The sequence below is a fragment of the Leptinotarsa decemlineata genome, unplaced genomic scaffold (assembly GCF_025532065.1).
Source record: "Leptinotarsa decemlineata unplaced genomic scaffold, Ldec_3_MD MMD2_tig00078346_RagTag_RagTag, whole genome shotgun sequence".
NCBI lineage: Eukaryota > Metazoa > Arthropoda > Insecta > Coleoptera > Chrysomelidae > Leptinotarsa > Leptinotarsa decemlineata.
In genome coordinates, this window is record NW_027412724.1 from 6,477,929 (window position 1) to 6,766,286 (window position 288,358).

At 34.0% G+C, this 288,358-nt stretch overlaps 10 protein-coding genes and 4 long non-coding RNA genes across 33 annotated transcripts; 8 read left to right on the forward strand and 6 right to left on the reverse strand.

Annotated features, from left to right (window-relative positions):
• Positions 1-12,478: 12,478 nt before the first annotated feature.
• On the reverse strand, positions 12,479-18,303 carry asf1 (histone chaperone asf1). The gene is made up of 4 exons (XM_023165291.2): positions 17,988-18,303; positions 17,821-17,936; positions 17,422-17,598; positions 12,479-12,825 (listed from the first exon to the last, which is right to left on the reverse strand). The coding sequence occupies exons 1-4, from the start codon at positions 18,094-18,096 to the stop codon at positions 12,619-12,621; spliced, it is 609 nt and encodes a 202-aa protein (XP_023021059.1). The 5' UTR covers positions 18,097-18,303; the 3' UTR covers positions 12,479-12,618.
• A 237-nt stretch (positions 18,304-18,540) lies between these two features.
• On the reverse strand, positions 18,541-30,975 carry LOC111509520 (tudor domain-containing protein 6). 4 transcript variants are annotated; one of them, XM_074185696.1, is made up of 4 exons: positions 30,647-30,975; positions 23,962-24,073; positions 23,613-23,931; positions 18,541-18,765 (listed from the first exon to the last, which is right to left on the reverse strand). In XM_074185696.1, exons 1-3 carry the CDS (start codon positions 30,743-30,745, stop codon positions 23,636-23,638), a joined length of 507 nt encoding a protein of 168 aa, XP_074041797.1. In that variant the 5' UTR covers positions 30,746-30,975; the 3' UTR covers positions 18,541-18,765; positions 23,613-23,635. The 4 variants fall into 4 exon arrangements, with proteins under 4 accessions (XP_074041797.1, XP_023021056.1, XP_023021055.1 ...); XM_023165288.2 differs by having other exon boundaries at positions 23,613-24,073; positions 30,647-30,972; XM_023165287.2 differs by lacking the exon at positions 18,541-18,765 and having other exon boundaries at positions 23,353-24,073; positions 30,647-30,971.
• On the forward strand, positions 23,202-27,657 carry LOC111509522 (uncharacterized). Of its 2 annotated transcripts, none has more exons than XR_012468159.1 (3): positions 23,202-23,339; positions 24,216-24,472; positions 27,183-27,657. It is a non-coding gene; the product is annotated as an uncharacterized lncRNA (long non-coding RNA). The 2 variants fall into 2 exon arrangements; XR_002722651.2 differs by having other exon boundaries at positions 27,346-27,647.
• A 4,242-nt stretch (positions 30,976-35,217) lies between the features above and the next one.
• LOC111509518 (protein zyg-11 homolog B) lies at positions 35,218-55,290 on the forward strand. The gene is made up of 8 exons (XM_023165284.2): positions 35,218-35,512; positions 35,567-35,997; positions 36,050-36,327; positions 36,385-36,776; positions 37,036-37,459; positions 45,161-45,413; positions 45,785-46,141; positions 54,568-55,290. Coding segments are annotated over exons 1-8 (2,274 nt in total). The 5' UTR covers positions 35,218-35,510; the 3' UTR covers positions 54,705-55,290.
• Positions 55,291-62,687: 7,397 nt separating this feature from the next.
• LOC111509523 (prenylated Rab acceptor protein 1) lies at positions 62,688-64,115 on the forward strand. The gene is made up of 3 exons (XM_023165289.2): positions 62,688-62,874; positions 62,926-63,135; positions 63,193-64,115. The coding sequence occupies exons 1-3, from the start codon at positions 62,798-62,800 to the stop codon at positions 63,491-63,493; spliced, it is 588 nt and encodes a 195-aa protein (XP_023021057.1). The 5' UTR covers positions 62,688-62,797; the 3' UTR covers positions 63,494-64,115.
• Positions 63,193-71,445, reverse strand: MED26 (Mediator complex subunit 26). Its single transcript, XM_023165285.2, has 3 exons — positions 71,225-71,445; positions 70,687-70,761; positions 63,193-69,701 (listed from the first exon to the last, which is right to left on the reverse strand). Exons 1-3 carry the CDS (start codon positions 71,285-71,287, stop codon positions 68,199-68,201), a joined length of 1,641 nt encoding a protein of 546 aa, XP_023021053.1. The 5' UTR covers positions 71,288-71,445; the 3' UTR covers positions 63,193-68,198.
• Positions 71,446-78,131: 6,686 nt separating this feature from the next.
• LOC111509524 (uncharacterized) lies at positions 78,132-78,776 on the forward strand. The gene is made up of 2 exons (XR_002722652.2): positions 78,132-78,301; positions 78,359-78,776. It is a non-coding gene; the product is annotated as an uncharacterized lncRNA (long non-coding RNA).
• A 475-nt stretch (positions 78,777-79,251) lies between these two features.
• LOC111509528 (uncharacterized) lies at positions 79,252-79,680 on the reverse strand. Its single transcript, XM_023165293.2, has one exon. The coding sequence runs from the start codon at positions 79,678-79,680 to the stop codon at positions 79,252-79,254; it is 429 nt and encodes a 142-aa protein (XP_023021061.2).
• A 1,315-nt stretch (positions 79,681-80,995) lies between these two features.
• Positions 80,996-100,095, forward strand: Wee1 (Wee1 kinase). Of its 2 annotated transcripts, XM_023165283.2 has the most exons (6): positions 80,996-81,619; positions 81,698-81,840; positions 87,669-87,864; positions 96,365-96,735; positions 97,700-98,202; positions 98,927-100,095. In XM_023165283.2, exons 1-5 carry the CDS (start codon positions 81,208-81,210, stop codon positions 98,195-98,197), a joined length of 1,620 nt encoding a protein of 539 aa, XP_023021051.1. In that variant the 5' UTR covers positions 80,996-81,207; the 3' UTR covers positions 98,198-98,202; positions 98,927-100,095. The 2 variants fall into 2 exon arrangements, with proteins under 2 accessions (XP_023021051.1, XP_023021049.1); XM_023165281.2 differs by having other exon boundaries at positions 80,997-81,619; positions 97,700-100,095.
• Positions 99,511-101,068, reverse strand: LOC141487031 (uncharacterized). The gene is made up of 2 exons (XR_012468169.1): positions 100,577-101,068; positions 99,511-100,507 (listed from the first exon to the last, which is right to left on the reverse strand). It is a non-coding gene; the product is annotated as an uncharacterized lncRNA (long non-coding RNA).
• Positions 101,069-106,295: 5,227 nt separating this feature from the next.
• On the reverse strand, positions 106,296-106,751 carry LOC141487019 (uncharacterized). Its single transcript, XM_074185717.1, has one exon. It carries the CDS (start codon positions 106,749-106,751, stop codon positions 106,296-106,298), a length of 456 nt encoding a protein of 151 aa, XP_074041818.1.
• A 294-nt stretch (positions 106,752-107,045) lies between these two features.
• LOC111507960 (uncharacterized) lies at positions 107,046-150,883 on the forward strand. 11 transcript variants are annotated; one of them, XR_012468170.1, is made up of 12 exons: positions 107,072-107,283; positions 107,669-107,888; positions 125,976-126,602; positions 126,656-126,770; positions 131,335-131,467; positions 139,902-140,877; positions 142,540-142,682; positions 143,378-143,582; positions 149,037-149,212; positions 149,950-150,030; positions 150,300-150,499; positions 150,631-150,883. XR_012468170.1 is itself a non-coding variant. In XM_074185764.1 (11 exons), exons 3-10 carry the CDS (start codon positions 126,214-126,216, stop codon positions 150,009-150,011), a joined length of 2,199 nt encoding a protein of 732 aa, XP_074041865.1. In that variant the 5' UTR covers positions 107,046-107,188; positions 107,669-107,888; positions 125,976-126,213; the 3' UTR covers positions 150,012-150,030; positions 150,300-150,418. The 11 variants fall into 11 exon arrangements, 10 of the variants coding, with proteins under 10 accessions (XP_074041865.1, XP_074041869.1, XP_074041874.1 ...); XM_074185764.1 differs by lacking the exon at positions 150,631-150,883 and having other exon boundaries at positions 107,046-107,188; positions 150,300-150,418; XM_074185768.1 differs by lacking the exon at positions 150,631-150,883 and having other exon boundaries at positions 107,062-107,188; positions 107,729-107,888; positions 150,300-150,418.
• Positions 150,884-166,141: 15,258 nt separating this feature from the next.
• Positions 166,142-204,928, forward strand: LOC111507959 (uncharacterized). 5 transcript variants are annotated; one of them, XM_023163352.2, is made up of 6 exons: positions 166,142-166,292; positions 166,352-167,454; positions 169,561-169,884; positions 171,024-171,239; positions 183,567-183,869; positions 204,513-204,928. In XM_023163352.2, exons 2-6 carry the CDS (start codon positions 166,573-166,575, stop codon positions 204,807-204,809), a joined length of 2,022 nt encoding a protein of 673 aa, XP_023019120.1. In that variant the 5' UTR covers positions 166,142-166,292; positions 166,352-166,572; the 3' UTR covers positions 204,810-204,928. The 5 variants fall into 5 exon arrangements, with proteins under 5 accessions (XP_023019120.1, XP_074041875.1, XP_023019121.1 ...); XM_074185774.1 differs by having other exon boundaries at positions 166,145-167,454; positions 204,513-204,718; positions 204,770-204,928; XM_023163353.2 differs by having other exon boundaries at positions 166,145-167,454; positions 204,513-204,688; positions 204,770-204,928.
• A 3,083-nt stretch (positions 204,929-208,011) lies between these two features.
• On the forward strand, positions 208,012-229,413 carry LOC141487032 (uncharacterized). The gene is made up of 3 exons (XR_012468171.1): positions 208,012-209,539; positions 223,179-225,139; positions 225,205-229,413. It is a non-coding gene; the product is annotated as an uncharacterized lncRNA (long non-coding RNA).
• The last annotated feature ends 58,945 nt before the right edge of the window (positions 229,414-288,358 follow it).

Consider the following 288,358-nt stretch of genomic DNA (forward strand, 5'->3'; position numbering starts at 1 on the left):
AAATCTTTTCAATTTTTCCTACCGTTAGACGAGAATTGACTATTTTAGAGATTGTTGACGTGGTACCTTTCTACTAGTAAAACCAAAAACTAAATGAGAATAATCTAACTGAACAATGATGTTCATTGTCGTATTGACATTTTTTGTCGATTTTATAAACAAAAAATAACATAACAAATCTTTCATCATCCCAAATTTCAATTTTTTGAATTCACCCGTTCAAAAAATAAAAGGGGGCGGACATTAAAGAAATGCACTTACGACTTTAAACTCCCCTTAAGAAGAATGGGATCAACAGAGAAATCAATCGTCGAATATCAAAAATAAACGAGGCTCCCCAAGGTGGCCAATCTCAAAGCCAAGCTTTGACATTGAACGCCAACGAGACTCGTCCTCTGTCTTTCACTGCAAGGCAACTAGTTGTTATAATAACTAGGGCCCAAACCAAGGCCGTGTCCAGATTTTTGTTCCGGGGGGGTCTCAATAAAAAAGACCTGCTATATAATTAAAATGTAATTAATTACCATTAGATTGGCACGGAAAAAGCCCTCAACTGTACTAACATATTCGTTTCTAAAAGTAAAAACCCCAAATTTTCAGTTCAGTAAATTTACAATAAAAAATCAAGCCTTCTAGACTTTTTATTGACAAATTCTGTTATAACATCATTAGTTGGGATGATGACATCTCTGTGAATTGCCATTAGGGCTAACCCGGTTAGCCTCTCTTGCCCACAATAATTCCGTAGATAGGTTTTTAGGCGCCTAAGTATGGAAAATGACCTTTCCGGGATGCACGTGTTTACTGGTAGAGTCGACAAGATGTTCAAAAACATATAAATGTTGGAATACAATTGCCTGTTGCACTCTCCGACAGCCTCAATGGCACAAGAAGGCCGGTCCAAACGGCTTTTGCTCTGTCACAACAATTTCCATAGTTGAAATTCGTCTAGTCTAGTTCCACTAGGTCCCCTCTTGGGAATGGCGTTTCCTTCTCGGAAGAGACTGTTGGTATAAGAGTGCACATATCAGCAATCACTTTCTTGTGGTCAGTAAATTTATTTTGAGCTGGAAAGTACTGTACTGATGTCAACCGTGGAAGCTTGATCTTTTCATTGACATCGGCCAGTAAATCCTTTGCTTCTGTAAATTAATTTGAAATTTTGTTTTCAATATTGGATCGAATATCTTCAAAGTCTGATATTACCTTCTCAATATGGTCGACAGCTGTTATTAAGTCACAAAGAGGTGACTGCAGGACTTTGTATATGTTGCTGCAAATACATTCGCCAACAAACAGAGTGATACCACAAATTCGCTGGCAATAGCAGATCTCAGAAAAGAAGAAGCTTTGGTTGAGGTCTCCATATCCGGGTCTGTGCTGAATTGTTCTAAAGTCTCAAATTTAAAAATTTGTTTGAATTTTAACAAGCCGTTGTGAATTTCCATCCCACCGCGTTTCACACATTGGTGTTAATTTCTGTCGTGTTGCATTAGAAAAGTTGGTCCTAATGCGTGCCTGAAGCAAGTTTGTTCGCTTTGGAGATGCTCTCAAAAAATTTCCGATTGCTTTCACAGTTTCTATACAATTTCTTATAGGAGGTAGACCACATGAATGACAAAGGGCCAAGTTTAAAGAAAGAGAACTGCAATGAACAAACATAGCTAGGGGATATGATTTCCGTATAATTGCTTGAACGCCATCACAGCTGCACCATCGTACCCATGTCCCACCATATTGTTGCAGCCAATGTCAAGGTTTTTCAGGGACGCTATGATCGTGTAAATGGTTATGCAGTTGTATTATCCTGAGAGGTCCGGACCCCCACCCTGGACACGGCCTTGGCCCAAAGACAACGCATTTATGATTCAACACCAGACACAGCTGGTCCGACCCATCATCACCACCATCAGTGGTGCTAGAGGCTGAACCTACCACAAATGAATTGCTGGATTCAACTGTACTTAAAGGACAAACCTTAGTAAGTAAGGGCGATGACACCTCCCCTTATGAAAATGGCATCTTTATGATCGGATCCCATAGATAGCGTCTGGTGCAGTCGGCTGTTGAATCATAAATTAGTTGTTTGGGCACAACTTGTGCCTATGGCAGGTCAAAACAGCGCTGTGTGGTGTTGATTTATAAATGCATTGTGTTTGAACTCTAGTTTACAACTTAGTTACCTTCCAGTGAAAGACAGAGGACGTATCATCGGTCGATGTCATATCTTGACTTTGCAACTGACCTGGGGGGCTTCGTTTATCTTTGATATTCGAGAATTGAGTTCGTATTCGCTTTAACTCGAAATTATCACTTCAAATTCGAAATTACGACTTGAATCTCAAATTTGAATTTCATCAGAATCAAACTTAAAACTCTGAATTTAGTGAATTTTATCTTTAAGAAAATGTGTGACTCTTCTACCCCTTCGTCGTATCTGGATCTGGGCTTTGTGCTCGCTAATCTCAAAAACGGATCAACCGATAATTTTTTCCTCTATTCATAATTCAATAAAAAAAAAACTATGCCAATCTAAAGAATCAAAATAAAAATGTTTGTAAAAAAATACTACAAAAATATAGGTACTATTCATTCAGTTAATTTGGTCGAAACTTTCGTTGATGGTTTGCATTCTCATAAATCAAAGATAGGCAAATGCAAATACATACATAATGACAAATTTTTGCTGTTAGAATGGAAAATTACGCAAATGCAGTCACAAGGAACAAAAAGCTAGTATAAAATATTTAATGTTTGTTTGAAGGTGATTGACAATGTTTCGTGATGAATTTCACTAGTTCGGACTTCCATTTTCCGCTTCACTGATTTGGCGGGAGTTGGTCATTTTTCGTTTGATGATGGGTTTCCATATGTTTCGTATATCTACGCTGGCCTGGCTGAATACGTTGTTGGATAACATGTATGCGGCTTCCTTAAATTTTCTCCTGAACCAATGTTCCTCTCTGTGCAAGATCTCAGCTTGGGACCACTCGATATTGTGTTGATGGGTCCAAACATGGTCTGCTATTCCTGATTTGCTGGTTTCTCCTCGCTGTGTGTGCTTCTTGTGCTCGGCAATGCGAACATTCAATGGCCTCTTTGTTTCACCAATATAGGTGAAATTGCATTTACCGGATACCCTGTGAGTGCGGAAAATCCTATATTGGTGAAACAAAGAGGCCATTGAATGTTCGCATTGCCGAGCACAAGAAGCACACACAGCGAGGAGAAACCAGCAAATCAGGAATAGCAGACCATGTTTGGACCCATCAACACAACATCGAGTGGTCCCAAGCTGAGATCTTGCACAGAGAGGAACATTGGTTCAGGAGAAAATTTAAGGAAGCCGCATACATGTTATCCAACAACGTATTCAGCCAGGCCAGCGTAGATATACGAAACATATGGAAACCCATCATCAAACGAAAAATGACCAACTCCCGCCAAAACGGTCATCTCTCACGGAATCAGTGAAGCGGAAAATGGAAAGTAGAGAAAGTGAAAGTATTTCAACGACCTATAAAATAGTCATCTCTCGGAGGAATCAGTCCAGTCATCACCCGAAGACGATTGTAGATACCAACAATCGAAACGTCGTGAACTAACGTGACTTGGAATCGCTACACTTTTTTATTCTTTATTATTTTCTTTTTTGCATTCCTTTAATTTTTATTTATTCAATTATTATATTTTTACTTGTAGGTTATTTCACTATCATTTCATTTCAGGTTTATTGTTGCTTAATATAATTGTTATTTTCAACTATTCTTTTTTAATCATTCTTTTTTACTTGTTTCAGGGATTTCAAATCATTTTATATAATAGACAATGGAAGTCCGAACTAGTGAAATGATCGACTACGTTCTCTTCAGATGCAACTTTCTGAATACCTACATCGGATATTATATTAATTGATGATGTATTATTTATTATTCTCTTGCATTAATTCGTCATTGATAATTGTACACGAGTGGTTTATTTTCAAAAATGTATTTTCTATTTTGTCATTCTGATGGCATTCTGCTTCATTGAATATCACATTTGACAAATCTGTGAATACACGCACATCATCATCACTCTTACAATTTTCATCAGAAATTGGATTAGCTGGTGGAATTGAAACTGGCATTAAATGTCCATTCACAAATTCAATTAATGGCAAATGATCTTCATCATCAAATATTCCCTTAAATGAAAACTCGTTTGGTATAATACACGCCATTTGATCATCATTATCCACCACATTGGAAGTTGAGGGTGAATCATCATCACTACTACTCCCACTGAATGTCGTGCTTCTTGATGAAACCGACATCTTATGTTGGATTTCCCCTCTACTAGCCAAAGATAACAAAACATCAGTTATACTGATTGACATTGCGCTAAAATGGACATATACTTATCATTGAGAGATATATTATGAGAATTTTACTTTACTCATCTCTTAATGATTACCAAAAACCATCAATCCCTAATGAATCAAGACAGATGTGGATACACGAAGTAACGTATAACACATGAATTGAGAATTATGCGCCAAACTACCAAGCTTTCCCAGACAAAAAAGCGGTAACTTCAACGTACTAGAAACAAATGCGGTATATGGATAGGCGCCTAGGTAGACACGGCGATTTTGACTAGTAGACAGCAGATGCCACATTAATGCTTAGAATTTATGGATATTTCATGAAGATACGGCATAATGTGTATTGATTTCCTATATAACTAATACACATACCTTTATCGATTAAAATAACAAAATAAAGTCTAACTTAGTACGTATTCTATTTCAAGTTACCTAGTTAATAAATTTCTGGCTTTTTGGTAGTACAAAACGTCAGGTTAATTTCAATATTGTAAATTTTTTAGTGCTTGTGAAAAAAATTGTTATACAAATTTTATGTACCCCCTTTAAGGGGCTGTATCTAAACAAGGGATGCTCCAATGAAATTTCTTTATATGAAAGATCCTATCTTTTTTTCGATGAGGAATCACCTGCTTAAATGTTTCACACTTATTTAGTTACACCCTGTATACACACAGAAATAGGTGCGGGGTACCGCACCTATTTAAAGCAAAATAAAGGATGGATGGGGTAGGAAGGAAGATAAAATCTGGTTTGTTGTGAATTCACATGGTACCCGCAAACTACTTTTAATCGGCGGTCATTTAAGTTCAATATAGTCTGCGAGGGTTCCGCATTTTGAAAGGTGAATTGAAAGGAGTATTTTGTAATTTTGGATTGGAAGGAAAAAAATAAAAAAAGAACTAAAAGTAAACGTAACATTCGTTCTCAACCAAGACGAACAAAAACACATAAAAATAAAATTCTTTCTTTGAGTTTAAAAGTGAAATAAATAAAACATAACTCTAATATTTGGTTAAGTGCTTAACTTAAATAAATAAAGTATGCATTTTTATATACATTATATAGTATATATATATATATATATATATATATATATATATATATATATATATATATATATATACAGACTTTTTGAATTACCTACTCTGCTTTAAATATAAGAGAGGAATCCTTCTATTTTTAAAATTGGCAAAGTAGTCAATTACTTCGTCAAAAAATCTTTTTCAATTGAAAGAAGAGATATATTACTTAATCTATTTTGAGTCATCGAATTTCTACTAAAGGATTTAATTCTTTTCAATGCTGAAAAATTTCTCTCAACTGACGCTGATGTTATGGGAATTGTCACAATTATAGATATAAGTTTATATAACTCAGGCATGCAATCTCTCAAATCATTTTTAAACATAAAATTTAATAAATCTGAAGGAGACTTGCAATTTTGAAACATTTGAGGGTCGCTGTGCTGATGTGAAAAATGAATTAATCGTAATCAATTAATTCATTTTTCAGTTGAATAACATCGAAAAATGGATACTGAGCTTGCAAGTCGTTATAAAGTTTTTGGGGAAAATCTTTGGTATAGGACGAAAAGTTTTCAAACAACAACAAATCAAAGTAGTTTAATTTGAGTAAATCTTCAAATCTAACTTTGATTTGCATTAAAAAGGTGTCCAATATTTCATTATAAATCTGTTTATAATTTTGTCTCAAATCGGGTAAGTCTAAATTCGTTTCTCTTTTTTTCGGTGCCGGCGGTTCGAGAGTTAAATCAATTGATTCGAAAACATTATTAAAAAATGTATCGTTATTTCTAAAATTCATCAAAATTTCTGTTAAATTGTTTAATCGTTGTTTTGAGTAATTAATATCTGTTCATTCCGAAACCTGGGAAAATCGGACAGGACTCAGCAAAGGCCTTGAGACCAATTGGTCTCATGTCATTTGCGTTGAAAACGCTAGAAAAACTACTTGACAGGCATATCAGGCATACTTATCACTGGTTATCAGACCATTACATCGAGACCAATATGTATACAGGTCAGGTATGTCAACAGAAACGGCTCTGTCTGGTAACAGAAAAATTAGAATATACTTACAGAAACAAGGAAGTACTTTTAGCTGCTTTCTTTGACATTGAGGGCGCATTTGATAAAACATCGTTAGAATCAATCATCCAGGCGAAGGAGAAGAGGGATCGACAAGGCAAGCTGTAGGTGGATAGACTGCATGCTTAGGGGAAGATTGGTATATACAACCATTATGGGGGAAACAGTCGTAGCACGGGTAGCAAGGGGCTGTCCTCAGGGGGGGTTCTATCCCCTCTGTTATGGAACCTTGTAATGGACGAGCTATTATGTCTCTTGGACTACAATGGGTATAAAGCACTGGGCTATGCAGACGACTTAGTCATCTTAGTCCAGGGTAAATACAATAATGTAGTGAAGGGATGCATGCAGCAGGACCTGAATATTATAACAAGATGGACCAAAGAAGAAGGGCTTAACATAAGCCCATCCAAATCGACCATAGTAGCATTCACCAAGAGGACTAAAACGGAGGGTCTCGGACCTCTAAAACTTCGAGGTGAAGAAATACAAGTGTCGGGGGAGGTTAAATATCTGGGAGTAATCCTAAATTACAAACTGACCTGGAACCAACACTTGAACAGAATAAAGAGAAAAGCGGAGGTAGCACTGATGCTCGCCAGACGCACCTATGGAAAAACATTTTCCGACAATTCTTGAATTTAAAAATGAGACCTCTGAAGAAGACATTGGAGAGTTTGTAAAATTTCTGGCATTCTTAAGAACGAATTTGCTACAAGATTCCAATACTTTGCAGGGATAAGCAAGCTATCTCCGTTTCTTAAATCTCCATTTGAAATTGATGCAGCGGCAAAATGGACAGATGTGGCTGATAAGTTGTTTAATCTGTCAAAGCCATCACTTCAAATGTAGATACCTAATTGATTTGCAAGATGTATCTTTGCAAATGTATAGAACGGTATCCACTGAAGAATTTTGGGACAAACATGTCCCAGAAAAATATGAAAATTGCAAAAGACTAGCTATCGATTTGGCCACTAATATATGTTTGGCTCGACATACATATGTGAAAAATCTTTCTCAAAGATGAATTTTTTGAAAAACAAATATCGTTCGAGATTAACAGACGTTCACCTAGAAGACACCCTTTGAATTTGCTGTTCCTCTCGAGAACCAAACTATAAAAAACTGGCTCAATACCGTTGGTGTAGTTTCTCACATTAATAAGAGGTCTTGTATTTCTTTTATAATTCAGAATGTGATTTGAAACCAAAATAATATGTAGCACTTCATTATTAATAATTAATATTTGTTTTTTTTTTCTGGACCCCGTTAAAATTTTCTCATAGTAGTACATTCGGTATTGTCTGAGAGTGAAAGAATTTCAAGAATGCAAACATGCCGATACATCAAAGAATACAACATAGTCGTCTGAAGCAAGTGGCACTGCAATTCTTCCACAAAGTCACTGATATATTTCTACCCGCTATGCCCCTTAAGGATGCCGCTAACGAGTCATTAAAATAGTGACTGTGGCAAACAACGTCAAAAGAGGCGGCCGAAGCTTTTTGTCATATTGCGTTAAAGATCTAATTTGTCAGTAACTTGAATTTATGAAATTTTACATATAAAAATAAATATGTATCATCTGGTGACATTTTAAAGACTATCCATTTCCTTTATCTACAGGGATTCATCGAGTGATTCTTCACTGGATGAATCAGTTTCATTAGAATTCATGACAAATGGAATTATTTTTTCTGATAATGATTCTATGCGATCATCCAGATCCCACATCTGTACTTCGATTCTGATTGTTTTATGGATACATTTTTCCCAAGCTTCTTGATCAACTGTTTCCAGAGCACTGTATAGGCATTTCTTCAATTCACACAGTTTGAAGGTCTTGTAATTCCTTGAGATGAATCCTTTAACTTGAGCCTAAACGAACTCTATTGAATTTAATTCAGTGATAAGACGGCAACCGAAGAACTGACATTCCTTTAGTCTTCGCCATCTCATCGGTGACATACTTGAGGGACGTTGAGGAGTTCCGCTGATAACATCGTTGATTCAAAAGGAATAGCTTTGTAGGCACTCTATCTGCCTTCCTCCAACACGATGTCGGTGAAGTAACTTTGCTTGGAATCTTCTAATTTTTCATTTTTTTCTTTTCTTGTTAATAATTTTCAATTTCCATCCCGTGTTAATAGTTCAATTTTTTTATTATTGCTTGTATTTTATTTCATTGTAATTTTAGTTTTTTTACTTAATATAATTGTTATTTTTCAGCTAATCTTTTTAACTTTTTATAGATTCTTTCAGGGATTTCAAATCAATTTATATCATATTAGACAATGGAATTCTGAACCAATGAAATGCACCACGAAACATTGTCAACCACCTTCAAACAAAATAACAACTAATGTATGGAGAAAGGTCATTGAGTGGGTTCGACAAAAAAAACATAATTTGATGAAAGTATAGTTATAAAAAAGAACTTTTCATAAACTACACCTCACGATTTGATCTCCACAAACTTATTTTTTAATATAACACAGTAGCTTTTTCGTAGTGAATCACCTACTAAAAGTTCATGCTTAACTATAAGATTTATATACCTCAAGTAATCACAATTGAGACCATCTACTCAGGTACTTACTCGATCATAATTACCTAAAGCATCTACTCAACTTTTATATACCTAAGGTACATCCTCAATTATTATTACCTAAAGCATATTATATCAATTCTACATCAATAATACTTCATCAGTTTCTAAGAAATCAAGTTCAATAATATTGTTCTATTTAAATACAGTTGGTCATTCAGTATAATGTTTGAATTTATTAATTTCCATAGCTTCCAAATGATTTAGCTTCAAACCTTTATTCTCCATGCCAGTTTGACCAATATATACCTTAGGACATGTTCCACAACTTAATTTATATACTCTGATTTCTTGGATTTGGATGTTAGGTAGAATGAACAGTAAAGATGATTTTGCAACTCATCACAGACTTTTCCTTACGTATATTAGTATTCATTACAATTCTACCCAACCATTCTTAATAAAGAATTCAAGTTCATTAATTAAATTGCAGTAAACAACGGATTTAAAGCTGAATTAATAAACAAAATACTTTCCAAGAAAGTCATGCAAAAGCGATTCGGGTCGTTTTTCCTATCGATAAGTTGGATAATTAAAATTATAAAGCTTTAACAAATTTTGGACAAACAACAGAAAAAGTGGCTTCATTTTTGAATAAACAAGATATTAAAAGTGCATATAGAACAGGTAAAACGCTGGGAAAGATTGTTGAAATTAATAATTCAAAACATCCAAATCCTAGAAATCAGGAGTATGTAAATCAAAGTGTGGAACTTGTCCTAAGGTATATATTGGTAAAACTGGCAGAAAATTTAGGAATCGCACCCAGGAACATCATATACCTTAGGTATATAAAAGTTGAGTAGATGCTATCTGTAATTATGATTGAGTAAATACCAGAGTAGGTGGACTCAACTGTGATTATGTGGGGTATATAAATATTAGAGTTGAGAATGAACTTTTAGTACGTATTGTATTACGAAAAAGCTACTGTGTTATATTAAAAAATAAGTTTATGGAGATAAAATTGTATGGTATAGTTTATTAAATTACTATGGATCTTCATCAAGTAACGACCGAATCAATATGAAAATATAAAAAAAACTGTAGGCTGTAGTATGATCAAATAAAGCTCGTTTCACGAAATATGTAGTCAACAAGATACCACACAAACGAAATATTATTTTCATAAACTACTCCTTACGATTTGATCTTCACAAACTTTATTTTCAAAAATATCTCACGTTTCGCTATCACAGTAGCCTTTTTGTAGTGCATAATGGCATATTTATATTTCTATTTTTAGTGTATGTTATGCACTATGAAAGAGCTACTGTGATAGCGAAACATATCGTGAGATACTTTTGAAAATAAAGTTTGTGAAGATCAAATCTTAAGGTGTAGTTTATGAAATTACTATGGATCTTCATCAAGTAATGGTCAAATCAATCGAAAAAAAAAATATTATTTTGCATCTGCTCCTTCATCATTGTGAACTTAATCCCAATGAACTCAGTTGGGCTCTAGTAAAGAGTTCAGTTGCAAGAAGAAACATGTCAAAATACTCTTTAAGGAGTCCTCAAATAACGTCAATCCAAAAAAATTGCGAAAATGTATTGAACATGTTATAAAAGATGAGGACAGCATGTGGAAACTAGACTATTTGGTTGAGGAAACTGTAGAACCTTCGATCTACATTGGATGAAGATTTATCGGATTTATCTGATGATAACACACCATTATTTTTGCTTATACCTAATAAATAAACATAGTTATTGGTTTTAATAAGTATTTTATATAAACCGGTCATAAGACAGCTGTGGCAAATCATAACGAAATCACAAAATTTTATTTGAGAACTCTGTTAGCGTTTTGCATTCATAACGAGCATTTATTACTCTTCACTATTAGAAAACAGAGTATAAGGGGACAATGTAAGATTATCTGGTAAGAACATATTGAGTAACGGAGAGCTATTCAACTCAACTGGTTTCTTACACATCAGAAATTTTTGAACTCATTAATGCAATGAATTGATTTTTCCATAATGGAAACTGTTTTTATACATTTATGCATGCTTCAAATGTGCTTCCAGTTTGACCTATATAAAACACCGGACAAAAACCATTCATAGGTCAAACAAGATGAACATAATTTTCCAGAGCTTCATAAGTTCATTCAGAAAAAAGGTTTGAAACTTGACCTGGAATGTATGGAAATGAATGTCCGTGTTGAGGTGATCTCCATTACTTATTATATTCTTATCAGATAATCATGTTGAATTTGAAGAAAATGGTCCCTTGGCCGCGATTTTGAATGGATACGGCCACATACATTATATCGTTGAAAAGAGGATTTTATATCAGATCAAATGGTCAAAAAATATGCAGGGTTCTACCTAAAATTCTTAATTAACATTTATTTCCGGTTAACCCTGCATAGATTTTCAAGTGTTTTATCATTCGAAATATCGGCTTCAATTAAGTGTATCTAATGTGTAATAATTTCAAATTTCATACCTAATGAATAACTGAATTCTCTATTATTTTGCACACCAGTTAAATAGATCAATAAAACTTTCCTCATTGTTAAAATATTTAGAAAATCAATCCTAGTATTCACTTCGCTGCTGATACACTTTGAAAAGCTCAATTTTGGGTCAAACTATATGCCAAGATCTTCAATTACGTCTAATCGGTTCAACCTTGCTTAAATGAATAATTGTTTTCAACCTATATCTATAATAAAGACATTTCTGTATATTGAAGAGAAATTTATATTTCTTTTGTGCAAATGTGTTGAGCAATCTATATCGTTCAGAAGTATTTTGCAGTCATTCGAAGTTGAAAATTTTCAGATGATTAGCAGAAAGAAGAAGGCTTGCTGCCCATTATTTTTTATCACACAAAAATTAACTCGGAAATTATAGCTAAGCCTGCTGTTAAATGGTCCCATGATGTTGCCCTCATTAGTTCCTATGTAAGAATTCTTATAATTTTCGATTTATAGTCCGCAGAAGTTTGAAAAAATGAACTCCATATCACCTCTAGCAGTGTTCATTAAACACATAGGATATGAAATTCCTGGAAAATTAAACAGCTCAGAAGGACAATTTTATTCAACTAAATTTGAAATAAAAACTATATTTTTCTAGAAACAATATATATTCAGTACAAAATTTTTCATAACAAAAAAACTTTATATCATTTCATATTATTATTAGTATTTTAATGCGAACATGATTTAATATTTACAAGAAGATTTACATATTTCATTCATCCGCTGAGACAATTGGACAAGAAATATCTTATTTCGTAAATTTGAACATAATATTCGTTTTGTAATCTAAACAAAAAAAAAATATTTCTTGCAAGACTGTTTTGATATTATGAAAGTCAGAGTTATTTAGTTTGTAATAAAATGAGATAGTTCTATAAAAGGAAAATTAAATAATGTGAAAAAAATTTTATTATACTTTCCAAAGAACATCTGATAACAAAAATCTTTTTTCAACAAAAATATTTTGAAGTACAAGAATTGCAAGGCAGATTGAAATTCCAACTTAATAAATGAAGCCTACCAAAAATTATTTACGAACATTCCATTGTTGCCCAGGAGTTTGAATTTTCGTTGAAAGATGGTACATCAGCTGGAGTACTGCTGTTATTTTCTACATTAACTGACGACCCTGTCGCAGTTTGTTCCGTATGTGTCACATTTTCTTGTGGGTTTGTCTCTTCCCAGTTTATTTTAAATCTAGTTACCCTTGGTTCCGATGCTAAAATATTTCTTACAACCTGAAAGGAAAATGTTAACAGTAGTTTTTTATTTTATTATGATTTTATGTGTAGACTTGCCTCATAATTCTTTCTTTATATTGATAATATTTGCGATATGTATGTTTTATGTAATCATGAATGATAAAACATGTTTTGAAAAATAAAAATAGATTTAAATTAAAAGGGATTTATTTTGAAAAAGAAAGTTTTTGGTTTTCTACTTCTCCATCTTTATAGAAAGAAAATGAATGTGGGAATGGTCCAAAGAAAGGAAGGAAGCAAACAATTTCAAAAGAAGTAACTGTTTCAGGATGGCTTTTTCTTCCAGTTTGTGTCTGAAAGTTACTTCTCTGCATAATCTACATCTTTGTATAGAGTTACCTTTTTGAAATTGATTGCTTCCTTCCTTTTTTTTTTAGAAGATTCCCACATTTATTTTTTTGTATAAAGATGGAGAAGTAAAAAGCCAAAAATTTTCTTTCCAAAAAAAATAGATTATTATTATTAGTGCCAAACCTTCAATTCCTCTATATCAGAGAACTATTTTGAGAAGATAACTAGAAACCTATTTGCTTGCAAAATAAAATTGGGGATAATATTACAACTCATTTTTCCATCTGTGTAAGAAATGGCCAGAATTTCCAGTAAATAAAGTTGACACTCCCAAATTAAAATGGAAACAAATTCCATGGAAATGTGTGTTGTCAGCTATCAACCGAAATGTTTGAGGCATGTTTTGTTCCACAAAAATTAAAAGTAAAAAATGAAAATTAATGGTGGATAACTCAAGGCATAAGAATATATGTGAACAATTGAACATATAAGTAATACATTTGACGAATTGACAGACGTGTTCTTAAATGTGCCGAGGAAATATACTACAGAGAAACAGTGGAAAAGTCGAAACTAAGGTCAAAGAACACTAGACAATACTGAACTTGCACGGATAATACTATAGTACAAAAACCAACATCAACACTCTAACCTCAATCAGATCCAATAGATGACTTAGAACATGTAGATATAGTAGGACACCTAGAAATTTTTATAGTGATGAGTCATAGCATGCTAGCCACGGTAATCATCATCTGGCACGCCTCAGCCCTGCACGTCATCAACCTCTTTATTTTTGAAAGCGTAGATAAAATTTAAAAAAAAAACTTGTTGCGGTAGGCTCGAAATTTTTATACGATTTTGTATAAAACAAACATTTTGCCAAAACAACTATCTCAATACTGAGCAAGTTGCTGCTGCAGTATTCTGTGATTTTACTAATAGTAGAAGATTCTCAAATTAGAAACCACCTTCACCTGAAATACTTTTCATCAATTAAACAGATGAGTGAAGGTTGTTTCTAATTCAGATTATAGACTATATTATGGGCTTTGCTTGTGTAAATATAGAACACTTTTGCAAAAACTTTATCACTATGGCTTTAAGGTGTCCCTTATCTGGTTCAAACCTTACATTAGTGATAAAAATGGTTTGTTAAAACAGGGGAAACTATCACAGAACGCAAGACATCTAGAATGTTCCTTAAGTTTCAGTATTAGGCCCTATTCCTTTTTTATTTTTCTAAAAGATTTGGCAGCTATTCTGATTGAAGGAAGTTTCACTGAGTTTGCATATTGCATACTTGCAATAAATTAAATGAAGATAATTAAATGATTTGATTCTAATTATTATCTGTGCTTCAACATTCAAAAAATGATTTTAATCACTTTTAAACATGAATGTTATGATTTGAAAATGAACAGTAGCAATTTAGAAAACAAAGAATATTTGAATTTTTTTGGTTATTCAAAGTATAAGACTGAAATTTTATTAGCATAAAATAGCTTTAACCAACAAATTGGCATCAGGATGTTACACATCTGAGCTAGATTTATAGATGAAGTAATGCTTAAGTAAGGCAAATGCCAACCGTTCAGCAAAACATAAAGACCAGATTGAAATTTTTTCACTGAACAATATATCAATATCTGAAAGATGTTTATGTATCAACTCTTACTGATCTATTACTTACAGATAACCAATCAGAGCATGGAATTGCTATTTTCAATAATGTCAATTTTTTTTTCAATCAATGCTTTTGAATTGACATTCGCTGTATTTAAATGATTTAAGTATTATGAGTATTACCAACATGCAGGGTTGGTTCAAGAACCCCGATCAGCATGGGTGAAATTGAAAAAATCTTGTTTTTTTTATTTTGCCCTAGCAGATTACAATTCGATTGTGTTACGGTATGTGATCTATGAACATTTGTACTTTTACGTTAATGATTTCTGTAAAGCATATTTTTCTTTGCGTTATTTAATCTACAAATTCAGCTTAAGAGTTGTCTCGAATGAACTGAATTTAACAATTTTTCACCCAAGAATTTAACTTCACCATCTCAGATTTCGATAAAACTTGACACATAGACTGAGAAATATATAAAGTTTTAATTTTTACGTCAATCTGCTTTTGAGTTTCTAAAAAATACCTGAAGTCACTGTAAGGGTATTACTCGAATTACAATTGCTCGTTGTTTCATCAAGCTAAGGCCTTAGGAGAAGTGACATTTTTTTTAAATATTAACAATCTTTTATATGATATGCAACTCAGGGAATTTTAAAAAGAAATTTTTTTACAATTTTGGGGGAAAAAATTATTTACGAAAAGAATTAAATTCCCAGAAGTAGTTTTCTATATGAATAAGCAGCAAAATAAGCAAAATAATTGTAAATTGTAACTTCAAACTTTATTGTTCAAAACTTAAAAAAAATTGGAAAATCATATTTAACTTGATAGTTCATACTGGAAACTCTGGCGTGAAATGAATCTAAGTAAACTGGTTTTGATAGTAGGTTAGAAAAAATGAGAACTGATCTTGAAAATAAGAAAAAATTGTTGATGGGGACAGGCAATATATCTCTTAAAGTAGAGTATAACATATTCAAAAGTCATTACAAAAAAGTTATTAAGGATGCAAAGTTAAAATCCTATAAAGATTTGAAATTAATGAGTGACAATATAAGTATAATTACTGGGTCAATTATAAACAACTTCAACAACAACAGAATTTGACAACTAACAGCAAATCAACAGCATAGGATTTCAACGATTTCTCCACTGATATAATAAACAAACTAATAGCAAATATCTCACCCTCAAGTAATACAGGGTCAGGTCTATTAAAAATATCTGTTAAAGATTCAGTTTCCTCAATACCAACAAATGAAACAGAAGTCTCAAATGTCAGTTCTTGTCTAAAAAACTATAAAAGGATGGACCTGTACAATATTAGCTCAACAATAATCAAAATATGTTTCTCAAAGGGTGAGTTTCCAGATTTTTTGAAGATTTGTAGAGCTACACCCATCCACAAACAAGGTGATAAAAATGAATGTAATAATTATAGATTCGTTACCGCTTGAACCACCGTGTTGGTCGGTGGATCAAGCCCCAGTCTAAACGATTGATTTTCACTTGCTGTCATCCAATTCGTGTTAGGAATCGCACGTTAAAAGGTAAGACCTCGTTAATTCTTAGCTCGCACAAGTTTCGTTTCGTCTACTCAAGCGGACATTATTCATACTATAGCAAAAAAAAAATAAAGACACAGGAATACTAACCAGGGCTTTGTTATGTGATTTATCAAAAGTTTTTAACAGTGTATGCCATGACATGCTTCTAAATAAGCTGAAAAAATACAGAATAAGAGGTTTAACGTTGAAATTGTTGAAATCTTTCCTAACCGGTAGAAGACAATATATTATTCATAACAACATAACATTTAAAAAATTCATCATGGAGTTACCCAAGGATCCGTGTTAGGTCCTCTTTTGTTTAATTTGTATATGAGTGATTTGCCATTGTGGAAACATTTTTTATGCAGATGATTCTTCATTTATAGTTACATCAAGAAATCCCAGTATATTAGATGAAATAAAAAAAGAAACACAAGAAAAATGCAAACAATATTTCTATGTGAATGTCTTAAGTTTGAACAGAGATAAAAAAAAATATTTTAACAAAAGAACTAAATACGAAAATGACAATAGTGTGCGCCTACTAGGTTTTCATATAGTGAAATTAATAAAAAACTTTCTAAAGACTCCTTCGCCCTATGGAGAATAAGGAGTGTAGTAAGCAGAGATGTTTTCTCAAAATTGCTTATTTTGGTACAATACAGGCTCACTTGCAGCATGGAATATTACTTTGGGGTTCAGTCTAAGCAGCAAATGAAGTTTTTATATCTCAGAAAAAATCCCATTAGACTACTACTTAGTGGGATTTTTATTTTGAATGTGACTTTTTTGAATCTCAAAATAAATTTTCATTTCAAAGTTGTTAATAACTTTGTTGAAAACCCTATGTTGATATGAAGAGGCATTAAAAAATTTACACTTTTCCTAAAGCCATAGTTCAATCAGTAGACAAGCATTGCAATTTGAGTAAATGATACTCCCTTGAGTTCAACCAGTCAAGATATGATATTGCATTTTGGGAATTCTGTAGCCAGCATCTGATTTAATATTCTCAGTGTTTTTTGGCACAGTAAAATCAATTATAACAGAAAAAATGTTATTTTTCAAACTGTTAACGAATTCAAAGTTATTATCTTACCTTATCAAACTGTGGTGGGCTGGGAAGATTTTCTCTCAATTCTGGGTCACTGTATTCATTATTAATAAAATATCCTACTCTAATAAATTCTTGACTTCTGTATGAACATGTTAATAGCACCACAGTGACTCCTATGGCATCATTCTCGGGAATTCGAGATACATTTGGAGGATCCGCCTAAAAATCATTTATTGAACTTCAGACATGAAGTATGGAAAAATATTACAAAACAGGCCTAGGCCTGGGCCTAGAAACCTTTCAAAGACCAAATCATAAAGCATAATAATGTTTATATGAAATATGATTGTGAATTGCAAATATTGAGGCTACTTTTATTAATTTCTTGATATAGGAATAGTCGTAAATTGGTTACTGTTAAGTATTAATTTTCTCGCTCACCTGAAATACAAACATATGTTTTCCTTCTGGAATGGGGCCAACAAATACTGAATCCAATACTTGATCATACTCTTCACTTTCAGCAGAGCCTACATATATCATTTTCCACTCTAGATCTACAAAAAAACTCGATAGGTACACTCAAAAACAAAGATAGCTTTCTCTACCTTCTTTCAGTTCTTCTATGCATTCGAAAGTAATTTCAAACTGAAAAGGGTTCAAAAATTGACTAGGATTGTCCATTACTGTAATATTACACAATTGAACTTTTGCCATTTTTAAGAATTGGTTACAGTTTTTGGTGAAGTAAGGTTATATATTATTTATGATGACTAATTCAAAGAGTATGCTATCGTTACCTTACTCAAACAAAAATAAAAAATACACCAAAAAATTACGTCTTGCAGTTGTTATAGTTTTCTCACATACAGATTTTTACCGCCTTAATGTCTATTGTCTAACAACAACGCCAGTAACAACTCTTCTTCGTTTTTTTCAATAGACATGTCTACCAAGATGTGATGGATTCGGCAGCTTTAAAAAAAATAAATAAAATTCTTTAACTTTCTGATTTCTTCAAGTTGTGAGTTGTTTTTTTTTTGTACACAGGACTAAAACATGATCAGTGATTGGAAATTAATGATTAATTTTCAGTCAAGTACTTGAGTTTGACAAAAACGTAAAGGGATGGATCATAATAAAGAATTTATACAAAATATCTTGTTTGTGATCAAAATTTATTATCAGAAAGTATATTTCTACCACAAGCATATATATCATTAATGAAAATAACAATTTATATTAATTAAAACAATTTTTAATGATTCGAAGTCCTCTCTCTCTCTCTCACTTCCACTGTGGAACTATAATTCTGCTAGAGGAATCAGGAATGACCTATCCAGCCGTATTTATGCTTTCTAAATTCATATCCTCAGTTGAAAGAAACTGAAATGTAGTAGTAGTAGTAGTAGTAGTAAAAGTAGTAAGTATATCAAAAAAGCGAAAATGATAATTCCAATGACCACAAATTTTATCGCCTGTCAAGAAGTATGAAAACTTGCCAAGAGACCGATCCTTCAAAGACATGATTGTTCTAATGAATGGTGCCCACTGTTATCCCCCTTAGAAAGATACAGACAATGTAAAAAGTTATAATGTACTGCGCTAGTTATCTAATTTAAAATGTGAAATTCACGTTGGATGTGAATTAATTTCGAAAAATACTCTCAGGAAGTTTATTCCACATAAACGCAGTGCTCCAAATGAAAAGAATTGAACCTCAAAACGATGAGCAGCCACAGTCCGTCACGTATTTCTGATATGTACCGCTCTTGGTGGAATCAAATGTGCCAAGTCACTTGAACATCTTTCGTGAAAGTATCTATAAAAGAGAGATAAATCTCCAACCTTTCGTCGATGTTACAGACTATCAAGGTTGCAAGTGATGTTCGTGTCTCCAATCACGCGAATGGCTGTTTTCTGGATGGAATCCAGCAGCTTCAGGGTATGCTTAGGGTCGGAGCTTCATACATGAGAACAATACTACAAAGAAGGTCTGATCTAGAACTTTATAAAACATCAACAGTTGTTGAGGAGGGTACACTTTTTTTGGTTCGGAACATGTTCCAAGTTTTTGAGAAACAACCTTTCCAATTCCAGCGACATGATTGTGCCAAGACATATTGGTGACAATTTTAACCCCCAACAAACTTATCGAAGCCGGTTCGGAGAAATTTATCTTTTTGGAGAAAACCGATGCCTGGGTTTTTATGGCATTGAATTGAACCTGATAACTTTCAACCTGATTCAAAATCACCCCTAGATCCTCATTATGATATGCAACCCCCTGCTGGCGGTGAAGATCTGCATCCGCAGCCGATGTCCTAGAATCCAAATGGAATGACGAGACAAGTTGCTGTCGTCAGCAAAGCAATATATTGGATTCTTGGTTTTTCCCAATAAGTTATTGATATACAACAAAAAGAGGGTTGGAGACAATATGGATCCCTGGGGAACACCAGCGTTGATGGTAAAAGTATTCGAGAGATATCCATCGACGGCCACTTGCAGGGAACGTTATTTCAGGAAAGTGGAGAGCCATACACAAAAATGATTCGATAAGTCACAGCATCGAAGTTTGGCCAGCAAACCCTCATGCCACACACGATCAAAGACATTAGAAATATCAAGCGCAACAGCTCGATTGCGTTATCCCAAATATGGGTGACATAAGATAGAAAGTCGCCTATTGATCTTTGTTTCCGGAAGCCATATTGATGATCGTTCAAGATGTTAAAGCCTACCAAATATTTAAGGATATGGTGGTTTACGATTTTTTACATGATTTTTTATATCACTGACAGCAAAGCGACTGGTCTATAGTTATTTGGAAGATATTTGGGGCACTTTTTGGGTGAAGGTAGCGAATATGGTAACCTTCCGAAAGCACAAGTTGATGGACCATATTAGAGCTGAAACAAACATCTAGTCAGGAGAATTTTCGGAAATGGTCTTGAAGATCCTCCCACTCAGCAGATCTGTAATGCCAAAGTTTGCGCAACTCTGATTGTTCCCCAACATTTATCACCCAACACTGAAATGAATTTGTGGTGAGAAGATCCCAATAGAGATCTTACGGTGACTGTGTAAATTTATGGATTCGTTGTTAGGTATAGATCCAGAAGACCAGCATATTTTCCATCACGAGCAGGAATCCAGGTAGCATCATATAGTCTGAGTAAGTCCGGAATAAAGTGACAACACAAAAAAAAATCACAGAATGAGAATATTGACGCAATATGGAAACAATCTGCGCAAAACAGGACACACTGCATCCTCGGATGATGAGTGACCATATAACAGAAGGAGAAGCGAGATTGTGGCAAATTTGAAAAATTATCTCTGCTGAAAATAAATACATTCATTGTTGTTTGATATTTGGCTAGTTCATTGTTCCACTCAAATGGAAATACGCAGATATCATTGGATACGCGTAATCGATCAGCTGTGATTGAAACTCTCAAAGGGCATAAGATGGTAACTGAAGAAAATGTAGATGTGTTCGAAGAATTGATTATTAATAGATACGTAAGCATTAGGTATGTTCACTATAATAACGACAAAAATTTAGTAAGACTGAGTGATGACATGGAAGGAGAACCACCTCTGTGTAACAGAAAGTGTCCGTCCAAATCCATTAAATTAGGGAGGCACTACTGTAGCTCCTGTATAAATTTCAAATGAAGCGCTTATTGTTAGATAATGAGAATAGGTAGATACTCTAGATAAAACTGAATTAGAAACCTCCGTCTGCAAAAGCGTTCTAAATTTCACAATGATTTGATGAATTTCAACGTTATCTCAAAGTAGGTTATATTCTCCAAGTAATCTTCGACTCCGTTACATTTCCATAAACTCTATATCATTAACAACTCGAGTCATTAAAAATATTACATATTCGAACTCAGCATACTTCACGTTCTCTGTAATTGCCAAGTTCATATCATATTACTCTTGATATAAGCTCCATAATTGGTCGAATTTTGAACTATATATTATCTTTTACTAGTGGACACTTTGAATATTGAGAAATAAAACTTCATAAATGTTTTTATACCACTTGTATTTGTGATTAACGTCAATGCAGTTTCGTCCTTTAAGCTATATTTAGATTGCGTGAAATTATTTCGCAAAACAGTTTCGCGAGTCGCTGTCTCGGCCTAACTGTTTATAATAGGGGCGCCCAAGCGGGGAATTCGGGATTTACTAAAGCGCGGCAGATTAATATACAGGGGGATACCTTGTACCCGGTTAAGTACCTCCACCAAATATGAGCCCCATATATAAAACCGCCTGTGAGGGATAGAGGATCAGATTAGTAAAAAAAAATTGATCATCAGAAAATCTCGAGCGCGTCAGATTAAGGTAGGGTACCTGCTAAAAAGTGTATATTCCAGTAATCTGACAATTTGAGAGTGACGTAAAGAAAGGTGAGGGCAGCAAAGTTGTAAAAAAATAACGTAATTTCGACATTCTCGAGCGTAGCTAATTTTTTTTTATTTTGAAGGAAATAATTCAAGGATAACAAAAAATATATAATCTAACGATTTCCGCAAGCTGAAATAACAAAAATTCATCGATAAAGTTTAATGGGTGCAGCTGTGTGATACCTATATTTCCCTCTCCGAGTTTCTATTCCTCTATTCTCTATTCACTTTTTCTCTATCTATTACTCTCTCACTCCGTCCCCACTCAGAATTCTGTTGCCATGACGCGATCACAGCTGATCACAAAGATGAAGATGATGATTAATTAATCAATTAATTGATGGATGTAGCCGTTACTACGTGGTAGGAAATCATAATGAAGTAAAGAGAAATTAAACTTTCTATTTTTTTTACCACTTTTATTTGTAACTAACGTTACTGCAGTTTCGTCCTATAAGGACATGTTCAAACTTATACAATATATATGTTTGAAAATGTCCTTATAGGACGAAAATAAAAGTGGCAAAAAACATAGAAAGTTTCATTTCTCTTTTCTTCATTAATTAATCAATTGATTATAAAAAATTTAATTTTTTTGAGCATTTAAAAAAAATTATATTCTTATAAATACAAGTATTCTACTTAAAAAACATACACTTATTTATTTGCATGCTATTTCCTGAGCTTTTCAATTAATTAAGTTCAAAGAATTAAAAACTTTTTTTTAATGTTTTTGTCAGATGAAGCGAATCCCTCTAGATAATCGTCAGATTATGAGACAGCACGTCTAAAACATAAAGATGAACCATATATATCTTAATCTGACGCGCTTGAGTATTTCAAAATGGCGAATTTTTTTGCACATTATGATAATGGCCGCGAGTTTGCGTCAGATCGAAATCATCAGATTATTGAATGAGAGCTTTTTTTTGGTGCACTTAACACCCCCTTAGAAAATCTGACGCGCTCGATTAAATTTTTTTTCTTCTCACTTTTAACCCTTACGTACAACCACCCACATCATGCAAACGATCAGATTTACATACCAACATTATTAAAAATACGTAGGCGAAACGTTTCGGGTTAACAAGCAAAAACAAGGTGAGCCGCCAGTTTGTTCGAGACAAGCATGCTGGTTGTTACTCCGAATGCAGCATTCGCAATTACGCCGATGATGGTCGAAAGAAATATTTCGACGGAGATTTCAATATGGAAACCGATTCCTGAGGGTTATGGCAGCGGAACCTTGTGAAGATACATTTCGAAACTTTACTCGGATGAACACAGAAGATTTTGAATATCTCTTATCACTAGTTGATAAGAGATATTCTAACTAAAATAAGAAAAATGGATACCAACATGTGAGAGGCGATATCTGTAAAAGACAGGTTGACAGTTTGCTTGAGATTTCTTGCTACGGAAGATTCCTACTGCAGCCTACAATACCTCTTCCAAATATAGAAAAGCTCAATATCAAGAATTATTCCAGAAGTTTGCGATGCGATAGTTCAGTCACTTCAGGAATATGTAAAGGTGAAAGAATTAATAATGTTTTTTATAAACTCTTATTAGGTAGTTATTATTTAAAATTATTCATTGAAACGACAAATGTTCGCATATCTAATAAAACAGATTATATATCGACGTCTGGAATATTTTCTGAGGTATCTGTTGTGCGGGAACCGTATGATGAAAGAGGCGATGTTTGGCTCCTATAATCATGTGAACTATGTGACGACACAAAAGGCGAAGCGTGCGGGATGTGTGTTTGTAAAGTATTGCCATATGATGAAGCAGAATACATACCCATATCTGCTTCAAATAAAATATTAGCGAAGGCTCGTTTTGACGTGCGCTAGCGAGTTCTGATCGAATTTTCGTAGTTCATTCGCCAAATTCAAAGCATAGGTGAAGTACGCATCATTAGATGAATTAACCGATGACTTTAAGATTTGCATAGGTTCATGCATCATTGAGTCGGATTCTTGCTCAACTGCCTTACGCTTGATGCGAGTTCTTTGTCTCCTGCTAGTATTTGGAGTAGAAAAGGTAGTCTCTTGTGACGTCTGCTGACTTATGGTCGAAAATGTAGTAGGTGGAGATGTAGACGTTGCAGATGTAGAAGGTGCAGATGTAGAAGTTGCAGATGTAGCAGTTGCAGATGTAGAAGTTGCAGATGTAGCAGTTGCTGTAGTTGCAGATGTATTATCTGCGGGGGTGACCGTAGGCGAAGTTGGCGTTACAGAAACTTCTATTTCGGAGTGTTCCTGAAAGAAAACAAACAACGGTTGAGTAATTATTTTCGGTCCCAGGTTAATTTTATTTTTGGCTCCGTTGCGAACATGTTTGGCATAACTATGTTTTCGCCTTTATTTTGAATGTTATTAATTTATTTTGTTTTGGTTTCAGGTACCATTGACTACAGAAGAGTGGCTTCAAATCTACTCCGAATTTGAAAGAAAGTGGCAATTTCCTCACGTTATCGGGGCTATGGATGGAAAACACGTTGCTTTACAAGCACCTATTAATTCAGGGAGTGAATACTATAACTATATCGGATATCGGACGGTGGTGTATTCAAAAATACGACATTGTACAATAAATTGGAGAGGCGCGAATTAAATATTCTTCGCGCAGCAGTGTTACAAGTCCTATATTCTATAGAAGTAAGTACCATATTGCGTATTAGCTGACAAAGCGTTTGCTTTGAGTGAGTATACGATGAAACCATTTGAGGGTAATCCTGTGGTACGTTTACCGGAACGTGTATTTAATTACCGTCATTCCAGATCACGTCGCGTCGTGAAGAATGCCTTTGGGATGAGTTCAGTATTTCGTGTATTGAAAAAGCCTCTACTTGTGCAACCAGACGTAGCAACAAAAGTTACATTAGCAACCATTTATTTACATAACTTTCTACGCAAAAGTACTTCTCAAGGAACGTACACCTCCTTGAAGTTTCGATACTGACAACAATGGCGACATTATAAATGGTAGTTGGCGCAAAGCAGCACCTATGACATCGTTCTTTTCACTCCGCACTATTCCGCGAACGACATCGGCACAGCTCAAAGACGTTCGCTTACATTTAGCTAATCATTTTATTTTGAATCACCCGTTGCCTTGGCAGGACCAATATTAAGAATCCACTTACCGCACCAGCAGTATTCACAGTTTTTCTTGGGATGTCTTTATCAGCCAAAAAATCAAAGTATTTGTAGGCGAACCATTTAGACTCATATACATCATCGCTACCTGTATCAATGATAATAATAAATAGTACGCTTATTTCAGGAGTTATCTCGCTTTATGGTACTAGTATGCATGCGGTGACACAATTACAAAAAGTCAATATTACCTAATACAAAGCATAAAATAATAACAATTTCCATATCGGAACCAGTGACTCTGGTTTTTTTCTTCCTGGGCCTCTCACTTCTATAGGAACCCATCAATGTTTTCATTTTTGCCTTCAAGGTAACATCAGGGTACTGCATTATGTCACTCCTTTACGTTCAAGCATCCTCTCTCTTCATGCGGTTATGGTGACCCTTATCTTTGGCATCCCATAAAAATCGGTACTTTGCGTAAAGTTCAATGAGGGGGATGCTATCCTGCTGGTCCATTTTTGTCGCGAAAAAGTAGAATCGATTTACACTACAAGAAACACAAGAAGCGAGGCTCTTTGATGCGCGTCTAAAAACCGACTGACGAGTGGCTCACCTCGAAACATACTCGCGAAACAAGTTTCGGGGTGAGTACCAGATATAAATGAAGCGAAACATTTTCGCGAAATAATTTCGCGCAATCTAAATGTAGCTTTACGGACATGTTCAAACGACTACAATTAATTGAAATAATTGATAATGTTAACCCTTATATATCTATACATCACTGTAGGTGATAAAAGAGTTCCTTAATTAAATTGAGTAGTACCTGTGACAATGTGGGCACGCAAATCTGAAAACTGGCGAGGAGACAAGATCGATTTGGTCTTTTAACAGGTTACATCCGCAATGCTTATGAATTTCTAAGGATTGCAAATAATAGAGTTTTCAACCCTTTCTTGCATAGTGAAAAATTTACGTATCGTTTATAGATGGGTATAACCATTATAACTATTCTGCAGGTCAGCAAATTGTTCTCAGTAGACATTGCTCTCGTAATCTTGTAGGAGGACAGAAATTCTTGCAGGTCGGGTCTGCCAGACATGAATCTCGACCAGGTTAATCATTTTCGACAGAAAAAATTTCGAACCCCCCCCCTTTGAAAATGGAAAAATTCCACATTCCTCATTAATTTGAAAATAAACCTCAGAAATTCTCGCAGGTCGGATCTGCCAGACATGAATCTCGACTAGGTTAATTATTTTCGACAGAAAAATTTCCAACCCCCTCCCAAAAGTTTCACAATTCTTAAAAAATTGGAAATGCATTTTGCAGGTCGGCGGAAACTCTTGCAGGTCGGGTCTTTCAGACATAAATCTCGATCAGGTTAATCATTTTCGACAAAAAAATTCCAACCCCCACCGTTTGAATAAAGAAAAATTCCACATTCCTCATTAAATTGATTTTAAACATTGCAGGTCGGCAGAAATTCTCGCAGGTCGGATCTGCCAGACATGAATTTCGACCAGGTTAATTATTTTCGACAGAAACATTTCTAACTCCCCACCGAAAAGTTTCACAATTCTTAAAAAATTGGAAATGCATTTTGCAGGTCGGGTCTCCCAGACATAAATCTCGATCGGGTTGATCATTTTCGACAAAAAAATTCCAACCCCCACCCTTTGAATATGGGAAAATTCCACATTCCTTGTTAAATTGAAAATAAACCTCAGAAATTCTCGCATGTCGGATCTGCCAGACGTAAACCTCGACCAGGTTAATTATTTTCGACAGAAAAATTTCCAACCCCCACCCAAAATTTCCACAATTCTTAAAAAATTGGAAATGCATTTTGCAGGTCGGCGGAAATTCTTGCAGGTCGGGTCTGCCAGACATGAATCATGACCCGGGTGATCATTTTCGACAGAAAAAATTTCGAACCCCCACCCGAAAATTTCACAATTCTCAAAAAATTTATAGCAGATAAAGGTAACGAGAATGTTCTGTGTGAAATCGAATTGTAGGCTGCTAATTTATGACTGTCGAGATGGAAAGGATCACTTGGGATTGTAATGTCTGTATCTAATGTCTCAAAGGTGTGTTGCGCGATACTGTTTTTTCTGGAATTCGAAATCGGGTATATGCTGCGTGTTCTTCAAAACGAGTTTTAATGAATCGCTTAGTCTGACCGATATATTTTATCACAGTCCTCACTGCTTATTTCATATATCCCCATCTTTTCATTTTCCAACATCTTGTCTTGTTTTAGAGCGAGCAAGAAGTTTCAATGGCTACTTTTAAGATCAACTTTTTGAAAATGGTTTATACGGAAGAACAATGAACTTTGATATATGTATTTGAAAAATCTCCGGTTATTTCTAATCACTAAGACATTCAAAAAAGGTAACTCCTTGTGTTGTTTTTTTTTCAAGTGTTGAATCAATGTTCGTGGCTCTCTTCAAAACAAGCACTTTTCCTGAATACCAAAACTGCCAGAATCTTCTCCACGCACGATTCACCAACCAAGTTGGCGACTTCATGAGATGAAGTAAACTGATCTATTGTTGAGAGTTGAAACAAAGTCCTCTACTTCGAAATGTTTGTGTCAAATATCGTATAGTGCCTTTGTGAACACTTTCAATAAAACTTGGAATATCATTTTTTTGCGTAGAGCATTATTTCTATAAATGAATTTTCCTTCAACTAGAGTTCTTCATGAAACATTTCAGGAATCTGAAAAAAAATATCTGAATTTCTTCACCTGTATTCTGAAAATCAAGGCACCTTCAGCTTTACTTACAATAATTTGATAAATTCATGAGAACCTGTAGTTTTATTTTGCAATAATTTTCGTCAACACTGTAATTATAATAAAGTAATAAATAGTTTTTTCATTGCCAAGGTGCCAAGTCGACCACAATTCTATCATCTGACACGTTTTGCGTAAAAACTAAATTAAAACCATTATTTTATGAGTAATTGCCTTTCGAATTACGAAAGACATTTTTCCCATACGTCATGACTACGTCCAATTTGAGGTACGATGTGGATTAAAAATTAAGGTGCTGAGTATAAGGTACATATAATACGGTTTTTGAAAAGGAATTGTCCTAAGTGAGTTAGCAATAACTGTATCTGGTTACCAAAATATTTTTGAATTTGATGATCTGAAAATAAACGGAGATTCTGCGCAAAAATTGGAGAATATCGACATTGCTCATATATTTTCATGTTGGTAAATGACCCTGAAGGGAACGACATAGCAAACACTGTGGAAGACATGAATAAAAGAGAAATTGAACCAGGGAAAACGAAACATTTGGAAATCCACTAGTGGCGAATCATGCCAAAAACCCCAAAGAAGCTGCAGATATATTTTTTTGTCAGGTAACATCTGTATTCAGATCAACTCTGAGGAAATTATTCAAACCTAATCCCACTACAACATGAACTGAATTCTCGAAAAATATCCTGCATACTTCCTTGTGGTTTCTGCCACAAGGAAAGTCTGAAACAATTTTTAAGAGAAGCAGGTTTTTAAAAGAGAAGGGATAGCTCTCGGAAGTGATACACTTTTGGAGAAAAAGCTAAGAAATGTAAAAATTTCTTTTCAATTAATTTCACAACCTTATTTGTTAGATTAATAATTTCATATACAAGTTACAAATTTTTTTTTCAAGCCGACTTTGATACACTTACACGGATTCTCTATCTGGTATCATTTCTATTTGTGAAAAGCTAAATGAATCGAACTTCAGAAAGAAAACAGTTTTTGTGTTTTGCTATTGTTATTAAAATTAATTGTTACTTTAAGGATTTTTTTCGCATTTATTCCATAAAAACTACCTGGAAGGTCTACCACGACTGTAACTAAAAGAAGACATTCTAAAGCCTTCTACTCAACCCTCTCAGCTCTCATACTGCTGGGTAGCTGAGTTGATTAATTTCCAACATTTGAAAATTTATCCCTCAATTCTACCACAAATCTATAACATACATGATATTGAATGACAAGAGATATTATCAACAATATGAAGAACCAATCCATAGCCGATAGTTTTATTTTTCTACTTATGATCCCAGCCAAAAAACTGATACAAATTTCTTAACCTAAGGTAATATGAATACACTTGTAGACCTGAAAAGATTTATTGCAAAAATATCTTTATTTCAATAAAAATCCATTATTATCTAAAATATAAATACCACTTGAAGGTTTTCAGTTATTAGATTTCTTAAATTGATCATGATGATATCCAACTGCGCCATGATCTTCAAAAAAAAGAGGTAAGTTCTTCATGACTCAATCTTTGATGAAACCAGAGCCGAAAGAAAACAAAGCATTCATGATCCAACACTGTTTTGACCCACCATGGTCTCACTACTAGTGCTAGGCTGAACCACGAATGCATTGTTGGACTCAACTGTCCATAAAGGACAAACCTGTCGATCCCATCTATGTGATCAACAGACGACTCAATCGACAAATATCAACAATGGTTGAACAATGTGTTTTTAGGTTAGAAAAAAACTTTCTCATATGTGGAATTTTCACAGCCTCAATTTACAAAATCTTATCAAGTGATTTTATTTTTCTATTTTGTCAAAAAATAAAAGGATTAAATGTTACTCAATATTTGTATACTTAACCCTAGTTATATTTTGAATTATCTCTACCTTTTTAGGTACCTTACCATTTTCACTGAATATTTATGATGGTTTACTTGATAATAAGGATTGAAATAATTAGGAACTTTCCTCTATTATTTCGTGGTCATGGAAAATGGAATGTGATATCTCAATTTTTGGCCAAATTTTTATAAGATTTTGGAAAAACCTTCCTGATTTTAATTCAACACTAAACTAAGAAACAGTACCAAATGTACCAATCAATCATCAAGTCAATTATCAATAATAACCAATAGTCCTAATGAGTAACACCAAACCTCTCATTTTTCAACTGATAATAACTGTAGAGTAGATTCAAGTGAACATCTTTCAATAAGTTTTGTTCCCATAATGATGACGGAACACCACCCCGCTCCAGTGCATTGAAAGAAGGACATAGATGCATATATTTGACTTTATTTTTGTATTTTGATTTCTCTTTACTCTCCTCGATCAGCTGACTATAACCAGCAATACCAGATTTTACTAAGAGATTATTTATGGACTCTCCCATACTATCATTAATTCTAATGATGTCTACATGTAAAATCTTCAAATTAAAGTCAATTTCCATTACTTTAATTGACAGGTCCTGTTCTGATAACAATTCGCAGAAACGATGAAGATCAGTTGAGCACCAAGGTTTATACTGATCTGAAATAATATCATAAGACAAAAATTTCATTAACTATCGCAAATAACATTACTTGCAGGTGAGATATATGCTAATGTTGCTCTGATTGAAAACCTCGGAACATTACAATGTTTCTTTAGCATATAGAATACATTACTCATTTCAACACTGATAATACACCCATAATCAAGTAGGAAAACTCGAAGTTTATTGTTCTCTGGTAGAAGCGCTGGTAACAAATTAGCTCTATAGAATTTTGAATTTTTCAATATAATACAAGTGAGTCCATGTTTCAATTCTATTTTAGGTACAATCACTTTTCTATCACTTTTGTTATAATAGGCCGTTAGGTAGTTGGTGAAAAGTTGCAGTTCATTGTATTTGATCACTATCCAAAATTTTGAGGGATCATAAACATTTTTTAACCTCACCTTATGAAATTCGTTTTTCTTAAATAACTCGATGGAATATGGAACACATTGGCCTAAACCCACAAATTCACTATTGGACTCTTTGATTTTCTCTCCCATTCTTTTAACAATTTGCCTTAAATAAAATGTTTCTATTTTTTACGTGTGTTATATTCCTGATTCTCGTAAAAATTCTGTACTTTCAACGATTTTATATTTGAATCACAGACTACAGTTACAGTCAGTATTCTGTGATTTGAATAGATCCAAAGTGGGAGAGGGGGAATGCAAGTGCAAGCAAACTTGGCTTCTAGATTCTAGAATTCTACCTTTGTATATAGTTTAACAACAGTGTTGCCAAAACGGAATCGTCAAAATACTCACTAGGACAGCAAAATATCCTTACATTTTACCATAGATACTATACAGCGTGACACACGGTTGATGGTAGGTTAGACGTTTATGGTAAACGTAACGCAGGATTTTTGTGAAAATTTCACATCTTACATTTCCTTACATATTCTATCCATCTAAAATATTTTTAGCATTGCTGCAATGTCACTTCTATTAAAAAGTCCTAGCAACGTAAAGTTTTTAAATAATACACCCCGTATATTAACTCATTTTTGGAATCTTTCCTTTAGTATAATATTTTTTTGTTAATAATGTCCTATACATGTCTCTATCGATTTTCTAATTTGCAAACAGTTATCGACGGTGTTTCAAAACATCTTCCAAAATTTATGCAAATATCAATTATTCAAACGAAGTTCTTATGAAATTACTTATTACACATGAACAAAGTGAGCAAATCAATGTCAGAACTTGCAGAAAATTTAACCTAATGTATCCTGAATACACCAATGAACGAGAGGAAGTTTGTAAGCTTACAGCAAGAGCCTCACAAGGAAGAGAAGCTGTCACAACCATTGATTGTCCTTCCCTATATCAGAGGGCTGTTGGAAAGGATGAAAAGAATTGGGTCCAAATACAACATCAGAACCTGCCTGAAATCCGGAAACATCATCCGTAACAACCTCACGAAAACCGGACCACCAAATGCGGACTGCGATTCCAAAAAGTGCATTTACCGGATACTTTGTGAGTGCAAAAAATCCTATATCGGTGAAACTAAAATGCCATTGGAAGCATTCGAATGACCTATGAATAGTCATTTCTCGGCGAAATAGTCCAGTCATCAGCCGAAGACGATTGTGGATACTAATAATCGAAACTTAGTGAAGTAAGTTATTGGTTTGAAATCTTTTTAATTTTTATTTCATTTTTAATTGTTCAAATTTCAGTTTTTTGCTTATTTTCATTTTATTGTATTTATTATTCAATATAATTGTAATTTTTAGCTATTCATTTTGATTTTTAATTTTATTTATTTTTTCAGAGATTTCAAATCATAATATATCATATAAGACAATCGCAGTCCGAACTAGTAAAATTCACTGAACCCCCATCTTCAACAAATTGTTCAGAAATTATAGCACTTTTCAGAAAGACAGAATAGTTTGGAGTAGCACTAATTGAAAAAGGGAAAAATCTAAACCCCTAGACTGTGTTCGAATTTCTGCTAGTTGAAAAAAACATGCAAATATATTTCTTGACTTGTCAAAAAAAATCAGACCAGACCATTTGTCATGAGCGCAATGTCCCTTTTTGCAAAAATGCTTTGTGAAATATTTATGTGAATCTATCCATAATAATAATCAACAATTTTCTCAAACATTTTTTATTTCTAGATGCGTTTCGCTAGATTCCGAGGAAGCTACGAATACATCTTGTGATGTATAGGACTGCTTATATTGTTTTTGAACTATTTTCTCCACAATATGTCCAAGGAGGATCAGCATGGGAAAATCGAAAACCGTAAAAGATACAATGTTTAATTGCGAAAAAGTTTCCCAGTTTAGAGGTAACTCAATTGACGCTTCAAATAATGTACAAAATAAAAGATGAATTTTGAAGTTGTCGCTGAAATGACTAACTTATATCGTGTGATTCATTTTCTGGCCCATATAAAAAATTTGAATTGGTAATGGTTTTTCTGAGAACACGTCAAATGAAAAATCTGTAAAGGCCTTATATATTTCTGAAAAACTCTTTTTCAGTGTCTTCTTGAATAGGGTCACAAGAAAGTTAAGATACTAATACTACAGATACTAATTAGAATTTTCAAAAATGGCTAGTTTTTTCCTCAGTCGACCCACATTGTTCCTCTCACGGTTTCTGTTTTTTCCATGTTGGCCCTTCTCATTTTGGACACATCAGAGCATATGTACCACCACATTGTACAAATAATTCTCAGATAGTAAAATCAAATTCACATATAAATGAGATAGGTTCGAATAAAAAAACTCTCAGAAATTCAAACTTGGGTGAATTAACGATTAACGATGTCCACCACTGCAACGAGTTATTCCTAGTGAAAATACATTTGAGTATTTTGTCAACAGTTACCAAAATGTCATGAATAATGACTTTTTATGAAATATAGGTCGTATACTTACAAATATTTGATCTGTATGAAAAATGTTTTTTTGGAGTATCATGTTTGAAGTAGGTATACGTTTATGAACTCAACACTTCGATTATTTAAGAAGAACAGTACTGAATGACAACCTTTTCTCAACATCATTTTTATATTTGAAATTTCATCAATTACTACTTTCAGACAAGTACTTGAATCATTGGATAGAATATGCCGATACTTAATGAATATTCATATGTTAATACTAACTTAAGCGAAACTGATCATTTTCGCTTGAGAAAGATATTGTATAGCGGTTATTTCAAAAAAGTATTCTCAATATTTCATGTGATTTCAAATTGTAACTTTGTCGATGATGAAACATTAATGTATTTCAATATTTCAATTTGAAAATACGAAACTGATAAGGCACATCACGATTATAATTCACGAATCTTCCTGGAGGCCGCTGAAAAATAAAATAAACAGACTCAAGACGCTTCTCGGTTTGTTTTCTAGGCGAATTCAACCATTAATGCACTGTAAAATATTTCCTATGTCTGAACATGCTATTGCGACATCTGAACGTTTGAAGATAAGCATCGCCATGCGCTATACATTCACAGTAGAAACTGATGGTCAAATATTACAAAGATAGGTATTGACTAGAGCTCAGTTATTTAGTATTTATCATGCCTATGTAGATTCTAGAATTAGGTACGGTGTTGTTTTCTGGGGAGGGTCAACTACAGCACAAAATTTATTCGTTGCACAAAAGTGCATTGTACGATTCATGACCAATATTTCCCGAAAATATTCTATATTGTATATTCAACTATAGATTCAATATTGTATATATTGAGATTGTATATTAAATAAGAGTATTCACCACCACGATACGAGAATCAAAAACCATTTCCATGTGCCACTGCGAAATTAAAAATGACTCATTCTGAGCCAGAATACATTGATCTACTCGAAATTACGAGATTTAAGTCGAAATTTCGAATTTATAGTCGTTATTTCGAAATTACGTGAAAAAAGTCGTAATTTTGAGTTTCAAAATTGTAATTTCCAAGAAACGAATAATAAAAATACGTGCTTCCATATAAAAGTAATGCGCTTCCATATAAAAGTAATTCAATCATCAAGTAAAGTTCATATTGAAACATGTTGAAAATGCAGAAAATGTGAGTTGTGACTGAAACAATGTCTCTGAAGTGACAATGGTTATAATTTTCAATCGTATAATGATGTTACGAAAGATACTTTCTGTTCCCGTTACGAAGGAAATACATAAACCAGTCAGAACAAAACTAAAAAAATTTCAAAAAAGCAATAATTGCTCTTTTCTTTAAATCTTTGGAAAAGTACTGCCAGTTAAAAAAAAACTAATTTATTTGCTTCCAACATAAAATATACTATCCGATCTTTCCAAAACTATAACTTCTTGAAAATTTTAAAACGTACAAGATGATGTGTAAGACAAAGGACGATAATTTAATAAAAAAGAAACTTCGTTGATTACGGACATTGAGAGTAGATGATTTTCAAGGTCTTAGGGTTTTTTTTCCACGTTTTCACTGATATCTTTCTCTCTCTCTCTCTCTCTCTCTCTCTCCCTTTCTTTAATCTACTCTTTTGTACTACCCAACCACAGAGACGACTCAGGCACAGTATACTATACCGTGAAACAGGGTTCGTATGATACCTACTCAGCACGTATACCGTGGAGCGATTTGTCGATATATCTATAGCCTAATGAGTGGGCAGAATACCTTTGGGAACTGGCATATTTCTTTCATGCTATTCCGAATATTCGTATTTGCGAATTGTGAAATAACCATTACATTGTGCATTTTGTGAGCCATATTTTCTTGCGAATGGGTCTGCTTTGTTTCTGTTTTTTTTTTACTAAAAATTAAACTCCTTGACACATCTCAACTCAAACAGTTGTTTTGTTCACACATATTGAATGAATTCGCTTTCTCCTGAAACGAATTAATTGATATCTGATTGAAATAGAACTGCGTCCAGGACAAAAGAGTATAGAGCGCTGCGCACTTGTCAAAATTATGTCATATTTTAAAAATATATAAAATATATACACAACTCATTTTAGAGAACCATATTTTTATCTGTGGATAGTAATTTCGTCAATATTACCAGTGTTCAAGTTTAATTGCAAAGAGATTTGTGTAGACAAAATTAGAACTGTCAACGTCTACCACATTCAGCGGTAAAGCGTCTTTAAGCTTTAATCCCTGGAAGCTGCTAGACGCAAGCATTATTTACTTGGAAAAATTCACATTTTGACTGAGTTTGGTTTGTTTGTTTAGAGAAAAATAATTTTCTTTGCCATGAGTAAAATCATGATTTTATAAGTGTTATCTTGGATTGTGCTAGATGTAAGTATACTCAATTGAAAAATGGTAATAATTCATAATTTTTAATTTGTTCAGGTCAGGGGAAAAGATATTTTATAAAAAAATGTATGAGAGTCCATGTACCCTAGAAGATATATGCTTAGAAACCGTATGTGACAATATTTTGAGCTATATTGAACCTTTGGGAACCAGAGATGGATGGTGGGAAAGCCACAGAAGCTCGGATAGTGACAGTTTTGATGAAGAAATAAAAAAATTTAGATTTAAAGATCCTGAAATATTTCTCATTGAAGAAATATCAGAGAAACTACTGAAAAAGTTCGTCGAGAAGCGAATTTTGTGTGATTCCATTCTCAATATATTCACCGAAAAAAATACGAAGTTGAAAAATTTTAGAATAAGAAATAGTACATTATCAAAAATTGGCTTACATATTTTGAATCAGCACAAACTTGTCACTTTGGAATGTGTGGCTATAAAAAAAATTAGTATTGGTGATATATTAGGTAAAAGAATATGTTTTTCCAGTGAAACTGTTACAATTTTTAAATATTTCAGATTGTTTGAATCCCTGGTCACTTTCACAAATTAGGAATGTAAACTTCACAAAATGTACTTTCATTGACGAGTTACGCTTTACCTATATGATCAAAATAACGAATCTGAAGAATTTGAGAAATCTTAATCTTGCTTACACGGAACTCAACCAAACAATTTTCAAAATCATATGTGAAGATTTAATTCATTTAGAAACCATAAATATCTCTGGAACTCAAGTAACAGATTTGAGACCTCTGATATTACTTTCCTCAAAACTCAAAAGTCTCTCGATATGTGTAAGTTCAACAAATTTGACTCATGGAATGTTTTTAATGCCGGAAATCAACTTTTAGGACTTATTTTCAGCAGAACATATTGCAAGTACTTTAGAACAACTCCAACTGCTAAGATACCTTGATATTAGTTTTTTCAATGATAAAATAGAGGGTCAGATATATGCTCATTCTGGGAAGCCCATCGTGACTCTATTAGGAGATTCTCAAATTTTGACAGAACTTGAGTCTTTAGATGTCTCAGGATGGAGAGAATTTATAACAAGTTATCAACTTATTAAATTTATTGAAGCTCATCCCAGACTCAAATATTTGGGGAGTGTTCTTTGTTCTGCCAATTATGATTCCATCTTTTCGGATACTAACAAGATCGATTTTCCTTACAATTTAGTGATTGCTGGTTTGGGAAATGAGGAACAAATAAAAGTAGCACTGAAGAAATATCAAGATAGGTGAGATTACTAATTACTCTCTTATGAAATGTTTGGTTCCACTGTATTTGTTATTTTTGGTTATATTTTGGTTATCCTCAATGTTTTGACATAAGTTAGGCATCTTTATAATTAAATAGTCTTTCTTAGTCTTAAAGATACCTGACAACTCAAACACTCCTATCAGTAAAATGCTGACAAACTCAACTTGGATTACTGTGAAAAATCCCAAAAATTATTAATACTCTCTAGTGATTATTCTTTTTCTATTGAATTCCAGGTCAAATTATGTTCAGAAAGCATTATACCATTTATTTCAACTAACAAGTACTTTTCAAGAAGCCAGACCTGATGTGTTCAATTTAGTTCTACCTGTTATGGAAGCACACAGTACAGTTTTCGGTGTTCAAATGGCAGCTACAGCTTGTTTGTACAATTTGACTAGAGGTGAACTATCAAAAAACATACATCCTCGAACTCTGAGTAAAGGTGTACATTTAACACTTTATGCAATGGAATATTTTCCGGAAGAATTTCAATTACAGAAAAATTCTTTATTAACTTTATGTAGTGATAGAATTTTGCAGGATGTTCATTTTGATAAATTCAGATGTGCAAAGTTGGTACTGGATGCTCTTTGTCGTTTTGAAGATATCAACATGGATCGCATGGCAGTGGCAATATGCAGTATTTTAGCAGCTAAGGTAAATATATTTTTTTTGAGTTTGATAAGCAGTAACCATAAATATTTTATGGTTACTGAAATTTATAAAAATTTCAAAAGTTTTTAAGTTGATTGTAACTTAATTTGAAGAATACGGTTTTTTGAAATTTAAACCAGGTGATGTTGTTGCCTTCTGATGTCACGCTTTTAATTTAGTTTGTAAATGATCTTTTTGTGTCTATCTTCCAGTTGTCATATAGTTTTTCATTTTTATAAAAATAACCCTAATGTAAACATATATTGCATTGTCGCTAACATAATATTTTATATATCACTTAATTATGAGCATAATACTGTACATGATTGATTTACCAAATATTAATGATACCTAATGTATTATCACTTCTTGGGTATTCCGCATGGTCAGTGGTAATTTTTGGAATCCTTTATCTAACTGGATGATATTTTCCTTGAATATAGGAAGACTCTGATTAATTTTAGTAATATGATGCAAGAGTTTGTTAAAGTGTTCTAGCCTTTCACGAAATAAAGAATTTATGGAACTTTGTTGGCAGATGTATATGAATATTGTAGATAGATATTGTGTTTTAGTAATTATTATCTGAATAATAATAATAATTTTATAATTCCCAAGAAACATAACATATTCATAGTAGGGACAATGTAACGCACATATAAAAAAAGAACGTACTGAGAATAATACAACAAATAAAATATTCGAAAATACAAAATTGTCAATATATTTCAAAATAGATTATTTTATCTGATACTTGATGAAAATCTATAACATATTCAAGAAACACTATTCTATAGCAAAACACTTGTTGGATTTTTGTAAAACTGTTTAGTGAAAAGCTCCCAAAATATTTCTTGAATAGATTATTTTAGTTGTGTCTTGAATTTCGTGTAATTTTTTTTTATGTTGTTAGGAATTTTATTATATAAATTAACTTCCATCATGAAAAATACATTTATGAGCAGAATTGAATTTATTTCTTTGAAACATGGGACTGAATATTTTTTTATTATTTTCAACATTATAAATGAATATGCATATTTTGAAACAGTATATTCCCCAAACATCTAAACATTCGAATGTTTGGAATACAAAGGGAATATAGAAAAGTGTTTTTCATATAATTCAGCATTCATATAAAAGTACTTGTTTCAAAATGTTTTTTTTGTGTAATTCACTGTTCATATGAAAATAGCTGTTTCATCCAGTTTGTGTCTAAAGTTACTTATTTGCATGATCTATAATACATCTTTGTATAAAGTTCATTTTTGAAATTGATTGCTTTCTTCCTTTCTTTCAAAGATTCCCACATTTTTTTGTTTCAAGATGTAGAAGTAGAAGGCCAGACACTTTCTTTTCTAATAATCAGTTTCTTATCAACTTTTCAATGATTTTTGATAGTATAGGATGAATGGAAATTGCCAGATAATTACATTTTTCATTTGGATCACCATTTTCAATTAATCGAAATTTCCCGAATTGTGTAATTGGAATTACACAATTCGGGAAATATACTTATGTATCAATGATTTTTTTCACGATGGGACTTGATTCATATTTCACTAGTTTGACAACTTTTATAGAAATCAAATCATGAAAAACATAGTCTTGGAAATATACAGAAACTATTAATAACAATTTTAGAAACAATAGAACCATCTCTGAGAGACAGACATCCAACGTAAAAAAAGTAAAGTATATGATACACAATATACAATTTTTTTTCTCCATTTTGATCATATGCAGCTGAACCTTTGATTGAAATTGAACAGATAAAAAAACTGTATCACTCCAATCAACGCATGGCTGTGTTATTACTCTATACATAGTTTGTATTCAAGAAACAAATTTATGCAGTGTAATTCTTTAATCACTGGCAGTGCTACTGTTCATGAAACACATATCTATAAAGTACTCCTGCATTTCCTTTCTCTCCTGTTCTTACTGATTTAGAGAGTTGTAACTAAGTATTTACCCCATATATATTTAAGGTCGATATATCCACCAATCTACATTATTATTTATCACCAACAAAACCATTATCATAACCATAAACCCATTCATTAGACTATCAACACATTGATTCACACACTATTAGAAACATCTAACAAAACAAAAGCCTAAAAGTTACCATGATATGATATTGGATCTGAAATGTTGAAAGAAGTCGCCAGGGAGATACAACCTCCCAGAGTTTACCTAATAAATCTCTGCCTCACCAGGGGATAATTTTCTAAAATTATGAAAAGACGGATCATCAAACCATTATTCAAATTAGAAAGAATTAAACAGACCCATATCATTAATTTCGAATGTAGAAGTTTTTGAAAAAATATCTGCCATCAGTAGAGGATATCCATAAATCACATGAGGTGATTTTGGCGATTTTTTGACCTCCCACCCTCTTGGTGAGATGTCATGAGATTTGGCTCGACCTTCTCTGATCCCCCTGATTTCACGTGAGACTTTTCAAAATGGCTATTTTTAGACTAAATAGGCTCATCTATGCTTTGATTTCATCGCATCGCATCTACATGAAATGTTCATTTTTATATTAATTTTTTTTACTATTAATGTAAGTTACAAAAAGGATTTGAAGCTCTATAACTTCTATTTGATTGTGCCTAGAGGATGACAGCACGACCAGCTGTCGAAAGCGCTCGCAGATAATCAAATAGAAGTTATAGAGCTTCAAATCCTTTTTGTAACTTACAGTAATAGTAAAATACTGAAAATGAAGAAAAAATTAGTTGCATCATCCAAAATTATAATATTAAATATCAATTTTGAAATTTAAATAAACTATGCTGTTACATAAACATTTCAAAGAATAGAGTCCGATTGGAGAAAAATTTCATCATTCATGACATACAGTTATTTTTCATTAAGATTTGTAGGGTTCTGGTGTCAAAATTCTAGCATTGGGTAATAAGTTCTTCAAGCCATCTGAATCAATCACTGAACCAAGCGTTGATATAAAATGTCACTTACATGGAACTCTATCATCTTTAAGGTGTACTTTGTCGAAGTTTCAGGTTGAAAACTCTCGTCTTTAAGCCTTATCAGCATCTATTTGTATGAAGAAGTAGGAGAAGTATAAAGTGAAGAAAGTCAAAATCATTTGAATATAAAAAAAAAAATTGATTTTTTTTTCACAAATTTTTTATTAATACCGTTTTTGAAACTCACAATGGCAGTAATTGCTGTAAAGAATAATTCAATAACATTCAATAATAATCAGTTAAGTCCAGTATATACTTTTCTATTGTTTATAAATATTTTTTAGTTTTTTAATGTTTCAATGACTAGTAAAGGAATTACTTTTTCATTAAACATCGCATTGGCATTTTTCAATAGGTAATAAAACAAATTTGAATTAATAATATAATTGTTTATTGAGCCATATTTAAAAAAAATAATAAAAATCCTGTGAATTATTCAGAGTACTTTTAATGCCATATAACAACGGCCGTTTGATTTGTTAAGGAACAAAATTTTAAATAAATTGAAAGGGGAAAGGGAAGAGATTAATTTTTGTAAAAAATACTTTTTGACTTTTTACTGCTTCATATTTAAATATTACTGGAGTTTTTTCCCAACACCAAATCGTTATGTTTAACACCTCGACACGTGTTTCGATCACCAAGTGATCATCTTCAAGAGGAAGTTTAATAGTCCTTCACTTGGTGATCGAAACACGTGTTGAGGTGTTAGAAATAACGATTTGGTGTTGGGAAACAACTCCAGTAATATTCATTACTACACCAAAGGTTCAAAACAGTGCATCATATGCTTCATCTTTATACAAATAGGTACTGACGAGGCGGTAAGACAAGTGTTTTTAACCTGAATCATCGACGAAGCACATCTAAAAGATGATCGAGTTCCATGTAAATGTACGAACTGAATTGAAAAAAGTTATTTTCGTGTAATTTAATGTTTACATGAAAGTAGTTGTTTCGGAAGAGCTTTTTCCTTCCGGTGTGTATCTGTAAAAAAATTCTATGCAGGATACATACATCTGTGTAAAGAGTTTATTTTGAAATTGTTGCCTTTTTTCCTTACAACGGAAGTTTCTCACATAGATGAAGTAAAAAGCCGAAAGTTTTTCCCAAAAACTCAAATACTATTAGAGATAATGACTTCAGGTCGTTTTTATGATGGAATCAATCAATCATTGAAACGAGTCAAAAACCAAGTTTCTAGCTATTGTGTAGCAACTGTTATATCAATTTCTTTTATAAAAAAAAGTGGAAATACATATCATATAAAACGGTACACGAATTAGATAAATGTTGATTAAGACACAATATTTGAAAGTGGTTGAGATGTTTCATGGTGAATTTCTATAGTTCGGACTTCAATTATCTATTATGATTGTACTGTGATTCGAAATCTATGAAAGAACAAATACAATTAGAATGAATAGCTAAAATAACAATTATATTAAGTCATAAAACCTGAAATGAAAATACAAAAAAACGAATATAATAATCAAGATACAAAATGAAATTGACTACAGAGTAAAAAAAAAAAATGAAAATGAGCAAAAAATTAAAAATAAATTAGAAAATTGAAGAAGATTTCGAACACAGTAACTTCACGATGTTTCGATTGCTAGTATCCATAATCGTCTTTGGTTGACGACTGGACTATTCCTCGAGAGATGACTACTTATAGGTTATTCAAACGCTTTCACCTATCCCCTCTTCCGTCTCTCCGCTTCTCCGCGGGAGTTAACCGATTTCCGCTTGATTACTGGTCTCTATATAATGCATATCTTTACGCTAACGTGGCTAAATGTGTCGTTGGACAACATATACGCAGCTTCTTTGAACTTCCTTTTAAACCAGTGTTCCTCCCTGTGTATGATCTCAGCTTCGGACCACTAATCAACTCTAACCTACAAACTTCATCTTGAACAAATTTTCAAGAATGATTAGTGTTTTATAAAAACGACCTGAGTGTCTATTATCGTATCTCTAATAGTTAGAAAGTTATATTAGTTCAAATTAAATCTTGATAGTTTTTGAAATACTAACAAAAGACCAAATGCCATCTTAATTTTTTGAAAACAACAGAAAATTTTTATGTTTAAAAATCTGTTTAAAATATGTTTTTCCGTTAATCAGCTGTCGCCCCCATACGAACGACAACTCTCAGAAGTTGAGAAACTTGTGCGAGCTAAGTAAGGACTAACGAGGTCTTACCTTTTAACGTGTGATTCCTAACACGGTTGCAGAATCATTCCAGTTTCAAACAGATAAATTCTCTCGAGAAAAATCTGGTCGAGGCGGGAATCGAACCCACGGTCTCCCGATCGTGAGTCGGGCGCGGCCAATTCCACAACTGTGCTGTACATCATTGAAAGACATTTTTCTTTACGTCATTCTGAATCCAATTAGCTATCACTAGTACTTTTAGGAGCTTTATGTCTAATTAACAGGAATTTTAGTTTGTGTATGATCAACCATTTTTTCCTCAACACAGTTTTCTCGTAATTTCACAGTGTTTCTTGCAGTAAAAAAATTAACATGGAATTTGCTGGGATTCCCCCTCTGGATGAAGTTCGACTCAACTCTCTCCCCTCCCTAAAAGGCTCAAAATTTATGAACGCTCCTGTATGGTTTACAGCAAATACATCTGACCGATGTATTTGCTGTTGCAATCTTGACAACTGATTTCGTAAATACCCGACCTTTCTGTGTTTTCTAGTCTATCTTTTGGATTACCAAGAAGCTGTTGCAATTTAAAAGAAGTTTTATATGCAACTTTCATATTTACTTTATCGAATATCTGTTGAAGCCCTCTCGTGTATCGGCCAGAGCCGACGAGCGATTAAAACCCGCTTCAAAGAGCATTGTGCACACATGAAATACGGAAGGATAGAAAAATCCAGTGTCGCCCAACATGCTCTAGACAAGGACCACAGAATTGGTGAAAACAATCTGAAAGTGATTAAGCATGTGCATGACACCAGGCTAATCGATGCATGTGAGAGTCTAGAAATAGCAAAATGTAAGAACAGCATGAATTGCGATAAGGGACCCATCTTGTTTAGCCCGCTTTTTAATCTTCTGTTAGGAAGAGAATAATTACTAAGAACTTGCAGGTAGTTAATTACCGGGAAATTACCTTTTGGACTTCAGGTATACAACCTCAGGTAACAAATTTTTGTATATAAGGACTAACCAGACTAGACTACGTATCAATTTTCTTCTCCTGAGGATGCTAATTTTGTTGGCGAAACGCGCGTCGAGTGCAAAAATATCAGTTTGGTGTTAGGGCAATTGATCTCGAAAAAAGTTATTCAACTTTGACACCAAAGGTTCCAATCTCATCGTTATCCAAGGTTATATGTCAGAAACATTAAAGATTAATAAGTGCACGGAGGTGTAGAAGTTTTTTTCATGATGTCAACCAAAGAAATATGATTTGAGTATCCCTTTCTTCCCTTACTATTGCAAACTTCAAAAAGTATTCAGCATAACATGAAATTAATGAATTATGAAAATACAACCAAAAACCCACTCCTTTACCAATAATAAACATTATTATTATTATTTTCCCAAAGGGTAAGGTGGTCGTGTCCTGAGCCCTAGGCAAACGCTATGAGCCAAAAATAACAGCCTTCTGAATTTGTCAAGGCAGCCAAGATTTCTGCCATCATGCGGCAAGCCGGCATGATATTGAGATTCGATAGTAGAGAGGGCATCATTCCAACAAGGACCCCAATAATTAGAACAACCATCTTAACAGACTGGTTGGGATAGAATCTGCAAAGTTCTAAGGGAAAATCTATATATTTCATTGATTTTTCCTCCTCTTTTCGGACGATATTCGTCTCACCTGGAGCAGAAAACTCCACTGAGGGTGAGGAATGAATAATTCCAATAAATTCAGCACTTCTCATTTTCCACAATAGATTCAATATCACCCGGAGCGTAAGGCAACACTGGTGTCTCGTCAATACCATAAAAGTGCCATAGATGGTAATGAAGTAATCTTAGGGCCGCGTTATATTGATGGATATAAGCTGACAGCAAGGACATTATGGTGTTAGGCGCCTCGCACCAGGTCCTGCACCTTTTGTCAGGAACCTCTAATCGTCAATCGACTTCAATAGACTAAGGTGATGAAGACACCATCCTGGTAGGCCATGATGAACCTCTCAGCTTCCAACATCAGCCCACTCAATCTGAGGAAAGTGAAGGTAAGGTGCTTTGCTAAGCCGAGGTCTTCAATGTTTTTAAAGAAGACCCATGCATTGGATTATCCTTGTGCTGCCGCAGGAGTGGTCTCTGCAGGTTTTATGTGGACCTTTTGCTGAACGAGTTCCAACTCGTGAAAGAGTTGTGATCACCTCGTTCAGTGTTGAAATCTAAACCGAATTTATCAATCAGCCGCTAAGGCAGCTGCGCTAAAGAGAAATGCTCCAATTCCTGCTTTCTTATGGTTGTGGGCCATGCAGAACAGGGAATCGGAAATCCTGATGACTTTACAGACTCCATTCAGTATCATTCTGTCATGTGCAGACTCCAAACTCAAAAGTCCATGGCCTTCCTGTCATTATTATTATTATCCATTGCTTCAGTTATTTCTGAAAAATAAATGAACCATGTGTCAGACTTCTCTGGTGGATTTTTGTTTTGAGTTTTCATCTAAAAATTACATTTTTAAGTACTAATTTCAATTTATTTTAAGGTTTCAACAGAAGAAACCTCTGTATTGGGTGCGAGACCTGAGTATATGGGAAAACTTCTTTCAATGGTGAAAACCCGAGTGGACACCAAAGCAGCTGATATAACTTTGAAATTCACTCTAAGTGCTCTCTGGAATTTAACTGATGAAAGTGCAGCTACTTGTAAAGTATTTCTAGAACAGAAGGGTGCCTATTTATTTCTGAATGTTCTGCAGGTTTTCAAAGAAAATTCGGCCATAGAAACTAAAGTCTTAGGTAAGTTTTGTTAATTTATTAATTTGTGTAATTGATGATTTGTTTATTTTGTGGAAATTCATGATTGATGTGTGAGTTTTACTCAAAATGTTTTTACCGCAATACATTTTCTTAAGCCAGAACTGTAAGAAATATCAAGAATAATTTATTGAAGAGAAAGTAGAATCACAAAAATTACAAATCAAGTTAAACAATATGCACCATAAAAACAAAGCAACTTCATTAAACTGACAAATATATTTCCTGAACAACTTTCTGTTCCTACCAACTGACTCTGATATTCATCATTTTGAAGTTTATTTTGTTCGAACTGCATGTGTTCTTAGAGAAAAAAAATTGGTGTTAAGCCTAAAAGTTGTTCATCTTCCTAGGTCTCTTGAACAATATTGCAGAGGTAGCAGCACTTCGGGAAAGTTTGATGATGGATTCTCTGATGGATGAACTCTACATTTTATTGAAATCTGAAAATATCGATGTCAGTTACTTTGCAGCAGGAATCGTTGCTCATTTAGCTTCTGGAGGAGATAAACAATGGACTTTAACAAGTCATACAAGAGATGAGATGTTGGAAGGATTAAAAGATGCAGTATCGCAATGGAAGGTTCCTGATAGCGAAATGGTTGCTTATAGGAGTTTTAAACCATTTTTTTCACTTCTTAGGACTGATACTGATTATCAGGTGCAGATGTGGGCTGTTTGGGCTATTCATCATGTGTGTACCAAAAATCGTAAGTAATTTTTTGTCATATGTTGAGAATCAGTTTCATCAGATAAAGAGTTTCATCTAATCTCATCAATATAATCATCTAACAGAATTTCCGTTCTTGTGTTTTTAATGGAAAAAAGTCTTATGAAATTATCGGTAAAAACACAATTTTTAACGTTTGCAACCCACTTTTTAAAATAAGACTTATTATTTCTTTTAATTTCTGTTATTTTTATTTTTTTTTTGTCACAATAATCAGATTTTCTAACAACTTAGCGTTCTTAACCTTTCACATTTCATATTTTGTTTATTTTTTCACTTTTTAAACTTTTGAAAAAATGTATTAAAATATTTTTTCGTTAACCAGCTGTCACCCCCCTACGAACAATTCTCAGAACCTTGTGCGAGCTAAGGAATAACGAGATCTTACCTTTTACTGCGTGAATCCTAGCACAGATATCCCTCCTCCTAATTATTTGGTTCGAGTTTTTTTTATTATTTCATTCACTGATCTTTTCATTTCAAATCTGTTATCTTTTCTTCGGTTTGAAAGTCTGAACTTCAACTTAACAGGCCTTGTGGATTCAGGAAAGAGAAATTCCGCATCATTCAACGTTACAGGCCTAGGGCTTATTACAGTGTCAGTGAATTCCTTTTAGACGACTTCAGCTGATTGCAGTCCAGAGTTTCATCCACATTTTATTATTTTATTATACATCCAATTTTGACTAACCTTGTTTTTTTTTTCTTTATATTTTATACATTTTTATACTTTAAAACTATTGAGATATTTTATCTTTATGTATGTTTATTTTCTTTATACTATTTTAACGTGGTGTACTGACATGTCCTATACGTTGTTAACGTCTCATTATTATTATTATTATTATTGTAGAAACTTGGGCTAATGAGGAACTGTTTCATCTTTTGATTGAAACAATTGGGGAACAAAGATTTAACTTCCCTAGGCAAGTGATTATAAATAATTATATTGGGAGAGTTACTCAAAGCTTCATTCAATCTATATCTTATAGGTCTACCACTGAATTCAGCTCCTTTTAGCTAGTAGGGATGTGTGGAGGGATTATGTCTGTACAAGATAAATTGGGAAAATTGCAAAATCATGTTTATTATTGATTTTCGTAATAGTCAAGTCAAGATGATTTATTGAATTATTCACCTCCCTTTTAGTGGTGAATTTCATTGACTGGTGAATGGAATTGACATATTTGACAAAGATATCATCAGACTAAGATATCATCTAAGTATCTGTACCAGTACAAAAAACTGTTAATTAACTGATTTTCATGGATTTCATTCTCTAGATTATCAATGAAAATTTCAGCCAGTTAATGACTCAACGGATTTCTCATTATTAGTTCTTCGCTGTATGAATAAAACTTTTTGTCGAATTGGAATTCATTTTGAGATTGACAAGTAGTAAGTAAATCTGAAAGTTCCTGTTTTATTAGAGGATTTACATGGTTTTTGTCTAAAAGACAGTAGTAGGTTGTGAAACTGTCTTCTAGTATACATAGGTGAATTTCTATACCGACTAAAATTGAATTCTGGAGTGAGAAGGTAATCATAACCTCTCATAGGATATACATTTACATCTTTATATCTCCTGAATTTTCTGACTTTGATATAGTTGTAAATTAACAATTTTTAGACATAAATGCAAGTTAAGTTGTTTTCCAAGAAAATCCTTCTAAAAGTTTCATTGATTGCAAAGTAGATTTTATTCAATTCTTTACAAATAAAGTCAACTTGTTCACTTAGAATCTATTATTGTGTCCATAAACTTTGTATGTTCTTTAGAATACATGAGACATTCGTTAATATTAATATTCAATGTGTTTGTATCTCCGTAAGATGATCAGGTGATTTTTTTGACCCCACTCTGAGAAACTTTTTATTACTGAATTGACTCTTTGTTCAATTTCTTGACTACTTTTCTCGGTAATATAGTAGTATCGTCAGCATAAAGAAATATTTGGTCATACTCAATTATATGGGCAAGTCATTGGTGTACAAGCGAAAGAGCAATGAACTAAGTACTCATCAATCTTAACAGATATATTAGATAAAAGTCAAGAGTTTATTGACCCCCTTATAAATAAATACAATTTTTAGAAATTTCAAGTTAATTGTAACAAAAGTTCACATTTATTTAATCAAAACATTTTTCTATACTTTAGTATTTTTCATCTAGATTTTCATAAATATTCTGAATTAAAGCAGCAGATATCGTTTCTATTGAGAAGTTCTATCGAAACTCATGTTGGCTTGGTAAAAGAATTTGTTTGATAAACTACATCTTACGATTTGATCTCCACAAACTTTATTTTTTAAAAATATCACATGTTTTGCTAACATAGTAGCTTTTTTGTAGTGAATTACGTACTAAAAGTTCATTCTTAGTTTCGATGATTTGTAGAGGAAACACGTTGAAAATGAGTGATACCTATTGACGGTAATTATAGAATGGATCATCAGATGTAACTAGAAGAACCCAATTTGAGTTGATTCGTAAATGGCGAAATTTTTCCAAATTCCTTCTGCTATATATCCTGCCTTGTCATGTGCATGTTATTGGTTTGCAGTCTTCTTCAAGAGAATACATGCATAGGACTGCATCATGGTCAGATAGGCTAGTTCGAAGGCCATCGTGGTGTCAAGATGTATAAACCTCTGAAGAAGCCAGCCACTCGGGCTGGCGAAACGTTTGGATACAGTTCCAAACCACGACGGCCTTCGAACCCGAATGAAGATCGTAACAATGAAAATCTCGGCCGCGAAAGCTTAAATCAATTTACTAGATAGGCTAGTGTTGACTACTTTACAACTCACTGCTTCCCTACCCCATATTCAACTAACATAATCGAGTAAGCTTGAGGAATATTTACTAAGCCTTGTAGCTTCTTTAACGTGCACTGTTAAATTAAAAGAGCTTAATAGGCTTTCAAGTGATGATTTGCTATGCAATGTTTCATTTAAAATATTAACATTAATATATCCTATCAATAAAATCTGCATTTACGGAAATACGACATAAAAGTATTTTCAATCTAGTAAAAAAAATCAGAATTCGTAGATGGAGATCTATAGATACATATAATCTAAGTGTCAATATTTTTGTTGAACCCATCGTGAACCAATTTTGAGATACATACATGAATATTCCTGGTACGACTTTATTTTGATACTAAAATATAATTTTGCAAAAATAACGGTTCGTCAGACTTGAGTCAGTAAAATAATTTTAGGGTATTTAGGCTTTCTAGATATATATCTGGTTTGTCTAATGTATTTCTAGTAGATTGTTTATTCAATAGCATAACCTTAAGGTCATTTGTCGACTCTCCTGAAAAAATATTTTAGGCAATTCTTTCTCTCCTACACGGTTTTTTATTGCTTTGCTTAAAAATAATTTTCCAGTTGCATTCAAAGTTTTTTCTCCTAGGTAATTGCTTTTTCCTCAAAATATTATTGCAGTGAAATGAACAATCACCCAAATTAGTTATATGTGCTGCTTCAAACATATGAAGATTAATTTTGTACTGATATGGATACTGTACTGGCAGATATAAAGAGAAAAATTATTTAAAGAGGTCAATGTATTTGAGATAAGGCAGGCTTACTGCATCATCTTATTAGTTAATGTGAAAAACAATAAAATACAACTTGAATCTGTTGATCACCATTGTAGTACCAGGAAAAAACAAAACAAGATACGTAGATCGGAAAAAGCACTTGGACAACGATGTTCAAATTACCTCGGACCTCGCCTACAAAATATGCTACCAGAGTTTATAAAAAAAAAAGTTCTATTACGTACAAAAAACGTATAAAAACTTGGATACTGTGTTCGGAAAGGACATTGTTCATGGTTTTGTCAACCAAACTTTCAAAAAGTGATCAAAGTTAAAACACCAATCGTTTGTATAGGTATAGCATGCATATTCGGAAAGCTGACAAGAAAGTAAATATGAGACAATACCCGAATATCACAAAGCCCAAATATGACGTACCTACACCTCAATAATTATTACAAACACACCTACTGAAAACGACACTCACCCTAAATATGGCATTTAGTATAAGTATCACTAAATTGCTGGAACTTTCATTTGGTCATAGATTAACTAAATCGTCGCTATTCAAGACCACTGCCTTTTGATAGGCTGTGTATATTAAATCCCGGTCATTAGCATATGGTTTAATAAAGGATTCAATAGTAAAGTTGTTCCCTAATAGATTATGCAAGTAGATGGAAAAGTTTCTATCTTTGGAATAATTCACAATTATAATTTACCTTTTTCTAGATTCGAGTCTAATCAATATTTTATCTTCAAGCCCCAACTTGGTTATTGACGTCAAAGAAATGATTTCTTTTCTTATGGCTTTCATATTTTTATGGTAAAGATTATTTTATTCTTTTAGAACACATATTCTAGTCAGCATGTTATGTTGCATAGTATTCAGCTCAAACATTTATTTTATTAATTTGTAGCTTTTCATCTGTAGTTAACTTTATCCCTGATTTGGATTGCAAGATATTACTATTCTTTCCCTCAGTTTCTGTTAAGACCGTATTTGTAGATTTTCTATCTATTTCTTTAATCTTGTCACGCAGTTCCAGAATTTCTAATTCATAGAATATGGTGCTTTTCCATTGTTTTTCAATGAGCTCATTTATTTCTTCCTCCATCTGCGTGACTTTCTTGAGAAAAGTGTTTCACCTTCCTTTTGATCAAAAATAACAAATACATCGTCTACATATCGGGACTAAGTCCGTGGAAAGTAATCTAACCTCTCTTTTGCTTTTAATTCAAATTGCTCGTGAAAACCTTAGGGATTCGAATGTGATACTATATGAAAATAGTGAAAAAGCAATTAGTCCTGTAGAAACTGTAAATATGCTAGGAATTGTTCTAGATAAAAAATTAACATGGAATCAACATATTTGATACCATATGTAATAAACTGAAGAAAAGATGATATTCTATTAGATTCATGTCAAATCATTGCAGCTCTAATATACTCTTGAAATTGTATCAGGCTAACTTCCATTCACACCTTTGATATGGCATTCTCAACTGGGGTATGACTGCTTCTGTTAAAAGGATATCTCTCCTCCAGAAATATACAGTTAGAATAATAGCTAAGCTAGGGTATTGTGATTCATGTAGAGATGTGTTTAAACAGTTAAAAATTCTTACAGTTGCCAGCACCTACATACTAGAGGCTAGTGCATACGTTTTCAATAATAAATCTAATTTTCAGTCCTCTCTTCCAAATCATAACCACAATACTCGTTCGAAGGATCTAATTGTACCAAACGCTCACAGTAAATTATACAATATGCTTCCAATAGCTCTTAAGAATTCCCCAAATAATAATGTGTTCTAAAGTCAGCTGAAAAAAATGCTACTTCAAAGGACTTGTTACACCATTCAGGAATTCACCAATCAACTAACCTGAGATCTTGAACTTTAGCACTAGTGTCCGACCGAAACTGGTTTTTGTGACCGAAACCGAAAACGAATTTCGGCAATGGTCTTAGTTTCGGCCGAAACCGAAACTTCCTTACAAGTATTATGTTTTGAGGAAAAAATAAAGAAAATGTTATTATAATCAGTCAGTCTTTTTTTTTTATCTTTAAATCACAACGTTATGCACTCTTCGATATTTTTACTTATTGATAATTAACATAAAAAACCCTTGTTCAAGAAAAAATATCAATTGCACCTTAAAAATACTTAAAATAGGTGAGGTGTTCATTTGAGTAGGTGTAGATTCTTCTTTTGAATATTATTGATTCGTCGATTGTATGAAATTCAACGCATCGAATATGACCGATCACAGCTCGGGAACTTCCGAATGAAGTTTCGGTTTCGGTCGTAGTTTCGGCAGGTTTGGCGCCGAAACCGAAACCCGTTTTTTCGGTCGACCGAAACCGAACTTTCGGTCGGACACTATTCAGCACATTTGATTAAAGTGTTTACTTTCAATACTTGAGAAATTGTGTGTTGATTATATTTTATTGACTTTTTTATAGTCTATAACTAGTTACATTTATATGTTACTTTTATTACTTATGGATGTTTATCACTGTTTGTGTTATTGTGTTGTTTATATTATTTTGACAGACTTATAATATGGTTACATATTATTTGGACTGACTTTTATAAAATGGTTATTTACATTTATATGTTTTTACACATTTACTTTTATAATTGACATTTTCTTTGTTTATTGTGCATTGATTTCTGTCAACTGTACTTTTCAACCAAAGAAATAAATATTATTATTATTATTATTATTATTATTATTATTATTATTATTATAATGTTGAACAAGAAGCAATTCCGTTTTATGCAGATTTTTGTTAATTGTATCTTGTCATCGATTACTTCTTCACTGTGACCACTGACCCTTAGAAACAACTACACCACTAGTAGATGTCGAATCAGAGTTGTAAATATAATACATTTTTGACGTCAGTTTAGTGGCAAAGTGCACACAAACATTTTCGTTAGGTATCTTCCTATGTAATTCAAAGATCAACAGCGTTTTTATTTTTTGAAATGTGCGCATAGTATAATTGATGATCTCAACTATCACCTTAGTAGTTAAAAACCAATCAAACAATCTTCGCAATCTTCATAACCTCATTTGCTTTAGCATAGCTTTTTATTAATTGTGTGTAGTCTTCGATTACTCCTCCACCGAGACCATTGACCCTTAGAAGATGATATCACTATATTATGGCATGGGAGCAATGATACAACTATACCACTAGTAAAAATCGAATAAGAATTGAAAATATATTCAATTTTAGACGTCTGTTTAGTGGAAACAACTATAAGTATAACCAGACTGTCTGCCAAACTCTGTACATATGTCTCAAAAGTTCATGTTATATATATAAAAACAAAACAATCTTCTTTATCACAGTGTCATTCATAATTACCCAACTAGGTTTGGCAGCAATTTCAATATACCTCAAACTCACCTAAATATATAAGAACATCATCGAATCGTCTATTAGAGTATTACCACAAGAGATAAGAAGATAATCTGCGCATATAAAAAACGTCCAGCTCTCAAACAGTTGAATACTAACGATTGTATTCAAACAGCGAGAGCTCTTGTTGGGATGATAGCTTGCACTCGTTACTTCGAAGAGAAATAGCCTTATCAACTTGATTTTAACTATATATAGTGAAAAAAATCAAAATAAATCTTAGTAAGTTTTGATTTGAATTTTCAATAAGTACTGCATGATGATCCCCTACCACGTAGTAATGACTACATCCCTCAATTTTGATTCTAATTTTTTGAGTTATGACATTGTTTACATTTTGCTCATTGAAATAGTATGGCAACTTTTATCGAATGCACAAACTAATGAAGCATGTAAAAAAATGAATATTTCGAAATAAATTTCGAAATATTAATCTCTCTCAACTTCCTACACAGTAGGGTCTGTTTGAACGACAAACATCTGCGAGGAATCTTGCATAAATGTCTGTCGGATATAATTCAATATCCGGCATGGTATTAGCCAGGGAAATAGTAATGAATATTACTGGAGTTTTATCCCAGCATCAAACTTATTTTCAACACCTCGACATGTGTTTCAATCACCAAGTGATCATTTTCAAAAGGAAGAGGAAGTTTAATCTTCCTCTTGAAGATGATCACTTGGTGATTGAAACACGTGTCTAGGTGTTAAAAATAACGGTTTGGTGTTGGGATAAAACTTCAGTAATATTCTAAATATATGTCTTTATATTTTTTTTTAGAATGTGTTTCATTAATCAACTAACTCCTCTGAATATTCTGGTTCTATTAATGTTTAATACCTTATTCACATTCAAATCAGTTTCCGACAAAAAGTATTTCTTAAATTGAATGTATTCATAACAACTTTCACTAATTGATTGCCTAAATTAGTTCTTCATCACAATTTTTGTGTTATTAGTGCTTTAGTTTGATCAGGTTTTTTATTGCATAAAAATCACCTGACTTGTATATTTCCTCCAATTATCTTCCTTTAAGATATGATGAGTTGATTAGTTTGTGGCATTGCTTGCAGATGAGTGTTCATGTCTTCTAAATGAAAGGTGTTCAGTGAGTAGTCCCATATTTATTCTAAGCTCCCTACTGGTTTGAAAAAATTCCTCAATTCTTTCCCAGATGATCTCAGTATGAAGATAATCCTGTGTGTGTTCCTTGTATTCTTTTTGTCATTGACCCATTTCCTGACCCATACCAATGATTTTGTTATTCTCCTATTGGTGAGTCAACTTCAAACTGTCACATTTTTCTTTGTTTGTTGACACCTTATTATGGAAATATTCATAGTACCACTAGAATTTTTTCAGGCACAATATTTTTCATAATTAATTTTCATTCGATATTCTTTTTTTTTTTCAGCAAAGAGGTACTGCAGAATGCTTGACGATGAAAAGGGACATGTCATCCTGAAAGATCTCATACTCCACAAATTTTCACATCCAGAAATAAAAAAAATGTGTTCTCTCATATTGGAAACACTTGATGTAAATGTATAAAAAGTCATTATATTTTAGAAAAAAACCATTTGCCAATATGACTCTATTGTGATCGGTATTTGATAGGATTTTTGAATATTTTATTTTAATATGATTTATTTTTAATGCAGCTTTAAATACTTTTTATCAAATCTGAATATATGAATTATATTGTGTAATAGAGTTTTGTTATGTTTTAGAATATTTATTCTTGTGAACTTTGTAAATCAACTATATGTACAGAAAATGTTTGTTAGATTATTGTAAATAAATCAGGTCATTTATATACTAGTCAGAATAAATTGTTGAAAAAACACAAATATATCACTTTCCGGCAAGAATAGAGTCACAACTAAAAAACAAGAAAAATAAAGTCTTCTATAACTCAAGAACGAGCAATTACTACAGCATATACTTTCATAATAGAAGAATTGAGAGTTATCTACTTACTTTATACATTTTGAATGCTCTTATATTTTTTTCAAAACCGGAAAATCATAATTCAGCAGTTTTATATTCTTGTCGGGGTGCGTTATGTAGACTGCTGATATTTTTTTTTATTTTTCCCTAGTTGATGTGGATAATAATATAGAAGTCTTGTTTACTATTTATTTTTCTGAATATGAATGCCTAGTTTATGTGATTAAAGATTAAGAATCAATACAAGTAAAAAGTTTAAAAAAATTAGTTGAATGTTACACTAATAAATAATAAAATTAGAATAAATTCTCTTAGGTGATTTTCTGGTATATAGGTAGTTAAACTTTTAATTTTTTAAGTGATACTTGTATAACTATGGTCTAGGGACAAAAAACAAACCATTTTGATTACAAACCAAACAGATCACTATTCAGATTTTGTTAGAGACAAAACCACGACATCACTAGGATTTTTATAAATATTTTTGGATCTGTTTTTTTCCACCAATTGAAATCTTGTGCTCCAAAAGAAAATGAATTGAAGATAGGATTGTAGGTAGTGCCAGTCTTTCTATCCAGAATGTAGGTCCTGCCACATTTTGCAATTCGTGATTCCAACAAACCTATACTACTTACTATATAAAATATAATCATTTTATATAGTAGACAATGGAAGTCCGAACTAGTGAAATTTAAAACATTGGAGTCGTATAAGAACAAGAATTTGAAAGACTCTGCATGGAGGGAAATATGCGTTATATTAAAAGAGGGATTCGAGGAAATGGAATAAAAGCAACGACAGGAGTTTGGTACCAATACAAAATTATAAACGTATTTACGTCCATCTTGCTAAAATACTATACGAAAAATGAATCGAGAACCAAGAATGTGGCCTACTTTCAGAAACAAAGCCTTCTGTATGAAACTGTCATACGGTTTGCACCGATTCGTTAAAATTACCGAAACGGTGAATTAACCGCATCGTGTGAACGGACTGTAAGACTATAGCGTATAGGTTTTATCACACTATTAGTATCAGTGGTAAGTAAATAAACAGTATACTATGGTATGATGCATAAAAGCAGCAAGCATCTTTTCCTGTATAAATTACAGAAGTTTTATTCCTCATAAAATAAATTTCCCCTTTACGTAAATTCTGTTTTTGTAAATTTTTATTTTTCATATAGATATAGGTTTTGGAGTTGCCCCTCTACATATTTATTATTATGTAGACTAAAAAATACAAAACTATTTTTTCAGAAAAGAAACATGAACGATATCAAAGTGGGGCAGAAAAAAAGAAAAGGTTAAAACGAAATCTGAAAATTGCCGAACAGCAGCAAAATTCATTGCACAAATTTTTAATCGTTAGTACGAAAAATGAGCAACCTTGTACAACTTCTGGTAACTCCGAAAACCCTACCGTGGAAATTTCTTTCGAAACATGCGTCGCTGGAACATCGAAGGAAAAACTTGATGAAGAAGTAGGACAAGAACGCGGCGAAAATTTGACAGTTGAAAATTCCAGTGCCGTTCAAGATGACGAAAACACCGATTTTGATATTACAAAACTGAAGGATATAGTTTTATGACCCGCGATATTAACGGATAAAATGATTGACTATATTGTTAGAAACAAGCCAACGAATGTAAGGAATATTGAAGAATTAAAATCAGCGTACAAAGATAGAGATGAAGTTTATTATAGAGGACTTTCTCACAAACATTTTTATCGAATGAAGTCAAATGGAATTAAGGAAGACCGAGAATGGTTAAAATTTTCAGAAACAAGCAAAAGTGTTATTGCTACCCTTGCTGCCAATATGTCAAGAAAACAATCGATACTTCAGGCGCGGATTAAACAACATAGTCCTAGTGCGGCACATATCCCTTGTGCTAGCCATTCGTTAAATTTGATTGGAAATTTTGCAGCAGAAAGTTGCAACACTGCGATTGAATATTTTATGTTTGTGTAGAATTTATTTACCTTTTTTTCTGCATCAACTCATCGTTGGCAAATTTTGTGCAAACAGTTAAAAAAGTGTGAAAATGCTGTTTCGGTGAAGAGACTCGTAGATACACGATGGCAGCAAGAGCGGATGCTGTACGATCTATAAGACTTGGGTACACATATATGAAAGCGGCATTAGGTTAGGTTAGGTCCAAAGTGAGTAGGTCTATTCGACCCTACACCGCAATCCGCAAGGGTTTATTGTGGCTCACACCTATTCTCACTCGGCCAAACAAACCCAGCTTCTTAACAAAGCTGATTAGTTTATATGGTGAATGGTATATTTCAGGTTAGATGGTAAGAGTACGGCTCTGCCGAACTCTAAAGACCTGATTCGGTTCCCAGCGGGGCAGGCACTAAGCATATGCTCTGTTAATGAGGTAGTCAGATAGTCAAGTTGCAAGATTCCCATCTTGATACCCACTACAACCTTCCCATATAAGGGTTTTTGCACGTAAGCTACACCTGACGATGCCTTAGATTCATCCGTGCAGGGCTTTTTCGCCTCTGGTTTTGGTGAAACCTCACTTGAGTGCAAAGGTTTGCTAACCTGCTCATGGGGGGTTAGTTCCCCCACCTGATGCGTACGCCGCAGCTCTCGCTCTTGAACTAAATTTACAGGGAGGTCAATTGAAGTCGTAAACTCGTCATCCATCTCCTCTGTAGACTCGCCACAAGTGATTCTGTCATTCCCGTATCCAGCGGGGCTACGTGGAAGCAGGCATCCGATGACCGGTTTGCTCAACCCCCACATCCCAAAAGCCAATGCATTCGCCGAAAACAGCATGTACAGTGGTCAGGCAGTGAAAGATGAACAAGGACAGCCAAAGCGGCATTAACTGAGATTTGCAATTCGAGCGAAAAGAAAAAAGTCACGATTATCGAGGCAAATTCAATTTTGAAAAAAATGGGCAAATTTGAAACCGCGTTGATGACAGTGATTTGGAACACGATTCTACAGCGACTAAACGCTACGAGTAAATCACTTCAATCAGTTTAGTGTGAATTGTCAAAAGGTTCATCTCTCCTGAGGTCTCTGTACAATTTTATTGACAAATTCAGAGATGAATTTGAGAAAGTACAGGAAGATGCAACTGATTTGTCAGGCCTGACATTTGAAGAAGACGGACAGAGTAGACGACCTCTCAAGCGAAAAACGTTTCATGACGAAGTGAAAGGAGGTGAACACGAATTTGGAAAGGGAAAGAAGGAAAATTTCCTTGTAAATTCATTTTACGTTATATGTGACAACACCAAGGCAGAGTTAGCTCGGAGAAATCAGACATATGACGCAAACCTAAAGCATTTTATGGTATTTTTTGATAAAGCATTATCAGACGAACCAAAAACATCCCCGGTAAATACTCTAAAATAAATTTACAAGAACGAGATTGATGTGTCCAATAACTTCGAAAACGAATTAAACCAATTTCTACTCTTCCTGCAAGAAAATAACGAGTTAATGAACACCGCAAAAAATATGTACCGAGCTGCCAAAGAAATGTCATAGACTTTTCTGAATGTTGAGACAATTTTAAAAATATTTTTAACGATACCAATTTCGAACGCATCAGGCGAGAGATCTTTTTCTGCACTAAACAGAGTAAAAAACTACACAGGTCTGCAAAAATCACTATTTAAAAGATTGTTTTGATTTCGTTAACTGATCTTTGTTTTTATCTATCACGTAAGGTTTGCCTACAAAATAAGGATGAAATAATTGAAAAAGTAGAAAAAACGAGGAATTGTGGATTCATTTTTATTATTTTAACGTGAAGTAAAAGCAAAAAAACAATACTACATAGCTAAACTAAGCATAATGGTGATACACAAATGTTTGCAAATCAAGTCTTTGTAAAAACGTTTTCTTTTTCCGTCAAAGCTTCTTTTGGTACTTGTTCGGCTGTGTTCTTGTGAATTTTACCTTTTCAACATCCAACAGTAGTCTGCCATCATGTTAACATTCCACCGACCTGCGTTCCATTTCTTTTATGTCTTGATGGAACCGTTCTCCTTGTTTCTCACTTACAGCCCCTAGATTTTCGGGAAAGTAGTCCAGATGTGAGTGAAGGAAATGGAATTTGACACTCATGTTGCAGCCCAACATTTTGTAGTTTTTTATCAATTCAGCAACCAAAGTTTTGTAGTTTGGGTCTTTTTTATTTTCAAGAAAGCCTGTTATAACAAATTTAAATGAATTTCAGGCATTTTTTTCTTTCATTTCCCTTTTAGTGACAAAGCTTTCATCTTTAAAAAGTTTTCTTATGTCAGGCCCAACGAAGACTCCTTTTAGTTTATCATCGGATATACCAGGAAACTTTTCAGAAAGATACTTGAAACAATCTCCTTCTTTGTCTAATGCTTTCACAAACTGTTTCATTAGCCCCAATTTGATATAGAGTGGTGGAAGTAAGATTTTTTTAGGATCCACTAAACTTTGTATTTCAACATTTTTAACTCCAGGAATAAGACCCTTAACTATTGGTCACACGGTCACGGCTATCCCATTCACATAGGAAACTTAGTGTAACCACTTTGTAACCACTATATAGGCTATATACTACAGAAACATCGAACCCATACCGAACCTAAAAACCCATGTAATTAGAAAATTTCAGGTGAAATTTGTGACTTATCTATTGGTGATAGAATTTTTTTTATTATTTTTTCCGTAATCTGCACACAAAATACTGTTAAAATCACTATATAGTTGAATATCCTACAATTTATTCATCGCAGACCTGTGCTATTTAAGAAGTTCGATGGGAGAGGAACGTTTAAATAATATGGCTATATTATATATAAAATCAGATATATTGGATAAAATTAAGTCGGGCAAAATAATTTGATGAATTTTCAAAAGAAAAAGTAAGGAGTAAGGCGTAAATTCATTTGAAATACGTATGTATATTCAGGAAAAGTGTATGTACTGTATATCAGTATTAGTTATCAAATCATATGTAAATCGCATGCGTGTATTATTTAAACCACCTACTGCTAGTTGCAAATTGGTTACTGGCATGTAAAAAGATCCATAAAATCGTTATCGTTATCAAAATTATTTAGTGCAAGCAAAAAATGGCTATTCGCTTTTGTCGAAGGGCTCCGAAATTTTTCCCGCCAGGGGCCCTCAATTCTTATACGCCACTGTCACCACTAAAGTATTATAAGAATCAGTATATAAACCCATCTTACCGGTCTAGTCACAGATATAAAGATATGCAAGGTGCCCCCCCTCCCATATACGAGACGGTTTCTGTAAACCAAACCATTTCTCCATTTCATTATATGTATATTTGGCTACAGAAGAAAATCATTTTGGAGTTTACACGGTGTCTCGAAAAAGTGTGACATATATCAATCAAAATTGTTTTTTAAATGGAATACAATGTATTTCCTTACACTTTTAGTCAGAAAAAAATAATATGATTTCCTATGTACCAAACTATAACCGTTCTCGAATTTCAGGTACACGAGTTATAAGACCATACTTTTTTAGAAAAACTTGAATGGTCAAAAATGTTTACAATTTTTACGGAATGATCTGCCTGAGCTTCTGGAGAATGTGCCGCTAAATATAGACAACGGATGTGGTAACAATTGGATGGAGCACCGGCACATTTAAAATTCAGTGTCGGACAGTTTTTGAATATGTGCTTTCCGAATAAATGGATTAATAGGGAAGGACCACAAAATTGGCCAGCGAGTTTTTTTGAACAAAACACAAGCACTACGGGAAAATCCAATTTGCTTCAACAAGACAATTTATAGTAAAAAGAAATTGACTTGCAGGTTTTAGAAAGGTAACTGATGTAAACACAAGGAAGGTACGGAAATAGTTTTTCAAAATTAAATTCCAGTACGAATGAACGAATTGAAAGATACCTAGCTGATGAGTATGACAATATTCCACTCTATCAAAACCGGAATCCGAAGGTTCCTTTTTGCTTATCCAATTATTTGTATTTTTTGCGAATGGCAAATCTCATGATAATCATCGCGTTGAGCGATCTTACATGCACAGCATGCGAATAGTTTATCTGCCATCAGATGTTATTTTCTTCAGAAAATAAAAAAATAAATTACAACTAGCCTTTCTGCGAGGATATGAATTATGTAACAAGGATTTGTCAAATCGAGAGGAAGTTACACGAACATGGTAGAATAGGTAAACTGAACTTGAGTTTGATGGTGGTTGACAATGTTTCGTGGTGTATTTCATCAGTTCGGACTTCCATTGCCTAACATAATATTAATTGATTTGAAATCCCTGAAAGAATCTGTAAAAAAATTTAAAAAAAATTATAAATAATTTTTTACAGACTCTTTCCGGGATTTCAAATCAATTCATGTTATATTAGAGAATGGAAGTCCGAACTGATGAAATACAAACTGAACTTAAATTGGAATTGATCGGTCAACAATAGTATATTGTTCTACTAGTGCGGAAAATAGAATATTTCATACGAGTTTGGCAAGATTATGAAACAATAAGAGTCGTAGGCGCACGAGTTGTACACTATACTTTTCCGACGGCCTACATGAGAAACATATGTTCCGACATACCTATATAGGTAGGTATGTCGGATTTTAATTTCGCATGACTGACTGTATTATACCTACTTACAAATCATTTTTACGGGAAACCAATTCAATTGCCTTAAGAAGCATATAAAAAAGATGTATCACACAAAGCAGAGAACAAATTTTATTGAACATTTTACAAAAATGTTTGGGTACATTTTGATCTGTATTCATGAAATATCAGAAAAATAATTATTGCTTGTAATATTTAAACAATTGTTCGGTATTAACGGAATACTATTATTTTCTTTCATGAAACTTTGAATGGCTTGTTTATAGTAAACAATTGTTTACTATTCTGTGATTGTACCAAAGAAAACTGAACAAATGTGATTCGCTACCTATCTACTTAGTAAATCACATTCACACGCCACAAGTACCTACGAGTAAACATTAGAGTATAGTTAACTGTAATAGGTAATCGCACCATTCGTAGAGCCAGGAGACCGTGCGCAATATTCATTTCGCACTAGTGCGAAATATCTAATTTTGTGTACTAGTTTACAGTGCGAAATGATACGTATTTCAAATAGGTCTTCGAAAAACTTATATTTATTCAACTATTAGCTCTGTAATAGTTTTAAAATGTGGTTGACTGGAAGAATAGTGTTTCTACCACAATACATAAAGACCATTTTGTATTATCATCATTTATTAACTATATTTGCTAGGTCATAACTTTTTACTTTTTATAGAAACTTTCGATGGTGGCCAGAAACAATGCATTTGAAAAAGTTGAAATAAGTTATTCCACGTAGCCAGATCTAAAGCCAATGCGAAGAGAACATTAAATGTGTCATATTTATGTTCTGTGATTCTATGATTTATCGGATTTTCAGTTCATATATTTCTGCTTCTTTGCAGCATTTTTGGCAGCCATTCATTCGCAAAAATTCCCGAAATTCGGACAAGTTTGGCTACTCACTTCTGTTCAAACTAACCTCTCTTTGGTATAAATAAAAAAAGTTAGTTCTGTGGCAAATTCTAAATTTGACAGTGACAGTTTCAATACTGTTTGTAAACATTAACACGTCATTCATTTTTAGTATATTTATATTTTTTAATTTTCTATCAGTTATCAGTAATTATCAAAAGAGACAATGGCTGATGTATCAGTGGATGTTTCTGGTGTGATGGATCCTCTTCAGAGTCTTGGCGATAAGAATAAATTACCTAGGTAACCTCAAGAAAAGTCGCATCAAATGTTATTTATATGATTTCCTTGCAGTTTTTTTCAAATCCCTTCAAAAATACCCGATCCAAAAGAATGGATTGCCCACCAAAGACAAAATGTAAGGCCATGGTTAGTTTTCATTCAAACGTCAAATTTCAAAGCTCCTCCTTCAATTCCTAGGCTAGGAAAGCGAATAATGAGAAATATTGAATACTTTCAAGCAAATTATTTATTTGTATTTCTAGGACTTGTTATCTATTGTTTGTAAGTTATAATTAGATAATTACTTTTACTGGGTCAGAAAATATGTACATTTTTTAGGATAACTTCACCACTGATCCTGTTTGTTCTTGCTGGAACATTCTATGCAGGTTACCGCTTGAATAAAAGGCAAACAGAGAGAAAATTGGTGCTGCTTGGGAAAGAGCTCACTATAGCTCAACAGTACGGACTTTTAATTTTGTGCTCAATGCCAATATATTATTTTGTTGGTGCTCATGGAGCATTATTTTGGGTAATTGGTGCTTCCATGGTGGTAATAACGTTACATGCTGCTTTTTATAATATTGAAGCTTTGGTTGCACACGAGGATGATTCATATCCACTTTTGGAAGAAGTTTGATTTAATAAAATCTTATGAATTTAAACCTGTATAAAACATTCTACCTAGTTTTAAAAACAAAATAGTTGAATTATAATTCAAAAATGTTTGTTTAGTTGAACTCTAGATAAACTATTTGGTTTCAACAATTGAAACTCTAGATGAAAAAGGTAAGTTTTTGAATAACCTTAATTTTTATATCAAGATTTCTCGAATGATGATTCTGTCCCAGTGCAATTAACAAATAAATTGTTTTATAAATCGCGTTTATCTAAGTTCAGTCTTTCCAGGGGAAAAATACTTTTTTCAATGTAATTACCTAGATTGTGGTGCTAGGCAAGACATATAATTGAAACAGTCATTTGAGAAACCCCATTTATCTGCAGACCAAAACTCGTAAAGAAAGTCAAAAGTGTCAATGAATACAAATCCGTCATTTAATACAATCTATGGTGTTTGCATTGTTTTTTTTTTATCCGGGACAGGTGGTGTCCCGCACACACAAGATGGGCTTCTCAAATGACTGATTCAGTTTTGAAAAATTGATTTTGATTTCAACTTATTTATTCAATATCAGTCATTATTTTAATTGAAAAACTTGTGTAAATAAAATATGAATGTTACAATAAACATATTTTTTTTATATATTTGATTCATTTATAGAAAAATTGTTGATAGTGAAATGTCAAATGAAGCTGATGAGCTGGCTATATAGGTGTGTGCATTTAATATTTATGTTGATATACGTTTTACAATACCTCAGAGAATACATAAAAACCTTGAAATGTTAGCTTGAAGTAACACCATATTTAAAAATACTTCAAAATTACTCATGATTAGTTAATCAAGAAAGCCAATCAGTAAATATATCAACATATTTGAAGGGTATAAAGGATGGGTAAGACTTGATACAAAAAAAATTTGTTAAAACCATCATCTGATATCAACTTGTTGCTGAAATTGGTATACCACATATTCTATAACCTCTGGTAGAAGTCCATTATATCTCAAAGTGGAGTGAAGTAGATTTGCAAAGAATAAAAACAAAGTCGTCTCCACAATTTAATGTCACCATCAGATGTTATAATGGTAAAACCATCAATTAGAACATGTTTCGAACCTGTATAGGTTCATCATCAGCGAATATTTAAAATTCTACAATAAAAGAACAACGTAACAATAGTTGATATAATGCAATATAAAACACTTACATGGAGAAGAAAATATTTTATTTTATAATGGAAAAGAAAATTATCACGTGTTACTAATGAAAGTAAAACGTATTATCTTCTCCATATAAGTATTTTATACTGCATTGTATCAACTACTGTTACATTGTTATTCTTTTATAGTAGAATTTTAGATATTAGCTGATGATGAACCTATATAGGTTCGAAACATGTTCTAATTGACGGTTTTACCGTTCTAACATCTGATGATATTAAATTGTGGAGACGAATTTGAGTTTTTATTCTTCGCACATATGCTATGATCTTAAAAGTTATGGATATTTAAAAGAATTGTGTATAATACAGCTGGTATGTTCTCAATGAACTAAATGGACAAAATCTCTACTTACCAAATAAAAATTATGGCCTCTCAAGTTGATCCATTCACAAAGACCACAAAACTTTCCAAAAATATTTCCGATTTCTCATATAACCTTCATATGTATTCCATTCATATTGATTTTTCACACTTAGCTTCTCAACGCCTTGTTCTATCAACTTTTCAAATATACCAATGAGTATAACTATAGGTACTAGGTAGACATCCTATGAATGACATTACCAAGACTCGTGGAGTTCATTACATGATTTTCACCTTCCAATTTCTCATATATTGTATAGTGTTAATTCCTATCCAGTTCAAAGATATCAAATTAATGATCATCATTGAATGCAGTTTTAAAAGACTTTTCAGATGAAGTATCACAAGGCTTATATTTCATTTTAAAAAATCACCAATGACGTCACTTAATCAAAACCGGTGATGTAACCAGAATATACATTGAAAATAAAAATTCACCTGTTCCAGGATATTTGTTTGTCAAAAGTACATTGTTTGCGAAATAACGAATCTGTTCCATAATTTAGCAGCTTACTCTATCTCTACATCATACATTTTTAATAAAGTATGATTTTGTTGAATGAAGATTTGTCAAATTACTCAATTCTTCTTATGAAAATTCTGAACTGATCAAAAATATTAACACTTCGCTTTATAAACCAGAAACAATCAGGAAATTTATTATACTATTTTCGCATCTGTTAGTCTTCTCTAATGATAGACGATTTAAAACATATTAGAATGTTTCTGCGGAATTCACATATGAACTTTCGAATTCTCAAAAGAATTCTTTAAATGAATATAATGAAAATTAAATTTTCTAAGGAACTTGACATAAAGAAGAATTGTTCTCATCAGTTTAAAAAAAAACTAATATACCTTGAATAAAACCAAAGATCTATAGAAAATAATTTTATTTTCTCTGAGAAGGCATTATACGTCAACTATTATTAAACAGTAATCATCTGACGTTTTTCAAACTAGAGAAAATCAACGATAATTTTGTACATAACTATTAAGGAAAAATCTATATTTACAAAAGAAATAGAAAAACAAAAGGCCACTTGAAAATCAAAAACAATTTGGTAGAATAGATGTCAACAAAAATTACAAATCAATATAATTATAAAACGTTCTTAATAAAACTCATGATACAAAGGATATAAGACAAGATTTTGCTTTTGGAGCACATAAGTAAATTGAGAAATTGTGAAAATTCAACAAGAAAAATTAATAAATTAACAATGTTATATAACAGACATTTTTCAGCATAATTATTCGACAAAACATTTTTCTAGTAATAAAATATATACAATATCATAAAAGCTGTATTACAGAAATTGTAAAATTACTATACACAAAATATATACCCTGAATTATAGATGTTATTTCATTTCAATACTCAATGCAAATATGTGAATAAACTACAAAAACTATGAAACTCTTCATTCAGCTAGAAGCAGTAAGATGGACAAAAAATGAACTTGAATATCTCTAATTCTTATTGTATTGTTAATGATGAGAAATGTTCTTTCTAAAAAACTCTGGACTATTTACTTCAAAGGCACTTCCACTGACAACCACTGGTGCAGAAATTATATTAAAATTTAATTTTCAATAAGAGATCTACATAATATTACAATTTTTATTGAATTTTAGTTTTTACTCTACGAGATTCCAAAATTTTCTTAATTATAGAGTACAATAAAAGTTCAAGATGTTTTGGTATTCACTATCACACACTTTTTCAGATATTAGCTGTTAATTCTTCAATGTTTACAAAATTTATTCAATAATAGATCTCAAAATTGGGCCAGCTTGAAAATTAATGTTCAGTTCTTGGTAGTGTTAGCAGAATTTTACAGAATTAACGTAAGTGGAAATAATAGGTTTATGTTTGAACAGGTTTTAATATCAAAAACCTAACAGTTGGAAATGAAATTGTACAGTACACACACATACACATCAAAAATGTTCAGAATTCGTATTGTATCATCAGATATTTTTGTACATTCACATTTGTAGACAAGGATAGTCTCACTTCTATTTAATAGAGAACATAGTCACCATATTCAAACAAAACTTGATGTATGACTAGTAATAAAAATAAACCACCGTGAGATTATTATTTTTCCTGTTCTAAATTAACGAGCCTAGACAATTTAAACTTGATGCAATTTCAATCCTAGTTGAAATTGATTCACATAAATCAAAAAATCAATTCAATGTCAAAGATATTGTTAATCAAAAAATAAAACCAGAACAAATATGAGTGCATAAAACAACTTAACGAGAGCCAGAATATCGATTTTCATATTTATTTACAAAACTTTCAAAAATGAATGTAATATAAAATGGCCATTATAATCAAATTAATACATTTTTCTTAAAAAAACAATAATGCACTGTATAGTGTAAACCTAATTTGTAAATTATATTTTTTGAAAGCGGCTCTCAAAAAACTCAAATCAAACAAAACCCATAAAAATTACATTTTGACTAATCTTTCTTTCCATGTGAACCATTCAAATAAAATTAGTGTATTTAGTCATAATACTATTTATTCCAACTCTTACCACTTCCATGTATCTTTTGTAAAATATTTTCAACTTATAAGAAAAAAATCTACAATATTTGAGAAGAGATATGTACTCTCAAATCTGAATCAAGCAGGGCACATAAGGAAATCGAGTTCCTTGGAAGAGTTGCAAGGGTCTTGTTTGCAAAGTGGAAATTTTCATTAATAATTCATGTTACTTTCATTTCTCAATTTTTTTGATATTTCTCTATACTATTACAATTCAAGTTAATTTATAGGTAAATTATAGAATGGATACCGAGAAAATCACATTTTCCAACACTAGAACTGCGATGAAAATAATTTAATTATTAATTCTTTTGTAAAGATTAGATAAACTGAAAAAAGTAAATTTTGAGTTTCACTATTTTTAAATTGAATATAATTTGATTTGACTGATAATTTAATAAAACACCCCTTAAGCAATAGATATAGTCAAGTGAGTTTTACTAATATCAATATTTTTATATTAAAATTAATTGAATGCACCTTTATATTGTGCCCGAGAAAACTTACCTCAAACAAGTATAACCCTTCAACTTTTCCAGTATATTATCTATTATAATAAAGACTAGCACTTCAATCGATAATAACGTATGGCAAAATTTTCAAAATTTCACCATCATATGAGGGAGTGTCAATGACTTCATGCCATTCTTTGAAACATTCACCACTATCAGGTACTTCGTCACCTGTCCGTTCTTTGATTTCACTTTTCACACCACCAGTGTCTGAAAAACTATATCTGCTATAACTTTCACCCGAAAAGTTTTTTACGTCTTTTGGTATACTTTCTATATTTAAATTAGGCACTACATTCACATACAAACCATTTTCTTGCAACTCTGGTCCAGGTTTTTGGGATCCTATACTAAAATTACCATTAACATTTGGTATAAAAGTATGGTGTAACCTTCTCACTTGTTCATCAGTTACACTATTTAAGTGATATTTTTTCCTTAAACTAAACTTAGCTTGACAATTATGATCTTCAATAAACTCAAATTTTCTGTCTACATCAGCTTCTACATCTTCTTCTACAGAGAAATCAGATTTATTTTCTTTGAATGTGCAACTACATCTTACACCTTCGTCGTCTAATAAAACAGACTCATCGACAGGAGGGAGCTGCTTCAAGGCCTCTTCTACACTCAGAGAAGTTTTAAAATTTGAGTTTTCAGTCTCTTGATTCTCTTCTTTCCCTTCACTTTTAATTTCGTCATTCTCTGTATCAACAACATTGACATCTTCTTCTTCCTTTTTCAAGGAAAGCTGTTGATCATTAAGCAGACTTTTGTCGTTAATCACAGAACCTGACTCTAAAATTCTTTCATTTTTCTCTAGCTTATACTTGCTACGTTGAGAATTTTTGTTTCTGTTTGCATTTGTATTAAGCTGTTGGTCAATTATTGATACTCTTTCCGTTAGCTTGGCTGCTTTTTCCATTAGATCTTCTTTAGGTTTTACAGTCAAATTTAAGGCTGAATTTGAGTTTTTATTCTGTAAACTAGCAAGTAACTCTTGTGTTGTTTTTACTTTGGAATTTCCTCTTGAAACTGCCAGTTTACTGGTGAAGGAACTCTCGGCTTCATCTAATAGTTTTTTATGGTTTCTTGAACCTTTTTTTCTTCCCCTTTTTTTAGGCATCTGCTGATCTACTAGTGGGTCTTGTTTGTCTGGAATACTTGAATTTGAATCCGAATTAATAATGATTACACCTCGTTTTGGTTCTGTTTTCATTGTGGGTATCACATCTTTGAAACTTGAATTGGAATTATCAGAAAAATCTAATTCAGATATACCGCCATTCAATTTCACTCGTTTGGCATTTATATTGTCTATGGAATCCTTTGCTGGCCGCTTTTTAGTTTTCACTTGGTTTAAATTCACATCTTGATTTGAAGGTAAACGTGTTGGTATTGTTAAAGACTGTTGTAACGGAGGACTTTGCTTCAACTGCCCATTAGATTCGGGTAAAACTGCATTTCTCCATTTCTTTACCAATTCTTTTGCCCTCTTTGATAAAGATTCATTTGTTGTTTTACGCCTCAGTTCATTTATGTATTTTCCCAATCTGGTGGTCTAAACAAAGAAAATTTATATTGATGAAAAACTAATAATTAAATGGAAAAATTATTTGAATCAAATACAGTATCAACCAAAATACAAGGGTATTCAAAATAACAACAGGTTCATCTATAAAATCATCATAATTTCAAGTAAATAGGGCTTTTTTCAACTAGCTGAATTTATGATTGGTTTACTTCCTATAGTTTCTCGCATCGAAGTGCTGTGTAGCCTCGGGTATATTCCCTCAAAAGGTTTAAAAAGGGTAGTTGCCAGCCAAACCTACCCTCATTTTGTGCAGAAAATATACTAGATCCTAAAGAGGTTATGTGTAATTTTTGGAAGAAAATCAACTTTTTCAAAAATTGAGTATATTTTTGTTGGAAAATCCCTTTGGTTAAAAAACGAGATTTCATCTATCTATGAGTGGGTCATGAAGCATACACGTAAGAGGACTATGGTTAATGATTACATTTGAAGGTTTTTTTCAAGTAAACCAGATAGATGTCAATCCGAACATCTAAATAGACTAATCTACCAGGTCTGATAAATTTACTGGTTAATACCATATAAAATCTCCCACATAAAAATAATGATTGGACCTTGTATGAATTTACCAAGCCGTCCATGCCATACAAAAAACTAACGAGGTTCGGTAACTATTTACATTTTATACCATTCGAGTTGACTTCATATATACTATACTTACGAAGGAACTCTTGGAAAGGCATCATTTATACATTTTATACATTTAAGTGTTGATAGGTTTATGTTGTTTATTGAAGTATATCATACTACAACAGTTTTACTTTCAATTTTAAACAATTTTATATACACAGTTCAATGTAAATATCTCTTATTCTCATTGTAACACATCATTTCCTTCTTGAAAAAGGATGCTTATTAAACATATCCCAATCATATTACCTTGATTAGGTGAAAAAAAATTATTTTGTATAAAATCAAAGCAATATAAGTTGTATAGAAATAAATGTCTTACCTCCAATAATTCTTTGGTAATAGCCACTTTGTCCAATAACGATATGATTTCAACAACTGCTGGCATATCAATGACCTAACAGAAAAAATTTAAATTAACAGAATTACTACATATCTGACATTCAACACCCTGTGTGGCTGACTGTACAGTCTTTAGAAAAACATTTGGATCTATTAGTTTTTGATTCATCAATCAGGACATTTAAAAAAAGGTTTTTTAAAAAATTATCCATTGAAAGGATCCATTAAGAATATTCCACGGAGCAATAATAATGAAATATTCAACACATTACTGTCTTCTTATGTAAAACAAGCACTTTGACGTTGCGAAATTTATAACCAGTTTAGTGGAGAATTTCGCAAGATATTTTTCAATGGTAAAAACGGTTCAGAAATAGGAGATTTATCTATACCTATGGAAAACCAACGTTTATTTCTGTTCTCTAGTATATCAAAAACAGTACAGTCCACCTGGTTAATGAATACTAATGGTGTTCACTAAATCAACGAAATATCCTTAAAATCCCCATTATTCTTACATTGTAATTACTGTCCAAGGAACGTAGCAATCTTTGTGTTAATTCTGTTACGTTATTCTGCATTTAAAGTCGGTTTGTAACGTGAAAACCGAATATACGTTGAGAGAACTCTTCGTAGGTCTCTTCCACAGCAATGGCGCACATACATTGCGCTTTGTGCAGTTCTCGGGTCCGCACTGTGAAACGAGAAACATGGAGAACACGAAACGACTGAGTGGGGGGATCAGCCGAACGAATCCCGATGAGATCTGCGCATGCTCCCATGCCTTTTAAACATGACAGAAGCAAAATTCCCTAGATGACTCATCATTTTGTTACCCCTCCCATTTTGGCTGAACAATTCACTGCTGATTTTCAATCTTTTCTGGTGGAAATAATGGACATTATGAGTATTAACTCCAAATGCTAGCTTTCTTTTAACTATAGAGTTATCTTAGGAACAGATAACGTCCTAGTTCATGTGATATTATTGAAAAGTTGATAGTATTCAGGAGTAAACAAAAGGGTAGTTTCTTAGCTATTTTCATCGTTGTAGTGCATTACTGTCAAATATGTGGCGGGTAATTTGAAAAATTATAAATTTTTTAATCTTATTAAAAGTCGAACACTCAAAATTATACAGAAAGTCGATTATTGAAAGATAGTAATTGAACTGAATCGAATAATGATCCTCTATAAGTGTTTTGAATGAAATCTCTTGAAAGATAATTTCAAATTACTGATCATTTGATTTGTTTGATGGCTTAATATTTGTAATCTATTATGAACTTGCCTCTGTTGAAAATAAATGCGAGTTAAATTCGAAATTAACAAGTTCAATTTTTATGCAGTTCAACATTAAATTGGGACTTCTATTAGCAAAGTCAGAACTATAGCAAAAAGTGATGGACATTTTGTGGTTAAAGTTTTCAAAGTTGTATCTTCTTGTCATTATTCACTAATAGCTATTTTATTCGGAATCAATACTGAAAATGAAATGAGCCCAACCTTCCGTTTTCGTATTTCTGATATGCTAACAAGTTTACTCTGGTTTCACTATACACAGTGATCCGTGGTTCGATTCGTTGCATGTCACGAACGTTTTCTGATTGCAATTTAAACAGTTGGATTAGACACAGAACGAACAATATTTCAACCTCTGGTAGAAGTCCATGCGGAGTGCAGTAGATTTGCGAAGAAAAGAAAAAGCGAATGAAAAAACTTAGGGTGGCAGCATTGCCTCGAGCAAGACCGCTGCGCCCCCGAACGAAGCTTCTGTTCATTATGGGCACGAGGAGACTGGCTAAAAGCCCTCGAGTGAGAAGCAACAAGAGAGATACTTCTCACTTCTTATCAGTAAGTAAAGTTTGGAGATTATTTTTCGAACGTATCGATCACGAAGTATCGAAAATTGCAATCAAGGCTCCTGTGTATTATGGGTAGGGGAGGAAACTCTTGTCAGTTTTATTTCGTTTTACACTTGACTATTTACAATTTGTTTCCCTTCTCAAAAATCTTTTGTAATGACACATTAAAAATTTCTTGTGGGAAACGGGATGTTCGCGATATTTAAAGAATGGGAAATGAAAATGATGATAGACATCCTCGACTTATCGTTGGAATTATAGATTGATAAATAATATTTTCCAGAGTTCAAATACCTTGAAGAATTTAGGATTATATTTATTGATTGTATTGTATTTATGGTTGCTATAATTATAATTGATTGATAGGATTCCTTTTGAGTTCATCTTTGGTATATTAAATATCGACGTATACCTATATATATATATATGCTTTTTTTCCTCCCATTAGGCCTTTTTGGCATGTAAGCAGGTCGGAAATATGATAGTAAATCTATGCCATCTGAATATAAGATCATTGGTCGCTAATTATAATGATTTCGTAAATTTAATTTTATCAAATGATTTCATCAATATCATCACTCTAGTGAAACTTGGCTGAACAATAATTGTCGTACTATATTGTTACCTCAGTGGCCGATTCTCAAATCTCGGAAATCAGGTTAGGAAAATCGGTCAAATTTAAAAAGACTTATGGATATTACGATTTATTTGAGTTCCCCAGAATTAGCTGTTCGCGGACACGATGAAACCGAAGATTCGATTAATCGCAGAACTTTTAATGTTATGGGGCAAATATGATTCACAATTTGACACTTTTTAAAACGATAGAGTTTTTTTGGGTACCACAAAAACCATCCAAAATGAGCTTAAAGACAGTGTGGCATATTATTGAGGAAAATATAAGCAAGGAGATTGAAAGTGTTTCTTTTTTGCATGAGAAATTGATGAAACTAACGATATTACCCGTACATCACAACTTTTAATCGTTTTTAGATATGTCAAAGATAGCATAGTTAAGTACTTGGGCTTATAAAATATTTGTAGCAATTTTTAACAAAACTGTTATATTAGAAGAGAAAAGTAACGTTTTGTGATTTTGTGTTCGATGTATCTACGTATTACGCTGCTGCCAAATGGTTCCTATCGACAAATCTCGTCGACCGACTTTGTTGTGTCTACGGGTACTTGAGAATACCATTTTGAAATAGTACTCGACAATAATACTCCTCAAAAATTTTCTCGTTCGACAATCTCGTTCTCCATTTGAGAATCGGGCCCTTGGTTACACTGTCGTGCGAAGGGTTAGGAGCGGAGGGACCAAACCTAACCTAGTACCTACCTGAAAAAGTCAGGTGTGAATTCATTAACACTGTCAATACATTTTTCGATAGTATACCTGGAAATATACCTAACTATTTTTACTTACAAACGAACAGATTCAATAATCGCGAATTGACCTTATTATTATCCCTACTTACCTTATTATTACCTTATTATATAACCTATCAAAAATGAAAATGCAGAGTTCTTTCTGCATTTTAATTTTTGAGACAGACAATCTTATATTTCATAGCTGATTCTTCATTCTGGAGCCCCAACTTTATATAGGACGATTGGAAATTTCTTTTCGTCCGTGTTCTGGAAATGTTCCTCATTTACCAAAAATGAAAATGCAGAAGGAACTCAGAAAGCTAGGTTATTTATGTCAAATGTCATTATTTTACCGCAGTTGGCAACCATGAAGTCGCATCACTTAATAAGGTCAATTATTCAATTCAGTTTGATCGTTCATAAGATGTTGAGAGTTTTTGTATTTGTTAATTTGTATACTCTCCAACAGATTAAGTTTCAAACCTTTCTTCTGGAAATGGAGGGGTTTGTATTCATGGTTCAACTCATGTCCCTCTGAGATTAAATGACTGGCATATGTGGTTATTTTTCCATTCTGAAAACTATATATTTGTGTTACTTCATGGGGGCTTTGAACGTTCTTCCAGTTCGATCTATATAAAACATCGGACATGATCCACACGATAATTTATACACTCCTGATTTTTCTGAAACTGTATGCCTAAGTTACGCCTTTGCTGTACAACAAATCTGAAATATTTGTAGTGGGTTGGCCTATAACTTTTCTATAACTTTTATCTCTTCGAATTGGGTAAACTTCTTTCAAAGCTTGACTATATAACTAGTTAGGGACTCAATTAATTTCAATGGAATCAAACTGTTTAATCATCTGCCAGCTAAAATAAAAGAAATCAATGCTTACATTAAATTCAGAAGAGGGATCAAAAGGCTTCTGATTGATGGGGTCTATTACTCAGTTCAGGAGTATTTTGATGATATTTTTGTCTCCTGATTCACTCGATAACCAATATTTTCTCGCTTAGCATATTATTTTATTATTTTTTATATATTCTACTTTATTTATATATTTCTTCTTGTATTTGTTGTTTGTATTTTCAGACTTTGTCTATAAGATGTATTTTCTTCAGACAATAAAGTATATTTGATTGATTGATATTTTGATAATAAAGAATGTATCAGACCGCTATCGTAATCATTGTTGACGGCTATTTGCTTTATTATATTCAGTTCTTTATTAATTCGCCTCTGAAAAGGGCACATTTATCAGTCTGTGGATCATACTGTTGAAAGCTGCTACCTCATGCTGATAAATTGAAAAATCATGTTTGTTGTTAACTTTTGTTATTGTCAAGTCCAAAAAATTTATAGACTCGTCCTGTTCCATCTCCATTGTGGATGTGATAGAAGGGTGGAGAGAATTGATGAATTACAAAAAGCTAGTCAACTGTCTGTTCGTTCATGTGAAACATACCAGGATATCATCCACATATCTATACCAATACTCGAAACTTCTTACCAGTGGGATACTGTGTATTCTCTCCAAATCGTCCATGAAAATCTCTGCCAGAATAGGACTTGGATTTCCCATTATGAAACCTTTACAGGATGCGTAAAAAGTTTCATTGAATTGGAAGTAATTCTGTGACAAACAATTTCAATTTATCGTAAACCGGCACATACAGATATTATCATTCATAATTCGTCCACTCACCCATATCAGCATAAGGTAGCAGTTTTCAACAGTATGATCCACAGACTGATAAATGTGTCCTTGTCAGAGGCGAATTTCAATTCATTTCTGGTTCAGAGAGGAATCATCAAGACTCTAGTAGACCGTGCTTTCGGGCTCTGTAATACAAAGGAAGGTCTCGAAAAGGAACTAGGCATCATCAAAAATGACCTTCAACGGAATGGTTACTCCAAAGTGATGGTAGAACAGGCTTTAGCTAGAAAACAGCAAGAGCCCCACAAGGAAGAGAAGCCGCCACAACCAGTACTTGTACTTCCTTAAATCAGAGGATTATCGGAAAGGATAAGAAGGATTAGGTCCAAGTATAACATCAGGACCTGCTTCAGATCTGGGAACACAATCCGTAGAAGCCTCTCACAAAAACCAGGCCACCAAACGCGGACTGCGATTCCAAGAATTGCATTTACCGGATACCCTGCGAGTGCGGAGAATCATACATCGGTGAAACTAAGAGGCCATTGAAAGTTCGCATTGCTGAGCACAAGAAACACACCCAGGGAGGAGAAACCAGCAAATCCGGAATATCAAAGTATGTTTGGACTCATCAACATAACATCAAGTGGGATCAAGCTGAAATCATCCACAAAGAAGAACACTGGTTTCCAAGAATTGCATTTACCGGATACCCTGCGAGTGCGGAGAATCATACATCGGTGAAACTAAGAGGCCATTGAAAGTTCGCATTGCTGAGCACAAGAAACACACCCAGGGAGGAGAAACCAGCAAATCCGGAATATCAAAGTATGTTTGGACTCAACATCATAACATATCAAGTGGGCTCAAGTTGAAATCATCCACAAAGAAGAATACTGGTTAAGGAGAAAATTCAAAGAAGCCGCATATATGTTGTCCTACAACGCATTTAGTCGAGCTAGCATAGAGATACGTAACATATGGAAACCTCTAATCAAGCGAATAACTACCAACTCCAGCCAAACGGTCATCTCCCGCTATAATGAAGTGGAGAAAGGGAAGAGGGGATAGGTGAAAGCACTCGAATGACCTATAAATAGTCAGATCTCGAAGAAATAAGTCCAGTTATCACCTGAAGACGATTATGGATACTAACAATCGAAACGTCGTGACGTAACTTGGTTTGGGATCTTTTGATTTTTATTCTCCATTTTTTGTTGATATTTTTTGTATTTTCAGCTTTTATTGATATTTCAATTCTTTATTTTCTTGGTTGTTGCTTGTATGTTATTTCTTTGTAATTTCAGTGTTTTGTTTAATAAAATTGTTATTTTCGGTTAATCTTTTTTAATTTTTTTCAGGGATTTCAAATCAATTTATATTATAGTAGACAATGGAAGTACGAACTGATGAAATGCAGAATCCTATGAAACGAATTTTTATTTTCATTGATATAAAGAACAGTTAAATGATTGGATGAGGTGATTATCAAATTGGTAATCATAATTTTATTTACCTCACCAAGATTGATACATCGTCTAACGAAATAGAATACGTGATTATTATTCTGGTAAAAGGTAGATTATTACCTTTGATTGATTGTAATTTGATTGAAAATAAAAAACTGATGTCTATTTTTGATTTATATTTTTACATTAGTTAATTATTCTACAATACATCGTATCTATAATATCTGGAATCGTCCAATACTTCAGCATTCACCATATTATCACTCGATTCATTTTGACGATACGTATCATATCGTCTACATACTCAAGAGTAAGATTCTACAAAACGTCCATTATCGCTCTCAGAGCCCCTTAAAGGTTTTCCTGTAGTGCTTTTGTTTTGTCCTAAAAAAAATTCAGAACTATTCTAGTTTGTTGAAGAGAAAAGTGATAAGTCTTACATTTAAACTCAACCGGCTGGTTCATTGCGCCTAACCATAAGAAAGCAAATACCAAAAAATCTATTGAGAAGAAATTTAAAGTTTTTCAATTTCAATCACAGTAAACGCTTGTTTCTATTTTCATCCATCAACTCTTCGATTTGATCAGAATTCAGTTTGATTGATCCTTTATTTACTGACTTTCACCCGGTTAATTTCATCAAACTGTTGCCAATTTTACTGATGCATTGTCATAGGATGAACAATATCAACTTCACCTACACTAGATGTATAGTCTATACGAAGTCAATCCGAACAACTAAATAAAAAACTAATGTCCGGGTCTGATAAGTTTACTAGCTAATACCATATGAAACCTCCCACATAAAAAATAATGACCAGAAAAAAAAAATCATACCATGCCGCTCGTACAAGAAAACTGCTGACTTTCGGTAACAATCTAGTTTTTTGTCATTCGAATGGACGATTCCAGCACCCTTATTCAGTGTTGACACTATAAAATTTTCTGGTCTAATCGACTGACATTTTCTAGGCATTTTTTGGAATAATTCAAAGTCGGAACAGATGGAATTTGTAATTTTATAGATTTCTGGATATTCCTGGATATATGAATTGAATGATTGAAGTTGATATGGACAAAAATAAAAAATCCCAGAGAATTTCACTTTTTAGGTTGTTTAATTGTTCGAAACCTGTCACCTATAAATATGTTTACCTGTTGTCACAAACATAGCATTTCAGTGTTCAGTTTGTTTTTGCCGAGTAGTTACGTTTTGATAGTGTATTCTGTAGGTGTTGTATGATGTCTTTTTCCATGCCTTTATTATTACCAGAAGATGTTCCAGGTGCCCTATTTAAAGACAATTTATTGATTGAAGAAGAACATTCAGTTGCAGAATTCCAAAGATGGTTAGACTTGTATATGACATGTGACGGTAAAATGACAGAATTACCACTATTGAACAACGTACAAACTTAAAATTCCCTAGGATTTTTTATTTTTGTCCATATCAACTTTAATACTTCGTATCATATATCCGAGAACATCCAAAACTCTATGAAATTGAAAATTCTATCTGTTCCGACTTTGAATTATTCCAAAAAAAAGGCTTAGAAAAAGTCAGTCCATTTAGGCCCGAAAATTTTATAGTGGCAACACTGAATAGGGGTACTGGAATCATCCATTGGCGTCGTATATAAAGCGTGTTTTTTATAGAGGTATAGAACTTTAAGTTGCAATAAAACGATGGATTATTCGATTGACATGAATTTTATTTATCCGAAAGATAATCTTGTGGCATTACATTTTAAATATGATTTCTGGCATATGACCGCCACGGCTGGCGCGGATGTAGTCCAATCTGGACGTCCAATTTTCGATGACTTTTTCCGACATTTTTGGCCGTATATCGGCAATAACACGGCGAATGTTGTCTTCCAAATGGTCAAGCGTTTGTGGCTTATCCGCATAGACCAATGACTTTACATAGCCCCACAGAAAGTAGTCTAGCGGTGTTAAATCACAAGATCTTGGAGGCCAATTCACAGGTCCAAAACGTGAAACTAGGTGGTCACCAAACGTGTCTTTCAATAAATCTATTGTGGCACGAGCTGTGTGACATGTTGCACCGTCTTGCCGATACCGATCACCATTGACTGTAACGTTCTGGCCACCATCGTTTTTGAAAAAGTACGGACCAATGATTCCACCAGTCCATAAAGCTCACCAAACAGTCAGTCAAAACGCTGTTTTGACATACACTTGAGGATTACCTTTACTCCAAATGCGACAGTTTTGTTTGTTGACGTAGCCATTCAACCAGAAGTGCGCTTCATCGCTAAAAAAAATTTGCTTATGAAAATTGGGAACAACGGTAATCTCGTTTTGGGCCCATTCGACGAATCTACGCCTTACTTGATGATCATTTGGCTTCAACTCTTGCACGAGTTGGATTTTGTAAGCACGCAAACCAAGATTCTTCCGCAAAATCTTCCATAAAGTGGATGGACACAAATCCAATTCCTGTGCTCGATGGCGGATGGATTCCTTCGGGTCTTCCTCAATGCTACGCTGTACAGCAGCAAGAGCTTCTTCTGTACGCACCGTACGGCGTCTCTGGGGATGCGAGTTATCAATAAGAGTAAACGTGGTGCAAAAACTTTCCATGGTTAATCGAATTAACTGCTCTGATGGACGATTTTGTCGACGATAAAATGGACGTAGTGCGCGATACGTTTTCCGCACAGAACCATTATTTTCGAAATAAAATTGCACTATTTGCAAGCGTTGTTCAGGCGTGAGTCTATTCATGATGAATTGCCAAACCAAACTACTAAGAATAAATCACTTGACAGCTGTTAAATCGGTCGCCATCTTGAAAAGTAATGCCAACTTAAAGTTCTATACCTCTATAAAAACACCCATTACTATAGATGTTATAACCGAAACAAAAACATATGTTCAATATCAGTGTTGCCAATATCAAACGCCAGTTTATTTGGGGAAAAAGCTTCCCATGACTCGAGAATAAGTCCTATGAAGATATCTCAATAAGCGTTCGGTATCATCGTCGTTTGACATAAAACAATTTTTCGAAGGCATGTTCAATAGGTTTGGTTTAAACTCATGTTTAAACTAATTTCAAACCTTCTGCAGCATTTCGTGGTTTTATAAGTTTTGATTATAGCAACTATATTCATTGTTGAAGTGTTGGCATTTTCTAATGAATTTATAGACAGTTCTTGGTTGGTCTTTTTTCAATGGTGATATGTGACATTTGAAAGATGGTGAAAGTAGGCATTAGGGAATCGAAAATTTTTATGACGATGAAATTATTATAATAAAGGTACCAAAAAATATTAAACATTTTAGAATGTTCAAAGAGTGAAGTGGTTATGTGTAGAGATAAAGAAGAGCGTGGGAGCTGTGAATGCCACTAAACCACACTGTAACCACAGTATTCTTTGCTGTGGTCACTAATGTTTATTATTATTTCTCTGCATAATACGCATGCTCAACTTCGTCGGCTCGCATCCAATATACAGATATAGACCTATATTTGCCAAACTGTACATATGATAACTGACTTTGATGTCTGATACACAGAGTATCCAACATAGGAAATGTGCATGTGCTCCAAACGAAGTCCTTATTCGACTGCATTCGAGTTTACGTCAACCGAGCTTTCATTGCATTGGTCGGGATTTTATTACAATTGAAATCTATGCAATAAATCTCGCTCCTAGTTTGGAAATAATTGTTATATAGTGCAACCCCATGCGTTCTCGACGTCACTCGAATGTAGCTATGCTATAATCAATGTTATATGTCTATGCCATGCCTTAATCATTTGTTCTGTGCTCAGAGTTGTTACTCTGAGGTTCTGTGATATGATAATGAAACATAGGACGGATAGGTTTATCTCTCTCAATGTTCTTGGCTTTTACTTCCACTCAGGTACATTAAGCCATGAGGATATATTTATTTTTCACCTTGATAATATGTCAAAGCGGCCATGTTTTATTATGTTCTGATTGGTTAGATTGAATGCAGATGCGTAAACTAAGAAATTAACCGTTTTCAATAGTGAATAAGTGGCGTGTTTGTTGTTAATGAGAAAAAATACTTTATTGCGAACGATTTTTCAAAAGACAATCGATAATTGAATTGAAGTAACATCCTATTGGAACCAATATGTCTTTTGCTCGAAGTTTACTGGATGAGTTGAATGAACCTGAAGATTTTGACTCGTCGTCAGGTTGTGAAATGTCTTTTGAACTTTCCAGTGACAATCTTGGTGAAAATATGCCATTGTTCAGCCCTAAAGTTATTCATGGACCAAGAAAATTGGAATTTTCCAGATATGAAAATAACAACAGAACACCTGGACCAAAGAATCCATCATTCAGCCCTCCTTACAAAAGAGTTAGAGCACTAAGACTATTTGATAGTCCTCTCACACCAAAGACCATTATTCAGAAGTCTTCTTCAGCAACTCCACTGCCAAGAAGTAGACTCTTTGGTGACAAACCTAGGGCTGTGGCTAGCGCTTATGCAAAAAGAGAAGATCGGCCCACAGCAAACGTGAATCCTTTCACACCAAACGGTATGCAAGTATAATTAATTTGTGAAATATTTATATATTTTCACTGTTCTCTTTTCATCAACTGGAAACATTTTTTAGGTATGTTGTTGTCAAAAAAACGCACAAGGTCAATTAGATCTCTATTGGGGTCTCCGGAAATAAAACCTCCCAAATTTGATCTCAATGAAAGTGATGCATCTGATGTTGAAATTGAACAACCGACAAAAAGAGTAGCGTTACAGGTATGCTGATAATTTATAAAGATACTTTCAATAAATCTGTAGAAAAAAGTATATGGGTTATAATTTGTAGGAAAATGAATTGTAAACTCTACTAAACTATTCATTTAATTTTTGGGAAAGAAAGGTTTTGGCTTTCTACTTCTCTGTCTCTATGCAAAAAATGTGAAAACTTTCCAAAGTAAGGAAGCAATTTCAAATAAATTGACTCTATACAAAAATGTGTAGAAAATAGCTACTTTCATATAAACATTGAATTACATGAAAGAAAAATACTTTTGAAACAAATACTGTTTATGTGAACACTTTTCTCTATTTTGCTTTCCAAACAATCGTAAAATTGAATGAGATATCATTCAAAGGATTGCTACACAATATAGTAAATGAAAGATGATGTCTTATGTAATGATACTTGACATCTGTGTTTTGTTTGTGATGATCATTATTGCTCACCAAGTTTATAGTACCAATACTATCAACAAAAAGTTCTGTTGGATTTGAAACGTCATCATTAATTTCTTGAAGAAATGTTTACCTGCATCTGAAGCTGCAATATATTCAGTTTCTGTTGTGGATCCTGCAACACACATTTGCTATTGAGATGTCCTTGTAACTGGACAACATGATAATAAGGTAACATAGCCAGTTGTTGAATACCTAGATCTACGTCTCCCACAAAATCTGCATCCGAATAAGCTTTTAACCATTTGTTGCTCCCATTGTATAAAATTCCATAACTTTTGGTGCCCTTCAGGTATCTGAAAATACATTTCACTGCTACCCAGTGCTACTTTACTCTTTCATTCACTATATTGTGTTTGTGAATAATATTGATGGTTTTCAATTAACTCTTTTTTTTCTGTACATATGTATACTGCTTTCTGTTGCTTAGATAATTGTGAAACCATGTGAATACTATTCCTTTAATGCCAATTGAGTGCAACTTTTGCAGAAGGACATCATGATTTACTGTATCGAATGCTTTCTGCAAATAAAGTGATAACTACCATAAATATTATTTGAATCTAATTGTTGAATTTTAGAAACTTTATCCGATATAGCTGACTCTGTGTCCCTTGACATGCGAAAACCATATTGTCTACTACAAAGAAAATCAATACTTTTTAAATATTTTAATCTAATGTTCATCAATTTTTCAATGATTTTTTATAGCATAGGAAGTATGGAAATAGGCCGATAATTATATTTTTCATTGGGATCTCTATTTTTAAATGAAGGTAAAATTTTGGCTATTTTACACAACTGTTTCAAAAGATGTATCGATAATTTTTTCCATGATGGGAATCGATTCATATTTCACTAGTCTGACAACTTTTACTGAAATCATATCAAAACACGTGGAATTCAAATTATTAATAATTTCTTCTTCTGTGGGAGGTTTCATAAACATGGTTGATAGTGTTCTCTTTTTGGGAAAACTTCTACCTGCTTGATAAAACTGAGACGGGCGCAGTTCTGCAACGTTAGTAAATTAGGAATTAAGTGTTTCATAAATTTCACCTTGATTTTTGATCAATTTTGAGCGATTGGTAATTGATTTAATAGTTTTCTTTCTTGGTGGCCAATTGTAGATTATAGAGTTCAAAGTTGTCCAAATTGATTTAGAGTAGCATTCTCAAATGGATTCTTATAGAATTCTGCTTTGGCCATTCTTATAGACTTTTTAACATCTTTATTGCTTTCATTATATTTCGAATGACTATCTTCATGGTCTGGAAACTTTCTTTTTATAGGAATATTTATCTTCTTTTTGATGCTGTCATGAAACCAAGGTTTTGATTTGTTGTAGTCTTTATTCTTTTTGTGAAACTGCAACTCTTGAAAATATGAATCAACTGAGAACAAATAAATAGAATTGGCCGATACTTGATGAAAATCCATATTAAAAAACTAATCAATACAATTTATTGTATGATTTTCATTATAAAAGGGTTTTACAAAACATGTGTCGCGGTTTTTGTAAAACCCTTTTAGAGTGAAAATCATATAATAAACTATATTGATTAGTTTTTCAACTGAGAATATACCTCATCAGTATTAATATTCGGTGGTATATTGTCATTAAAAACTTTCAATTTTGTTTGTAGATCATCTAGTTTGAACATTTCTATAATTTTGTAACTACAATTTTTTTACCTTAGTAAATTACTGTCATTTATATCTATGATTTGTAAGTGATGGTCGCCTATAGCTGATCCGATTACAGACATTTTAATTTTTGAAGGTATTTGTTAGTACATGATCAATAAGTGAACTATTTTTATTGATTTCTCTCATAGGAGTTGTTTTATCACAAATATTATAATGGTTTGAACAATACATTTCCTGAAGTCTATTTGACTCTCTAGTATCCTATGGGATATCTATGTTGAAATCTCCAAATATTACATACTACATCTTTGATGGATTGAAGAAATGGAGTTTATTATCAAGGAAGTTGAAAAAAGTATCAATTTTATTCTTCGGTAGTCTATACATACCACACAACATTATATTGAAAGATGGTAAAATAATTGATGCAAAAAATAAATCATCTTCAATTTTTTCCATTATGTCTTATAGAACTCTTTCTTTAATGAAAATCCCTAAACCTCCTCCTCTTGACTTCCAATATATCGAATTATAATTTTGAAAATTGAAATATTTTTTTTCTGCTCTGTTTATCCATATTTCTGATATTATGATTACATCTGCTTTTACATCAGAAAATATCACTTGTAGCTGATCTATTTTATTTTTGATTAATCGAGCATTTATGTACAGAATTTTGAGATTCCCTTCATCGTCACTTACGAAATCAGCTAGAGAATTGTATGGGGAATGTTCTTCAATTTGGGTTATTACAGCAAATGCAAGTTTGAACAAAATAAAGTTGAGTTTAATTCATGAGTTTTTCAAATTCACTTCGAAAAGTATTCAAATTGATGTTTCAAATGTTGGGTTTTAATTTTTAAAGGGATTTGTTTCTAATTCACATATTGGCAACATACATAGATATATACTTTAAAAAAGGAAAATTATCTTTATAAATCAACAATTAAGGCAAAATATAAATTATAGTTCAATACCACCTCCACAAGCCACATAAACAACAGTTGTTTTGTTATTTATTTATTTAGGAAGGTAGGTTAGATGCACAAAATGTCATATGTCACAGAATGTCTCGGAACTCGGAACATAAGTAAACAGAACAGCACGCCTCTGAAATATGTCATCTTTGTTTGTCTCATACAGGTAACAGATTCATTGTCCTTTATTAGCTATAACCGATGTTGCCAAATGGTGAAATAGAAACGAATCCCTTTAAATGTTGAATGCATTATTTCATTCCCCTTTTTCAAGTATTTAAATAAAATAAAAAGGTTGAAAATGATAAGTTTAAAATGCATTGTTTTAGAGCTCTTTTATGAAAACTACTTGATTTTCGTCAGGAGGAACATTCCCCATTGTATTTAATATTAAGAATTACAGGTTCTTGTGGCATAATAATCAGTTGAAAATTTTGTTTTGAAGTGACTATTGAAATACTGGCAGTTATTACATTTTGGCCCACTATTTTTGCAGAATTTCAATTCATGGGTTCCACTGCAACACAGACAAATAGTATCGTTTCTACATTTGTAGCACTTTTTGCATTGTGTTATACAATTATTTTCATAAATTTTCAAACATTGCCATACTATGGAAAGTTTTCCATTATTATGGTCAAACATGTTCTTGAAGAGTTTACCATCAACCTCAACATATATTGTATAAGATTGCCTTTCTTCAAAAAATTTCATAAATTGAATAATGAAGTGATCTTCATTAAAGAATTGATTTTGGACAAGAATTAATTACGTCAATTGTTCTTCCGTAACTTTTTCCAACTTCACATGAGGAATTTTTATTTTTGGTTTAATACTTGATTTTGTTTCGGTTTAATATTGATCTGATAACTTTTTGAATATCTCTTCCTGTAGTCTGTTCTTCTCTTCTATATTTCTACACTGAATTTCTATTCCACCATTGTATGTATTTTTAAGAAAGCTTATTCCAATGTTGAGTTTATTTTTTGTTGACGGTTGTTGCCCTTGCTTCGGTTTTATTGAGATGGTTTGTTTATAATTTTGTTGTTGTGATGGGGATGGGGTAATACGTTTTTGGGTGATATGAACATAACTAGTTTTATTCTTGGCCGAAACATCCTTTTTTATAATTTTGATATTCTGAGACAATTTTTCCATACTGTCTTTATCAATAATGTGGGATATTCTCTTTGTCCAAAAGTTTTTTCAATAAGACATTTTCTTTCAAAACAGTTGAAAAATTATTAGAAGAATTTTGTTTATTGTCATCAATATAATTCACATGCGTGAATTCATTCGAAGATATGTCCAATGAATCATCCTTTGATTGATTTTCTATAGACGCTTTGGTTTTCTTTCTTCCCATGTTTTTTCATCTAATTTCAAAGAAAATGTAATATGACAAGTTGTCAAGATGGATTTTCTTCATGGATTTTGGATTAACGGAAAAATTTCTTGAAAATGATTTATTCACAATCTTCTAGGATATATTGAAAGCACTTTTGATGATTGAAGGATAATTAATTTAAGCTAATTACTTTTTAATTTCCTAGTTGAGAAACTAACAAATGTACATCTGTGGTAAAAATTTTGTGGCTATTGATTTCACTGTGACAGACTAATCTGTCAGCTTCTAAGTGTTTGAAATGAAGTGATATCAGAAACATTGCAAATTTTGAGTTCCAACAAGAATACTGTTTCTGACCATATATACTCTTGTTAAGTTTACACAATAATAAATTATCTTCCAAGTGAAATCATTGTGGTCAAAGCATAAACATATCTTCATCAAAATTTCCATCTAGAAAAGCACTTTCAATGTCAAATTGTCGAATTTTCGTGTCCAGTGTAGCTGATATGGCCAGAAGTATTCTTATCGAGTCATATTGAACGACTGGTGGAAAAGGTTCAGAGAAATCACTGCCAGCTACTTGAGAGAACCCTTTTGCAGAGCCTTGTCTTATAACGCAAAATAGTTCCATCTGACTTGCATTTCACTTTGGAAACCTGCTTGCATCCTATTGGTTTTCTATTATTGGGTGATGTAACTAAATCCCAAGTGATATTTATCTTCAAATACTCCAATGAAATCATTGCTTTCACTCAGCGATATTTTTCGTTGCTTATGACATATGTTTGAGCTTCTATAATTGCACAGACAATTTTGAAATCTTCATAGGATCTGGATTTTTGTTGGGGCTTTGAGTTTTTTTGGTGAATAGAGTTGACAGACCTGATTTAAATATGATTTCCATCTGATATTTCCAATCTGGAAAGTTTGGTCATAGAATTTTAAGGTATTGACGATTTCCATCTTCTCTATCATCGTTCCTGAATTGAATCTTCTATATTTCGAAGCCGCAGGGATTTCATGACCACTGATGTGTGATATTTACAATATTCAGGAAAATTCTTATGCAATTATATCTGGATATCCTGTTGTAATTTATAGGAAATCGAACTGTAAACTCTACTGAACGATTCATTTAATATAATAACAACATCACACACCAAATCAACAAGCATTTCCAAGGAATCATTAAAAACAAGATCTTTCAAATGAATTGAACGTGGATTTCTGCAACAATATGAAATTAACAGTATTTGTACAGATCTAACACAGAACTTTTCCTATCATAAAAATTATTTTCATTAGATTCATTTGATACCACAGATCTCACTCTAAAAAAATATTAATATTATTTAATTTTCACTCGTTATTTATGCATGCCAAATTTTCAGGAAAACAACATATCCAGGTACCATCAAGAGTTTTTGGAATTAGAACTAATAGGTAGAGGTCAATTTGGGTCGGTTTACAAATGTATCAATAGGTTAGATGGATGTGTTTATGCTGTTAAAAAATCTACTAAACCAGTTGCAGGCAGCGTTTCTGAAAAGACAGCTTTGAATGAAGTATATGCCCATGCTGTTTTAGGTAAGTCAAATTTTTCATATTAGGAACAAGGTGGAAGTGAGGTATTGCTAGCTTTATTATTATTTTATTTTTTATTCATAAACATATAATTGGCCAGTAATCAGAATAGATCTGGTGTTATGACCTTCAAAGTATTCTTTGATTAATATAATCTTGTATTTAAAAAACTAATAAATACAGTTTATTGTATGATTTTCACTATAAAGGTTTTTACAAAAACTGCGACACGTGTTTCGCTATATAATAGCTTCCTCAAGCATAAACTGAAAGTTACTTCTGAATTACAACAATTTTATACTCTAACCTATTACCTACTCGTCTTCCTAATGAATGAATCTACCTGTAAAGGTCAGGTATAAATTCATTAACTATATCAATAAATTTTTGGAAAGTATGTAAATATACCTTACCATTTTTACCTGCAAATGAACAGATTCAATAATGGCGAATTATTCAATTCAGTTTGATCTCTCATAAGATATTGAGAGTTTTTGAATTTGTTTATTTCCATACTCTCTAACAGGTTAAGTTTCAAACCTTTCTTCTGGAAATGGAGGATCTTGTATTCATGGTTGAACTCATGTTCCTCTGAAATTAAATGAGTAGCATATGTGGAATTTATTTTTCCATTCTGGAAACTATATTTTGTGTTTGTTCCTTTATGCGGGCTTTGAACGCTCTTCCAGTTTGACCTATATAAAACATCGGACATGACCCACACGATAACTTATACACTCCTGATTTTTCCGAAAGTGAACTTTTATCTTTGTTATTCTTAATGTGCATGCCTAAGTTGTTATTGGTTTTGAAAGCAGTATTTACACCTTTGCTGTGCAGAAAATCTGAAATATTTGTAGTGGGTTGGCCTAAGTAGGTCAAGGTTCTATAACTTTTATCCTATTCTCTTCAAATTGGGTAAACTTCTTTCAAAGCTTGACCGCATAACATTTTTTGATAATAAAGAATATATTAAACCGCTATCATAATCATTGTTGAAGGCTATTTATTTATTTACGGAATGTCCATTACAGCATTGTAAAAGTTAATATAAAATTTGCGGTCCTGAATATGTATACCTACAAAACATAATTTCACTACAAAGAAAAGCTATATATCGAAGTAGTTCAAATCTACTTTATTTGCATTCCTTACCATTGTTGATAAAGGGCTGTGGAATCCATAGTAACGGTAATGGTGTTTATTATGAAAGATGTCATTTGACCTAGTACCAGAGGTATCAATTTTAAAATCAATGTGAGACAAGATATCTGGTGAATAAACTTCACCAGCTAGCAACTTGAACAAAAAGTATAAGCCAATTTCTATTCTTCTGTTCACCAGAGTAGTTATGTTCAAAGATGAACATAGGGCTGGATAATCATAGTCATAATTGTCTACATGGATTCCTAATTTGTATGCAGAAGATCTTGAAAATTTGTGTTGAACAGTTTCTAGCATATTAATATTAGTTTGATAGTGAGGGTTCCATACCACCAATGCATATTCCAAGATTGAACGGACAAATGCACAGTAGAGAACTTTGAAGGCATTAACTGAAAGGTCTCTGGATACTCTCTCTAATGGTCTAGGTCTAATGAATTGCTAGAGTATGAAAAGTCTATGGAAGTATGATTTCTATTGTAATTTATAAAGAAGCATTTATTGAGGTTCAGATCCATTCCATTGTACAAAGTACATATGTACAAGGTTATTGATATCACTCTGAAGTTGATGACAATTAATTTCATTTTCAATAACTTTAAATATTTTTAAATCGTCAGCAAATAGTAGAATTTGAGAATACTCAATACTTAGGGCAATGTCATTGACAAATAGGTTGAAAAGTAGGGGGCCACAGTGACTTTCCTGGGGAAGTGTAGTGGGTTGGCCTAAGTAGGTTAAGGTTCTATAACTATTATACTATTCTCTTCGAATTGGGTAAACTTCTTTCATAGCTTAACTGTATAACTTTTTTAATAATGAAGAATATATTAGACCGCTATCGTAATCATTGTTGACGGCTATTTGCTTTATTATATCCAGTTCTTTATTGAAATTCACCTCTGACAGGGGCACATTTATCAGTCTGTGGATCATACTTTTGAAAGCTGCTACCTTATGCTAATATGGGTGAGTGGACGAATTATGAATGATAATATCTGTATGTGCCGGTTTACGATAAATTGAAAAATCATGTTTGTTGTTAACTTTTGTTATTGTCAAGTCCAAAAAATTTATAGAGTCGTCCTGTTCCATCTCCATTGTGAATGTGATGGAAGGGTGCAGAGAATTGATGAAATTCAAAAAGTTAGTCAACTGTCTGTTCATTCCTGTGAAACATACAAGGATATCATCCACATATCTATACCAATACATGAAACTTCTTACCAGTGGGTTACTGGGTATTCTTCTCTCCAAATCGTCTATGAAAATCTCTGCCAGAGTAGGACTAAGTGGGTTTCCCATTATGAGACCTTTGCAGGATGAGTAAAAAGTTTCATTGAATTGGAAGTAATTCTGTGACAAACACACCGTAAGCAAGACTAATATTTCATTTTTCACTACCGGATTGATAGTTTCATCCAATAAATTCTCTACCAGAGTAATCGTTTCATTCGGAGGAATACTGAGAAACAGATTCTTTACATTGAATGAAATCAATTTGGCATTATCCGGGAGTGTAATATCTTGAATTTCATTGATCAAATGGTATGAATTCCTCAAACTGAATTTTGATTTGAAATTGGTGTGGTTTTGAATAATTGCAATGAGTTTTTCGGATATTTTAACTGACGGAGCTGTGACGTAAGAAACTACCGGTCTTATCGGGTAGTTATCTTTGTGTAATTTAATCAACGAATACAATTTAGGTGGTTGAAGGTTCATGACTAACGATCAGAATTTTTCCGTTTCATCCATGACACAATGAATATTTTTCGAAGTTTTCTTGACTTTTTTCTGATATAAATGGGTTGGGGTCGTTTCTGAGACTATCGTACATGTCAGCATTTAGAAAGTCTAAAGTCTTCTCCACGTATTCTTCTTTGTTCATGGCTATGACCATTTTACCTTTATCAGCTCACGTAAAAACAATGTTATCTTCTGCCGATTTCTCTAGTTTCAATTTCAGATTGAACCTACCTTTATGCATCTGCTGCATTCTGCAGCAATATGTTTATGGTGTAACAGAACATGAAACTCGTCTATTAGAAAAAGGTCTCAATTACAATATTAAACCCAACATAAATTCGACAAATTTAGAAGTTTTGGGAATTGATACAGATATCGCGTTGATGGCGACATGTTACTCTATAATTTTTTGGACTTGACAATAACAAAAGTTAACAACATATATGATTTTTCAATTTATCGTAAACCGGCACATACAGATATTATCATTCATAATTCGTCCACTCACCCTTATTAGCATAAGGTAGCAGCTTTCAAAAGTATGATCCACAGACTGATAAATGTGCCCCTGTCAGAGGTGAATTCTAATAAAGAACTGAATATAATAAAGCAAATAGCCGTCAACAATGATTACGATAGTGGTCTAATATATTCTTTATTATTAAAAAAGTTATACAGTTGAGCTTTGAGAGAATTTTACCCAATTCAAAGAGAATAGGATAATAGTTATAGAACCTTAAACTACTTAGGCCAACCCACTACAAATAATTCAGATTTTCTGCACAGCAAAGGTGTAAATACTGCTTTCAAAACCAATAACAACTTAGGCATGCACATTAAGAATAACAAAGATAAAAGTTCAGTTTTGGAAAAATCAGGAGTGTATAAGTTATCGTGTGGGTCCTGTCCGATGTTTTATATAGGTCAAACTGGAAGAGTGTTCAAAGCCCGCATAAAGGAACAAACACAAAATATAGTTTCCAGAATGGAAAAATAAATTCCACATATGCCACTCATTTAATCTTAGAGGGACATGAGTTCAACCATGAATACAAGACCCTCCATTTTCAGAAGAAAGGTTTGAAACTCAACCTTTTAAAGTATGGAAATAAACAAATTCAAAAACTCTCAATATCTTATGCAGGTTAAACTAGTAAGGTATATTTACTTTACCTTTACAGGTAGATTCATTCATTAGGAAGACAAGTAGGTAATAGGTTAGAGTATAAAATGGTTGTAATATAGAATTTACTTTCAGTTTATGCTTGAGGAAGCTATTGTATAGCGAAACACGTGTTGCAGTTTTTGTAAAACCCTTTATAGTGAAAATCATACAACAAACTGTATGTATTAGTTTTTTAATATGGATTTTCATCAAGTATCAGCCAGTTCTATTCAATAATCTTGTATTTATTTTCAACAATACCAAAATAACAAAATAATAAAAACAAAAAGAATGTATTTAAAGACAAAAATTTAAAAATATAAAAATGGACTTTGAAAGTGAAGATATTATAAAAGGAAAGATACCAAGAAGAAAACGAATATGTTTCAACTGTTCCAAAGAATTTTTTACATTTCTGATCAGCATTCAACTGGTGGAATTTCCACTAAATTCAAACCCTTTATATTTAAATTCTGAATTTATTTAAACCTTTGATTTCATTAGATGATTGTGGGTTTATACAAAGGAGTTCAAAGTAACTCTCAAAAACAGAAAATATTGAATAGTATGTTGATGTTTTTGACTGCAAAACTTTCTTCCTGTTAGAAAGGTGGTAATTCTGAGATGTGGTAGATGACATTGTTTAGGTAATCCAGCCTTTTCCAAAGGTGATACTTTTGTATCAGCATGTTGTAGATGTGATAATGCTTGTAGAGGTGCATTGTCTTCATGACTGGTACTCTAATAATATCAAAATCGCAGCTTTTTAATGGCATGGATCATCTGAGCAATCTCAGATGACTTCAATGACTGTTGAGTGCATTAGGAGTTGATTATATTTTGTTGTGATGTTAGCTGTGGCTTTTTTCATATACAATCTTTATCTATCGCTTGTTTTATAACTTTTGTAGATGAATCAATTTTTATTGAAAATAAAAGCCTCATTGGCAGCTTTGTCTTTAACTTTGGTTTTTTTTTTTATTTTGTTGTCATGAAAGTACTTACTGAGAAGACAAAATGTGAAAAAGAAAAGAACTTAATGAAAATAACTGTGTAAACGCAAGCGAGACATAAGTGAAACCACTTACATATATATATATATATATATATATATATATATATATATATATATATATACAGGGCTTGATTTGAGACGGAACGCGGTGGAACGGCGTTCCGGGACCTCTATCCTTCAAAAAAAAAAAAATAATAATAATCTGTACCAAAAAGCCACAGAAACCAAAACTAAATTTTTGGTTGGTGAGTTAATTACCAAATTTATTATGAACATCAAATTCTTATAAAACATTCAAATTCAAATGTATCATGAAGCTATCTCGAAGTGCCTACAGTTTTTAAAATGCGCCAGAAGCCTCTTAATCTTTCCTCCTCCACATGCGTCCTCCCCTCCGTCAGTGGCATATAGACTCGCCCGATTACTAACTTCCCACCTCGCATGTTCCCTCTCCTCCATCAGCGACGTATAGACCCGCCCCTTTGGCTGTGTCAACGTGTCATATTACGCATTCGCTCAGTTGCTCAGTAGTAGTGGTCTATTGAAGTTAGTGAAGTGTTTATTGTGAACTAAAATGAACAAAAAATTAACAGATTACTTTTCGTCTTCGGGTGACAGTAAAAGACTTAAACTAACTGTTGCATGTCCAGACAACCATGAACAACAGATTTCATCGACGTCACAACCATCTTCTACCAGTGAAAAGGTAACCAGGTTTGAAATTAATGTGAAACCACTAAAGAAAAAGAACAGCAGATTGAATGCAACAATGACTTGCCAGATTGTTGGAATAACTCGCATAAAACAGAATTTTGCAAAAGGTATGACTGGCTGTTTATTAAAAATGGAATGTTAGGATGTAGGACTTGTAAGGAAGTTGGGATCTTATCTGTAAAGAAAAAAACAGGCATGAAAATTTCAAAAGAATGGGCAAATGGTGAGATAGACAGTTATGGAGACACAAAAGAGAAAAAACAAACTTCATTAAGGAAAAAAATTCATGACCACAAAGAGAGTGCTGGCCATAAAGCAGCAGATAAAATTTTATCCGAAGCTAAAGACGGAGCATTGGAGAAAAATATCTTGAAACAGCGTTCCCAGGAAAAAGAAGTGACCGAAAAAATATTTCGAACGGCATACAAGGTTGTTAAAGAAAATCAATCCTTTAATGATTTTGAAACAGAAATAGATTTGCAAGAACTTAACGGAATTAACATGGGTCGCATTTTACATTCTGACAAAGCTTGTGCTAACATTGCTTTGCACATCAGTAAGGAAATGAAGAAAAAATTTTGTAAGTGAAATTATTGAGAATGAGACAAAAATTGGTCTGATAATTGATGAATCCACTTCCTTAAGTAATAAGTCAAGTTTGATTGTATACGTCCGGTGTTCTTTGAAAAAAACTGGTATGTGTGGCTCCACTAACGTATTTCTGGATCTGGTAGAACTTGATGGCGTTACCGCTGAACAAGTATTTGACTCTTTAATGAACTGCCTTCATTCAAATGGGTTATCTGAGCTGTTTTTAAGCGATAACTTGACAAGCTTAACTTGTGATGGTGCTGCTACCATGCTCGGAAAACACAAAGGAATTGGGGCATTATTTTGTCGAAAATTCCCTTCTATTATTGTCTGGCATTGTGCAAACCACAGACTTGAGCTGTCAGTTTCAGACGTTATTAAATCTGTTTCAGGAGTAGGCAGATTCAAATCCATTATTGATAAACTCTATGTTGTCTATCACGCCTCACCAAAGAACAGTAGGGAACTCCGGAACTGTGCGAATCTATTAGAGGCAGAAATTTTAAAAATTGGAAGAGTTTTGAGCACCTGTTGGGTCGCATCTAGTTTCAGATCTGTCTCAGCTGTATGGGAGTCCTACGAGGCGTTAGTACAACACTTCAAAGAAGCTTCAAATGATACAACTAGAGACAACAAAGAAAGAAGTACTTTTTCAGGCCTCCTCAACAAAATCACAGATACAAATTTCATATTAGACTTGGGTTTGATGACTGACGCTTTACAAGAGCTTTCAGAACTAAGTGAAGCTTTACAGCATTGCAACGCAGATTTGAGCTATGCAAATAGAAAATTGCAAATCGTAGTTACTTTATTCAAAGAAAGGTACACAACTCCTGGTCTATACTCTAAAATGGCCCAAGAAGCAGTTGACAACTTGTCTTTTTTCAGTGTTCCTCTCCAAACAAAAGCTGGTCGAGTAAACGACCAACCGATGAACCCGGAAATATTTTACGGAGCACTGAAAACGTCTATTGAAGCGAGACTGTTAAATGAAAAAGACACTAAGTTAGCGGAAACTTTCAAAGTTATGGACACTAGAAACTGGCCTGAAGACGTCTCAATAACGTTCGGAGAAAACGAAATGAGGGAACTTGCTTCCAGGTTTAAGCCTAATGAAAGGCAGTTAATAATGGGTTTCCGAGAATATATCTACTCCAGAACGTTACCAGACAGCCTCTGTCGGCTCGAGCAATCGATCAACTCGGTTGCCATTTCATCAAGTGAATGTGAAAGAGGGTTTTCTCAAATGAATTTAATAATAACACCTCTGAGATCGTCACTCAAAATTACAACGGTGTCTGGCCTGTTGTTTGTAAAAATAAATGGACCTCCTATCTGACTGTTTCAACCAGAAAAGTACGTTGACACTTGGCTTGTTTCTGGACACCACTCAGTGCTAGCTGTCAAAAGTAAGGAGAGATCAAGAGAAAAGAAATACGATGAAAACAAGTTAAAGTTTTGGACTGTATTTTAAAAAGAATCTGAATACAAAAAGTAACGCTGTATTGCTCTACTTCTATTTATGTTAATAAAAGAATTTTGAGTTCTATAAAGTCTACTTATTTCCTTTCAAGAACCTAATTCTTTACACAGGCAAACACTGTTTTGTGGTGATGGAATGATATATAATAGAAGGGGGTGGGTGGTAAGTCTCGGCAGGTTGTAGTTGTGGTACCTCAATTTCTAGAAATCGAGCACTGTATATATATATATATATATATATATATATATATATATATAACAGAATAATTAGTGACTGGATTAACCATATTTATATATTTTTTACAAGATATATAATCTTATTATTGTAGTTGTCCTGACGAAGGTGTGAAATATACCGAAAGCTTGACATATAACAAAGAGTTTTCTTTGTAACAGCCCAGCTATTGACTGCAACCTCACGAATTAAATCGATTTATATATATATATATATATATATATATATATATAGGACAGATATTTTATCCGTTTCTGAAATATCCCTTTAAAACTTAAGTTATTCAGATGGGGAGAATCGCGCCACACTTCCATCTTCCATAAATAGACCATTTTGCTGGTTTTTACTGCTTTTAGAGCTCACAGAAAATGTATTTTTTTACTTTCAGGCAAACATCAGCATGTTGTTAGATACTACTCTGCATGGGCAGAAGATAATCATATGATTATCCAAAATGAATATTGTAATGGAGGCTCTCTAGCAGATAAGATTGCCCAAGAAGCTCTTAGTGCTCAAGAACTTCGAACTTTGTTACTCCATGTCGCAGAAGGTTTGCGATATATTCACTCTGAAGGTTTAGTTCATATGGACATCAAACCGGGAAACATATTCATATCCAGAGAGAAAAAAATTCATATAACAAACTATGACTCTGCAGACGATGGGTTTGAAGACCTAGATGATAATTCACTTCTGGAAGAGGAAATTACATACAAAATTGGTGATTTGGGACATGTCACTAGCATACAGAACCCACAGGTAACCAGCTATTTATTTTATTTATTCGGTAAATGCTAAGTTACAAAGTTGTAAAATATACATGTATAAAAATATACTTCAATTCAAAAACAGTTAGAAAATTTGTACGAATATTGAAATATGTAAAATAAAAAAGCAACCTTAAAACTAAATGCTAAGTATAATGCTAAATTATAAGTAACACCAACACTATAAACTAACAAACCTACAAGGCATACATCTATTGACTAAATACATAATTGACTACAGACTTTTCGAAGACCTCCAAGGAGTAAGTAACAAAATCAAGTTCTGATGCATTATCTTTCCTCAACATTCTTGACATTGGACTACTAAATCCAGCAGTATGATTAAAAACAGTAAAACATATAATGGGCTAAAATGGATTGAATTAAATAATTTTGAGTCATTAAGGAGAAGGTCGTCAGCTGACGCAGTTAAAGTACAGATTATTCGAGCAATGCACAGAATCTGTCAGGGTATATTTTTGTTTGTTTATTTTGAACAAAGTGCACAATATAAAATAATGTGTAATAATATATGAAATGAAAATAACATAATCTGAAATGGAGGTGAACGACAACATGTTCATTTTTCCAGTAAATGTTATGCCGATTTTTGATCTATGCAATAGCATAGGGCACTATGTTTTTGTCCCATAAATAATGAAGATAAGGCATTGAAAAATAAAACCCTGTTCGTTTTCATCAGAGAAAAAAAAAACACCAAGAGGACTTAGTTTTGAATACCTCGAAAAATGTAAGAAGTATAGAGGTTACCTGAAGTATCAATACCAATACTAAAACAATAAAAGATAAATAGTTTTGGTATTGGTATTGATAATTCTGGTAATATTCTTTATTTCTGGTACCTATTGCAGGTACCTGACAGTATCATTGTATATTTAAGGACTTGTTTTGTAGAAAGGCATCAGTTGGATAAATTTTTATTTTATAAATTGCAGGTGGAAGAAGGAGATTGCCGATACTTACCGAATGAGATCTTGCAAGAAGATTATTCACATCTCACAAAAGCTGATGTATTTGCCCTTGGTTTGACTGCTTTGGAATGTGCTGGAGCTGGCCCCCTTCCAAAAAATGGAGAAGAGTGGCATGAGCTTCGTAGAGGTGAATTACCATCTTTACCTCAAAAATTGAATCGGGATCTGATAGAACTCATCAAGTTAATGATTCATCACGATCCTGCTCTGAGGCCCACACCCACACAAATTTTGCAAAACAGAGCTCTTTCACCTGATAGTAAAAAATCCAAAGCAGAACTAACCAGAGAGTTGAACGCTGAGAAATTGAGAAATGAAATGTTGGTGAAACAATTGAAAGAGGCAGCTATGTGTATCAAGACTATTGCCAATGAGACTGTTAAGATGCCTTCTGTAACGAAAATGAATTCAAGGTTGATTGGAAAGAAAGTTAACAGAAGTGTTAGTACCACGACTTTCTAAATCAGGTGATATTTTATTTTATTTTTTTTTGTTATCGAAGTATAGAGTAATTCTGATTTTATATTTTTGCAAAATATTTTTTTTATGTATCAGAAGAAACGAGAGGTAAAATGATGAATATGATAATTGATGATCCATACCAATAGAGTTTTCTTTTAATGAGCAAAAATATAGAGAGTCAGTGAGAATTTTGATCTGTCCGAGGATCTAAATATATTTTTTCATCCAGGTGTCTTCTGTCTTTTCCCCCAAAACCGTCAGAAGTAATTATTAAACACTACTTTTTACATCTTTCCTATATTTGAATGATTAAATATTTAGTTTATAAAAGTTGTATTTTTTGAGTTGGTAATATTTTTTAATATTTAATATTAACTTGACTGAAAAAGTATATTTAGATCATGATTGAGAGAAACGGTATTATTATAAGCTTTAAATTACTTTTTCGCAATAACTTGTATACTATTTCAATGTCGTCCAAATATTACAGGTGAATAAAAAAGTGCTGCACATAATAAATGACAAATTTTTGTTCACTTGTAATAATATAAAATAATGAAAGATATATTTAAGTAAAAGTTTATGAAGTATTATAGTAGTCATACATTGAGATGTGACTAATATTTATAATTTACAAATAATTTTCAAAAAATTATTAAGGCATGTGTAGAATACTCTGTACTTCTCCTATTGAAAAATAATATCAAAAAAGAGAATATAATTTATTAGTTTTTAGGCAAATGTGGCTAGTTAGAATTCCAAATTCGGAAGGTAGACTGTTTTTCATATACCGATGGCTGTTCCTTTCTTAAAAGTGATGATTTGTACATTTTTGTTGAAATCAATGTTGCTCATTAGTTTGTATTACTTGCTGCCTGCTGATTTGTTTGTTTTATTTATATACTTTTGATATTTTTAGTAGTTATTTAAATGCATTTTTCCATATTTAGATTTAAATTCGATATCTTAATTATGTTATTTGTATGTGATAACTAAAAGAGTTTGTGAGTTCTTTCATTATACTTTCAATTAAGGATATTGAACAACTGAAAGATGTCTAATAGCCATATATATTTGTCTGTCTTTAAAAATTACACATTTTTTTGATATTTTCCCCAATTTATGTCCAACTTTGATATTGAAAAATTTTAATTCCTGTCCAGTGGATTTATTTAACACTCGATCCTTTCAAAATGTCAGCCAAATGAATTGTTTTTAATCAAAAAAATTAAGTTGAACAAATAAGTATTTGTTATTCCCTTTAATGTTATTATTTTGTTCTGATAACGGAGTTTATTATTTTTCAACTAAACTTTGTTTTCTGTAAATAAAAATTTTTGTTTCAAGAACGAGTGAACATTCCACTAGAATGCCATTAATCCAATTTCAATATTGGGATATTTTTCTTCTGGCAAATTGATCACAAAAATATTAGATAAATCCACTTTGGCATGTCTTCATTTTCAATAAACATAACTAATATATATGTATATAGATATTTGACATCTGCTTTTGCTAGTTAACACCACTTACAGTTCACTTTGTTTTTTCATATAAGGTGCTTTCCATTCACAACGACCATAGTCGGGCATAGATAGACCATGGTCAAAGATTGTTTTCCTTTCACTCATCTTGTTAGTCAACATATGATATATTAGAACATAGTTCGCTATTGAACTGAAAGGAAAGCACTTGCAACTGACTACGTTTGTCTGTGGTCGACTGTAGTTGCAAATGAAAGACCCTCAAAAGATATTTTTTTCACTATATGACTATGCTGTTTTTTTGTAAGCATATTTACATTCCTTTTAACTAGTGCCTTATTCACATTTTTGTAATTGTATAGTTTTTAATGTTACTATATTTTGTAAAAAGTACCAAATATATATTAAAATTTACTGTTTTCTTTCCTTTGTCATAGTGACCCCCAGGTAGTTTTGGCTCATTAATTTTATGTACTTATTTAGGTTTTTGAAACATGCCTAAACAATCTTATTAGTCAGTGGGCTATGCTTGAAGACTGGCAGTAAACAATTCTAAAGAAATGAACTTCAAACGTTCAAGCCAGTCTCGAATATACCTACACAATAGGTTAAATGGACTGACGCCTATCAGAAAACAACTACTCAACTCAACCCAACTCAAGCTATATGATTCGTTCAAAAAAGATACAAGGGGTCGGCATAGAAATGATACACAACAATAATAATGAAATATGTCCACAAATTCATTCTTTACTATGAAATGGTAGTGACGTGATCTTGCTGAAAGCATAAGGTGGTTCCACTTATTTCTGGTGAGACATTTGGGCTGGAATATAAAAAAGGACATGATAAGTATAGATATAAAACATTATAACGAAAAAAAACAGTAATATACCTGTGCTATGTGAGGATTATTACTTTATGAATTTTAATTTTCGGAGAAATCTGGAACATGAGAATGACATTTTTGACATTGAATAATGTGGAATACTTTTTGTTATAATTTTTTAATGTCGTTTATCATGGTGATTTATATTGTTTAAATATTACAGGATGTATTCAGGTTTTTTTTGTTAGTAAAAATGAATACATTTTGCTGAGGTTGTCAATGTCTGTCTTTTTGTTGATATTGTTTTCTTCAATTTCAGTTAAGTGATATAAAGGTGCTTCAACCCAATTTTTTTTCTGTTTTTGGAAAAAAATTGTTCAAATTTTTTATGATGTGGCACCGAAAAATACATATAACCCTCAATTTTTACCCTTCTATCACCAACCATTATTTTTCAATAGCCATTTCAATATAGTTTAATCATTAGATCAGTTATTCCTACCAGGCGTCTACCGGTGTCGCTTTTCACTCATCAGTAAACGACACGAAGTAGGGATAAGAACCAAGCCAGTCCAAAAAGATAAAAAAAAACACTAAGTATTATGTATTAATTCAATTCAATGTCAAGTATTTTTCAAGTAGTTTTGTTGAATTATTTATTTCAATATGTCAGGATTACTTTTATTGTCAATATAAAAATAATTTGTTGACTCAAAAGATATAATAATAATGTCTTTATTTTTCATCCGAAGTCTAGTATTAATTATGTTCTGCTTAATGCTTAACCGAATACCATTTACGGATATTCTATGTAATAAAAACTTTTTAAAGCAAATACAACTAATATACCTAGTTTATAATTCTACTTAAATTACACACATAAAGGTAATACACATTATGAAGAGGTGGAAATCTGTTTACCGAATGAGGATAAATAAAAAAAAAGATCAAAAAATGAAATCAAACTCAAATTAAAAATGTAGAGATCAATCTACGCATAACAAACGCAATAATACTTAATTATTGAAGAAGATTTTATATTTTTACATCCAAATGACGAAATCGGTCACAGGAGAATGATTTCTGAGAAGACTTCATCAAGAACTGAGATAATTTGTTAAATTTGAGAGGTAACTTTATTACCTGAGAGTGATGATTAATTAGTTGGCGACACCAGTGAGTATTTAATTTTGTCATTCACAAAGTGTTTGTGTTGAGTATTCTTTGATTATTTCACTTAAACATTTCATTTCAAATAATATACCCCTGAAATATATTTTTTTAATTATATTCTGTATTACTTCATTTCCAATATTGAAGTAAAGAACCATTAATAAGATTTGTTTAGTTCTGCTCCAGAAGTGTCAATGCCTTCCATTTTTTCATGCACCCTTCCCAAAAAAAATATTTAAAAATATAATTAAATAAAAATTTAAATATTTTCGGAATATATTCCCAGTTCTTCTAGAGTATCTGGGATGATATTAAAACTAAAGACGGTACTGAACTTTTTTGTACGTATTGGGCAAAGCCGACCCTTAGATTTACACAGGAATGTCATTATCAAGGACCCTGAAAACATCGAATAAAGATCATAGGCGTCGCTTTGAACTTCCAATTCTGATTGTATACAGAATCTATGGCAATCTTCTCCGGAGTACGGTATTGCCACTTTTTGAAACTCATGCTCCCTTGAAAATTATCTATAATTAGACCGGTGAAACATCTCAACTATGGTTCACCGATACCCTTCGAATATTGATAAAACTAAAAAGTGTTTCCTTCAGAAAATTCAATAGAATTAAACTCGACACTCACAGGAATTATTACACGTATCTCTAATTTGAAAAAGGTCCTACTTCCGTTATATGCTAAGCCGCCATCGTCAGAATACTTAAGCCATGTGGACCTAACTTAAATCTTGGGATATTAGCAATAAAACAAATTCCACATTTCCGGCCAATACTATCAATGATCTCATAAACCACACCTTACGATTTGATCTCCACAAACTTTATTTAAAGAAATATATCACGATATGTTTCGTTAACACAGCAGCTTTTTCTTAGTGAATTAAGTACTATGAGTTCATTCTTACTCTGATATTTATGTACCTCACGTAATCACAATTGAGACTACCTAAATAGGGACCCACTCGATCAAATTACCTAAAACATCAAAACTTTTATATACTTATGGTACATCTTCACTTATGATTATCTAAATCATATTACATTGTTATTATTGATGTAGAATTGACGTAATATGCTTTAGGTAATCATAATTCCTTCCTTCTGTCTCTGAAGCTAAACGTTTTGGTCTAATTTTTTACCAGCAGCTCAAATTCTTTAAACACTCAGGTGTTGTCGCAGAGAACATATCTGAGCCTTGAAAAGACTATTCCTTTTCAAACGGGATCTTAACACTACCACTAAAAAAAAGTTTCACAACTCTTGTATACTAAGTATGCTGACGTAGTTTATAGACCGTGTTATTTGGAGAGCGTGCAAGATTGGAAAAAATGCAAAATCAATACATTCGTTTTGTAAAAGCGGTTCCCCCTCGAGCACATATCGCCACCCATACTAGGGAATTGCAACTTTTGACATTGGATGAAACTGCAAAACATGAAACATGCCACCGCGGACCAGCCTACCCAATTTAAGGTGTAAGGAATCGTGTCGACAGCTGAATGGCCGCAGGGTGATATGCGGTTACGAACGATCCCCTTGAGGAACCGGGCAAAGCCTCATTGTAATTAGCCTTCCTCTGGTAATGCGGGGCTCTGCCAGAGGTGACCAACCCTCCCCTTGCTACTCGTGGGAACACACATGAACATAGACATACAAACAAAACAACCAAAACAAAATAAAAAAACAACAAATCCCGAGGCTGGACAGCAATGCTCACCTCAATTTAGGGCGGGGGCTGGGGATGAACAGAAATGTTCACCCCAAGCTACCGCTCAGAATGAGGCTGGACATAGCAGACCACCTCTCGATGTAACGCAGAGGCCAAGGCGTAAGGGCACCTCTTGCGGCGGGCACCAAGAGCTCCGCCTTGAAAAAAGAAAAGAAACCGGCTGCCACTGCAGGAAAGCGCCCTCACGGGAGTACCTCCACGGAGGGAACCCTAAAAAGGTTGAAGAAGCCGCGCAGCGACAGTAATGTCGCTGCACCCTCCAAAACCTTCGTGGAGGCCGCCTTGAGACACCTCAAGGTAGCCATCATAGATAAGAATAACCCGTACGGTAAGGTTATCGCAGAACGGAAGAGTCTCATCAAAAAACAATTGCTGGAGGACCTGGACAAGATTGTCTTCTTCGTCTCCAGCAACAATAGCAAACCGCCCATGTTCAAGTCGTGGACATACTCTGGTGAAATCATCAGAGTTGTCTGCGATGACGACGTGACGCTAGAGTGGCTGAAGTGGCCACAATGAATATTAAGCCGTGGGAGGAGGCATCACTGGCGGTCGTCAGTGTGGATAAGCTCCCAAAGCTTACCAAAGCCTCACTCCGGATCCCGGAGGACGTCCACAAGACGACATCCTTTGAAAAGGAGAGGGTGTGCTAGGTCGGCTGAAGGCGCAGAACCTTGACCTGACGGTAGCAAGATGGTGTACTTTCCATCATGAGGCTAAGATGAACCCACAAGGACACCTCTTCGTCTTCGGGATCGGAGACGATGATATGGCTGTCCTAAAGAAGAAGTCGATGAGGTTAAGCTACGCGTTCACCTCACTGACCATCAGGGTAACAAAGAAAGAAGCAGAGGGTACCTCTGAAGACCCTAGGTCCTTGGAAGTCAAGCCGCCTAAAGTGGATTTTGACCCCAAGGCCACCATGGGTCCCGGAAAGGAAGTCGAAGCATCTGAACAGATGACAGTTGATGACCTGACGGAGGAGGCACCCAAAAACAGCGAGGCCACCTCCCCCCTGGCGGGGGATAAGATGGACCTCTAAAGGTAACTTTGAATCCAACAACTGTCTCATGGGCAAGGACGTTGGAAAAAAAGTAAAAATAATACAATGCAACCTCCAACACAAAAAGGCGGCAACGGCAACACTATGTCGCCACCTTGATGTATTGGAGGAGGCAATAGCTTTGATCCAGGAGCCCTGGATAATAAAGACCAAAATTACTGGTTTCAGTAGCCTAACTGGGCAAATTTTCAGCTTACCAAGCAACCAGCTACCTAGGATGGCTGTCTACGTTCCTAGGAAATACAGAGCGTTTCCGATGGCACAATTCAGCACCTCAGACCTCACTGCGGCTAAGATGAATGTCCAGTTGGAAAAGGCAAATATATGGCGTTGATTATCGCAAATATATGGCGTTGATTAGATGCAGCCACCCTACCACCGACCAGAGAAATGGAGGTACTAGTGGATCACTGCCTCAACCAGATCTATGTATTTTCATTTATTTGACAATAAAACACGCATTCTTAAGGACATACTTTTATTCGAAAATCTTGACTTCCATAAGCTAGTTCACCAAAACATCCCCGGCCATGGAACACACACTCGCCGAAACTTAAGGTAGGTTCACAACACTTCCTCCCTTCTTGAAAAACACTGTTATACATAATTTACAGGTCTAAACGGCTGGGTTGTTTTACTAATATACCAGATCGTGTAGTCAGAACCTTTCCAGGTTTCACAACTTCCGAAGGAGAACGGTCAGCACTAAGTGCCCTTTTTGGACTAGCACCAGCAACATTTACAGGTCTATTTGAAGAACTTCCAGCTATGTTTGGGTAATTACTACAACTTGAGTTGCTCAGTGGATTAGGGTCAGAAACGTTAATATCTACAGGAATACAATTGGGTAAGATGGATTATTTCTTCATATTTGGTTGTATTCCAGTATTTAGTATTATGAAAAGCTAAACGAATACTGTCAGCATGCATTAGTTCAACTGTTTGATTTTCTGTTAAAGCCAAATATGTCGAACGACTGAGAATTTTTACAATTTTTGCTTTATCCCATAACTTTGTCTGAGTATTCTTAATATAAACCTGACCATTTAATTTATATCGTCTAGAACAGTTTGTGCCGTTGAAGACTGGTTGAGATTTAAACTTGTGGTAATTAGGTTTCAAAAGGTCAAATCTTGTTCTAGGTTTTATCTTCAGCACACATTCCGCCGGAGTGAGGCCAGTGACGTCGATGGAGTATTTCGATAAGAGAATAAGAAATTACTTATTTTTATGCAGCATTGAATTTTCTGATATTTCTTCCTTGTTTAGAGAAAATAAAGACTTGTTCAAATATTTCTTTACTGTCTGAACTGACTTTTCTGCAGAGCCATTACTTTGGGGGTGGTAAGGAGGGGTTTTGATACTATTTATGCCTTTAGCTTGACAAAACTTACAAATTCATTCGCGTTATAGGGTGGACCATTATCTGATACTAATTCGTATGGCAGACCAATTGTGCAAAAAATCTCTTTCAACATTGAGATTGTTTCTTTAGCAGAAGTGCCGTTTTTCATGTATTTTATATCGAGCCATTTTGACTTTTGATCTAATAAAATCAAAAACGTTCGGTCGTTTTTTGTGAAGAAATCGATAAATACCCGATAAAAATTAGTTGAAGAAGAAGGCCATGAAACAAGAGGATTAGTATTAATCAGATTTTGATTTCGTTGGCAAACATCACAGCAACTGATGAACTTTTCAACATCACAACTAATGCACTTTTCAACATCACAACTAATGCCTGGCCACCAACAATATGATCTTATCAACATTTTTGTGCGAACTATGCCAGTATGCTGTTCATGGGATGACAATTCGACTACCCAACATTAGACAATTTTGTTCAATTGAGAGTTCTAGTTTTTTTCTAAAATAAGGTGTGAATTCATCTTCTACTTTGCTAGGAAACCCTAATCTGGTAAAATCTAAAATTTTAACTAAAATCCGGCCCTTCTTAGTCTCATAAGCAATATCACCTGCATTGAGGGGTATTTCATCTAATAAGTTGAAAGAGAACAGAGAATCTGTGATATCGGTACTACTGTCCATAGGTAATCTGAACAGCCCATCTGCGTTAGCTATTGAGGAACCTTTTCTGTACTCTATTGTGTAATCATAACCAGCCAAAGTTACAGCCCATCTGGTAATTCTGGCTGCCGCTGATATTGGAATGCCTTTATTACGTCCAAATATAAATTGCAGTGGCTGATGATCGGTGATTAAAAAAAACTTTCTTGCAAAAATATACTCAAACATAATTGCTAAAGCCTCTCTTTATACCAACAACCACTGTTTGTTGGTATCATGTTTTTAAACGGTTTTTGGGCTTGATTGATATCATTTTAAATATACTTGGTACTTTTGTGTGTGATTTTGTATTTTAAGACACCACACAATAAATATCTTTTATTATTATCTCTTATTCATTATAAAGTATCAACAGTCATCAGATTTATGAGAATTTTCATAAATTTGCGAGTAAAATTAAAGTAATTTGGAGTTGTTCTGTGCAATTCAAATCTGAAAGTGAGAACCCCAAATCAGAAAATATGAAAATAGATTGCCCGCGAAAATCGAACCATACCATAACCTTATTGATAGTGTTGCTATTTGTTATTAACAGTCATGTTATTGAATGATTGGTGATACATATTTTAGTTTGAAATGGAAACAACTCAAGAGTAAAGTAACACGTAAGACCTGTTGTGGTTTATCGTTAAAGTAGGACCAAAAATAATGTTTCATTTCATTATTCTCCAATTAGGAATAATGTGCAATGCAAACAGAGGTAGACAATTCTGAATAGAGGGAGACCAATCAAAATATAATAATAATAATAATAATTTTATCTTTTTCGTATACTATATAGTGTAGCAATCTTCTAAATACCTGATTCAATTCCATAACGAATGTTTGTAGTACAAACTGATAAAAGTAGTTGTTTTGAAAGTGTTTTTGTTTTGTGTAATTCAATGTTTACCTATATAAAAAGTATCAGTTTCGAGTTTGTGTTTGAAAGTTACTCCTGTACATGATCTACACAGCTTTGTGAAGATATTATTTTGAAATTGATTGCTCTCTTCCTTTTTCCTAAAAGAAATCACTTTTTGTAACTCATGGGCTAGTGATGTTCATTGAATCAGCTCTTGATTTGTTTATACTGCTATTCACAGATGTCGATTCATCTTGACAAACAACTAGTTGTTTGGTCTGAGACGCTTAATTGTATAAAGGCCCTGATTGCTTAGGATGAACCATTTTCCATTTGAAGATACAGTACAAGCATTTTGAAGTCGGTTGGATTTTATAAAATTATTATTACTAGTCGAATATACAGCAGTTATGTGGTGGATTCATCTGATGAAGCGATTTTTCCAACTATAAATTGATTTGGTAAGTTAAGTTATTGATGAAAAATGACAAATAAAAATTCCTATGTTTTTTACCACTTGTATTTGGTTACTGCAGTTTCATCCTATAAGGACATTTCCATATGAATATATTAAACTAAAATAATTTACATTTTACAATGATGAACAGACTGACCAGCCAAAAGCTTTTCTCCCTTACATCCATTGAGTTGCCGACAAAGTAAGCCAAATCATGAAGAGACATAATGTAAGAACAATATTCACAGCCAACAATCAAATCTCCACTTTTTTACGAACACCCAAAGACATGATACGCAATGAGGCACAGGTCATATATGAAATACCATATATATATATATATATATATATATATATATATATATATATATATATATATATATATATATATATATATATATATATATATATATATATAATCTAGAAAGGTTAATGCAGTCAAGCTGCTAGAAAATAAATTCCATAAAAATCAAAAATGAATAGATAAGTACTTTTTGATCATTCCCATATTGATTTCAATTTAAGAGCCACCGGTAGACAGCTGTTTCAGCCTATTGGGCATCGTCAGTACCGGGCAGGCGGTCCTCGATTGAAGACAAAATGAGAAAAACCAAGAAAGTACTTGATATCAAGTACTGACGATGCCCAATAGGCTGAAACAGCTGTCTACCGGTGGCTCTTAAATTGAAATCAATATGGGAATGATCAAAAAGTACTTATCTATTCATTTTTTTATATATATATATATATATATATATATATATATATATATATATATATACAGTGTCACACATAAAGTCCGCATCAAATGGGATTTTTTTTTGTTCATCTCTTCAAGCAACTTTTGATATCTCCATTAGGTTGTGCTTTAAAAATGATACCAAATGACATGCATATGACCAATCAAGTGATTTTTCTTCCCTGTCAAATTTAACATTTTTTCCAAAAAATGTTCAGAAAAGCAGTTATTGCTCGAAATTTCGAAAATCGGTAAAGAGAAAAGACGATTGTTTTTTTTTTTCATTTTTCACCCATATACCAATTTTTAGCTCTCTAGTACAAATTTAGTTTTTTACAGTTTTTCGAAAATTTGACATTTGCCGATTTCTCAAATTTGGCCAAACCTCAATAAAGTTAGTGCTTTATGCCTAACTTATCTTTCCAACGCATTTTTATTACCAATTGCAATTCTAAATACAACTTATTTTGCAAAAATTTAAAACACCAGAAAAAATTATGCCAAAATGATGCAAATTTGATACAGTTTTTAAAAACAGATAAATATTTCACTTTATTTCTACTTTTTGCGAAATAGCTTGATACATAAGCATAATTAAAAAACAATATCAATGAAAAGTCAATGATTTATTCTTTTCAAACAGTTAAACTTTGATTTACTAATTACAAAAAATTACAACCCAATTAAACTAAGGGAAGGAATTATACGAAAGTAATTTCACATTCACTAAATATCTTTTATGATGTATTAATGAACAAAATTACTTCAGAAATCAATTTAGATTTTGTTGCCTAGAAAACTAAACCGTAAAAAATTCTAACAAACATCTGTTAAAATAAAGTTATAATTTAAATTAAGAACGCTAAATCAAATCGAAACATATGCCTAAACCATGTAAATAACAATAGAATTACGAAATAAAAAGTCACATTTCAGAGTGCCTTCCACCACGTTCAATGCAATCAATTGTCCTTTTTAAAGCATCTTTAACTGCATTCTTTATACTACGTGGTTTCGTGCTTACAACACATTCTCGAATAACTGCCTCTAAATGGTTTATATGTCGAAAAGGTCTTTGCTTATACACCTTTTGTTTTAACTAACCCCACAAGAAGAAATCTAGTGGGGTTATATCAGGAGATCTAGGCGGCCAAAAGTGTTCCATATTGCGACTGATTACTTTGCCCCTAAATATTTCCAAAAAACGCTGTTTAACCACCCTTGTAGTATGAATAGGTGCACCATCACACTGATACCACACAACATTTCTTACTTGAAGGGGCATATTATCCAAAACTTCAGATAGTTCGGTATTCACAAAGTGTAGGTAGTCCGCAGAATTTAAATTATGTCTAAAAAAGTATGGTCCTATAATTTGATCATTTAATATGCCACACCATACATTCGTCTTAAATGAATATTGATCTCGACATTCGATTACGAAATGTGGGTTTTTTTTTGCCCACCACCTGCAGTTTTGCGAGCTCACAACGCCATTTGAAGAGAAGGTCGCTTCATCTGTCCATAAAATTTGATAAGGAAAATGATAATTTTCTTCTTTTTCCCCTTGAAACCAAAAAGAAAAATACAAGGGCATATCGAAGTCCCTTTCTTTTAATGTATTGATAACTTTCGGTGTATAAGGCGTAAATTTATTTTTATGTAAAATACGTCGTACACTCTCTCGGTTAACATCTGTTCTATCTGCAATGTCTTGAATACTTGTTTTTTTATGTTCTACGACATCCAAACATGTTTCAAATTCCACTTCTTCAGTATGTCTAGAAGGCTGATGTGCTTTTCTAAAATTACTCTCAACCGAGCCAGTAGATTTAAACTTAGCTATTATCCTACTAACTGTTGACTGATGAATATTTCTTGCAGGATGTCTGGCATTGAAAATATCAGCTACTTGTCGGTGACCGGTATTCTCGCCGCATATTAAAACGATTTCAATTTTCTCTTGAAGATTCAGCATTTTCAACAACACACTAGACAACGAATAAACTATTTTAAATCTAAAACTGATAAACACTATTTTGAGTCATTCAACAAATGTCATATGACAATAAAATATTTTGCTTATTCAGTTCAGTTCAATTGTTTCCACAGTACCCTTAGTTTAATTTCGTTGTAATTTTTCGTAATTAGTAAATCAAAGTTTAACTGTTTGAAAAGTGCAGTAAAGATTAAATTATTGACTTTTCATTGATATTGTTTTTTAATTATGCTTATGTATCAAGCTATTTCGCAAAAAGGATTTGAAGCTCTATAATTTCTGTTCAATTATCTGCGAGCGCTTTCGACAGCTGGTCGTGCTGTCATCCTCTAGGCCCTACTCTCTGAACATGTCATCCTGTTGTGTGTCCTTTTATACGGTCCGAACGCCTCAATACAGGTACTTCAGGTACTTTAGGTAAACTTGCCTGTATTTGGATTACATCAGGTAGCCAAGTGATTGAAACTTTGCATCAGTCATGTTAAAATTTTTATAGCACATTTTTAATTTCTCTCTAAAAATGTCCGTATAAGTAAAAATTTATCAGAAAAGTTAAACTCCATGATGAGTTTGTTATGTATACATGAATTGATGACAATTAACCGAACTTGTTTTTTAAAATAAAGGGGATATCTGTCAAAAATAAGCAAAACGTTAACTTTATCCTAGTTGCATAAAATTTGGCATATGGATATAGAATTGCCGTCACAACTTTTTCAAGTAACTTTTTGTTAAATTAGATCTAGAAATGCACTTTTTCAATTTTTTTCAAAAAAAAGTTGAATTTGACAAACACTGAACGTCAGTGGGTCGCAGTTGGCCGCATCATTTTAAGTTAAATTTAAAGCACAAACAAGTGCCGAAGTTAGACTTCATTGAAACTTTTCGAAAAAAAAGTTTCCCATATGGTGCGCACTTTAATGGTGACACTGTATATATATATATATATATATATATATATATATATATATATATATATATATATATATATATATATATATATATATATATATATATATTGAAGTTATTCATGCGTCCTACATGAATATTCAGTTTCAGTTATTCAACAATCCTACATCTGCCTCGTTGCCATATTTATTATCAAAGATAACTTATATTTTTGCCAGAAGCCTCCAGTGTGTGATTATTGAGATTACTGCAGAAGTGGAGATTCTTACTTCATTCAAAGTTATAGAATATTTCTTGTTTTTTCCGATTGGTTTACGCTTTGCAAATGTGCTTGTCTTTACTATAAATTGAACCTCTAGAGTTTGACTTTTGAATTAGATTTTGTATAATTTCACGGAAATTGAGTGAATGAATAAATAAATTCAACTGACATGGGAAGAAAATCCATATCATCGTGGACAGTTTCTAGTAAATAAGTTTTTGGTCACTGACACCAGACAGCATATTTTTTCATTTTATTATGTCATATCCGACCTTGTTGTTTATTATCACTTTCTGTTATGAACAGGGTTACCCTCGAGTGATGACTTCAGACTGAGAGCTTGTATCGAAAACTCTGCCCTTTAACATATAACAAAACAATTCACTACATATTGTTATTTTATGAGTTTCACAAAAAAAGTTCGCGATGGCATATGCCTATCTTTCAATGGATGCTTATGGAGACCTATTTAGACGGAGATGATATAATTTCTTATTAAATAAATGCGTTACTTGCCTTAAGCATTTTATACACATTATATTAGTTACCTTTTGCCATGTAATTCAAATGAATTTTTTAGAAGTTGTTGCAAAATTGAAACTATCACACAAGAAAATGATTTTAGGCGGCCTGACAAACCATTGCGACAGATTTGATGAAGAAAGTTTCCAAATGCATTGGTTTTGTTTTCCGTAGTGAACAGATTTTAAACAGACATATTTTGAAGGTTGAGGTGTGTATCTTTATTTTTTGTTGTCTATAAGTAGATATATTTTCACCTTTTTCAAGAATACTTTGGTCAAGCGAATTTTATCAAAAGACAGATTAGTAGTAGCTGAGGCCTTTGCTCAAAGAGTTCAAATGAGATAATATAGTTGAAATAAGAGTATACATTTTGAATCATAAGGGGTCAACGGAACTTGCTCTATATATCTTTATCAATTGGGAGCTTCATCCACACTAAAAGGACTTCGAATGGTCCACAATGTTCCAAAACATCCCACAGTAATAAAGACTGTTCTGAGATGTTTCACAATGATCTGGTATGTTTCGGAACATTTCCGAACGTTTCACACTATTCTCAAACATTCCAGAATATACTGTTATGTTCTGGAATGCTCTTGGTAAAACTTCCTTATCTCTTCACAAGCAAGTTATCCAGATAAAAACGATAAGTTTTTTTATGGATTGGGCATGGAGAATTACCACATCATATAATTATCTCCCTTTATCGTGGGATGTGCTCGAACATTCCTGATTATTTCCAAAAGTTCTATTACATTTCAAAATACATAATTTTTCTCTCTTATCTGAAGGAAGACTCTTTGCCTTCTCTAGATCATCAATGAGTTCTCTTTTTCGTCGATACTAGTAATCTCCATCAATTTAAAATTTTTGTTAGAAATACAATTTTCTCGGCACATTTCCATTTCGGCATGCTCATTTTTATCAGCAACCGTTACTTCTTTCAGAGGTTTTCCACAAAACCACCTTTTCTTAACGTTTGAAGGACTTTCTATAAATTTAACCGGTTTCCTCTGAAATATCAAAAGGATTAGTAGAGCTTATTTTCTTCACTATCGATATAAAATTGACTATAGATGTACCTATATGATGGAATTGGCCGATACTTGATGAAAATCCATAACACTTTATTGTGAGATTTTCACTTAAAAATTTTACGAAAACGCAACACGTGTTTCGCCATACAATTGCTTCTTCGGGCGTATCTTTACTAACAATATTCTACATATTCAATGCTTAATATATCTAGTTTTACAATTAGACATACCTACATGTCAAGTACCTGATTTTTTACCTAAGTTTGTGATAAATTAAAATTTCTGAGCTTATGTCCCAGTTTCCACATTTGAAAAAATATTTAGCAAAGGGGAGTAATTCAATTCTAATTATTCATTCAGTAAATTACCCGAATTCCTGATTCTATTGATTTCTAAATATTCTAGAAGATTGAGTTTCAAATTCTTCTCTTCTAACTGTAACACGTCGCTTTCATGATTGAACTCATGTCCTTCTGCTAAAAGGTGGTTTGCAAATGTGGAATTGGTCTTTCTATTTACAAAACTACTTCTATGCTCTTTAGAATGGAAAGACCAATTCCACATTTGCAAACCACCTTTTAACAGAAGGACATGAGTTCAATCATAAATACGACGTGTTACATGCAGAAGAGAAGAGTTTGAAACTCAATCTTCTAGAATATTCAGAAATCAATAGAATCAGGAACTCGGGTAATTTACTGAATGATCAATTGAAATTGAATAACCCCCCGTTACTAAATATTTTTCAAATGTGAAAATTGGGAGATAAGCTACCGAGTAATACGGCATGATTTTCAGTTTCTTCTTCATCTCTCTAAGGAGCAAGTTTTAGATGAATTCAGGTATTTTGTTATATATAGTAATAACAGAAGTGGAACATGTCATCAAATTGAGGAAACTGTTTTTTAGAGTATTATGCGAGTGATTTCTATAAAGTTTCGACATTTTTTCTATAACAAAAATAATGCATTCATACACATACATACTTACAAGAGTTAATATTCTTTTTCAGTGAATATTTCCATACAACTGTCTGTTAGGGGTAGATTGAAAATTTTTTTCAAACACTGTTTTTGCAGAGTGAATATTTGCTGAGTGTCTACAGACATTCCCCAAAGGATGATACCATATCTGATATGACTTTCAGTAGGTATGTCCATAGTATGCCAGTAGGGCTGCATTTTGAGAAAACATTTTGTAATATTACTTTCAAAGCAAAACAATTTCTTGATAAAGTTATTACAATATTATTTATATGACTTTTCCAGTTTAATTTTGAGTCAACAGTTAAGCCCATAAAAGACAATTGAGGAACATATTCCAGTGTTCCTAACCATTGCTAAAATTACTATCACTACTTGTGCTATTTCATGTAGAAGTTATGAATTGCGTTTTATTAGTGTTCAATTTCAGATTATAGGCTGCTAAATTGTGTTCTAACATGTTCACGGAGGTAAAGATTTTGTTTTTTTGAGAAGAGGCATCCTTCGAACTGAAAACCATAGAACAACTATCAGCATATTACACCATGTATTATTTCACTATGTCATTATTGATATATAATACATATGGCCTAAGACTAACTCTCTTTAATTTATGTTATAAATTTGCCAGTTTTATCCAGTTCATGTATTTTTGTAGATAGAGAAAAACATCAAATTAATAAATAAAAAAACAATAGAAAGCCTGTGAATCTGCTTCTGCCATTACCTACAATTTCCCATTTTTCAATAGCAAATTTTGAAATCAATTTATCCATATGTATTGTTTGAAAGTTTGTTTTTGGTGACATGTCTCTGAATTTTGTTTCTGTGGTTGAAATGTTTATAAGTGGTGAATAGAAATCTATCATATATGTACTGATACACTGATGGTATCACTGATATTATCACCGATAGTATCCCTTCCCTCATCCAGTCTTTCCTCAGGGTAATCATGGATATTATCATATATTTTGTCTCTATTGTCCAAGTTTTCAGAAATTTAAGCATAACAAAAATATCTAAATATGAATTAAAGTGAAACTTCATCAATTAATTAAATACAATTCAAAATAGCAAATCAATATACAGAAGAACTTATAATTCTGATATTTCATGATCAGATTTTTTTGTTATATTTGAAATCCTATCTCGAAATTTAACAAAAATGTTTCCTTTGTCAGTCCCAACTTGTTTCAAACCAAACTTTGACAGTGCTTCATTGAAAAGTTTGACTTTTGATCGAGTTGGATCCTGTCTAAATAATATCCCACTTCCTTCAAGAAACTATTTAGGTGAAAATATATTTTGACGGCTTCAAAATTATAAAGCTTCAAATAAAGACCTCTTGGTTTTGCTTCAGTCTTCTTTCTATTTCAATAACACTAATGAATTTATTCTGAGAAAATGTTCAGTTTCATTTTTGACTTTGACTGATGTTTTCTTTATTCTATAGATTTAGAGTCCCTAAGTTACTTTCTCTGCTGGTTTAGGTTTGCAGGGTTTTGATATTTTGTTTTAAAAAAATTAAGAAAGGGAGGTACAAAAATAGTGACAAAATCAATTATTAAATAACACAGCAATAATTTAAGAGGGTACTTTTGTTCATGAAGACGAATCAACTCCGAATTCTTCCTGCATATACCCGCTCGACGGCACCCTACCAAATTCTCAAGCACATTGATCGGTTTGTTTGGTCTAAGTTATGGAAATTGTTTTAATTCTGCTTTTCCTCTTTCCAATTCTCTTAATGCACACTCTAGTTTCTTTATTTGGACGTCGTGTTCTGTTTTCTTTTCGTTTAGTCTATCGTTAAGGTCCGCTACTGATTCTTCCAAAAACGAAAATTTCGTTTCGATAGTTTTTGTTATAGCAGCGGTCGAACTGTGTGTTTTTATGAATGATTCTGATTCCAGAGTGTTACTTGCGGCTTGGTTAACTGCATTTTTTATCTCTTCTCTTACTTCACGTGTTAAAACCTTTTTGATTTCTGCACGTAAATGAATATATGAGGGGTTTAATTTTTTAAAAAATTTTTAGCTGCTATATCTATCATGTGAGTATCTTCTAGGTGCACATTTTAAATGTGACTTACTTTTCACTTTCCATATGCTTACTTATGCTATAAATTCTGTTTCTTTTGAGGGAAAGTTATTACCATTAAATTAACAAAATTTCTGATCATTTGCTAGATAACTAAAAACTAAAGGAGTTTCAGTGATCTCTTGATGATGTTAACTTGGTTAATGAAACGTGCTTCAGGAGACAGTATTATTGTTTTTGGTGGGAAAAGGGTTTTCAACATATTCATTTAACGCCAGTGGTTCCAATTCTACCGAACAAAATGTGCTTATTGCCTAATTAAAATTTTTTTTTTTTTCAAATCAAATCAGTTTATTCATTCAAAGGACCCATTAGGGTATAGAACATGTCAGGATATAATGTCTTAGTGCATGTATATAAATATAGTAAAGACTACATACATAACTACAAGGCAACAAAAGGAACAGCGATATAAGTTATTTGCTTAAAAAGTTACAATAAAAATTCATCAATGCTATAAAATAAATTTTCTTGCAGAAAGCGTTTTGTGGAGTTTCGAAATTTGAAGTGTGTAGGCTGAGTTTTAATGCCAGTGGATAATTTATTGTAAATTCTCACACCTGTTGAGAGTGGTCCATTTGATGTTATTTGGAGATTGCTATGATTTGGATAGATTGGCTGATTATTTCTGGTTTGGTAGACATGTATGTCCGAAAGCCTGGGAAGAGTGTTTTTTATTTTATGGATGTAGCAGGCAACTTCCATAATATAAAGACAGGCCAGAGGAAGAATGTTCAATTCGGCAAACAATGGTTTACAGGAATTCCTGGGTGATACATTTTTTATAGTTCTTACTGCTTTTTTCTGAATAAGAAATAGATGCTGTGCAGCCGGAGAGTTTCCCCATAGTAAAATTCCATAAAGTAGAATAGACTGGATTATTCCCAAGAATTTTGTTGTTGATTTTCTGTTAATATTTAAGTCATTCAGTTTGATCGAGAGTGGATTGTTTATTAGTCTTTGTCTGGTGTGAAAGATTAGATACCTACTCAGTTTTTTCTGTATTGAAATGTAGTTGATTAGCTGAAAACCATAGTCCTAGTTTACTAAGAAGATGGTTACAAGCTTGTTCGGTCATTTCACTGCATTCCTTGGAGACAAGAAAAGATGAGTCATCAGGATACAGCGTGATGTCATACTCAGGTAAAAATTCCACTATGTCAGCAATGAATAAAGAAAATAGTATTGGGGCCAAAACACTTCCCTGTGGCACTCCCAGCTCCAGTTGCGAGGCATCTGAGCAGTGCTTACTAATAGATCCGTCAACTTCTTTGAAACAAATTTGGACAAACTGACTTCTATCAGAAATATATGAATCAAACTATTTGGCTGCAATTCCTCGTATGCCACAAAGCCAAAGTTTTGGTAGCAGTGCCTTATGAGGAATACAGTCAAAGACCCTACTTAAGTCGCAAAAAATTCCAACAGGGGAGTTTCTTTTGTCGATCTCGGACAATACATTATTATAAAAGTCAACTGTTGCAGTTGTTGTTAATTTTCCCTTCCGAAAACCGTGCTGCTGGTCTGGTATGGGTCTGTATTTATTGATGAAGGGAGTTAGTCTGTCTAGCATACAATATTCGTTCACCTTTGCAAACGGAGAGATACCTGATACTGGTCTGTAATTATTAATGTTAGTTTTTTCGTTTTTTTTTATGCACTGAAGTTACCTTTGCTGATTTAAGACAGTTTGGAAATATGCCCGATGCAATTGAATGGTTTACTAAATGGGTTAGAATACCTACTATATCTTTACCAAATTCCTTTATTAAAACAGAGGGAATTTCATCTGGACATGTAGACAGGGCCGTACGCAGATTTTTATTTCGGGGGGGGGGGGTTAATATAATATGTATGACATATCCGAATGCAGGATACTATATCAAGTAAGGGAAATGATCGCCCCCGCAGTGGGCGAAAAAGAATTGAAGTGTTGATAGAAGTAACTTGATTTCTAAAATGATTTTCATTTGTTGATATGGTGTGGTATTTATTGTATATGTAAATTCTTGTTAAGAAATACGTAATACTTTATTACAAAAATGCATATGACAAAACTGATAACAGAATGACAGACTTCACTGTCTACACACATCGGTAAAATATGACTTATACAGTGTGAAATATAAATGAACATATACAACATATATCTTCCCCTTTATTTAGAGGTTTAATCTTTGCACAGGTTTTCTCACTCGCGTACCTCTCCTTACTGCTTGATTGCTCTTCTCAGTATTTGATGTGTTCGTTTGTTGATCTTTATTGCCATCCGAATTTTCTATAGATGAATAGTCAGAAATTGATGCTTCATTCTTCGGTAGTGAAATAGAAATCCCCTCCTGTTGTTCATTGTCCATTTCCGTTGTTTCCTGATTGGAGCTTTGAGTGGTAGATATGTTAATGCCTTTATTGGGTGATATATTTCCGTAAGAGCAACATCGAATATTTCTGTGATTATCCAACCAAAATACCTCCGTTGGCGCTATTTGATCCAAATGTCGTCGCTACAACTTACCATCAACCTCGATGTAATAATGTAGTGAACCTTCTCTTTTAACAATTTTTCCGAATTTCCATTTCGAGCTTTGGTCATAATTCAGAACTCGAACTCGTTGACCAGGGATGAAATACTTCATTTGAGGTCGAATTAAATTTTTGTTGTCTTCATTTTCAGTGTACCTATCTGAGTAAATCAATTTTTGTACGAATTTCTCTTTGTAAAAAAAGCATGGCAGGTGAAATTCCCGTAGTTGAATTTGGTATTTTTCTATATTGCATTAAAAAGTTGGCCAATTTACAATCCAAATTGTCTCGGTTAGGTATCTCGGTTTCTCAGTGAATTTTTCATTGTTTGGACGTATCTTTCAACCTGGCCGTTTGTTTCCGGAATATATGGTGCTGAGTACTTGTGCAGGATACCATTACTTTTCAAAAACAGTTCAAACTCTTGAGATCTAAATGTTGGACCATTGTCGCTAACTAAAATGACTGGTAGACCATAACGGGCAAAAAGATTATGTAAAATGGAAATTGTTCTTGAAGCTACCATAGAAGTCATGGAAATTATCTATGGCCATTTAGAAAATGCATCTATTACTAGTAGGAAATATTTACCCATGAAAGGACCAGCGAAGTCAATGTGTATTCGTTGCCAGGGAGAGCTTGGGTATTCCCAACAGTGAGGTGGTACCTTCATCGGTTTATTTTAAGCACTTTGACATGGTATGCAACTTTTGACTAATTGCTCAATATCGGAGTCAATTTTTGGCCACCAGACGTAAGTTCTGGCTAGCGCTTTCATCTTCACTATACCTGTATGAGCTTCATGTAGTTCTTCCAGGATTTTTCTCCGTAGTGTGGTCGGAATAACCACCCTTGAACCTTTTAAAATAACTCCATGTGTAAGTGAAAATTCCAAATCATTACCAACGTATCCAATTTCTGTAATTCTCTTTTCTTCAAGTAAACTTTTGTAGACATTCATTAGAATAGAATCCGCTTGCGTTTCTTTGGCAATTTCAGTATGCGTTACTGGTAGTGCCATCCGGCATTATATGGGAGAGAACTGCTCCAGGCGTATAGGGACTTGCATCTGTAGCCAGTACTAATGGTAACTTAGAATCATATGGACAGAGAATTTCACTTGATGTAATTTCCCGTTTCATAAGATCAAAAGCATTTTGACATTGTTCTGTCCATTGAAAAGTAACATTTTTCTGGAGTAAATTATACAATGGAGAAAGTTTCGTCGCTAGATTCTTGGGAAATCTACTATAGTAATTTACTAGTCCCAGCCAACTCTTCAGCTCAGATGTGTTTGTTGGAATTCTTGCATTGACTACTGCCTTGATCTTCTCTGGAGTCTTTTTTAGACCTTTGTCAGATACAGTATGTCCCAGATAAGTAATTTTGGACTCGAAAAATTTACATTTATCTTCTCTAACTTTTAGGCCAACATCTTGCAAACGTTTCAGAACTTTTTTTAATGTCTGAAGATGGTCATGGAAACTTGATCCTTGTATTTTGATATCATCCTGAAATACGCATACCCCCGGTATATCGGATAAGGTTCTTGTAATGTAACGTTGCCAAATTGCTGGTGCCACCTTGGTTCCAAATATAAGACGGTTAACAGTATAATCTCCTTTCGTTGTGGTTGTAGCTTGGATTTTGGCGCTATTATCATCCATAGGCATATGAAGGTAAGCTTCTCTGATATCGAGAGTTGTGAAAAGCTTACCACCAATCATACTTGTAGCAAATATATCTTCCACATTAGGCATTAAATATTGATCATCTTTGAGAATTTTATTAATTGTAACTTATAATCGGCACACAATCGAATAGTACCATCTTTCTTAACAATTGGAACTATTGGCGTACCCCATTCGCTGTATTCAATTTTTGTCAAAATTCCTATTTCTTCCAGGCGGTCTATCTCGTCTTCTACCTTCTTCTGCAATGCATATGTAACTTTTCTTGCAGAACAGTAAATTGGTACAGAGTTGTCCTGAAGAAATAATTTGGCTTCATAATTATTTATTTTACCAATTCCAGTTTCAAAAACTGCACTAAATTCTTTTCGTAATTCATTAAAAATTTGGGATTTCGAATTTTCTGACCAATATATACCGTCCTGTACCTGATGAATTTCAGGTGGAATAATTTTTATATCTTTGAGCCATTCACGACCAAAAATAGGTTCTACCTCACCAGGTAATATATATAGGTTAGCCAATACTTTTTGTCCGCAATAACTGACTTCAAAAGTTGAGTATCCAATTGGTTTTATTATTTCTCCTATGTAAGTCTTCAGACTCACAGAGACTTATAACAAATTCACTTGCAATCATAGATTTTAAAAATGATGAAGCTTTGGAAGAAGTGTCCATATCTTCATCAATACTTAGATCTTCTAAAGTCTCCACAATAGCCGAAAATATTTCTTTGAATCGAAAAAGGCCATCATGATTCTCCACCCATCTTGTTTCACACATAGCTGTCAATGTTTTCCACCTTGTTTCAGGAAAACGCGTTTTTATGTATTCTTGTAATTTCGTCGTTCTTCTGGGTGATGCTTTCAAAAATGTTGCAATAGACTTTGCAGTTCCTATGCAGTTTCGGACCGCTGGGAGATTACATGAATGGCATAAAGCTAAGTTTAAAGAATGCGAACAACAATGAACATAGAGAGCTTCTGGGTATGTTTTTCTGATAACTGATTGAACTCCTTTGAATGATCCTTTTATCGCAGCTGCACCGTCATAGCCTTGTCCAATCATGTTATTGCAGTCAATGCCAAGATTCTGAAGGGTCGCAACAATCGTGTTGGCCAGGTATTCGCCAGTTGTGGTTTCTACGTGTACAAAACATAAAAAATCTTCTTTGACTACGTAAACGTTGCCCATATTTTTAGTATATCGTACGCAGAGGGACATTTGTTCTTGTCTGGATATGTCTGATGTTTCATCAGCTAATATCGAGAAAACATGGGCATCATTTATATTCTCCACGATTTGTTCTTGAACTATTTGTCCGCATATAATGATCAATTGGTTTTGTATATTTGGACTGATATATGAAGCATTCAGAGCAACATTCTCAACATGCCTGATTAATTTTTCATCTCCACATTTGATTCTCATTCTTAAAATTGCTCTGAAGTTTCCATTGTTGACCACCGGCTCGTCGCTCTTTACAAAAATTGGTCCTGAATCGTCAGTTCCTCTGAGTGCCAGGTCCTGTCGCCCGCAAAGCTTAATGGTTTCGACTATGGGAATCAACTTCTCCCTGTTTTCTTCTACTTGTTTCTTTCTTACAGCGTCAACAATGTTCCTGATGTCTAGATTTTGATCTCTTGATGTTTTCAGTAAGTTGTTACCGATTACCAACGATTCTTGGTGATAGTTCTTTTTTTCATGTGCAGTGAACATTTCCAAAGCATCTTTCCAATTTTTGAATGGTTCTTTTACAAGCGACTTTAATTTCTGATTGAATCCTTTTCCACAAAAATCTTTCGAAAACAAAATGCAATATTTACAAAGTGCACCATCATTTTTGGTGTACACGAGCCAGGAAAAGCGGGTCAGCCACTGCCTTTGAAATCGCAGATTCCTTTTCCAGATTCAGGAAATAAAAAAGAATCTTCCGGGATCCATGGACTGCTGAGAAGTTTTACCTTCATCTCATCGTCAATCCTTATTTGATTTAGGTACTTTCCGAAATCTAAGAGGTCTGTCAACTTTGGCGGTTCTTTTATGATGTCCTGGCTAGGTTCAGTTTGTTTTGCTTCTGTAGCTGAGTAACGAGCTTGAGTATCGCACGTGGTTTCTTCCTCTTGTGACGTGCTTGAAACCAGAGTTGTATCATCCTGGCTGCTGCTGCACGTTTTGAGAGTTTTAACAAAACAATTTTCCAATGAAGGTTGAGAGCCTGGACGTTTCGGCATTGTGATTGTAGATTATCTGAAGCAAAGATATGCAAATCATGTATAGGAAAAAATTACCGAGTTATTAAATTAACTCATATAAACTTATTTAACCATCGACGAATTTGGAATTTTTTGCGTAGACAGAAAATGACTATTTTTGACGTAAAAATAAAAAACGGAAGCTCTCTAATTGAGCCAGATATATTTTAAAATACAATAATTTCACTCACCAAATAATAGAGTCACATCCAGCAGTAGTTGAAACACGCAAAGCCATGCGCAGCAGGGTAACACGTTCAATTTTTATGCCATTCGAGAATATTTGGGACGACTAACCATACAATGTTCTAAAAATAGATGAGTTGTTCCTCTTGCAGTAAAACACTGGAACGCGACAGCGCAGGGGATAAAAGCACTTATAGCCGCGTACAGATCTGCATACCACACGCATGCGTTGAGAAGCGACAAGCATGTATGCTCAAGTTATGAGCGCTCAGGCCATAATTTGCAAACTTAAATCGTTGGGAATCCTTGCGTTCTCAAAGCGCACCAAATATTCGCGAGAAAATGTCTGGAGTTGGTTACAATCAATACTATTTTTTTATTGATTAGTTTATTAAAAAAGGAAAAATCAAAAAAATTAGGCGATGGTGGATGACACCATCAGACAGAAGCAGAACTGGGGGTACTGATTTATTAGTGAGATTATTGTTATTAGATTCCAAAAATTTGTGCGTTTTTCATCAGAAAGCTTTGAATATATTTAAAAATAAAATATGCCCTCAAATTATGAAAAAGGACGCAGTATTTGGGATATTTCGGGGGGTTCTGACCCCTCTAACCCCTCCTCTGGGTACGGCCCTGCCTGTAGACATTTTATTTTTCAGTTTTGATACAATACGTAACATTTCATCTTCAGTAAATGGCATCAAAGCAATAAAGTTTGTGTTGCTTCTCCCCGAAAAATCAAATTCACCTATTTTTTTGATGGACTTTGCTACGTTCCTAGGTGCTTCAGTAAAAAAATTGTTGAATGTGTCAGTTCACTATTATCATGTAGGATTTTCAAGTTAGAAGAGTTACTTGTTTTATTTCTTAGCTTGTTGATGATTTCCCAAGAGGTTTTATTTTTATTTTCAGATTTCTCTATTAAAGTACTATAGAATGTTTTTTGCAGTTTCGACGAGATGCGTATGTTTTTTTTTTCGCAGATTTGTAGTAATTTTGAATTTCAGAATGCTGCTTTCGTAGAATGAACAGATCTTACAGGTTCTCGCTAGAGTTTTTGATCTCAGCTGTAATCCAATTCTTTTCATTACGACTCTTTCTTCTTGGCATTGGAAAGCATTTATCATATATATATATATATATATATATATATATATATATATATATATATATATATATATATATATATATATATATATATATATATATATATATGTTGAATTTATGATTACAATCGTTTGTATTATATACCTCACCCCAAGTTTCCGTTAGGACATTCCGTTAGGACATTTCTAAATCGTTGTTTATTGAAGGAGTTGAATTACCGTTTTTGAAATGATAGATTATTTTTACTGTTATAATGCATTTCCATTGAATTAATCTTAACAATCATGGATCGGTGATCGGAGATGTGGGTATCATTTACTGATGTCACTGCCTCGTTCCCTAAATTTGTAAAAACATTGTCAATTCTTGTACTACTAGCAGAAGTAACTCTGGTATTTTCGAATACTATGCCATATGTAATTAAAAGAACTGAAAATAACAATTATTATTTATAGGTAGCCGCACCCAATTTTCCCAACAGGAAACAAAATATCACTCCCGCGTTGTTCTCGATAATCTGAGAATACGTTCTCGCTGAAAAAAGTTTTTTTTCTGAAAAAAATTCTCACCTGCGAACCGATGCACTCACATCAACACGACTTTGCACAGTGACTCAGGGGAAATGACCCTGAATACCTGGTCGAAAAAATGGAGTTCTCCCTCCCTAGCACACCCCAAATCGCTTTTTTTTTGGGTCCGCCCACGTAAACAAGAAATATTTAGGCTAATTTAAATTCAACAGATGAAGTGTGTATGTAGGTATGTACTAATTGAATTTTCTAGATTATTAGCTAACCATAACGTATGAGGAAAAGGACTATAATGAGTATTATAATAGTCTTTTAATAAAAAATGGCTTCATTTTGTCTCGTGTTTCTTTGTCTGACTATAAAATTTATCATGGCTAAGAAAATTATTGGTTTATTTTTTTACGATACCTCCTTGAATGGTATAAGGTATGTTCTATCATTCTGAACAATTTCTCGGATTAGGACGGTTTTCAATGGTAGATGAAATCATATTCAAAGGCTTCCTATATCCTCTGACCTTGGTCACTTTGACTTTTTTCTGTAGAGTTATTTGAACAATAACATTTTTCAGGATTGCTTTACTAATGTGATCACCTTATAGTAAAAAATGATTATTACCTGATGGCAAAAAATGCTATGACGTTTCCTCTTGCGAAGATGTCATCTCTGGGACTGATAGAAGACATAGTCCATATAACTGAAATTAGTGCAAGTCATTGTTTTCTTTTTTGAGACAATAATAGGAATGGATTTCACATATCTGATGGATAGATAATGTTAATCATTGTTTGGTCTACTGACCAGTTTCTTCTTCACTTCACTCTTCACTTTTTCTTGAGTCTCTAATTGTCCCCTACAAACTGTCTGTTTTGTCTGCATCATTTCAAACAGCCTTCCATCATACATAGAGAGCCAAAAATTAGAAATTGATGCAAGACTAATTTACCCCTAAATTTTCAAACATAAAGTTGTTTAGATTGACGTCATGTACTCGAATATGAATTAATGTCCTTCTAGGTTAAAAAAAAATTACTGTTGAGGCCAGTATCTCTGTTATATCTCGAAATATAAGCAATGACTGACTGAGCATTCGAGATATAACCTTCATCCTCGCAATCAACGTACATACCACTAATGATATCTGTCGCAGTATCAGACGAAACGTTTGGTACTTCAGGTTTCATTCGACTACGACTATTACATGTATTTTCTATTTACACATATTACAATTTATATTTTCAGGTCTGACGATTTGATGGCTGGCAATCAATAAAATCAGTTAAAAATGAAACAAGGAGAAAAAATCAGTTTTTGAAAGTACCAGCAAAATCAGATCAATTTTTCATATCTCAGTTGATATCTGAGGATCGAAGTTCACAAGCTACTTTAGCAAAACTGCTTCAAAGAAGGCCCCATCATGTGAAAAACAGTGTTGAGCAACCAAAGTCAGAGGATAGTAAAAAAACTTCAGATCAAAATCATGAATGTTTCTGAAAAAAAGACAGACTCCTCATGGAAAACTCAGTGCCTTCCAACTCAGACCAATATCAGTCTTTTTTCATCAAAACAAAGTACAAAGAATGATTTTACTGAAATTACAAAACCTGCAAAGAAATCACGGCACACTCTGGCACCCTTACAAGGTGACAGTCAGACTGTTTTCAATCCATCAACAACAAGCAGAATTATGACGAATCCACAAGTTTCTGGAGCTACTACAAATAGTATATTTGTTTTACCGCAAAATTCAGGACACCAGACAATTCAGTGTGAAGACAAAACATTTGAACTTAGTGATTTATACTCCCACTCTGACAATTTTATTCACCAGGAAGATATAAAGCGCTCCAAAAAAAGAAATGAAATGAGGTAAATTTAATAAATAAGAGACTCATTTTTATTAAATTTGTTTTTTGATTTAGATGTCGCACATGTTTGGATATTGTCCCAAATCAGTTGGAACAAGCTTCTATCTCAATGTTATGTTTCGAAGGGATATCTGTGAAAGAAGGTTTGGTGCAACTTGTGCCTGAAATGGTGAGACTTTTCATGATTTATCTAATTATTAGTTATTATTAAAAAATGAATGAAAAATGGTAATAATGGCCTTTCAAAATGTTCAAAAACTTTTTGGTAAAATTTGGTTTGGCAACTGGAAGTCAAAAAGTACCATTAATGCCATATGATTTCTTCCAACTTGTTTATACCAACCTCAATAATGGGAAGGCTGTAGTTGCAGTACTCTGTGATTTTATTGAGACCATTGAGTGTGTAAATCATGAAATACTTGTGAAAACTTGATGGCTATTGATATTAGAGGAGTATGACTTAATTGGTTTGTTAAAACAGGAAATACTATCGCAGAGTAGAGACATCTTCTTGGGAATCCCTCAAGGTTCATTATTGGGTCATATCCACTTTTTGCCGTGGTATAGTAAAAATACTCAAAATATGTAACAGACTATTGCTAAAAACTTATGTCTGTCTCTCTGTTAAAATAAGTTTTTCCATCAACCAGCCGTTGTTCGCTTAAGGGCTGTCCACATGTCCATGCTTTACCGTACCCTTACCTGTGCACGTGTTTGTGAACGGTGTTCAATTTGTGTCACCAAAAATAATCCTTTTGAACTTTTATAGTAGATTCATAGATTCATAGAGTTCTGTATCTGTATCTGTAGAGTAGGGAGGGTGAGTGTAAGCCCACGCACTTAGGCCACATGTGACCCATTGTACATCCTCCCGAGGAGTTGTCCTCCTAGGTCGTCGTCCATCCTGTCCTTTCCAGGAAGGTGGACAGGTCGCTGGGAGACATCTCCTTTATATCGGCAGGTGTAGGCCAAGACTCGCCGAACACACACTCTCTTATTGACGATAACTCCGGGCACTCGCACAGGATATGCCTGACAGTCTCATCTTCCTGTTCACACATCCTGCATAGAGGTGTGCACTAGCCCCATATTATGTAGGTGTTTCCTTAGCTGACAGTGGCCAGTCAGAAATCCTACTGTAAGGCGTAGATTTTTCCTGGTCATCGCCAGATATTTCTTCGGCGCCAGCTTCCCAGGGTCGCCCAAGGTGATCCTGGCAAGATTACATCCTTTGATTTCATCCCATCTCTTTAAAGATTGAGCATGGGTGTAACATTTGACTAGTTCCGCAATTGTCGATGTCATCAGGCCGTGGGTGCCACTTGGTCCTAAAATTCTTAGTCCAGCCGCTTCCTTGGCTAAAGAGTCGGCAATGCGATTACCTTTACTCTTTTCGTGCCCTTTAACCCACCTCAGGATAATGTTATTATCTACCGAGGCTTTGGCTAAATCTTGGTGGCACTCTAGTGCTAGCCCTGAAGTAACACGGTGTCTGTTCAAGGCTAATAGTGCTTGTCTGCTATCAGTGCAGATTGTTATGTTTTTGCCAGAAATTCTTTTCTTGGTTATTTCTTTTGTGGCGATTGAGATACCAGCCAGTTCTGTTTGGACCACGCTGGTATTTCTTCCCATTCCCCATTTAATCCTTAGGCTTAGTGATCTGGAGTACACTCCACATCCTGAACCTTCTTTGGTTTTTGAGCCATCTGTATAAATCCGTATTGCATTTGTAGCATCTGACTCTGTGTTCTGCTTAATTTGTATTTTGTAGGGTTTATTAAACACAAACCTGGGTTCAATTGCATCACTTGTTGCCTGCAGCAGAGGTTGCGCAGTAAGCGCTTCCCGCCATAGGACCAGCCTCAATCGACCCATTCCTACTTCTAGGTTTACACCAGCCGTGTGCAATCGTATCATGGCCATTAACGCAACCTCCTTAACGTACAGATCCAGAGGGGTCAGACCCGTGATTAATTCCATTGCCGCGGTTGGTGTTGTTCTCATGGCTCCTGTGATGTTTAAACAAGCCAGTCGCTGTATTTGATATAATTTTTGGATGGCCGTTGCTTGTAGAACTTTCGGTCCCCATGCAATGGCTCTAGACGTTAACACAGGTCTTATTATTGCAGTGTAGATCCAGGCGACTACACGGGGTGAAAGACCCCATGCGCGTCCCACTGTCCTCCGACATTGCTCATAAGCCACGTATGCTCTTTTTGCTCTACTCTGTAGATGAGAGTTCCATGTTAGCTTCTTGTCGAGGATAATACCAAGGTATTTCACCTCTTCAGAGAAGTTCAGTTGGCTCTTGAGTTGTACAAATCCTTAAATAATTATGGCAGTCATCTAGATCTTCTCTTAAATCATTTATTAAATTCACATGTCAATGATTTTTTCTCCTCAATAGTTATTTCTTACAGCATTTCAATCAAGAAAAAATTCTCTTTTTCAAATTAGTAAACAGTATAGAAACTTTCCAACAACTTTCAGTTGTTGCCCACATTGATATTTTTTTGCAACTTCTTCAGAAACATAAATTTTCAAATACTGGTATTTGCACGGATTTACCTGCAACATGTAGGCATCCTAATTTTTGTCACGTCTTTATGCGCAAACTGAAACGCTCAAGTAAGTAGCTGTGTGGACAGCTCTTTACGAACGACAAGCCTCAGAAGTGGCAACTTGTGTGATCTAAATTTTAACGAGATATTTCCTTTCAACGTGTGATTTCTAGCATGGGTCAGATGGTACGCAGTGGAAATTAAGAACCATATAGTTGAACACTAATCAACCTTCACAAGTTTGTTGATTGAATGAACAGAATGAATCACTCACGCTTACCAACCAGATACGAATCAACAGAGTAATTACCTGGTGTGATTCTAATCAATTAAGTTATAAAAAAACGGAATCACCATCAAATTGGTAGTTGTCTAAAAAAAAATTTCCATAGATAAATTAAATTTGATCTGCCTATGAATGTTTCAATCAAAAAATTGGCTCCAGGGTATCATGCACTTACGTTTACAATTCTTTGATCGAGACTCACATGAGATATGTACTACCGCCACAGTATATGTCTCAGTTAGGACAACTAGATGCTGCATCCTGCCTGTTCACATTTTATAATATCTACCGCAGTTGTAGACAAACGTCAGGTGTAAAACTTTACAGACTATGGCCAACAACACCAGAAACCTGATAACTTTTAGAGAATGCTGCTGCTGCTGAATTGTAAATCACAGATTTACAATTCAGTACGTTCTTCTTTCTGTTCCATGCAACCATCAACAGCTCTGGGAGCATATTTAAAAAAACGGCTTTATGGTAGCACAAAATTCTCGATTGGTATTTCTCATGTGTTATCTGTTTATTTGTCAAAAGTTCAGGGGTAGACTATCTAGAACTTTAATTAAATTACAGTTTCAGACCCAGATCACATTTCTGCTTTCTTTCACTCAACCAAATCAATTATATTAATACAGGGTGTGACAACTGGTTAAGTTGTTATTATTATTACAGTTAAACCAAACAAGCAAATTTACATTTTCAGTTTGAATTTGAAGAAAGGAATGGACAGATTTATCAAGTCATTTGAAATTTTGTTTCGAAACTGACTTGTTATATATGCAGTGGTGGCGTAACTCTGGATTTAAATCGTACGTTCAGGTGGTGAATGTCCGTTCAGGTGGTGAATGTCAGTCCAGAAAGCTATTTTTTCATAAACATAAGATAGAATTAGAATTAAAACCAATGCTTTAGATAATAGATAGAATAGAGGTAATTTAATTCCAAAAAATTGATAATGGAAGGTTTCAATTCTCAACAGTTTCATTTTACTCCATAAAATATTATGTAATCTCAACTCCTCAGAAAGTATACTCCTGGCATTTGCAGTAGTCCTGATCAATATTGTTCTGAAGTGAGTTTTATTTCTGGTTCTATAATTATAAGTTTTTTCAAATGTGCAAAATTCTATTGTTGAGTGAATGTTGTTTCCAGACAAATTATAATGAAAACACAAGTCTTACTCGTATAAGCTGCAAATGAGTGAATATCCAAAATATTCTTAAGTTTGTACAGAAGGCTAATTGATTAATGGAAAGGGAGTTCAAATATATTCTGGAAAGTTCATTTTTGAAAGACCTGCAGCGGCTTCAATTCATTATAAGACATATTAGTTCATAACAGAGTCAAATAAGAAAAATGAGAATTTATTAATACGTGATAGAGAGAGCTTGTCTTTGTGAAAATTGTAGGTATTTTGCTACTCCACTCAATATTCCAAAGGTGGAAGAATTTTTCTTACACAGATGATCAACAATATGGCATTTCCAGTTGAGTTTAGAGTCATGTACAGACCTAGATATTTGATATAATTAAACCTGAGCAGCTTCTGCCTAAGTAATTTAACTTTTGTCTTTAAAGAGTTAACTTATATAGTATTTCAACCAATCTCCTAATGACCAATCATCAGTATAGAGCTGAGATATTCCATGAACGTTTAGAAATTGAGTTCATGTAAATTAGAAGCAGTGAAAGAGACTGTGGAACTCCATTTGATATAGTTTTCTAGCACAATAGCTAGGAAAATTTTGCACAACCACATTGCTTTTGCAGAATTTTTAATCATCTTGCTAGGTTTTCTGTATTTGACTCTATGTACTGCTTCAAGTAATCATATCATTATGTAACGTCATATGCAATATAAATAAATGAATAATTTCTTTCAGAACTCTACCCTAGCCGATGATCAGTTTGTTTGTCCCATTTGCTTTTTAGTATTAAGAAAGACTTTGAAGTTTGTGAAGCAGTGTCAGAAATCCGAAAAAATTTTAGCAGTATCAAATAATATTGTTAAGGATGGTGAGTAGCAAAGTCTAACTTTAACTCATCAATTCAGTTGTTATTTTATTGTTTAGTCATAAACTCCAAATATTCCTATTAGATTAGGGAAATTTCATTGAAATGTTTTAAGAGAATTTGAGATATGTTCAAGGTATGTTCAGAAAATAACGGGAGTTCCCTTAAAAAAAAATAGTTATTCATAAACATTAATGTTGTCACCTTCAAAATAGTCCCTATTGGATTTCATGCACATGCTAGTGCTTCTTCCAATCTTCGAAACACTTCTCAAACTCGATCTGTGGCATAGCCTCTAGGTCTTTCAGTTAAGTGTTTTAATGTCATCTATGCTTGTAAAACGAAGTCACTTTAAGGTTTTTATTATTTTTGAAAAATGCCGTACGGAGCCATGATTGGCCAATATCAAGGCTGGTGTATTGTTACAGTATTGTTTTTGCTCAAAAATTCACAAACAAGCAATGAAATGTGAGCAGGTGCATTATAGTGGTTTAAAAGCCATGAACTGTTCTTCCATAAATCCGGTTGTTTTTTGGAGATCTTTTAAACAGTTGAGATACTATTGTATTATAACTGGTTATAATTGTTTTTTAACGACTGTAAGGTAGTAGAAATATAGTAGTTAAGACTTTGAATGATAATTGTTATTTATATTCATTTTTTGTAATGAGGATAAAAAACATTAATTTCTCATGTCATCGATGACGTCATAATGACATTCATTCGCTTATTTGATTAAATTCCATCAAAGGAATCTTGTTTAAATTGAAAAGGATATACTTTTAGGAGAGGTTAACTTTTTGTGAAAAAAAGTTAATGGCTTTCTACTTATCCATCTTGATACAAAAAATGTAGGAATCTTTCGAAGGAAGGAAGGAAGCAATCAGTTTCAAAAAAGTAGTTCTATACAAAGAATTTTAGATCATGCAAAGAAGTTACTTTCAGGTACAAACTGGAAGATTCCCCCATTTTTTGTATCAAGATGGAGAAGTAGAAAGCCAAAAAGTTTCTTTTCCAAAAAAATATCTCTCCTAAAAATATACCTCTTTTAATTTAAAAAATATTTCATATGTCATAATAAATTAAAATATTTTCAATGAGTCTTTGGTAAATTTGATTTCCAGTTTTGTTATCTGTCGGAACTCGTATTTCGGAATAAAAACCATTCAAAAAAGATTATCTAACAATGTTACGGAATCAAAAATGTCATCAAAATACTCGAACTAATAATAATATTAATATAGTGAGCATATAGGGAGCAAAGGATAGTGTGTTTTGCAAAGACAGAAGAGCTGACTACAACATTTTAATAAACTTCGCACATCATATGAAAGTGACAGAAAAGAATAATTATGAAAAACTTACTACATCCAAACATTATTAAATGATCTTCATTGTTTCATGGAAGAGAAAACATGTGCAAGATCTGTCAATGTAGCTGCAGACAGAAATCATTAACAAAACATGCATTTTTCATAACAACGAGACAACGAGAATAATACCATTTTCAGTATAAAAAACGAAAATACATCTGGAACTGTTAATGTAATGATCAGAATATTTCAAAATTTACCAGATTACATCTAGAAGTTCTTCAGCCGATTAACAAAACTTTTAGACCTGGAATACTTCCGTTAAAACATGTATCGTACCTCACCATATCCTTAAATAGTTGGAAAGCTTTAACAATTTCAGGCGACCTTTTATTGTATGTCGCCTGTATTTGCAATAATGCAATCGAAAAACATAAAGAGTCGAGAGTTGTTGTGCTCGATATTTCCAAGGCCTTTGACAGTGTGTTACATGATGATGCCTTGCATAATTTGGAGATATGTTTCCAAAACAAGTTTGGGTTTTTTTTTGAATATCACATTCATTATTGTTTAGGTAATTTTTGTAACAATTTTTACTCAACTCTTTGCATTGAGAACGGACTTGGGAAAATTCAAGATAAGTGTCTACATCATTTGTCCTTTTAAATTCTTCGTGTAGTAAGTTTTCCTGAAGATTAGATATTTTAATTTATAGGAAAACCAAACTGGATATTGTATATTAATTTATTTATCTTTTAGGTGTACAATTAACTAATACAGACACATTTTACAAATAAGACAAGTCACGGCTATGCAAAGCGAACAGTATAAAATACATCATAAAATGTCTATATAAATATACATCAAAGTTAATATCATTAGAAAAGCTAATACAAGCACTAGTTCTTTGGCATTATATCTAGAGCTGGGCAGCCATATATTCATCCATATAATAGAATGTGTTTGAGATAAGATGATTCTTTAGGTATTTTTTGAAAGTATTATAATTGAAAGCTTTAACTTGAGGAGGCAAGATATTATAACAGTCAACGTTTATAGAATTTTTTCTTGATTTGTCCAATCTGAATCTGTTCGGTCTTATGAGTAGGCGGCTCCTAGTATTATGATCATGGACATCAGCATTAATTTCGAGATTGCTTTTATTTTTATGTATTTATATATTTCTAAGAGTGTATGATATATAAATATAGATGGCAAAGTCATAATTTTCAATTTCGCGAAAAGGGGTCTGCAGGAATCACTCTGCTTGGCCTGTGATATTATTCTTACCGCCTTTTTCTGAAGAACAAAAACTTTATTTGCTTTAGTACTATTACCCCATAGAATTGTTCCATATGATATGTAAGTGTGAAAAAACGCATGATAGGGAGATAATAATGCATGATCACTAATCATAGTCCTCAGCTTTCGAAGAAGGAATATATATTTTGATATTTTCAAACATAGCTGCTCTACGTGATCTGACCAGTTCAGAGAGTCATCAAGGGTGATACCCAGCAGTTTAACATGATGTCCGTTTATAACAGAGGCATTAGTTGAAAAGTATAGTTTTTGGGTTTTAATTTCATTCAGCATGAGAATGTTGCACCTGAACCTAGGCCAAGATAGTTTGATTGCATAGCCCACTCTCATTCTTGCTAGTGCTGAAGAAAGTTGTGTCGTCAGCAAAAGCTATGCATTCATTTGGTAACATATAGGAAAAGAGGTCATTGATATATATTATGAATAATATGGGCCCCAGAACTGAACCCTGGGGAACTCCATATTTGACAATTTCGAGATTGGACACATTTTCTGCATTCAGTTCTATGTACTGTTTTCGGTTCTCTAGGTAGGACGAAAAAAGAGCTAGTGGCACCCCTCTTACACCATAGTACTCAACTTTACTGATCAATAAAGAGTGAGACACACAATCAAATGCCTTGGTCAGGTCACATAAAACGGCTGCAATATGTTTCCTATTTTCAAAGCCTTCCACAATCTTATCGACAACTTTCTTCAATGCATTTATTGTGGAAGTTGACTTCCTAAATCCAAATTGATTGGAGTTGAATAAATTTCTTCGTTGAAAGTACATATAGAGCCTGTTTTTAAGTATAATTTCAAAAAGTTTACCGAATATGGGAACAATTGCTATGGGGCGATGGTTGTCCATATTTTCTCTGTCACCTTTTTTAAATACCGGAACTATTCTTGTTATTTTAAAACTATCCGGAAAGGTTCCTTCTTCAATACAAGTATTGAAAAGAATAGTCAGTGGACGGATCAGAAAATCTGCTGTTTCTTTTATGACTCTACTATTCAGGTTGTAAACATCATAAGAATTTGAATTTTTGAGATCTGATATTGCATTCATAACCTCACATTCAGTAATCGGTTCAAAGAAAAAGGAATCGGAATTTTGGCTTTTCCTCAAACTAGTAAGAGGGATAGTGCCCAAATTGTTGTACAAGCCTTCAGTGATGGTTTTTCCAACGTTTGCAAAATATGAGTTGAACTCTTGAGCCGTGAAATTGAAATTATTTTCTCTGACTGCCTCTCCATTCATTTCAAGTTTGATTAGTTTCCAGCTATCTCTGATTTTATTATCTGAGTTCAAGATGAAATTATCATAAGATTTTTTTTCTCTCTCATAATTAGATTCTGATACTCTTTATTCAGAGTTAAGAAAATCTGTTTATGTGTATGATCTTTTGTCACATCATATCTCGTTTTAGCTGCGTGGACTTTGTTTTTCATTAAAAGTACAGTATTGTTCATCCAATATATTGGTTTGCTGGCTCTACTTTATGTTTTTTTCAAGGGGAAGTATTTATTAACAAGTTTAGAATATGTGTTTATTAAAAAATCGGCCATATGCTGTATGGAGAAACCGCCAGAGAAAATACACCAATCCACTCCTCTCAAGGATTGTTGCATGTCATTCAAACCAGTTATGTTTATAAACCTTTTTTTGGCATGCAGTTTTTCCCTCCCTGAGGAGCTCTCAAATATTATATATTGACCATGATGGTCGGATAAGCAAGGATCAATTACTCCAATTTTTTTATATTCTCCACTTTGTAAGTTCGTAAGTATGTTATCTATGCAGGTACTAGAATTGTTGAATACTCTTGTGTGGTCAGAGATAGTGGGTTCCAACTCAAACGAATTTAGAAGAAGACAAAGGTTGAGTTTATTCGCGGATTGATTTAAAAAATCTATATTGAAGTCGTCTAATATAATTATTTTTATGAATTTAGCTGTCAGATACACTAACAGTTCTTCAAACTTGCAAAAAAAATGGCACTATCATAAACACATGCTGATCTATAAATCGTGACAATTACCATACAAGTTTTAGTAAGTTCAATGCCACATACCTCTATATCTCGTTCGATGCAAAACTCTTTCAAATCCAGTTGTTTCACTTTGTTATTTTTTCCTTCACGGATTAATATGGCTGCCCCACCATGCATATTTACAGTTCTACTAAAATAAGAGACAAGTTTATAGTCTGGGATTTTACATAAAAACAAACATTTTTCGTTAAGCAAAAGTTCTGTTAGGCAGATAATGTCAAATTTGAACTCTTCTAAAAATATATGGGGTCTATCCGTTTTTAAATGAAATACACTTATGGTTTCAAGTTCGTCAAAAGTTTTTGTTGAGTTGTTTGAACCAACTTCACCTCTACTGGAAATATAATTAAGAGGTGCTTCTTTCGTGTTGAGGTTCAGGAACGTCATGTGGTCGGTACCGCGGTCACCTTCCTCCCTTTACTTACACATACTCCGTCTGGCCACACTTTTGGGTCCATGGCTTTTTTTAAATTTTCATCAAATATTGACACTTTAAACGATGGGTATATGCAGGGGTATTTTGGTGTCAAAGATTTGCATTTTGCCTCAGCAAAATTCTTTTTCAGTTCAGCCTCAAGCATATCTGGAGTGGTTTCACAATCAATTCTAGATACGTGAAGGGTTAATAGTTTTTTAACTCCTTTTATGGAAGTTTCTTTGTTATTCCCAATGATTAACCGTTTATGGTTATTTCTTCTGTGGTGAACATTCTTCCATTCTTCATTTTTCGGGTTAACTCTCCCTTCTGTGGAAGTTGGAGGGCGATCATTCTCCTCTACATTTGTTTTCGTCAAGTTTTGACGAATTTCTAAGTTGATGTTGTGAAACGTTTTATGGGTACAAAAGTTCGATACTATTATATAAAACGTCGTAGAAAATTTGAGTTGCTACATTGATATCATTTATATATGTAATCCCAATTTATGTATTTAACAGTAGAAACTATTTTACCTTGAATGATAATATTCACAACATTAAAACTAGACGAAACAAAAAATGTTATGTTCAATCTTATGAGTCCAAGGCGACAGCAAATTCTCCTTGTTACTTGGAACCAGAATTATTTATTAGTCTTCTACAAGAGATAAGGGATGTACTGTGAGAAAATTCAAATTTTCAGTAAAAAGATTTTCAATTAATAAAATTCCCTACACGTTACAGTAGTTTCCTTGAAGTAGGGCTACAAGTATTCTTATGTATATACCTATATTTAATTTTTTTATTATTCATAAGATCTATTTACTATTTTATGCACTTACTTAATATCTTTGTGTTTGTATTGTAAATTAGCCCCTAAACCGCGGTGATCTTCGCCAATTGACTATGACCTAATTAAGGTCGCGCTCAGCCTTAGTCTGACATTCAGTTATAATTTTTGTGGAGTATTGATAGTGTAGTAGTGGAAAAAAGTTGAGTTGAATTGTACACTGTGGTCAATTATTGTCGAACCCATGGGAAAAACATATCATTTGCTGTCTGAAATTGAATAATTGACTGAAAACTTTTATGGTGAAAACAAGGAGTGCCGATTACAGTGGAATGGTTTTGCTGCAAGTGGGACTGGCAGAATGATTATGTCGAAAGGAAGATCGTGAATTACTACTAGATATCCAAAAAAAATTGTCTGAGTTACTTCATTTATTCAAAGAACTGAAATCTTTTCAAGTGAGTAAAGGGAAGGTACAGGAATTCATTCAGCAAAAATTTGAACAAGTTTTTGAGAACATTTGGAAGTATTGAAGGAAATAAAGGTGAATTTGAATAAGTAGTTGATGAAAAACTTAAAGGGGTTGAAAGAAAGTTTTGAGAAATCAGACGAAAATTTGAAGAGGTTTTCCGGGAACTTCGGAAAGAATCTTATGAGCGGACCGCTGCGGAAAATGACGAGAAAACAGCAGCCCTTATACTGGCACTAAGAGGAAAGACCTGCGAAATTCTGCAAAATATTCCAGTGCATAAGCATAATAATTATGAAGCAGTGTTAAGGGGGTACACTGGCCGCTACATTTCAAGCCCACAGGTATTCGACTTCCACGATATGATGCAACAGTAAAAGCCTATATGTTACTGTTGTTACTAGATCTCGATGAATTTCTGAATGATCACTAATGCCTTTTTACCATCGATACTGGAAAAATGAGGTCAGTAATGATTGCCGACATTTCCAACACAAGTAGTTTGAAGAAGTTATCAGTAGTACGCGTTCTGGAAACAGCCAGATAGAGACTTAGGCTTGGAAATTGTGATAAGATATTTGTGGCCAACATTGCCAATGAATTCCATTCGGAACTAGACATCATTTTCCCCTACGGATTCATGGTAGACATAGGGAATTCTACTCGATGTCACTCTCAGCCTTATGACAGCAACAAGGTGGTAATACTGGAAGACTCCGGAATCTCTTCAAACACCGAGAATTATTCGAGATTGAGTGACCTGGTGGCTTGGGTAAAGCATTGGCTCTGAAGTAGGAATGTTCGTGGTCACATCTCTCGTAAATGGTAACAGTCAAACCATTGAATCGAGAAGGTAGTTTATCTGCAGCGTGTTCAACAACTAGTGAAGGAACTCATCGACTCCTTTAAAAAGACGTCGATCCATCTCTCTGAAGAAGAACTATGCAAAGCCAACACAGTTCGTAGAGGAAGTTAACGATATGTTTGTGAAGGGCAAAATCATTGGTCGAACGAAGTTAATTCAACATCGGATCAATACTGGCGATGCCAAGCCCATACGTCAACCACCGAGACGATTGTCATTCTCAAAGCATGAGGAAGCTTCATCCATCGTTGGAGGTAGGAGTGATCAAAGAATCAATCAGTCCCTGGTCGTCACCTGTAGTCTTAGCGACTAAGAAAGATGAATCGACGTGATTCTGCATAGTTTACAGAAGGCCAGAAAGGACAGTTGCCCTCTTCCCAGAATAGATGATACCTTGAACACCTTGACTGATTTCAGGTGATTCTCAGCATTAAGATCTAAAATGCGTATATTATCAGGCAGTTGTTTGCCTTGAGGATAAACAGAAGACTCCCTTTTTTACCAGCAGTGGATTATATCAGTTCAAGTATATGCATGGAATATGCAAAGCACCCGCAACATTTGAACGTTTGATGGAAAACATGTCTGGTCTATCTTGATGACATTATATTGACCGGAACACGGAATGCTCTCATTTGTAGATCAATCCCGAAAAGTGCTGCCTCTCCAGGAAATAGTGTGTTCAATTGAAGAAAAACAAACTTTTTATTGTCATTATTATTATAAATATTATAATAATAAATATACTGTTACGTATTCCCTGTGGGTTTACCAATAATTGACCACAATGTACAATAATCAAAGTCAACTTTATTTCACTGTTGATACAACCAAAGACTTTAACTAAAACTTCAACTAATATTCGAATATCGATCGCCTTAATAGATCGCTCCGTACCGCACTGTCATTTAAACTTGCCTATATCGGTATGCGCAACGCAATGTCTAGAACGGTCACCAGCGCCAGTGGCGCCAGTGTTAATTTTTTTCGGGGGATGATTTTCAACAATACCTGTACAGCTTAACCTCACCACTACATAAGACATTCTTGTCAATGAAAGGTTCTTATCCCAACAACTAGCTAAATCAAAAACTCAGTTATATCCAATGGAAAAAAACGTTTAAAAATCTACCTACAACATCAAATAATTGTTTCTCATTACTAACCCTCAAGACAAACTTCCATTTTTAATCAATAATTATTTCATTTCATATTGTTTAGATACCCATAAACTGAAAGAGGAAGTGACCAATACTGAATTAGATCGTTCTGAATTAAAAACTAAATTAAATAATTTTGAAAAAACATGCTACAAAGAAGATTTTCATTGTGATGAATATGAATTTGATGATGATATCAATTTTGATGAAGATGATGTCAGTGACGAAGATGGCTCACTATTTGAGTTCGATCCTAAAGTGGAAGAGCAGGATTATGTTTTGAATGGTATTGCTGATTTATTAAGAACAGATGAAGACAAGAAATCCTCAAACTTTCACAGAAAATCAGATCTATTCAATGGAGTGATGAAACACGTGAATTTTTTACCTTTAGAATACGCTAATGTTCGTGATCATGATAGCATAGTTTCCATTGCGAATTTGCAACCTGATTTCATTTATTCGTTACAAAGAAGTAAAGTCAGGCTTATAGAAAGTTGTTCAAAGTTCGATGAGAATATATTTGAAAACAAACGCGTGCTTTTGCTTGGAAATTACACAGAAATTAAGTGTCTCTTGTGTGAAGAACATTTCATTACGGAAGAAAAAATGCAGGCCCATCTAGAAGTTGCTCATGGCCTATCTAAAGCTTTTCTTATGGAGGCACATTGTTATCATCACATACCAGGCTCTACAAATGTATGCAAAGCTTGTGGAAAAGACTTTGGAAGTGAAGAAATTAAAAAAGTTCATTCAATAACCTGTTTCCTGTTTCCGTGTCCTTACTGTGATGAGATGATGACTCCACTTGAATTGTCAAGTCATACTTCAAATAAACATCTTGATTCTAATCCCTTCAAATGTTTGTACTGCAGACAAGAGCATGACAACTTCATGAAATTCACATCACATTTGTGTTATGGTATTTTGTGTGAAACTTGCGGTAAACATTTTGTGGCTAAGAATAGTTTTCTTTTGCACAAAGAAGAGTGTCCTTCTAGAGAAGTTATCAAAAAGTGCATCGAGTGTAAAAAGAGGTAGGTATTGCATTTTTTACTCATCCTTCACAACTTGATGAGAAAATTTATCAAAAATATAGCGCCAGTTATGTACAACCAAATGTTTGTATTTGTCATTTATGGGGGTTGTTGACCGTCATTCATTTTGAGTGAGTTTCACCAACACGAGTGGTCGTCATCTTCAGGAGTACAAAAAGAACTTTTGAAGATGCAATACGAAGGAATTTGACCACAAAAGCCTCACCTAATTCATAAAAAATGTCAAAATTAAAAGATGAAAATGATTTATGAGATGATTTGGACAATTTTATTATTTTGGGAAAAATATTTGGAACTGGTAGTGTTTTCGTTAAGTTAATTTTTAAATGAATGTTACAGATTGTTTGAAGTCTGTGGAATAATAATAAAGTTGAAATGATTGAAGTATTAAAGTCATTAAAAATACTGAGAATAACTAAACTGAAACATTCTATTATTTTTTCGCCTCATTTTAATTTTTTTGTATTTATAATCATCCATATTCATATTTCATTGTGATTATTTCATTACTTTTATTTTTTTTTGTTTGTATATAATTGATATTTCACTTATTGATTAACACTTTTATCAGTCTAGTTTAAGTTCAGGACATCATAATTTGTTTACAAATTAGCGTCTTTACAATTCTTGTTTTCTATTTTATTTCTTCAGTTTTATTTAATTTTTGACATTATTTTTGTTTCAACTAACTCCATAACTGTTGATATCATAATTATAAATTTCAATCTCAAATTTGCCAGATATCGGAATTGAAAAAATGAAACAGACACATTTCATGAAATTGACCAAAAATCGTAACCTTGGGTTTCACTATCAGTGAATTTCAAAAATAAAAGCAATTGTTCAAGGGGGACGTCCATTAATCACGTGATATTTTTAGCAAATTTTTACCCCCTCACCCTTGGCGATCCATGATGAGGGTTTAGACCAACCCCTTCTCACCTAATATTTTATACACAAAATCACCTTATGCATGGTGAAGTTTTGGACTACCCCTCTTACCCAAAACTACATGTACATTTTTTGAAACTTTTCAGAATATCATTTTTAAATGCAATTATAATCTTCTTTCTTCAACACTAACAAGTGGAGAAGCATTTTGCAAGTCAGCTGTAATTCAAGTCAGCGTAATTCTACGGCATTATTATATTATCTCGCTACACCTCTTTCCCCCCTGTGATATTTTGTGATTTTTTCCCTTTCAAGCCCCACGCGAATAATGGACGATTCCTAAAAAGTTTCGGTTAAGACTAGTATCCACATTATTTCGTTTTTATTAATTTGGACCAGTTTGTGGACTTATACCGCATACAAAAATTGAAAACGTATGCACATTCTTTCGTCCACCCAACTGCATGAGATGTTAAATAATGGATATATCTGGAATTTCACTTTCTGATTTAATTTTTTTGAAAACAATCTTAAAATAACTGTATTACTAATAAAAATACTGAACCGAGATATGATAATTATATTGAGTTGTGGCACAATAACTCCAATGAACTTATGCTGAAAACGCTACACTTGATGGCATTTGAAACGCAGATTCACTTTTTGACTATGACTTCCATTTATGAAACGGTGAATCATTTAATACTACGTTATTTGAATAAGTTTATAATAATTTTACTGGTTTTGTAGGTTCAGTTTGAGTTCTTTCCAAAATCATGTCAAAACTCACGAACTCCCATGTTCAATTTGCGGAAAAATGTGTCCTAATAGAACTGTACTATGTAGCCATGAATATAATCATCAGAAGAAAGGTAGCCTGTGCCCTTTATGTGGTGAGTATTATTGATTGTAAACTTCTCAACTAAAAAAACTTGCTATTTGCCTACTAAAAATATAACTTGTACACTTTTTGAGATAATATTGTAAATAATGTTTATTATACGGCAACACTTTTCAGCTCCTTCAGGTGTAACGATCAATGCTATATATAATTACTTTTTCATCTGAACAAGCGATCATATAGTGAAACATATTTAGATTTCCATGTGAAAAACTAGAAATTAACTATTTTCAATACTGTTTTGGTTTGGGAAAACAATTAATTGATTAAAAAAACATATAAATTTCAAACCTAGAAGAAGATATGTATATGGATTTATCAGCCTCAAAGGGTAAACTTGTGATATTGGTTGAAAGAATGTGACATGATTGTTTCAATTAAATTCTTGTATATTTCATTGAGCATGCGTTCGTGAATAAATAAATGAGTGAACTTGAACAACAAACTAGATTTTTATATCCTCATTCATTTTCATATCGACTCCCAAGGAAAAAAATATGAAAAGTTACAAGAAAATATCTACATTGATTTGAATTATTTGATTTATTTAATTTTATTTTATCATCTTACTTCAAAGATAAAAGTGATATTCATATAGAATAGATTTTCAATTCATAATTCTTCAAATTGATTTTTGTCTACAACTGTGAGGTACCTATATATTTTTAAAATTATTGTTTTTTTCAGGCAAGGTTTTCTCTCATTTAGCACAGCATATGAATGTTCACAAAGAAATTAAGAACAAGAAAGTAAAATGCTCTCTGTGTCCCAAATCTTTCATTAGCAAAACCAGACTCGAAAGACATGAACAGTCATATCATATGACCACAAGAATTGTTTGTGAAAGATGTCACAAAATTTTCACTGAATACACTATTGAAAGTCATTATGAGTAAGTAGGCATATTGATAGCTTCTGTTGTGCTTGGTGAAAATCTAAAAAAATTCAAGAAGAGCGTGAGCATATTTCTTTTTTATAGATTTATGTAGGTCATTTACATTGAATATGTTCCATAGAAATCACCAAACAAAAAAGAATCAGTTGTGAATCAGAGGAAAAACAAAACGCATTCATGATTCAACACCGCACAGCACTATTTCGACCCGTCATAGGTCTCATCAGTGGTGTTAGGCTGAACCACAAATGCATTGCCGGACTCACTGTCCTTAAAAAACAAGCCTGAGAAAATAAGGGCGACGACATCTCCCCTCACAAAGACGCCATCAATAGGATCGACAGAGAAGTCAATCATCTGATATCAAAGATAAACGAGGCTCCCCCAAGGCGGACAGTTGCAAAGCCAAGCTTCGATATCGACTACCGACGAGATTTGTCCTCTGTCTTCTGTTTGTTGTTATGTGTTGGCTTTGCAATTGATCGCCTTGGGGAGCCCCGTTCATCTTTGATATTCGAAGTTTGAGTTCTCTTTCGATCCCATAGATGTCGTCTTCATAAATTTTTCATCATAAATTTTTCATCCATTTTCTAGTTGATAATAATAGAAATGTTAGTCAATTTAAAAACTATATTACTTCGTTGGGAATTAAGCAGACGGTCAAAGATCCCACCAGAGTTACAAATAATAGTAGCACTTTAATCGACTATGTACTAAGTAATACAGCTTATGCTTCATCAATAGTTCATGATACCCCTAAAATTACTGATCACAATATCATCACCATTTCAATTAAAGCCTATTATAATTTTAGTAGCAGCAAAACAAAATACTTCAGAAACTTCAGCAAATATCTCAATGCATTAAACTGTAATTGGGATCTGAATTCTGCAGACGTTGATGTGATATATTCCAACATTGATTAACATTTGAAAAGAAATATTGATACCACTCCTCCTATGAAAACTTTCAACTTGAGAGAAGGTCAACTTCCTTGGTATGATAATGAAGTTAGAGTTAACCAAATGTAGAGATAGTGCATATAAAGACTTTGAAACATATTCCACTGAAGTTGACAAACAACTCAAATGGGTTATTTATAAAAGTTGCAGAAATGAAGTTATTAATTTACTGAAATTGAAAAAGACTAATTATTATACTGATAAAATCAATAATTGCTTGAAGGACTCGAAAGAAATGTGGAAAACCATAAAGACGTTAGTCAAACAGAAAACCGATTCACTTCCACACACAATATTATTTCCAGCAGCTCAAGGAGTCTGTCAAGTCACCCATGATATAGAGAAGGCGGAGAAGTTCCATTGTTTCTTCTTTGATAGTATTGTAGACATTAAGAACACCATTCCCCATTCTTCCCTTTGGACTAACAATAATCTCCCACCTATTAATTTTAACTAAATTTAGATTATTATCAATGTCAGAACTTAAAACTATTATTAGAATCTTTGATAACAAATGTAACTCCAATTATATAAACAACAAAGTATTTGAAAGTATGTTTGCAGCAGTCGGTAGAGTATTATTAAATTTGGTAAATACATCACTCAGATCTGGCAAAGTACCGCAAAAACTAAAAAATAGAGTAATTCCTGTACCAAAAATCAATAATACTAATGAAGTCATCAACTTTCGTCTGATAAATACTTTATTTCCCATTGAAAAAATGATTGAGATGGCGGTATATGAACAATTGATTGATTACATAGAAAGTAATAAACTGATTATGATGAACCAATCCGGTTTTCGATCTAAACACACATGTGAAACAGCATTACAAGTTTCAATATTCAAATGGAAACTTGTTGTTGATGATAATAAATATATAGCGGCAGTGTTTCTAGACTTCAAAATGGCATTTGAGATAATTGACGGTAATATCGTACTAAAAAAAGTCAAATATTATGGAATTTTTGGTTCAGTACTTGAATGGTTTCAAAGCTACCTCTCTGGTCGAACTCAACAGACTAAAATTAGCAGGACATATTCAAGCCTAAAAGGTGTCAATAATGGTGTACATCAAGGTAGTGTCTTGGGCTCGCTTCTGTTCGTTCTTTACATTAATGACATCACCTTCATTAATGGATGTGAATTTATCAGCCTATTTGCGGATGATACTCTGATTGCAGTGAGTGAACCTGAATTACAAACAGCTATCAATAAAATTAATGATATTATGATCAAAATATCTGAATTCTTCAACATTAATAAACTCAAGCTCAATGTCAATAAAAGGAAAGCAATGATAATTACAACAAAACATAAACATAATTCATTTGACAAAACATCTAGGTATAAGTATAAATATTTACAATAAAAAAATTGAAATTGTCGAGGTATTCAAATATTTGGGGTTCATCGTGGATCAAACACTGAATATGAAAAAACATTTCAATTATATCCCCAATGAAACAATGAAAAAAAAACTATTTTTCTTTGGCTGTGCGTAAACAGTTGCTTACCGTTTCAAACTTCGACTACTGTTTTCAAATCAATCATTTAACCACGCTACTTTAATATCACAACTTGGGGCAAATTGTTTGTCTACATTGCAAAAACTACAGAATAGAGGCATGCGCCTAATTTTAAGATGTAATAGATATACGCCAACTACAACAATGTTGGAAGTTCTGGATTGGCTTTCTGTAAAAGACTGGTATTCCATGGTATTCATCTTCAAAATATTGTCACATCACCAAATTCATAATTACCCCACTAGGGGGAATTCTAATTTATATATACCACGTTTGAATTTTACTCGATCCATGAACTCCTTATTCCATAAAGGACTATTGGACTACAATAATCTCCCGCTTGAGATAAAACAAAGTGAATCTATTGTGACATTCAAAAAAGGACTCACTAGTCATTTGAGGATACAACATCCACATTAATGTTGATATTATAATAACACATACATCTAGTATTTGTAATTTACATTGTTAGTTTTCCTATTTATTGAATGCTTGGATAATTCCGAGCATACATATTTTCTGTTATGAAGTTGTTTTTGTATATTAGGATGCCTATTTGAAATAAATTTATTATTATTATAAGAGGAGATGTCGCTTCCTTTGCTTTCTCAAAAAAACCAAAACACTCCTGTTAATCATAATTGACAGACATTGTAAAGTGAGCTAATGTAATATAGGTGAAACTTAACACAAAATTTAATAAATAAGATGAAAAAAATAAACAATTTTTGTAAAATAACTCAATTGAGAAAACTTCTTTATTTCGTTTCTGAGGAAAAACGTTTTTTGAGTTCTGTAGAGACCTAAAAAGAATATTGAACAGTCTATAGCCATTATTAAAAAGAGCTCATATAAGAGTAGTATCAGATGATAATAATCTAGATCTATTTCTATCCTCATGACAAGGACAAGCCATTTCTGTTTCAAAGAAATATTATTTTGTATATATCGAAATGATTCTGAGAATGAATAGTTTTTTGAAATGATCTCCTCAGGACAGTGAAAGTCCAACTCCAGCTAAAATAGGGATAATTTTTTTTGTAAAATATTTGATATATATTTTGAACGGATACAGCTAAAGTATACATTATCAGCAGTAACATTGGTTACAGTTACATTAGTTTAAGACTAACTGTTAACTTGTGCATACCATTTCAAATAACATTAAAAAAGTCCTACAATTGTATTAGAATATTGTGAATTCAGAAAAATGACCCCAATATTATTCAGAGTTATTGCTTGAATAGTTATAAGTTGAGATTATTCAGTGTTGTAATTCTTATTTGCCCATTCCCTACCTTCAAGCACATTTGCTCAGATTAATTTCTGGTATCAATGTAATCATGTAACGTAAAAATTGAACATTTCAAAAGAGCTCTGACCTGGGTACAAAGCCTGTAATATATATTTTGAATATACATATTTTATGAAAAAAAAAACTTCACAATAAACTTTCATTTTTTGGAATTTGGTGAAAGTGTTCTTCATATTTTTCACTTTGGAAAAAAAAGCTGGGTACCTAGTGCCCCCGGAAAAGAATTCAAAAAAATTCTTAATTAAAAAAAACTCAAGTTTTTCTAAAATAAGGTTTATCGAAGACCCAGCCACCAAACAAAAGCAGCCAGAGCATAAATATTCTCAAAGTTTCTTAAATAACGGGATAATCATCATTCATGAATAGAAAATTGGTATCTTAGGCATATGCATTTAATCGAGTAGTAACCAATATCATCTCTTCTAAAATTTCATTTGTATATATTAAAAATATTGAAGGTCCCAGTATCAATCCTTGATATACTTCTGAAGTAACGAGCAATGAATCAGGAACGAATTTATTACATTCGACTTGTTAATACGTATTTTCACGAAGAAACTGAACAAAACATTAAGTGTTCAGACACCAAATCTTTGTAATTTCTTTTCGAGAATTTCATAGTTAACATTGTCAGATGCTTTAGAGCATGTCGATTTATACATTCACGTATTTGATATTCGAAAATAACTAAGAGTCGCTCAACCAGTTCAATAGTTTCAATTGGCGGAATACTGGTAAATAAATATTGGGCGTCAAACGATATTAATTTTGCCTTTTTAGGAATAATTATGTTTTTAATATTATTCACTAATTTTTGAATATTATTTATACTCAATCCCGGCTTGAAATTGGTATAGGTTTGAATTAATTTTATAAGGATTTCGACTTCACCGATTAGACCGGTGGACCGGTTATAAATGACATGGCGAAACACTGTAAAACTGTTCAGTATAAATGTCAAAAAAAGTGTTTTTTTTTAAATACGTTATGAATTTTCATGAAGTATCGGCCAATTCCATCATATATAATAAAACATATAGGAGGTGTTAGAGTTAGTATTAATTATATTGAATTATAGGCAAGAAAAATGTGTTGTGAAGAATTTTATTTAACCCAGAAAACAGACATCAGACAACTACTACAACTTACAGCCATAACAGCGTTGCTAGTGATTGACATACTCATACAACATTCTTACAGTAAACTGCATTACCGGAATTAAGAGATGTGCAGTATTAGAGATAGGCGCTATTATTCTTCGATAATATTAACAGGAGGACTTTATTATCTAAGCTTTAGGCAACCAATTGAAAAAAATTGTATTATGCCCTTACCGACATTATTCATATTTGGGGCATCTATAGGCATCTTCGGTGGTGGTTGACACCAATATGTTGTGAACTCCCTGTTGATAGACTCGTTAATGAGTCTACCAATGAGGAGGTCATAATACATTGCCGCCAATTACCACTGAGGAGGTCATAATACATTGCCGCCAATTACCACTGAGGATTCCCACCGTAGTTATGGGAGAAACACGTTCAGAGTTAATCTCTTCATTAGACCACGGCTACCCAGCCCGTGTAACCAAAGCTCAAATATCAATGCGTGATTAATAAAATTTTAATGTATCTGGATTTTCAGTTTAGAGCATCCTAACGAAACCGAGTTCAAATGTGCCAAATGTGACAGTAGCTTCACAAATATAGTCCTCTTTAAACATCATGCTAAATGGCATGATTTAGAGAACAGGAAAGAACTAAAAAGGAATATAATGCGTAAAAGACCTAAAAAGCGAAGGGGGCGTAATCCAGGAAAGAGTAAGTTATGAAAAGTTTTTTAATTTAAACGTGCTTTCTCTTTATAATAGTTAACACAATAATATTTACCATCAACGTTATAGTTTTTTTTTAATCGGTGAAGTACGTTAGTCAAGTTTATTGACTATTTTGATCTTCAAATTTTCTTTATATCAAATTACAATGTGATACATTGTGATTTGATACATACATAGATGGTTGAAATTGTAAAAATATGATGTATAAATAAATATTAAAATATATATATCATAGATTATAAAAAACTCAGACACATATTCACTGAGAAAGTTGAGACTAATTTACTCATATACTGATTTATTGGTAGGTAATTATAATTTTATAGAATAGTTTAGCTCCATCCATGAGCATTTTTGTTCTGTTGTGTAAAAAGTGATTTTGAAAGATTCATTATTCATTGTTTCTTCCAGTATTTCAATATACTCTCTATTTAGAATAAGTAGAACCAGCATGAGAAAATCGGAAACAGTGGAAGATACAAAGTCGCTTAAATTAGGGAAAAGATTTCAATAAAAAAAGACACTTCCACATCGTCACTTTTCAAGCAGTACAAAATGGCGTATATGAAAATAATCACATGTATTTAAATGAGCCCTTTTGGCGATAATTTCACTGATGTATTTTACATAATCGGAATTTCCTAAATTTAAAAATGTCACTTGATCAAGCTCTAAAATGTGCAACTTTTTCATACATTAATCAACTTTGTATTCTTACAGTTGCCAATTTCACTATGCTGACCCGACTCATCTTAGACTCAAGACACTTTGGGCTCAAATGAATTCAAACACAACAAAAATGTACTTGTGATGCACTATTTGGAACTTTTGGTGTAGTAATGAATTTTACACCAAACCGCTATTTTTAACACCTCGACACGTGTTTCAATAATCAAGAGGAAGAATAAACTGATCATCTTCAAGGGGAAGTTTAATCTTCCTCTTGAAGATGATCTCTTGGGGTGAAACACGTGTCGAGGTGTTGAAAATAACGGTTTGGTGTTGGGATAGAACTCAGTGATATTCTTAACAAAAATGGTTAACTATTCTTTAATCAAGACTTATTGCAGGTATGCTATTGCTTTGTGAGCATTCTGCAACCAATATCTTTGTTTGAGGTGTCATTTTTGAGTTCCGAAGGAAATTGCATTTCATGTAGAAAGTGGACCATTAGAATATTTAATTTTCAGTTGATTGAGCTTTTTTACAACAGCAGGTTATGGTCAAAATGATTGTCAATGGTCAAATCCTGGTGTAGGACTATTAACCTGTAAGCATTGTTTAAAGTCGGTAGCAAAATTAGACCAAAATAAGAAGCACCCTGAGACACATCTTTCTTTGAATCAGTATTTTTGCGAAATAACCTGTTCAGTACTTCTCTGAACTTTCATATTATTTTAGACGCAATGATTGTTGCAAAATCATGGACAGTGAAGAAGAACTAGATGCACATATGCAATGTTATGCTCCTGCAATGAAGTACCAGTGTGGAGAATGTTTTGAGCTATTTTGTACGGAATATCGGCTTCAGTCTCATCTGATAAATAAGCATACTGTAGAAGGTGAAGTAGAGAAAGACAGAACAGTTATGTACACCTAGGAATATGAATTTGCAAAAATAAACAATAAAGATAATAATAATATATCAAATATATTTAGTTAAATGTATCATTCTCCATTAGTTCACGAACTGTTCTCTTTTATGTTAAAGCATTTTTTTTAGTGTGTTCTATTGGGCAGTTACCTGGTCTTGCTTATTCCTATAGTGTCTTCCATGTTATGGTTTCTGAAAACCTCATCAAAATCATATCAAGAACATATTTCACATTTGATATTAAAAACAAGTTTTAAGTAAGCACTCCGTGTTATAATTAAAGAACAGTTTGGTTTCAAAAACAAATCAATTACTGAAGTTGTCACACTATATTTCGTGGAACAGAGTAAGGGCCTTAGACAAGTCTTTGGAAATGTATAACAATAGATAATATGTACCCTCCCAAAGAAAAAAAATAACACATGATAATAAGTTTCAGTAATGATGAAGTGAGTTGTGGAAGTAAATCATAGATTGTAAAGTTTTTCTTACAATTTTGACGAAATTTCGGAAAAAAGAAAGAAATAGCTGATTGATAAATGTACCTACATGTGTTAAAATTTACTGCACTAATATTGAAGATTGAAATCGAGCTATTCATGTTGAGTACTCAAAATAAGAAACTTATTTATATACTGAAGCAGAGAATATATAATATAGGTATACTCACCCTACTCTTTGCTCTGAGGTGAGTACTACAACTAGGTAACTATAAATTTGGCAAAATATGGATAACTGCAAAGAAACATTCTATTACGCACAACATACTACAACTAGGTAACTGTTGCAGACAGTTTATAGGTGCTACTTAGAATTTTCAAAACCAGATAAGTTAACCATCAGAGAAAATTTCCATTCTATGACTAGGCAAGTTCACATATCCATTTGTTGAACATATTGATTTGTTTACTGTTTTTATAAAATTTGTTATTGTTTTGTGAAATGAGACAATTTTTGCAGTGTATTATTTTCAATACAATAACAGATTGCAAATAAACAATTTATTCACAAACCTGCCTGCCTTAATTGAATATAAAACAAACAAAATCATCATTCTTTTATAAAATATCATATTTGCCAAAATATTGTTGCCAATATTTTTCAACCCATTAAGCCCAAGGGTTTTGATTGAGGAATGTATCACTGATCTGAAGTTGTAACTATTGATCCTACGTTTTTCACTACTGTTTTCTTCTGAGTAATCACGGATGCTATGATTCTCCCGATCATTGGACCAGGGGGATAAGGAATTCGATGTGTACTGTCTTGAAACTGAATTGGATACATATATGGCAGACCTTTTGAATTTGAGGGAAGATGATAAATCCAGAACTTATTGATATTTCTCTTCATCTTCTGAGAAAATTGGGAAATGGTCAATTTATGTTTCAATTCATGGGTTTAGGGATGTTTCATCTAATTTTTGTGTTTGCTTCTTGCTCTTTATGTATTTTTTAATTTTATGTGATTAAACTCATGCGTGAAGACAAGAGATGGTTAAGTTGCATGGATGAATGTAATATAAACCAATTTTGAAACTAGCTCGCAATTATTATATTCTGTTAACCTTTTTCCGCAAAGTTCATAGTGAAAACCTCTCTGGAGTGTTTTTCACGTAGACATTGGAAACAACATTGGAAGTTTCCATCTAGAACCTGCAGAATATGGAAACCAGGTCAGTAAATTTTCGATTTATCTTCTATTGCTTTTCACCTTTTTTTTGCTTAATAAGAAACATTTTTTCCAATTCGAGCCAAGGATGTCTTGCATTATAAAATAAATCACATAATTTATTTTCATTAATATTCTTTTAATATCCTTTGCTCATCGAAATTCATTTCGCTTATCTCTTCATTCATTTCTCAAATCACAAAAAAAAATATATTTACTTTACAGTGGAGGACATTGGCCCCTTAAAATTTGCTTCGAAGGCAGTGGACGATACTATTTCGCTCTTACAATTTAAAATGGTTCATCTCCATCTAGGTTCAATTCGTGATGTATTAAGAAAATTACTTGAGTTTCATAGCTTTGACTTCTCTTACTGAGGATGTTCCAACGATAGACAAGGCAGTACGTAGGGAGTTGAGTTTAATGTTTCCTTCGCTAAGGCCGTTTTTCATAGCTTGTTTGAAAATGGTAATCCGCCTGACCTCAACAGATCAATATCAACAAGAAATAGTAACAATAATATTAGACTCCCAAAGGCCAAAGGTAGAAATACCAAAATTTACCGGGGATATTGAGAACTTCAGATCATTTCGGGATATGTTCGAAACATCAATTCATACAAATGATGATCTTTTTAACATGGAAAAATGTAGTTATACATGTCCCACCCCTTTAATTTTTTGAACGGGTCAACTCTAAAAATTGAAATTTGGATTATGAAATTAATGCATGAATACTTTATTTTGAAGTGAAATTGACAGATGAAACTTTCAAGATGGCGACTGGGCGTCTTGTGGGAGAAAATTAAATGGAAAGGGGGGTCTTGTGACACATAATTTTGAAGAAATTGAAGTCAATATCTTCACCTACTACAAAATGGCGGAACATTTGCATTATAAAATAAATCACATAATTTATTTTCATTAATATTCTTTCAATATCCTTTACTCATCGAAATTCATTTCGCTTATCTCTTCATTCATTTCTCAAATCACAAAAAAATTTATATTTACTTTTCACTGGAGGACATTGGCCCCTTCGAATTTGCTTCAAAGGCAGTGTAATTTCCTGAAGACATTAGTATTGATATATGTACAAATATTCCTTTTATCTGTCATATGGCAATTCCAACAACCCGATAAGGTTTGTTAAGTTATTTTTTGTTTATAAAAACGACAAAAAATATCAGTACGACAATGAACATCATTGTTCAGTTAGAATATTCTCGTTTAGTTTTCGATTCTACCAGTAGAAAGATACCACGTCAACAATCTCTAAAATGGTCAATTCTCGTCCATTGGAAGAAAAAATTGAAGCGATTTTTATTTACGGTGCGACGCATAACTTTCACGAGACCGAAAGGATTTTCAATGAACGTTTTCCGAATCGTCCTATCTGTAGAAAATATTTGAGGGAACTTGTATCCAAATTCACAACTACCGGTAGTGTACATAACAAATAGCCCCCCAGTTATCCGTCCATTCCGGAAGAACGGCAAGTGCAAATAATTGGTGAGATTGTAGTAAATCGCGACTCGGTCGCGAACATTTGTGAGGTGTTTCCTTCTACTGTGCGGATACTTTTGAAGAGGAATAGGTACCACCCATACAAAATTAAAATGGTACACCAATTAACTGAAGATGACCCTGATAGAAGAAAAGAAGTCTGCGAAATCATGACGGAAATCATTGCAAGGTATCCTACCTATCTCCACAATATTTGTTTTGGTGGCGAATGTATATTTTTCAAAACGGCAATGTTCACAGACAAATTGCCGTTATTGGAGTGACATCAACCCTCACATTTTCCGGGAAACACATACCCAATATCCAGAAAAAATAACGTTTGGGCAGGAATATTGGGAAACCATATTGTAGGACCTCTATTTCTTAATCAAAATTTAACAGGGTAACTGTATTTGAATATGCTGGAAACTATTGTTGACCCTCTCATCATTTCAACATCGTTCCAACAAGATGGAGCACCACCACATTACTCCAGACAAGTAAGAAACTATTTGGGTAGTACTTTTCCCGGTCGTTGGATTGGCCGTTGAGGTCCTACAGAATGGCCAGCCGCTTGCCAGATTTGACACCTTTGGTTTTTTTTCATGGGGCTATTTGAAACAAAAGGTGTACGAAACTGAACCTACTTTTCAATATTGGATATACGGCAGAGAATAATAAATATTTGTGGAGATATGACGTTACTGTGTTCGAAAATGTTCGACGTGAAATATCGGATAGGCTGTTCATATGTCAAGAGCATCTTCTGAACTGATCTTGAACTTATTACCTCATATTATGTAGTTAAATATCAACGTATTCAGGCAATTATTAAAAGTTCCGCCATTTTGTAGTAGTTGAAGATATTTACATTATATTCTAGGGTTGTGAAGCATTTGTCAGGAGCTTCAAAAAGATGTGTCACAAGACCCCCCTTTCCATTTAATTTTTTTCCCAGATGGCGCCCAGTCACCATTTTGAAAATGTCATCTGTCAATTTCACTTCAAAATAAAGTATTCATGCATTAGTTTCATTATCCCAAATTTTAGTCTTTTGAGTTGACCCGTTCAAGAAATAAAGGGGGGATATTGAAGAAATGCACAACTCCGATGTATAATGATAATTGTTATGCAACCGCTTACGCCATCGCACTTTTGGAACGGTATGACAATGAAAGACCAATCAATCGCCTTTGCTCATCTCTAAGAAATAGATAATGCTTTTATGATGACCAATCCAAAAAATATTCACAGTTTAAGATGATTCATACTTTCACAGTTTCAAAAAACTATAACTACTTTCGAATTGGAAGAAAGGATCGACAGTAACACTATTCACTCATTTGAATCTCCGAAAAACTTCGTTCTTAAACGCTGTAATGATTTGAATGCCATTGAATTTTCATGCCCCAAGGTACCATTCTCAAAAATGTAATCTGCAAGCAAAAGCAAGAATTCTCAAAACTTTTCAACACATAAAAAAACCTTCAGCGGCATTTTTCATCGCCAACAGTCACATGCACGTGAACATTCCATTTATAAATGCCCTGAATATTTCAGTAAATCTCCACGATATAGATTGAATTTTTTCAAAGACAAAAAAAATGTGGTAACTGTTTGAGTTCCCAGCATATTGTGAATAAATGTAAAACAAAAACCACTTGCAGGTTTTGTAATGCACACCATCATTCCAGTATTCAGTATTCAACTATCTCGGCCACAACATTGGTAATTATAAACAGCAAGATGACATGGCAGCATCAATAATACGACTTCTTGGTAGGTACAACGTTTCATTCCGTTCTACTCGTAACCGCCATCGCTGAGTTTTCAGATATCCGCGACAACTATTAAAATGTATGAATCTTGCTCGATACCGGATCGAAGGCCAGCTATATTTCCGCATGATGTTTCCATAGATTAGATCTCACTGCAAGCATTTTGCAACTATTATGGTCTAGGTTCAATGAGTCCCCTTTCAATCAGAAAGTTGACCTGCTTCACACAGTTTCCAAAAAGAGTAAAAATGCTTCTGTTAGATAAAGCTTACTATAATACTGAGGAATTTTTTGTCACATAATTTTTTATAGACTTTTTGAAATGTGCTTGAGTCTTTGCTTTGTCAACAAAATAAAACTTCCATGACAATAATGCATCTCTGACTCTGAAGACCTAATGGGGAAATAACTTTCAAAATGAAACCTGTAGTTTCTTGTAAACCGATCATTATTGAGGCAATAATTTGACCAAAACTATGTCAGATTTACCTAATGTTTTTATCGATCATAGTGGCTGGTCTCACACGAAAAATATTCAACTCCGATGAACATTTCAACACTTCCGCGTTTGTAGCTCAGAATAGTGCACAGAATTTGAAACCGGAACATTTCTTAGGCGATACTAAGTAAACCATTGCTATATATACATTCTAGTTTTGGATACGTAATTGATAAGAGGCGTTCGATATAAAAATACGCACGTTTCTTCAAATAATATTTTTCTTATCTGAAATAATGATATTATATTAGATGATTCGATAAAGGCTTCTGGGCACTGGTGGCTTTTCAAAAAATGTCTACAATGTCGCATAGAGATATCCAAGATCAAGAGAACTTTAGAAAAGCATTGTAGGGTTCTGTCTGGTGGTTATATGATTTTGCTTTTTCAAAGTTCTCATCCGATATTCGATCAAAAGGATGTTCGCTATGATGCATTATGCCGATTCCTCTCACTAGAGTGCCATCTTATTTAAAATCCAGACACACATGCAAAATATTCTAGTCTATCGAAGGAATATTTGAATTCTGATTTTGGATTACATTAGCTCCTTTAACATAACCATGGAAAGGTTACGAGATTTCAAGTTATATAACGGTTATATTTGTTTGTTCTACAAAAGGTATAGGTAAACTTAGAATTATCCTCAGATCTGACAGGCCTTTATTGCAGCGATACGTAGATATATTGCTAGTCGACGTTGATGTTCAAAAATCAAATTCTTCAATTCTGTAAATAGGCAGAGGAGTCCGAGGGCATTGAATTCAAATTTCATTCCACGGAATCAGCTTTGGCAAAAGCTAAAGTGAAGTGAGTTAAAACACATATTTACAGAGTCGTTGGAGCACAGACTTGTCTGTATAAACTCTAGATTTAATTGTTCTACAGTTTCAGCTTTTAATATGTGTAAATTCATTTAAAATGAATGTAGGGTGAAAATAATACTTCACAATTTACACAATAGTAACATTTAATGCTAAGAGCTGTTTCGACACACTGTGTTATCTTCTGAGCTAGTTATAAACTAACCTAGGTATATGATGTCATCGTGAATACTAAAAGTTGCATTGGTAGGTAGAGAGGGGTATCAAGTGGCATTTGGGAAATTACCAATGCAACCTTCAGGACTTAAGGAGATGATATCATACAAGGTGTTTCAAATTCGATCCTCACCATTGGGAACTCGGAAACTATGAGAGATACGAAGAAGGTTAAATTGGGACAAAGTGGCGCATTTACCTGATTAATAATATGCCGTTGAGAAAGTTCTGAAATTCCGAGTATATCAGGAGATATTCGGAAAAGACATAAATTTCGGAAAATTGTTTTTATTTTTTTCTGGCTTCATTTTTCGAATAATTCGAAAATAAATTGCACTTCCACAATTCCACTTTTTTCTGCTACATAACGGTGTTTCCAGATTTGCTATCCGACGTTTCGCCTTTCGGCCACCACCATCAACTTTATTTTTTCTCATGGGCGCTACATTGTATTCTTTCTGTTTTGAATAGAACCAGATTTACCTTTTCAATGATGTATCATAAGTTATCATTCTTTTTAGAAAAATGGGAGATATTGAAAAAAATAATAATTCTTACCATAATAGGCTTTGACTTTGATGTTTCTAAATTTGACTTTCAATTTGTTACACTCAAAGACATTTTGTTATTGTACAAGTCATTGAATTTTTGGCCAAAAATGGCTTTCACGAATGAAGAAAAAAGAGATATGATACAAATGTATTATATATACGATAGAAACAGTGTTAGGACATCGAAAATGTATTTGAACTTGTATTCCGAAAGACGACAACCACATAGAACTATGTTCAAGTTATTGGATCCAAATCTCACTGAGTTTGGTTCGTCTGACAAGCCAATTAAAAACGATGGAGACAGAATCAACAATCAAAATTTGATAAATGAGGTGTGTATGAGGTAATAAGACATTGTGTCTAATTTACTAATTAACTAAAATGTAAAGACAAATTAAATTCTTTCACAATATTGCTAATTTACTTGTCTTAAATTGATTTTAAATTGTGTCCTTATGTGATAGTCAGGTAAATCTAATAATTGAAATTTTATAAGCTATATAAAGTTAATTTCACAATATTGCTTTATTTACTAGTCTTAAATTAATTTTACACTGTGTCTTATTCTATTAGGTATTGGTACACCATCGTTATTCACAATATTATTAGGTATTTTTACTTATTTCTAAACTCTCATAGGCATCTAGATGCCTGTTGTTAAAACTAATCTTAATGAACTGAAGTCTCTGGAATGGTTCCGTTGCAAAATATGATGAGCGACTGATGGTTTTTCAGGTCTTCCATATTTTAAGTGTGATTAGTGTTTCTTATATCTTATTTTAACAATTCTTTTTGTCTGTAATATCTAGCCTTTTCCGAATTCTCGACTTTGTCTTTTGGACTTAATAAAAGGCTCTGTAGTGTATGACTTGTTTTGAAAACCACTTTCATACCTACTTTCTTGAAAATCTTTCCAAAGTTCTTCGTGTATTGGTGGTATGGAACTGAGATATATTTATTTATTATGGTTTTTGTCCTTTCTAAAAGTCGAGATTTCGTTCATTCTCAACCTAAACTTCTTCTTCCTTATTATGTCATCTACAATGTCCATCTAGAAGCCGTTAGTGGCTGCTATTTCCTGTATTGTACGTCTTTCTTTTGTGAACCTCTCATGTGTTAGAGGAAAAGTCAAAAGACGATGCACTAGAAAATTCAACCCAGCACGTTTGTGTTGTCCACAGTGATGTGAACTGTCAAGAATATACCTGTACGTGCTTGTTTATTTTCTAAATATATCGTATTCTAGCACACCATATTTGCTTTTCTTTACCAAAACGTCAAGAAATGGAAGTTGTTCTTTATTTTCTAACTCATATGTGAATTTTATTGATTTTATTTAAAAAGGAAACAAAGTCCTCCATATTCGATTTTTTGTTATCGAATATTACGAAAATATCATCCACAAGCTTGCCCATATCATAGGAACATATTTTAGGTAACTTTTCTTTGGTTTCCACTTCGAATCTGCTCATGAACAGGTTTGTCACGTAGGGGGACAAGGGGTTACCCATAGCCGTTCTCTCCTGTTCATAAGAGCATCCTTCTACTTGGAACCGGTTTTGTTTCATATACAAATTAATGAGAGAAACGAATTCATCAATTTCGTTATTATTGAAATTATTTTTCTCTAGTTATTCTCCGAGGTATTGTAACTGTGGAACTAGGAAATGTGGAACTAACATCAAAAGAAACCAAAATCTCACCTTCTTGCAGAACGATGTTTTTTGTATGTTGTATGGACTCTATAGAGTTTTCTATACTAAAACCTGGTTCCGCAATAGACAAGCCTTCAAATTCCTTAGTGAGCCAGTTTGCAATTTGGTAGGTAGGAGATCCAATAGCTGACACGATGGAGCGCATTGATTTTCCCGGTTTGTGGATTTTTGGGAGGCAATATAGTTTTGACACCATTGGGTTGCAAACTTGTAAGTTGCGTTTCAGTTGGGGGGTAAGTATGTTTTCCGAATAGTTTATAGTGAAAATTTCGCGCTGGAGTGTTAAGGCAATTATAAATGAAGCGTAATACATAACTGAAAATGCATTTGACTGTAAAAAGCGGTGATCATTTATCAATGACGGAAACAACAAAGTTATCGGAATCGAGTGCAACAAGTGTGAGTTTTCTTTCTTCATCAGATACTAACTCTCTATTTACCAAAATCACACAACAGGACAACAATCAAATTCATACCATAGGAAATACAGTCCACGTACATTGATACTCAACAGATGCTCTCTTTGCATCAGAGAGAGAGAGAAGTTGAGCCATTAACTACGATGGACCCGAACTGATTTTTCGAAAACAAGACGGGCCTTGAAATCATTCATTTCAGTTGATAATTTCCGGAGGGAGAAGACCACGTATTGCACAATTGGCGGCAAGTTCTCTGTTACTGTCGAATGATTTCCACCTATGCGATGAGGATTTCATCCAACGTATAACAATCAAAGTATCAGTGTATGAAGAAATTTTGAAAAATTCAGTTTATTTTCATGTTTTCAAAATCATGGAAAGTAACAGGGTAAGAGGTAGACGGAAGAGTATCCAATACCGATGTGGCCTCACCTCTTTGAATGGCGATACTAATCCTTTGAATTAGCTCTGTTGTCATCGGTAGAGTTCAGCATTCTTTTATCAGTTTCTTTCAACAATTCAGAAGCATGAAGGTACGTCCACACTGGAGCAACATTTGGCAACTTGTAGCAATTTTATGTTGCAACAAGTTGCTAAATGTTTAATTCATTAAACTTTAACATGAAACAAACTGTCCTCACTAGTGCAACAATGTTAATGATTGTTTGCACTTGTCGAATCTCAAATTCAGTTGAGTACAACATTCTGTGCACACTGTTGTAGTTTTGTGACATCATGATGGAGAAAGAATATGGTGTACAGGAATTATTATCGGATTTAAAGAAAAATGACGTTTTATTAGAACTTCGAACCGATGGATGCTTCAAAAATTTTTGCGCATGAGTAGTTCAGATATGGAATTTTTGCTGCAAAAAATTGCATCATTGATTAGAAAAGCAGATACAAACTGTAGAAAGGCTATACCTACACAAGAACGATTAGCTGTAACATTGCGCCTTCTGGCAAATGGAGATTCCTACAGCAGCTTGATGTATTTATTTAAGATTTCGAAACAAGCTATCTCAAAGATAGTACCAGATGTATGTGATGCGCTAGTAAACGCAATTAAATACCAAGTTAAGGTAAGTAAACTTTATTGTAGGTACTTTTTTATTGATAAATTTAGAACTTTTACATGTTACTTAATTGAAATGCCTCTGCGATAATGTTTGAAGAACATTGGAGGAGTTTTCGAAAATACATTATTCAAAAAACTATTAACTCGCTGCAAACTCAACCTTCCAGAATATAGCTCTTTACCAGGACGTGAGAAATTAGTCCGTCACGTATTTTTAGGGGATGATGCCTTCTCATTATCACGAAATTTACTGAAACCCTACCCTGGGGCTCAGGACATAGGGTCTCCCAAAAGGATATTTAATTACCTTCTCAGTAGAGCGAGAAGAATATCAGAAAATGTTTTTGGAATGTTATCTTCGATTTTTAGAATATTTAAAAAACCATTAATTTTAGAACCAGAAACTGTAGAAGCTGTTGTTATGGCCTGCATTTACTTGCATAATTTTTTACGGAATAGTTCAGGATCTAAAAATTCCTACTTTCCCTAGGTACATATGACGGTGAAGATAAAGATACAGGACGTGGTTTAGAAGGATCGTTGAGAAGAGAAACTCAGAGTAATACGTTTATTCCATACAAAAAAGTTACACGAAATGCAGCAACTGAAGCAAAATATATTAGGCAAGAGTTTGCTGCATGCAAATATATATATATATATATATATATATATATATATATATATATATATATATATATAGTTTTCGTGATATTTTTTATATATACCTCCTTGTCACACATATTTTATTAATTCCTGAAACTAAAATAGATTAAAAAAGTTGTTTTTCGAAAGTGAAATATGACAAAATTGGCGCAGTCTGTAGGATTCCCCAACACTTTAGGAACACAGGGCACCTTGATTATTAGTGTAGATCCCAACCCTTCAAAGGAAGACATAATTAAAAATCCTAGCCATTGGAATATAGCAGAACGATCTCTTCACAGTTGAAGACTACGCGCATACTATATTCGTCAGAAACACGCTAGTGAAGCCGGATGTCATTTCAAGGACATTCTCGAGTAAGCAACAAAAAAAACCAATTTTGATGTGCATTGCTGAATTCGCGATTGAAATTTACAAATTAACAGATTTCTTTCAAACGCCCCGTAGTATATTGGCTACCAAATCTTTTGCAACATATTCATATATGCGTATAATACTGCTTACCGCATGGCAGTACAATATTAAAATATTCTGGTCACGCCACTCATTAAAAACCACGATCGAAGTTAACAAATGAACTTATTTTTTTCAAAAGTCCCGGAGTCTATTGGCTACCAAATCTTTTGCAAAAAATACATACGTGCGTATAATAGGTACGGCTTAGCGCATGGCAGTACAATATCAAAAAAAAATTCTGGTCGCTCTACTCATCAAAATAATCTCAATGGCAAAGCAGCAGAATTAACAAATTCTCGCGACATTCACAAACTTGGGAACAAATCAAATTATTTTTAGATCATTGTTATGGTCAATCCAAGACTTACAAAGAATTTTCCAAATGCACAATGACGTTCCGCTAATCTGCATTAACAGGATTCCTTCAACGCGAAACTACACGCGGTGACGCGGTCCTCCAAAAACAACAGCTTGCTCCAGGAGAAAAAACAGGCTCAACAAAATCTCATTGAAACTATGATACTGAACACCCCTTTAGTAAGTTTAGAAGCTACTATAGGACAGATATTAAGAGCAGGAGATCCACCCTCCATGCTCGAAGCTATAAAACCAATTAAAAAAGAATCACAACTTTTTTATTTTCAGCAACAAAAACTAGCCAACAAAAAAACCTAATCTTACAAAAAAATTCTCCAATCTCTATAAATGACAGGGAAACAAACATTAAATGTCGAGTAAAGTCCCCCAAAACAAACAAAATTTTCAGAGACCAAATTTCTGTCAAAACTTTTGAAGATCAAACCTCAAATGCAAACTTTAATGCTATCACCTGCCACACACAGAATACCTTACGGAAGAGACACTCATCCAGGGGCACTTTGATATTGAGGAGTCAAGTTTCTGTGACCTATATTCTGTGTTCAAGGTGTTTTATGTCATTTTTAGCGGTAAGTTGAAATTATTTGAAACTTATCAGATATATAATTTGATTACAGTCGAGGAATTATTCCGATATCATCTCGGAATGTTATTAGGTCAATATTTTTTAACAATTTTCACCAAACTAGCCCAAGTTTACTATGTTCAAGTTCACTAACAACTCGACGAGATTTTTAGGTTGACACTAATCTGATAAGGATTGGTATCTATCCCAAAACAGGTGTCTCAAGCCTTCACTAAAAAGAGGCGACATGAACATGAACAGCAGCAATAGAGTCGATAAAAAAAGAAAACTGATAAGATATCACTCAAGATGATGCTAAGGGTTCATATATAGGTGGTTACGAAATAGTACTGATTTAGACGAAAATAATCTGAGGCACAGTAGAAAAAAAAGAAACCGTTCTTCCTCCAGTGACGTCACGTATTTGTTTAGGCGAGTTCTCAAACTCAACAGGAAATTTGAAATATGTTTTAAAATCTGTTTTTCCGTTAACCAGCTGTCGCACCCCTACGAACGACAACCCTCAGAAGTTGAAACTTGTGCGAACTAAGGATTAACGAGGTCTTACCTTTTAACGTGTGATTCCTAACACGGGTTGACGATAGCAAGTGAAAATCGATCCTTCAGACTAGGGCTTGAACCACCGATCAACACGGCAGTCAATTTGAGTGAGTGAACAAAGCACCCACGTCGAAACCACGTAGAAACGCGCTAACTTTTCGAATGGACCAATAAATGAATTCATGGGATCCATCGTTGACTCATTGATGAATTTGAGAATTCGCGTTTTATTTCATTAATTTCTTCTTTGTTGATTGTTTTTTTGCCTCATTTCTTATGCGTTTCTAGAGTGTCTAGCAGAGTACAAGAATTCTTTAATATAACAATAACTAGACAATTTGATTCAAGGAAAATGTTTTCGTTAAATTTTCACTGGACAATTTATAAAACCGCAACAACCACAACACTTTTTTCGCTATACAATAGATTCCTCAGGCTCGGTTTACTAGCCTAGATTTCGTTCTCTTCAATAGTTCCAATTTTAATTAGGCAAAATATATAAAAAATTATATTTAGGAGTCTATTCTATAATTTTCTGATATCAAGTTGACGGAAAAATATATTCCACAAGAAAAAGACAAAGAAGTATTTGATTTTCCTTACCATCTATGACCCTGAAAATATTTGCTCGTCGCTTCTGCGATAAGAAGTACAAAATTATTCAAGTGGTAACTATTCATTCAATAGAATTATAATTGTCCAGATACAGTTTACATTGACCGCATTAAAAATTGGTTCGGTAGAAATTATTATTATATAAATAGATAAACAGATTTCAACATTCAATACAAATATTACAATAACTAAGTACAGCTCTTCTTTAATCGTTAAATTTATTTAGTGTTGTGTTGACACTATGAAGAGTTTACAATAAATATGTCGGTTCAATGAGAAACAACCCGAAGTCTACCAATAATACAGGAATTCAAAACATAATAGAATCGGAAATCACTAATGTATTAACACGTATAATAATATAATTCCAAAATTATGGACTTTGATAGTACTGTATTTGAACTTCAACTAACCATTTTTCAGTTATAAGAAATGAGTATAGTCTTTTCAGAAAATATCTTTTCTGTTTTATGAGAATTATTTATGATAGTATTATTTTTTGTCAATATTGCAAAAATACGGTACACAGCTTGTACATTTTGTATAGACTTTAGTGACATTTCTTATTATCATTTTTGAGTGACAACTGGTCAAAAATCGAATAAGTCATTGCTATCAACTGCTAGGCAGTTACCGTAATGTTTGATTTACTTTCGACAAAAGAGTGAAGGGTAAGTTGATACACTTAGTAACAATGGAATAATAGTATTTTATTTAACGAGCAAGAAATGTGTCCATTACTTCTTGTGAGAATGAAGTTTGTCGACGAGAGTCGAAGGCGAACATCGTCAATCATTCGGGCGAGTAATGCCCATTTCTCGAGAGTAGAATGAATACTTTTTTGGATACTTATAACAGTAATATTTCAAAATAAGATTTATTGGTGAAGAATATCCTGGATGATAATTGTCAAAAATGTGTTTTCCGTGTGTATCACATGCTAGAATCCTAGCATGTGATAGTAATATCATAATGTGGAAACGCTTGACAAAGCTATTGTATAGGGATACGTGTTTCGATTTTGAAAACTGTCTGGTGGAAATCTCACAATAAAGTAATACTTGAACAAATTATGGACTTTATCAAGTATCGGCCAATTCCATCATATATCATATTTTTTTCTTGATATATTTCTTAACAGATCTGCAGTCGTCATTTTCGCCACATTATTAATTTCTGGAGGAGTATATTCGTTTTCACTTTTCGAATTCATTAAAACTAATTTTTTAAACGAGAATTGTCACTACAATGTTTAACTTTGACGTTTGAAAACAATTTTGAAGTAGGTAAATTCTCAAGGCTTACTTTGCGAATGAAAAGGATTCAAAAACAACTGTAAAGTGATGAATTTGCTCATCTGTGAATGGTCTCAAGGTAGTGAGTTATGAATCTGATCAACTGTGATTCGTTTAAAGGTGTGAGTTATGGATTCTTTTGGTTACTTAACAGGAAACGGTCACATACTTTATATGGTTTTTTTTCAATCGTCATAGAAAAATATATTTTTTTCCTTTGATTACCAAACAGATGCGTGATCCAAGTGATGATCATTATTATTATTTTTGTTTTAAATCACAGAACAGTTCACTCTATACCAAGATTACTTTCAATTAGGATACAGATTATTCAATAAACAGTGCAAAAAGAATTGAGCAGGGACATATCAAAACTCAGGGTTTTGTTCGTACCACTGAACCTTACCATTAAAATGGAGTGGTTCGTAATATATAACATTTCTAAGTTGTAAGTACCGTTTACGTTGCCTTTTGTGTAAACATAGCACTGACGTCATTTCTCAGTAACTACAATCATTATACCTATTCTTCGTAACCAATAAACATTATTACTTATGTGAATCGTTGATTTTTGTCCCATGATACGAATACGATTTACTTTCGAGCGACGGAGCTGTGAGAATCTTATGCCGATTTAAAATACCGATAGAAGCAAAACTCGTCTATCCTTTCGATGAGTATATTTGTTGAACTTAAGTTACAGTTACAAATTCAAATCACTATCATCAAATTTCAGGTTATGGGTTAGAAAAATTTAAATTTCAAAAACAGTTATGAAAGTAGCTGAGATATATCGGTTTTCTTTTCTTTGAGAATTAAACTAATGAAGTTCCTGCTCACACTGTTGAAGATTTACATCTTTATTATTTCTACTCATTTATTGACATTTCATTAGTTATATAAATTTGTCATTTTGACCTTTAGGCCTATTAGGCCACTTATTTTATTAAAGAAATAATGCCAAGACGCAGGAGGAATAGAAAAAATCGGAAACGGCAAGCAAAACATTCTGAAAATGATGTAATGAAGACAGTAGTCCAAGTATCTCCGGGTTATGACCTAAAAGATGTTAATGATTCTCTAGAGAGTAAAGCTGAAAACCTTGAAGTTATAGACCAGTTAAGAACACCAAGCCCACAGAATTTTTTTCCAGAAAATGATATATTAATTAAAACTACACCTGTTAACAGAAATCGATCAAATAGAGATAGAAAATCCATGTATGAATCGTTCAATATAACGAATCTCAATATTTTGTTCCAGTCTGATTTCAATTTCAGTGGTATAAAGTCTGGAAGTGATGTCTGTTTAAATAAAAGTGATGTTTCGCCAATCAAACGGTCTCAATCTAGTAGTCCAAAACTGCTTTCATCGTATGAAACAAATCCTGTAAGGGTCAACCAGAGTACACAGACCAATACAAATTTTGATACTTTTCTCAAGAATTGCAATGAAATTATTGAAACTCCTAAAATGAGCAGAGTCTACCTCTTAGAGGAGACTCCCATAGAAAAGCCTTTTCCCATTTTCAAGTTGAAAACCGAAGCTAACAAAAGTAAAAAGAATGTTATTTATGGGAATGAGGTTAATATCAATCCATATTTGAAAAAAGAATTCAATTTGATGAGGCAAGAAGGTATCCATAGAGAATCTTCATTTTTCTCCCCCATATCACAGATCAGATCTTCGTCAACTCCTATAGAAATATTAAGAAATGCTACTGCCGATAATGTTGTGGATTGCAGTTTTAATATTGGTAAACTCAATAATCAGGCCAGCCCAATAACTCCTAAATTTGAAGCCAGTGTTAATCTGAACAACTTTCCTGTTTCTGACAAAGTAAGTATTATATTAACCAAAAAGCACTGTAATTAACCTTTTTTATGCAGTTCAATTTGGGAGGTCGATTCCAGGAGGCAAATATATTTCTTCATGATATAATGTAAAAGCACTAATGACACTAAAACGAACCCCAGTCTCTAGTTTGTATGGAAAGATATACCTATATATTATAAATTTGAAAAATAACAATAAATTGATGGATGTAGCCGTTACTGTGTGGTAGAGATCATCATGAAAAGTGAGAAATGTAAATCTATGTTTTTTTACCACTTTTATTTGTAACTTACCTTACTACAGTGTACATTTTCAATTGAAAATGTCCTTATACAATTATTTCAAAATAATACAGTAAACTAAAGTTTATTGTATTAGTTTGAAAATGTCCTCATAGGCTGAAACTGCAGTTATGTTAGTACAAATAAAAGAGGTAAAAAATACATAGAAAGTTTCATTTCTCATTTTTCAAGAAAAATACCAGGTGTACGTCAGCCATATTGTCAATATTTCACATGCATTCAACCATGTTTTAATGTATATTAAAAAAATTGAACACTTTTTGACTATGGAAAATTTATTATGAATCCCACATTTTTTCCACTGTATTTTCTAGCATCATCTTTGTTGTAGTGAGAACTTTTTGTGGCTGAACATATTCATGTGAGTAGGTGATGACCTTTTTTATTATGTGAGAAATTTGAATATTAGGTAGTGGTTACTAATAGTACATATTTTTCCTTTGAATATTGTAGTTCTAAATTATCTCCTGTTTTCTCCCTCATTTCTTTTGAGTACTTGAGTCTCTATGATAATATCACCTTTTTAAAAGTTTTTAGACTTCTATTCGAGTCACGACTAATTAAATAAAATATTTAAACTTTTCAGATGATGCAGAATGTCATCACCTACTCAAGTGAAAATGTTCAACCACCAACCTGCGATGTTTGCAGCTAACTGATTAATTATGAAAATTGATTGTGCTAACTTGACTAGTCAAAACCACTCTCTGAGATATACAAAAGTAGAATGCATATAAAATTCATAACAAAATAAAATAAACTAAAATACGTTCACCATTATAATACAAAAACTTGTTCAATATAGTTATATACTCTATATCAGTATAGTTAATCACCTGATGATTTAACTTGGTTGGTGAAAATGCTCTCTCTAGTACATGAAAGAAACTTCATTTGCCTTACAGAAATTACATACACAGAATGAAGACAGTAACAGTTTTGTTTAAGCACATTACAATGGGAGTAGTGTTTTTTATAGACTCATTCCATGCCAGAGGTTTCAGTTTTATTTTTCAGTATAAAAACCTTTAATACTGTTCAGAGTAACATGTCACATTTTCAGACATTTGCAACCATCCAAAAGTCTACTTACTGGTCTCAACAATTTCAAGAAATTTTCTTCAGTGTTGTGTTTAATTTGAGGCGTGTTGAATGTCAGTATACTTTTGTGGTTTATAAAATTGAATAAGCACTCCAGGATTCTGTTGAAACGAATTTGATCAATTTGGGTGGTCTGACTTATAAACTTTCTGTCACTTTCCTCACAGCTTATTTAATTAATTTTAGGCTTCTCAGGTTTCATCATCTTGTTTGTAAAACTACCTATCAGTAAACAAGCAGTTTTGAACTTAGGACCTAGCCCATTAATTTTCGTTTGTATGAAATCAAAATAAACTTTGCCTTATTTAACTTATCGTCATGTCTATAAGGATACCCATTACTTTCAGCTATGTCCCTGAAATCAATTTTTCCAATATCGTATTGTAAGGACAAAAAAGTGTTTTGTTGCTACTTGGGAAACACTTAACTTGTTCATTTTTCATATATAAGTACTTTCTGATCATTCCCATATTGATTTCAATTTAAGAGCCACCGGTAGACAGCTGTTTCTGCCTATTGGGCATCGTCAGTACCGGGCAGGCGGTCCTCGATTGAAGACAAAATGTGAAAAACCAGAAAAGTACTTGATAAAAATAGCTGCGTACACGCAAGTGAAACATAAGTAGAACCACCTATTGGTGTGACACCCAATTTTCTCTTCATGGGAACTTGTTTAATTGTTATACTAACCACATGTTAATTTCAGGTGAAAAACAAAGAAGACAGTATAAGGAGTCTTCGATTGCACACATTTAATGTGTCAAGAAGAAAAAGTTACAATTCACATTTGAAATCGCCAACATCGCGAATAAATGGCAGTTCCAAAATATCTAATAGGAGTCGCCAATTATCATATTCTATACTTGATATAAGTCAAAGGTCTTTAGTTGATATTACTTCAAGGCCTTCAAATCGAATGGGAACCTGCCAAAAGGTTTTTATGAGATTAAAAAAATACTGCGAGGCCTCTCAGAACTGGTCGACTAAAATTTTTGAAACTTGTGCTCAGTTAGGACTTCAACTGAAAAACGTAATTTATTTTTTCATTCATCATTTACTTCACTTTCAATTAAAAAACTACATATATTTTTACTGAAATATTCTGACTACTCAGTTTATCAACAGTTATTTTGAAGTTATTTTGATCGTATGTTTTTCCTCTAAAGATGAAACAGTATTTTGTACAAGGTAAGAGATAGAGTTCGTTAAATTGTGACAATGTTGCTGTTTTCGAGAACTGTTTGCTTTGCCAAGGGAATTTTAATGCTCTTTAAATTTATTATATTTGGGAAAAAAAAAGCTTTTTAGTTTTTTACTTCTCCAGATATGGCAATTTGATGACTAACAGATTATTTTTTTATAAAGGCCTCGAATGAAACCATTATTTTGTCTCTGTATGTACCATAGCTGATGCTAACTGAATAACTTTTTCAGAGTGGAGGTAATGTCGAATTTTTCATTAATGGTTTCTGAAATATGCACATTTTATAGGAACATCATATAAATTCATCACTTCATTTTTGTAAAACACCTTTTCAGTTTTTTCATTACTGATTGACATCCACAAAAGATCATATCCTATAGTGGAACATGGTGTAACATAAAAGTGCAAGTTTTTTTTAAACTCACTAGGAATATTAGAGGTTTGTGGTAGCACATTTCAAGTTCTTCATTATTTATTAATGAAATGAAATAGGAATGCCAACAATTTTTCATGTAACAGATGTTATACATAAAGAGATTTAATATAATTTCCTTTTGAAATATTATCGGGACTACAGTTGAAAAACCTAATAATTTATCTGATGAAAGTCTCATACATATCTGAGAGAATTACATTTCTCAATATAGATACACATTTGAAATAGAAGTTAAACTTGGCCCAAGTCGGATGGTACTCTGTATAGAAGTTATATGAACTATTCCATCAGAATAACGTATTCTGATAGCTAAATTCAAATTTGAATAATTCTGTCTAATTCATAAATAATTTCCATTAGCTTGTTTAAATTGATACTTCTATAATGACTTTTCTCTCAGCGTCTATCAATACCTTGGGTTGAGAAAGAATTTGACCTACTTCAGTTTATTTTTTGACTTAAAACTGTACTACTTTGAAGTTTTGTCTTTTTTAATAACCAGTTTTTGTTTAGCTTATTTATTTTTCAGAGTTTGAGTTCGCTGTGTACCAATGATCATTTCAATTCAATAAATAAATGTGGCGAGGAAGCTCGTTGTAGATGTGAAGAGTACAGACAGGAAATCTGTAATCTTAATGTGAAAATTAATGAGTTATCTGAAGAAATGAAGTTTGTCAAATCCCAAATTGACATACAAAAAAACTACAAAACAAATATCGAACATCTCAATGACGAACTGCAGATGGTAAGAGTGGTTTTCGATTCATCATTTACTATAGTTGATTTAAATCAGTATATATAGGTTTTGATTTGAAATCAGTATCAGAATATGTACTTTTGTTATAAGAAAATGTTCTCGTTAACAAAGTAAACAACCGCTATTCAAAAAGGATGAAAAGTTAACAGAAATAACAATCTGTATTAGAGAAAATATTAGGATTTGGTAAGAAAGTTGCTTAGTTATTGGAAAGAAAGAAGAAAAAAAAAACCCTTTAATGATACAATCACTACCTACAACATACTTTTTTTTATCTTTTACTTTTACTTTAGGAATGTTGTCACAATATAATTCAATAAGAGCATTCATACACAATACTTTCACTTTTACTTTTTCTTTTGTTCTTTGGCTGAGTACTTTTTCTTCAAGGATTCTTTAAAGTAAAAGAATGCATATGTATTGATGGATAATGTGCTCAATATTATTTGTAACATAAGCCTGTTTTTATTGATATTGACTTATTCTACTATTGAATGTGAAGTGTAACTACTATCTACGTATAATTCGACTCGCACGCCGTTTCAGATATTTTCAATAATTTGTCCAAAATCTATAATATCGTGGCAAATTTGTTTATTCAAAATACCATAAATTCACATCTACAGCACATACCGCTACTTTTTCATTAACATTGGTGTATGAATGACCCAGTTCAACAATTTTTAATACATATTATAAAAGTGAAAGATTAAGTAAAATTTAAAGTTGAGTGTATAAATCAATCAATATAAATCAATCATTACTTCTGCTAAAACATAGATTTTAGTGATTCAAAAATTTTGAAATTTTAACCAGTCATTGACAACTGAAAGAGGCTTTGAAATTGTGCAAAGGTGAATTTGAACATTGTTTTGTATAACAGATAGGCTGATAATTAAATGCCAGCAAGATAATAAAACTCCTTTAAATTGAAACTAATGGAAAAGACCAATTCTCATTGCCCACATTCATAAAGTACTGACGAAGTAAAAGAAAACATAAATAATTCATTATACCTGGATTATTGATATATCAAGAATAAATTTTGAAATTTTTGGAATCATTTGAACTAAGTAATAGAAAAGTTATGCAAGAAGAAAATGGAAAGCAACCTCGAGATTGCAGCTTTACAGTTATTTCGAAATTTGAAAACGAACTGAAAAATAAAAGTAGAGAATTAATAATAATAATATTATCTTTATTTCTCAAATTAAAAAGTACAGTTGTTGCAATACTGTTACAATGTACAATAATTGGAGAAGAGTCGTCAAAAGCATATATTTATTTATAAATACAAAGTGTAAAGTCGGACAAAACTAATCAAGTAAATCAATCAAGTAAATAAGATAATATAAAAATAATTTAGTAATTTATCCCCGTAGCATTGAAGTTGATAAGTCATCTAAATTATGAATATGAATGAGCATTTACTGAGTCTATAATTTATAGTTGTTCGATAAATTCCTGAAAAGTGTAACAGCTCATTTGTAGCAGCAGTTTCTGTAACCTATATTTAAACACATAAGAACTGGGAGAATCCTTGACATCTTCAGGAAGAATATTGTAGAATTTACATTTATTAAAATCTACACTTTTTTTATACAATGCTGTTCTATGAGCATTTGAAACCAAGAGACCCTTTGATCGAGTATTGTGGTCATGTTGATGTGGTTGAAAGATAGATTTATGTCTAAATACATATGCACAAGATTCTAATATATATGTGCTGGCGACTGTCAGAATATTCAGTTCTTTGAATGCATTCCTGCATGACTCCCTGTAACCTAGTTGAGCAATTATTCTTATCACATATTTTTGAATTAGGAATACCCTTTGCACAGCTGCACCAGTGCCCCAGTTCAGAATCCCATAACGAATGTGAGAATGAAAATTGGCACGATACAAAGTTTTCAATGCATTGATACTACAGTGATTAGACATGAACCTAATGGAGAAGCAACATTTTTTCAATTTAGTACAAAGTGCATCAAAATGGGGATGCCATGACAGGTTTTTGTCCAGAACAATTCCCAGCATATTTACTCTTTCAACTGGACTTATCATTTCATCATTTAAATATATCTCCACGTTGTTTAGGCTGCGATTAGAGAATAAGATGATATCGGTTTTGCCTTTGTTGAGTTTTAAGTTATTTTCCGACCAAAGATTTATTTTACTGCATATATCTTCTGTGGTTCTCCTCAAGCTTTCCATGTTTTCTTCTATTATTAGTATGTTGGTGTCGTCTGTGTAACTAGTAACATATGTTGTGGTATTATTGGTAATAAATGTTATAAGATCGTTAGCAAACACCAAGAAGAATAATTAACCCAAATTAGATCCTTGAGGTACTCCCTGGCTAATCTTAGATTCACTACTAATGCATTTGCCAACTTTGACTCTTTGTCTTCTTTCTTTAAGATATGATGTAACTGTCATGTGGTAGCCCTCTTATACCCGATCTGAATAGTTTTGAGAGTAACAATTCATGATCTACACAGTCGAAGGCACAAGAGAAGTTTATAAAAAGACCTAGAACACACTTCTTTTTGTCCAGGGCATTGATAATTCTGGTCTGAAACTCATATAATGCTGATTCTGTGCTTTTGAACTTAGTGAACCCATGCTGCGATGTCGACAGAGTTTTATTATTCTCAAAGAATTTGGTTAATTGTTTTTTTATATTTAGTTCAAATGGTTTAGAGAGACTTGACAGCAGACTGATTGCTCTGTAATTATCTAAATCGCTCTCATCACCTCTTTTATAGATGGGGAATACTGTTGCGAGTTTCAAATTGTCTGTGTAAATTCCCTTTGTAGATGATACATTTATGAGGAGAGTTAAAGAGGTACAGAGTTCATTCCGAGATTTTTTCAGCAGGTTGTTAGAAATATAGTCATATCCACATGCATTAGAGTTTTTTAGTTGGGCAATAAGCTTTATTACATCACTCTCACAAACGGCCGTCATAAAGAAGCTGTTTTTGACGGTACATTATTCTCAAGAAATTTTGAATCATTCGTGTTTATTTCGACGAGTGTTTTCAAGAAATTTTCATTTAATTTTTCGGATAGTATTGTATCTTTGATAATGACCTCGTTTTCCTTGACAACAATTTCCTTCTCTCTTTTGGATCTTTTTTGTATATTATTGATAATTTGCCAGGTAGTTTACGGTTTATTATCTGAGTTTATAATATGAAAATCATTATATTCCTTTCTTCCACATTTCAATTTTTCTCTATAACTCTTATTAAAATATTTACTGATTTCTTCATAGGTGTCATCATACCTAGCAATTGAGGTGTATAATGTTACTTTATTTTTCATTTCTTCGAATTCTGTTGTCATAGTTATTTCCTTTACTTTTTTCAATAGAAAATCTTCTCATTGGAAACGAGATTTCAAAATATTATAGAAGAGTCTCAGAAAATTTTTTATACACCAGATTTGGACACCCTATTGTATACATTTCAGACCAGTTTTCCTGTTTCAAGTAATTCTGAAATATTGAAATATTTTCTATACAATAGTCCCTGCGGTAGTAGTAAGGGTTTTTATGCTGATCTTTTTCGGTCTCATCTTTTATGTACAAAACTACGCAAAATGGTCAGACAGATGCAGGTCCTTCACCACTACTTCAAAGAATCTCCCACATCTGATCAGAAAATTATCATTGCATGCCTTCGAGTGAGGAGTGCAAAATGCAATTCCAAACGTACATACACAAAAAATTCCAGAAAGAAGTGAACAAAATGTGATATAATAATCTTTGGATCTGAAAGTTCAACAGAAAGTTTACCAGAAATTGTAATTGATGAAATCACAAATTCCACTTGATATTAGTGACATAGATAATATTTTTACAGTTGTAAAGGAAAATAACCTCATATTTGAAGAAGGTAATAATACTTAGAAGCTACTCAAACCTTTGAGGAATTAATATCAGTATATCAGAAAAATATACAACTGAAGAATAAAAGGAGACTAAATATTATTTATAGTTTCAAATTTGCTAGAGAAATTAAAATTACTGATTTTCTCAAGAACAGACCGAGAGTACATGGCTAAACAAATGGAATCTGGCGGATATCTACGTAGGCAGTTGAAGCAGAGTCCATCATTCTAATACCCTAAGAAAATAGAATGTGTACTAGTGAAGCACCGATTAAGCCCATTCCCTCATCTTCCATGTTCTGTATTGATCCTCAAGAAGTCTTCACAGCAGGAAAAACATTGGGTCTAAATGAAACATAAGTTATTTGAGAAACAGAACTAGCACTAAATTAGGAGAATTCGGTCTAATAAATAGTGATAAAAAAAAACTCAAGTTCAAATAACCCCAACACATAAACTTAAAAAAAACCTGAAAATTAAATGTGAGTGTAACTTTTGACGTATTCTTAAGTACTTTGTTTTCAATTCACGTTAATTGCTTAATCAGTTTTTCTTAATGTAACTGCCCCAAAAAACTTGATGGTCGGTTTATTGCGGGTACATCACTGGAATCATTGGTATATTGATGGCAACACTTCATTTCATGTATTTGTGTTCACATTACTGCATCATATAAAATTTTGCTATCATTTGTGTTGCTGTGTACCTGCAATCATTGTTGTTTGTTTGGGAATCATATTGATTGTGACGGATATCGTGAAAGTGTAATAAATAATTATATATTTGTATTATTTATTTATTAATGGGAGGAACCCTTATTCATATAAGATTTATGCATACAAAAATATCATACGTAAAAAAGGGAGAAACCATTATACATATGAGATTTACACATATAAAATATTATATTATACATAAAAAATGCTCATGTGTGATTGGTTTCATGTAAAAACGTAATGAAAAAAGTTACCCTTATTTATATAAGATTTATACATACAAAAATATTATATTAAAAATATCATGTTTGTTCGAGGGTGGTTGACAATGTTTCATGGTGAATTTCATTAATTCAAACTTCCATTGTCTAATCTCTAATATGTTCCCTGAAAGAATCAATAAAATTAAAATGAAAAGCTGAAAATAACAATTATATTAAGCAAAAAAAAACCCTGAAATGAAATTAAAATAAAATACAAGCAACAAATGATAATTGAACAATTAAAAAGAAATAAAAATTAAAAGATTTCAAGCCAAGTTATTTCACAACGTTTCCATTGTTAGTATTCATCGGAAGACGATTGTGAATACTACTAGTACTATTAGTATACTATGAGTATTATCAATTAATTTTTGCAAATGTTCATTATAATCTGAATTAATGAAATAGGACTGCATGAAAAATGAGAAATAAAACTTTCTGAGTTTTTCATGATGATCTCCTACCTCGTAGTAAAGGCTACATCCATCAATTTATTAGTGGCCTAACTACTACTTGTTAGTAGTACCTAACCACTACCCGTTAGTACTACCTAACTCTACCTGTTATTGTTCCTATGCTAATAAACTAACTGTTTTTCAATAACTCCAATTTGTTATGCATTTCCTCTGTTAATGACTACCTACATTTTTTCTCTAATATTTATCGTGTTTTTTTTTAGAATTATTACCTATAAGACCAAACAAAGGGCTGTTTGAAATAGGACCTTTTTCGCTATTCATAGAACTCATTCCATACTTTTCAATTTACAAGCTTTCAAAGGCATCCAGAAACCTATTTTCGTGTACCGGCCTCAACAATTTTAAACGTGTTTCACTTATTTTGTGGTCGTTCTCTATGGCATACTAATAGACTAGATTTCTCCGGTCTATGAAAGCAAACATGCGAAACATGATCCTTGTAGCCAGCTAATATAGTCGTTTGGTTTGACCAACAAATTTCTTATCACAATCCTCGCAGCTTATTTCGTGAATCCCAGACTTTTCTTTTTCCAACATCTTGTCTTTTGGACTGCCCAACACTTGTTGAAGTGTACGTGCAGTTTTAAAAGCCACTCTCATATTAAATTTTTTGAGTGTGGACCAACCCATTGGTGTATTTGGGTTCATATGAAAGCACTATGAAATTTTAATCTACCTCTTTTCGAAAAGGCGAGGCATGATGAAAATACTCCCTAAATTTGTTTTCTAATTGATTTATTCACTATGTTTGATGGATACCCGTTGCTTTCAGACACCTCCCTAACAACTTTTTTCTGAATCTCATACCTTTCTTTGCTCAAGGAAAATGTGAGCAGTCTATGGACAAGAAAATGTAGTCCCGCCATTTTTTGTTGTGGGCAATGATGGGAGCTGTTAGTGATATACCTGAAAGTGCTCGTATTTTTTCTATATACATCAAACTCTAGACCCTTATTGACATTTTCAATAACTAGTACATCCAGGAATGGTAGTTCTTCATTATTTTCAGTTTCATATGTGAATTTTATCCAATTCTTATTGAAAATGGCAAATAAATCATCCATCCAGTAATCCAACTATTTCCTTGCTTCCATTTCAAATCTGCGGCAATGGAAAATCTGTTGTCTTCTTTCATGGCTAATCTGTTCTGCCGTGCTAAGGAAGAAGGTCGTACGTAACTGACAATTTGATCATTTTGAGATAATCGCATTTTAAGACTTATTTCAATGCCATCCACATTTCTGATAGGAAATTGATTATTCTCGGGGTGGGAGTTCATATTGGTGGATGCTATTTTTCAGTGGTATTTCGTTGTGATATTTCAAAAAATTTAAAAATAAATGCAGATACGACTTTTTTTATAAAAAAAATCGGAAAGTACAATACAAAATGTCGTAAGTAAACACAAATATATAGGGAATAAAATGGAACATAAATAATATATTATTACTGCTTATTATTATATACATATATGAATGAAAACTAGTGAGAGAATGCAATTTCGGTTATCATGGAGTTATTCATCATCAATAATACTACTCTCCTCCTCGTCGCCGTTCGCTTCAGGAAAATTTTTCCAGAACTGTCGCCTGGGGATTGGTAGAATTGGTAACAGCTTTTGCAGACGAGTATACTTCCTTTTTTTCGATATTCCTCTTGGCTTTTTTTTTGGGAGAGGGGCAACTCAGATCACTTTCCATTTGATTAGCTTTCAGAAAGTTCAATGTGATGAAATCATCTGCAAAAGAATTTCGGTATTGTAAGGTCTTCTCACCCCTTTTTAGCTTCAAATGTACGATATCAGACATATATGGTCTAGGATTCGAATTTTTCAGCTTTGTTAAAGATGTGTGATCTGGCCAGTCGAAAAAGTTGTCGATACTTCTACTCATGTCGATCATTTTTGCTTTGGGATGAGCATTTTGTACACACTCTTTGAAGTCTTGAAAATCATAGACCTTTCTTTTTCTTTTCAATTGGGTCTCAACTGCATGATGAAAAGAATCAGCCGACACGAAAGTGTGGCCTGGCTCGAAATATTTTATTTCCAGGTCATTTAAGTTAACCAAGTCACAGTTTACCACATAAATGAAAAAACAAAATAAGGCCCAATTCTTGTTTTGGCCAGAACAATTATCAAGCCATACATTAATTTTTTTGCAATCACGCATTTCGAGAAAAAATGCATAAAACGTGGAAATTATATCTTCCTTTTTCCGACCAGTTATTCGCTCATGCCAAATACAAGCAATAGGATAACAATTATTTTGTTTGTTTGCTCTTTTGCCTACAGGAACAAACGATTCGGGAAAAGCAATAATTCGAGGCACGAATATGATTTCTTTATACATATCGCACCTTGGCAGCATAATAACCTGAAAGATTTTGACATGTTATATATATATTTATATATATATATATATATATATATATATATATATATATATATATATATATATATATATATATATATATATATATGTATATATATATTTCAAATATCTTCTGAATGTCAGCAGAAAAACAAATATCCTGATTCTGAGGGTCTGAATCTGATGAGTATTCGATTCTAGACGAATCATATTTTTTTTTTATGTTGCATGTAGGATTTGCATACATCACAAGTTGTGTTGGGTTCCAGCAAATTTGAATGGTTTGAACTTTTCTGATGCATTGAAAAAGTTTCAGAAGCAAAACATTCCTCATGGCCCAGTTTACAGAAAGAAATATTTTTTTTGCCACCTCCCGTCTATAAAGTTCATATGAAATATGATGTTGGGGATAATCAGTACAGAATTTCTGATACATTATTTTTGTTATATCACTAGGCAAGTATAACCTTCTTGGTGCATGTTCTCGGCGATAATGCGATATTGTTGGTTTGAATGATTCAATGTGGCTAATAATAATATCGGTATTGAATTTATTATGAGCTTCTCTTCTGCCCCGACCATCATTTTTTGGAATTATTTTTCCTGTAGTTTTATGAACAACTAAATTCCTCAGAATTTTGTTGTTCTTCAACTCATAACCCAATGTTGCTAGGAAAATATGTTTACAAACGTGTTGTTTTCCGTCTTCATTCTGAAGAAAGTATTTCACTGAATGGTTCCTTCGAGAATTATCTCCAGATGTCTTTTCACAGGACTGTCAGTTATGTTGTGCATTATGAATGCTCTCCTTTCAATATCGTTTGTTTGCCAAAATTGTTGGTTTATTTGGATTTGTCTGTTTTTACTGATTTTTTTCTGTATATTTCTTTCGACAACTTTCCTTACAATTAATTATCTTTAACTTTATGACTTTCGACTTTCTTCCTCAACTTCAGAGTTTTTTTCTTCCAGAGATAAAGCATGCTTTTGCCGTTTTCGTTTTCTGCTTTCATTCGCCCCTTCAGAGTCCCTATGTACCACTTCATTTTCCAAATTAATTTTTTCTTTTTTCTGTTGAGATTCATTCGTCCGTTCCGAGTCCTTATTTACCACTTCATTTTCCAAATTAATTTTTTCTTTTTTTTGTTGGGATTCATTCGCCAGTTCAGAGTCCCTATTTTCAATTTTATTTTCCAAATTTATGTTTTCTTTATTTTGTTGAGAATTTATTTTCCTAATTTTATATTTTAGGTCAGCAAGAGGAATAGATTCATCACTCTCATAACCATCTGATGAATTTTCTGGAAGGTAATCCTTGTCTTTCACCAAATCATCGCTATCAAATAATAACTCTAAAGCTCCATCGGTGGGTGTCATTCCCTCAACAATATGTTCCCTCATCTTTATGTTCTAATAATGAAACTTTTTTAGGATTTCATGAAGTCACACGTGTAAACAACAACAAACTCATACACATAACCTCAAAATGTGAGTGATGGATGAATTTTTCATAGTGAATTACTAAGCAAAATTGTCGTATCTGCCAATGTACTCGAAGACTAAGCAAAATTGTCGTATCTGCCAATGTTATCGTAGATACGAAAATTTTGCTTAGTAATATCAGATACGACATTTTTGCATTGTAAAGTCAGTATAGTTTGTAGATACGACAAATTTCAAACTGAATTTGTGTCTTCAGCTGAATAGCTCCGGCATCCAACATTTCTCAGAAGTTGGTTTGGTGGTTGCAGATGCCAAAAATGGCAATAACTCAATTTTGATGAAATTGTCAGTTACGAACTTCTTCCTTAGCACGGCAGTGTTCATGAGCCACTATCATATAAAAACACTAGTCATAATTATCTCCTGAGAATGCTAATTTGGTTAGCGAAACGCGCGTCGAGAGGCCGTAATTTTGTTCTGGTGTTGGTAAAGTGTTCTCAACAGATCTTAGAATAACTTTTTCATAGGACAAATTAACTTTGTCCTTTCTATATTTCAAATTAATTTTATCCTTTTTATAATTTTCTATTTCACTTTGTCCTTTCTATAATATAAATTAACTTTGGCCTTTTTATAACGTGTCTACTATAGTTTTTGTGGGAAATAGAGCAAATAATACCATCCCCCATTTCTTTGAGTCAATATGTCAGTACCATCAACGGTTTTAAAATGGATGAACTAATGTTTTGTCACCGGCACAATATTGGCATACTAACAAAATCTTAATTGTCCCATTTGACGGGCCAGCTTTGGTAAGAAATTGTCAGCAATGGCCTAGAACAAGACCATTGCAAGTAAATATGGCTCACTGCCGGTTATAATGTCAGCCGTATGTTGCTGGTGGGACACGGGCTAGACGGGACATAGAAGGTATGCCAGCAACGGTCTGAAAAGTCTATTGCCAGCATACGTTGCGTCTGCAGCACAGAGTCATTGAGGTAGTAAGGTCTGCTGATGAAACATACCTTTGAAAATTATATCCCTAAAACTTTCAAACGATTTCAATATAATAAACTGACTATTGGTTACAAAAAAACTACCAAACTAACTTCCTAATTACCGAAATTAGACCATCTCAACGTAGATTTAAAGGTGACCTGACCTTGCTGTTTATGGATGCCAGACGTTTGAAAACAATTTATTTCTCCTTCATCCTGTCACAACTTTCATACGGAATTTTAGTACGGTGGGTGTTTTGGTGTTTTGTTCAACACGTAAGTGAATTTCATCAGTTGGGACTTCCATTGTCTAATATAATATAAATTGATTTGAAATCCCTAAAAATAAAAAAGGTTAACCGAAAATAACAATTTTATTAAAACAAAAAACTGAAATTACAAGGAAATAACATACAAGCTACAACCAGAAAATAAAAAATTGAAATATTAATAAAAGCTGAAAATTAAAAAATATTATTAACAAAAATGAAATTGAAAAATAAAAATTAAAGAATTCAAAACCAAGTTACGTCACGGCGTTTCGATTGTTAGTATCCATAATCGTCTTCGGGTGATAACTGGACTTATTCCTCCGAGATCTGACTATTTATAGGTCATTCGGGTGCTTTCACCTTTCACCTATCCCCTCTTTCTGTTTCATTGGTTTTAGCGGGAGATGACCGTTTGGCGGGAGTTGGTCGTTTTTCGCTTGATAAGAGGTTTCCATATGTTACGTATATCTACGCTAGCTTGACTAAATGCGTTGTTAGACAACATATACGCGGCTTCCTTGAATTTTCTCCATAACCAGTGTTCCTCTTTGTGGATGATTTCAGCTTGAGCCCACTTGATATTATGTTGATGAGTCCAAACATGCTCTGCTATTCCGGATTTACTGGTTTCTCCTCGCTGTGTGTGTTTCTTGTGCTCAGCATTGCGGACTTTCAATGGCCTCTCAGTTTCACCGATGTATATGATTCTCCGCACTCGCAGGGTATCCGGTAAATGCAATTCTTGGAATCCCAGTCTGCGTTTGGTGGCTGAGTTTTTGTGAGGCTGCTACGGATAGTGTTTCCAGATCTGAAACAGGTCCTGATGTTTTACTTGGACCCAATCCTTCTTATCCTTTCCGATAATCCTCTGATGTAGGTTGTCCAGTTATCACCCGAAGACGATTGTGGATACTAACAATCGAAACGTCGTGACGTAACTTGGTTTGGAATCTTTCAATTTTTATTTCTATTTTTCATTTTCATTTTTGTTAATAATATTTTTCAATTTTCAGATTTTATTCATATTTCAATTTTTTATTTTCTGGTTGTAGCTTTTATGTTATTTCCTTGTAATTTCAGTTTTTTGTTTTAATAAAATTATTTTCAGTTAATCTTTTATTATTTTCAGGGATTTCAAATCAATTTATATTATATTAGACAATGGAAGTCCGAACTGATGAAATACACCACGAAACATTGTCAACCACCTTCAAACACACGTAAGTGAAGTTCAGAAATGAATCTTGAAAATAATACTTTGCAAGACACACCATTATTGTAGTGATCTCTTACATAAAGAATTTTAATTCATGAACATTGGACAACTTTTCTGTAAATAAATATTACAACACGTTTATTAAAAATAGCAATACACGAAAAAAGCGATTCCATACTTTTACCTTGACATTGAGAAACTATTGGACATCAAAGTGTACATTATTTGGCGTCAAGAATATATATGCTCATACCTCGTGAGATTAGGGATATTGTGATAAGTGAAAAATACAAAAATTATATACGTACCTGATTGTATTCTTAAAATGAGATGAAATTTCGGCAACATTGTAAATTCCAAATGAGCATTGTAAAAAACACTCGTTTTGCTATTATTTGGATATATCTGCCTCCTGGTTGACATTGAATGAAATGTGAAAACTGAACTCAAATGTAACCATTTCTGAAAATAAAACAGAATATTTCTTTTACTTGGATTTGTCATCATTTCACGTATAATCAGTTTGAATTTCTATGATTTCTCTGTTCATTTGTTGCGATGTTTTTGTTTATTGTTTGTAATATTTAGTTATAAAAATAAACATTGTTATTGAACATTATTATTTTTACGTTAGAAAATTTTCAATTCTTCATTTTCAGATCAAAGAGGAAATGAAACAATTCAAAGAGCTTCGTAGTGAATTGGAATCAGTTAAAGATAGGATATCATGCATGAAATCTGCCACACCTTGTACTCCCATGATTCAGACTGCTCTTTCTATGCCTCCACTACCTCCTCCTCCTCCGCCCCCTCCACCGCCACTACCTCCATCGGAGCCACTAGTTACTGCAAGTAAATTGAAAATAGCAAAAAAGACAACTACAATGACGAGTGGTAAAGAAAATTCTAGGCCAGTGATTTCTTTGGACGACATCTTGAAAGTCAAGCTGAAAAAATGTACAGTAAGTGAATTTTCATTTAATCATTTGGTTTGGTAACATTTACATTAATTACAACATCGGAGGCATAACGATAACTTCCATTTTTTATGGCAAACTTTTTTCAATACCATCTTAGACTAGTCTTCAATACAGATTTATGCTTCTTAAATATTCTGCGAACTTCTTGTGCTGTCGATGCCACAAATGCTGTTTTCATACAGGCAGTCTTCATCACCACTTCTTAACTTGTCTTCACTTCCATTGTTTGTAATGCAACAATGCATGGGAATTTTAAGTGGTAGTGACTTTCTGTGACATAGTGCGTATCACTATGTTGAATTTTTCCTACATCGGATTTCCGCTGTGTCGAATTCATGCTCCACAATAAGTCATCGTTTCGCAATTTATATCTCAAAAATACTTTGTCACTGAATTGTTTTTCATTTACAGAAATCTTCGTTTTATCGTCATTATAAATCTAAAAAATTCGAAAATTGCTGATTATCTCAATATGAAATTATTCTACTTGAAACCATTAAAACTACTGGTATTAAAATTTGTAAATATATTGTTTTATTCAGGAAAATATATAAGTTGTAACAGTTGTTGAATGGTTGAATTTCAAATATGGAAAAAATCACTAGTCCAGTTGTCCTAGATAAAAGATAGTATCAACAGAAATTCAAATTACCTAGAGAACAGCTAAACTGAAGAATTACCTACATCTGTGTACATTAGTGAAGTTCCTAAGATAGTTTCTCCATCATAAAACTTACCTAATTGGGAAGTCATCAGCATTTAACTAATGGTGTTATGATTTAACTTAAAAAATTCTATATGATATTTGATATTATTTTAGTTGTATCTGAATTTACAACAGACATTTTGAATCCAGAATTGAGACTGGCTGATTTTTGATGTTTTAGGGAAGTATAGAGAGTCTGTTCCAAACAATAACAAATCAAGGGGATGCGGAGTATTGCTAGCTAATTAAAATAAATTGTTAAATGTATCCTTCTTCTGACATGTTCATGAGAAAACTATTGTTATTCAGTTAGGTCATTAGTTATATCAAACTAAAATTTTATTAGTGTCAGATAGTTAAGATTTGGTTTGGTTTGTCTACAATTAAATAGAATTTTTGCACAAAAGTCAATTTTTGAGGATGAAAACCAGTTTTTTATCGACCTTCTTTGGTATTTTCACCTTCCACAATCTAAAAAATATGAAAATTGTAATGGAGAATTCTATGCAAGTGTAGAAAGGGCAAACTTTTAAGTTCACCCCAATAAGTTACTGCATAAATTCAAAGTATTTTTTATAAAGAAAAATGTTCCATTCATCAGTTACTTATCTCAATCAATAATTTTATCTATCAAAAAAATACTAAGAAATTGTACAATAATTATCTTAACTTTTCGAAGGCCAAAGTCTAACTCTGTCTGCAAAAATGGACAAAATATAAGTCTATATGCAGCTCTTTCTTTGCTGATTATTTTTATTCCTCAATTTCTTCATCAGATGTCAGGGGATTTCTACAAAGGATGCTGATTATTTTTATTTCTCAACTTCTTCTACAGATGTTAAAGGAGTTTCGACAAAGGATATCAAAAGAGTTTTGACACCTGTTGAAGAAGTTCAGGAATAAAAATAATCACCAAAGGACGAGCGGCCTATAGACTTTAATTTTGTCAATTTCTGAAGACAGAGGGAGATTTTGGCCCCCGAAACGAAACAAGTATTGTATAATTTTATAGCTTGTTTTTGATAGGCAAAATTATTCAATACAAGTTACTGATAGATGGAACATTTTTCTTTGTGAAAAATATTTTGAATTTAGGCAGTAACTTATCGGGGTAAACTAAAAAGTTTGTCTTTTCTACATTTGTATGAAGTTCTCCTTTCCATTTTTTATATTTTTCAGGTTGTGGAATGTGAAAATACCTAAAGAAGGTCGATTATGTTTGATTATGATAACAAAGAACAAATAGATTATGACATGCATGCATCTATCAGAAATATGCAAGAAGAAAATCGACATTTATGGAAAACAATCGAATAAAAAGAACTTTTAATCATTAAAAAAACCGTAAGATACCCCGATTACAAAATGAAAATGAAAGACTTCATAATACCTATGAGCTGATCACATCTAATATACTTTAGATAAAATAATCAGAAATTACACAAGTTTTAAGGAATCTGTTAAAAAAATCTGTATTTTCGTTAATCACCTGTCGCCCCCATACGAACGACAACTCTCAGAAGTTGAGAAAATTGTGCGAGCTAAGGACTAACGAGGTCTTGCCTTTTAACGTGTGATTCCTAACATGGTTGCAGAATCATCCTAGCTTCAACCAGATAAATTATCTCGAGAAAAATATCTGATCGAGGCGGGAATCGAACCCACGGCCTTCCGATCGTGAGTCGGGCGCACTACCACCGCGGCCAATTCCATGTTCCATCTTATTCCCAAGTACTATCTCAATCTAAATCAGATAAAACCAGTTTTTATCTTCAATCAATTAATATCCAATCAAAATCAAAACAAGACTCATAAAGAATAAAAAAAGATCTGAGTGATAATAGTAATAATGTTTACCTCAAAGTTAAGTACTTGAAGAAAGGACAAGTTTACTGTAAAGAAAAAATTCACAATGAAAAATGAAAGGCAGAAATAGAAAATAAATTAGTGAAAGACAACGTAGTTGAATAAAACGTAACCCTAAAATTAAAAATGTTGGCCTTTCGCTAGAAAAACCTATTCCGAATGAAAAATCAGAACGATTTGTGAACAGAACTATTTTGTTAAAGAGATTGTATTAAAATTTCCTATTTGAAATATTTTCAACATAAAGATAAATATACTGTGAAAGTAAATAGAAAATTGTTCAACACAATTATTGGAAAAAATCAAGGAAAATTATTTATCAATTGACAAAACTTGAATGCTTATGATAATAACAGATTAACGCAATATTTTAAATGCTATCGATTCAACCACTCTTCAAAGAATTGCAGAAACAAACTGATTTGTCGTTGAGTGGAGACCATGAAGATAAAAACTGTACCCAAGAAAAATGTGCTATGATTTTTTGAATTTACCATATAAAACTAAGTACTGTGTTAACTACACTGCAAATGATAAAAAATGCCCAATTATCATATATCAAACAAACAAACAAATACTTTTCCTAAATAAATTATAAACTTCAAATATTTATCCATTTCATATGGGAATATATAAACGAATTTATATCTACAGAAACTCTGTCAGGGTTTTAGTTCTTCAATATCAGAATGTTGTGTTTTATAAACAACAGATTTAAGATGCCTCAAAGAAAAAATCTAAAGGTGTTGAATCCCCTTCTGCCAATCAATCTATCCGGAAATTTCTCGTTTCATCACTGTCGGACGAGAAGAAAATTATGAGCAGTGTCCTGCTGGAAATGTAACATATCCTCCTGAAAAAGTTAATTACCTTCTGCATCCATTTGAGTTTCTAGCTCGTGAGTCAAAAGAGGATCAATAGTCTCTTCAAGCATTTCAAGGTACAGATTGTTAGTCAAGTTTTCTTCTAGAAATAATGGATCAATAATGGCATTTCCAAGAATACCAGCCCAAACATTAACCTTTTGTAGGTGTTGTGTATGCCCTTCCCGAAAAATATGTGGGTTTTCGTCACCCCAATAGCGACAATTTTGTCTATTAACATTCATATTCAGAAAAAATGAACACTCATTGATAAAACTGATGTTTAACAGAAGATTAGGGATGGTATTGACTCGATGAGACATGATTTCACGAAACTCTATTTTTCTGTCATAATATCATCCTTTTGAAGAATCTGCATTATATAAGGATGAAATTTATGCATTTTTAATGCTTTTCTTACAGTCTTGCGTGACATTCCCGTCTGTTCTGATACTGATTGTAAGGAGCTCGCGGGCTTTGCAGCAAATGTTCCCAAAACTTCAATTTCATCTGCTTCATTAGGTACTCTGAGGTTATTTCTTTTTTTTAATTTGTCACTGAATCAGTTTCGTAAAACTTATTCACCACATACCGGTGACAATTTGGATGTCTTTCGTTAAAAAGACACTCCGCTCTTCGTGCGCCCTTTCCAACTTCTCCATTGATTATAATCATTTCAATAATGTCTTAAAGAATGTAAACTATTTTTACACTTATTAAAGTAACCACTAAACAGCCCAACAGGTACAACTGTATACACAATACTACGACATCATTCAAATTTGCAAACCAATTTTTTGCCTGAAATCAGAAAATTTTTACAGCAGAAGTAGCAAAAAAGGATAGCTATCTTTACACTTTCTGCAATGAGAATTGAAAATTTGAAATTGAAATTGAATTGAAAGAATTGAAACGTTTTACTATTACGGTACTAGATGTCTGTTATTGTTAACTTGTCTAACTAATCTTAATGAACTAAAGTTTATGGAATGGTTTTGTTGCAAAGTATGATGGGCAACTGCTGATTTTTTCGGGTTTTCCATATTTTAGGTGTGCTAAGTGCTCCTTATATCTTATTTTAGTAGATCTTTTAGTCTGTGCATAATATTTTGCATCACAGTTCTTACATTTAATTTCATGAATTCCAGAATTTTCCGAATGATCGACTTTGTCCTTTGGATTTCCTAAAAAGCGGTGTAGTGTATGACTTGTTTTGAATACCAGCCTCCTAGCAACCTCCACTGGCCGTTTCCAGAACGAGTACTATTGATAAATTCTTCAAACTGCTTCTGTTGGAAATGTCGGCTCTCATTACCGACCTCGTCGCTCTAGTATCGATGGTGAAAAGGCACTGGTGATAATACAGAAATCCGTCGACAACTAAGCTATTATTGTTGCGTCCTATGGTGGAAATCGAATACCTGGGGACTTGGAAGCAGCAGCCAATGTACCTCTTAACGCTAGCTGAAATGACTTTTTCTAAAACCCCGACGCTCCATTTCAGGTGATCTCGAACCATAATTTCTTCTTTTCTCGGATCCCGAACATGATCGACAGTCCCGCCTTAAATTTCCCTCTCTGCCGCAGTTATATCGTTCCATTCATTAAATATTTCCTTAAGAGTTCCTCCAGACCTTCCATGAGTCGATCTGTTCCTTCGTCTTACTTTTTGTTGATGGCCCTCACTAGAACTTTTCGTTGTTGTTGTGAAGCATTTTTGGCAGCTTCAATGTCTAGGGCATAAATGATGGCTTCATTGAATTTTTTATGACTTGCCATCCTCAGCGACTGCTGCAGCTTCGTGTCACGAATCCCGTCAATGAAACTATGGTCACTAACCCAGTGGGTGAATATATAAGGTGGTTCTGGTTAAGCGAGTCTCACCAACTTTTCGACTTCAGCCACAAACTCCTGCAGATTCTCGGATGCAAAAAAAAATTGAAAAAATTGCAGAAATCATCTTGTATCTTGTATCACATTCAAATATTTGAGCTAGACTTTTTAAGTCTTATCCCAACTTTGATATAAAATTTTGTTTATCCAAGCTTTCGTTAGACTCAATGTGTGACGTTTCTTGACACCGTGAGGATGCTATTTCCTTGTTGTTTTAATGAGAAGGGGCATATTGTGATACTCCGTTTGATAGGACTTGCAATTCTGTATCCAAACATGATTTATTTTTAGGAAATTGGACCAGCTACTCTTGAGAAATTGTCAGTTTTATATTCTTTTCGAAATTCTACCAACAAACAACAATATACAGTGTCACACATAAAGTTCGCAACATATGGAAGTTTTTTTATTAATGAAAAGTTGACTTCGCAGTTAGTTTGTGCTTGAAAAATTAGTAATAAACAGTCTCTTTCCTTTTGTCATGTGCTACCTTAAACATGTCAAATTTGACATTTTTTTCGAAAAAAACCTCAAAAAACATTTTTTTTTGAAAATTTCGAAAAATGCCAAAAAAAGTTGCTCGTCTTCCAATTTCATAACTTTGCTCGAAATTTGGACTCTCACTGTCTCTTTGACGTTTTTTAATTTTTTTAAATTTTTCAAATCTTTCGCTCTATCGATTCGAACGAAACATGAGTCAAATTTCATAATTTTGGTGAATATGCTACTTCAATGTCATATCTTGCCCAAAAGATACCCGCATTGGCCTATTACCAGAAAAAGAAATAAATACACCTCCAAAAATTCGCCTTTGTTGTTGCAAAGTTCATCTAGCGTTTTTTATTGTTAAACTTGTTAAACTGATTTGGTTTTTCAATGTATATGGACGTTAATATGCCAGTGATTGAATAAACTCATATCTCTTCATTTTTATTACACTCCTATTTCTTTTTTAAATAGATTTTTATCCAGTTTGATTATTTTTCTGACCAATAATTCAGTTACAAACTAATCCGAAATATCATACTTTTCTGTAAACTGAACATTGACCTACAATTTTATAACTTTTCAAAAGACTTTCGTTAGTTACAAACTAATCCGAAGTTTTATACTTTTCTGCAAAATAAACATTTACCTACAGTTTCATAACTATTGAAAAGACTTTCGTTCTAACGATTTGTACTAAACATGATATGAAATTTCGTGATTTCAAACAATACAATACAATACAATACAAGACAAGACAAGACAAGACATGAAAATAGTAGGTACTGATCAAATCGAAATAAAATTTTCCCTTAGGAGGCTTTTAAGTCAAATTTTTAGTTTTGGTTGAATCGAGTTGTTTTGTGTACAGATTTTCGTACATTTATAATCGACAAATAAGTTTTATGTACAATGTTATCCATCCAAGACATAGTGGAAATCACTTGATAAAGCTACTGTGTTAGCGAAACATGTGATATATTTCTCAAATCAAGTTTGTGGAGATCAAATCGTGAGGTGTAGTTTTTGAAATTACTATGGATCTTCATCAAGTAACGGCCAAATCAATCAGAAAATTTTTATTTTGGTTCCAAGGTGAGAGAAAAAATGATATCGCATTTCCCTGCAGGATTTTATGGACAGACGAGGCAACTTTCACGTCGAACAGAACAGTTAGTTCCCAAAATTGTCGCTGGTGATTCAATAATAATCCAAATTTTGTAATAGAATGTCGTGACCAATATTCATTCAAGACAAATGTGTGGTGTGGGTTATTACATAACTGAATAATGGGACCATAATATTTTAGAGAAAATTTGAACGCAGACATGTACAGAAATTTTATTATGAATCAGTTTTTTGAAGTTTTGGATAATCTGCTTCTAAGTGTTAGACGAAATTTGTGGTATCAGCTTGGCGGGGTACCGATCCGCCAACCGGTAGAAGTGAAACAGTGTCTCAGTCAGATGTTTAGGGGCAAAGTGATAGGACGAGATTGGGAAGATTATTGGCCACCAAGATCACCGGACTTATCCCAGATAGACTTTTTTATATGGGGTCATGTGAAACAAAAAGTGTATGTGCACAGACCATTTGCAAACAAAGAACATTTAGAGAATACAATTCGGGAGTGTTGTGCTAACATAAATCCCTTATTTTTTGAAAATACCACAAAGTCTGTGAATTAAAGGACTGTAATTTGTATAGAACAGGTAGGACGGCATACTGAATGATGAATTCGGGTTCTCTATACGATTATTGAGATAAATCAATAAATGTTATGATGTTTTGTTGTAAATTTGGTTATAGTTATTTTGGTTTGAAGTTTTTTACATATCAAATGAAGAAAATAAAAAATATAAGATTTATGAAATTAATTCAAGAAGCGTTTTTACATGTTTGATAACTACATCTAACAGTTTACATCCAACAGTCACACTGTTGGGTGTAAACTGCATCAAAATATTTTGAACTTAACTGCAGCTAATGGGATAGAAATCTGATAAAAAAAGAAATACGAGTGTAATAAGAATGAAGAGAAATACATCTATTCGATTACTGACTTATTAATGTCCGTACATTGAACATCCGAATCAGTTCAACAATGAAATGAAAAAACTAAATAAACTTTGCAACAACAAAGATGAATTTTTTGGAGGTGTATTTATTTCTTTTGCTGGTAACAGACCAATGTGGGTATTTTCTGGGCAAGATATGACATTGAAGTCTCGTATTCATCAAAATTATGAGATTTCAATTATGTTTCGTTCGAATCGAAAAATTCGTAAAATGAAAAAAATTGGAAAAAAGTCGAAGTCACAGTAGAGAGTCCGAGCAAGGGTATAACATTGGAAACTGAGCAACTTATTTCTTTGGCATTTTTCGAAATTCACAAAAAAAAGGTATCACGAAACTCCGTTCGTATTGAAAATAGTTGATAGCTGCTCCTCCCGTTTGCAATCAGTATCAAGACTTTTTGACGAATTGACCCTCTCCCCTGAGCTGTTATAACTTTTCCAAAATGTTTTCATGCACATCTACTGACGGCATTAGGCAGAAACCCATTGTTTACCTCAGTACCATGAAAATCATACATTTTTTAGACATTTAAACGACCCCCCTTAACACTTATACACTTATACACAGTTTTTATTCTCTAAGAGACATTCTCTCTAGAATAAACCTCACGATGCTCTACAAATCCCTAGCCGAATCAATTCTGTCTTACTGCATCAAAATATAACACACTGAACATTATACAAACAACACAGAACACGCTATTAAAAATCATCCTGAAAAAAAAACATTTATGAATCAAGGGAAATTTAACCAGAAAAATACTAGGATAAACAGGTCTACCACAAACATGAATGTAAATATCCAACCCTATAAAAAAACAACACAAAGAACATTCTTTTTTTGGTCCCAAAATTTTCAACGCCTTACCAATTGACCTAAAACAGATTCCAAAAATGAAGAAATACAATATTGAAACAAAAAATATGTTATGAATTATTCTAAGAAATACTATGATATACTGAAAAAAGGCATCCTCTCCCCTGTGTTGATCACATTCGGAAGTAAAATAAAATAAAGTATCAAGATGGAGTAGTAGAAAGCGAAAACCTTTCTTTCCCAAAAATTAATCACTCCTAAAAATATAACCCCTTCAATTGAAATATTCAATATCATAAAGCTAGTTTATTTTGCTTGCTCACCATGTCAAACAATGTACATTTAACTCTAAATTTCTCTGATCGAGCACATGGTAGACAGGCAATCTTGCCTAGGCCAATGTGGTCGATATCAATGTGAAGGATTGATAATCTGTACTTTAATTTTAAGGAACTAAAATTGAATTGAATTGAATTTCCAAATCAAAATCTGACCTTCGTAAAACATTCGGAATTGAATATTTAGGACAACCCAAATTATCGTCAAAGAAGTGCTTCCAGAGAAAAATCAAACTTGGCGATGTTTGTTTGAAGGTGATTGACAATGTTTCTTGGTAAATTTCATTACTTCAGACTTTCATTGTCTAATATGATTCAAAATCTCTGAAAGAACAAATAAAATTGAAAATTTAAACAGAAAAGCTGAAAATAAAAAATTATATTAGGCAAATTACCCTGAAATGAAAATTACAATGAAATAAAATGAGCAAAATTATGAAAATGGAACAATTAAATTGAAATAAAATAAAAATAAAAATCAAAAGATTTCAAGCCAAGTTATTTCACGAAGTTTCGATTGTTAGTAAACACAATCGTCTTCGGGTGAAGACTGGACTAATTCCTCCGAGAGATGACTTTTTATGGGTCATTCGAGTACTTTTCACTTATCCCTCTTACCTTTTTTCACTTCACCGGTTTAGCGAGATATGACCATTGGAACACGAGTTGGCTGTTTTCCGCTTGATTATGTTTTTCCATGTTGGGTATCTTTTTGCTAGCTTGGCTGAATACGTTGTTGGACAACACATATGCGGCTTCAATTGGGACCACTAGATGTTATGTTGATGAGTCCAAACATAATCTGCTGTTCCTGATTTTCTGGTTTCCTCTCGTTTTGTGTGTTTCTTATGCTCGGCAATGCGGACTTTCAATGGCCTCTTCGTTTCACCGATATAGGATTTTCCGCACTCATAGGGTATCCGGTAAATGAAATTCTTGGAATCGGAGTCCATGATTGGTGGCCTGGTTTTCGTAAGGCTGCTACGAATAGTGTTTCCGGATCTAAAGCAGGTTCAGATGTTGTACTTGGACTAAATCCTTTCCGATACTCCTCTGATGTAGGGAAGTGCAAATCATTTTTGTGACAGCTTCTTTTTCTTGCGAGGCTCTTGCTCTGTCTTTTAGCAAAAGTCTGTTCCATCATCACTTTGGAGTAACCATTCCGTTGAAGATCATTTTTGATGATGCCTAGTTCCTTCTCGAGACCTTCCTTCGTATTACAAAGCCCAAAAGCACGGTCTACTAGAGTGTTGATGATTCCTCTTTAAGTCGATTGATGATGGTTGAATTCGTTGTTCAGATACTGTCCCGTGTGAGTGGGTTTTCGGTATACAGATGTGTCGGTCCTCTTCACCAATATGTCTAAGAATGGCAATTCGTTGTGGACTTCCTTCTCCATACTAAAAGTGATGGAAAGTCTTACGCTGTTGATATGCTTCAGGAAGGTGTCTAGTTTCTTATTCCCATGGTTTCATATTATGAAGGTTCGTCAACGTATCTTCAATGGCTAGAGTTTCAAACCACTCCATATGTTGGCTATAACTGGTGAAAGTGGTGATCCTATTGGCAGCCCTTATCTTGTGTAAAGAATTCGTTCTTCAGTTGAAAATAGCAGTTTCGTACATAGCATCCCAGTAATGATCACTTCTATAGGTAAGTTCGTTCTATCTTCCAACAACGTATTCAGCCAAGCTAGCATAGAGATACCCAACATATGGAAACCCATAATCAGGCGGAACTATGCCAACTCCCGCCAAACGGTCATCTCCCGCTAAACCGGTGAAGCGGAAAGAGGGGATAGGTGAAAAGTATTCGAATGACCCATAAATAGTCATCTCTCGGAAGAATTTTCATTTAATTTGATTTTAATTGTTCAAATTTCACACATAGCCTTGTTTTATTTCATTGTAATTTTTATTTCAGGGTTTTTTGCCTAAAATTTTTTTTCAGCTATTCTGTTTAAATTTTCAATATAATTTGTTCTTTCAGAGAGATCATATTATATCATATTAGACAATGGAAGTTAATAATAATAAATAATAATACTAATAAAGCTTTATTTTTCAGTTAAAAAGCATAAATGTATGAATACATTCCAGCAGTAACTGACAAAAAACGTCATAATTAATACAGAAATGAATTTGCATGATATGAACACAGTCATAAGTAATTAATATAAGAGAAGTAAAATATATAATTATATAGAAATATAAAAAATTCATAGAACCTACAGACTTAATTAAAAAAGACACAACAAGAACATATTATAAAAAGGTTAAAATTGTCATAGTATGAATGACAACTGTCAGTTGAAAAACAACAGCACAAATATAACATTTGAATTGTCAACAAGAAAACATCTTCATAAAATATCGTATTATGTCATAAATTCACTAATACTGTAACAGTTCTTCTCAATAAGAAATGCTTTAAGTCTGGATTTAAAAATATTAATATTTGGAGATGTTTGGATAGGGACATCAAGGTGATTAAAAACTTTGCATCCCAAATATAAGTGACTTTTTTGGTATAGGTTAGTTCTATGCACAGCAGGCACAAGAAGATTTCTGGATCTAGTGTCATATTGATGATCTTTTCTATTGAAGAATTTATCTTTATGTTTGTATAAATATATACACAGTTCATACAGATACAAGCCTGTCAAAGTTAATATCTTTACAAAATGGTTTAGACTTTCAAGGGTGAGGTTTTCAGTGTCGTTGCTTTTCGAGTTTGAAAGCTATGGGTTTTTGATATTTCTTCCTGAAGTTTCGCTGGCGCGAGTGGCTAGCTTCTTCAGAGGTTTAACCATCATGACTTGCTGTCCGATGACTACTCTTTTAGGCTTCATAAAGCGTATTTATGTCTTGTCAGGTAATCAGTTGTATTTGTACCTGAATTTGTGGTTCCCAGCACAATTTATAGTCGATTGTTAGTCCAAGCAACTTAGTCGTTTTACTAGCATATACATTCATGTCATTGTCCTTGAAAATTTGAAACTGTTCCATAGTTTCTCTCAAAGTTAATTTCATCAAAGAGGTTTTAGATACATTTACCGTTAGATGATTCATTTCGGACCACTCCATTATTTTATTGTATATATACCATTTCTGATGTTATCACAAGTTCAGTAGTATCTTCACCAGCTATGAGTAGATTTGTATCATCAGCATATGATATTATTACTTGGACTTTAGAGATATCAAGAATGAAATTAATGAGATCATTAGCATAGATTAAAAATAACAAAGGTCCAAGAATTGAGCCTTGGGGAACTCTCTGTTTAACAATGAGATATTTGCTCTGAGTTGTGTTGATGATTACACTCTGGGATCGATCAGTTAAGTATGATTTCATTAAATTCAATGCTACACCCCTTATACCATATCGTTCAAGCTTAATTTATAAGGGGTCATGATTGACACAATCAAAGGCCCGAGAAAAGTCAATAAATAGCCCACAAATCTGGACTTTTCCATCCAAGGCTGTTATTACATTTTCTTGAAAATTATATAAAGCAGATGTATTACTCTTGCCTTTTGTGAAACCATGCTGACTTGAAGATAGCAAATTATTCATATGGTGTGGGGGTCACCTTTTTTATAAACTGGGTTTATGAGCCCAGACTTGAGTTTGTCTGGGAAAATCCCTTTTCTACTGACAAATTTATCAGAAAAGCCAAGGAAACACACAGTTCCTGACTACATTTTATAATAAGATTATTAGATATCCCATCATGCCCACATGAATACGTGTTTTTCAGGTTATGAATCAAATCTAATACCTCAAATTCAGAAATTGGAGAAAAAATAGTGAACTTGAACAAATAGGTACAATTTTTTGCGTAAATTTAAGATCAAGTACGACTTTTCCTGGAGTGGGTGTAAAATGATTATTGAATCTCTCGACCATTTCTAGTGGATAATTCTGTTCCATTCTCTTTTAAAGAAATTTCTGTTACTTGGTTGGGTTTCTTTTTTATTTGGTTAATCAACTGCCATGTGGCTTTTGTTTTATTAGTTGAGTTGGCTATCCTCAGATCGATTGTTTTTTTTTCATTTTCTTGCAACTGCTGCCTGTATCTTTTTGTTAATTGCTGGCTGATATCTCTATATGATGCGTCAACGTTAGCTAATTGAGAATATAACGTAACCAACTCTTTTAGTTTGATAATTTCATCCGGTATTACGATTTTGTTATAAATTGACCCCGATTTAAAGCATCTCATAGGAAAAGATAATTCAATATAGTACAAGATAGTTCTGTAAAAAATATCGTATGCTGCATTGGGACATGTTTCAGTTAAAAGATCATGCCAATCTTCCTTTTCCAATAATGTTTTAAAGTTGGAGATATTGTCTTCTGAAAAATCTCTCTGGTTTTTAAAAATATCAATCTTGTTTTTGCGAGCATGACATTTACCGATCTGAATTGGTATCTCAATGAACTGTGCGTAATGATCTGACAAACCTAAATTTATTACTGCTGTACTGTAGTCATTATCCTTAGAGGCGAGAAAATTATCAATGCATGTACTCGTGGCTGCCATCACCCCTAGTAGGCTTGGTAATAGTTATCATCATATTAAAACATTCCAGAAGATCCAGTAACCTATTCAATTTAAGACTTTCAACATTAAAATTGATATTGAAGTCCCCACCAATAATAACATTGATACCATCCTTACCTAATTTCAATAGGATACCATTTAACAACTCCCGAAATGAAGTAAAGTTAGTTTCAGGTGGTCTGTAAATACATATTAAAATTATTTAAAAAAATTTCAACTATATACCACAACATTCCAGAACATGTTCAACACAAAATGTGCTCAAATCTAAAACTTCATAATTTGAGTCAAAGCTACGCCACCATGAGCTAATGTTTTTCTACAATAACTTGTACGGATTGAAAAATTATTCAACTTTAAAACATCAAGTTGATCCTCATTTTGCCAATGTTCAGACATAAGAAGAAAATCACAACTATAGTCTTTGTCAAAAATTAAATCTAATTGTAAATTCTTATTACCTAGACATCGGATGCTCCGATGGACATATGGATATTTTAGAACTGGTGCAGCTAGATCCATTATTATTCATAAAAAAGAACTTTCAAGAGAAGGAGGTGGAGTTGGTAAGCTTTTCACTACCTTGGCTACTTCTAACTGAGAAACTGATTGGACAAGATTAACTGTACCTTCATCTTCATAATTAGTGATCAATATATTTTCTTGAAAATGTTTGTGTAAAGCTGATGCTAAGATTATTTTCCCTTTCTTATTTATACGACCATATTATCTATCAAAAACCCCTCCGCCTAGTATCTGATTGCAGTCCATACATGTCTAAAATGTATGCCTCTCGCATGAAGTTTTTTAAAAATAGAGATATTATCTTCATAAACCCTAGTGTTTTTGTGAATGTTTCGATATGTTGTTGATGTTGAGTTGGTGATGTTGTACTAATAGAAGTTGATAATCTGAAACGACAGAAATGGTCTTTGGCTTATTTTGAAGAATTAATAGTTCTTCGCGACAATAAAACACGATTAGTGGTATTAAAAACACCAAAAGGATCGGTACCCCGACCGCTACAACGAGTGTAGATATGAATTGCAGCAAATATTTAGATTTATCTCTGCTATCCGAGGAAGTCAAGAAAGAAGAAAGTAGAAACGAAGATACTGAAGACATACAAGAAACAAAGAAAGTTCACGAGAGTTCTTCACCGCAGATACGGTCACAAGATATGGTCGAAAAGTTGAACCTGTTCAAAGATTAAACTTGTAGCAAATTAAGTTATTGAACCCAGTTCAAGGTGGGAGTATGTGTTTGATTATGTAGTTTATGTATTTTTTGTGCACTCTGAGTTTATGCGATTTGATTGATTATGTCAGTTTTTTGTTACTTGAAAAAGAAGTCAAGTTGTATAAAAGTTTTTGAATAGAATTAGTACTTTTACTGCATTTCTCACTCAAATTCGTCCTACAGTCGACGTACACGGTCACCGGGTAGGTGAATTTAGTATATATGCCTTTTCTCGAGGAACTTGAGCTTTTTTTCACAAGGTATGCGATATATCAAATCCGAAGAAATTTCTCTTCCGAATCGAATGGTATTATTTTCAATTCGATACAATGACCGTTTGAAAAGTTATGGCCAAATGTGTCTATTTTGTGAAGAAATCTGGAGTGTATGTATATGTTACTAGTGTACATATACAGTGTGTCAATTTTGAAACTTACAATGGGCTATATCTCACGAATGAAAGCTGATATCGAAAAATGCTTGAAACCGTTTCTAGGATAGTAAGGGAGAACTAAAGTGACATGAAAGAGAACTCACCCCATCAACCCCCTAGGCCCCACCCACCAAAACACAAAAAGTTTGAATTGCAAACCCCTACTTGTGATACACCATTGAAAATATTATAAAAAATGCTATCCAATGGTATAAATAATAATTGTACGGGGTGAAGCAATGATTGTGAAACTTTGGCTTAAATGGAATATTTAATGAGGTTTTTGTTGAACTGCAAATTTATTAAAAATGTCAATTAAGTGAATGTTCAAAGTGGGTTACATTGTTTTGTAAACAATAATACAGCCTATTTTCAAATTCTGCACGAATTTTGGCAAATGTTCTAGTAATGGCGCGACATGCTTGCGTAATTCTTTTTCGCAATTCCCCAAGTGTCGCAGGTTGAGTTTTATAAACAACTGACTTGAGGTGACCCCACAGAAAAAAGTCAGGTGGCGCCAAGTCTGGTGACCTCGATGTCCGCTCAATGGGACATCTCCTTCCAATCCATTTGTTCGGATAATTAGTATCCAACCAGTGCCTAACTGGAACTGCATAGTGAGAAGGTGCTCCATCTTGTTGGAAGTGCAGCAAAACTTCGTCTACAGCTAGGTTGTCTTGGTCGTCCCTTTGGTTATCTAATTCATGCACAATTAAAGGTTCGATGGTGTTTTCCAGCATATCGAGATATATGTCGCCACTTAAATTGCCTTGTATGAACAAGGGACCAATTATAGCAGGGGTGGCCAACTTGATTAGACATAAGATCTACTGTTTACTGACGAAACCCTGTGCGATCTACCACTTACATACTTATTGAAATCCTAAATGAAACAGCATAGTGTTTAGTACACAATCATAAAATATTTTTTATTGAACAGTCTTAGGAGTTCCTTTTCGTATCACATATGATATTGTTTCCTTCAATTTACTTAATACTTTGGATTGGAAGTCTGAGTTGATGATGTTTAATCAACATTTATAGATCCTATCTATATATTAGTGTGAGCATGGCGTCACAGTATCGTCCACTAGTTTAGCATAATCTGGTTTGTATTTGGAAATTGTCAACCTTAAAGAATCCAATGTATGAGCGTCTGCCAAGCGAGAACGGTGTTTATTTTTTGTTTGTTTTAAGTAGGAAAATGCTGACTCACATAAATATGTTGAACTAAAACACATATGAAGTTGTTCAACACATTTCTTCAAATTTTGATATTTTTCGTTGGAAACCAATGCCCAGAAATCTTGACCTGACCTTGCTTTTAGAAATATGTCGCAGCGCAGAGTAATAATTTCGTTTTGTAACATCATGTGGTCCATTTGAATTATATCTGCGAATTTTGTAGTCAATTCATAGATATCACTATGATCAATGGATTCATTAAACGGATAACTGATGAATTGAACCAATTTCTCAATTTTTTTGAAATCACTAAAGCGAATTTCGAAGTCTGCTATCACTGCCCTAATTTCTGTTGTGAACTTCTCAGAAATGAAATTGTAGGTAGGATGTTTTTCCATATGATCCTTGATCCAAATTGTTTAAATTTTGTCTTCTCTATGTCAACTATCATAGACGCTGTTTGACTTTGAAATCTCTGTTTGAAAAATCTGTTTAAAATCTGTTTTTTCGTTAACCAGCTGTCGCACCCCTACGAACGACAACCTTCAGAAGTAGAAACTTGTGCGAGCTAGGGATTAACGAGGTCTTACCTTTTAACGTGTGATTCCTAACACGGGTTGGACGGTAGCAAGTGAAGATCGATCGTTCAGACTAGGGCTTGAACCACCGACCAACACGGCAGTCAATTCGAGTGAGTGAACAAAGCACCCACGCCGAACCGCTTGGCTACCGACTGACCGCTGCAATAGAACTCATCATTTCTGTTAATGTTTTATTCTTGCCTTGTAGATTCAGATTTAATGTACTCAGTTTTCCAGTAAAATCGGCCAAGAAAGCTAAATTACATTGCCAGTCTAAATTACGTTGCGCAGTCTGGTCTATTTATTTATATTTTTTGCCTTGCCACGATCGACTGGATTAATCGTCGCGATCGACCGGTTGGCCACCCCTGAATTATAGCATCGCCTATAATTCCTGCCCAAACATTTAGTTTTTCAGGATATCGAGTGTGACCTTCTCTGAATCGATACGGGTTTGCAGCACTCCAGTACCGACAGTTTTGTTTATTTTCATTACCATTCAGCATAAAAGTACATTCATCACTGAAACAAATATTGTTTAACATTCTCGGTTCAACACGAATTCTTTCAGTCATGAGTTTACAAAACACAATTCGTCGGTCTGTATCATCATCGCCTAGTTCTTGAAGAATTTGTGTTTTGTACGGGTGAAACTTATGTAATTTCAACACCTTTCTAACCGACTCATGTGAAAGTCCTGTCACTGCAGATACTTGACGTGTTGATGCAGTGGGCTCCATTGCGAAATTTCCAAGGACCTCAATTTGGTTTGCTTCATTCAGTAATCTTGGGGTATTCCTTTTTTTATTTTGCACTGATCCCGTTTCTCTAAATTTTTCAACTAAATCGCGGACGTACACGTGACTTACATTTTTGTCCGGATACCTTTCATGACATATTTGAGCTGTTTTTAAATAACACTGGTTCTGGGAGGCAAATATGGAAATTATCTCCACGCGCTCAGGTATACTGTAAACCATCGTGACAACTACAGCTGAATGACAGTACAGATCGTACAAATGATGAAAACTAATGACATTCAAAAGTCTCAAACAAACCAAAAAGTATTGCCTCTGACAGAAACAAAAAAAACCAGATCTTTTCTACTTGTTTTGCAAAAACGGCAAATTAAGTTTAAGAGAGGTAATAAGAAACCACTTTATGAAATTAAAATAAAAGCAAATGGAAAAAATACTTTCTCTCAGCAAAATCCTCAAATGGGTTTCAAAGATATTTCGGATTGTTCAGTTATGAATTCTTCAGTCAAAAACTTTGGGTTAAATGGTTTAAAAAATATTGATAACACCTGTTTCATGAACAGCGTAATTCAATGTTTATCAAATACGAGATGGTTATTGGAATATTTGAAAAAGGATGAATTCATGAAAGATATCAATACTAGTATTTCTAGTATGAAGGGTGCTTTAATCAAATCGTTTGCAGAAGTCATCAAGGAGTTGTGGTCAGAAGATTCATTTGATAAAGTAGTAAATACAGCCTCCTTAAAAAATCGGATTCAAAGTTTTGCTCCTCGATTCATGGGTAATTCTCATCAAGACGCCCAGGAGTTTCTCCGTTATCTTTTAGAAGGATTACATGACGAAAAATTGAGAGACAGCGGAAATGCATAAGAGTCATGGCTTACATATTTGAGGATGCATAACTCCAAGATTGTAGATAATTTCGTTGGCCAATTGAAATCCACGATGAAATGCACACACTGTGGATACTCTTCAGTAACATTTGATCCTTTCTGGGATTTGTCTCTCTCCATACCACAAAGAACCGACCAATTGAGTTTGTGGCAATGCTTGGATTCTTTTACAAGAGAAGAAACTTTGGATGGAAATGAAAAACCGACGTGTTCGAAATGCAACGAAAGGAGAAAATGCACAAAGTCCTTATCAATCCACAAGTTTCCCTATATTTTAGTAATACATTTAAAAAGATTCTCTCCAACGGAAAGTAGAGGCAAATTGAATGATGTCATCGAATTTCCTCTAGAAGGATTGGATATGGACAATTTTGCAGCAGAAAATGTGGCTACTTGTTATAATCTATATGCACTTTTAAATCACAGTGTGTCTACTAACAGGGGACATTATACAGCATACTGCAGACACCCGTATACTGGCGCGTGGCACAAATACAACGATTCACACGTGTCATCAATTTCACCAAATTCGCTTGTGAGTGGAGAAGCATACGTCCTCTTTTATATAAAGGATGGAACAAAATCGCACCTTTAAGATAACCGAGGAAAAGTTTCTTTGTGCAATTATTATTTATTTTTTGTTAATTTCAAATAAGTATTTTATTGATTTGATTCAATTATAATTAAGTTTTCATTTAACAAAAAAATTATCGACGAACACTTATAATTTAAAATAATAGTCCGGGAGGTAGCATTACAAAAAAAAAGTCATAGTAAGCCGGCTGATATTAAAGTTCGTGCAGACTTTGACAATAGGCTGTAGTATTGTTTACAAAACAACGGAACCCACTTTGAACATTTACTTAATTGACATTTTTAATAAATTTGTAGTTCAACAAAAACCTCATTAAATAATCCATTCAAGCCAAAGTTTCACAATTATTGCTTCACCCTGTTCAATGATTATTTATACCATTGGATAGCATTTTTCATAGTCTTTTCAATAATGTATCACAAGTAGGGGTTTGTATTTTAAACTTTTTGAGTTTTGGTGGGTGGGGCCTAGGGGGTTGATGGGGGTGAGTTCTCTTTCATGTCACTTCAGTTCCCCCTTACTATCCTAGAAACGGTTTCGAACATTTTTCGATATCAGCTTTTGTTCGTGAGATATAGCCCATTGTAAGTTTCAAAATTGACACACTGTATATTTAACTTTTGTTATAGCTGGCCATTCCCACAGCTTGCATCCGAACTATTTTTTGAAGAGTTGTATGGTTTCATTTTGAAGATACAATGATCCTTTGAAAGTTTCGGCCGATTTTGTCAAGAAAACTCATATCATATTATATTTCCAGAATACTTTATTAGCTTATTACAGGTAATATAGTACAGTTACCAAAGTTTCAATTTAGGGATATAAATATTTTTTCGAAATCAGTATCAATTGGTCTTTCAAAAATGCTTAAACTTTTTTAAAATCTGCTCTCTATTTGTACAAAAAAAACACTGCTAACACTTTGAAATTGTTGTTATTGAATATTGTTCTGATCTAAATTGAACAGATATACACAAACTTCGTGCACAATTGGGCATAACTTTTCAATGCTATATCGACTGGTCAAATGGTAAATAGTAGATTTCAATTCCTATAAAAAAATACATACTATTTGATTTGTTGGGACTCATCGAATTCTTTTTCTAGTCATCAAACCAAGCTCTATACGAATATTGATCAATAACGGCCAAATGTTATTGATATATTCATTTTTTGAACTTATCATAATCGTGTTCTCGAACTATTTTTTCTAATTCTTCTTCCTTCAGAAATTTCCTGTCCTTTATTGAAATGCTAAATAAAAAAAACTGTAAAATTGTCAAAAACAGTGGAAAAAGGTTGAGATTCTTATTTTTTCCAGGACCGTAATTACCAAACTCCAGCAAATCGACGAAGTACGCAACCTGTAGTGTCATTGGATATGCTAAAACAAGTAAAACTTAGGCCAGCCTCAAGAAATTCCATACACTCGGAGACGTCAGACTGCACTCCATCTTCTACGGATTTGCCAACAAGCCCTCATTCGAGTTTATGCAGGTTATTGAAAAATGATTGTCCGACAACAAGGTTGAAACGCTTACGTAGGGTTGGTGGTTTAAGTTGTGATTCTGTTTACAGGCGAAATATGCTGGCAAAGAGAGATCGAGCTGATAGCTGAAAAATGGTGGAAGTGAATTTAACTAATCATAGTACCAGAAAAAATTTGGAATGTTCATACAAAAGGGATTTGGGAAGAATCTGTAATGTCTTTTAATAATATATAGTTATACCCACATGCATTTGATGCTTAATTTGTTACATATAATTAATGATTATGCTAACAGTCTCGAAGAAAATTCATAGGACATTGTTTTATTTATTTTAATATGAGATGTGATACCGTACATAGAGCATGTTTTAATGCAACATTCATAATCGGAATATATTATTTTGACTAAAAGTTTATAACAATAAACAGTATTTATTCAAAATGTATTAAACTTTGAATACATACAGTTTTCAATTAGTTTGTAATTATATTTTCGTTATAAATTTATTGAAATTGAATTGAAATAATTTAAGTCACACTCATTTTTTTTATTTAAATTTCTGAATTCTCTATATTTAATATTTTTACAAATTGAAAATTTTCCTATTATGACATCCTCGTACTAATACTTGGATTATTATTAAGTATTTACAATTTTTGAGAGTTTCATATTTTATCACTTCGAAAGGAATTAACAAAAATGAGATTGAAAAGACATGTTGAATTTATTCAACCATTAGGTATGATATTTTTGAGATTTACTATATTTTTATAAATTATTATCATATGTGATATTTTATGAAATAAAATTACAGGAAAATATATTTGTATCAGTTTTTTACATCTTATGATCCTATTTATACTTTTCACATGTAGATCCTGTTTTTGATATACAGTAGAATCCGGGTATAACGACCTTCAAGGGACCGGATATACTATGTCGTACTAACCGGACGACGCACAAAACCGATTAATTTTGTACATTAGTTCATTTGTCTTTTGTTAGTTGTTCGGATTGCTGATCGATAGGTGAATAAAACATTTTATAGGAATCACATATGCTTTATTTTAATAGTTATTAAATATCCTAATGTACAAACATATGTATTTTCAATATGTACCTACTGTAATATAAAGAGATAAAATACACACGAAATGCAAGAAAAAATTGTGTTACTAACGTAGAAAATCTGTTATTTGAGTTTGTTTTTGACAAACTTTTGTTTGATAGTAAGAAATTCGTACCGCATTATGAATTCGCGACATCATTGTTTTCATAACATCACCATCCAAGTTAGTTTGAAAAAACACATTGAGCGTGTGCGCAGCCTGCAGAGCTTCAGACACACTCAAGGTTGGATAAATCTCCTGTGGTGCGTCATCATCACCGTCATTATCTTTGCTATTCGCGTCGTTGTCAATTATATTTTCCACAATCTTTTCATCAGACGGTTCCTCACAAGTGGCGACAGCATCATCGATACACGCGTATTGTTCAAAGTTATGAGTAACTGATACATATCAATAGCCCTCGCCCAAATGTGCAGCGGCATGTCGTCTTCTTCGTTGAAATCATCTGGGTTTGAAGTTAGGCTACATTCTACATTGTTTCGCATAAAACCAGCGTGTTTGTAACAGTTAAAAATTTTCCCTTGCTTGAGTTGGTTCCAGGCATCTTGAATCATTAGAATAGCATCAAGAACAGTGATCTTTGGATACTCAACACTACTGCTCGCGCAGCCGTCTAGAAACTGGATCATTTTCAGGACAAACTGACAAACTCCCTTGCGAGGGCTGCATTTGATTCACCGGCTTCTAATCGGTGTAATATTGCACTTTTTTCTTCAATTGCAAAATACTTTCGCTTCACAAAATTCATTTTCTCGAACTTTATGAACTTACAACAAGTGACAAAGACTTCATACGTAACCTCTGACGTAAAATCAATCTATTAATATTTGTTAGTAGTACCTATCAATAGAGGTATCTAAGAATACTACTTGTTAGTACTACCTATCAATAGAGGTACCTAAGAAGAGGAAGTGTGCCGAGGTATTGGTGCGCAGATTGTGTAAACAAAACATTGCGCGACGTTTTAACCGGATGTATTATCATGAAAAACGGTCGCTATAATCGGTTGGTCGCTTAAACCGGAGTCGTACTAAACGGTATATTTTCCCAATAACTAAATATGAAACTAAACTTGAGTAGACATTATCGTCGCTATAAACGGATAGTCGTTATAAGCGGAGTCGTTATATATGAATTCTACTGTATTTTATTACATTATTTACATTTTTTTTTGTTATATAGTCAGCTTTGGCTTCGGTACCTTTTTTATGTGATTTTTAGGTTCTAATGAAACTGTTCTCTTTGTTTTTCCCTATGAGACCAAAGATTCTCTGGGAAATGATCAAAATCTCCGTGTAGGCAGTGCAGTTTGACGGAAATGTTACATCCCAACAATTTGAAGCTCTCGTACCATGTTTTGCACAACTGCAGAGTAGTTACTCGTCTGGTGAATTCCGGCCATTCCGGGTAACTTCAACAACCGAAGTTACGCCAGTCAGAGACTTGGACAGTGTTTGTCGCCTCTGTCTGGAAAATTATGAAACAGCAGAGCATATACTTTGTGCCTGCCCCGCTGGGGACCGAATCAGGTTCTTTGAGTTCGGCAGATCTGCACTCTCACCATCTGACCTGAAAGACCACTCACCATACAAACTAATCGGCTTCGTTAAGAAGCTGGGTTTATTTGGCCGAGTGTGAATAGGTGTGAGCCACAATAAATCCTTATGGGTTGCGGTGAAGGGTCGTATAGACCAACTCACTTTAGACCTACCTACCTACCTACGCCAGTCAGTCCATTGAATTTACGAAATCGGTCCTTTTTTTTGTGGGTCATCAAAAATTCCTGCTTTTAACTTTTCTGTATTCAAATCCGGACATTTTCTTAGTTTATCTCTTTTTATTCAATGTTCATGCTTAGCACGACTGTTCCACAAAAATAAGAAACGAGCGTATTTCGTATATCAAAGATATCACCCAAATGTGATTGTGATACCAATAATCGAAATTTTCTGAAGGAACTTGATTTTGAATATTTTTCTTATTTCAATTTTTCTATTTTGTTCATGTTTTATCATCTATCTTAATTATTGTACTTCACTCTATTTTTATTCAACTTTTTCATTGTTTGTATCTCAGAAACGACTGACTGGTGAGCTACATGTTCACTCGTATTTATAATTTCGGTGGTATGGGCGGATGGTGGGGTGATCGTAGGGATGATTGTGTATGTCTGCGATGGTAATGGTGGGGAAGGTGGTGAAGGCGGTGTGAGGTGTCTATGCAAATGCTCACTACTGATTGGTCCGCACTTTTGCTGGGTGCTGTTGAGTTTTATTTTAAATAAGAATCACTTTGCATTTGTTTTTTGACATGTGAAAAAATAGTTGAATGACAGTTTTGGCAAACAAGAAGAATAAAAAACGCTTTTGAAGGAAAAAAGAAAAATTTTGCGTTTTATTTATAGCAGTATATTCAGAAACGATAAACATTGTGCCGGTCTTCGAGCGAATATACTGATAGTGCACATTTCTAGGTAAATATAAACATTGTGCCGGTTTTCGAGCGGATATACTAATAGTTCACATTTATAGGTAAATATAAACATTGTGCTGGTCCATCAGCCTAGAGAACGGCAAAATGGAAACACGTAGCAAGACTGCCAAAGCAAAAAGCGAGAGTAATAAAAAGGATGTCACCATCAGCGAAGTTAGGAAAGTTGACAATGCTGAACGCGATGCCACAGAAGACAAGTTATCTGTAGTCTCGTCCAGTAGAAGCAGTAGAAATGATGGTGCACAGTCTAAATTGGTTTCAGTATCTTCATCTGTGAGATCCAAGGCAAGTATTTATATGAGAAAACTCATGGAAGTCCAGGTAAAAGCTGACGAAAAAATGGCTATATTGTTGTTTAAGCAGTTCGAAATGGAAAAGCAAATGATTGAAAATAGGTTGGCATTAGAAAAAGCTAGACTAAGTGAGAAATTTGATTTGGGAGTAAGTAATACATACCGTTCGGAAGGTGACATTTCGTTCAGAAATTCACATCATTCAAAAGATGACGAGATTTCTTCTGTTGATTCTGAAGTGAAAGTGCGTAATTGGTTGCAAAATACGGACGTCAAGAATATGACAGGTAAGAGGTCGTTCCACAAATGTCAAATTGACAATACTCATAATAGTACAAGGGCTTCGTTCGAAAATAATACAGGGGCATGACATACACATTATAGAAAAAATGAAGAAGATTCAGGTGCAGAAATTAGGCAGTTGTTGGCGAGACAATCAATTGACAAAGATTTACCAATTTTTTCTGGAGAAACTATTGAATGGCCAAGTGTTTATCAACAATTTCTTTCAACAACTTACTTATTGGGATTAACAGATGAAGAAAATATGTGTACGTTGAGGAAAGCTTTGAAAGGGGATGCTAGACGATCAGTGGAGGGATTGTTGTTATCTATTTCATCAATCAAACCGATTATCGACATTTTGATTAGTAGATACGGTCGAGCAGATTTGATTGTGAAAAGTCTGGTCAATAAGGCCAAGAACTTTCCTATAATGAAAAATAATGATTTCAGGTTTCTAACACATTTTGCAGAACATGCAGAACTATTTGGATTGCCCTCAAATTCTGGAGGAAATTCTACAAAAGTTACCCTACAACATGCAGCTTTCATGGGGTGAAAAAGTACTTGAGAAGAATGGTAAGAGCACTTTACAAGAATTTAAAAAGTGGCTGTGGAGAACGTTGGAAGCAGCAAGCTACGCTCAATCTATGAATGTGGGTAAGCCTTCTACAAATCAGGCATCTGATAAGTTCTCTCAAAATCAGCCTCATAAAGAGAGATTCAAAACAACTCTTGTTACTTCTCAAGAGAAGAGTACTTCAGTTCGCAAATGTATCATGTGTGAAGAGAAACATATAATAGATGAATGCAAAACTTTTTTGGATCTCTCGATAGACAAAAAATGGGATTTCGTAAAAAGTAATGGTATATGTTTTTCTTGTTTGGGAACATCTCACAAAATAAAATTTTGTCGTAACAAAAAAAAAGTGGGGTAAACAACTGTGAAAAAATACATCATAAAAGTCTTTATAATGACGCATTTGATAAAAATAAGGAGAAAAATGATACTGTTAGTCTAGAAATAGTTGCTCATACCACAAAATCATTCAGTACAGAAATTTTATTGAAAATCGCTCCGGTTATAATAAGATCTTCTCAGAATGAACTTGAAATTTATGCATTATTTGACGAAGCTTCAACGGAAACTCTTCTTGATCAAGATTCGGCAGACAAGATGAACCTCGTTGGCGAAGAAACAGAATAAGGTTTGAAGTGGACCCACGAAGACACTTGCAAGAGATTATTTTCAAAAAAAGTAAGTTTTGAAATAGCTGACAAAAATAGGACCACATTTTATCAGATGGAAAATGCATATACAGTGAAAGACATGGATCTTCCTAGGCAAACGGTTGATGGAAAAAGACTAAAAGAAAAATGGAGCCATCTGGAATATATAGATTTTGCTAAAATGGCTCAAGCAAAACCACAATTGTTGATAGGACAAGATAACTGGTATCTAATCACTAGTCGAGAAGTAATTGAAGGTCCTAAGAACTCGCCAGCGTTATCAAAAACTAAATTGGGATGGATAGCACATGGAAATTTGAGAGAATTCAGAGGTAGACAAGATAGCAATACTGTTCTTCATATTTTCCATAATCAGATGAACTGTGATGAAAAATTACATGAAGAAATCAAGAATTATTTTTCCACGGAGTCATTTGGCGTCAAAATTTCTGAAGATAGATCAATGAATTCGGAAGACAAAAAAGCAGTTCAAATAATAGAATCAGTTTCAAGAAGAATAGGGAATGGAGACCGTTGGGAAACTGGTTTGTTATGGAGAGATGATAGTTCAACTTTACCAGAAAGTAAGTATAGAGCTCTTCAAAGACTTCAGTACCTTGAAAGAAGAATGAGTAGAGATTTGGAATTTGCTATGACCTACAAACAGAAAATAGAAGAATATTTAGAGAAAGATTATGCAGAGAAAGTGATAGAAGGAAATGAAGAATCAAGTAAAGTATGGTATTTGCCACATTTTGGAGTCGTGAATAAAAATAAACCCGGCAAATTGAGGTTCGTCTCTGATGCGGCTGCCAAGGTGGAAGGGAAATGTTTGAATTATTTTTTATTGAGAGGACCTGATTTATTGAATTCTCTTGTTGGAGTTATTTTCAAATACAGAGAGAAAGATGTAGTTTTCTCAGCAGATATTCGAGATATGTTCTACATAATAGTTATCAGAAAAAAAGATCGTGCTGGACAACGATTTCTCTGGAGAAATGATTCCAATGAAGAACCTAGCACCTATGAAATGAAAGTGCTGATTTTTGGTTCTGTGGGCTCGCCTTTTTCGGCACAATATATTAAAAATCGAAATACATTAGAGTTCCAGAACAAGTATCCTCAAGCTGTAGATGGAATAATAAATAGGCATAATATGGATGATTATCTTGACAGTGTGTCCACAGAGGAAGGAGCTATTCGCCATATAAAGGAAGTCATTTTCATCCACAGACAAGGAGGATTTGAACTGAGAGGTTGGGTATGCAATTCGAAAGAAGTTTATAGACATATTCCAGAAGAACTTAGGGGTGATGAAAAACTTCTGCAAGAAAGAAACAATTTGTCGCAGAGAATTCTCAGTTTGAAATGGATTCCATCATCCGACCATTTGGCGTTTTCTTTGAATTTTTCAAAAATGAAAGAAATTATTTCGAAAGGAAAAAATCCAACAAAGAGGCAGATCCTCAAAATAGTGATGTCTCTTTATGATCCTCTAGGACTCCTTGCACACTATGTCATTAGAGCAAAAATTCTTTTACAGGATATATGAAGAAGTGGCAACCATCCCAGAATATTAAATGGGAGAAATAGATTGATGTATTTGCAAAAATTGAAGATCTCAAGATACCTAGGTGTTATGCATTGAACTTCATTTATGATTTTAATTTACAGCTTCACATCTTCTGTGACGGGAGTGAGCAAGCGTTTTCGGCAGTAGGTTATTTCAGATTTGAGAAGAACGAAAACATTCATCTCTCTTTGGTGATGGCAAGCACGCAAGTAGCACCTAAAGCCAATAACAATTCCACGTTTGGAACTTCAAGCCGCTGTAATGAGTTCCAGATTGGCAATAACAATAAGGAAAGAACAATAAGGAAAGAACAATAAGGAATCAAACACACTTTTGGACAGATTCGAAAACGGTTTTGTGTTGGTTGAGATCAGAACCAAGAATGTTCAAAACTTTTATTACGCATCGAGTGGGCGAGATTCAGGAGAACACGAAAATTCCTGACTGGCATTGTATTCCTTACAATCTGAACATAGCAGATGAAGCTAATCGAGATATAAAAGTCAGTAGTTTCAAGGTCCGGAATTTTTATACAATAAACAAGAATTTTAGCCAATGGAACAAAAAAGAATAGACAAGGACTCAGAAATTCAAGAGAATCCAGATACCTTCGAACTTAAACATGAATTCATATTATTGACAGTTTCACATAGAATTGAATATTTGCCAGACATCACAAGATTGTCTGACTACATGAAATTGATAAGAAGAACAACCTATGTTTTCAGATTTCAACATAATATCAAACAACTTGGCAAAAATCTCAAAAAACAAGAATTGACAACTGAAGAATTGAAGAGAACAGAAATAATTTGGAATAGGAAAGTGCAAGAGGATTGTTTTTCAGAAGAATACCATCTTCTGGTCCAAAATAATCCATTCCAGTATAGGTGAATGCTCTAGGTGGATTCTGCAGTGCATGCTCTGGAAGTTGTCCCATGCAGGAACCTGCGGTTTTGTTCTTCTTATGCTACAGAAATTGCAAAACCTTATTGTTTTAGTTACCAGTTTTCGGGCCTGCAGTATCCAAAATCTTTGCCTTATTTCATTTAGAGTTTGTTATAGACTTTACCTGTTTACTTTGTACTAAATGTTCAAGAGGTAGCAAAAATGGAACTTTTAACAGGTTATGATCGACTGTATTGCCAAACATGCGCCAAACTAACTGACTGTTATAAGAAAACAAGTATAGTTGAAGCACCAGTCAATCTAATAATACCACTGATGATATTCATACATGACTCAACCTCTGACGGAAGCGCCAAACTCTCACGAAGGTTCGAAATTGATGAACAATCAATTTAGCAGACCGCTATTATAATCTTCATGTAGTCATTATTCACTGTGGTTCTTGCGTTGAATCTGGGCATTATTACGCCTTGGCCGAAGACTAAATGTACTGGTTTAACGATAGTCATGTCACTAAGTGTTCTGGCGATGTATTGAATTTATTGGAGCCTCTGGAGACATTATAAAACCATTTATATAAAATATCAACATTATTGAGACGGCAGCTGAACGGATTTCCTTTGGAATGATGCATACAAAAAGGTATGTTTTTCTCGAATTTCGGAACAGTCCAGTATGAATCCTCAAAGTCTTCCAAATTCACAACTGTCACGCCTAGTCAATGAATCCACTGCTGTGTATTCATTGACTAGGCGTAGCCAGTCATACAGAAACACTTTCTTCTGATGTTCACGCACATAAATGGTGTTGACATCATATAGATTTTCCTTGAGAATGCTGTATTCCACGAAGCCCGAAGAATATTTTAAACCACGAATGTTTTTTTCCACTTAGACAACGCTTTTTTTATCGTCTCTGCTGAAGAAATAATGATTTCGGCGGCATGAACAGAAAATCATTACATTGATTACCGATCTTGATGGCAATCTCTTTGAGATGGAATTGTTGCTCAACAACATGTTTAAAAATATGTTTAAAATATGTTTTTCCGTTAACCAGCTATCGCACCCCTACGAACGATAACCCTCAGAAGTCGAAACTTGGGCGAGCTAAGGATTAACGTGTGATTCCTAACACGGATTGAACGATAGCAAATGAAAATCGAGCGTTCAGCCTGGGGCTTGAACCATCGACTCACACATCGGACGATTGACTGAGTGAACAAAGCACCCACGTCGAACCGCCCGGCTACCGACCGATATCAACGAATGCAAGTCTCATGATGTGCAACTGTCAACTGATAAAAAACTTTGAATTAGTTCCATGTTTTAACAATTTCGCTGAGTGGGAGGTGTTCAGTGAAAGATCCTGAAAAATCTTATATCATAAGTGATTTCAATACACCAGGAGTGATGGGAAACATTTTGAATTTTTTTTCACATAAAGTAAACCGCTACTGGATGGAACAGATAGTTGTTACCAAGATTTTGTTTTTTTTTTCGTTTCAATTTCTCGCCAGATAATGCTGCAGTTCCAGCAGACTTTGAACTTGAATTCAACTTCTTCGAACAATTTAATAATGTAAGAAATTATCAAAATCGTACGCTCGACTTAGTTTTTTCTGCGGATAATAATTCAGGTGTTTTTGAAGTAACTACATAGAGGTTTACTGTTCGTTAAGGAAGACGCTGACCACCCTGCGATGCTTGTCAAAATATCAATTCCAAAAAGCGTGCAATATTTTGTTAATACCGACAAAGTAGAAAATTATAACTATAAAAAAAGCTAACTTTGATGGATTCATCAAAATTATAAGTGATATTGATTGGGGTAGAGTATTAGCGGAAAGCGGTGTAAAAATAGCTTTAGATATGTTCTACAGTATTTGGGATGACATTTTAGCAAACTGCGTTCCGAAGTATTTAGCAAAAAAAAATGAAAGAGATCCAGTTTGGTTTTTCTAAAGAAATCAAGGATTTGCTGCGTTAAAAAAAATATAGAAAACTCATATCTATTTCAGATTATTATAACAATAGGTTCGAAGACTTGAGAAAAACATTGAAATTTCTGATTAGACATGAAGAGAAGTTGTCCTACAAAAATATTAAGCAAGGCATAAATGTTAATGAATTTTTAAATTATGTAAATAGTAAAAGAAGGAACAGAACAAATTTAGGTAAATACGTATATAATGATGAGATCGTACCAGAAAAAAACAGCAGTTGTATTTGCAAACAGTAATTAAGCTATAGGAGTTCTATGACACTCCTTATGGGAAAAACACATGTAAATTTGAGCATCTGGCGTTTTTTGGACCTCAGGCTCACTTCACACGGAAGGGGTAAAAGTCAGCGCCTCGTCTCTGCCAGACGTCCCTTATGTGTAAACTGAGCGTTAGCCTTCAAAGCCCACTTCAGACCACCTCCACTTCTCCACTTTTACCGTCATACAGTCGACCAATCAGAAGCTACCGGGCATACAGCGAAATACAGAGAAATTCAAATCAGTAGATGAACAACACCGATTCTGCAATTTTTGGTTCAAACAGGAGTGGGGGAAACGTGTGACGTCATCGACGCAGGATGGAACGAATATCGTATGGATTCAAGCATGGAACTCGGCCCCCTTAGTACTCCGCCTCACCTATTGCCTCACCTCTTGCGACTCTGCCTCACCCCTCGGTGAGGCAGTTTATAGTTATGAGTTTCGAACCTGGATCGTCCGCGTGGTAGACATTGTCCTTAGCCTCTACACCAACGTAAGATATTTAAAGTAACTGCGAGGGTTGGGTATTTACAGCGTTAGTTTTGTCGGGACCGAAATTGACTCATTTTATATACTTGACCGTATTTTTTTGATTTCCGTAGAATGTTAGGAAAGTTGCAATCGTCATTATCATGTTGAAGATAGGAAAATATACTTAGATTTGGGAAATAATTAATATTTCATATAAAGATGTGTATGTGTGTGTAAGAGCGAGAGACGCGTGTGACGTAATCGAGGCAAAGAGAGATGGAGATGGTATCGAGGTTATACGCTGCCAATGCCAGTATGGCAGGTTCGGTGTTGCCGGTTGTAAAATTTATCGTTGGGTTTATGAAGGGTTAAGAATACGACTGTGTACGGGATGTTTCAAAAGACATCATTGAAAGAAACAAACATGGCGTCGAAGTGTACAGGGTGCGTCAAAATATATTATTCAAGAAAAAATATTACAGAATAATAAGGCTATATCGATTCAAGGTGCGATCCTTCAATGTGTACGGGGTATCTCAAAATACATAATTGAAAACAAACATGGCGTCGAAGTGTACAGGGTGCGTCAAACTATATCATTTGAGAAAAAAAATATGTTGGTTTAAAATATGATATCAATGTGTATACAGGGCGTTTCAAAATACATCATTTAAGAAAAAAACATGCCGGTTTAACAGAAGTCTAGCATTCCAACATGTCAGAAGGACACTAAGTCTCATATCATTGTTAACCAAGTAAGCATTATCAGGAAGAGTTGGCACCAAAGTTGTCGAGGAATTATGTACCTATTGTAGAGTTAACATTCGAAAATGGGAAAAGCGACCGGTTTACAAGCGTATCGACCATTTTGCGTGCGATCGTTTTGCGTGCGTTTTCGACCGTTTTCCATGCGTTTTCGATCTATTGCGTGCGTTTATTCGTTATTGTTTCATCGTTACAGAGTGGTGTCGGTCAGCCAATCAGAATGGAGGAATTGAATATCACTCGATTGATTGTGTTAGATGAAATTGAACTGAAGAATGAAGGTCGAATAATAATAATAATAGTGATAAAACATTAAAACTTTGAAAGTGACGTAGTCAGCGTGAGAGGTGGTAGCAAAATGTATTATGATTTGTGGAAATGAATGAGCTATTAGAAAAAAATGTCGCAACTGTCAGAAAGGCATTAAGTTATATATTCACTAATAATGATCGGATCGTCACGTACAGCACGTCAAGTGAAAGGATAAGAAATGCAGAATTCATCGAAAAAAACAACGATGGCGCAACATGTCAGAAGGGGAGTTAATCACATCTTCGTTAATGATAGTTGAATCTCAATGTGCAGCATATCAAATGAAAGAGAAACGAATACAGAGTGTACCGACAGAGAAAAAAACGAAGATGGCGTAACAAATATAATATTCAGCGCCTAATATGAAATAGCATAGGAAGAATTGCAAATTCAAAGAAAGTCATTGAACAAACTTGAAATTAAAAGACATTGGTTTATGAACAACTACGAGTGTATTCCAATTGCAGAAGCTTGATTCAAAACGCAAATTCATTGACAAGGAAAATGAAAAAATCATTTTATACTGAAACATATGATACATTTGCATTCCTTAGGGTGAGAAGGTTTCGAATCCATCAAAAAACGACCACTTCCGGTCGTACGATTTCGATATCAATGGATTCGTTTACATGTTATGTAAGCCAAAAGGGCTTCGACAAATGATCAACTATGATTAACTAACCGCAACAGACCGATGTGGGTACTCATTTCAAATGATTTCATTTGTAGATTATGAAAAGTATAATATACAGCGTCGAATATGAAATAGCAAAGGAAGAATTGCACACTCAAAAAAAATTATTGAATAAACCTGAAATTAAAAGTTGTCGAATAATGAACAACTACGAGTGTATTCCAATTGCAAAAGTTTGATTCAAAACGAAAAATTTGTTGACAAAAAAATGAGAAAATCATCGTATACTGAAACATGATATTTTTGGATTCCTTAGAGTGAGAAGGTTTCAAAACCGTCAAAAACAGGTCACTTCCGGTTTTCACTTCCGGTCGTCCGATTCCGATGATTTTGACATCAATGAATTCGTTTAGATGTCAAAAAACATAGTTGATCATTTTATGAAGCCAAAAGGACCTCATAACCTATTTCCGCTATACTAGTCGCAACAGGTCGATGTGGGTACTCATTTCAAATGATTTCATTTGTAAAGTATAAATAATATAATAATCGAGCGCCTAATGTGAAACAACAAGGGGAGAATTGCAAATACAAAGAAAAAACATTGAAAAAACTTGAAAATCAATGTTGTTACGTTACTAACAACTATAAGTGAAATTCAATAACAGCAGTTTGAATCATAATCAAACCAGAAGAGGCCTTAAAGTTTGGAGTTTACTTATCACACTATCACTATTAAACTGGCTAGGTTCGCGTGAAGTCGGTTTAGAGGATTCATATCAGGACTGCGAACTGGCTAATTTTGAAGTCCTACACGTCCAATTTAGTGATTAGGGTAGGTAATGTCAATATAATGAAAAAGTGACTATGAAGCGGTCATTTCTCTCATGGAAATCGCATAAAGAATTTTATAAAAAAATAGCGCACTGAAACGATTATTTTGATCATTTCAACCGCAGCAAAAAACACAAATTTTTTATTTATAGGGTGATTTGAAGGCTCTTGTTTATGAAACTTCTGCACTAGATGTGAATAACTTGAGGAACTGAATAATTGACAGATGCAATGACATAAGAAACTGGTATTTTTGAACGTGTCAGATGATCAGATGATCGCAGTCGTGTTGTTTATCGGACATTTCGCTCATTCACTTCAGGCTCGAAATAGTTTATTATTTACTTTTGGTCTTCACCCCACCATCAACTACACACGACTTCACGCCAACCTAACCAGTTTAATGGTGATAGTGTGATAGTTAAACTCCAAACTTCAAGGCCCCTTCTGGTTTGATTATGATTCAAACTGCTGTTATTGAATTTCACTTATAGTTGTTGGTAACCTAACAACATTGAATTTCAAGTTTTTTCAATGTTTTTTCTTTGTATTTGCAATTCTCCCCTTGTTGTTTCACATTAGGAGCTCGATATTATATTATTCATAGTCTACAAATGAAATCATTTGAAATGAGTACCCACATCGGTCTGTTGCGGTTAGTATAATGAAAATAGGTTATATATTTTTCATGACATATAAACGAATCCATTGATATCGAAATCATCGAAATCGTACGACCGGAAGTGGTCGTTTTTTGATGGATTCGAAACTTTCTCACCCTAAGGAATCCAAATATATCATATGTTTCAGTATAAAATGATTTTTTCATTTTCTTTGTCAATGAATTCTGCGTTTTGAATCAAGCTTCTGCAATTGGAATACACTCGTAGTTGTTCATAACCCAATGTCTTTTAATTTCAAGTTTGTTCAATGACTTTCTTCCTAGGCTATTTCACATTAGACGCTGGATATTATATTTGTTACGCCATATTTGTTTTTTCTCTGTCGGTACACTCTGTATTCGTTTCTCTTTCATTTGATATGCTGCACATTGAGATTCAACTATCATTAACGAAGATGTGGTTAACTCCCCTTCTGACATGTTGCGCCATCGTTGTTTTTTTTTTTTTTTGATGAATTCTGTATTTCTTATCCTTTCACTTGACGTGCTGTACGTGACGATCCGATCATTATTAGTGAATATATAACTTAATGCCTTTCTGACAGTTGCGCCATTTTTTTCTAATAACTTATTCATTTCCACAAATCATCACACATTTTCTACCACCTCTCACGCTGACTACGTCACTTTCAAAGTTTTAATGTTTCATAACTATTATTATTATTATTCGACATTCATTCTGCAGTTCAATTTCATCTAACACAATCAATCGAGTGATATTTGATTTCTCCATTCTGATTGGCTGACCGACACCACTCTGTAATAGAAGTTTAGGCTGAGTGTTCCACAAGGTTTCGTTCGGGAGTCTGAAAATTCGCAAAATGAACCTTCATACTACAAAGCATGGACTTTAGTCATCTCCTGATGATGCTCACTTGGTTAGCGAAACGCGTTAAATGAATGTCATATTGACAATGACTGTCATATTGAAACACGAAAAACGGTTACGACAATAACGATGAAACGATAACGAATAAACGCACTTGGTTAACAAAGATATGAGACTTAGTGTCCTTCTGACATGTTAGAATGCTAGACTTCTGTTAAACCGGCATGCTTTTTTCTTAAATGATGTATTTTGAAACGCCCTGTATACACATTGATATCATATTTTAAACCTACATTTTTTTTTCTTAAATGATATAGTTTGATGCACCCTGTACACTTCGACGCCATGTTTGTTTCTTTCAATGATGTATTTTGAAACATCCCTTACACAGTCGTATTCCTAACCCTTCATTTCCAAACTGGCAACGCTACATTGCCCCATAAGCAACGATAAATTTTACAATCGGCAACGCCGAACCTGCCATGCTGGCATTGGCAGCGCATAATCTTGATACCATCTCCATCTCTCTTTGCCTCGATTACGTCACACGCGTCTCTCGCTCTTACACACACATACACATCTTTATTTGAAATATTAATTATTTCCCAAATCTAAGTATATTTTCCTATCTTCAACATGATAATGACGATTACAACTTTCCTAACATTCTACGGAAATCAAAAAAATGCGGTAAAGTTTATAAAATGAGTCAATTTCGGTCCCGACAAAACTAACGCTGTAAATACCCAACATTCGCAGTTACTTTCAATATCTTACGTTTGTGTAGAGGTAGAGGCTCAGTGATGTGGTTGAAGTGCGGCCGTACACGGACCACATATTTGCAGTTGAGGCAACCACAACATTGTCGCCACGTTGACTGTACTTCGCGGTTGACCTAGCCACATTTTTGTGGTCGACTTGCGGTTATATAAACCGCACTTGCAGTTGAGGCAACTGACATCAATATTTTGTGCTGTCAGAGTTTAGTGCCAGTTTCAATATGGATTTCGAAGAAGAAGCACTACTACTTCTTATTTTGAGATGAAGGAGAAGACGTAGGAAGGTACGATCGTTTTGGGTACATCCACTTCTGGTTGCGCGACAACAGGAAGGAAATTTTTATATTTTGTTTGAAGGTGGTTGATAATGTTTCGTTGTGCATTTCATCAGTTCGGACTTCCATTGTCTAATATGATATAAATTGATTTGAAATCTCTGAAAGGATCTGTAAATGAACTAAAAAGACTAGCTGAAAAAACAATTTTATCAGGCAAAGGAAATTGAAATTCAATGAAATAACATACAAGCAACAACCGGTAAACTCCGGCAAAACGAAAAACATTTTTTTAATTACTTCAGAATGTCCATTAGTTCTTTTGATGAATTAATTAGAATTTTTTAAATAAAAAATTAAACGCTGTGAGACCAATATGAGAAAAAGTACACGACGGTGTACGCGGTTGGGTACGACTGCAAGTTTGTGGTTAGTGTACGGCGGATGCCGCGATGATATCTCGGCGGAGATCAGCAGCAGGTTGACTGCAAACGCCAGTTTTGACTTTTGTGAACGCCCGTGTACGTGTAGTACAGTATTTCTTATGGGCGGCTTGAGTTCGCTGGAACGCGACTGCAATTGTATGGTCGATCTGACCGCAAAATGTTGCTCGTGTACGGGCTCTCTAAGGACAATGTCTACCACGCGGACGATCCAGGTTCGAATCTCATAACTATAAACTTTTTCTAATTAAAATCACGTGACTGGAACGTGACAAGGGAGCCGAGGGGTGTGGCAGAGTCGCATGAGGGGTCGATAGGTGAGGCGGAGTACTAAGGGGGCCGAGTTCCATGATTGAATCGCTACGATACTCGTTCCATCCTGCGTCGATGACGTCACACGTTTCCCCCACTCCTGCGGAGTTCGAAGAGAAAATCTCGATATTTTATCCGTTTTTCCTCCTCTTTTCTGACGATATTCGTCTCGCCAGGAGCTGAAAACTCCACGACAAATATTGTTTTGGTGTGGTGGTCGAGAAGGACTACATCAGGCTTATTAGCTTGTATGAGCCTGAGGGTGGGGAACGAATAGTTCCAATAAATTCGGCACTTCTCGTTCCCCACAACGGATTCAATATCCTCCGGAGCGTAGGGCAACACCAGTGTCTCGTCAATACCGTAAGAGTGTCGTAGATGGTAATATAGCACTCTTAGGGCCGCGTTATGTCGATGTATATGCAAGTGCATTAGGGTCTCGGGCGCCTCGCGGCAGGCCCTGCACCTTGTGTCAGGAATCTCTATACCCATCACGCGACTGCGTGATTATTATTATTATTAATTACTGCAAACTTCTTTCATTCCGTTTTTTGTGCTGATACTGCTACATATAATTATGATAATGTAAATGACGTTAGGATTTGTATCGATTATTTTACAGTACATTCGATAACTAATATTGTTTTGAAAATGATGTAATAGCCGAAACTAGTCAACAATAAAGAAATATCGTGGAAAATAGACAAAAGGGTGTTTTTGTAGTGTATCCTCAGTGAAAATTATTCGAACATATTATTTTTCAGAGAATTCAGTGAATGAATCAACAAATATATAGTACCTCAACAACATGGATACATGAGACAAAAGTCTATAAATACAAATTTATTTGAATTCATTAATAAAGCCTTCGAAGTTTTGGATGATAAAATTCAGTTAATCTACTGATTTTCGTAAAGCTTTTGATCAGGTTCATCATGGTGTTCTGATGGAAAAGCTTACTTAGTTTGCGGAGTACCAAACTATATGAAAGAACTAGAGAAAATTCACTACACATTTTTGAGGTATTTATTTTTTAAGCAATAGTACAACTGGCCAAACTATAACTCAACAAGGTCTTTGGATCTACGATATAAATTTAAAATATTATCTTTAGAACAGCGACGCCAATTATCTTCAATGATATTCATGCACAAACTCTTGAGTAACAACATTGATTCCTCAGAAATTCTTAGTATGTTACTATTTCACGTATCACTTCGGCGTACCCGATTTTCGTTCATATCCAATATTCCAAATATAAGTAGGTACCTCAATGAAAGAACCACTGATATTTTTACTCAGGTTAATCATTTGAATATATTATTAGATCTTGATTGGCCACTTTCCCGATCAGTATTCCACCAAAAAATTAGAGTATATGTTAGATTTACCTATTTAAGTAGTATTTCCCTCTACAGTTCTGGTAATTATTTTACTATTTCTGTACGTTCATAAGTATTTCAAAGATTATATGATCTTTTTATATCCATGTAATTAGGCTGTAATAGCTTGTTTGAATAATAAAAAAAATAAGCATTGAGTTACAGTTTGAGGGTCGGTGAATTTAAAAATTTATTGAAGTACGTTGGTGCACGTGGCAAATGTCAAAACAATGATTGTAGTTATAATTGATAATGCCATAAATCAGGTAGTCAAAAAAGCCGCTTGTAATAAAACTCATATTAGCTTGAATTGCCAACGAATAACGAAACGAAATTGCATTTTTCATTTGCTATAAAAAGCCTCAGTCGCGAGGGTGATAGTAAGTTTTGATCCAAACTCCATTCAACGTACACCGAACCTATGTGGAAGGTAACAGTGAAGTTAGTTCAGTTCCGGTCATCCTAAACTCCGGGTTTTCGTCCAAAAATTAATATAGTGTGCAATAAAAGATGCACTTCAATTTTGCTTTTCAACCATTTATCACCGGAATCATGTTCGACATAATACAAAAAAGACGAAAATAATTTAGTGATACAATTTCAGTTGATACTTCGACCACGTCATTGAAGATGACTGCTGCAGTTGCAGTTGAAACGTTTGGAGATTGTAACCAAAGAAGACCACGGCAAACCAACCAATAGAAATGTAGTCGGAAGCCTAAAATTGGAGGTGATATGTCCTTGCTTTGGATCGTACGCCCGTGAACTTATTGCTAGGCACTTCAACTAGAAATCATGTGTTATCCTTAGCTCTGAAGAGTGGAAATCGCGAAGTCCAAATTTTGGATTATGTGTAAGTAAGCCGAGAAACTATATAGTCAACTTCTCCGAACACGATAACTCATCAAACTATCATTGTATGCTCCCATGATATTTAACAAATTCATAAGAGAATGAAATGTGAACGGTTGTTAATGATAAACTTATACTGATTATTCCCTATCTGTTTTGCGTTGATGTTATTTACCTGTTCAAACGACTATGTAGGTACACCTTATTATTCTACTGTATGATTATACTGCTGTCCTAAGAACAGATACCGTATCTACAAAAAATAACTTTTTGAGTTTTTTTTCTTATTGGATTCGTGGCAGGCTAATTTACCTTTCTACCAAGCAAAAATGCCGTATAATTTTTCGGTACAGTCAAAACTCAACATTTTATTTAGCTGTGTGTGAAAAAGTAGATGTATGTACTAGTAAAATATGCCGTATATGTGTAATACTAAGCACAAAAGCCGTATCTACTTCCGCGTCTATGCATATACGGCGATTCCAGTTGGGACATGTAATGCGGCGTTTTTTCTCACAAACCGCGCCATAATCTACAAAACATACTGCATTGCGATTTGTATTGAGTTTTCAGTTGTCATTTCAACGAGATTTTTTCAATATTCAAGGTATGTTGGCATCAAAAAGTTAGGTGAGTGATGGTTTAGGAAAATGTCAAGTAGATCGAAAAAAATTCTTTCCATGGTTCCCAAAAAACCCGATATAACCAATAATGATACTTTTGTGGGTTCTGATGATATACAGAATATCGAAGTGATGACTGAGGATGGTTTTTCATTGGCATCTTTAGATTTTTTGTTAGAGAATAGGTTTCAACCACAAGTTTTCACTGAATTGACTAATTTGATACCATTAGAAGACAATTCAGACGTTTTAAACCACCAAATGCCCATTTCAAATATTTGTCCTATTCCAGAAAAAAATGTCAATGAAGCATGCTGCGAATTTATCAAAGTTAGTGCACCATGCCAGATAATAGATAATCAAACGATTATAAATGAATCAAAACATACAGAGAAATGTGAAATCGAACCAGAACATATAGTTGAATATGAAAGGAAACCAGAATATACAGGGGAATGTAGGAACGAACCAGAACATACAATGGAAGGTGAAAGTGAACAAAAACATACAGAGAAGAATGAAATAGAAGCGGACAATACTGAGGAAGGTGAAAGCATAGAAAAAGGTATTACAAAAAGTGGCAATCCAAGAAAAAGAAGACAAATAGATAAACATTTGAAGCAGAAAGCAATTATTGAAAAAAAAGACTACTCACAAATCACCAGGTGCTGCCTGGATGTAAGTGTAGAAAAAAGTGTTTTAATAGTATTGCAGGAGACCAGAGAAAAATTTTGAATACAAACTTTTGGAAATTATCTACTGAAGAGAGGAAAGCATTTATCCTCAATACCTGCAGTCGTCTTGATGTGAAACGACGTACTACTGAAAGCGAAAGGAAACAGAACACATTCAAATATAAGTTGAAAACTGCAAATGGTCAAATGGTAGAAGTATGTAAGACTTTTTTTCTCACCACACTAGGTTACAAAAAAACCAATGACCGAGTTACACATGATACATTGAAAAATACTCCCAAGTATCAACTATATCCCCGAAAAGATAAGCGAACACAGTCTGTCAAGAAGAGGAATAATTATAATTTAGTAGATGCTCACATAGAGTCTTTTCAACCAGTAATTTCTCACTATAGGTAAGTTTTCAAAATAATATATGTACATAATTATGTTGATATACATGCTTTTTTTCCTATATCAGGCGAGAGCATGCACCAAACCGAAGATATCTTTCCAGCGACATTTCTATATCAATAATGTTCGAGACCTTCAAATCACAATATCCAGACATGCACGTTAGCTACAAAGCTTACGGTTTGCGTGTTAAGGCAAAAAACATTTCTTTTGCATCATTGGGACACGAGGAGTGTGAACAATGCGAAGAATTCAACCTGCATGATGATCATCAAAAACAAAATTTGCAGAAAGACTGCAAAAAATGTATTTCTTGGAAGAAGCACATTGATCGCGCCAGAGAGTCTTGAGAGTTATATCAAGAACACGCCCAAACTAATTTCGAAGATGGGACTCTTTGTTTTTCTGTAGACTTAGAGAAGGTGATAATGTTACCTAGGGTCGATACGTTTAAAACGGTTTTATTCATAAAAAGACACAAGATATAATGAAAGCTTTGTTCCATTAGGACCCAAGTCACAAAATAAGGCATTTGCCTTTTTGTGGAATGAAGCTATATCGGGCAGGGATAAAGAAGATATTATAAGCTGCTTTTATACTTTCTTCCTGAAACATAAAGATTCACCTAAAATTATACTTTGGCTAGATAACTGTTCTAGCCAAAATAAGAATTGGCGTTTCCTTTTTTTTTTTAGTTAGGATAATTAATTCTTCCGAAATATCCGCGAATGAAATAGCTGTTAATTTTTCTGATCCAGGACATACATTTATGTGAGCAGATAGCTTCCACCATCAGGTGGAACTGTCACTGAAAAAAAAGGCAAGGTGTACGATTTCAATGATTTTGTAGAGGCAGTGCAAACAGCACAAAAATCAAGTACCGAAGTGAAAGTAATGTCCCAGCAAGACTTTTACAAATGGAAGGATCTTAAATTTGAAGCAAAACTGAAAAAAAAATGTATGTGGTAGTGTCCAGATAAAAGCAACTCGTGGGAATTTCTTTTTATATTATAAATCATCGCTGACAGATGATTTTGATAAATTAGACTTTTTATGTAAGAAGGCAATGATAAAGGGTGGTATTTTGTCCCAATCTGTGCCACACCGTACCAAGCCTAGAGGTTTTCCAAAAACAAAAAAGACGCCAATTAAACAAATCTTAGTGGCATTATGCCCGAGAATCGATTGAGTTTTTGGATGAATATGTCAGAAACTAACGACAACTAATAAAGAATATATAAAATAGAAAGAAAGTTCAGCTTGTTGGTAGGATTTGCGTTATGTTCAATTTGTGTTTAATGTTCGTTTTTACAATTTAACTTTATTATTATTACTCAAAGAATCACTCACCAACCATTAATTCACTTGATTTCTATTTGAAAAATAAAGATATTTTGTAACCAGGGGATTTTTTGTCATTACTTGCGCACATACGACATTTTTGTGTTGCATAGCCTAGACAAAAACTAATAATGCCGTATGTGATATTTTTAATTTAAATTCATTAATTTTAAAACTTTCTCATCATCATTATGTTTTTATACCTATCCTGAATAAAAAGTCACATTTGTTTTTGATTTGATTCCAAAACACTTCGAAGGCTATGGACAAAATGTTAAGCTCAATTTTCTCGCTTTGATAGGCTCTGTAGATACGGCATCTGTTTTTAGGACGGCAGCATATTAGTTATAAATAGTTATAAATTTTGTTTGTGTCGTCTTGTCCATTGTATTCTGGGGATTGTTGATCACGAGGTTGCATTACGATTCGATCTTCACAAACTTCATTTTCAAAAAATATCACTGTAGATTTTTTATAGTCGAAAGTCACAACGAGAAAGCTACTGTGATAGCGAAACATGGCGTGATATTGTATTTTTTGAAAATAACGTTTGTGAAAATCTAATCGTAAGGTGTAGTTTATGAAATCACTATGGATCTTCATCTAGTAACGACCATATCAATAATAAAAATATGATATGAAAATGTTCTTTTTGACCACTCTGCCTGTTATTGACTGGTAAACTGTGCAAAAATAACATGAATCTTCTTTTTGATGATGAATAAGCGTAAGAACACTTCAGAACACGATTATCATTGATGTTCATATAATATGCCCGGGCTTGTTGAGTTTATGAAAGTTAACGATTTACTGAAATTTGTCTGTGTTGTTGAGAAATATTTTTCACACTGTGATTTTATATATTTATATGCTTGAAACTTGTTTAGGCCCTTGTGTTGTCTTTGGTATTTTGATTCGTCGAATGATTTGAGACTAATACTGTGTACTCGTTTATTTTGTATTCAAGTAATATATACGTATAACATCCAGCTAGTCATAAAATAGTAACAGTCGTTTGGAATAACCGCTCGGTACATGGTCCCGTACCGTTGAGGGGGTTGAGAAGCTTGGCGTGCTTGCTGGTGGTAACAGTTGCTTGTATGTTGTGAACCATTACAACGTGCCTCGTTCCCATCCTTGAAGTATCAAGACATGACGAATGTTGTTTGAGGTGAGTGACAATGTTTCATGATGAATTTCATTAGTTCATTGTCTAATATATTCGGGTGATGATATCACCCGAAGACGATTGTGGATAGCAACAATCGAAACGTCGTGAAGTAATTTGGCTTGGAATCTCATAATTTTTGTTTTTTATTGTTTTTTTTTGTTGAATCGTTATATTTTCTACTTATATTCTATTTCACTACAATTTCATTTCAGGGTATTTTTGCTTAATATAATTGTTATTTTCAGCTATTTTTTAAATTTTCATTTGTATTGGTTCTTCATATAATATTATACAATGGAAGTCCGAACTAATGAAATTTATTACGAATGTTGATAGGTACGACAAGGAGCCAGACATGGTAGGCAGACATGATTCAGTATATTTGGGTTTTTCACAAGTAGGTGAATTTCCAATGAGAGTCAAATGTAAAGTAAATTTCACAAATTGGTGAAATTACATAATCAGGAGGCAGAAGATTCTCACAAACTTATAGATGAAATTTTTTTCAAAAAGCATACACACTCATTGATTCATTCTGTCGATTCACTATTGTCGGTATGTCTTAACCAGAATTATTTTGAATTTACTGGTACCATATATATAACAACAAAAAAGGCCACATAATAAGTAATCCTCTAAACCCCCTCCTAGCAGACATTTTCATTCAAAAATGTATTTACTAGTATGAGTATGTTGACGATGTAATGGCAAGATCAACAGGAACACATAGACAATTACAGTCATCAACTCTATTCATGAAAACAATAAATTCACAATAGAACTGGAAACCAATAATTCGATAAACTTATTGGACCTTACAATTACAAAAATTTACAACAAACACGATTTGGTAATTTATCACAAATCAGCCCATACAAACACAACTATTTAAGAGCCATTCTGACCACTCACAGCAACATGAATTAGCAGCGTACCACAGTATGAATCATATACTCATTAGTATATCAATGTCCTTAGAGAATTTCAATGAGGAATTTAATTTGATAAAACAAATTGCAGTGAATAACAGCTTCAACTCGAACGTAATTCATCAAATGCTTTATAAAAAACTTTTCAAATAAGCCATTAACCAAGTATACCCTCACATTTAAAATAACACTGGCACCTACAATATACCTATACTGGAAAAACATTAGATGAAATAAAAAGACTAGTAAATGAACAAAATATTAACATAGCATATAACACTGGTAACTCCTAGGGTAGACATATAAAGAAAAACGAGTCACACATAGACAAGGATAACAGATCAGGTGTCTGAAAAATAACATGCGGATCGTGCTCAAAGGTTTATATAGGAAGGACTTCAAAAAAATTCAAAACGAGAATCTCCGAACATAACTGAAGTTTCGAACTGAAGAAGACCAATTCCACCTATGCGTGCCACCTTTTGGAGAACAATCACGATTTCAACATTAACTACGACATACTCCATACAAAAATAAAGGATGTAAATTAAACCTACTGAAGTTTTTTAAATTCTACCTGTTATCTCATTTATCATTAATCAATTAAGTTAGGTAACTACTACTGTTGTATATAAGAATTGTAGACGATGAAGCTACGGTGTTAGCGAAAGGCGCATCGAAAATAAAAATTCTATTTGTGAAAATTGCTTTATTATTATCATGGATAGTATTATATTGAAGCATACTACTTATATTATCAAGTCAAAGTCATCGTTTCTGACGATCCAATTGCATTTTCTAGTTCTGGGGATAGTTTTCAGTGAATTTTTCTTTATGAGGGATGTTGGTAGGGGAGAGGAGGGTAACTGTACGCATCTAAGCAATATTTGTCATAAATCAAAAGTTTTTATCGGTAAAAACTTCAGATTTGCCATAGTCGTTCATTCATATATTCCCTTTAACAGAGCCATCTCTGGCTCTGTTAAAGGGAACATATGGTTAAAGGGGTTGGTATAAAACAGATAAACCCGAGTTTTGTGGTTTGCGTAACATTATCCTTCAGGGTGGTTAATGATACGCATTTTGTCGGGCAATGATACGCTAATAAAAACTGTTAGAAAAAATCGTGTTTATTGAAAATTGTTAGAAAATATCATAAATTTAAAAAAAGTTAACTTATTCGTAATTAAAACTCAATAAAAACGAAAACTCAAAACATATTTTAGATATTTAACAAAAACATAAAACTTATTTCAGAAACTAAATTAAAATTTGCCAATAAGGTCCATTTTTGCTTAGGAATTTTACTGCAAAAGTCGCATTCATAGTCAGTGGCAGAGTCCTGCTCACTGCATTCAGCATGTACCCACTTCCCGCAGATAACACATGTATAAAAAATTTCCCTATCTTTTCCAAAATCTTCACATAACAAGCATTGCTCCTTCTCGTTTGAATCCACATACATGTCATCCAGTTCATCATCATCAACAAGATTTTTCTCGTCAATTTCGTTGTCATCGGAAGTATCAGAATCTAGTTCCATATTTCTTTTATTTATTGTTTTTTTTGCGTGATGGCACTTTCACTTTGATATTTTTACTCTTTCCGTCTCGAGTAAAATTTATTTAATTCCTTCTTTGTTGCTTCTCCTCAAGAATTAATTTCATTGGTGTAGCTGTTAATATTTCTGACTTTCCCTTGGTACATTTTCCAGTTTTTCCTTTTCCAGAATATGACGGCAATGGTGAAAGTTTAGCAATGCTGACTTCGTCTTTTGCTAAAGCATTCATCACTTTTGAATTTCGTTTAGGACAGGATTGGGGTATAACTGGAACGTTGGAATTTTTGAAGTCCAAATCATCAGATACAGTAGGTAAATACTAACTAGCAGCTTCAAAATTCTCTTTGGTAAATTTATCTGGATTGAATGGGTGGATACCAGATGAGTTGAAACCATTGTCGCAATTTTAACGTAGGCATTTTTAAATATTTCTGCCAAATCTGGGAAAGCTATTTTCTCTTGCTTGCCAGTTTTCAAAAAAATATCGCACTCCTTATTGAAAGCGCATTTGAATGGGCCGAAAAACGAAGTATCGAGAAGTTGTAAGCGGGTGGAGGTATGTGGCGGTATTGACAAAATGTCAGTTCCATTATCTTTGCAATAATTATAAATCGGAATGGATATATGGCTATAATGGTTGTCGAGCACCAGGAGAACACGGTTTGCTTTACTTGAATTTACATGCAATTTAAAATGCTGTAACCACTGAAGAAAACATTTTTCGTCGCTCCAGCCGATATCGGTAACTGCATAAATTCCCTCTAGTGATCCATTTTTCGTCAATGTAGGAAACATTTGTTTCCGAGGAGGGTGGAATAAAGGTCCCAGAAGCACTCATTGCACAAATGGCTGTTACGTTCTTTCCACGTTCCCAAGATATTTTTAATCCAAATTGTTTTATGTCTTTTGGTCCCAGTTGCCTAGTTGGTTTCTGAACAGTTGAAATCCCAGTCTCGTCAACATTGAAGATTCTGCTTGGACCAAATTTAAATTTTTCTAACAAAGAAAGCTGAAAGCTGTAATTCTATTGACACTTGTTCCTTCAGGTTTTCTTAAGCTAACTTGGGGGGTTTCTCTCAAGAAATAATCGCAGCCAATCCTTGCCTGCTTCTTAGCGAGTTTTATTAAAATCGTGTCGTATGCCATTGGCTCCTGCATATTGAAACGCGAGTTTCCGTAACTCTACCGGAGTCAATCCATGAAATAATTTAGCTAGTTCAAGAATGTGACTTGCCATTTGAGTTTCAACCTCAGCTGAGAAGATAGAGGGTCTTCCTAGTCTTGGACCAGATCTGTTGTTCTTTCTGCGCGCTCTCAGTGTTGCCTCGTGAATGTTGAATGATCTGGAAACCTCTCGAATTTTTCTACCAGAATCTATTGCCTCAAGAGCTTTCTGTAAAGTCTCCTCGGTCCAACCAGCGATATTTGTTTTTCTCAAGTACTTGTTAAGCATCTGAAACAACAATAAGCGCAGCTGAAATACATGTAATTATGGTTTTGGTATTATGCGGGTAATGGTAGGCCAATGAGGGTAATCGTACGAAACCGCGTATCATTACCCGATTTACGCGATTTGTCTTATGAGCTATTTGAACAAATTATTGGTCGATATTGCCACGAAATATATAAGGCATTTGGTTCAGTAGGGGCCAGCTCATTCATGAAAAAAAAAATTAGGCAACTTTGAAATAAAAATGTGATACTTACCTTTACTTGAATCACGCAAAAATGCTATAACAAAAATGCTGAAAATTAAAAATGGTCTATATCTAACGAACAAAAGCGTAGAACTGAAATGTACCGCAACAGAGTTGTTGAAATACGTGTGTGCCACGAGTCTATCCATTAAGCACCGACATTCAATGATCGCTTGGTCATACAGGGTCATGCGTACCATTGCCCGCTGCGTGCGATTCCCCGCCTCTCCCCTATATCTTTTGCTTTTGTTCGTATTTTTGAATTCGGGTAATTATTGAAGAACTGTAACTTCAGCTTCAGGAAGGAGGTGTAAAGAATTCAAAGCCAAAATCCGTATTACAAATAACACCATTACTATTTTTTTGTATTTTATATTATTTTGTACAAAATTTCACCATTTTCATATAAACAGTTGTAAGTACCTACTCCCTTTGGCACAAGGTGGTCTATATTTTTTTGAGTAAATTTTTCCTTCTTCTGAATTTTATTTTATACTTGAAGGGGGCTGACTGATTTTTGAGAATAACACGCTACAATAGTAGCGTGTTAATCTAATCTAATCTAATCTTGAAATGTCCTTTGAGGTAGTGTTTTGGGTTTGACATTGAATGACCGTCATTGATTCACGCGGCTATTTCAAATATTCAAGGATTCGACATTGAACGACTTTCAGCTGCATGAACCGTTGACTACGTCACATGGCGACGCAGGCAAGGTGACTTTCAGGTAGTGTTTTGGGTTTAACCTTGGATGACCTCCTTGCACTCCCTATATTTTCTATAAGGTAACTTTGACTTCGAATGAACTCGAGCCAGTTAAGCGGCTTTCTTGAAGTTTTTAACGTACCTACAACGTCCCAAGGTAGTGTTTTGTGTTTGAAATTGAATGACCTTCATTGAGTCACGCGGCTATTCCGAAAATGATTCGACATTGAACCACCTTCAGCTGCATGAACGAAAAGGCTTTTGGAGTGCGTTTCCAGTTTGGCTTTGAGTAATCTTTTGCAATTTCATATTCCTTCGCTGAATTGAGTCACGACGCAGGCAATGTGACTTTGAGGAAGTGTTTTGAGTTTGACGCATCGATTCACGTAGCTATTTCGAAGATTTAAGGATTCGACATTGAATGACCTTCAGCTGCACGGACGAAAAGACTTTAGGAGTGCGTTTTCAGTTTGACTTTGAGTGACCTTTTGCAATATCATATACCTTTGTTGAAGTGAATCACGACGGAAGAAAGGTCACTTTGAGGGAACGTTTTGAGTTTGACCTTGGGCGACCTTCATCGATGCATGCAGCTATTTTAGAGATTCAAGGATTCGTTCTTGAACGACTTCAGCTGCATGGAAGAAGGCTTTTGGAGTGCGGTCTGACAATGACTTCTACATACGTCACACGAAATCTCCAAGGTGAATTTGAGGAGGTGTCTTGAGTTTGACCTTGAACGACCTTGCCGTACGTCACACGACGCAGGCAAGATGACTTTAAGGTGGTGTTTTGGGTTCAACCTTTAATGCCATTCATTGACTCCTTATATTTTCGACAAATTGACTTTGACCTCGAATGAACTCGAGCCGATACGCGGCTTTCTTGAAGTTTTGAACCTACACGACACAAGGTACCCAAGGTGACTTTGACGAAGCGTTTTCAGTTTAACCTTGAACGACCTTGACAATGTCACACGACGCATGCAAGGTGACTTTGGTGTTTTGGGTTTGACATTGAATGACCTTCATTGATTCACGCAGCTATTTCGAAGAGTCAAGGATTCGACATTGAACGACCTTCAGCTGCATGGACGAAGAGGCTTTTAGAGTGTGTTTTTAGTGTGCAGAGTGGAAAGGAAATGGTTTCTATAAGAAATTTGGTGCTAATGTTTCAGTCCGTCAAAGTATTCAGTCTGCAATAGGGGCCAGCAGTAAAAAGATGCACAATGATTTCCTGTAGGAAATCATTGTGCAAGTGTGAAATAACACCTAGTGGTTGGTATTTCACACTCGCTCGCTTAGAGGACGGTTACCGTGATTCATTCAGTCAGAACATTTTTCTTCGGTTTCATATAAAAAACGACGCTCTGAGAAGGGAAGTATCATGCCGTGAGATGATATTCTTAGGCGTTTTAGCTGGAAAATGAGTTTGAAAGTGTGATCTTTCAAGTAGGTATATTTTCAGCAGTGAAATTCGAATGAAAGATGAATAAAAGCTGAACGACGCACATTGGAAACGCGGTCGCAGTCTTTAACGTAAGCTGCTGATTAACTCCATTGAGGCATCCTTGAGAAAAGTCCGATTTTTGTACAAACAACTGAAAAGGCTATTTTCTCTTAAAATACTCAGCAAAATCGTGGAAAATTTTGAACTTCCATTTTCCGAAAATTTCTCTTCGGCTTCTTGTGAAAGACGACGCCCTGAGTAGAAGAGACTCCTGCCATGAGACGATATTCAAAGACGTTCTAGCTGAAAAATCATTTTGAATCTCAAAGGTATATTTTCAGCAATGAAATTCGAATGAAACATGAATAAAATTTGACCGACGCACGCTAGAAACGCGGTTGCAGTTTTCAACGAAAGCTGCTGATAAACTTTATCGATGCTTCCTTGAGAAAAGCCCGATGTTCCTGTTTAAACAACTGAAAAGGTTATTATGTTTTAAAATACCCAGCAAAATCGTGAAAAATTTTCAACTTCCATTTTCCGAGAATTTTTTTTTGCTTCATATGAAAGACGACACCCTGAGAAGAAAAGACCCATTCTGTGAGACGATGTTCCCAGGCGTTCTAGCTGAAGAATTAGTTTGAAAGTGTGATCTTTCAGGTATATTTTCAGCCGTAGAATCTGAATGAAACACGAATAAAATCTGAACGACGCACGCTAGAAACGCGGTCGGAATTTATAAAGAAAGCTGCTGATGAACTCTATCATTGTTTTTTTGAAAAACGCCCGATTAACCTGTATTAATAACAGAAAAGGCAATTTTCCCATAAAATATCCAGTAGAATTGTGCAGACTGAAACATTTTCAACTTCCATTTTCTGTCAATTTTTATTCGGTTTCATATAAAAGACGACGCCCTGAGAAGAAGTCTCATGCCGCGAGACGATATTCCCAGGGGTTTTAGCTGAAAAATGAGTTAGAAAGTTTGATATTTCAGGTATATTTTCATCTCTCTGTTTTCTCAAACATTTCTTTCGAAAACTCAATCGCATATTCATTGTGCTGCATATTATTCTACTGGCTGACAGTAAGTTATGTAACATTTACCCGGTATATAGTTCATAAACTTGACATTTAATTTTTGAGCAGGTGAATTTATAATTGAAATTTACTTTTTTACTATTTGATATGAAATCTTCTACCGAAAAAATAATAAATATGATTTACATTTTGGGTGAATGTGACAGAAATTGTTTATTAACCAGTTTCACAATTATTTCTGAATTTGAGTCCTAAAATGTATGCGATAATGTTCGCGACATTATGTGAGAGAAAAGGCTTTTGAGTTTCTCAGAAGTCTCCAGAGTTCTTCAGAGGTCCCCAGATTTCATCAGAAGTTTTCAGAATTCTTCAGAAGTCTTCAGATGGTTATAAGTAGGGGTATTTCAGGAGTTGGATTAGTTTTTCATTGGGTATCACATGATCGCTTAGAACCAATGGAGACTAAGGAAGCAGAATCACATTGGACACAGGCATTAAATAAATATCACTGTGTAGATTATGACAATGCTTATGGTACGGAATATGTTGACAGTGAATGGTTACAAGAAAATAAAAATATTTGCTTCACTACTATTAAAAAAAACCCGCCTAAACACGCCTATAGGTCATCAAATGTATAAACATATTATAACTAATCTGAAGCCGCCCCTATCCGATATGTCGGCAAGCGAAAAAACACATGACGTCACCGCGAAAGTAAGCAGTCGGCAATCGCCAGTAAAACTCTAGAAACGAACCGACTACATATTTCTATAAACGATCGTTACCGATATATAAGTCCGGCTTCCCGACCCAAGGGGTAGTTCAGAAAGTGAATCGAGCGGTTAAACAAGGAATTCAAATAGTGGAAATAAATTAAGCGTAAGTTTGTGATTAGTGAAATATTATTGGAAATACATTTGTTTAAGACAGTTAATTCTTTAATTTTTACAATATATTGGGATGGAATTTTGCGTCTCAATATATTATAACAGGTCGTTTGGGAGGGCAAGCCGATTGAAAGATATTCAAAGAAATTATCAAATTCCTTTTCAAAAATAAGACCAAGCTTAAACATAAAGATACATCAAGGGGTGAGTCTGAAACCAGGTCGTCACCATGTAAAGATACATTGGAGAAACAATCTGAAGCAATCAACATTTTGGAGGACCCGAATATTTTGGTTGATCGATTGAGATATTTGATTAAAGCATATGCCCTCATGCTGATGAAATCACTCTGATTATTACTAAACTTAAAAATGCTGGTATAATAGACTAATCTCTGGATAAACAATGTGGAAAATATTCTTCGTCATCTATTTAACTTTCGAGAGGGGTAACTTACCAGTCAAAAGGTGGTATATTTTGGATATTTCAAAGAGCTGAATCGTGTGACATGACTACGAAATAAATTATGAATGAATGAAGTGGCTATTTTTGAATGAACGCTAGATATAGGACATATCAGGAGAGTAGCATGATATGCATCCCCCAGTATGCTTATCAAACCGGCAAATCGACAGATTCGCCAATAAAATACCTCGTTGAGAAAATCTCCCAATCCCTTGACAACAAGGAGATTGCGGTTGCTGTATTTCTTGATATTAAAGGAGCATTTGACAATGCACTACCTAAATCTATAGGATTGTCTCTGGCTAGGAAGGGTATAGAAGGTGAAATATCTTGGCATTGTCCTTGATAAAAGACTTACCTGGACCGCTCACTTGGAAAAAGTTTAACACAAAGCCAGATGGTCTCTATGGACACATCGAAGGATTTGTGGTAAAACTTGGGGTTAAGGTCCCAAACAAATCCATTGGATTTATGTGATGATTGTCAGACCAATGATTACTTATGGTACAATTGCTTGGTAGCCGAAGGCTTTACAGAAAACGACCCAAGCGAAGCTCTCTGGCTGACAGAGTCAACGGCCACGGAGATCCTTCTAGGTCTACCTCCTCTCCACATTTTTCCGGAGAGAAAGGCTAGATGGACTAGATGGACATAGTTATGCACATTGCCAATTGCACAAATCAATTCAATGCAGAGTGCAACATACTGTTGGTTAACATTGGAAGTCACAGCATTCTGGAAATGACCTCTGACTTTATGCCTCCAACTGTCAACTACGAACTGCCTTATAAAGTACTATTCCCGAGTAGAGAGGACTGGATCCTCCGGGAGAAGGAAATATTAAGAGCAAATAGTTGTTGGTTCACAGATGGATCAAAAATACCTTCCGGTTCTGGTGCAGGTGTTTTCAATCGCAGACCCAGGACAGAGTTATCTACCTGGCTAGGAACTTATGTGACTGTATTTCAAGCGGAAATTTACGCTATTCAATTGTATGAGGAGAGATTAGATAAATCCAATAAAAATATTCTCGGACAGTCAAGCGGCGTTGGAAGCTCTTGGCTTCTACCGAGCAACGTCTAAATTGGTAGCAAACTGCCAAAAACGACTCTCCTCGATAAGAAGACTTAACACATTGTCTCTGGTCTGGATTCCTGGCCATACTGGCCTGGAATGTAATGAAGCTGCTGATTCTCTTGCAAAGGAGGGTGCTGCAAGCGGCTTCACTGGATCAAAATCTGTCATTGGCATCGCTTTGGGCTTTGCCAAACAAACACTGAACACCTGGATGGCAAGAAGATTTACGGACTTCTGGCGGAATCTTCCAGGAATGGCTCACTCCAAGGCGTTTATTCACCATTCGAAGCTTGTTTCCAAACAGTTGTTGGACTACAGTAGGGATCAACTACGATGTCTAACAGGTCTTCTTACAGGTCACTGTCATTTGAATTATCATATGCAGAGACTTGGACTGTCGGAAGACAGTGTGTGTCGCCTCTGTCTGGAAAATGAAGAAACAGCAGAGCATATACTTTATGCCTGCCTCGCTGGAGACCGAATCAGGTTCTTTGAGTTCGGCAGATCCGTACTCTCCCATTTGACCTGAAAGACCACTCACCATACAAACTAATCGGCTTCGTTAAGAAGCTGGCTTTATTTGGCCGGGTGTGAATAGGTGTGAGCCACAATAAACCCTTGTGGGTTGCGGTGGTGGGTCGAATAGACCCACTCACTTCAGACCTACCTACATACCTACCTAGATATAGGACACTACTATCAAATGTCTTCATCAGGAAGAAATCATGAAAAAACATTTGAAAAAGTTAACTTCAAGCGACATCGATGATGATATATGATTTTAATCGGTATTCAAATGTATTAAATGTAAAATAATTCACTTTTCTGATACAAGAAACTATATTTATATTTTTCAGATTTTGGAAGGTAACCAATACCCAAAAAAAAGGTCGATAAAAAACTGATTTTTCCTCCACAAAAAATGACTTCCGTTGAAAACTATATTCATTTAGAGACTCCAAATTGCATTCAAAAAGTATCAAAATGATTTTCTTTAAACAACATTCCTTCAAAATATATGTAAGCTCAAAATAATTCCCTTTGAATATAAAAAGCAAGAAATTCAAAAACTCACTCTTCAAGATGAAGACACAAACACCATAAATTTCGAATATTGTTTGTATTGTTCGTATTATTACTAGCATTAGATGCGACTGATTGCGTCCGGACCTAATGCCTATGGACTTTTACCTTCTCTTTCTTGATTTTCTATGTCTCCGAGAGAAGTTCTAAGTGGGATACCACGGGGTAGTTCAAAAATCGAATTGAGTACATGAAATCTAAAATTTTGAAATAAAGATTATAATCTTTGAAAACATTCACACAATTTTGGGATCTCACCTTCTTTCAAGTTTAAATTTATTGAGAAAGTTAATCCATCTCATAATCGCGACTCGTATAAAATCAAAATATATATCAGAACCTACCTACTTGGCCATATATGACATAAAATTCACGCTACGGGTTTTGTGTTGCGTTAACAAACATTTATTCGATCGCTATTGTTCAAAGAAACAGGTGACTTCCCCGACTTCCCCAAATATTCAAAATATCAAACAATGGTCACCTATCCTTGAAGGGTAGACACTTGAATAGTTATTTATAGGTCATTGTTTAGTATTTCTGAGAAAGTGGAAACTCAAGTTTTCTTGATTGCAAGATTTGTGTTTCTTATGCGGGAGCCAAGTAAGGATTTTTTGGGATGATTATGGTATTTGTTTGAATTGGGACAGGAAACAAATGGAAATATAATATAAACTATAATATAAACTATAGGAAATTATGTGGCAAAAATTATTTAATTTTTCGAAAAATAACAATTTGATTGAATAATTGAATACCATGAATGGACATCTAACTGAAGTATTTCGTCAAGACTATAGTGATTGTGAAGGTCACTAATGACTTTTCCAAATTTTGACTTGTTGAAATATCAGGGTGAACTGTATGTAATTTTCCAAAAGTGATTGCATTTTCGACGTTATCAAGAAAGATGTCAATTACATTTGAATTTGAAAATATTTGGTCTAGCATACTTGAATACACATTATATTTATGAAATTGATCAGTTATATTGATCAGAACTGGTTTGAACTGGAATTAATCTAAGTTACTAAAAAGCCATTTTTGGATTGTTCCTTCAACATTTATCAACCTTCGTTTTTGTCTGATCGCGGGTGTATTTCGAATATTTTTGAGTTCATACGAAATTTACTTGCCAAACTTGCCAAAGTAAATCGGTTCATTGCTTGATATCTTATTTAATTTATTATAGTTCTTTATTAATTTTTTTTATTTCAAGTTCAAGGATACCTGAAGCAATGTCGTTGAGAAAAATATGTTTACTAGTTACATTTTTTGAAAAATCAAGTTCAAATGAAAGGATTTCGGGGAAAAAATTATTGTTTTTATTTCAATTTCTGAATTGGCCCTGACCATTGCTATTAACGTCAGGAGGTTCGGGATTCTCAGGTTCTTCATTTTGAGCCTGTAACAAAGGTGGCTTTCTAAATTCTTTCGTGTGAATTATTTTAACCTTTCCTATTTTATTTTTTATTTCTACTTTGTTATGTTCTAAGATTTTTGTAATAGTAAATGGTCCTGAAAATTTGTTGTTCTTTTCATTTCTGTTTTTGGGATTTTTTTTGAAAACTTTCTGAATGATTTTAAATTCCTCGTTTGTTTTACCTTCAATGTTTGTTTTTTATTGTATTTTTTTTTGCGAGACTTCAATTTTTCCTGGACTTTTTCATAAACAGGGGTTAGTTTTTTTATTGTTTTCTTGTGCATATGTCGAAAATTAGGTTTGAAAATTTCTTCTGGACTTCTTGAATTTGTATGACCAAATACTAATTCAAACGGGGTAAAACCGTTCAGATTTTATTCATGTTGCATTCGGATTTTACTGCTGGAAATATACCTGAAAGATCACACTTTCAAACTCATTTCCCAGAAAGAACGCCTAAGAATATCATTTCACGGCATGACACTTTTCTTCTCAGGGTGTCGTGTTTTATATGAAACCGAAGAAAATTGTTCTGACTGAACGAATCATGGCAACCGTCTGCTAAGCGAGCAAGTGTGAAATGCCAATCGTTAAGGTTCGTATTCATCAAAAAAGCGAGCACGAGCGAACAAGAGTGAACGAGCATTCTGCATCAATAATCGTCTGGTGAGTACGGGCTAACGAGCGAGCGAACGTATGCTTTTTCGCGTTCAGAAAAGATCGAGAAGAAGGCGGTACATCAAAAGGTGCTCGCACAAAGTAGATGTATCAACTACGACTACGAACTTGAAGATATTCGCTCTGATGTGGACGAGACATCAATATGTCGAGCAAACACGAGCGAACATGAGCAAACACGAACAAACATACATACGCTCATGCTCGCTCGTGCTCGCTTTTTTGGTGAATATACACCTTTAGGTGAATGCAGAATATCTAGATCTGGAAATGACCTACAGAAAATCATCGTGTATCGTCTTATCGCTGGCTCCTATTGCGGACTGAACACTCTGACGGTCTGAAACAGTAGCACAAAATTTCTTATAAAAACAATTGAATCTTCGAAATAGCCGTGTGAATCAATGAAGGTAATTCAATGTCAAACCCGAAACATCAAAGTTATCCTGCCTGCGTCGTGTGACGTATGTCAATGTCGTTCAGTGTTAAACTCGAAACTCTTCCTCAAAGTCACCTTGGGTACATTGTGTTGTGTAGGTTCAAAATTTCAAGAAGGCTGTGTATTTAGCTTGAGATCATTCGGGGTCAAAGGAGGAGTGAATGAAGGTCATTCAAGGTTAAACCCAAAACACCACATGTAAGTTACCTAACCTGCGTCGTGTGACGTAGGTCAAGGTCGTTCAAGGTCGAATTCAAAACACTTATTCAAAGTCACCTTGGCTACTTCGTGTGACTTACGTGGAAGTCATTTCAAGGGTAAAAGTGGTTAGGAGTGGTTCTAAAATCGGCATAAACCAACTACTTACAATATATTTTCTAATAATAAATCAAAGTTACATGTTTAAAATTTATTTCAGTAGTATGAATAAACGTTCACCCTTTATCTTACAAAATATCAAACAGTTTATCGACTACATTTTTGTAACATCATTGATGATTTACCTCTTTTTCTGCAATAAAAAAGACATAAAAATACCACGTCATCTAACGGAACACAAGGGACTTTTGAATAAGTAACAGGTCGTAAATTAATCGATTTCCGATTGCACGGCAAATGGTCATTAAGCGCGCTTCTCTCTAAAGAAAAGCAAATGAGTATTGGTTTCCTACATTATTAATACATTCCAGTGAATTTTGTCATCCAAAATTATTGACTGTGCTACGTGTAATCTATCATTGATCTACATATGACAAGAAATTAGTTTTTAATATCAGATATCACAAAATAGTTAGAAAACTACCAGTGAATTATTATCGCAATCTGCACGAAAAAAAGGTCATTTCACAAAATAAATGATGAGCTTCACTAGATGACAACTTTCTCAATAAACAAGTTATTAACTACCATCATATAATGACAGGTGATTATTAATATACAAATAAAAGCTGGAGTTCAATTGAAGAGAAGAAAATCCAGGCTGGTAGGCCGGATATGTGCGTTTATTGCGAAGGAAAGTTATATCAGCAACGAACAATATTTCATTTCAGGAGGGCTTTTTCTTCCAATTTGTATCTGAAAGTAATAATTACGCACATTCACATATATTTGTAAAAAGTTTATTTTGAACTCAATTGTTTTGTTCCTTCTTTGGTAATTCTTTCCCAAATTTTTTTTTCCAAAAATATCTCCATTGTTTTTCTTGTTATATGCCATTTGTAAACATGCTGTACTTGCAATATTTTGTTTTCTCAAAGCCAAAGTTTCCTTTATCCTGATGGTGAAATAAAATCAAAAAGTTGAACTTTGTTCTTACCACACTACAAATTACATACAAAATAACTCGCCCATGTACCTTACTTCCTCTTATATATGTGAATATTGCATCATCCCTCGTATTGTATCTATCCTATATACTCATCATTATTAGTATTATTGAGCTTGGCTAAACCACAAAAAAGTTTATTATACATATCTACGGGTTGGATGATCGAGAAACCCAAATGAGTTTTCAACTGATGTTAAGTTTCAGCAGGAGAGGTTCTCCCTCATAATGAGAGGCTGATTCAGAAGCGGTTAGGTGACATTATCCAATCCGGTGCTTAGATTACCTGATTACCGCTGGATTACCTGATATGACCCTAGATGTTTTTTGTGGAATCGTGAAGTATAAGTAAGTATAAACTTCACAACCGTAGTCGACTCCAAAGTTCATGAATGGAATAAGAGTTGCTTCTAACGAAATTACCAAAGAATAGTGACGGTGGTTGTTGAGATATATTCTCACGAGCGAATGTTGTGGATTGCAAGGGATCATTCACTACAGACGAGACAGATTTTCTTCCGGCTCTTCTAGCTCTAGCTACCCTTCCAGTTTGAAATTTTTCTATCAATTTTCTGAGATATTTTCGGCAGATACCACCATCAGGGAATCTTTCATTGAACACCCTTTCTTCTTTATGAAAATTGCGGCCGGTCTTGGCGTAAATGACGATTGCTTGTTTTTCACTTTTGAGAATTTAAACGAAATGAAATGAAGCGAGTTGTCAGTATCAATAATGGCAGCTATCGAGCTAACACAATTTTCTGTTACTATGGTAACAAGGTGTGGATTTTTATCTACATAGTCGAACACAAAAAAATCCTAAATCGAAATAGAATAGCAATTTTTTGTCGAATATATTGGTTCAGTTCTATTTCAAATACGATGCATTTTAGTGAACAATTTCTTTCTATTACATATTACAAACGTTGTGTAACCTGTGACAAATAATTTTAGAACTATTTCAATCCTGTTTTGGTTGCAGAATTATCATTATCATTTTTCTCTCGTCTCCAATTCATATACCAATAACCAATACCAATAACACTATTGCCTTTTTTCATCCAAAAAGTACTGAAAATGATTCATTTTCTTGTAAATTTTTTTGGACTTCGAAATTTTACCCCGTTGAAGTTGAAATTATAGTATTTATACTTTGTAGTTTTTTAAAATGAATATAAATCTGATTATGATGCACTGTTTGGAACCTTTGGTGTAGTAATGAATATTACTGGAGTTTTTTCCCAACACCAAATCGTTATTTTTAACACCTCGACACGTGTTTCGATCACCAAGTGATCATCTTCAAAGAGGAAGATTAAAACTAGAAACTAATACGAGCTTACCCTATATAGGTATCCCATACAGGTAAACCATCCAGGCGTACCACCCAGGCGTACCAACCTAAATTAATTTTACAATTTTGCATTATTTTACAATATATGTTTATATAAAAAACAATAATATTATGAATAACGATGACGGACCTATACCAAAGAGCATACTATATAGCTTGTTAAAATAAAATAATGTTGTTGGGTTTACTGATTACTACATAAGGACACATTGCAAAAATAAATTTGGATAGGCAATATTGTGAAATTAATTTTTATATAACTGAAAATTGTTTTATATAAACATATATTGTGAAATAATAGATAAAGCAAAATTGTAAAATTAATTTAGGTTGGTATACCTGTATGGGTGGTACGCCTGGGTATTTTACCTGTATGGGATACCTATATAGCATAAATAGGGTTAGCTTGCATTAGTTTCTAGTTTTAATCTTCCTCTTTGAAGATGATCACTTGGTGATCGAAACACGTGTCGAGGTGTTAAAAATAATGATTTGGTGTTGGGAAAAACTCCAGTAATATTTATAAATCTTATGATTACTCAGGAACGGGTAATCCCATTTTCAAAAACGGGTGAAGAATTGAAATACCTATCTTACAAGATATTACAAAATGACATTTCTATAAAAAATATGGTAGCCCTTCTCTGAAGCAAAAAGTATTGAAACTAATATATTTTATATAAATTTTGTTAGACTTTGATACCTTGTCTCTTTCGAAAGTTGAGGTGGGGGGGACTATTGACGTTTGCACTGTATATAATAAGCAAAATAATAAAAATACATTTGGCGTCTTCACCTTTAGATAGTCTAAATTACGTGCAAAAAACTGGTGATTCATTTCATAGCATACAACTGACAATTTTTCAATCTTTGTTTTTATTAAATATTGTTTATGGGGAAACTGGTCCATACAAACTCCATACAAACTCCATACAAAGAGTTTTGTGATAACTATAAATAATCAACAGCAACAAGCATAAATTGGCAGTTGTCATAATACATTCCTTCTTTTTGAGAGTGTGCTGCATCGGGATTAAATTTGACAATAATTAAATTAGAATTAGGTGAATTTAGGTGTAGCAAACGGTCAAAATGAAAACATGACTCTTGGTGATGAATGGAAATACATAGTCATTGTTGCCAGGTTCCACTCTGACGTCACAAAGGCACCAAATTTTTCGAAGTTTCTAAAGCTTCTATTTATTTATAAACAATTTGAGAAATATTGTAAATGATAAAATCATTTCATAATGCTTCAAAATATAATTTTTTAACATGTTTGAGGAAGAGTTGTTTTTAATTTTTGTTATGTTATATAAAATCATATGAAACTTTTAGTTCAACTTCAGTTTGACTTTCTGACTAATTCAATTTCTTTAGTAGCAACATATCTTCATGTTATTGCATACTGAAATGAAACTAAATCCTAATCTATTGTGATATTCGTTAAATTGATTATTGAACTATAGAAATTTCATGAGAAAAATCTTGGAATCTGTTTATTCGGAAAAAGAATTTCGGGCTCGCCCATTTTAAACAAAACAACCACTCATTCGTTTTGCTTCATGTCTTATTCATAGGCAAACATGAATATACACAAGAAAATGTTAATAATGTATGAAAAAGATGGAATCTTGATATTTGCTTAATTTTGTTCAACAAAAGAACATGTGAACTGCGGTCTGCTTTCTCTTGGAGTGCTCTGAAACTATATTTACATTTATTAATAATGGAATTTTCATTAACCCGGCATATGTACATATTTCGAAAACTTACACGAGTATAATTTATTAGGTTTGTCGATTGTATTATGCAAGAAACACTGCCAGTATATTAGAAAATACGCAAACTACAATTGGCGCAGACCATTAGCACCGACTGGAACTTTTGTTTGATTTCGTTACACCAATTTAATCGCTGGAAATAATGAAACTGACATGTATATTTTGAAAATGTTGACATTTTTTTTCCTTCTGGAAAAGCTTGACAGATCTCCTCAAATTGTGGCAAAACAGTGAATATTTTCAGAGCCAAAAAAGATCAAAGGTATATCTACCTAATGCATATGACTTCCAGTCAGGTTTGACAGATATTTAGTACTGAATGGGTACATCGAATAAATTAAACCGAATCTGATGAATCTTTGGAATGTTACCAACTATCAACAATAAGGTGGTTCGATAGCCGTTTGGGTTAGCGTAAGTGATTTGTTCCACTAGTACACCGCGGCAGTCATAGTGAGAGGTCGTGGTACTTTATATGCAGGCGATATACATTCACGACACTTTCACTACACTTTCAAAAATATTATTTTCTTCAGTTGTGTGGTGAAAAAAAATACTTATAGTTTCACTCACTTTCCGTTGGAATTATTGATATTATTGAGGTGTTAATCTTATTGATAGAAGAAATTACATGAAGAAACAACTCCGGGGTCGGATCCCGGAACCTCAGATGGCCCGAAGAGAGAAATATAATTTCGTAGTACAGAGGGAGAGGAAAAGCAAGTAACTTCCCTGAGCCTGGAATCGCCGATAAAGTCCCAAAAAACACTGAAAGCTACAACAGTAGTAGAGACTAATCAAGTAAATCACCGGGTGAAAAAAAAATCTCTCCAAAAATTGAACAATTAAGGCAGTCTGTTGATACAGATAAAAGTGGGTTGCTTACTTTCCTATCTGATACCCTAATAAGTGGGCTCAAGCGATCTGCTACAATTGTCATTGAACAAAATAAGATAGCATAGAAAATAATACAACTAGCCCTGAGGAAGCTGCAATCTCACACGTAATCTCCACTGAAATTATAAATAGTAGAAAAAATTACGAGGAAAATAATTTCAAGTCTGCTCACGATAACGATGAACTGCCCGAGCAGAAAATTATTTGCAAAGAGGAGGATAAGCCAACCCCCTAATTGTACAGAGGACACAGAAGAGAATCAGGTTCGGACTCATTGTATGAAAAAAACCATAAAAATTATTGCCTTCTAAATACAACTACAAGAGGGACAACTGCCATCTGGACAGGATCTGGAGAATAGCGACGTTCTCCGTTCTGCGGGCACAGAGAATCCACATAGTGGCGACCGAGTGCATCCCAAGGTTGAGGACGTTGCTGCCACAGGTTCTACATCGGTAGTTGTACTTTAAGTCCAAAACCAAGAGGCACCACCTTCTACTTTAATAAATAGAGAGGAGGTAACAGTCCTGATACATGAACATCCTAGGCTTTAGGCTTTATACGAAAAGGATGTCCACTGATGATAACAGTAGCATTGTGGAAAGACCCAGGCCGGGAGAAGGCGTGTATTTGAGTGCACTAGCTCGAGTAACAAGGCAATTGAAAGCACGACAAATATTTTAAGAAGACCAAAACACAGAAAATAGTGACTAGATTCTGATCAAAATGAAAACCAAACTGCTCCAAAAGTGAGAAAACAACAAAACCGCAAACTTCTTTCAGTGAGAAAGTAGAGCAGACTCCAAAAAAGAAAGCGGAGGAAAATTAGATGCAAGTCCCTTTTCATTGAAATAAATAACGAGCAAAAAAGCTCAGATCTTGAATCATCAGAAATCACAAAGACGTTCAAAACAGAATCAAACAAATGAAGAAGACAACTAACAATAAAATTACCAACATGGTAGAAATATTTTACCAAGCGAAATTCGAAGTAGAGCCAACGCTCAAGGATTCCCCATTGACAATCACGCGACAAAACCAAATAGATACTGTTAGGAAATACTACTGGTACATACCAGAAGCTGAGAAGGAAATCAGAAGCTTGAAGATTCAGCTGCCTTCATTAATTACCCAGGAAAGTCAGAATAGAAGCCAGGGCGGACGAATTTGTGGTGCCTAGAAAAGCAACCAGGTGGATGCAGCCTGATGAAGATCCCAGTGTTAGCACTAATAACAGATTAAATTTTCTTAGTGACACAGAAACAGATATGGAGTTTGATCCGCTGGAAAATTCAAAGACAAACAAAAATGATACCAATACATGGGAAAACAAACCGAAAACGAGGAGCCTTTTTCAAATTGTACTGGGCCCCTCATAATGACATGCTGATAAAAAGTTGAAGTTGGAGTTTTTACCTTGAGATCCTGCCCTCGACTTCAGAGTGGGGATGGGTGTCCAGTCAGAATGAGAACACAGCGGTATAATGATGTATTTTAGTGCTGCTTTCGACACTTTGACAGCGATGTGTGCGGTGTACTCGATTCGAGGCACTTATGCTTCGTAGTAAGGAGTTCCATAGCGATTTCACTCGGCACTTCTGTATACAAACACTCTGTACTCATGTACCTGTAGAGTGAATTTTTTCTTCTTATATGGTCATAGGGTCATGTCTTCATACATACCTTTCAATTCTTTTAAAATATTTAGATAAATACTTGAGTTTGAATATATGGATATAAAAAGCACACAATCTTATGACATTTTCCTTGTTATTGTACTGATAGAATTATCCACTGTTATGTACTTTTTAACAAACGAAATAAATGAATAATAATAATAATAATTATTATTATTAATATTTTTCAAAGTAATAACAACAAAAACAACACTTTTTAGAAAGTAATCACTTTCTGAAGGGTTTTGGGTGCTAATCTCTGAATTTCTCCCCACCATTATTCTTTCAGTACCATGATACTGACTTTGACCTTAAAACCCCCTTTTTTACTATGACTTGTCCTTGATAGTACATAATATCTCTCTTCCCAAATTCAAGCTTTTAAAGTTATATTTTTTTATTGGATATTCCGCGTTTGCAATACTGTCTCTAGGTCACCTGCAGATACAATTTTCAAGGTCATGACAGTAACACTTTTTTCTGAAAGTTTTCGAAAGTCTATTTTGAAATGATGATATTTATGCGCCAGACGGTCCCCTAAAGTTCTTTCAACATTATTGTGATGTCATAGTAGTGGGATGAAGCCACAAAACTGAATGCCCTCTAATTCCTATAATGCGACTTCAATAACGTGTTTGGGGTTAGATGGTGCTGCGAGTTAACGGAAAAAACTTTTATAATTGTATGAAAACCATAAAAATATAATGAGGATTTAGTGAAGAGCTCTGATGCGGGAAATGCTTGTGGGATATTTTATTTTTAACTTTCAACATATCTTTACGTTTCATACGGGAACGAAGACTTTTGATGTGTAAGAAATTATCGTAGACTGAAATCAATGATATATTCCGCCTATGACTTGACCTTGAATTACGTCATCACCAAGCTCTCCACCTATGACGACCTTGGAAGCCGCAACGATAACATCACCTTAGGTGGCGCGTCACATAACCTTGGTATTTACAGCCGATTCTGGACCTTTCCTTTTCCCTGGACTTCTTAAACAATTCCATATATAGATATAGATCACAAAAACTATCATACTGCGCACCAAAATAGTCGGGTTGTGAACAACTATATAATATAAAATAATTTATTTTCATAGTAACAGTTTCAACCATAAATATATTCAAGAATCGAATGAATTTACTATTGCAGGTTGTAATTGGTCATGAGTTTATAACGAGGAAATATATACATAACTCATACACACACACACACACACACAAATCATATTACATTCACATTACAAGTGATTGAACCATATACTTGCAGTGACATATATGGTATGATTAAAATAGACATTAGACGTCATTTAGTATCCAACACTTAGTATCTAACAGATTCAGACAGAAACACCTTAGTTCAGCCCGAATTGCGTTTGCCATTCATCACTTCAACCTCCAGCATCTCATTTGTGGAATTTTGCATAAAGTATAATGGAAATGGGCTTTTCTGCTACAAATCGGTTGAATGTGATAAGAAATTGTGCTCTTTATTGAGTTGTGAAAACAATGCAGATAACAAGAACTATATAATTGTTTTCATAAGAAAATTTTCGAAAATATATTGTACCGTCGAACAATAATATTGAAAAAAATATGGCATAAAATAAGAATGTCAAAGTTTGAAACAAGTCATTTAAAACTATTTTGAATGCAGTTGAGAAATTCCCGGCTGTATAATTATCATGCTGAAAAATGACCATGTAGGCAAAACTCTAGATTTCCTTAATTAAGGAACTTACTATATGGAGAACATGGTATGTGTAACTCTACTGCTAATTTAATATGTAATAATATAATAATAGGTCTTTATTCCCAGAATGATATAATGAATATGTGTAAACATTTACTGAAAACCGGAAAAGCTGAACATCTGTTGGTTGTATCAAAAGATGTAACCTCTGCTGAATGTCAACATTCATACTGAGACTTATATGATTCATTTTACTTTCACTTATACCATTCTAGAGATCTTCGCAACACACATTATGATAATCAAAAATTAAAGTAATACATTGAAATAGCAAATTTTGAATGAATTTCTAGCATGAGTCTGCTACATAATTTCTGGCTGAAGAAGAAAATTTCAACTTATATGAAATTACATTCCACATACCTATAATTTGCAAACAATGCATCAGCATTCATTTGTCCATCTGTATATGATGATTCCATTTTATGTCATATTAGAGACCAATTATTATAACTTCATGAATATGACTGGAGTTTTTTCCCAATACCAAATCGTTATTTTTAACACCTCGACACGTGTTTCGATCACCAAGTGGTCATCTTCAAAGAGGAAGATTAAAACTAGAAACTAATGCGAGCTAACCCTATTTATGCTATATAGGTATCCCATACAGGTAAACCATCCAGGCGTACCACCCTAAATTAGTTTTACAATTTTGCATTATTTTACAATATATGTTTATATAAAACACAATAATATTATGAATAACGATGACGGACCTATACCAAAGAGCATACTATATAGCTTGTTAAAATAAAATAATGTTGTTGGGTTTACTGATTACTACATAAGGACACATTGCAAAAATAAATTTGGATAGGCAATATTGTGAAATTAATTTTTATATAACTGAAAATTGTTTTATATAAACATATATTGTAAAATAATAGATAAGGCAAAATTGTAAAATTAATTTAGGTTGGTATACCTGTATGGGTGGTACGCCTGGATATTTTACCTGTATGGGATACCTATTTTAACCCGTTGAAGTTGAAATTATAGTATTTATACTTTGTTTGTAGTTTTTTAAAATGAATATAAATCTGATTATGATGCACTGTTTGGAAACTTTGGTGTAGTAATGAATATTACTGGAGTTTTTTCTCAACACCAAATCGTTATTTTTAACACCTCGACACGTGTTTCGATCACCAAGTGATCATCTTCAAGAGGAAGATAAAACTAGAAACTACTAAAACTAAAGCTATTTATGTTATTCAGGTACATCATACAGGTAGGTAATCAGTAATACCACTCATACAAGTGTACCACCCTAAATTAATTTTACAATTGGCCTTTCTATTATTTTACAATATGTCCTTATGTATGTTTGAATGTTACAGCTATATATAGAACAATTTTCAGCTATATAAAATTAGTTTCACAATATTGCCTATCTAAATATATTTATAATGTGTCTTTTTGTAGTAATCAGTAAACCCAACAATATTATTTCAACAAGCTATATAGTATGCTATTTGGTATTGGTCCGTTATCGGTATTCATAATATTATTATGTTTACTTATTTCTACACTCTCATAGGCATCTAGTTGCCTGTTGTTGTTAACTTGTCTAACTAATCTTAAAGAACTGAAGTCTATGGAATCGTTTTGTTGCAAAATATGATGGGCGACTGCTGCACCAAAGGTTCCAAACAGTACATCATAAATTATAACTTCAATCGATATCCACATCTGAACAAATTAATGCTTGATGTATATAGGTCAGTCAATTACTATAGAATGTATTATTCATGACATTCAAAATTATAAAAAAACATAGTCTATTGTATCATTGGCGTGAATCTTGCAGAGGTGAATTTATCTAAAAAATTGGAACATTAAGCATTTTTGAGAAGGCAATATGAAATGAACGAGAACGTTAGAGGAAAGTAGCAGATTACAGCCGGCTCTGGGCTTTGGCAGATGTGAGCAATGATAAATTATTTAAAACATGGCTAGCAAAACGTATTTCGTTGCAATTCAGTGATGATGATATAACTTGTATCAATTCATCGGGTGGTAAATATACGATGACGTATTTAGGACAGAGCCCACAAAGTTTTGCTGGTATGAAAACGTGAACTCTAGTCAAATTCAATATGATTGAATAATAATAGTAATTGTAGTGAATTTCTTTTTGTTTTAATGATATTCATATATTAGATGATAATTATATGGAAATATAAACATTACTAACTTAGTTGAATACACTCACTTTGTAACTACAAGTAAAATGGGAATGTGAGTATTATATCATGGAAACAAGTTGGAGGTTGCTTATTGTTTTTTTATTCGATTTCAGTTCCATCATTCAAAGATGTGGATGCAGTATGCAAGTCAAGATTGGATCGATGTTGTAGATCTTAAATCATCGGTGTTGGGTGATGGAGCCGAACATGCAAGCGTTTATGATATGAGTGTATGCTATGATGAAAAACAAATTGAATTATGTCTCCGTGATGCTGAGAACTATCGGAGTGGTGCAGAAGTTTGTAACAAATTTTTGGATAATGAATTGGAACTGTGGCAACTTTGTGAGGTTATGATTGAACTGAACCTGAGAAGATTCCTGTATAGCCTCCAACCATACTTGCCAAAATGGATTATTCATCCCTTTGAATTGAATGATGAAAATCGAGAGGAAATTGAAGATGGTCGCGAAAGTGATGACTATGAGGAAGAAGTTATTTTAGATAGTCTGTATGTTCCTGTAAATCATAAATAATGTCAGATAAAAAACTTTGAGAGAATGATCGAGCACTGGTTCATCGAATATATTCAACTTTTCACTGTTTGTTTCGAGCACCATTGTTATTTTCTCACTTTCAATCCAATCGATTTCGATAACGCTCACAGACAGAGCGTTATGTGCTAACTGTTTAGCATACACTTGTGGAATGAGCTTCTTTTTATGCACACTTTTCTTTTTGATAGTGCAACTCGTTTTGGTTTGGGATTGTTCAATACGATTTTGTCTATTGTAAATGAAACCCATAACAGTAGTTATTCGATTTTCTTCAGTTCCAAAATAATAAATCTCTTCTTCACTTCCAAAATCGATAAGGTTATTTTTTTCATCCAAAATACGCACTGTAATGTTGTGAATCAATTGACGACCTTCTGGACTGACAGGCATATATATAATACTGTGTGGTTCTTTAGTAAGATTGTATCCAGATTCAACATCAATATCGAATGAGACAAGAATGTGGGATTCTTTACCATTTATATATGAACCAGATATTATATTGCAATCCAAGCGGATAAGTCTCACAGTTGTAATGTTTATTGGTAATGAGGATTCATGTATCTGATTTGGTGGAAATATGCCATGAGCGAACCCCATCATTTCTGCTATAGAATTTGGATTATTATTGGCGTGTATATAGAAAATATCATCTGCAACGATATCATTCGGTTTTTTATCATGAAACAATCTGAACATGATATGTTTCTGTATGATGGCATTGATCTCTTCTATTTCGTAAGCACCACATGGAATTTCAATTGTAAACTTTTGGGGTTTCGATGAGTTGTCATTACTGATTCTAAAACTCAATAAATTATTAGCTTCAGTTATATTATTGATTGTATTGCATCCATAGAATCCCAAAAGTCCTAATCCATAACGATTGTTCCTATCCAATTCAATTGGTGGAAAAAAATTCGCACTCAAGACACTTGTCCCGACAGCTTGTAGCTCGAACTTTCGTGACATGACTGATGAATATTTTGAAACACCATCATTAACATCCGAATCTGAATTTTGATCAGAGTGGTGTTCATAACAATATCTGTTTCATTATATCGATGTCATCTTGTAGATGTTCAGGTAACTTTTCCCAAACATATGCAATCTCATGTGAAACACATGCAAGTATCACTTCCTTGGGCATATTTGCAAGCATCACTTCATCCATTTTTTTGAAGGTACCATATTTTGAAAAGATTCTAAGTGAAAACCCTATTCCCTTGATAGCCTCCCGATCCAGTTGTCACCTCACAAACCACAAGAGGAGACTAAATCATCTGTCGGTAACAAATAAGACATATGGGTATCCGCGGCTAAGCTAAACAGTGGAGACGGGAGTGGGTTAAACAACTTAGCAAATTTCAAATAGATCTTAATGGGCGCCAGGTAAATTTAATCCTCCAGATACCCTAAGTAACTCACAATATCAATAACTTACCAATTAATATTGGAAATAAAAGATAAAGATCCCCAATATGATTTATTCAGTAATCCTAACTTACATGGATTAACCAACAACGCTTCTAAGACAACAATGCAATATTCACACTACTACGCGATGTTCAAATGTCAATACACGAGCGCGGTGTATATACCACGAATTCAATCAGTCATAAATTACGGTAGTAACGACGCTCAAAAAAAACTACAATACGTCGAGTAAAACTACCACGAAAATTGAGTAGGTGAAATCGTAAATACTAGTATCGGATGGTAAGACAAACTCGTTTGCGTCGCGTGAGCTCAGGCGTAGGCGCATCGGTGTCAATCAGCAATCGTGAAAGGAAGAATATACCTCAATTTCCGTTTCACAAATATCTATATCAATCAGGTATCAATAAACAACTCTTAATCAATAAACGATAAACAACACTATATCAACAGGTATCAATAAACATAAGGGAAAACAATTATTTAAATATCTCAGTATAGCACAAATTTTCAAATAAATCAATTATAACTTGCGTGCTCCTTTTGGGCCACCCGGTATATGGTGTTAGGCTACCCCGTAGTTCGACGGAGATGGATCACCCTGTAGCACCGGTGGATCACCCTGTAGTACGGCGGAGATGGATCACCCTGTAGCACCACCAAGATAGATCACCCTGTAGGGCACGACAAGCTGGACCAGTAATGGATCACCAAATAAGATCCAGAAAGATAAAAAAACTTAAGAAGAAGAAAAAAAAAACCCTACGGAAGAAAATTCTCAATCAGAATCAGATAAAAACAAGGTGAGATTCAACCCCCATTCACTAGGACTATTTGACTAATCAATACCCTGGTATATTTTCATTAAGCAAAGAAGCAAGATAACAAGAGTATATTTTTGGGTGCCCTGTATAACCATATGATCCGTAAAAATCAAGAAAATTGAATGAGTGTTGAAACCTCTCTTCAATACTAATATTCATTTGAGATATAACGATGGAATCAGAAATTACTAAACTCATCAAAAACACATTTAATGGTAAAATTCTTACCCTGGCCAAGGGGTTTTCTATACGTTTCTTCGTGTGCGGTGTTCTGCACGGAAGTCCTACTGGGACTTGATGAGTGACTGAGGGCCTTCTGTTTCTTATGAATCTAGAGGCGAGAAACGAAGGTTGTAGAATTGAAGAGGTGATATCATAGCTAAGACCACATGAAAGATGCGACAGTGATTCAGACATACCTAATTTCGGAAATCCTTCCACCTGGCACGAGTTCGGTAACCACCACAAATCCTCAAAAGAGCTTAAGTTTCAGACTGCAAATATCCACACCAAAATGACCAATCAGTCTTCCACTATACAATCCTGACTTGTAGAAATAATCCCCGTGAAGGATGGCACAAATACAACCAAATATATCCTACAATCAGTCTGATGGTACGCTTTGAACTCCGAACCAAGCTCATCGAAGGCCAACTTCCGAATACTCCGAGACTGCCACATCTGGCTAACCAGTTGTTGCCACAGTGCGTCCAACCTACCCTACAAGCACCAAGGGGGCGCTGTGCACAACATCATAAATCTATCAATTCCTCCACAGCCACTTGAGACAATATCAACAAGTCCATGACCCATCAAAACTCCTTCTCAAGCAATGCAACCCTTAAACAACCCTTGACAACTTGAGTAACCGATCAATCCCTCACCCGTGAACAACTGTAGAACTAGTTCGGTGTAAGTCGACGGAACGACACTACGAAAGTTCGGCAGATGTCAACCAACAGCTGTCTCTTAACCTTGTATATTATAATGTTTACAAAAGTATTCACTCCAACCTATTTTCAACTATTTACCAATCCTTATTTATGCGATGGAATAGAAACATATAAGGTAAGTCGTCACATCTTTCCCATTCAGTACGAATATTTGAACATTCATCTTATGCAGAATATTTACCGAAAATATCAAACAGTATTCAGAAACCAGAGCTAACTAATATTGTTTTTCAGGCGATATGGCTCTAATATGTAGTAATCCTTCTGGAAGTGATGAATAACGATCTATGCAAGAAATATTCTTGGAAAGATATAGGGAATAAGGCAGACAACGGCTAAAAAAGAATGATAGGTGAAGAAAACGAGAAACAAACAATAACAACTATTTCAACCTAGCGAGGAATTTCGGATCTCCAACGTCGATTGGCAATAGGAGAATGCGTAAGTACTGGTCAAAGTAGTTAGTCAGGGAGCATACATTTATTCTTGTACATTTCAGGTATGGTTTTCTTTGGAACGGAAGATTCCCATTACTATGATGTTAAATGAATAAAATCTACTTGTAACTTAATTACATTGTTAATATCCGTTGAATAAAGATCTTAAAAGGTAACGTAGTGTTTTGAAAGGTCACATAAGAGCAGTTTGATCTAGTGCTAAATTGAAACGTAACACAGTTTTGGTGTTGTATCCATTTTTATTTGAAAAATTATTCAAAGAGAAACTGTAAGCACAAGTGACCACAGAGAACTGTATTAAATTTCTGTTGACGATCATAGTTATATTTGATTTTTACATTCGAACATTTTCGAAAGAATCGAGTCAATTCCAATGGTGGGGGTAGATCTCCAAAACTATCGAAATATGCGACTTCTTTCCCGCATTTTTTATATGCCACCCAGCCACCCAATGTGTTCCTGGTCCACTTATTCCATCTAAATCAACAATAGCTTTCTCGTTTTGTCTTGGACCTGAAGAGGGTAATCTGTCACGCATAAAAACACCACGAAAATGTGGAATTTCCATTTTTTGTGCATAATAACTGAGATCGAGATCAGTAAGAGGCCTCTGAGGTAGGGGTTCAATTAGTTTTTTGTTTTGTTTGCGGCTTTGTATGGTTTTAAATAAAGTCCTAAACCTTTACGGTACGGTTTGAGGTATATTCCACTTCCGCGTTTGCCCAATGCTACAGCCTCCATGGTTTTATTGTGACGATTGGCTTCCATTAAAACCGGTTTGCTGGCTTTTGCTGAATTCACGGCCTTGGTAATACCAGCAGTGGTTTCCGCTAAACTCCCTAGTGCGGATAGTCCAGCAAAAATTGGTATCAATGGCAAAAGTCCACCGATCTTGGGAACAGGAATGCGTGGTGTGCGGATTTTCTTCTTTCCACCGGCAGCTTTGAGGTATTTACGTGCCGCCTGCAATGCCACAGTGATAGCTTTTTTGCTATTATTCGTCACAAATTGATCCCCACCAACTATCTTCAATACATTTCGCACTTTATGGACTATCCCAGCACCAAATGCAACTTTTCTATTTTTATTTTTTTTCGTTTGTTTCCTCTTACTTTTTCTCTTATTGCTGCTACAACCCATGCCCATATGTCTTTTTGTTTTCATAATGTTTGTGACAAGTAATGCAGCTGCTCTTTTCCTAATACTCGCGTCCTTCGATTTAACCCTATCCCAAGCGCTGTATTCAAGTTCTTTGTCGGCTAAATGTCTTGCTGCAAGATCGGATGGATGCTTAGAATACTGAATATCGTGTTTTTTGCATTCAATATCTAATTTATTGATTCCAGGATCGTCGTGAGCTAAACGTTGTTTCAGTTTTGTACCCGGTCCACAGTATTGATAACCTCCGGGTAGATGTAATTCGAAAGGAAGTTTATTTATTAAATCATTAACAAAACCACAACCTCTTTTTATTTTATGATTACTTTTTGATAGTACACATTGAAATGAATAAGCTAATAACATTTATATAGTCTCCAACCACGGCACGATGCGCATTGTAAAACAGAAAGAAAAGTTTGCTGTAGATAATCTAGATGAGAAATTCGGATGTGGATTGAATGGACAGAGGGTATACAGACATGGTCCACTACTTCCATCATCAGTTCGAGGACTCATTATAGGACCTTCGAATTGTGGAAAGACGAATGCAATGATATCGCTATTAACACATCCACAAGGACTAAGATTTAGAAATGTGTATCTATATTCAAAATCACTCAATCAAACTAAATATCAGTACTTGCGAAATTGTTTTTATCTCGCACAGACATATTCACGGGTACCCAAATAATTAGTGCGTGACAATACCAATTTCATCATAATGTTCAAACAAGATGAGACGAATTTACATCATATTTATTCAGATCATGTATCACCCGATGTAACATTCAAACAATTCCAATTGATGTGTGTTAAATGCTGGGAGGACCAATATGGATTTCTAGTCATTGATAAGGACAGAAAAATAGATGAAGGTAGATACCGCAAAGGATTCGATAGTTTTATATATCCATGATCTTCTTATTCAAACTTATTCGATCACTGAATATTGTAGAGGTCACTTCATCAGCGAATTGAGCTATAATTTAAAAAGAGCATTATGAATACGAAAAAATGAATTTGAAACGTCAACTAGTAGAGACAACAGAAGCTGTCAGGCAGAAATTCAACTCTATCAAGAATGATAATATTGAAAATCGTACAACACTTGAAAAATTGTATGAGCCCATAACGAAACCATTGAATGTTTTATCATCAAACGCTACTTCGAAATCATCAATGTTATCGTCAAACCATGGAAATATTCAATCTACTTCAAATTATCCCATGAGTACTCCAATAGGAAGAAAACAATTCCAATTGATGTGTGTTAAATGCTGGGAGGACCAATATGGATTTCTAATCATTGATAAGGACAGAAAAATAGATGAAGGTAGATATCGCAAAGGATTCGATAGTTTTATATATCCATGATCTTGTTATTCAAACTTATTCGATCACTGAATATTGTAGAGGTCACTCCATCAGCGAATTGAGCTATAATTTAAAAAGATCATTATGAATACGAAAAAATGAATTTGAAACGTCAACTAGTAGAGACAACAGAAGCTGTCAGGCAGAAATTCAACTCTATCAAGAATGATAATATTGAAAATCGTACAACACTTGAAAAATTGTATGAGCCCATAACGAAACCATTGAATGTTTTATCATCAAACGCTACTTCGAAATCATCAATGTTATCGTCAAACCATGGAAATATTCAATCTACTTCAAATTATCCCATGAGTACTCCAATAGGAAGAAAACAATCTTTTGGTAGTGTATCATCTGTGAATAGTGACACGAGCACACTTCAAGACGATATGGGAACAACTCTATTCGAAACACCATCATCGTCCCACATCGAATCCTCGGATCATGACTCCTCACCTAATATGAATGAAAGTCGTGATGATGTTTTGGCGGAACATTTGAATAATGTAAAATCTAGAAATCCAGCATATGATGGAACATTTGGTGTACGTATGGATCCTATAACACAAACGCTGAAAATGGGAAGTCTAGTGGTACATTTCGAAGATGGAAACATTTCATTTTGGGATGCTGAAAAAGTGAAAAAATATGAATGCGCAGGTAGTCCAGACTTGTATGATATAATCTTTTTGAAGAATCCGCAAGATATTGATAATGAAGAAACTCGTCAAGTATATTCCAAAATATTGAAAATAACTAATGCTCCATATAAACAATATCATCTGAAGAATGGTTTTAAAAATACAAATTCTAAAAAATTTCGTGAAGTTATCAAACCTCTATTAGACTCACGACAATATCCAATAAGAAGTAGAAGTAAAATTGGTGGAGCACTCAAACGAAAGAAAATGGAGAAAACATATAATTCTAAACCTGTGAATTATGTGTACTGGAAATCACCGAAAGAGTTGGTTGCTCGTCTACGACTATTGGTAGCTTCAAAGTCAGCTGGGCATACTGGACATGACAATGAATTAATTTCAATAATTGAAGAATTACGTGAAGAAGGTATAATATATTGATATATCCACAAGTAATGATCACTATCATATCATCATTCAATGCAGTAACATTATCAACTTTTCCTTTTGATCATTTTTGAAATAGAATGACTAATGAAATAAGTGATGTCAAACGACAAGTTGTTAATGAATTACATAGACCTGCAAGACGTAATTTTCGTAGGAGAATAACCACCATCAAAGGTTTTGCAGATCTATGGCAAATAGATCTAGCTGAACTACAACCTTATGCGAAAAGTAATAAAGGATACTGATATATACTTGTAGTGATTGATTGTTACTCAAAATATTTGTGGACTGTAGCAGTTGAAGATAAAACAGGTAGTACAATAACTGATGCAATGAAACATGTACTAAAGGAAGCCAAATTTTCCCCCAAACATATAAAAAGCAATCAAGGGAAAGAATTTATTAATAGAAGGTTCTCATCTCTCATGCGAGACTATAATATCAATCATTTTTCAACATTAAGCACAAAGAAGGCGGCTATAGCAGAAAGAGTGATTCGTACAATAAAGGCATGGCTCTACAAGGAATTTTCGATGAGAGGTCACCACAAATGGCTTGATATTCTTCCAACTATAACTAGTAGATATAACAATAAAGTTCATCGTACAATAGGTATGGCACCCATCAATGTTGATTCAACAACAAAATTATTATTTTCTTTTTGCATTCCTTTAATTTTTATTTATTCAATTATTATATTTTTACTTGTAGGTTACTTCACTATCATTTCATTTCAGGTTTATTGTTGCTTAATATAATTGTTATTTTCAACTATTCTTTTTTAATTATTCTTTTTTACTTGTTTCAGGGATTTCAAATCATTTTATATAGTAGACAATGGAAGTCCGAACTAGTGAAATTCAACAAAATTGAAATTCAAAGGTATCAAAGGAATTAGAGGAAATCAAAGTGAACCCCAATTCCAATTGAATGATATTGTACGTATAAGCAAGTACAAAAATATTTTTGAAAAGTCTTACACTGAGAACTTTACCACGGAGCTCTTCAAGATTGTTGAAATTAATAAAACCACCTCCACAACCTATAATCTTGAAGATATAAATGAACAACTCATTAGAGGATGTTTTTACGAAGAAGAGTTAATTACGGACCAAAAATCCTGACGTATACCTGATTGAAAAGGTGTTGAAGAAAAGAAAAAATAAAGTATATGTAAAGTGGTTAGGTCTTCCTAGCGAACAAAATTCTTGGATTGATGAATCAAATATGGTTTGAATGTATCTACTATTGTATTTATGAATAAAGTAATGTTGAAGTTCATTATTGTTTTCATCTCAATTATAAGTATGCGAATTGAAAAATATTGCAGCGGTAAACGTTGCCCCAGCCATTCGCAACGTTATGTGTATACCAAACCAAATTAATTGTACACTCCATTCCTGCTTATATTTTTCAACTCACGATATTGAAAACACATTGTCATTCCCAAAACTAATCGCCGTCACTTTGAAATGCACTCTCCAACTCTTTTCGCCAATTATCTCTCACTGATAATGCCGTCTCATAAAGTTGAGTCGACTCCCCAAGCTCTGCCTGAGCTTGCATTCTCGAATGTTGATTGAATTGATTATCTTTAACAATTTTTGAACGGAGTTCATTTGCATCCGTACACATTTTAGCCAATTCAACCTTCGCTAATGCAATCTTAGCATCTAATGCTTGAAGAGTTTCTTTATTAGCATTAATAGCCCGCTCACTCTTTTCAAGTTCAGCAATAGCCATCTGCGCCTTCACAAGACGGCATTTTGCTTTCTTTTTCATTTCTCCAAACCGATGTAGAGGACTGAAAGAAGATAGCGATTCAGCTTTCAAATCACCCTTCATTTCTTTAGATGAACCTTTTGGCTTCCTCTTCGATCTGTCACTTTTCGTTGTGGGTTTTTTCTCTCGCACAACACTTTTCGACTGTTTCTTTTCTCTGAAGTCAGTGACAATCGATGAAGATGCATCAGTAACCTTCCTCTTGATTGTTCTAGATTTCTTATCAACACCAAGAGGAAGGGTAGATGAAGGGTATTTGAGTGGTGATGATTGCGAAACGATTGGATTTTCAATAACAATTTGCTCATTTGGTTACGGCACATTTGCGAAGTTAACAAAGTCGTTAATATCAAAATCATTTATCGAATCTTGACTCGATAAATGTAATACTGGAATATTTTCAAAATCAGTATGATCGATATCAACAAGTGGTGAACCATCTTCAGCAATCAACAACGGCATAGAGCTCATGATAATGATTATTTAGGTCTGAGGAATGATATGTGACAGCAATAGAATGTGAATAGGAAAGGTGATGATGTTACTGATACTTCACCTTTTATAGAAGAAAATAAACTAACGCATGCGCTCTTCTATCAACTAGCCCACTCTTTCATTGAGTAGCACATGCGCTCTTGCATGTACCCTTCCATCAACTAGCCCACTCTTTCATTGACTAGCACATGCGCTCTTTCACTAAACTGTTCACGCATGTGACGATCTTTGTCATTAAAGAGGAACACTTTGTTGCATGCATTTCAAAATGTGAGAAAATAATAAAAATAGATTGAAAATAATTGACCAACCTTCTCACACAGATCCCAAGTACTTCTACATGTAGTGCATACATGATTCCAACAATTCGTTGTGTATGTATCACAACGCAAACAACGTAGCAGCGGAGCTGGAATAGCAGCACAGGTAGCACAAATATTTTCACAAATACTCATATTATTGGATATTATAGGTTCGGAACACTTCAGGCACTGTAACTGTTGGCCGCTTCGGTGGATGAGAAGGATCAATTGTTTCCTTAGGTCTACTTATTTGGCAAAAGTAGCACCACTATCATAATATAATAATAATAATGTTTATTTATCAAAAAATTACAATATTGAATATATCTATCATCACTGGATAGACACACACTTTTGGTTTTTCATCCCACTCTTTTGGAAACGGCATTTTACTAATTCGATTAGAAATAATAAGAGATGACTTATAGAAACTCTGACTACTCTTTTTTATACGGACATTCTCTATTTATACAAATTAACATCATGTGAAAGTATAGTGGGGAAACTTATCCTTGTCTCCTACTCAAAACGAGTCAAGTGGTAGGTGGGAGTCGTACCACTTCCTATTCAATCATATAAGTCGACTTACCATCCTGAAGTTCATTCATTCACTCTACTACTGTGAGCAAACAACAAGATGAATTCTGAAAAAATAGCTGCTGCATTAAATAAAATATCTGCTATTGATGAAAATAATTGGATAGACGAGTCAGATGATGAGGATGTCAACATTGCACTAGAGGAAGTGATAGTTGAAGAAGATATTGAAGTCGATAAAGACGTGATAGATGAAGTTGAAAATGAGGCCAATGAAAATGATGACGTGGTGGAGTTTGAGGGGGTTGTGGATGGAGAAGAAGACGATGAAGGAATTGTAGCTGATTCATCTGAAGGTGATGGTGCTTTGAGGATCGGTATGCGAATGCTCAATGTCAGTGAGACATTAGAAGATCTATTGGACTTATATTGTGCAATGTATGCATACGTGTTGATCAGCACAATCGATGGTGGTAACAAGAAACTATGTTGGTGCTGCTTTCGTTTTTATTCACACAGAAATAACAATGGAGGGTGGTATCATCATGTCAACACCCACAACACCGTCTCTATTATGGAAATGGGGCAGAATTGGTGTGATGCTTGCGAGAGGCCCCTAACAAACTTCACCCGAGTGTCGACATGCATTATATGTAACAACGTCAAACCTGTGGCACAATAACCGTGGACCTACTGGTCAAAAAAAAACAACAACAACCCTTTTCAGGGCTTCATAATTCACACAAACAGTAGAATTCACAGATTATGTGACAAATGACTACTTTGACAAAAAAAGTCGAAGTTAGGATTTTGTTAATCATTGAATATCTGTGCATATGATGAGTACTTCTTTGACTGAAAAGTCAAAGTTGGGAATCATATATATATATATATATATATATATATATATATATATATATATATATATATATATATATATATATGTTTTGACTATAATGTTAATCTATTTCTGTTTAAAAGTATAATGATAGCTCTGAAAATGGTTGTTTGTTGTCTTTAATTGTAGCCCTGAAAAGGGCTGTTTTTTCCCATTTATCCATATAATGGTATGGACTAGCGCTCCTAATCATCAGAAACAATGATGATGGTGTCATCATCTGAATCATCTGTATCTGATGATATACTGATAATGGCGTCCTCATATTCATCTGAATCTAATGATATACTAATTATATCATCCGCATGATCGTGTAGCTCATTATCCTCTAGATCGTCTAACTACATCTAATTCCTCTTGCATAAGTACTTCTACGCGTTCTTGGAAATTATCAGGAAGACTCTTCAAACAAGCAAGGGCTGCTTGCTCGTCGCACACCCCTCGAAGTTACCGCCTTCTCCTCAACGGCTTCTTCAACCCTGCCTCCTTCCTCGAATAAGTCAGGGCTGACTGGTCGCACCACAGCACCCTACTCCTGCATTATCGACGCCATAGCATCGGTCAATTGCTGAGTGTATCCTTCCATTCTGAAAATGATAAAAATGAAAAGTTAGTAGATATAAAAAATTAAAGTACATTGTTAACTTACTCAAACTTGGCTCCTTGCCAGTCCAGCCATACAGAGCAGTCCTGCTGCTGCTGGACTGCTCTGTATGGCTGGACTGATCTGGATGACTGGAGTTGTCGAACTGAATGTTGAGAAGCGTGCTCCTCGGGGTATCAACATCGTTGGGAGTGGAGGGAATGAGGTGGGGGCGTGCATGTGCAATGGTGGGAATGGGTTGGGGCGAGCAATGGTGGGAAGTGGGCGGGTCGATCAATGGTGGAAAGAAATCGGGTAGCGCCCTGCGCGGCCTCCGCCCTGAGCGTAGTGGGGCCACCCCCTTGGGAGTGGGGGAGACGGCGACGGTTGCGCTACGCGCGGTCCCGCCCCGATTGGCTACGCCACAATTCACCATGTAGGTTCAATTAATACGTCATCTAACCTAACCTAACCTAACGCGGGAGTAGATTCAACATGTTCGTTCAATTAATACATCATCTGTTGGTTTTGGTTTTGGTTCTATTATTTTAAAATTTGGATTAATGATTTTTTCATTGTAGTCGCTGATATGTTAGACATAGCATCATATTTTTTCATTGTAGACGCTGTTATGTCAGACATTTTTATTTCTACATCACTTGTAAGTTTGTCAAATTCACGAGTGAAAGTAATCCGAGCCTCTGCAATTTTATCATCGAATGCTTGACGTGCATCGCGAACAACATTACCTATTGTGGATTGTATTGCAGCTTGTAGGGCTAAAAATATGACCTCCTTTGCTCCATTAATTTCCCCTTCAAGATATGATACAGTTACACAATCACTCTTGTCAATTGGTTCGCTTGTATTTTTCAATATTTTTCTTTGCATGTCATAATGACCATCTTTTGTTAATTTGAATCCATTGCTGGGTGGACCTCGGATGACATTACCACCCCATTTTCTTTTTCTGCCAAATTTATCGATTGTTTTAGACATTGTGCACCCACGATAATTCTTTTCAAACTGATATTTCTTTCATTTACATTATACCATATACATTGCAGTAATTGATTAGGGAAATAGAAATAAAACAAATACAATTTTAATCATTTTATATTCATTACAGTAATACATATACATATATACATAATACATTAATATCACATTACTTCTGTCATATATTATTGATTATAAATGGCTACATAAACATCAATATTGAATTTTCCGGTTTTAAAGATATTGAATGACATTTCAATCATTGACCTCGGCAGATAATAACTTAATTAATTGATCCAATGGAGTCTCCGGAGATTGTGATTGTGGAATTATATTGGTTATCCAACGAATATTATCATTTGGATCGTTTTGATAAAATTCAATATCATTATGACCCCAAGGAAGAGTGTGGGTAGTATTCGGAATTATAAATCGTTTATCGTCATGGTATGATAATGCAACTTTATTCTTCAATTCAGTGTACATATCATGCAACACGCTTCTGAACGAATTCATCTTTCTAAATATCATACCACCATGTTCAACGATTTTTTGATAATCTTCACATGTCAATTCATTCATTATAACTGATCGTTTAACCCCTTTGGCTTTTTTAAATTCACTATCAACGGATTTCACGTAATACGCTTTTGCACCTGTACCATAAAAGCTCATGATTGGATCATTCGGAAATTCGTCTTTGAAGTTACCCAAGATTGAACTTGTTACTGGAATATTGAATTGGTTTACCATACTGTAATTGGATGTATCAAACCTACTTATGTTACTTTTCATGAATTCATAAAAATTTTCTGTATTTACTTTCAAAATGAGTGAGTCGGTATCTGTGTTGTTTGATGCATCCATAGAAAAAATCATACGACTGTTTTTGATAACTCTAATATAGAAAATCCCAAATATAACTTTTTACCCAATTGAATGGCAACGAAATTTTCTGTGAAAATTGAACAATTTTTGAAATTTGGTCTGGATATGAGAGTGCTGGCACCTATATTTTTCTTTATATTTTTCCAATGTGTAACGGGTCTAACATCAAATGTGTTATCAACATTCTCCATTTTCTTTCCATATACCGCATTATTCATTAGTTTATAGAAATCTTTAACAGATTTGTTGTTAGACCTATTACGCATTTCAGTAATAAGATCTATATAGGGTTTCAACCAACGTGATTGTTTGAATTTCAATACTCTATGTGTATTCATTACAATCAAACCATTTTTGATGGCTTTCTGTAGATATCTATAATGAACAATATATTTTCTTCTATTATTCAAATTTGGAATTAATTTGGGAATTTTCGATTGTGTACGAGGTGGTATTAATTTTTCAACTAAAAATGGAAGATCATAAGGTTCATCATGCAACTCTTGTGGATAATGAATGTCCACTTCAAACACATACCCATACGGACTAGCAGAACTCACATTCATCACATCAAGGTTGAGAATTTCATCAGGTGTCAACCATGTAAATTCACTTGTTGGTAGAGGTTGTGACATGCTATGACCGTATAGATCCGTTGCATCTAAATATGTAATGAATGTGGAAGGTTCATTGGGATTATAATTTGGTAAAAATTTATTATTTGCTATATGTTTCCTCTCACTACACTGACTAATTCCACCTCGTATACCTTTTTGAAAAAAGTGAATCATATCAATGTCAGTTAGTAATTCCAATTCAATATTCGTATACTTCAACATAGCATCCCAAGATAATCCAGGTGCAGTGTAATAATGTGCTGGATCTAAGTTATAAATCTCCAAACTTGTGGTGCGAAAGTTTTCAAAAATATCACATGATAGCAATACATCCGAGTTCAAATACAAATCAGAGTATTCACCCAAATTCTGACACTCAAATAAATTCCACACATTTCTAGCCCTATCATAATCATTTTCTGATATATGTTCACAAATGAGTTTGTCATAAAACTGATTTTTTGTTAGAGGTGATGGATAATTCAATTTGTCAATGTCATCAACGAAGCTATATGGAAATACACCTTTCTGCCTCATCAAATTGAATTTCTCAATTTGTGGGAAATGTTTATGCATCTCCAAACATTGATCAGAGGTCAAGTTAGCACCCAACTTCTCCAACGAATTAGTCATAAATTTATAACTATCGATAAATCTCATTTTGATATATTCTTTCTTAACCTTACCATCTTTATCGATATAGGTGTGTGTGAAGAGATGCTTAGTGAAATATATGTATTTCTCTTTTGTTTGTGGGATGACTTCAACTTTCTCTTTGTTCCTATACACTTCTTTTATGAATAAATGGCAATCATAGCCGCTTAAATTGTGGAAAATAATAGGTACAAAGTTAGGGATTTTGAAATTCAAATTACATTTGGAATAAGCGGCATGTGATCTTTTCTTTCCTGTAACATGACAATGATCTCTAACTCTGACTTCACCATCAATAAATGGTTTATTACACATACCACAAGTTCCGGCTGCAGCAAATTGTTCCTCTTCTTCTAGGGTTCGTGCATCCATTGGTATAGGGTATCTGAGATGATTTTCATTTATCTCTTTCGAATCATCTCCAAAGCTACTCACAAATTTCTGAGCTGCATTTACACCCATATATGTAACAAATATTGACAAATCATCATTTTATGAACATTTTATCAGATAAGCAAATGAATATGTAGCATGTTTGAATGTTTTAATCGTGTATGAACTTTCTGGATTTGGCTCATTCACGTGAATCGGTTCAAGTACTGATTCAAAATCAGCATATACTACAAATGGTACCCTCATTTGTCTCTCAAAATTTTCAAACATTATTTTTTTTTGCGCAACCATCCGACCATATTTATTGATCTTGAAATTGGTGGTTGGTGTTGTTGTACTAACGAGATTACAATCATTCATCTTATGACGTAAAAGCAATCTCTCGCTGGAAAAATATATCAAACATCCATCACCAAAATATTTTTTGTGATCATGAGCTGATAGTTGACTAGAAACTAATCTTGAAAGATCTTTTATTCAACAATAGTGACTATTGCCGGAGTCATCAGTTATAAGTAACAAATTGACATGCCTCCGGAGTCTTCTCTGTGAGTATCGCAATGGACCAATCACATCATAATTCACTTTACCCTTATAAAATTTACTCTCTAAACCGTAAACATTAATTGAAATATCAATCCTATCTTCAAATCTTTCTTATTATTAACTTTAACCGGAAAATCCATACCTGTGACATCTAAAACATTGGAAAAATGTGGATATGACGTAACTTCGGACACTCTATCATTTGCAGGATATAATACTGATATTATAGCCTAAGCAAAACAGTGTTGATCTTCGTTACGAACATTCACGACAGCTTTCCTCCATTCAGTGCATTCAGGCAGCTTCACATATGAACGTCCTCCCAGTGGACTGTATTTATTAATATTGACTTCGAGAAATAGTATTTTTTCACAAGTCCAACCTAAATTACAAAAAAAAATATTACTATTCAATCTCATTGGAATTTACAAAAAATAAATACCTTAGTCACGTTCCGGGAATTCAGTCGTTTGAGCCACTATTACATCACTGAATCCATCAAAAACAGCATTCAAATCTGAAGATTGATCCACTATTTTATTTTGGGAATTAAATGACTTCGTGTCCCTCGAATCTTGAGTTTGAAGAATATAATTCCCAAAAACTTCCATATTCACCTTGATGCTTTTATGGATCCTAATGGCCGATTCCAGTAATTCAATGACCTTCTGCCTAATCTCATTGAAAAATGGCATGTAGTCACTGGATACAATCGAACTCTCAACCCTGTACGTAGCAATGCGGCAATTGAATGCATTCGTTATAATTTGAACACCTTCAGACAATTGAACACATGCATTATTTTTATGACTCATGGTTCTTCGGTGAGAGTTCACTTGCGTCATAGGAATTGTCACATTACAGCAATTGCAAGTGTACATTGGTGCATTGTCCACTCTCATCCGTTTCACAGCAGGTCCTCCTTGGCAACTCTGGAGCTGATGCCGATGAAGATTATCACTACGAGTGAAAGATTTACCACAGTCACAGGAATACATTTTATATAATAGTTCTCACTTACTCACTTGTTGTAAACTGACATAACCAACACTCGTCCGCTTCTCAAATACACCCTGATAGGACCCGTCAAGACGTCATAGCCAACCCCATTTCTCAACTACATGCGCCAAGATTACCTCCCAACTGAATGCGATATCAGATGTCGATACGAAGAGGCAGTGGTCGTTGCGCTCTCGTAGAGGGTAGACAGTAGGCAGATGGTCCTCGGCTGCCGTGTTGTCACCATCGATAGCGGGGCTAGAGCGAAGCGTTACGTCACATCCTTCATCGCATTGGGAGAGGTGAGGGCAGACCGATGAATACGCATTACTCAGCCACACGTCGTGGAGTGAACATCTCGCTCTCTTACCGTTGGACGGAAGATACTGTGACGTCACACCACTACTAACTTGGTGGGCTCTCACCGATGGAACATTCATTATTTGAAGGATCTTCGAAGTATGCAGATGTATGTTTGTACATAGACAAGCACATGATGAAACCCTGTACCGTGCATGCTCACACACACACCAATCAAATGTAATTACGTCACTATGTCTCACACACACACACACACAAACACCCAAAAATCTCATATGAAAAAAAAATTCTGAACGATCCCTGCATCAGACTCTTCAAGGTCACATCGCCTTGATGTTACTAAACAACAACAAAAAAAGCAATTAATACGTCATTGGTAGGGGGAGGCCCAGAACCGGCTGTAATCTGCTACTGAGGAATCTAGTAGAAATTTGCTACGAAATTGTCTGTTCATGCAATTTCCAAAAATCAATATGAGACGAAAGAAAAACTTTGAGGTTAGGGGAGTCTGGTAAGTGCAGCATAAAAGACATGAATAAGGAAACAGACAGAGATAATCGAGAGTGATTCTACTTCAGAAATGTTTCGCTGGACCCTTCCACTGAGTATGAGGTCTATAAAAAATAAGGCGAATTTTAATTTTTCCAAAAATTTTTTATTTATTTATCGATTTATATTTTGTGTCTTTCAATGTTGTTCCCCTCAGAGTTGTGCCAGCGTATTTTCCAATCCTCGAAGTAGTTCTGATATGAACTTTTTGGTACTTGTTTGAGCTCTCTCAGCGATACAGTTTTTGTCTCCTCAATCGTCGCAAAACGCCTTCTTTTCATCAGTCTCTTCAATTTTGGGAACAGAAAAAAATCACAGGTGGAAAAATTTGGTTAATACGGTGGTTGAGGCATGATAACGGTGTTGTTTCTGAACAAAAAATTAGGAACAAGTAATAATAAGTGAGCAGGTGCATTATCGTGATGCAAAGCCATTACTATTTTTTCACAATACCGGAGGTTTTCTTCGTATTGCTTCTGGCAAGCGGGGCATACATTCAAGATAATACTCCTTATTGACTGTACGACTATGTGGCAAGAACCCCGGATGCACTACGCCACGGTAATCGAAGAAAACAATGAGCAAAACCTTGACATTTGATAGAACTTCGCGTATTTTTTTTGGTCATGGCTCTCCTGGTATCTTCCATTGAGACGATTGGACTTTGGTTTCGATGTCACAACCATATACCCATATACCAGTTATGACCCTTTCAAACAAATCTAGATAGCTGTTGACGTCATTCAACAATTCCAATACGACGGTTTTTTGGTCAAGATTCAGCAATTTTAGAATGAACTTCGCTGCCACACGACTCATGTCCAAAATTTCATAAAAAAAACTGCATGGCACGATCCAACCAACATGGCAACATTCTCAGCATGATTTAACGATTTTCCATAACAATTTTCTTCACTTTACCAACATTTTGATCAGTTGTTGATGTGCTGGGGCGTCCAGGGCGATAGTCGTCATTCACATCCCGATCTTCTGCGAAAAGCTTACACCACTTGCAAACATTTTTTCTGCTCAGAGCACTCAATTCAATTTTTCATACAAAATTTGATGCAAATTCTTTGATCCATTTTTTTCGTTAGCAGAAAATAACCGAACACGCAAAACACTTCTAACTTTTATGCCTCTCACCAATAAACTAAACATGCTACAACTGAAACTGTGAACAAATGTTTGAGACGGGTGTACCAACATGAAAAATTTAAAATAAATCGCTAATGGAATGTACGTAGCCCGCGAAATTTGAACATTCACTTTATTTTTCGAACAGATCTCGTATATACTTTCAAGATATGAGACAACCACAGGCTCATGGCTAAGTAGCGTAGAGTGACAGAACACCTTCGGAATAGGTAATTCAAAATTGAAGAGCAGGATCAATGTCACAGTCAAAACTAATCTGATTGAAGGTAACTAAGCGGAAAATAGGCAATTCGTTCCAAAAATACGCACACGTCTTCCATTACAAGCGATAATTTCTGGTTGACGGTTCTACTAAAAGGAGACGGTAAAGCGATAACTTCAAATCGATTATATTGATAATATTGATGGGGATAATATATAAAATAGTATGAACTATGTGATTAAATTTTAAATGTTTCCTGACATTTCATAGGCAAGTGGGGGTAGATTGTCTTCATGGATCAGAACCATATCTCCAACTTGAATCCAGCTAGTTGATTCAGAACGTTGATGCGAGCTAATAAGGTTATTTAGATATTCCTTATGCCAGCGATCCCAAAAGTGCTGCTTGTTGCGCATGTTGCCAGGCAGACAATCAGTTAGATGGAGTGTTGGTGAAGTCCACCTCTAGACAGCTTGTCAATGGAGCACCAGTGGGAAAATGGCCGGCAGTCAAAGGCAAAAGGTTGTTTGGATCCGAGGATAAAGGGGATAAAGGACGAGAGTTCAATATCGCTTCGATCTCAATTATATATGTTTCTAATTGTTCATATGTAAGCAATGTATCTCCGACAGTGCGGAGTAAATATTTTTTAAATGATTTGACTTCCCAAAGTCCTTCAAAATGAGGAACTCGGGGTGGTATGAAATGCCAAGTGATTCTTTCATTATCAAAATGTTATTTTGTAGTGGTTTGATAATCAGCTGAATTGAATAAGGCTTGCAGCTCACGATCAGTGCCGACAAAGTTAGTTCCGTTGTCAGAAAAGATTCTGAGAGACTTTCCTCTTCTAGCAAAAAACCGCTTAATACTAGCCAAAAAAGCTTCCGTAGTAAGATCGGAAACAAGCTCTAAATGGATAGCTTAGTGACCATGCAAATGTAAACTGCAACGTAGACCTTGAGTTTATTCCGATTACGTAATCGCTTTTCTTTAATGTACAGCCACAGTAGTCGACACCTGTTTTTAAAAAAGGTCGCGTGGGCACAACGCGGTAATCAGGTAGAGGACCTGGCTCATGATCAGCTAGACGAGGTTTTGCAAGAAAACAGACCGTTCGTCTTTGTCCTGTAATAACCAAGAGGGGTCGTTAGGCCATATAGAACTAGTAACAAATTCAGAGGGTAATTGTCCGCGTGAGACTACATCTGCGGAATTGTCTTTAGAGAATAGATGTCGCCAATGATTGTTTTCGGTAAGCCTTCGTATATCAGCTACACGATTGGCTACAAAGGTTTTTGAGCGATGCGGAGCAGTTTGCACCCAATGTAATGCGATCGTGGAGTCGGACCACAAATAAATGTCAGTGACGTCTAACAGAAGAGATTCCTTGACCATGATTAGTAAATTGGAAAGTAAGACTGCACTGCATAGCCCTAAGCGAGGCAAGCTAACTGAGCTCACAGAAGACACTCTTGATATGGAGCATATCAGTTGTGTGTGCACAACTCTGTTTGAATCTGTTGAGCGAAAGTATAGGCAAGCTCCATAAGCCTTTTCACTTGCGTCACAGAATCCGTGAATTTGAAGATCATGTGAGGTTGGAGCGATAAGAAAACGAGGAAAATGCAAAGTTTCAAGTATAGAAAGTTGAGATTCATAGGCAATGCACATATCACGTTTGCTCTGAGGAACGGATTCATCCCAGGTAATTCCAGCCTTCCAACAGAGTTGAATTATTATTTTTGCATAAACTATAACTGGCCCCAGAAGGCCTAAGGAATCAGAAAGTTTTGCGATTTATTGTTGCATTAACCTTATAAAACAGTAGATCACTTTGAGAGTTCCAGTGGATACCGAGGGTTTTGACAGACGATTCAGGATCAAGGGACATATGAGTATTTTTTGGATGCTCAGAATAATTGGAAACAAGAGACGGATGATTTGAAGCCCATTTTCGTAACTGAAAGCCACCTTTCTTAACTAAATCTTGTAGTTGATCACACAATAGCTCTGCTTCTGGCAGTGTTTTTGCACCCGTAAGAAGATCATCCACGTAGAAATCTCTTTTAAAAGATACAGAAGCAAGGGGATGGTGATGACCTTCGTCCTCAACTAGCTGCTGTAAGGATCGAATAGCTAGATGAGAGGCAGAAGCTGTGTCATATGTGACAGTTTCAAGAATATAAGTTTCAATCGGATCGCTAATACTTTCACGATAAAGAATCTTTTGATAGATCGCATCATCTGGATGTACACGAATTTGTCGGTACATTTTTTCAACATCGGCAGTAAGTGCATATAGATGCGAACGATAACGAAGCAAAATTATAAACAGATCATCTTGTAATTTAGGACCTACCATTGAAGTTTCATTTAATGAAATACCGGTTGATGTTTTAGCCGAACCGTCAAATATGACTTGAATTTTGGTAGTCAAACTGTCGTCCTTTCTTACCGCATGATGGAGAAGATAAAAACCCCTGGCAGTATCGTCTTGACCGGAAATACGAGACATATGACCCAGCTTTTGATATTTGCTTAAAAAGTCAGAGTATTGGCGTTGAAGATCTGGATCCTTTTGGAATCGCCTTTCTAAGGCGTAGAAACGACGTAAAGCAGATTCTCCGAGATTTTGAATTTTGTCATTAAACGGAAGCCTAACGACATATCGACCAGATTTATCTCGAGTAGTGTGAAGTGAATAATGTACTTCACATGCCTTTTCTTCTGGGGATGAAATTTTTGATGAGGGAATTTCTTCGATTTTCCAGAAGTGAGTAAGATCAGAATCAAATGGTTCTGCATGTAAGCGTTAGTGACAAGTTATGCGTCTAGTAGCGACAGGATTTTTAATTTCACCAGCTACGATCTAACCTAGTTGAGTTTTTTGAAGAATCGCATCTGGCTGGCCTTTTAATGAAATTTGGCCTATGCTGAGTAATTTGTAGAATAATTTTACCCCAATAAGAACATCGATTTCAGAAGGTTTGGAGAATTCTGGATCAACTAAGGGAATATTTTTAGGAATCTCAAGTAGAGAGAGAGACATATCCAAACATTTTCCGCACAAGGACTGTTGATGAATGATACAATGTAAGACTAATGGTTTTGAACCACCATCATTTTCTACAGCCTTTGACACAAGTGCAACCACTCCTTTATTTTTACCATACATATTTTTGCCTCCATCAGTTGTTATGGATTTCAAATTTCTCCATCGAAGGTTCTTTTTATTAATGGCATTTTCAATTCCCTTAAAAATATCTGCCCCAGTTGTCGTGCCGTGAATACTATCAATATCAAGAAGTTCTTCATACACTTTATAGCTTTTATCTACTCCGCGAATAAAGTAGTATCAGACACATCCGTTGACTCATCCAACGCTAGAGAAAACCACTCATGATGTCTATTTTTGTCAGACAGTTGAGATGATATATTTTCTGAGATGTCTTGCACCCTCCGAGTCACGGTGTTTGCTGACAAACTGACACTTTTAAATAAATTTACCTTTTCGGGGCATATTTCTTCGGCTACTGCAATCAAGCATTCTTTTATCATTTCTCCATCGGTGAATGGTTTGCCACGTTTTCCGATTTCAAGAGCCACACGAAAGCTGGCGCAAGTTGCAGACTCTTGTTCAGTATTCGCTTTGGTAAACAAAAATTGCTGCGATTTGAGTTCGCATTTTAAAGCTTCAAATTTTTCCTTCCGCAAACTTCCTGTATACTTGGAGTAACTTTGCAGATGTTTCGATTCATAGTGTCGTTTAATGTTATAGTCTTTGAGAACAGCTATGGTTTCATTACAAATTAAACATAGCGCCTTATTACTGGACTCAATCAAAAAATACTGAAAGTTCCATTTTTCTTGAAACTTTCTGCATTCACTGTCGATTTTTCGCTTCTTTTCCATACTAACAAATCACACATAAAAACAATAAGTCAAATCAAAATAATTTTATTGACGGGTGTTACTTTATTTCACAATAGACAGTTTCGCTTTCTTCGCCTTTCCTACGCAGACTAACTCGCAATTGCGCCGCTAGCCTTTTTATATGCAATAATTACTGCCATCTCGAGGTGATCGGAATACACTAGCTAGAACCAGAACTTTCTCGAACCAACGCGGTAATTCCAAATATTTAATTACGCCTAATGCCACCTAGCGGGTAGCTGAAAAAGTACATAGTACCACTACTCGCCACTAGATGTCATTAAGTGTCACATTACACAATAATAATTGAAATGCAAAAAAAGTGTAAGTTTGCTTAGGTCACGCACGTTGCAACTATCCTAGTCTAGAAATATAGTTAAGGGCAGAAATTGACCCTTGGAACAAACTGAAAAAATTATTGTGGCCCGAAGGCTTCAAAGTTTGGAGACCCCTGATTTTGACGATGGGATGGATTGGTCTGATTGTTTTAATTTCTATTATTATTAGTTACCGTAGTTTTCGTTGCGATAATTATGATTAAATTCATCAGATGTGTTACAGTTATTAGTTGCGTTATTATTGTGGTTATGATTACTATTAAGATTATAATTGTGGTTATTATTGGGATTGTTGTGAATATTTCTTTTGTTATTATTTCGCGAATCAAAATTCAAAAGAGTGTGATGGACGATGCCCTTTGCGAAGGCAATTGATGCACCATCCATTTCTGTCAAAGATTAGTGAAATGGTTCTGATTGCAATAGAGACATCGAATTGGCGATGTAGATGTTACATATGCCTTTTGAGATTGAATATTAGGTAGAGAATATTTGAGGTCTTGGGCTAATTACTAGTATTGCCTGACATTGAAGACTGAATCTGAAGCCGGGTACTTTCGAGTTCAGCTCGTTTATTGAGAAAACTGATCATTTGTTCAACAGTAGGATTTGGAAAGTCGTTGTTGAAATCATTCCACCTTTCGACTGAACGGCAATCGAATTTATCGAGGAATAAAACTATCAAAAATGAGTCCCAATAGTTAGTAGGCTCACCTGAAGATTGAAGAGCTCTCAAATTCTTCTGAAGCTGATCTAGAAAGGCGCAAGTAGAAAAATTTTTGGAAATGGAAGGTAAATAAATCAATTAGTGATTTAATATAAGCGTCGCGAATAAATTTACGATCGTCGTATCTCTCTTTTAACAAATTCCATGCTGTCTCATAGTTTTGAGCCGATAATTCAATAGATGAAATGACCTGAAAGACAGCCTTTCAAATATAATAATTTTCGAATTGGGGGTATACTACTGTCTTGGTGGACAAGTGAGTTAAAAGATCATGAAATTCTAGCCAGTTATCAATAGAACCGTGAAACATGGGTAAATTTATAGAAGGCAAACAAGGGTTGAAAAATAAGTTAGATGGAGCTTGAAAAATAGGTTCAGTCTCTGCAGAAGCTGCGGCTTGTAGTGTAGGCGCGTTCAATAGAGTATTGTTTTCATTGTTTGAAAAATTGGCTTCAACTTTCGTTTGTTCTGCTTGCTGATTAGATAAAGAAAGCGACGGAAAATTTAAATTTGACGCTTCTGTATCCACTATACCTGCCGTACTACTTGTAGATTGCGACTGTGGTTGTCCGCGAGTAGCTAGTAGATTTGAGGCAATAGAATACGTATCAAAATATAGCTCTTCAAAATTTGTGCGATAATCGCCTAATTCTTCCGATTCTTCAAGAATTAACTCAAGTTGCGTTTGACAGGTTTCGAACAGTTCAAGAGTTGTTTCTATTTTTTCATACCGTTTTTCTAGAGCAGGAAAGTCTTTTGACGGATCGAAACGCGTTAAGAATTCTTCATAATTTGTAAGAGAACGCTGGGCAACTCCACGTTTAATTTTTAATGCTTCAACTCGCTCGACAGACATTTTTACTACTTAATTAATTGATAAACAAGAAATAAAAAAATGTTTATAATATTATTTATATGGATAGATGTGTTTTGATCGTTCAAGTTTGATCTGATAGAATTTATTCTAATGAAAAAATTAATTGATTGAGTGAAAATGATAATCGAAACGATATATATGAGTAGGATAAGATAGGTGTTGTATGTGTGTAGACAGTGAAGTCTGTCATTCTGTTATCACTTTTGTCATATGCATTTTTGTAATAAAGTATTACGTATTTCTCAACAAGAATTTACATATACAATAGTGGCGACGAGGACGGGATAGAATAAAATGGATTCTGAACAATTCAGTATCCTGATTAAGACTCTTATGGAATCATTACAATGTTCACAAAAATCCAGTTTCCCAGAAGTTATTCCTTTAGAACATTTTTGCGAAGAAACGGAAACGTGGGACATTTTCATCAAGAGACTAGAGAATTTTTTCAATATGAAAAATTTCATGGGTACCTTGGCAGAGATTGACAATAAAAAGAAAGAATGGTTGATACATTCCATGGGTACAAAAACATTACAACTTCTATACAATTTGACTAGTCCTGACGATCCGAAAACCAAGTCATATGATTCTCTCCAAATTCTAATTAAAGAACATCTCCATCCCAAATCCAGCGTAATCGCGGAAGAAAATCGTTTCACAAGAAGAATACAACAAGAAGGTGAAAGCATTTCCTATTTTGTAGCAGATCTGAAGAAACTATCAAGAAATTGTGACTTTCGATGTCTTTCTTGTACCGCTGATAAACATCTACGGCAGCAATTTATTAGTGGACTGAAAAACTCCAGTTGGTTGGAAAAACTAATTCAGCTGAAAGAACCTAACAATACTTTTTCGGATTGTGTTCAAACAGCACTAGCAATGGAATCGGCTCACAAAGATTCGAAAGAAATTCAAGCATTGCAATCATCTTCGATGTTAATATCTCAAAATCAACTGAAATTCAGTCAAAACTTCAAAAGGTCATCTCCGAATCCGTTCAAGCGTTTTTGTTTTCGATGTGGTGATGAATCGCATTTAGCAAATGTCTGTAAACACGTTCGTTCACATTGTGGAAGGTGTGGTCGAGTTGGACATTTAGATGCAGTTTGTAGAAATGGAAATGTTGAAATGTCAATGAAACTATTTCATTAAGTAGTCAGTTGTCAAACGTCAAGGTTGTTGAAAATAATAGAAAGTTAGTCGTTGATTTAGTCTCATGTTAAAAAGTATTGTAATTTCTTTGGTTCTTATAAAATAAAATAGTGCTCCGCAAAGTGTTGCTTAATAATTCTTTTACCCAAAAGAAAGAAATCGACAATAGGTTATGGGCCCAGTCAGGCTGTAATCAAATATTTTGGGTAAAAAAAAAGTTTTTTTTTTTTCAATATAACCTCCAGAAGTTGGCGGGAACGTGACACGTAAAAATAAAAAAAAAAAAAAAACTTATTGAAGTCGATTAAAAAATGGACAAAGAAACTGGAGCTGCAAGTATCAGGTTCTCAGGAGACAATTGGACCACATGGAAGTTCCAGACAATTATTATGCTGAAATCCAAGGGCCTATATGACATAGCCATGGGAACATGCCAAAGGTCAATGACCGAACCTAATAACACTGAGTGGGACAGAAAAGATGCCAGAGCGCAAGAAATAATCGCTGCAAGGATTGACGAGAGGCCCCTCACACACATTTTAAGCTGCCAAACAGCTGCTCAGATGTGGGAAAAACTGCAATCAATTTATGAACATAAATCGCAGGTCAGTGTGCATTTACTACAACAAAGGTTCTTCGGATTAGACTACAAGGGAGAAATAGCCGATTTTGTTTCGCAGTTAGAAGAAATAAAAGGAAATCTGAAACAGTTAGGTGAAGAACTCAGCGACAAAATGTTGATAACCAAAATCTTGATGTCACTTCCTGACAATCTTAAACATTTCGTGTCTGCATGGGAGTCCACAGCAGCTGACAAGCAAACCCTCAAAGAAGTGACATCGAGACTTCTGGTTGAAGAGGAAAGAACAAAACAGGTAGAGCAAGCGACTGCTTTATCAGCAGGAAAGAGAACTGAGGTATTAGTCAAAAACAAGGTGAAATGCTATAGTTGTAATAAGACTGGACATATCAAAAAGCATTGCCCTGAACGAAAAGAAGGAAGAAGAATGAAAGAATGTCATTATTGTAAGAAAAAAGGACACCTGATTGGAGAATGTTGGTTCAAGAAAAAGAAAGACAATGAAAGTACACAACAAAAAATACCAACGATAATTCAAATGCGTTCATCGTTTCAAGTGAATCGAGTGAGGATGCTAAATCTCTAGCGTAAATAGGTGTATCTAACTTCTCAAACCAAGACTGGTGTATGGACAGCGGTGCGAGTGACCATATATGTTTTGACCTTGAAAAATTTGTAACTTTGAACAATACAATAAAAAAATTGATAGAAATGGGTGATGGCTCTACAGTGAAGGCAATTGGAGTCGGAAAAGTAGAAGTTGAAGCATGGAACGGAGAATATTGGGTAAAAACGGAGCTCAATAATGTATTATTTGTTCCAGAATTTAAAATAAACCTGTTCTCTGTCGGAAAAGTATTAGATAAAGGTTTCACTTTGAGATCCAATAAAGAAAAGAGTGAAATTATAGACCGAGAGGGCAAAGTACGAGCCATTGCACTGAGACAAGGGAAGTTTTTCAAAATGATGTTTAGATATCAGAAAGAAAACAACATTTCACAAAGCAACGTTGCTATAAACCTAAATGATTGGCACTCAAGACTGTCACATTTGAATTTTGAACAAGTAAAAGATATTTTAAGGAAAAATCAAATAAGTTACAATGAAAAGCGAAAGAAGCCTTTTTGTGAAGATTGTTTACTCGGTAAACAGCATAGACTATCTTTCACCAAGAGTGAATCGAGGGCAACGGAAATAGGCCAATTAATGCATGCAAATTTATGTGGCCCTTTCGAAACTGAATCTATAGGAGGATCAAAGTATTTTTTACTTGTAAAGGACGATTACTCAAGTTACAGAATAATATACTTCCTGAAACATAAATCAGAAACATCAAAAAAATTAGAACATCTAATAAAGATGGTAGAAACTCAGACAGGAAACAAATTGAAAGTTTTAAGGACAGATAATGGTCTGGAATTCATAAACAAAGAGGTACAGGGATTGACAGAAAAGTATGGAATAAAACATGAAAAAACCTGTACTTACACACCGGAGCAAAACGGCAGAGCAGAACGCGAAAACAGGACATTGGTGGAAGCCGCACGTACCATGATATATAGCAAAAAACTTGGAAAAAAGTATTGGGCTGAAGCCATAAACACAGCAGTTTTTGTATTGAACAGAGTTGCTATTAGTAAACACAGTGGTAAAACCCCATTTAATTTATGGAATGGAAAAGATTTTGATATTTCATTTCTAATGGAGTTTGGATCTCGGGTATCTGTACATATTCCTAAAGAAAAACGTCAAAAACTAGATCCTAAAAGTAAAAGAGGGATCTTAGTCGGATATAGCGATGAAGTAAAAGGATATAGAATATATTTTCCGTACATAAACAAAGTGGAAATACACAGGGATATTGTAATACTGGCAGAAGAACAAGAAGTACAAAAGAAATATGAAAAACTAATAACCTTCGACTGTGAAAATCAGTTGGAAAATAATGAAGACCTACATGGTACTGAAGAAGTAGGAAAAGAATTGGAAGAAAATGAACAGGAAAATACTCAGATAGTAAATATGCAAGAAATTAGTTATAATGAAATTTGTGAGAACCAAGAAAATGATGAAAATGAAAGCACAGAAACAATGGAACACAATGAAACAAGAAGTACGATCCCAGAAAATGAATTCACACTACAAGATAGAAGAGGAAGGTCAATTAAAAGACCTACATGGCTAGATGATTATGAAACATGCTTTTACAGTGTACAAGAAGAAAAAATAAACATAGAGGATATAGTAACAGAAGAAAATTCCATTTTTTGGAAAGAAGCAATGGAAAAAGAGTTGAATGTGTTGAAAAAGAACAACACATGGACTGAAGTACCATGGCCAGATGACAAAAAGGTGATAGACAGTAAGTGGGTGTTGAAGATTAAAAATGATGGACAATATAAAGCAAGACTTGTAGCCAGAGGCTTTCAGCAAGAAGTCAGTGATGATCTATATGATATTTATGCCCCAGTGGCAAAATTATGCACCTTTAGAATTTTATTGGTACTAGCAAATCATTTAAAACTACCCGTATACCAAATGGATGTACAGAGTGCGTTTTTATATGGAGAAATAACTGACGAGGTATATATGTCTCTTCCTGGAAAAAATAAAATTAATTCAGATACTGTTTGTAAGTTGAACAAATCTATATATGGCCTTAAAAAATCACCAAAATGTTGGAATATAAAATTTGATAATCTAATGAAAAAGGAAGGATTTGTTAGATCAGAAAACGATTTTTGCTTATATTCCAAGATTTTGAGTGAGAGTAAAACATATATTTTACTTTATGTAGATGATGTATTATTGTTAGGAACAGATTTGGTAGAAGTTGATAATGCAAAAAATATTCTATCCAAAACTTTTTCTATGAGCGATTTAGGTCAAATTTCACAATATTTAGGAATCAATGTAAAACAGAATTTAAAGCTGGGTTGTACAGAATTGGATCAAACTGTTTATTTAAATCAAGTATTAGAAAAATATGGCATGTTAAACTGTAAACCTATGTCAACACCGCTAGATTCAAATTTCGATTTTAAAACTTTGAAAGACGGCACACTCAATGAAAATTTGGTTAAAAAATGCCGACAAATAATAGGTAGTCTTATGTATGCTGTTATGGGTACACGACCCGATTTATGTGAAAGTGTAACAATGTTGAGTAGATTTCAAGATAAAGCTAATGAAAATGTGTATAAAGCTTTGAAAAGAGTACTTCGTTATGTTAAGAAGACTCTTGATTTGAAATTAGTTTTCAATACTGATTGTACATCTGATATTTTGTGTGGATATGTTGATTCAGATTGGGGAGGAGATGTATTTGATAGAAAGTCTACTACAGGCTATATTTTCAAACTTAATGGTTGTACAATAATGTGGGCTAGTAAAAAACAACAAACTGTAGCCATATCTTCCACAGAATCTGAATTGTGTGCTCTTACGTTAGCTATAAGTGAAGCTTGTTGGTTACGTAAAGTAGTGTCAGATTTTTCTTTATTTTCATTGAACATACCAACAACAATTTTTGAAGATAATCAGTCTGCAATCAAAATTGCACAAAATCCTGAAAACAATAGAAGATTAAAACACATAGATATAAAATACTGCTTTATTAAAGAAAAAATAGATGAAGGTTTAGTTAAAATAGTTTATATAAAAAGTCAAGACCAGCTGGCTGATGGTTTAACGAAACCTTTATCAACAATAAGTATTGGCTAACCTATATATATTACCTGGTGAGGTAGAACCTATTTTTGGTCGTGAATGGCTCAAAGATATAAAAATTATTCCACCTGAAATTCATCAGGTACAGGACGAAATATATTGGTCAGAAAATTCGAAATCCCAAATTTTGAATGAATTACGAAATGAATTTAGTGTAGTTTTTGAAACTGGAATTGGTAAAATAAATAATTATGAAGCCAAATTATTTCTTCAGGACAACTCTGTACCAATTTACTGTTCTGCAAGAAAAGTTCCATATGCATTGCAGAAGAAGGTAGAAGACGAGATAGACCGCCTGGAAGAAATAGGAATTTTGACAAAAATTAAATATAGCGAATGGGGTACGCCAATAGTTCCAATTGTTAAGAAAGATGGTACTATTCGATTGTGTGCCGATTATAAGGTTACAATTAATAAAATTCTCAAAGATGATCGATACTTAATGCCTAATGTGGAAGATATATTTGCTACAAGTATGATTGGTGGTAAGCTTTTCACAACTCTCGATATCAGAGAAGCTTACCTTCATATGTCTATGGATGATAATAGCGTCAAAATCCAAGCTATAACCACAACAAAAGGAGATTATACTGTTAACCGTCTTATGTTTGGAACCAAGGTGGCATCAGCAATTTGGCAACGTTACATTACAAGAACCTTATCCGATATACCAGGGGTATGCGTATTTCTGGATGATATCAAAATACAAGGATCAAGTTTCCATGACCATTTTCAGACATTAAAAAAAGTTCTGAAACGTTTGCAAGATGTTGGCCTAAGAGTTAGAGAAGATAAATGTAAATTTTTCGAGTCCAAAATTACTTATCTGGGACATACTGTATCTGACGAAGGTCTAGAAAAGACTCCAGAGAAGATCAAGGCAGTAGTCAATGCAAGAATTCCAACAAACACATCTGAGCTGAAGAGTTGGCTGGGACTAGTAAATTACTATAGTAGATTTCTCAAGAATCTAGCGACGAAACTATCTCCATTGTATAATTTACTCCAGAAAAATGTTACTTTTCAATGGACAGAACAATGTCAAAATGCTTTCGATCTTATGAAACAGAAAATTACATCAAGTGAAATTCTCTGTCCATATGATTCTAAGTTACCATTAGTACTGTGTTTTTCAAAGCGGTCGGAGGCTTGGCTCCCTTGCAACGTACGGCATTTATTATTTCGGGTTGGTGGTTTATTCGTTATTCGTTCATGGTGCGTTTGACGTTTGTTGATGCAGAATACAGTATGGTACGTACTACGTAGTGAGTGATAGTGTTTTTTCGGGAATGATACCCAAGCATTTTCAGAAAAAAATAATCTTATTCATTTGTCAATATCTTTTAATTCATTGCGATGAATAGCCTTGAATTTTATGGGGAGGCTAAGCCTCCTCTGAAGAGCCGCCGCTGCATAAATCTTGTTATGTATATTGTTTCCACAACTGAATATATAGCTCAATTTCTCAACACAACAACCAACTTGTAGCTAACAAAGCCCAAACTACTCACACTATTTCCATTATTTGCGAAACTCTACAAATAAGATGCTGGAGGTTGAAGCGATTAATTGCAAACGCGACTCGCACTGAATTGAGTGAAGAATATCTTGAAAAGAACAAATCTCACAATAAGGTGTTTCTATACGAATCTATTACCCAAGTGTTGCAGAATGGAGAGCTGATGTGTGTTTTTTTAATTATGACTAATATGACTACAAGTAAATGGTTCCAATCACTTGTATCTAACTTTAACTTTAACCCCTATAAATGTAATATAATATTATTTCTCTTATGTTCGACCTTTATGAGCTCTAATTTTGTTTGATATTACTGTTTATGTTTTTGTATTTCCTGCATTAGGAAATTGATTTTATCCTTCCGTATACTTATGGTTGAAACTGCTACTATGATTCCAAATTATTTCTTAAATGTATAGTTGTTCACAACCAAACACCTCGAAATTTCAAATTCTTTTAATAATTTTCATTACATCGGCATTTATTCCCATGATAGGATATTTTGGTGCTCGAGTAATTCAGTTGGAATTACTCGAGAGAAAGAGGAAAATCTAGAATTGGCTGTAACTTTCAAGCATGAAGCAAAGGTAGCCAAAGTGGCGGATACCATAAAGGGCCGGAAACGCTAAGAACAGTTTTGAACATATGGTGGTGAATACCACAAAGGATCCAGAAACGTAAGAGGCGACGCGTGAAGCAAGGGTAGTTTGAGTAGCGAATACCACAAATCAAGAACGATACTTTTATACCAAGAAATAACCGAGATACAATTATTCTGTTTGAAACGCGAGACTTGTAATAGAAAAAACGATGAATTACCTGTAGACAAATAAGTTATATTCGAGAAAATAGTGATTTCGTTACAATTACATGCATCCAACAAGGACCTGTACAAACTAGCACAGGACATATCATTGTTAGAACGGAAATCATGAAAAAGATGGAAGAACAATGCATTAAGCTGTTGCTGCAATGTTTCTCGAAGACTTGAAAAAAACGGACAAGTCAGACAGTTCTAAATAGTAGAAAAACCCTTTGAGACACAAACCATCCTCTTCAGACATTCTAATACCACAACTCGTCCAAGACTTAATACTAACAACGTGTACCACAGGTTGTTGGGAAAAATTCTTCCTCTCTGAGATTTGAAGTCCTATTTGACGATAACTTCCACGAGAACCCTCAACTGGAAGACCGACCTATGCGACTCTCCTGAAAGCACTGAGAGGCAAGTTCGGAAGCTGCACCAGTAAGACTTCACACTTATGGAATATTCATAATGTCAAATATAGAAAATAATCATGGAATAATTCAGATTCATTTAAGTAAATATATGAATTGAAAGATATTCCAACCTCACTTCAATATTTTAACACAAGAACACTCAGTATTGAGAATTCCATCTTTTAATATTTTTAAGTTCATAGACATCGAAATTGATCTGATCACAGGATATGGAATATAAAACAATCTCCAAATACGCAAACTTGGCACAGATTGCATGCTGTGCATTTTACCTCAGTACAGTGACCGGATCAAAGTCGCAATGTCAGCGTATAATTCTTTATAAATATTGAGGGAGGTCAAGATCATTAACAGACAACAGACAGTATTCATTTGAGTATTGATTAATCATCAGCAATGCAGCACATCTCCTTCTCTTCGATCCTGCTGGGTGGCAGTATAATGTAAGTTTTTGTATTGTTTTAATGTATTATTTTTATTAACATTTGAGTGTGAATTTATTTTTTTCTGTTTCTTCACAATAAATATTTAATTAAGTTTCAAATGAATTCTTTCATTATTTTGGATGAATGAATGAATGGGTGAAACAGCAAATAAAAATTCTCTCGTAAATAGCCAAGCGAGAACTGAGTTGCGACAGTATAATTCTTTATAAATATTAAGGGAGGTCAAGATCATTAACAGTCAACAGACAGTAGACAGTATTCATTTGAGTATCGATTGATCATCAGCAATAAAGCACATCTCCTTCTCTTTAATCCTGCTGGGCGGCAGTATAATGTAAGTTTTTGATTGTTTTAATGTATTATTTTTATTAACATTCGAGAGTGAGTTCATTTTTTTCTGTTTCTTCACAATAAGCGAGAACTGAGTTGCGACAATAAGACCGATCATGAACTATGAAGCCATGATCTACTGCACGATTTCTCCGAAACAAAACCCACCGTATACTAAAAACCGAGGATGAATCCTACGTACCATTCCTTACCTATTCTATACCAACTAACTATATAATATCGTCAAGCTCACACCTATCAACTTAAGATTCCAGCAACTCTAGAGTCGATACGTTCATCGAACCCTCAACAGCACAAAGTCCGCTGCCATCGGCACGCTGTCTTCTTTCTAGAAGCCATGCGCAACCACCAAAAGGATCTCGAGGAACAAGCTCTCGTTTTCGCCAGCAACTTAGGGGCCCTGAAGGATGTCCCGGAGTGGTTCCAGGACAATCCGGATGAGTTACCGCTGGCGATCATGTAGCGAGCAGCCCCGCAGCCTGGAGCCACACCTGAACTCTGAACCTAGTCCTCAACCCAACCCACATCAAAACCAAAACTCTGCCGGAAACCGGCCCTTGCTATTAGACCACTTTACACAACCAAGAAGATGAACCACGCTAAAAAGACCATGAATCGCGATGTACAAGAATCAAGAAGAAGCTCACTAACTCACTATCTTAGAAGAAGAGCGTTGTCAACACTTTTGAACTAACAACTAACAAAAACTATTGTATACTAAGCCTCTGAAGATGCCTCTCAAACGAGACTACCAAAAACATAACCGTTGTCACAAAATTATTCAATAAACGTTTTTCATTCGGTCATTTAACTAAAAAGGAACTTAATACGAAATATTTCTCCAAACTTGTGAACTCACGAGAACATTTCTAACAAAATTATGAGAATTTCGTACCGAAATCCACATATTTGTCTGTGGAGAGAAAATACTTCACATATTCAAACAAAGAGAAATCTCAATGTTTTTGTCGAAGAGACACGCTATGTAAGTTAACCTTATTGATTACATACATTTTTGATGATGCTCGACGAGTAAACAAAAATTATGTACATATCACTTGAAATACTGAACCGGATAGGTATACAATGTACTGGCAAATGTTTTGAGGGTATATTCCCTTTAAGCAAATATAGGTAGACTTGATTTATTTGTAAGTCGAGTCGACACGGACAATAACCACAAAATTATAGCTACAACAATTCAGGTCCATTGGACTCTTTATGTTTCACCATATCAAATAATTCGGAAATAGTATCTAAAATTGCTTATGACTTGGTTTTACTTTACATTGGACCACTTATTGAAATCGACCTGAGGTGGATGAACGTAAGCGAGACTATTGTAAAAAATTTACATTCATTTTTCCCTCTATCACAAACATGTTTTTATGAATTTGTATTCATTTATATATTTCCAAGACTTTTTTAGGAATCTTGTTTTTTACATCAAAGAAAAGAAATATATATTCAAATACCCCCTACAACTCTTTTGTTGGCAGATTTACCAGAATAAGCCGATGATAATGGGGATCGAATGTTCGGGTGTAACTATTACAGGAGACAGTATTGAAATAAAATTGTTGCAAAATGTTAAAAGTTCGAACACT

Bases quoted from the DNA above. Each gene is read 5' to 3' on its own strand.
- LOC141487019 (XM_074185717.1), bottom strand. From the start codon at position 106,751: ATGTTTGAGTATATTTTTGCAAGAAAGTTTTTTTTAATCACCGATCAT.
- MED26 (XM_023165285.2), bottom strand. From the start codon at position 71,287: ATGCAGAATAACGTAACAGAATTAACACAAAGATTGCTACGTTCCTTG. The intron at 70,762-71,224 runs GTAAGAATAATG...TTTTTCTGTTAG, and splicing joins CCTTGGACAGTAATTACAAT to GTCATTGATATGCCAGCAGT. The intron at 69,702-70,686 runs GTAAGACATTTA...TTCTTTGTTTAG, and splicing joins TTACCAAAGAATTATTGGAG to ACCACCAGATTGGGAAAATA.
- LOC111509520 (XM_023165286.2), bottom strand. From the start codon at position 30,745: ATGGGAGAGAAAATCAAAGAGTCCAATAGTGAATTTGTGGGTTTAGGC. The intron at 30,236-30,288 runs GTAATGTTATTT...ATATTATTTCAG, and splicing joins AGCATATATCTCACCTGCAA to ATCAGTATAAACCTTGGTGC.
- LOC111509528 (XM_023165293.2), bottom strand. From the start codon at position 79,680: ATGGAAAGTTTTTGCACCACGTTTACTCTTATTGATAACTCGCATCCC.
- LOC111509523 (XM_023165289.2), top strand. From the start codon at position 62,798: ATGGCTGATGTATCAGTGGATGTTTCTGGTGTGATGGATCCTCTTCAG. The intron at 62,875-62,925 runs GTAACCTCAAGA...ATTTCCTTGCAG, and splicing joins GATAAGAATAAATTACCTAG to TTTTTTTCAAATCCCTTCAA. The intron at 63,136-63,192 runs GTAAGTTATAAT...TACATTTTTTAG, and splicing joins GGACTTGTTATCTATTGTTT to GATAACTTCACCACTGATCC.
- asf1 (XM_023165291.2), bottom strand. From the start codon at position 18,096: ATGGCAAAAGTTCAATTGTGTAATATTACAGTAATGGACAATCCTAGT. The intron at 17,599-17,820 runs GTGAGCGAGAAA...AATGATTTTTAG, and splicing joins AACATATGTTTGTATTTCAG to GCGGATCCTCCAAATGTATC. The intron at 12,826-17,421 runs GTAAGATAATAA...TTTTCCTTTCAG, and splicing joins GCCCACCACAGTTTGATAAG to GTTGTAAGAAATATTTTAGC.
- LOC111507960 (XM_074185764.1), top strand. From the start codon at position 126,214: ATGAATGTTTCTGAAAAAAAGACAGACTCCTCATGGAAAACTCAGTGC. The intron at 126,771-131,334 runs GTGAGACTTTTC...AATTTCTTTCAG, and splicing joins TGCAACTTGTGCCTGAAATG to AACTCTACCCTAGCCGATGA. The intron at 142,683-143,377 runs GTGAGTATTATT...TGTTTTTTTCAG, and splicing joins TAGCCTGTGCCCTTTATGTG to GCAAGGTTTTCTCTCATTTA.
- Wee1 (XM_023165283.2), top strand. From the start codon at position 81,208: ATGTCTTTTGCTCGAAGTTTACTGGATGAGTTGAATGAACCTGAAGAT. The intron at 81,841-87,668 runs GTATGCTGATAA...CCAAATTTTCAG, and splicing joins CAAAAAGAGTAGCGTTACAG to GAAAACAACATATCCAGGTA. The intron at 96,736-97,699 runs GTAACCAGCTAT...TATAAATTGCAG, and splicing joins CTAGCATACAGAACCCACAG to GTGGAAGAAGGAGATTGCCG.
- LOC111507959 (XM_023163352.2), top strand. From the start codon at position 166,573: ATGCCAAGACGCAGGAGGAATAGAAAAAATCGGAAACGGCAAGCAAAA. The intron at 167,455-169,560 runs GTAAGTATTATA...TGTTAATTTCAG, and splicing joins ACTTTCCTGTTTCTGACAAA to GTGAAAAACAAAGAAGACAG. The intron at 169,885-171,023 runs GTAATTTATTTT...TTTATTTTTCAG, and splicing joins TAGGACTTCAACTGAAAAAC to AGTTTGAGTTCGCTGTGTAC.
- LOC111509518 (XM_023165284.2), top strand. The intron at 35,998-36,049 runs GTAAAAGAATAT...TAAATATTTCAG, and splicing joins TAGTATTGGTGATATATTAG to ATTGTTTGAATCCCTGGTCA. The intron at 46,142-54,567 runs GTAAGTAATTTT...TTTTTTTTTCAG, and splicing joins TCATGTGTGTACCAAAAATC to CAAAGAGGTACTGCAGAATG.